A 288,358-nucleotide genomic window follows, 5' to 3' on the forward strand; every position below is an offset into this window, starting at 1 on the left:
TCTCATACTTTAAAAGATTAAAGTCAGGAGTACAGGTATGGCTGAAGATCTTTCACCTGTTGATTCGAGCACCACATAAACCAGGAAAAGGTACATGGAATCACAACCTGGGTCTGTCAAGAGGTGCACTAGATGGCAACTCAGCCTTTTCTATCTCTTGCCTAAATTCTTCAGCTGCATCACTTTCTGCCTCCTTAGCCTAATAGAGCAGCAAGCAATACAAGCATTTTTGACGGTGCTATGTGATCTACTCAAAGACATACTATTGCATCAGGCACACTTAGAATGGTTTAGGTATAAGCTCTTTAAAAGGTGCATGGTCCACTGGAAAAGAAACAGGCTAATTAAATAGCTATATTTCCTTTAGGTTTTACTTTGCTGTCAGTCACAGTAATACACTAATTTCCTGAATGTAAATATTCAGAACTACACAGAGTATTCCAGAGATCCCATGAGTACCTTATGCAATGACACTGATAAATCCCTGAATCTATCAGAAACACCTTTCTTATGGTTACATTTGATACTTTTTTCATATGCCTTTAGTGGCTATAATCATGCAGTTCTCAGTCAGTACTCTTCTCTTTTTCTTCTGTCATTTCTAAATTACAAGCTTCCAGTTATTACAGGAATACCTGCAATTAATCCTGGCACACATTACTTATCGTTTCATCTTACTACTTTTTTATGTGGTCTGAAGGCCACTCCATACTTCCTTTATTTCATTTGGCTCTTGCTGTGTTGATAACAACTCCTAGTTTTGTGCCATCAACAGATACAATTTCTTCTCCTCGGTACTAAGGTCTTTAATGAAAATATTGAATCAAAGTGGTCCTCAAATTCAGTTCCTTATCCTGTGTATCTCACACATGCATACATCTTAGGAGGGTAGTAAAACAGAAATAAAGTATGTGATATGCTCATATATACAGAGTGGAGAAAATAATTTGTCTGTGCAGAAATAACTCCTTTATTCAGTATTCTTACCTAATTTTCTCTGCCTCTGTACTGAAATCAAGGTGGGATATTACATGTAAGGAAATAAGCAATCATTTTTGCTTAAAGCTGTTACTGAACATTTCAGACAATGCTGCAGTGCCTGTGCTTCTGGTACTCAGGTAGAATCAACACATGATGGAGTGTTTTCCCCATCAAAATGATGAAAGACCACCAAGTCTTCCTTGTAACACTAATTTGGGCCCATCGTTGGGTCACTTCCTTGGTCCACATGCTCTTTTTTTTCCTAGGAATAGGGAAGGTTCTGTGAAAGATCATATGAAACTTGTTTGTGCTGAGCCATTTCAGCAGAAATCTACCTTTTTGATTTGGCCCCCAATGAAGACTCACCAGATGGCCTTTCCTGCTCCAGCCAATATCCTTTTGAGTCCAAAACCCTTACCTTGCATGCTTGCTCACAGAAGACAGCCCAGCTCTTTTCCCTCAAACCAACTCTGATGTCCAGTCTGTGTATTAACAATGTTTCCGGTGCATTACACTATCTCCTGCTGGTATGACTTTCAAATTCTCTTCCTCCCATTCTTCCCTCAGGCTGCAGATCATCCTTGACTCTCTTCTTCCAGTGCCTCCCATATAAGAATATAAAACCAGATTTTTTCTTGAAAGGTGCATCTACCCAACAACTTGTCTGCAACAATATCTATCAGAAATGATGGATCAAGGGAGAGCATAAGAAAGTATTCCAAGGCCTCTAGCTGGTATACTTGTAGGCTTCTGCAACAAAGGATTAGCGGCTTACTGAGAGAACAATAGCATGCAGTTCAACATGTTTAAAATCAGCTGATGAATCTACCCTCCATCAGCTTTTCTAATTGCTTCTATTTTAGTCTCTGAAACGTTCTGTTGGCACTGAGAGCCACAATTTGATTACACACTGTATGAAAAAAAGTACTTTCTCTTGCATTACTTGCTATTAATCTGTTGTCTGTAACCTCATTAAATGCCCTCTAATTCTGCCATTGTAAGAAACATAGAATAATAACTTTCTATCCCCTTTCACCGTAGTATTCAGAGATCTTTATCATAGCTATGTCTTTTCAAACCTGAGCAAATCTTGCCTATTTAATTTCTTGAAGATATGCAACAGCTTTCATAACTGTTGTTCTTGTTGTCTGTACCTTTTTTCATTCCTGTTGTATCATTCTGTGCTGGAATTATCTGGACTGCATATGGGCATTAAGATGAAGGCATCCATTATATTCATACAGTCACAAAAGTGAGCTTTACTGGACAAAGCAAGGTATCAAAATGAAGCGTTACATTAACAGAAGAGTAACTCTCCCAGCTAAAAGACTCTTAGAATTGTCTTTATTAAAATTTCCTGTTGACACACAGTATTCCCAAATCTGTGGGAATATTATTGTGGATCAGAACTGACTCCCACATACCAGAGTTATTCAAATCTCCAGCTCAACATTCTAGAATAATTTTCTGAAATAATTTTGAAGACAGGGACCGGCAAATTATCAGTGTCTGTCCCTTGGAAAATGTTGACCAGGCTTAAAGCCAGTCATGGCAAGGGCAAAAAATCCCTGAAATTTTAGGATAGGTTAGACCTCCCTTAGCTTTAGCTACATAAAAGCAAGCATTCTGTACAGAAATGCCAGAATCACACTCCCCTGCCAACATTTTAAATTAATTGAAATTCCATTTTCTCCCAGTAACACATTCCACAGAAAAATATTGCAACCAATTCTAGTTAATGGTCTTCTGTAAAAAATAGCAGAGCAGAATGAGTCATGTTCTCAGTTGGGGATATAGAGGAGATGAAGAAGGAATGGAAAAATGGGCAACACGAGCAGCATTTGTAAGGCTGACAATGTTACAGCGTGCCAGCTTCCTTTGTGCTCGCGTTGTTAGCAGTAAGCTAGTGTCCGTATTGCATTGTAATGTCACCCGTCTTCTAACTCTGTTCTTCAGGACTGAAAACTGGTTCTGCTGTGTTGTTCTACAGAACCAAGAACTGAATAATCACTGGATTAAATTAGCCGTTATGGTATCACCCAAAACAGATGTTTTCTTTCCAACAATCTGTTAAATTTCTTAAGCAGCTCCAAAAGTTCACTCTTGAACAAAGGCATTAGGAAGGTATTTACATGGCACCGTGTGCGAAAACCAAAGCTTGCATATCAAGGGATATACACAATGTGTATTTAAACATCTAGTGTTTTGTTATTAACATATGTTACTAGTTTATTGTTTAGCAGTACATTTAGATTTGTGTCATAAGGTGAGGTTTGAGAGCTAGGAGTGAAAAGAAGTTATTTTCCACAAATATATTCATTGACTTTTTGGACTGTTTCCATTGAAATGGGTTTTAGTATATTTTAATTCTGCTTTCCATAGGTAAGCTGTCAACAGGAAAAGGGAAAATGTCAATGATTCATCATGACTTTTAATAGACTTTTGCATGATTTATTGATGCAAATATACTGTAAATAACTGCTTGGACATTAAAGGGCAAATGAAATGGGTTTTTTTCTTCAACAGACAATTTGGAAATGAACAGTATAAATAGAACATAGTCATCACTACTTTATTTTATGTCATTCCAATCTACCGTCAATTTCTTTTCAATTCAATACAAATTCAACTTCTTTGTAACCTTGAATACCTAGAAATCTTGCATACTGAAACATGTTATTTACACTGTGTATGGCTCACAAATAATTAGAAATAAAAAGTATACAAAATGATTAAAATTTATCATTACATGAATAGCAGGAAAGATATAGTAGATGTTCTGATTAACTATAAATGCTTACATATTTGTACACATATTTCTAATGTGAAATTGCTAGATGATATATCTGATGATTTTGATCAGGAATACTGGTTCTTATGCCTGCACTACTGGAGAGGAAGCAATATTTCCAGACATAATGAGCCACTGAAGAAACATTTATGAAACTGCATAGGATGAAATGTAGTCATTTTAGAAAACAAAAATAAAATATGTGACATAGTAAAATATAAGCAATTTAATTCATGCCATACAGATACATTGTATATTAAACCAATACTGTAAGATGGCATTGTAAATAAACCATAACAGAGCTATAACATTTTAAAAATAAGCAATTCACATGGCATTTGTATCATAAAATAGCAGATGTACAATATTATTTACATTGCAAACCAAAGAGATCATAACCCCATGAAACCACAGCAAACAAATTGTTCAAGACATTGATCACAGACCTGATTCATAAAATATGTAGGAACATGTGTAGAATGTATGGAAAAAATAAGTCCTTAGATATCTGAAACGCTGCATTAGATACTGGGTATGAGACTCCCATCTACAACTACCCGATGAGGTATGGCTGCAGTACCGCCACCCTTGCTCACAACTTTGCAGGCAGCCTGGCCAAAGCACACTTTGCACGAGGCTCCTGCATCCTTTAAGTTACCTGTTCTCCTGAGCACATGCTGGACTGCAGCCTAAATGGCCCATGTAACTCAGCTTTAAATCCAAATAGGTCAGGGGAACGTGCTGTCTTGCTCCTACATAGAATGTATTACACACTAACGTGCCAGATTATGGTTCTGTTTACAGACTGAGCATTACCCAGCGAACGTAACATTTTGCAGAATCAGACCACTGATGTTTTTTGTACAGCAAGGAGTGTAGGATATGGTTTCAATGCTCTTTGCAGACTTTTAACCCAAACAAGGACTCCTATTTGGTATAATACGAGTCACATGGTTTTGCTTTGCAGGGATTATCAGGAGGTAGGAAGCCTGCAATGGTTTAGAACACAGGGTTTCTGGCACGGCACTACTGACCAAGGTTTTAACTGTGCTGCAACAACCTGCTTTATTTGTGACAACTTAGGACTGCCCCAGATCAGTCCCAATTCACAACAAGTTCTTACCACAAAACCTTGCTGGAAAGTGAACCCTACTTGCCAAGTCCCAGCAGTGTATTTGGGTATCGACCATTTCAGCAACAAAACTTTAAACAATGGTTATTAAAAAGGACAGTCACCTCCGGCCCCATGGCAGTATTATAGCTACTCAGTACAAAATTTACCTATGGAAACTCAGATACAACTCCTATGAGATGGATGATCAGCGCTGACCACTGTATTTGAATGATGTTAGTTCCACATGTGACGATGGCAAAGAAGGAGATTTAAGAGAACATGAAGTTTGATATATGAGCTCTACCTCACAATCCCCCTCATTTCTCTTCCTTTTTTTTTTCTTTTTTCTTTTCTTCTTTTCTTACTGTTCCAGATACTTTACATGACACGAGAGAGTAAGTGGTACAAATCATTTACACCTGCCAACATCTGAAATTCCAAATGCTGCAACTTCCATGTTTTGCCTCAGGATTTGCTAGACTGAAATGCATGACCATGTGTCTGCGCTAGCCAAGCAATATGTCAACATGCGTTGTGCCTATATACATCAACTCTACAGCATGAGATGAGTCCAGTGCACTTGCAAAGTTGGTCTGCCCCTAGCAGTAAACCCAACGTATCCATACTAAACTCTTCTCACCTGAGATACAGAATTGTTCTGCACATGCTTAGTGTGGCCTTTTATCCACGATTTCCAGACATCAGGCAGCCCAATTGAAGCTATTGACGTGGTTGAAGACATGTCAAAAAATTCCAGACAAACAGACAAAAAAAGGTATCTCTGAAGAGATAAATCAGCTACTCTCTTGCATGGGAAAGCAAGTCCGCAACATACTACCAGGTGCAGTCTCTACATTGCGAGAACTTGACTGCAAAGACATGGACTTAAATTCATTTTTTGCATTTTTGAACGCTGGAAGAATAATAGTCTGGTTGGTATATTGAGCACCCGGCAGTGTAACTGAACCGGTACATTTCATAACATGTTATTGCAGTGCTTAGAAAACCAAGCTCTGTCAATGACCTCCAGTGAATTAGCTACATTTGCGACAATGAAAGTCAGTCTGGATGGACTTGGCAGCTGGACTGCTTGTACTAAGTAATTTAGACAAAGTAACCAGGGAACTATTTTTTACTTTGAAGCTACATCGGCTTCAAATGAAAAAATGTGAGGGACGAAATAAGTATTTTGTGAGCAACTGTTATGTGCATCAGCAAAGTTTAATGAAAAAATAAGATCTTAATAACTTCCCTACTGCAACACTTTTTTTAACCAAATACACACATTTCCTGTCTGTCAGATTTCTGGATTTGTCTTAGTATTCTGTCTTCTTTGATAACCTCTTCAGGGATATAGCTCTGAAATAGAGGTATCCTGTACACAATCAGGAATAAAATGTTTTTCAGTGGAGTTTCTCTGGAGAAAGTTTTTTTTCCTGGATATTGTGTTACTAATATGACAAAAATTAATTCATGTGAGCTACCTACAAGAGGACTAGGTCAAGTAAAGTGAGAACTGTCTTGAAGGAAACCTGTATAATTATTTTTTTTTAAATCTAGATAATTTCTCCATTACAGTAGACTTCCAGACAAAATGGGAAGCAGAAATTAGAACAATATTTTATGAAGACTGATGCCAGTGTCTATGGCAAAGCCTTCATCAAATATCTGTTACAATGACTCAAGAAACTTTGTGAAACTGAGTAAGTAGTGCAAGATCTTCAGAACTTACTCAGCTGAACTTCAAAGGCGTTTTGTTGTTTTGCTGATCACTAATAACTTACAAATGAGATTTTGGATCTATTTATCTCTATGAATCAGGTACTGTGCAAAGGTCACGCACTGAAATAGCTCATTACTCTTCCCTTTCAAATGCATTAATGTGGAATTAGAGTAGGATGGAGCCCACCACAAGTTAACTAGAAGCATGAGGAAAGAGTTTGAATAGAAATGTTACTGTTAGTATTTAGACAACTGTTAGTATTCAGACAAGGCAAAGCTTCTTTGCCTGGTCCTGGTGAAGAACAATAAAACCTATTTTGATTATAAACATTTATATGAATACTAGCCTAAAACTAGAGGCATTGAAATAGAAGATGTATATAGTATATTGTATATTGCTTTTCTTATAGAGTGTACCTTATTTTTCTAATATGGTGACAAACAAGTAAAATCTTTCAGGACAAACTAAAAGGACCTCATTGTAACAAACACCATTATAGCAGGTCACACTATGAAAGCAAGATGGCAAGTCACAATGCAGTGTAGGCATGCCATTAGAAGACAATTTGGAGTACTCTTAGAAGGCTGTTTTATCCTTCTGCTATCTGCTAACAACATGCCTGCATGCGTTTTGTAAAGTTTCTTCTTCTTGTTTGAGGCCTTCAGTGGCTTTGGAAAAAGGGTAAAAAAAGCAAACTCTTTGCCCTCAGTTACACTTTGCAAGAATCTTATCACCAACGCCTACTCAAAAGGAGGCAGAAAGAGAAAATGAAGAAGCTGAACAGAACAAGGCCATTTAACAAATTGTTTCTTCTAAAGAAGGCCCAGGCTATTGGCACTGTTTGTATTTGCTAGAAAAAAGAAGTGGCTTATCAGGATGAGATTCAGAAAAGGCATTAACTGATCTCTCTACAAGATTTACAGCCAGCATCTACTTGTCCATTTCCCAGCAACACATGGAGTAAGACTCCTTACTGTACAGAGGCCTGTGTAAACAGTAACTCACAGAACAGTGATTTTGAAACAAGAAGAATAAACTTTAGACTTTTTTTCAGAAGCTCATAGGGTCACAGCTATCAAGATACACATTCTGTTACCGGAAGAGCAGTACAAATGTTAAAGCTTTTAAGACCGTATGTAGTTCACTGCACACAATTTTCCCATGGCCTACACATATGGCACATCAATTGATTACATAGACTCATTTTCCCGTAGAGGGATTAATACTGAATTCTGCTGTGTTATACTGGTGCTGTGGCCTTGAATAACTTGCTCAATGACACAACACAGGCCTGGTTAGTACATATATTATGCACTTCAACTGCTTGCAGTCAAAGACATAAATGACAGAACCAAACTTTACTGGTTTGTTTTCAAGTAGATAAGTCTTTGGTTAGTAATAAATTCAGTTGGTTTGGGGAAGCAATCATAACTGAAATAGTAATTTTCAACCAGAGGTACTTACTGTAACTTCCAGACCACTAAGACTGCCACAAGAATCCCAATAAAAAAACCTGAAATGCAGCATGAGATAGTTTGTATGGACTCTGCTTCTACTGGCAGGTGGATTCCTTTGCTGAAGAGCTAGGACAAGTTACCAGACTCGATTTCGCAAATAATCCCTTGGTTTCAATGTGGGAAGACCTTGGCTTATATACTTTGCTGAGCTTTTCTGTCCATGCTAGTTCACAGTAAAACTAACCTGCCACATCCCTTCCCAGTAGTTTGCATGCGGATGTTTTAAAATAATGTTCAGATTTACATAGTACTAAAATTAATCTCTTAACCATTATGTTGATAGAAGCGTCCAGGGACACCACCTTACCTCCTCTGCATATTACTAAAATGGAAATATTGTCATTAATTAGATTATCCTTGTATCTGTAAGAAATTTTATACAAACTGTTTCAGTTCACAAACATCACAGTGCTTTAAACACTTACAGAGCTCTAGTATTATTTAATGGCATCTAGTATTATTTTAATGGTAAGCATCCGTCGTTGGCAGTGCAAGGTTGTAATCTTGTTAGTGCAGAATGCTTGTACAAGACTCTTCAGAGAAGCTTTATAGGACACACTAAAACAGTATTACAGAATTACACAAAAAGCATTTGCACCTGGGGAGATTGGTTCATTTTGACAAGAGTGCAGACTTTGATGTGGTCAATCTTAACATTTTAGGAGTACCAGATATTTTTACCCAGCTTGCAAAATAGAGAAATTTGAAACAAGAAAAGCAGCAATTCTCAGCATTCATAAAGCGGAAATTAAAACTGCACTGCACTGAACAGCTCCTTCCCTTTGTTCTGCGCTCATTAAGAAACAGACAGCCAATATGTGTCTCATAACTCCTACTAAAAATTCCCACTCCCAAAACTGTGTCATCGTGAACTCCGGTGAACACCCATCTTCCTACAACAATCCAAGATTTTTACTCACACCTACAACTTACCTTCACATATGTCTGGCCCTGTTATTGGAGCTGTTTGTGACCATCTTAGACAGGAATTAGCCCTCAGATTTTACTTTGGCAACACTGAAATTAAAGGGAAAAGTTGAAAGATACAACTCTAAGGCATCAAAGATTAATCATCCTCTAGAGTTACCTGCAGAGGAAATAAAGATAAGTTTTAAAAAATTGCCAGCTAAATCACCAATTTCAGGGCTGCAGCAGGCTCCTGGAAGAAAGGTTTAAACAAGTATCAGAAGGATGAGATTTTCCATTCATGGTTTCACAAATTTCATGGGTTTTCCATTAGATGGGAGAGTCAGGATCACAGTGACAGACAACTGGAAAATTGTTATTAGTTCTTCCAGGAGAGATATTGCATGCAAAGTTCAATTTGTTCTCAAAGGCTTTGGGAAGAGACTGAACTATGACCTGATGGGCTCAAGCTGTGAAGTTCATGCCAATAACACTAGTTTGTTTTTCAAAAGTTTCTCCTAATCATGCATTTATCCCACAAATATAAACCTCCAGAAGATTTTTTAGCATTCAGTTCCTCCTCTAAAGTTGGCCGTAGGGGCAGAGCAAAGTGGTAAAAGGAATAAAGGGATTATTTGCGGCTGTGAAACATTGGTTGGACTCTCCAGGATAGTCATCTCAAACAGCTTAACATTTGTGTTGCGTGAGTGGATTGCACAAGCAGACTATACACAGCCTTTTCAAAACACTATGGAATCCTGCAAAGGGCAACTGCAGAATTTTAGTAAACTGGGAAAGGTTAAAATCAAATCAAGAAGGAATGTAAAGTCAGTCCTAGTAGTGGAGACCACCATGTTCAGAAAAAAAAGTATTAGTTCTCTTACAATATTCAGCTGAAAAAATCCTGTGTTATTAATCTCTGGACTCTATGTAAGTGAGTTTTAACAACTAAAAGGATGATGATGACTGTGCCTCTTGCTGAAGATGTATGCATATAACTCCTGATGCTGATTATCCTGACATTTCTATTTCACAACTGAACATTAACCCTGCAATAATAACAGTATACAGTGAATGCCAGATAAATGGTATTGATACTAATTAAAACCTAAAATCAAATGATGACCAAAGGCTTCTGCAAAAACAGAATTTGCAAAAGGACTTCAGCTTATAGGATATCTGAAAGACAATGACCATAAATACAAATATTTTTCACAGTGATTTGATTTGCTGATATAAGTTATTATTTTTACCCTACACCTGTCAGTGCCTCAGATCTGCAATGCAAAGATTGTATAAAAGGTGTGCAGAAAAGACAAATGCTACAGAAAGAATTTCCAAAGGAAGTGGTGAAGGTTATTCCTGAGCTATACGTAGGTCTGCTTCCGAATACAGAAGTAAAAGGAATTACTTAAGTCAGTACAAACTGCATGCAACTACTGCCAGCCCTGTCTTCATGTGAGACCTAACCTTCCAGAACTTTTCACCTTGACCAGACAGGCTGAGGCTCCCTGTCTGCAGTGGACTGCTGCTCTTTCAGGGTCATACACAGTACAGCTGAATTGCTCTGCTACAGAAACTAACTGAAAGAATGAAAAATAAAGAAGTGGGGTTTTTTGGTTTGTTTTTTTTAAGTCCAGGCAAGTAGCAATACAAATTTGCAAAATCACAGCATAAAAAAGAATTCTTTAAAATGCAAATGTTTGATGCAATGAAAAATAATTATCCACTTTTTAGTAAAGATATGCTGAGGTTTGGAAAGTTGCTTTCACTGTAGCTCTGTTATTAGATTTGGGCTTTGGGAGTTTAGTTTTTATTTTTCAGATGAATAAGTTTAGCAATAAATTATCTCACACACACACACAAAGAAGATAAAAATGTTAAGCTAAAGTCTCTTTTTTTTCAGTATTCAAATAATGGCTTTAACATAATGACTTTCACTGCCTAACCTGATGTACGTGACTTTGAAAGGACTGTGGACAAACTGATTCAGCTGCTAAAGCAGCAACAACGAGCTGGATCTGGAAGGTGAATAAACCAGAAGCAAGGCTAAACCCTGCCATTCTTCCAGTTGGTGACTCAGATTATTTTTAATGTGATTTCATTAGTAACTTGCTTTGAGTTGAGCATTTTTTTGTTGTTTTTTTTTTTTTTTCTCCAGATGTTATGATATTTTGATATACCTTCACCTCTGTTATTGCATTCATCCTTTTCTGGCAAGTGTATATTATCTATTTTTAGGTCCATGAGCTACTAATCCAGTTTCTCTGACAACTGCAATTTGTTGGAAGAAATGACTAGTTACATTGTCTCAGAGCTATGAGCCCATTTGAGAAATTAGCTTCTTAGCTGACCTTTAAAGCAAGTGAGAATAATGTGCCTGCAATACCACAGGGTTTGGATTTCATTATCACAGCAGTGTGTGTGAGACGGGATGCCCCTGCTGCACAATTCTGCCTCTCTGTTTTGTTTTCTTGGTAATTACAGAAACTGTTTACTGTACATGGAAAATCTGCAAGTTTTCTTAGCTCTTGAGGACAATACTATTTCTAATTCCTTTTCTCTGGAGAGAGTGACAGTTCATAGAGTGGAGGACTGCATACTATTGCTTCTTCCCAAGAAGAACTTTCCCACGGCCTCCCTAACCACGACTGCAGTGAAAATTGCCACAGATGCCTAAGGATCAGAGTAGCAATTTCAAACAGAAGAGAGACGTATGGGAGCAGTATAGCAGAGTGGCAGCCCTGGTCCTTCCCGCTCGCCTCGCGGTTCAGAGCCTGACCCGAGATCCTGTCAGAGAAACTGGGTACTCCAAGTGCATAACAACACAAGCACAATTTAGGACAGGTCAGACAGAAGCTTTAGTAACGTATCGTAGTGAGAGAGCATTCAGCCAGCATCTTCCCCTCTGTTCCCCCAGTTCTTTCCCAAGTGACTGCAGAGACGACATTGTTTCAGGACAATCATTTCAATGTTAAGAAAACCAGATATGCATTCCTGGGAACCAACGGACTCCTTAAGTACCTTGCTGACTGCCACTATTCTGAGAAGGAATCAAGCAGTAAATAACAGGACAATATGGAGAGATGGCTCTTGGTGGAGCCTAAAAGAGTGGCACACCAGTATTACCTTAGACAGAAGTGAGGAGTTGGAAACAATCACAGATTGTTAGCTTTTAGTTGAAAGGAATGTTCCTTTAATCAGGATAAACTTCCTAGCCAGACCACTCAAATATTAATGATTTTACCACCATAACCCTTTGAATCTGTGGTTGGAGCCTGACCCTTGCCCCTGGTGACTTTCTGTGTATGTATGCTGCTCTATCCTATTATATCCTCTCATTCTTACCAGCAGTGGAATCCAACTCACCTACAGTATTGCAGCTTATCAGAACTAGACCTCCACACTGTAGTCACTGGGGAGAGAGAGAAGAGCACATCTAAGGCAGTGGTTTACCTCATCCTTAACACTTTCTGCAGGAATGATCATTCCTTGAGATGCCAGAATGTCTGCACTGACAGTAGAGGGAGCCGACCTGACTAGCTCAGACCAGACAATTTTTAAATACCTAAATGTAGGTTAGCTTCATTTCACTCAATCTTACAGCAATTCCCCAAAACCTTGGTGCTCCAGACATAATGGGACCCAGCACAACCTGGGCAGGGTGAGACATAAGAATACTAAGCAATATTCCAGCATCAAAAACATTAATCACTGCAACTTAGTGAAGTACTAATTTTCTAGCAAGGCAGTATAAATGGCGTGTATTGGGGTGGGAACTTTATCTGGATTGGGCTTTGTTTAGACTTCAGTAAAAGGCACAATGCTGACACACATTAGGAAGTGCATTTAAAGCTTTGCTTTGGGAAGGAAAAAGTCTCCCCGAATACATGCTAAACCAGCTAAGTTAACGTCTAGGCCTTACCTAACACGATCTGCTTGGCATGTCTGCAGAAGGTGGTTGGTGAAACACTGCTCTCTTTGAAATTAACTATAAAGTACTGTTGGTTGAATGTACTTTTCAAAAATCCACATATAGGACTGTTTCTGAAGGAATGGTGTGAACTGTAGATTATGTCATAGACTTTGTATCTTTTTGCTATGATACAGCAGCTTTCCAAGTTTTCTTTCAGTTTAGGAATCCCGAAACAATATTTATTTACAAAGCAGAAGAGCATCTGTTTTTTTAAAGTGCTAACATTTAAGTACCATATTGCTACACACTTTTCGAAAGACATTCTTACTGTCACCTCCAAATTTCTACCAGTTGGCAAAGTACCTCATTTGTACTGTTTCACATCTAATTTTGCATTCAGTATCAAAACCCATAGAGGGATTCTGAGTCCTACCTCCAGAAAAGTCAAATGATACAAAAAAATGGGACATTCGTCTTTGCATTTTGCATTTAGAATTACTAGACTTTCTTTTTCCCCCACAATTTTTCTCTGCAACTAGAGATTCAACTCTCATTAAAAATACAAAGCAACTTTCCCTCCTCTGAAAACAGTGCACTTCTCATGCAATTCCACTAAAACTCTAAGGACTGTGGACTTTAAAATTCACCCTAATGCCTTGAGAGTTTATGACATTATGTACAGCACTTTTTTGCATTTTGCATCATACCCAGAATACTCTCTGGGTCACCCAGCTTCCAAATACATGAAAGCTGAGAATCAGCAGCACGTCTATGTGCAGCAGCTCTTTCTCACACACATACTTCACTTTCTTCAGATGCTTTCTCTCTGTTAGCCTCTTACCTCTACACTTGCAGGACCTGTGAGAAGTTTCTGGAGAGGAATGTTTACACGCTTAAACACTGGCAAACACATAAAGGTGTAATGAGAAAGTAAATCTTAGACTCAGCTTGACACTACCTCAGTAGATGAGCTAAATTGTCTGGAGTTGGCTGGGCAGTGTTTTATTCCTTAGGATTCCTCAGAATATTGTAAAGGCGGGTAACAAGCCTCATCTCCAGTGAAGATAGGACATTGATGCACTAACAGAAACACATCTGGAAGCACCACCTCGAAAAAAGGTGTAAAAAACTGCACAGATGAGAAACAAGTCCATATTTCATCATCCAGCAGACATTAGCTCTAGGAAAATGCACCTTTACTGCCGGTTGGATATTTAGAATTTGCTTTCATACATGATTATGAACATAATTTCAAAGGAACATAAATCATATGGATTTATACCCTGCATTTCCAAAACTTATTTAGTCATTCAGAACCTCAGAATCATTCAGCAAAGTCAGGTTCAATGTTCAGAAAGAGGTTGTGTTTAAGCAGAGAAAATGGGATTGTGAAGTTTGAAAATTTTACATCTTCCTTCTTAGTAAATGTAAATAACCAAATACCCTGAACCTGTAGAGCTTAAGCATAGTTTCAGAATGATTTCAACAATCTGAAATGTCATAGAAACTTTTAAAATAAATATACCTGTCTGCACCTCTTTTCTCTTTTCCATATGATCTGTTCCCTCAAGCAATGGCTCACTTTATAAAAAAAACTCTCCTTGATAGTTATTTATTCCTAGCCATGTTCTTCTGCAATAAGTTCATAAACTCTGATACTGATTTAACTGTATGTTCCAGTTTCATTAGGGAAAGAAAATATAATACCTTAGAGGTATACTGGTAATAAAGAAATGCTGAAATGGATTAAACAGTATTCCTCACCTCTGGGTATTAATCCATTTTAGCACCTATTCACTGTTGTGTATAAAGCAGAAATTATGCATTATATATACCTGCCTGTTTTATTGCTCATATTTATAATTCCTGGGTATATCTTACATATGTTACTGGTACTGTTGTTCTAGGATGGGAGACTAGTCTTACTCAGTGGGCAGTCTTTTAAATACTCTGTTTACAACTAAAACTCTTTTCTAATTCTGGTCTCTAGTTCTGGTTTTGCTCTTCCATATTTAAGTAAGCAGCAACATGCATTTTTATAAAACTGACAAAAAGACAACACCTGACAAAATCAAATTGTTTCACTGCATACTCTTCTCCTATGGGGAAGAGGATGGAAGGACAAACAATAGATGACAGGGTGTTATTTTGCCATTTAATGTTCTGCTAAAAGGCAGTTTCTTAAGATGACAGGTGGTGTACAAGATTCTACGCAGAACACACTAGCATGGCTTTACTTATTGCTTCAAGAGTAGTCTTTAGGGAGTACTGCTAGGGAATAATTATCTAGAAAACAAATAGTTCAATGTGAGACCTTCTGCTAACGGAAAGTTAATTTTGGGCCTACAAATTCACCAAAACATTAAAAATGTACATTACTGATAAACTGGCAACTATCTTTCTGCTGTTTAGAATTTATGTATTTTCTTACCATCTTTACTACAGGATAACTAACAAAGGCTTATGTAGGCATTCTGGCATATAGTTCAGGTGAAGGTGGCACAAAGGTTTTGCATAATTGTTCTAGGACCTCAAAGCTCAAAATCTGTTCTAAATCACAGTCCTAACGGCATCCAGGAGTTGTGATTGGCAGTGCTGTTACCATATGTAAAGGGTTCAGACATCAGAAGGAAGAGATTTCCAGAACTACAGTAGTGCCCATTCTTGACAGTCACCATGGCTACTGTACCAAACCTTTATTTATTGTGAAATGTGCTTGTCTATCCCTGTGCAACTTAGTTGGATCCAATTTATTTTGGCCAATGCAAAACTCTGAAAAGTAGCAAGACTACAAGATTTGAGACACAACACTTGGGCTGGGAAGAGCTTAATTCAGTGGGATCAATCTCACTTATCTTGGTCATCTTAAAAGTAGATGTCTAGTCTAAGTTTGCCATCTGTGGTCACTGAGAAAAGGTCACTGAGGAAAACACTCGGGAATTTAGGCAGCCTCATGCTGTGTCTACAGCAGAGGGGACAAGTGCCTGAAGCACTTACTTGCCCCCCAGTCTTCAGAGGAAACTTGATTCTTGGAATGCTAAAGCCAAAGTGCGCCAGAGAGCTGAAGGCAGAAGTGAGCACTGCTGCGGCAGAGGCAGTGTCCCTCTTGACGCCCTTTCACTCTGTTGTCTCCCTGTTAGCCATAAGGCAGGGAAAAGCCACAAAGCAGGGAAGACACTTAGTTTTCTGAAATCCTGCGTCTTCTTTTTTTTGCCCAAAATAAAATATGTTCAGCCTCACTCTGCCTTTAGAAATTAAATCCCAGGAGCAAACAGCTGGTTTAACATCTGCCTCCACTTACCCTTTTGTTAAGGCTGCCAGCAAAGGTGCCACTTTGCATCACTCAATGTATTGGCCTCTCTAATGTGAACCCCAGCCCACAGGGACGGAGACTGAGATGCCTCATGCTGTTTTTCAGAGGCCATTTTGTTGCTATAGTGACACAGTGATACTAACCTGGACCACAGATAACTGGAGGTCAACCTTTCTAAACCAGAGGAACAAGTAAGCATCTGCAGAGGTGAATGATCTATTGCCTGTGACTGAACTGTTATGCTCCCCAGTTTCACTCTTTTGCTTGCTTTCATGCATGATTAATAGCCAAGACATAAAAGATCAATCATGTATATGAGGTTAAACAGTTTACAGATTTTTGTTGTATGGCTGCTCATGCATTGCAAATTAATAACATTGTTAAGGAGTAACTCCTAGCTGCACTGATAAATTTAATGCTTGGGAAAGTTAAAAACATGCCATGGACTATTAATGTACTGACTTCTCTACCCAAATCCACCAATTAGAACTTGCACTGCAGTCTCCTTCTTTTCTAAGGATGTGAGTGCCTGCCATGTCACTGTAGCAGTTTTGTCTTTACTGCAAAGAAGAGTAAGATCAGCCCTTTTTTTAATCCCAGTTACTCTTGTAAAAGCCATGTCAACAACAGGTGCTCATATGAACAGTATTATTGGAATTATTCACTATCTGTGTCACATACAGGATGCTATGGGAAGAAAAGTGAAGGTCATTTGAAAAGCAGAAGCCTGACCAAGAGCAGGAAATAAATGCAAGGTGATGGAATTATGAACAGTAGCAGGAACTGATCAACTCCTGTCTGTTGTGTCTCCTGCACACTCAGCATCTTCAGTTCATCCACAGCCTCTACTGTCACTGGCACCCCCAATGCCAGTAAAGTGCTACGAATAGTGTAATACCTTGAAGGAAGGGAACGAACCATTTCTGAGTTTGACAAGCCTTTTTATGCTTCTTGTTTTGTTGCTAATTTAAGCATGTTGCTGTTTCTGATATTACACATACATAATTTTGGAAAAGATCACCAGAACCCAAAAATGAAGGCAGAAGCTCTGAGACTGCACTAGGACAGGGAATTAGCTCTCCTCAGTGAGCTCTAAGAACTCAGCAGAGGTGAGGTAGTGGCCAGAGACTGAAAGAGGAAACCCCAAAAAATTACATAAATTTGCTATGCTGCTTGCTGTAGGATTGCAGACTTCTTGGCAGGACAGTTTGCATAAAGCATGCAAGTGTGACAGCTTACGGCAGCCAAAGAATCTGAAAGCTGTCCAGCAGTTAAACTTGCCCCGACAACTGATGCAGGTTTCATACTCATTTGCAATTCAACACAGCAGTTTGGGGTGTTTGGTTGTTTTTGGGTTTTGGGTTTTTTTTTTTTTCCCCCATTAATTTTTAAATCATCTGGGAGAAGGATCTATTCATAGGAAGAAATGCACAATGTGAAATTAGTTAGCAGAGTTTAAGCCTCGGTGCAGTGTTGATACTTCTAAATGCATGCAACATGTTATGGTTCTGCACTGCTTGCTTTATAGAGAAAAAAATGAAAAAGGGATGTTAATAGAAAACATATAAAAAGTGGTTATATACATGATACTGCTGTTGGGCTTGGTAAGGAACACCGTAGGCACAGGAGGAGATAGCATTGTGAAATGGCATATGAACACACATGAACTGAAGTAGGACCTGCTAATGGCTCAACTACAAGGATTTAGTTCTCGGAATAGGCAATTCCCATACAAGATTTCCAAGGTTTCAAAAGCTTTGGTTTTCTGTTTGTACAGGCATGTTTCCAGGCTCCAAAACGTCTTTCCAAACAGACTCAGATCTGAAACTGGATGTGGGAATGCGCAGTGAAGCCAAAACCACAACCAGTTAATGGCTATTGGCTCTTTGGAATTGGAAAAGAAATATCCTGTGGGACCTTGCAAAAACCCACACTTTGAGAGCCCTGGGTTAGAAGCAATTCTCCCATGCAAAGGCTTTTGTCTTTGAATGGAAGATATTATCAGAGTGATGCAGAACAAAATTTGTCCACCATTCTACCACTTCCATCACCATTTCCTTCCTTCTCTGAGTTCCTGATCTCTATGCACTGCATCACAGAGGAGTCTGTGTGATGGGGACCTTCAAACAGATAGAAAAATCTGACACAAGAGTTGTAAAAAGCACTCTGGGGGGAATGACTGTTGCCTTTGTTTACTTAGGCTTCATGACTTTTGTACAAGTAGTTGGCCACTGGGTCCACCTCTGTGGTCAGTCCATGGTCTCTGGTCCCTCTGACAATGGAGTAGAGGGAAGCTGCATGGAACAAGTAAGCATCAGAGAAACCAATGACTCCAGGTATGGTCTTCCCATCATCCTTCCTCTGCCTTGTACAGGCAATATACAGTAGATCTCCTCCCTCTATCTTCAGAGAGGACGGATTTGTTTTGTACAGAAACTCAAAGACAGCAGATGTTGCTGCTTGCAGCTATGTGAAGAAACACAGGCATGTAAATTCTTAATCAGAGGAACAAAAGATCATCTGTTTTATAAGAAGGAAAATATTAGAAGAAAATTCCATCTATAGTATGTGATTTCTGTATCCACTTTGTCACCTTATCATCCCAAGGTATAAAAACTCTTGAGAACCTTTTCATTTATGAAGACAATGCCAGGCAAATAAGACCATTTTCCCTATTACTAAAAGAGTTAAGGAAATTTTGAGTCTGGCTACCATCTAATTGACTTCAGAGCATCAACCTTGATAATAATTTTCATTTCACGTCACAAAGGTGTCCAACATAACAGACTTGCAACCTAATACTGAAGGCCACAGATGCAACTACTAAGTTAAAGAGTGCTGAGATTTCATTTTACATTTTCCTCACACTGAGACAGAAAAATGTCCCTACACTTTTTTTATTAACTTCCCTTGTCATAACACAGAAACTAATAACACAATACTTTGCATCAGTGCTGAAGTTCTGGATGTGTTACCTTTACGTAAGCTTATAAAAAGCAAAGACTATACATTCTTATACAGTAAATCTATTCTAATTTGGGGAGCTAGATGATTTATTTGCAAACATTGTCATTGTCTCCATGGTGATGCCGACACTATTTTTCAGGTTTTGCACTGATCTCTACAATTATAAATTTCCTTATAGAATAAACAGTCTCTGAGAAGATGAGGATGGTAATACAAATTTTTTTAGATTGCTTCTCCAATTTGCTAGTAGAATTATCATTTATCCATCATTTCTCATGAAAATACTACCACAGATCTACGAAGATCAGCCACAGAATTAATTTAGACATTCCCTATCAACAACGGTGAGAGAGAAGTTATTGAGTTACAAGCTCTTGGTCTGAACCTCTACAATTGTTCTCTTTACACAGGACTATGGGTGGTGAGAAAAGAGTTTGGCTAGAGAGATTTGTACTCTGACATCAGCATCTACTGAACAATGAGGATGTGCCAGTGAAGTCAGAATGAATTCTTAACCTATTGATAGTTATCTGAAAAATTTTCACTCTAGGAAACTATGTAATGACATCAAAACCAAGCTTTGTTAGCTAGGACGTGGTGTTCCTCTTCAGTGGTGAAACATGAACTTTGTTCTTCTATGATCCTTGCATGTCTCGCTGGTGTTCCCAGGAAAAAAAAAAAGCATGCTACATCCTGTATATGTGCAAACTAATGGCTATAGGCTAAACCTTGTTGTCCTATGCAAAAAAATCTCAGATCTGTAGTCTGGATGGAAATTCTTAACTTCAAGTTTTTTAAGTCATTTTTCAGATAGGCCATAGAGCTGCAGATGCTGTTTATCAGGGTAGATAAAAGATTAACTCCTCCAATCCCAAGGATGCTCTAATATCAATGGAAGAATAACATCAGTGTTCCTCTAGAAAGTGAGGGAATTTCCATTTAAGTAAGTTTCTGGGCTAATTCCCATGCATCTATCCTCTTCAAGCAAGAAGAAAAACACCCCTGCATAGTAAGTTCAGATGTCCTCTAAATTCTGTATAGGTTCAAGATAGTCCTTTCTCACCCAGAAAGGCTTCATGGAAAGGAAGCCTGAAACATGTTCAGCACGGCCTAGTGCTGCCATGCTGACTTGTTCCCACTCTAACATGAGCTACTGATCAAAGGGAAGAAATACAGCACTGTCATTCCTTCCATGCGGTGAAAGTTACTTACTTATTTTCAAAAAGCCACCTCAATTTATGACTACTAAACCCATAAGTAAACTCTAATTTCTGGTCTGGATTACAGAAATACAGAGCTTCTCATGCTTTCTAGCACTGTTGAGAGTCTTATCTTTGATTTCAGTGAGCCTTGATCAGGCCCACACACAGCTAAGCCACTCTGGAATCACTGCACAAGTGTTAACTAACAATCTGCAACAGCAGAACATCAGCCTGCTTCAGTACCACCCTAACAGAGGTACACCTGCAGAGGTAAACTGACTGCCATTATTTTTGAAAAGGAAAACCTGAGAAATAAACAATGCCCCAAAATGTGCTTATTAGGGGACAGATAACCATCTTGTTTCAATTGGATTCATCGAAGACAATGAAGATATATTAATTTTCAACAGCTAAGAATTAGCCTTTTTTTTAAAAAAAAAAAAAATGACGTGCTCATCCAGATCTTGAGCTTCCATTTGCATTAAACCTGGGAAAGTATTGTCTTTCCCTTTTCAGTGTTTTTTTCATCTACATTAGATAAAGCAGGGGACCTTTCAGCCAATCCAGCAATAGAGGAAATTTCCAGATGAATAATCATTAATAGCAGATAGGATTTTCAATAATAGAACTGGAGTAGGAGCACAAGTCCTATTAAAAATATGTGGAAAACCACTCTCCAGAGAGCTTCCAGCACCTGCTGGAGTTCCTCAGAATACATTTTGACAAGATCAAATTTTTTAAAAACGCCCAGGACTTCTACCAAAAATCACTTTGGATGATAATTTTGTGGGAAGCAAGCCCCACTGAACAGAACTTCTCTGTTTGCCAATACATTCTAAACTTTGTCTGCATTGTCCTGGAAGGACTGGACATACAGCACTGTAGGACAAATACTGAACATTATTTTATATAAGCAAGTCAATGCTCATCTAAAGCTTTAGCATAAACATCAGGTAAAGAGATTTACCAAAGTGTTTCTTACTGTAAAATATCAATATTTTTGTTGCCAAAAAAGTCAAAAAATGACTTTTTCCCACTTGTATAACAATAAGGTCTGATAGGTAGAATGTATGAAATATACAGTAGCTTCTTCTGAAAAGCTATCTAAGCTCACTCAGCTTACAGTATGTGGAATGTAATTATCCAGAAAGTGAAATATGTATAAAAATAGGTAAAATTCCTACAATATTTGTATTGAATTATAATTCCTCCTGCCAGGAAGGTTACAACAGGTCTACAGTATATGTATGAAATGTTTTTTTCATAAAGTTAAAAAACATCATTACCTTACTGAAGAACACATTAAATGTAGGAATGCATAATCAGAACTGACTCTCAATTCTGCTTAGCTGGTGCAAATCTACAGAGAACCATCATCCTTTCTGCACAAAACAATACCAACCTCTAATTTGAGAGTTGGGATTTTTTTTTTTTTTTGTTTGCCATAGAGGGGCCAGACTGAAGTTTATGAAAGAAATTCCTCTGGAAGTGGAAGTACATTGTTTAATTTTTTTTTTCCCTATCTCCACTTTGTTTACTGACACCAGTCACCCATCTTTAAAAATGATTATTGCCTGACATTACACGGAGCTTTTACTGCTTGTTCAGAACAAAGCAGCAAAATAGAAAGAACCTCCAACTCCCCTGTCATGACCCAGTTCTGGGCTTGTGCTTTTTTGACAAGTCTTTGATCTGCAGCAGGCCTCATAGGCTAGTCTCCCGGAGGAACATGGTGCCAATGTTATAAGAAACCTTTCTCACTCTGGCAGATGTGATGGAGGGTTTTGGTGGCTTCTGACCACTTCTGACCTCGAGGAAGTAACAGATCCCAGGAATTTCCTTTGGAAAGTTTTCTGGAAGCTCTTCACGGGAACGAGGGATAAAAATAAAATGTTCTTCCTTTTTCAACAGCCTAGGAAAAAAAAACCAAAACAGAGGGATATATAAAAACTGTAAAACACAGTCCAGAAACATCTTTTTGGAACAGATTGAGCCTATGTAGTCTCTCATAAAATATTAGGTTAAAGTATTATGCAGCATCTAAAAAAATCCTAAACCAGGATTATCAGCTGATATCTTTTAACTTAGCATCATCAACTTCAAGGAGCTCTGTTAACTGAGGTCAGCTGAGAAGATGGCCCAAATAAACACATTCTCTGAAAAGCAGTGTCAGCATTCAGAAAGTCATGTACCAGAAAAGGAATGAAAATCATAATAAAGATCATTATCCTTAACATTTCGTTTGGCTCACTTAAAACACCCCAGTCTGGCCAGTTGTGCAGTGATGACTACCACCAGGTCTCCTGCTGGAAAGTAGGTAAGAAGGTGACAGTGCTTGGAAGCTCTCACAGGTAGAAGCAGGGCAGTCAGTTTGTGGTCTTCTTGTACTCGGTAGTATTGTATTTCATAAATCAGGTTCAAATACAGCAAACCAAGCTTCAACAAAAAACTGAACCAAATCTGACACTATTCATCAAAAGTACCCATGGGTTTACTCTAGGCCACCTGGTTGGGGTCAAAAAGGGATACAGGTTCATGGGAACCAAGAAACCATCCTCTAGGCATGCCCACACAAGTGGTACAACATCATAGACCTGACTATACTGCCTTTTGCATTTGTTGTCTTCCTCCACAGTGGAGAAATCTCTGTCTGGCTAGATCTGAAAGTTCCGGGCCTCTTTATCAAGTATCCTCCCTGAAACTAGTTGGACTTCTAAAAAAAGGAAATTAACTCTATCCATTTTGATTCCAGTAAAAGATTAAGTTGGGGTATTCAGTCCCTTGCAGCACTGAAAAGAGCAGTTTTGAGGTAATGGTAAATTCTGAGCACAGATATACGAAAGCATTCTTCATCTTTGCCCCTCCCAAGATATTCATTCCTTCTCTCAATCAATTTGAAACTCAAAAGCATCAGGGGAAAGAACCTCATTAGCTTCAGTGGATTTTCTAATAGGTTGTTTATTTAATGTATCTAAAGCTGATTTCTGGTAAATCAATTAATGATTCCTGTTGCCAGGAGAATTTTCCAGGATTCTCAGCACATGTAATGGCACTTCCTTTACTGAGTATTTTTCCTGGGTTTTGGCTGAGACAATCTGTGTGAATTCACTGAAATATAAAGGCATTTTCTTCCCAGCTTTTAAGTAATCAGTTGGTTAAGAATCCAACAATGTTTCTGCCTTTGAACTTCTGTGGTGGTCTTTGTTTAGCATGTGGTTTGAATGTCATAATCTATTTTCCAGATTGTCAATTTTATGATCAAAATAATGTAATCTTTTCTAAATTGTGCAAGAGTTTGCAGAAGCCTCTACAGAGAAGCTTGTTTCTTTTAATTTCTGCAATGCTTACAGTAAATATCTTGAGATTTAAAACTACAGGCTTAATACACTGAAATAACTCTTTGCTGCTTCCCAAACTAGATTTCTGCAAGCAACTGTTGAACTCTTAGAACTTTCTGAGTTAAAACTGTAAGTTTTTGCTGCAGTAATTGTTCCCCAAATTGACTTCACTACGGAGCATCTGGCCTTGCTAAAAATCAATAGTTTCCTTCTCAGAGCCACTATTATCTAATTGTAATTACAGTCATACAAGTCTGAAACTGTAATATATATATTATTTGATTCAGTTCAGGGCTGGCACTGAGTTTACTTCATAATTTGCATTATTTTCCTCATAGAACAAAAGTGCAAGTTATTAATTAAAGACCTTACTTCCACTTGTTTTGTGAATTGTAACTTGCAATGAAATGCTCCAGGAGTGATGGGTGACTAACTCATGAGTCCTTGGAAATTCCTCCGCTGCTGTGGCTTGTGATAAGACTCCACATCCCTATATTAGGTGCACTGTTTGAATCAGCCTCTCACTCTCAGAAATTGCATAGATGACCTTTATTGGGATAACATTTCGGCTTCCAAGCAAGTATGGCAGGAAACCTCCTTTACCAAATGCTAATGGAAGCTACTTATGATCGTATTCTATCCTACTTACTTTCATTTATACTTTTAAGAAAAAAAAAAATTGCTGGCTTTTGTAATAATACTATTAGAAAGACTTTGATCAGGACAAAAATGGCCTCTTAGCATTCTTCTAAAGAAAAAGTTCTTCAAATTCCTTAAATATATTGGTGTCCTGACACTTGGTTTCCCAGGCTGAGAATGAGATCACAGTTCAGAAATTGCCTCTGATTTCTTATAGCTTTGTGTATACACTAAAGAAGTTATTTGCTAATACTCAGTGTTTAGCAGTGAGGACCTTTTTCTGCAGGAATGTTCCCTCCTATATTTAGGTCATTCATGATGTTAAAAAGAAAACAGTAGCAGCCGATGGCCATGGCTCAGATCTACAGTCTTTTCTAGGTTGCTTGTCTTCCTTTTCATGGGTACAAAGAACTCCAAAAGATACTTCTGTTGAGCAGGTGAATGAATAGTGCAGACTTCAGCGAGGGCAAGGCCAAGCCACACAATCAGTTTTGCATTTCACCTCTCGCTCAGTGGAAGAGCCTGTGTAAAACCTTTTAGGTCTGGAAAGTTTCCTGGGTGGTAGCAGCCATTTCTGGTTGTTTGTCTCACCTTGTGGACCATTCTCAGAGCATTTTGTTGTGACCTGTTGTGGAAGACTGAGAGCACAATCTGTTCTTCACTTCAGGAAATTATATGGCAGCTTAAACTCTACATAACATGTCCCCAGATTGTCCAATAGTCACAGAGTTTAAGCTGAAATTATACAGTCTGCAGCTCAGGAATATGCATATAACAACTAGTTTGAAAAGATTCCAAAGCATTTATCTAAGCGGCATTTCCTGCATCACTTCTGTGTATTTCCCTTAAGAGCACTATTGCAAAGGATATTTTTATAGTAGGTCATTTACAGGTTCAAAACTCTGGGTTCCACTGAAGTGGCTGGATATACAATTTACAATTCAGTGCTTAAATTGTGAGGGTCGGGCTACTCAAGCTTTCCTATAAATTGCCTGGGACTAGGTCTACCCTCAACTTGTCTTCTTAGTTGCTGTTTCAGGGGAGGAAGAATTTCTTAAACACCGATTTGTGGTTGATTAACTTCAACAGATTCCCCTCCTAACATGAAATCTTCCAAAACTGTTTAAATTCTTATTCTGCCCCTTCCCTGGTGGAAATGCTGTTGTTTTCAGACAAGAAGAGATGGTATCTGAGAATTATTCTATTGATTTTTTTCATTTTCAGTTCCTTCATTAAAAAAAAAAAAAAAGGTGTTAGTATGGGAACAGAAAATGTGGTTATCTTCTAGTGGAAACAAGAAACATTCCAAGGTCAGGAGGTCTGTGTGTGAATGAAAATTGGGATCATATCTAGCAGGAACCCTGAAGAAGCTTTTAAAAGCTGTAGCTCTTTTGCACAGATGAAATGATAGGGTAATTATATTTCAAACTATTTTGGCAAAAAACAGTCATGTATTCATCACAGTTCCTATATACAGAAAATGAACCAACACAGATTTGTTACTACAGAATTATTTCTTGCAGGGCCCTCCATGCTAAGTGCATGCTTTCCACAATTATTCTTACTCTCTCCATGGCCATTAGAAAGCAGTATCACCTCTTTATCTCTCCATCTCTGAGAGATGTCAGACCTTTGTACTTACCACTGAATGCTGTGAAGATTAATTAATACTCATACAAAACAAGTACCCCTGCTTGCCCTCAGGCTCAGCAGGAAGGATGGCTGCAAATAATGATTTTTTTTTGTGAAAAGTGGGCTAACTTGCTCCATTCCTTTCCAAACAAGACACAAGCACAAACTGAAGGATCTGTCTAAAGGGAGAAATAAGATGGTGAGAGGGGCAGCCACTTGGCAGCCTGGAGTAGACACTCCTTTGAAATACAGAAAAGCAGCTCCTTCAGAAACACAAAAGATGATCTTCTTTGAGAACTTATTTTCCACAGCTAAAGCAATAAATGATTGCCATGTGCTAACTCAGCTGTAGCTGCTTTGAGAACAGCAGTGCTGAGGAAGCACTCGCCTGGCTTCAGCATGCTCTAATACTTGGAGTTACACCATGAGGTTTAGTGGTGGACTTGGCAGTGCTAGGCTAACTGTTGGACTCTATGATCTTAAAGGTCTTTTCCATCGTTTAGGCTGGAAATTCTATGGATCTATGAGGGTTTCAGAGCACACATTGCCCATACAGTGTCTGGAAACCTTTGATACCTCCTCCCCACTGCTGTGACTAGTGCTTGCTGGACGACACTAGCGCAGATTGCCACACCCCAGCAAACTGCAAATCCCAGCAAATCCCAGCAGTTTGTTTGGCTGCAGGAGCCTAGCACACTGCATAGTTTGTAGTCCTTAGGGGTCTGCCTTTTCTCTCACCGTTTACACCAGGTGGCTTGTATTAAAAGCCACCTTCAGGCCATACAGTCAGGACAAATCTTTCCAGAGTCAACATATAACAAGGGGCAAGCAAGCAACCCTGGCAGTGGTGCAGCCCATCCTGGGCTAGGATCCTCCTCTTGCTTGCCAGGCTTGCCACTTGCTGTCCCCTGACCGGAGGAACAGTTCAGGAGTATCAGCCTCCTCAGAAGAAAGTGTACAGCATCTCTACCTGCCTGCATGGTTGGCTCCCCTCGTCTTCCTCAGGCACTCCACAAAATGTACGGTGGATATACTTTACATTACAGTTCCTGGGATAAATGCCATAAACTGATATACATATATATGTGAATATAAAATATGCATATGTATGTATATATAACAGGTATTATATAATAACCTTCAAACACATCTTCATACCTAATTACACGACACTAATTATAGTATTTGCTGCTTCAGTAAACTATGTAACAGGAATGTAATATTCAAATAAGGTACTAACAACAATAGCCAAATATTTATTCAGCTTTGGTTTTGCATATATATACGTTTTAACCTCTGTATAATGAATTTCCATGTACCCTAAATAAAAGCCATATTATGATAGGGTTTGGCAATTTGCTGAATCAGAGTTTAAAAAGTATCCACTCAGAACTGAACTTTCTTTTGGAAAAATTGTTTTGTATAGACCAAAATTTGAACAATATTTCTAAAAGAAATACAATACACTACAAGAAAGGAGACTACGCACTGCCTATCTAAATAGAGTACGCACCAAGAAAAGCAAAGCAGCCAGGTCAATCCTCCATAAAATGTCACATTTCACAGGGACAGTTATCAACAAAATAAAAGGTTCTTTCTGCCCAAACTTTTAAAGAACTGTAAAAACTGTAGTTAACCTTGTTCACATCCACCTATTGATTGGTAAGTTTGGAAAATTTAATTAATGGCTTCTCAAACTGGTTATCAGAAAACTGTCTCCTGCTGCATTGCTGAGCCCTTCCTCTGCGGCAACAAGTGGTGGTCGCTTCGCCAGCTGGGCACCTGGTTTGATAACATACACCAGCTCACCTATTTTCATATGATTTCAGATGATAAATTATTATGGCAATCATTAGAAATACAGGTAGGATGCTCATAAAATACACTGCATAAAGATATGAATCTGCTATAGTAATGCCCCAAACCAGCACATTTGGTTCTAAATTTTAGTGGGTTTGAATTTCTCCCTCAGTTTCTGTGTATGCTAGGAAGACCAGGAGACTGGAAAACCCCTGACTTTGTCTGGATATAATTAATTTCATAGAGTACTTTATCATTTTTTAAAGTATGGAATTTCTTGTATTAGTGCTTTCCCTTCATACAGATCAATCATAGTAAGATTATGAAAGGACTAGCCATGATTTTTTAATGTTATAGATGTATATCACATGCAGCTATGCAGGGTAAGTGTCTATCACTGACTTTCAATACTTTTATTTCTCACCTGCCTAAGCAGGAAAAAAACTGGCTCTCTGATTGTGATATTAGAGAATTAGGCTCAGAGGATTTGTCTGAATTTGTCTAGGCATGCGCTTTTTGTAGATTTAGCAGTTGTCTAGCAGTCAGATGACTATTGCCTAAATATGTTTTAGCTTTAGTTTAGCTGTGTGGAACTGTGGTGTAACATACACTCTGTTAACTAATGAACAGTGATCTAAGAGTTACTCTGTGTAGAGTGAACTGTTTATGAACCTTGAATAAAAATGTAACATCACAAAGCACAAGCATGGGCGGACAGCAGTGGCCCCAGGACTGTAATCACAACTCACGGTAATTACAGGAGTGCAGCCTCGTGGACATAGATGACACTGGGAACAGAAAACCAAGAAAAACACCAGTGCATTCTGACTGGATTTTTAATACTGTAAGTATTTTTATTAATTATTTTTTAATTTTTTTTAATGTTTAATTAACAAAAATTTTTTGTGTCCATGTGTAAGCTGTGTTCCCTTTCTGTCCATAACTAAACTTCCTCTCTACCAATACGTCTCATGAAAGCATATCTGGTGAATTGACCAATATAAATATATATTTTTTTCAAGGTTGCCCAGAAATAAAATTTAAAATAATCTGAAAAGGCTCTTAGAGAGCAAATCCATTTGTGTGTCCATATGAGGAAGAAAAAAAAAAAATATATATGCAGACGCAGATATAAACTGTAGGAAAAATATATTGATTAAAATAAAAAAAAACCTATAAGAAGTTTCTAGAAATACACAGTTTTAACATACAATCCCAATAAAGATAGATGTCCATAATCCTTCTTAATTACCTAAAGGCAAAACTTCTTCTATACAACATTCCGTGAGGTAACTGCCAAAACCTATTCAAATTCTGCAGTTTTAAATCAGTTTTAAAGGCTGAGGGGCAATGTAGGCAGGCAAACAAGCAGTGACCTCACCCAGCTCAATAAGGAGGTACGCTTGGTTGCGCTCTCTCCTAAATCAGGGATACAGGCTGTTCATCTTTGCCTAAGCTCAGGTCCCAGATGTATTGCCCAGTGCGTGATAATGGAAAGTATCTGTACTCAACACTTGATGCCAGAAGCACCTTCTCCACATGGGAAATACGTGCTGGAAAAGACCAGAGGTGGAAAGAATAGGGAAATGATAATTCATTTTTAAATAGTTACTTGAAAAATAGCAACAATTATGTTTACCTGCTTTTGATAACTGCTTAGAGATCCCAAGGCATTACACTGTAATGCTATTAGGGAAACAGGATGAATGTCGGTATATTATATTAATATCTGATAAACATCATTATTCAAGGCTGAAACAAAGAAAAAATACTTAAACTCTCTTCAGTGCTGAAGAAGAGTCTTATAAATTTCACTGTACTTCCTTCCTGAGTATGGAAAATAGGGCAATTTTATTCAATTCGGGGTAATGCAGATAAATAAAGCTTGGGCTGGATTTGCCAGTTTACTAAAGGAACAAAGATTATGTTATTCTTCTCCTATTCCTTCCTGGTCATGTTTAAACAGTGACCAGTCTGGGATCCTCTACTCCAGTTTCCACATGTTTCACTGGAAGTTTTACCAGTGATGTTTCAGTGCTTTCATTTTACAGTGCTCAGTAATTCAAAGCAAATGAGGGTCTGTAATCCTTCAGTTAAAAGACCTGTCTGAGTCAAGACAACAAGATATTTTGAACAGAAGTGCGCCCTTACCCCCAACGGATTCAAAGGCCACCTTTGGAAAAGGTGCTGTTTCACACCGCAGAGCTCTGCCCAGGCAGGTGTAACTGGAGCAAGGCTACCCCAGGTTCACTGCTGCTGCTAGGCAACACCACCATCTTACAATTTTAGACTCTGATTCTTGCATAGGCAGATTATGGGCTCCCAGGGAAGTGTGTGAAACCAGTAATAGGCATTCTGAAGTGTGATTACAATTTGAATGCTGATGACGCTTTATAATGCATAATCTGTACTGTAAAATGAAAACTGGTAAGTATTAGACATGTCTCCAGTATCTGCATGCTTTGTAAGCACAAAACTTGTATCAGAATTTTCATCCAGGGCATGGTAGACACAAACACATAATGATAAATGCCAGTAGTTTTAATTAATTGAAAATTCTGTTATTTTCACACTGATTGCAGAATTATCTACTTTGGAAAGCATTGCTTCTTAGATAATAAAAATATTAACTGAGTACACAGAAGCACAATATGATCAAATAGCAGAATTTGATGGAATGTAAGGTCAACTAAAAAGACATTTCAGTTTGCAATGAATGACTTTATTTGCACACAGCAAATTATACAGATGCATCAGATCATTGCCTGTTTATCTGGATAGTACCAGTATATTATGTTTAAACCTCCTGGATCACCTTCAGAAGCTCTGAATAATTCTGCCCTACAGAGTATTTTGTAATAGCAGTCTCTCCTTGGCCACTGTGTCAGCAGTGTCATTTCTTGACTTCTTCCCTGTCTGTTCTCATGCTTTCAGCCATGCCAGAAGGTACGGTTTGAAATAGTCTAGAGTCGCCCCACGCACATTCATTTTATTTTCTCATATAATTTCTGACGCATGTAAAATAAACTTGTTCCTAGCTTTTTCATAATTACTTGTACCCATTCATCTTGAATGATAACTGCCTCTCATTTGAACGTGTATTTTCTTGTCATTTCTGCTTCCTTTACCTGTAACCATTTGCCTAGCCTGTTACCTGCACTTAAAGTTCTCTGAATCCACCACTGAATAAATTCACAAATAACAGCAGATTTTTTATATAGTGCAATAATCCAGATAACAAATACAGATCATTCTGTATTTCGTTGTGTTTTGTTTTGCAATTTTACTTTACAGCATTACTGCATCAGCCATTTTTCTACTGTCTTCCCTTTTTGAAAACAACCGTCTAAGTCTGTAACTTTCTGGAAGGTAAGCCCAAACATGATCATGCAAGGTAACAGTTTGGCCATCCTGAAGCAAATGGTCCTATTCCTACTGGATGTCCAGGATTAAAGGGAAGAAATTGTAGCCCCCTTTTTTATACAACCTGGAAGGTATACAGGGTGATAAAATCGACTCACATTACGTTAGTTAGGTCTTGGTAAGAATGCTCTCCAAACCCAAGTTACCAGCATTTGACTTGTTACAGTATGGTATGACCAGTGGCAGCCAGGTAGAGGTGAGACACAAACAGAAGTCGTCTTCTCTGTGCTACAATGTAATTGGGAGTCAGATAAAGGGCAGCACAAAAGCATGGATTTCTAACAAACTCTATATACAAGCCCTCAAATTGGCTTTCAGAACAGACTTTCTACCAGCAGTGTGATGAAATGAAAACTTAAAATCATAGAATCATTTGGGTTTGAATTGGAAGGGACCTGTAAAGGTAATCTAGTCCAAACCCCCCACAATGAGCAGGGACATCTACAACTACATCAGGTTGCTCAATAATGACCACAAATCTGTTGTGGCACAGAAGAGGTGCCATATCACTCTCATAATCAAACCTAACAGCACTGACACTGGTACACTGAAAGTGACTCTGGCTCCAAAATGCCAAGAAAAGAGTTTTGTGCATCACTGGACCCACAAATACTCACTGCTATTATTTCAAACTGTGTTTTTCTTAAAATAATATGAAACTGTCTAGCTCATCAATTTCTGCTCTCAGGGGCACAAAATTGAGCAACACCATAGCCCTGAGTGGAATCAGCTCCCTGAACCAGATTTGTGAGAACTAAGATCTCTCTTCTGAAAAAGTATGGACTGCACTTTCAGAATATCTCAAAGACCTTCTCAGGTTGGAGAATATCCCTTTATAAGGACTGTTCCTGTGCAAGAGAAGTTCAGGTCCCTGTCATAGGGCCTTTTTTTGCTATGATCACTTAACCTCCATTTGCATAAAATCAACACCAAAGGCCCTGCTACTCTGTAAATTTAACTGGGATATGACTGGGGAACAATCTTGTGTTCACTTTTCAAACAACATCTTAGAGGGTTTCTCTTATTCCACAGTGGAAGACCAGGAAGCAAAGCCACTAGAATACTGTACCTGGAAGGTCCCAAAGACAATTTACTTTCAAGCAACACAGAGTTCCAAACAGCAATTTCCTGTATTTTTATTGAATTTATTTTTATGTAAATGAACAGATTTTCTATACCAAATAGTAGGTTGGGTATGTGTTTCTCTTGCATGTTACCAGACAACTATATGAATCTGCTTCTGTTAATGTTATGATCAAAACTGTTCAGTTTTTCTCCCTCTTTTTTCATTTGGCTACAATTGCTCCATTCTCTAAACCTGATCTCGAATGAACGGGCTTTTCAGAAGAATGTGATTTTATTCACTAGTCTTAATAACTTTTAACTTTAATTTCTGAGCGATTTATATTTTAACATAACAGATGCTTCAATTCTTGGATGAAGAAATTCCATTTAAAACTGTAATTTACATAGATAGCTATAGAGGAAAAATCAATACTGAGATTCACAGTTCTGTATAAGAAAAAAAAAAAAAAAGAAAGAAAAGCAGTATGTATTGTTTGAACAATTGCATACAGATTTACCACAGAGAAACAGTCCCAAAACCTGAGCAAAACCGTACCTCAGAAAATTACTTCAGATACAGAACATTGGAAAAAGACTAAGATTGAGATCTCCTGCGAAAAAAGTCAGTACGTCAGTAGTAATCCAATCAACGGAAATTCTAATAGTCAAGCTGTCAAATTTGAACAATAAGGAACACTTTTTTTATTTAGGAGCTGTTCCTCATAACCAGATTTAATCAAGCCTTCTCTCTATTTGCATAATTTCTTCAGAGAGCTAAGGATAATGCTTTGCCATTTTCAATCTTTTTTCCTACATCGAGAAAATGCTTCTATCAAGAGACTCTTTACAGTGCTAAATAAGAAATTTTGCTTCAAGAAAGCATAAAAACTCTGAAAGCTTGGCCTCACTGGCAAAACTAAAGACTTTCTTCTGAGCCAATGGGAATATTCTTCTCTCCATGAACTATGTTTACCAGGTAGAGCCCAAATCCTCAATCTAAAGATGTAATAGTGCATAAAGTTACGGTGCTTTGGGAGGCATCTCCCACTTCTTCTGTTACACATTATTTTAGGCAGGAGTGGTAGGCCTTCCTGTTATACTTCCTCGCCACCTCTGCCTGACTTCTTTGCTCATTCTGATGCAAACCTGAACCCAACAGTTCCATGCAGCACCTCTTTCCAGTTGTCCTGGTGCCCTGCTGACTTTCTGTTGAAGTTCATGTGTTGAGGACACAACATGTTACAAGATCAAACTCAAAACAAGCTGAAATAAAAACAGCATGAAAAGGCTAAGAGGACTTACTGGTATGTGGTTGGACTGACATTGATGCGGCGTGGGTGACTTCCTGACTCGAACTTGCTTGCAAGGGTGACATTGTTCCCGAAGAGACAATAACGTGGCATTCTTACACCAACGACGCCAGCCAGCACCGATCCTGAGTGAATGCCTATCCTCATCTGGAAAAATACAAGATCCATGTCAAGTCTTTCTGTCTTGTGCTACCCATGGTAATCTTATTAGCCTTTATTTACAAGCCAGTTACAGCAACCATTTCAAAGAAATAATAAACCAAAGAAGAAAGAATAAAGTGGAAGAAAACAGGCTCTCCTATTTCTCTAGCTTATATTGGATGCAGTTAAAAAGCAGAAGAACAAAACACGTTTATCTGTTTGCTAAAACTACTTTCTTCTCTGTGCATATTTGGTGGAGACTACAATAGTCAAAACAAGAATCATGAACAGAATAGGATGGGTTCCCCAAGAGTTACTGCAGTATCAGCCACCTAATCACACAAATAGATACATTAGAGAGGGTTATTTTTGCCACCACTTCTAACACAGGCTTTAAAGTAAAACCCACATTTTCTCAAGGAGTAGTCAAGTGGAGTGAATGAATATACTACTTTTATCTTTTTTGTATTTTTTTCTTCCAAACTGCTCAAGGTCTATCTAAAGTCTTTTTCACTTTGTCTGACTGAGAGATATTGCAATGGTGAAGATGCTGAAGATTAAAGCACCAATGATTTTAAAAATAATTGTGTCCCTCTCAAAATAAGAAGGAAAAAATCCCCAGCAAATTAAAAACGCCACGTGACTATTCTAGCAATCATACCCTGTAACTGACTGAAATGTGGTGATTACATTGATCTGTAAAGCTTGGAGTCACCATCCAATTTTCTTACAGAGTGAACAATCAAAGAGAGGTTTATTCTGTATAAATTTTAGCAACCAATTGGGTTTGCCAAGAAAATAATTTTTACAGGTAAGAAGCTCTTTTTCTCTTGTTAATTTTACAACATTAAAAAATGAAAAAATGATATTTATATCTTCTGAGGATACTCTAAACTCATAGCAACTGGACTGCTGCAAAACATGAGATAATCCAAAGAAAATAAAGAGCAGGTATTAAAACAGAGGGTCTGATAGGGTCTGAATGAGTGACAACTAATACTATGCTGAATATACTTTGACTTACTTAATTCACAGTTATTGCATTGTGCTTTTTAAATTTTTTTTATTTTTTAATTTAATTTTTAAAAATACAGATTAAAAAAATCCTTGTTAGATTTTTTTTATGTTAAGACAAATGCCTGCATTATATAACCTTGGTGTCCCTGAAGTTCTACAAACATGTTGGACCCCATATCATTTCACTGACCATAGCTCTTTCTATGTGTCCAAGACTTTTACCACTCAGCTAAGCACCATTTTCATTTTGTTCATCTTTTATGCTACAGCCAATGGGTATAGCATTATATCTGCTATATACTAAGCCCATGCGTAACCTAAGAATGTGATGTTCTGCATTCAATGTGATTGTACTTGTGAAAATTGAAGGGTTTATGTTGCCTGTGAGAATGTTACAATAATGCTGTTAATTATGGACTAGGATTAAAAAATAAATAAATCTGTGAATAAATAGCACTCACATTTAACTGAGCTTTCAAATCTTTACTCCAAAGGTAACTACTGAAATCCTTCAAATACTCTATCCTATTGGGCGGGGAAGCACCCACAGGCTTATTTTGTCTGTGAACATCTGTGCAAACCCATCACATTATCTTGGTCATATTTCAGGTCATGAAATATCCTGCTTTTGCCACAAGATATGTTTAAATTCCATTGTTCATTTCCAGTGAAAAAAGTGCTCCTGCAGTAAAGAAGTGAGCAAACAGCCCTTCTGCATATTAATGAGGTCAGAACCTGCCCTCATCAAAAGATTATAAGCAGAAAGGCTTGCTCACACAACGGCAAGTATGCTGTCAGCTTTCAATAAATACTGAAACGCATATTTATATTGTCTTGTTTTTGTGAGATGCGAGAAGGATTAGTTATTTGTACACAATTTTAAGAACAGAACTAATGCTACCTATTTGTTCAACTACTACTTTGCACATTCATTTCAGAATCACAAATAAGCCACTTGCTGTGACCTCTTCTAGGGTGTATTCAATTACATGTGAAGGCCAGATTGAAACTATAACAAAAAGCACTAGCTTTGTTTTGCTGTTGGAAAGTGGAAATGAGAGCATACAGTAGAATGGAAAGAAAAACCGATAGCAAAATATGTACTAAAAAAATAAAATTTACATTTGCAATATATGCAGTGAACGTGAAGTAGTTGGCTGTTTTTCTGCTTTCACTCTTGGAGTGCTTCCTTTTACGTGTCCACATAGTTTTCTATCAGTCAGTGCTTAGTAAGTAAGTACGGAGGACTTACAAATTATTTCCAAATCCATCAGGATTTCCAAATTCTCAATAACAAAAGTTTAGGCTCTCTTGAAGAACCCAGACCCCACCCACACAGTAAAAGCTTTCAAGATCTTTTCTCACGATTGTCTCAAAAAGACACTGAGGAAATAGCCTTTGCAGTTGTGACTTTTCTGCATGTGCCAAGGAAACCAGACGTTATACTGTCAGATTTGCTGAAACAAATACAAGCTGATATACCACCATTAATATAAAATATTTTCCTTTACAGGGTAAGGTGAATGCAGTTAAAGCCATGCCAACTTGCATTGAAAAAATAAGGCTATAAGAAAAAAAAAAAATGTAAAATTTCACTACATAGGTTGGATTTTCTGTGAACTGTTTGACTTTCAGAAGTGGTGAGAAACAGCTTTTCTATTTAATATAGCTTGTATCTAAAGAGACTTAAAAACCCCTTGGTTTGGCTGAGTATATAACATTATGCGTTCTGTACCACCTTTGATTTTTTTTAAAAAAACATGCTCCTACAATAAAAAAAGGTAGATGTTCTCACAAACACAGGTTAAACTACATAAGAGTACTGATGCGAGTGTCAAAACCTGAAGTTTTCATTGGCTGCAAGAAAGTTAATAAAGGTTTTCTCTTTAAACCGCAGAGATAAATGACTGATATGAGACAAAAGTACACCACGAATGACTTGCAATAAAAGCTCCACTTCTGCTTCATTATGTTGTTCTCTACAAGAAAAAGCCTGCAACACTGATGCTATTGCCATGAAGTATTCCTTAGCATGTATTCTTATATCAAGAATAACGATTATATCAGTCATATATTGCCTTTTTGTGAAATATGCTTTACATAAAATTGTCTTTTCAAGATTTTATTTCATCTGCAGATAACTTCTTCTGGCTTTTTCCTCACTGAGTTGAAAAGTGTTGTGCTAACAGTTTAAGGCTTTTGTTTCACGAAGGAAAAAAATGTGTGATTAAACTAATAGCAACACAACACTTATTGGAGTACAACCGCCTCTCATATTAACTTTGCAGCAAAAGAAAATTTGCCTAGAGAACTTGACTTTGAACACTAATAAATTATTTGTATCTGGTTATAGTTTCCAAGCTATGTTGTATATACACTTACCAGTGCTTTCCCAGAATAGTTACCATTAAAGATTATTAGTAACATCTGAAATGCAAATTAGATGGCAACACCAGGATGCATTATTTGTCTACCGTAACTACATTTATTAATATAAATTCTTTAAATATGTGCCATTTACATTATATGTATATTAATTATCTTATACTTAAATTGAGCATTTTTAATAAAAGGCAAGCTCTTTATCTGTGCTGTCTGCTCCTTTATCTGCCCATATTTATCTGGCTAATGATAAAAGGGTAGCATATAACTGAGACTGAAAGTTCAGAAGCATTATGCGTATGAATGGAAAGACAGCTCTTTGGAAACTATCACAAAGAGAAACAGCTGTGAAAAAAAAACAACAGCCAGAAAATACCAGACCCACATAGTTAAGGATTGGTGAAGAGATGGAAAAAGGCAAAGACATTTTTAGAGCACAATATTGGAAGGCACAATGGGGAATGGAACATGAACAGGTGTAAAAAAGAGCAGGTGACCTGCAAGAGGCCTTTTAGATAAAGAGGAACAACTTGAACTGGCTGCAATAGAAAGATTTAGAGTGGAAAACGACAGGGAGAAGAAAGATTAATTAATTTGATCTTTGCAGCAGCTGTGGTAATAGTGAGGTGGAGAAAAGCCGATGTGAGTGTCAGAGGCATAAAAGAAAAGCAGCCTGCACTGATCAGCGGAGGACAGGAGAGAAGACATAGCTATGTAGAAAGGAAAAGAAGCTTCCAAATATTTTAAAGAAAATGTAGCAGTACCTGGATATTGCCTACATGATAAGGCACAGGGAACAGAAATGGCTAATACCTGAATGACAGGAAGGATAGTGGTTTTGTATAATAGGGATAGATAAAGAAGGTTCATGAGGAAAGATAAGGAGCACAGGGGCTATGGTTATCCTCCGATGGGGAAATGTGCCACAAGCGGTATCAATGAGAACTGATAGTCCAGGCTGGACTGAGACTGAAAAGTCAAGAACAAACAGGAAAAAGGATGATCAACATAAGAATACTTTGGTTTTTTCCGAACCAAACATTCCATTAATGTGTTTTTCTCATGTACGGAATCTCAGAAGAGTTGTTTGTTAGCTCTTTACACCTCCTTATTGCCAAAGCATGTTTTTTTCTTTAATAGATAAAAGTGCTCAGTTTTGTTTTGTTTTCACCTGCTGTGCAGTTTCCATCACTTTTAATTGCCCCAATGCCTTCTTAGGCACCATATAGAAAACTGCACTCTTTCATCAAAATAAAGCCTATTCCAAGTGAGATGAAAATAAAAGCAACATTGAAAACTTGCAAGCCATCCACACTCACTTTACAGTGAAGAAGCAAAAATACTTTATAAAGTGAGTAAAGGAATGCAGAGGCATGCCTGAAGTAAATTTCATCATTGCTAATTTATTCCTTAATAGCTTTTTGTTAATCAGTATGCTTACAACAAGCAAATCCAGTAATTTGCTTTATGTTCAAAGCTCTTGAGCTTTTTTCCTTTTGAAACCCTGTTGAAAAATGCATTTGCCTTTCGCTCTCATTTCCCCACATAATTTTCTAGGAAGAAAACTTTGACATTAAAATGCAAGTGGAAAGACACCTTTCTATAGTCCGAGAAGTAGTACTTGTCTCCTTAACATTTTATAAAACCTCCTCAAATTTAAGAGTTTTGACCAACATGCATGCCTGTGTGTTGACAACCAATAAAGCACATTAAACCCCATATTTCAGTCAAAACTGAGACATTGCATTACAAGACTTAAAAATACTTTTATTATTAATTACACCACAAAGCAATAGTTCAAGATTTAATGATTCCTGAAAGGAAAATTAACTGGGTTTTTTAGTTACTCTTCAGACTTCTTAAGTACATGGTGCTGTGCAGAAGTGTCTGCAATCTTGGTTAAGGGCTGACAAATCTATTTTAAAAAGCATCATATTTAAAAATCTTAATTTGAAAGAGGAGAAAGGAGACATCAGAGACATCTTTCCTGATAGGCAACAGCATGAAGAATTGCATAAGGACACAATGGTGAAGAATGATTTCTGAGTTGAAAAGGCTTTTTGTGGACAGTATTGAAAGGCAGAGCAGGAAGTGGGAGCCTGTGGGTATCTTTCTTTTTGTCTGCCAGTACAGAGTAGTTGATGTTATAACATGCAAGCAGACTTTGCAATTCAAATGCAAGGTACATGTAATGTGTCTTCTGATAAGCACAGAGCAAAAATACATGTTCATTTTCAAAATTCTCTCTCTGCAACCAGCAATTTTTAGTTCAGGGGTTTCCTGAGCCAAAAGAAATCTTTTTTGTAGAGGAAAGGTGTTTGTTGTTCACAGTTCCACCTCAGATATGAACTACAATAATGTTTCATGGAAGTGGTAGCTGTACACATTCTTCCCACTGCACACACAGAGCAAAGAACCTTAATAAACAGTTCTCACACTCTGAAAAACATACTCCCATGCTAGAAAGAGAAGTCATCAGATTGCCTCACAGGTTAACTGTATCCAGAAGGACTCAAAATTCATTTTCACAGAACCGCCTGCCTTACACAGACACCAAGCTGAAGAAGTGAGTGCAGGCTAGAAAGTAGGTGACACAGTTTGGAAAGCGACCATGGCCAGAAACAATCCCCCACTCAGCCAGCCTGGAGCTTTTCAAGCCTTAATAATGTGACTGACTGGCAGCTGCTCAAGACTTTGTACTGAGCTGGTAGCAGAGCTCAGGGCCGATACGGGGCAATAGCTCTATTTCCATACTTTCGGGTTCATGGATGTCTCGAGCCAACATTTAAATACAATAGGAAGTGTACTGCTGGATCATGACTTTCCAGATCAGTTTCAATAATGTACATGGATATCTGTACACTACTGTTTCTCAGACAAATAAAGCACTCCTCACTTTCTGCCATAACATACCAAGTGATACTCTGTTTCAGTAAGAACCTTCTCCTTTCTGTCCTTGCAGTGTCTTTCAGAAAGGAAACAGTCACTTCTCAGAGCATCTTAGCTGTTAGTCCATGATGCACTGCCAGATCCTTTCAAACAGAACGTGCCAAATTCTGTAAGACATTATCTGCTCTAATATTTTGTAGCAGCTTCTACAATAGTGCTATCTCTAAATCTCAACATATGCCTTACACAGGGACATTTGTTTGTAAAATGTATTAACGCAAAATAGACTACAGAGCTCAGAGGTTTAAAATCAGGGCCACACACTGGTGAGTCAATGTGCCTTTCTGCTCCTTCAAAGAACTGCAAGTTGACAGGACTGACAGCAATGCCCTGACATATGCTTTACTGTGTGGGTTATCTGTATTCTTAGATAGATTTATAAATATCACAGTGTCTTTCTGGAAAGGGACATATGACAGTACAGCTCACTACAGAATTGTTGCCAAGGAACAGACCTGCTCAGAGGAAAATTTAGATCACTTTGAATTTCACAAGGTGTTCTATAGAACTGAAGTAGAGGATACACATCTCCCATATTTGAACAACATTTGGAGAAATGAACATTTAGCTTTTTACTAATGAGAATTTTCTACATTTCTTACTCATAGACTTAGAATTATTCAGCCTGTCCGAAGCAAAAGAGAAAATTATACAAGGATAATAGAAAATCAATAATAAACTAACATAGACTGAATTCCTTGGGATCAAAAAATCCATTTTAAATAGTTATTGGGTAATGCTATCATGTGGTACATGTAAAAGACAGACCATTAAATTATACACAAATTGATGCAGATTATATACGTACAACCCTGGACAATGGTCTTGGCACACAGTCATCTCTACTGGATGTGGAACAAGGAGCATTTCTACATAAAAAAGCCCCAGACCTGAAGGATGAAACTGCTTTTCTCTTTCCCCTTAAGTTCATAGAATTTCACAGAATTCATAGAATCATAGAAGTTCTTCCACTGTGATCTAAATTAGCCCTACTTTGAATAACAGTTGGATTAGTAGACCTCCAGAGGTTCCTTGCAACTTCCTTTACTCCATGATTCTATATTTCATACCCTATGATGAAAAATTATACCCCTATGAGTCTTCATCAGCAGTATGAGGTAGAATTAGATGAAGTAAAAATCAAAACCAAACACTCAGACTAGTTTTGAGGGCTCATTAGTTCTAGCGCCAAAGGAAAGTTTATATTGGGGCAAGATGGTTTTGGCCAAATTCTGTCCTGAGGCATCATGTGAACTCACTACGGCACTGCTCAGGGTTTAGGTAAGAAAAGAACGTGGGTCATCTGTAAGAAAAGATATGACCTGAAATTATTTACTCTGTGTGTGTATGTATTTCTGGAGTTGCTGAACAGAAGAATTAGTTCTATATCCTTCCCCTAAGATTCCAAAGAAGAGACATGAATGTTAATGTGCTTCTTCATAAGCTGCTTCTCCCTCACAAACAAAATGCTGCATTTTATTAAATACTATATCAGCAATGAAAAACATTTTTTATTGTTTTCTTTGAATAGTGATTTTCACAGCAGGAATTTAATTACTGTGTGAATCTGTGTGTTCAGTCACTTTAAAAAAAGCTAATAATACAAGAGAGCCCACATAGCAGTGGTGGAATTTTCCCAGCCTCCTCTCCACTGACACCCAAAAGAAGAAAAAAATTCATCAGAAAGTTCTGTTTGATCCTTAGTGTAGGAGGACATCTTTGTCTCACAGTGCCATCATATGACATATACTGAATGGATCAGGTTATATTTTAACAAGAATAAATGACACATGCTCAAAATATTTAAGGGAACAAAAAAACCTGTAGGCTAAAAAAAAGTTGGGCATAGGGTTTTAACCTTAAGAAGGAGTCACCGATACCTTTGCTCATTTAGTCATTTAAGGTATATTTCACTTATTTCAACCACCTAGAAGTTAAGCAGCTCATATAAGTTAGATTTCTAGACTCCTAAACCAAGGAGGTAAATAATCTCAAGGCTGCAATTCTTTACATTCCAAAATTGGCACCTAGCAAAGGCTAGATCAAAATTGGCACCTAGCAAAGGCTAGATCAAAATTGGCACCTAGCAAAGGCTAGACTCCTGAAGGTGTCTAACTCTCTTGCTGGAACAGAGAGGGACATTTAATGGTAAGTTTAGCCTGGACACCTTGTGCACAGACAGCTAAAGATAGGTGAGGTGAATCTAATCCTCAGACTGGTGAGTTTGATACACTTTCATCTTCTTTGCTTTAAATGAGCGACACTCCTGTGTGTAAAAGATCAAAGAAGCAGGTGTTGATGGATAAGACCCCATCAGAAAATCATTCTATCTGTAGACCAGCAAATATTTCTTCAGATAGTTTAACATAATGGTCTTTGAATCTAGCCTACAATCTTTGAAATGGTAAAATGAAATGACCTTTCAATGGAAAAGTCAGGCATCATCTTTTGATCATAATACATGCTTTTACACATAGATGAAATTCGTGTTGCTCTGCTTTGGGAAGAGCATGGAACTAAACAGTAAGGATCTGCTGCATAATAGCTTTATAATCTACAGAAACCATTGACTTAAGAATCTTATGGTTTTACTATTAGAAACAATCTTGTCTAGCCTATGTACAATAATAGTGTAGCTGTATTAAGATTCTTTCCAAAGGCTTCTACACTGTTAGAGACATAAATTGGTCCCCATGTTATTTAAACCTTTGCCACTGCAAGGTGTTTTAATACTTTTTGCACGAAGAGGATATACATTTGAAGTGTGTAGTTTCTACTGGATCCCCCAGCTTCTTGCAATCAGCACCAAGGTAAACATAATCAAGATAAAAAACTGATTAATCTCCCTCCTCCATATGAACACAGTAGACATGACAAAAAAGGCAATGGGCCAGGTTTTGCAAATGTGCCTGTTCATAAGATGAGACAAGTGGAGAGCCTGGTTGCTTTAGCACCTCGCAATCTAACATGCAATATATCTACATAGATACAGACAAATACCAGAAACAAGTCAACATGTGCTCTCTTTTGAAATACAGTAAACCAAGGAATGACCACATGGAAAGATAAAAGGCTGAGAACACCCCAAGCTGTGCATAAGGAATGCTTAGTGTTACAAGTTATAATAGCTAAAAATTAGTTTGCTTCCTTGTGAATAAACTTAGGGCACTGCCATGATTATTGAGATTTGGATATTACATGTCCAACATGACCAATCTTTCTCGTGCTTAACTAAAGGATAAATCAGCTTGCAAAGTACAGAAAGTTTCCATATGACAGCTGGGGCGTACAGATACTCTATACCATATACATTCCAAGGTTAGAACAGTTCACAGTATTAGACCACCCTTACACACCTCACTCATCTCTAAAACGATAATGATGCTGTGTTCCTTTGCTTGTTCATCAGTTTGTTTGTAAGAACTTAGATATTTATAGACTTAACGCAAGAGGTAGATGATAACAAGGATTTTTGCAGAATTTACCTTTCTCTTAAACCTGGAGCAAGTCTCCACAGCTGCCAGGTAATGATTAGCCTAACAGGCAATGGCAACTGAATAAAAAGAGAAAAGAGGCTCTGTGCTGGTATGGATCCTTATAAACAAGAGTCTAAGACTTCACCTTGTCTATAATTGGGAAGGGTTTTTATTCACACTCCTTATTGGCCTTTGTACTTCACCATCACAGAGCTTCAGATTCATGCAGGGGAAATGAATTTCCTCCTCAGTGGAATCAAAACACACATTCGCATATAATGGTGGGTTGTGGTTTTTTGTTGGTTTTGGTTTTTGTTTTTTTTTTTTTTTTAAGTCTTTCAGACAGGCAAATCCACTGATGAGAAAAACTGCTTCATACAACAAAAGGAATGAGCATGAAGAGAAAGGGTGCTGTTTTGCACTGAACTGAAGATTTTAGCAAAACATTCACAGACTGTCATGATTCATGTATAGTCAGCACTTCAGCGAGTCAATCAAACTTCCTTGACATGACAAAACAAGTATAACAAAAGCTAGCATCAGAACTCAGAGTATTCTGTACAGCTCTGTCACCCTTACTGAAAATCTAGGTTAAAAAAGAAAATTTTCAATAAAATCGTTAATTAAATTAAAAAAAACACTCTGTAACTCTTGTGAAATGCAACATTTTCTATTCCTAGATTTAATCTGCAAATCTACGAGCAATATATTGTAATTCTTACATATCAGATATGTCATGAATGGAAACAAGACACCGTTTTACCATTAGTTTCAACTGCTTCAGATAAAATTAACTGCACTGCAACTTTAAGAAGAGTATTTCGGATAAATTTGATTGTTACAGTGTTTTCATGACTAGAAAGATTGCAACTTTATTTTCAAAGCAATTAGCAAATTAAGACCTGATAAGGTCAAGAATATGACAAAATCCAAACAGATGGAGAAAAATTGTTCTCAGATGAAGGTGAATCACTTATGGGAAGGAAAGATTTCAGTGTTCAGTCTAATGACATTCCTTTGTTCAGTGATCTCTCCCTCTGTCTCACATTCATCCCCTCCTCAGAGGCACACTGATAAAGAACCAAACATGGGCATACATACATTTGTTTTTAGCTTGTGCATTCTGTAAAAAAATCAGAATCATAATATATGAAAGGAATTATTATAATATACATATATTATGCATTTTGCAAATACAAAGATTTAAACATGTTAATAGGCTAAGTCATGATTACCTCTGCCCACCTTCACAATTTTTTATCAACTAATTTATTTCTCTATAATCCACAAACATATACACACACACAAATAAAAGCATATTTGTGCTTTTATTTGTGTGAGTGAGAAAGACTGAAAAAGAAAGACAAAGAGATTTGAAGCCTCAATTATCCTTGCATGTTCTTTTGAAAATCACAAGACAAATTAGACACTAATTTAGTTTTGTATGCAGTAGCAGATGATAGCATGGCATATCTGTAACTTCATTGTTTGTAACTGCTGCCCAGCCAACCTTTGATGCCGCTAATTGGGTGAATTTGGCAGCTGAAGGACACAGATGCCTAGCCCTGGATTTTGCTTATCCAGCATTATCATTATTTGCTTCTTTCCTGCTGTTGCTCTTGTCTGACTGTGCTTTAATTGGAACTTTCCCAGTCAACTTCTTCACCCAAAGCCATCTCTCTTGGTTCGACCTTAGTTGCCAAGAGCCAACAACTCCTTTACCTTTTTAGTCCCATTCTTTACTACTTTCCTCCCACATGCATGCAAGATGTGTCTTCACAGAAAAAGTCCCTTTATTCTCTGGTACACTATATTTTTCATACCCTATATACACATCATATATGTAACTGTTGTAATTAAAAAACAGGGGTAAAAGATACAAATTCTTTTCTCACAAAGAAAATGAGCAATGAACTCAACAATCCTCCCTTAAATTGCTAACCAAAAATTAAACTTCTCTGTCTTTAAAAATTTATTAAACTTTTATCAGTTGATATATAATCAAGTCAATGTAGGAAAAGCAGAAAGAAGCAGCAACCACTCAAATCACTTGAAATAAAATGTTATACCCATAGTAGAAAATCAGAAGAAAAAACTATGAGTGGAAATTGTTCTTTACATTAACAGATTTATTAAAATGAACATTATCATTTCTAACATTAAGATGCACTTTTTTGTAAGATAGTATTTACTTAGTAGGTCATCTGTAGAGAGCACACAGCCAAGACAAGCAAACAAATTAGATACCAACCTTACTAACAAAATAATAGTTTTTAAAACTCAACATACAACAGAAATTACACTGAAAAGCTCAATACAGCTATGATTATCTACAGGAGGAAAAAAAAAATATTCTTGACATTACTGCTTCAAAGTCTATCTTTTAGCCTTTAATAAATTAAGAGAAAACAGTTGGAGAGAAATCCGGAGACTCTCTGTGGTTTTATGAGGAGTAAATCATGCCAATTTGATAACTGGTATTTGTATTTAACTTGAGTTTAAATTAGTGCATAAATGAAATTAAGTAGATGAAATATGCCTGAACTTCATCTCACTTGTACTTGCACCTAGTAAATAAAAATAAATTATGCTGAATTTTATTTGCTGTGTTTGTTAATGATCTTCAACACACATTTGAAGTTAACTGATCACACAAACTGAATGCATCTAGAAATATACTTCAAAGTAAAAATACACAATTCAAGACAGAAAATTGGAAAATTCTGTGTAAGGTCTCCTGAGTGAAGACCAAAATGAACTTGAATTAACATGCAATCTGGTCACATAAAAAAAGTAATGTGGGGCTATGAACATCATATGGCACTCTAAATAGTTCCTTCATAAAGAATTCTAGTTCAACCACACCAAGAATATTAAGTTTAAACCTAGGTACTGTCAACAGGAGTAATTTCTGAAAAGATCAACAATCTGTTCAGATCCTTGAAAGCATTTGTTTAAAGGGGAAAACTAAAAACCCCATAAATATTCACAGCTTGGCTAGGTATTACTCAATAGGGAGAACATGATAATAATCTACAAATATCTACAAGGTGTTAATGTCAAGAGGGAGATATGGCAGATGGGGACACAACTAGAAATAATGAAATGCAAATGAAGACAGAGATTAATATCCAGCTTCCCTAGGCCTAAGAAGACTATATTAATGGCAGCAACAGACTCCTGAGGCAAGTGTGCTAAGCTACATCATGTAAGTCTTTTCTTTAAGGCACTAGTAAAACACCTGAAAATACACCGTAAGGATGTTGACAGGAAGGTGGACAGGATGCATTAAGACATGTATGTCTTTTTTTAACTCTAACTTCATACTGTATTTAAGGACAACTAATTAGAAAGTGGTGATACATTTGAGGGTTTCAAATGACTGCTGAAAAGTCTGTTTTCCTGTCACCAATATTAACAGATGGGGCAGAAGAAATATTTTTCAAAGTCCTGAAAACACTTAAAGAGACAGAATTTAGAAAGCCAGTCTGAAATTAAGTGTAACTCAGTTCACATTCTTTTTAGAACATCACTAAAACTTCATCCAAAAACTTGGGCTGAACTAGGGTTTAGCATTTTGAAAAGACATCTACAAGAACCTTAATCATCTGCTTTATGTCCTTGCACAAATCATGTAAAATGAAGTTAGTACTCTGCACCTAGTACAAGCAACACTCAGTTGCTGTATAACAAAGAACAGTCACCGACATACAGAGTTGAGTCCAATATTGGAACATATAATTTCTATGGCAATAGCAGATGTGAGAATAAGAAGAGGAACACATTCCTTTTAAGGAAGGAAATTTATCATTTTTAGCAGAATCCAGGTTGGAAAATATTAATTAAGAAATAATGATTTAAGTATTTTGGAAAGGAGATCAGACCGGGATCCCAAAATCAGAAGCTTCAGGAGAACCAGGCCCCACACGATTTGTACCTCCTCAGGCCCTCACTGGGCAAAAAGGGTGGCTCGAGGGACAGCAGGGAGCACCTGAGCTGGGGCTGAGAAGCTGGGAGCACAGCAGGGACACTTGAGGCCTAAAATTCCTCATATGAACATGGCATTTATAGACTCCAGATCTGACAGCTGAAGTGGGGATGATCCAAGGGTGTGAAATCCTGGAAACCACATGCTCTCCATTGGTCACCAACCAAGCTGCCATTATCATTCTTGAAACCTGCATTTCTGGAAAACATCTTTGGTGTCATGGACTCAAACCCCTGTTTTGGCAGAAAACTTCTCATCAGGTCAGGGTATAAGATTAATCTAGCTACTAGAGATGAAAATGAAAGAATACAGCAACTATGTTGAACCAATTTTGCTTACAGTGTGAACCTGGATTTTTAACCTTTTTTTTTAATATATATATAACAATGTGATGATCTATGTCTCACAGCATACTCTGCAGTATTGAGTACACCATGCATAGGAAATCAGTGCGGTCTTGGCAGGGAGAAAAAGTTGTATGATTTTTTAGACAGTCATCCTTTAGGAATGTGTCTGTCAGTTCTATTCATACACGGCAATCGTACATTGAACTAATCATGTTATTTTGGCATTTGGTCTGTTCCCCATCACAGACGATCACAATTAAGCTTCATGTGGATAACTACCAAAATAAACCCTTTCATAGGAAATGCTTTGGCAATTGTACATCCAGCCTCCGTGAGGATAAGAGAAAGGATGACCTCACCAAAGGGCAGCAACCTCCAAAGAAAAATGAGGCTACATCTTACAAGTGGGTTTGGTTCAAAGAAACACTGCTGTTTTGAAGCACATGCCCCAACTGTCCCTACTTACTCTACACTGCTTCATTTCACAGAGTGGTTTTGGTCTGCATGAACTAGACACCTGTCAGAGGAAATTAAAGCAGTAACTGTGCTCAAGATGTACACCAAACTCAAGACAGACTCTTACGGGAATATCAGGGTCCAAATCAACATTTCATCTTTCAGGTCACATACAGTGGAGGCATTCAGTCTGAGGAACAAAAAAAAACACCTTAAAATGCACTGAGTGTAAGGGCCTCAGCACAAACTCCATCAGTCCAGCGATTCTCTTCTGTTGCACTAATCTACTTGATAAGCAGACACACCTATTGGATCATCAGTGACAGGGGCAAGAGAGAAAATGAATTATCTAACATTAGCCAGCCAAACCTGTGATCATACATTTTAAAATTTACTTTCTAAAATTCTAGTCAGTGTCTGACATTTTATAACAAAAAAATCATTACTAAGTAAAAATATTATGGCTGTATTAGAAATGTTCAGGACTGAAATGTAAAATGAAAACAATGACATCTTTAATTAGAGTGGTAAGGCCCATAAAATTAAGAGATTCAGTTATATAAGAAAGCTGTGGATGAACCCTGAATGAAATTAGTCAAAACACATTTAAGATTTCTCATTGCAAAAGTGTTTAATACCAGAAGCTTCCTACGTTAAGGGTTTGGCCTCATGCATTTAAAAGCTGTGGCATGTTAAATTCCAATTACTTCATAAAAGGTAGGCAGTATGTGTACAAAAGATACTTGCAACAATAGACTGCACTATGGTGCATCTCAAAGCTCATTATAAAGCAGCTACTACAGTGGACTGTGTCTGGTAACTCACCACAATTTCCCTTCATTTAGTCTTACTTAGAAATTGATCTTTTAAAAATTATACCTATGTGTGAAAAAGCTGTTAACAAGGAAGTACATTTTCATAATAATCATGAGGAAACGTTGCCAAGCAAACACAAGTTCTTCACATCTCTCATTTTTACCAAATGAAGAAAGGCTATTTTTTAATTTCAAATATCTTAAAAGCAATTACCTGCACTGTAAGTTTCGGTGAGGCATGCAGACTCCAAGCTATGGTAAGATGCTATGTTAAGATGAGCTTGTTCAAATCTGACCCAGTGTAGCCATAGAAGCACAGCACTGCTATTGGGTCAGCCCAAGGGGCTGTGAGGACTACTGTCCTGACTCAGACCATGGTAGTTCTCAACAGCTACGAAAAATTACCAGAAAATGACAAGTGCAGAGTGATACTTTTCCAGCTCTCCTTACTTCCAACCAGTTGTGGCTCCCAGTCTTCTGAGGTGAAAGATATATCACCTGCTGCTGAGCCCCACGTCCTGTGATGCCCCTCCTAAACTGTTATGACTGCTTGCACTAACTGGTGTAAACCTGGAACAGGTGACTGATATTCCCCTTTCCCTTAATTGCCAGCATATTTCTGGTCTTCTTTCTTTGCTAGATTTTTCAAAGCTATACTGTGGGTGGGCTCCTCAAACATCACTGAATTGAAGAGAGGCTTTTGTTGTAACCCTCAGGCACAAATTAATGACAACTTACTGCACTGCAGCTCCTTTTTCCTTGGTCTGCCATCCTGCTGTAAGAACAAGGTGATGATGAAACTGTCCTCTGACTCAGCAACAAGAGTCCCTGTTCCCCTCTACATATCTTTGACCTTATTTAAACAAACTAATTCATTAGAAAATTGGCATACAGTGGATTTTAAAATATTTTTCATGGGAACAGAACCAGTTGTGCTTAGCCTGGAGATCTGGAAAGACTCCCCAAAAATTATTTCTAAGAGTTAACAGTTTCGATAATGTGCCATTTCTGTGGAAGTCACAAGTGTTGCTTCTGATGTCACCTCAGTCCAGGCTGACAGAGTTTAAAACAGAAGGTACCATGAAACTACACTGATTTACCTGACTGCATTTCCACCCAGTTAGCCCTGTGCTAACACCGATAGCTGACAGCACACTGGATTACATGCAGAACACCGTTTGAACGTTTTAAATGAACTCTCACTGACTCAAAAGCTGCCTGAAAAGGATTTGGGTCAAAGGCAAGTAGGACAGCAAGCTGGTGAGTGGGCAGTATGCTGTGGGATGGTTAGGATGCCTGGGTCTAAGGAGTACAGCTACTGGGAAGAGAAGAGGAACTTGTAGCAGTTAAAGGCATAATACAAGATAAAACACAGCCCTCTTTCAGGACATTCATGGGAAGGATGACAATGCCTGTTCATCCATATTAATCCCTGGGGATTTTACATGCTGTACTACCAAATCCTGAAGATTATAACCAATATGCCTGAGCATAATCACGTGGAGTAGTTGAGAATCTTGCTTATAGAAAATGCCTGAAAAGTAAAATTCCAATAAAAGATGAAACAAAGGAAAGGGAGAGGAGGAATGAGGAGAGCAGAGACCAGTGTAAGTGAAGTTTTGATAGTCTAAGCCCTTAGTGAGACATGCCAGCAACAGACAAAGATGCATATCTGGTTTTCATGTACCAGTAAGAATTCCAGATGGGCCACAGCAAGCATGGGACAACTGTAATTCCTGTAATAGCATTGGGCTCTAAAGGTAGCATCTTCTGTTACCCCAAAATAATGAGAGAACACGAGTCACATTCTCATTTTGGAATCTTGTCCCACTAAACTGGCAATATGCTCAGGAAGTAGTTTCATCAGGACGTGAGAGCATTCATAACATTGTCATTACTGTGCAAGACACATCAGGAGACTGCCTTAGAAATATTTGCAAACAAAATGAATTAAAATGAATGTTTTATCTAGATGGAAAAATAAACAATATTAATGTCTGCATAACCCCCACAGCCTGCTGAGGAAACCACAAGTCCAGTTAAACATTTGCTCTTTGCTGGTGTTCCTGGAAAGGAAGCAGCAGAAAAACTGGTATCACAGACCTCTCTCACAGAAATTTCCACAAATTTCAGTGCTTTCTACAGCCTGTAAACCTGCTGTTTAGTTCCTATGCACATGCATTTGCTGTCCAGAGGTGTGCAACCACTTCTATTAAGTCTTTCCTTTTGGCTTTTTTCTCCTTTTCCTTTTTTAGGGAAGAGGAGGGGAAGGTATAGAGAAGAATTTTTAGGAAGCTGTCAGGGTTCCATATCACTTTCCTGTATTCAGAAGACCAAATTGAAAGTAATCATCTGTTACACTTTGGTCATAGCTCCAAACAGAGGAATTTACAAAGAATTTTTGGGGGTTCAGATGTCCACTAAACATAGACAAGATTCTAAAACATGCATGTATTTCTCACTTCCTACTTTCTTGAAAAAACCTTTTGATTCTTCTTGCAAAACATTGTTTAGAGCTTAGACTTCATTTTAATATTAGTCTTATGCCGGCTGTTCAATGATGATGCTTGTTGTTAGGGTTAGCAAGAAAAACATTCAATTTTGTATAAATTGCAGGTTTTAAGCATCTTTTCTGTGAAACAAAACCGAGCTCCTTGAAAATATGAAATGAGAAAATGCTGCCAAGCTCCAAAACAGCCATTACGCTATTTTGGGTTTAATGGTACTCACTCACCTGGAGTGCAGGACACTTACCTTTGTCTAATGTAAGCCATAGAGACTAAGCTTTGTTTTCTACACTCCACTTAACCACTGGCTGCTCTTAATGCCTTTTTATCTTTCCAGAAATGCCATCTGAAACCACAGAACTTTTTGTTCTATTAAAAGATTATTAAAACAAATGCATTTCACAAGAAGCCTTGGTTTAAAAGAATCTGTGTTTTCATATGTGCAAAACATTTCACCAAAACCAAAGGAAAAAAGAAATCTCAGATGGTTTTACTTACAGAACTGTTAAAAACAGCAAAAAGCATGACTCACACTTCTAAGTCAAGGTAAGTTGAGCCCTATACTACCACTATCCAGGATGCAATGGTTAGCCTCACTGGAAACACTGCATCACTGGAAACATCTTATAGATGTAGAGTGTGGCTCCGTAAGTTTGTGTAAACTTAACTGGAGAGACAGTTCTACTATGAGAATAAACTTTCTCTGTTCTGCAAAAAATACATTTGCAAACAATATTTTTTATTCTGAACGGCTATTCATTTCTTTCTAGTCAAGAACAGTCAGAACAAAGAACTTACTGTGTTCACTGGGGAACAAATCTTTGCAAAATTAACCTCATCTCCTGTAAACAATAGTCTTCGTGTGTGAACAAGAGTAAGCTTTATCATTTAGCTATTTCGCATTCATTCTCATGCATTAAAAGCTTTTCTTCTGTCCAGGAAGCACAAATGTCACATAATTTAAGTAACCAATACACACAATGCAACAAATGGCAAAAATCAAGGAAGAGCTCATGAAAAACAAAAAGGCTAAAAATTCTGTGGCAAATGCTCAGAAATAATGAAAGTTCTGAGAACAGAAGGAGGATGTTATAGTTTCCTCAGTGTGTTTATAACTAGCAATTTCACAAGCTCCCTGTGAGTCTGTTGGGCAGGAAATAGCAGTGTATGAGCAAACCATGGGGACGTGGTTTAGTGGTGGACTTGGCAGTGCTGGGTTAACTGTTGGACTCTATGATCTTAAAGGTCTTTTCCAACCTAAATGATTCTATGATTCTATCATTCTATTCTATAAAATGTTGTAGGGTAACCAGACTTAAATAGATACTATGACCTCAGTCATAGCAGACAGATTTTTTTGAGCTTTCTGTTGTTGTTTTGGTTATCTGAGCTATCCTAGCTATTAAATGTGCCATTCCTCCACAAAAAGAAGTTGACATTTAGCTGCAGAGGTTTATGACAACGAACAGGCAATAAATTAGATAAGAATGTAAGAACAACTGTACTGTATCAGACTGAAAGACCATCTAGTGCAGTACTGTGGCCCTGAAAGCATATGTAATGCTTGAACGCAGAGCCCAGTATGCAAGGGATGGTACCCTGGAGACAAATGGAGATAAATGAAGGACTCACTGAAGCCTGTGAAAATTTTATTCTAATTATGGTAGAGAAAAGGTTTCAGAGAGTGCCAAATAGAATATAATCATGCTTTGTTCTCACTGGAAGTTTAAGAAAAGCAGCTACCTACTTTAAAGTTTGGAGTAAGCAGTGATTTCAACTGTCCTACTTGAGATGCCCCACTGATGTCTGATTTTTAGACCACAAGGCTCAATTATTTTCTGACAATCAGGCCACATTCGGAACATGATATTTTTAAAATTATTTTTTTCCCCCCACAAAAATCACAAAAACCCTTATTGGAATAACAAGGAAACATTTTTTGTCATTTTATATTATGTATTTGTCATTCTCACTGTCACAGATTAGTCAAAAATCACAAAAGAATTCTTTAAGGTAGGGTTTAGTAACAGTCTGCTTCTTTTAAGTAAATCACATTGATGCTCCCAACAGAAATGGTAACTCTAACTCTGTAAAGCGTTGTTTGTGGCTACAGAGGGAACCCTGCAGAAGTAACAGTAGTAAATCAGTAACAAGAGCAGTTAGTTGCTTTCCCAAAGAACTTCAGAACTGAACGGTAATTTAAAAATCTCCCTGATTTTAAGATTATTTTTCTTCTGGTAAGGTTTTTATTACTTTTTTTATTCATTTTCAATATGTAGCACAAGTGGACCTACTACAAAGTTAGCTGTCACAGAAAGAAAAGCAGTTATTCCACAGAAAGATGACAGAAAAGATGCATTTTTGAAAATGCACATAGGGATTTAGTTACTCACTTTCCATCAAAATGTAAGAGGTGTCACTACTTCCACAGACAACTGAAAACTTACACTTTTGTCTCCCAGATGAACATCAGATTTTAACAATATAAACATACCATCACATTACCTGGGACACAATAACCCAAGGTTCAGATCTGTGCAGCTGGGGAGCAGCCTTGCCGAAAGGGACCCAGGGGTGCTGGCGGATAACAAGCGGCACAGGGGTCAGCAGTGCGCTGCTGCAGCAACCAAGGCAAATCCAACCCTGGGCTGCATCCGCAGCGTCATCGCTAGCAGACAGAGACGTGAACATCCCACTCAGCACTTGTCAGGCCACATCTGGAGCACTGCATCCAGTGCCGGCCCCCACTATTCAAGAAAGATGTGGAGAGACTGGAGAGTATCCAAAGGAGAGCCATGAAGGCAATCAAAGGGCTCGACAACCTGCCCTATGAAGAAAGGCTGATGGAGTTAGGTCTTTTCCTCTTGGAGAAGAGATGTCTAAGAGAGGACCACATCACAGTATTCCAGTACTTAAAGGGCAGCTACAAAGAGGAAAGAGGCTCTTTCTCCACAAGCAGCCACACGGAGATGACAAGGGGCAACAGGCACAATTTGAACTGAGAGAGGTTTCATCTCAACTTAAGAAAGAAATTTTTTATATTGAGAAATACCAGTCACTGGAACAACCTCCCCAGGGACATGGTGGAGTCTCCATTGCTGGAGTTTTTCAAGATGCAACTGGACAGGGTGCTAGATAATCTCATCTAGGCTTCCTCTCCCACAAAAAGTTGGACCAGTTGATCTTTTAAGGTTCCTTCTAAACTGGCCTGTTCTATGATTCTATGATTTTTTATAAGCTTTGTTTTAATATCTAAAATGTCAAAAATTGATTAAGATAATGGTGAAGGTTTTAACCAGTATTAGAATATTTAGCTAAATGTCAAGAATTCTCTTGCTCAGTCTAGGAAAACTTTATCCCAGTAAGAAATTATCCAGGGCTTTGTGTTTCCTGGTGTGAAGGTTTTTCAGGAAGAAAAAATGGGATCTCAGAAATATATCACTTCCCATATTCCTCTTCAGGGTTGATACTTTTTCCTGTAACAAAGCTTCAAACTCAGACAAAAATCAGATCTGCCTTCAGGATAATTATCACTTGGGGCCCTCCAAGTTATAAACTTTTGTTTATACCACTTTCCCTTTCTTTTTATTGACTTAATCAAATAGGTGACATGCTACAAAGAAGCCAAAGATCCCTTTTATTAACTGAACATCCTTAGATTATTTATGTCTTGTTTCCAATTCTTCTGCATTCAAAACTAATGTATTTGCCTCTCCTCTCTTCTCTTTTTAAAATATTAAAGGAAAACCAAAAGCCAAATATGGGATATACCAAAATACAGAGTTTGTTTTGGGTTTTGTTTTAAAAATTCAGGTTATTCAATAAGAAGTCTCTGAAGATGATTATTTACATTGTATGACTTTTACCCTAGTTTAAATTTAAGGAAGATATTTGAACAGAAGAGGCTGTCACAGATTCCTCTGAAGTATTGGCATTTTTTCCAAAATACTCCATGTCTCATATGAAAGGAAGCTGAAATACCATTAAACATTTAGTTTATGGATTTTTTCTTATGACAGGAAATGCACCCTTCCGTAGGGAACTAAACTATTCTGAATCTGTTGAACAATACTGCTGAACTTGTCAGCTTCAGATAGAAGGCCAAGTATAATCCTCCAGCATCCACCCTCCATCTGAACTGTTCACTCAACCATAGCACAAGGTAATGACTCACTGTTTAACACAGAATAATAAATTACGGGATAGAGTTTTTTATCTGGTGCTTAATACTGCAGACTTTGACTTTTCTTCTCAGAAGAGTGCCTGTTGGATGGAAAAAGGGAAGAAACCCAGAGAATTACCATTAACAGATATAATTTCTTCTTAACCTTACAGAGGAGATGCTAGCAGCTGCTTCTAAAAATCCCCTAACTGTTGATGCCAGAATATGGAGCCAGATCTGCATAAAGGTTAACATATATACAGGATTACCCAGGGCAGCTGAGAAAGACACTGTCCTCCATGAGACAACCCACAGGCAGCTCTTCTGGGACTCTGTGCAAAGCTCTGCTTGCAAGCCAGGGTCAGAAAAAATAAGGACTACTGAGGTGCTCTTCCTTGCAACATGAAAAAGGTTTGTGTCAAGGGGGCTTTCTCCTGCAGTGAGCATAATCCTCCCAGCAATATTATATAAAAGGGACAAGATAACTAATAGGTCGTGGAGAGGAGAGCTATGCCCTTCAAATGTGTAACAGAAGGTGTGCAGTATAGAAAAGCACATGCAGCTCAGTTCCATTTTTTTCTTTTTTATTTTCAGTGCACCTTATCCAAAACTATTTGTGCAGTGAGAGACAAGGCAGAGGGAAGAATGAGGAGATGAAAAGAGACCCTTTCTTGATTCTTTTGCTCCAGCCGCATCAGGGTGAAAGAAGAGCAGACTATGCTAGCACCTGTCACCTAGTTCATGAGTACCCCAGTTACATTACCTAGAAGGACACAATACTTCTGTATGCTAGAGGGGTCCTGGAAGCATAACACCATGTCTTTCTTCTAGGGGAGAGTCAGATCAAAGGAGGAGACAGATTTGCACTATTCACTGACAAAAACTGCAATTTATGGCACATTATGGCCCCAGATAAAGTAAAACATTTGGATTAGAGGACTTCACTGTTTGGACCCTTGGAAGAGAGACAGAAAATGAAGGGACATCAGTGATGTAATGGTGGTTCTGAAACAAAAATATTACCTGGTTTAGAAAAGGCAATATACATAATTGGGATTACAATCATAAATAAATATCACTAGCACTGGACAGAAGAGGCTTCCTTCATTTTAAAGCAGGCAGAAAAAAAAGCAGGTGCAGACAACTCAGCCACTGAAGGGAGAGGCAGATGCTGTAGCAGTGCAGGACAGGCAGCAGCTGCCTGACAGCATCTCAGCAGCTGGAAACACAGATGCTCAGGTAGCAACCACCTCTACAGCTGCAAAGGGCAAAGTGTTTTCCCCTCTACATTCCACTCAGAGGACTCTGGGATCACCTGTGCCTATTAACTCGGTGAGGCTGCAGTTCAAGCCTACCAGCATTTTCTGTTCGGCATATGCGGTTAGACTGCATAAAAGCCAATAAAGCACTACTTTTATGCAAAATCTGTGCTTGCTTCTCAGTGTATTACTGCTTACCTTCTGTGAGTCCCTCTTTGTGTATTATTTCATGTCACTACTTTTATTTTCATGTAGTTTTCTGTCTCAGGAAATAAGAAAAATAGTCTTGTACTCGATAATGGAAACCTGACTTTTAATTTGTATATGACAGGAAGACACACTGAGGGAAGAAGAGAACAGATATTTTGGACTTCGGAGAAATAAAATTCAGCACTTAGCTACGCTGGGTTCCCTAGCCCAACTCTTTAAATATTCATGGATAATTTTAAATTACATGAGTTTATGTCTTTTTTTATATAGATACATGTCACTGTACACATGGAAATTCTTGCTTTCTAAGGACTTTTGTCCATTGTTCCCTTTGTAAAGATGTAACAACGTCAACCTCCTGAAGGCTCTGTGTACACCAGAGTTAATTATTTATTCACCTGGTGGGTTGTGTTGCTGTTGTTCTTGTTATTATTGCTTTTCTTTTTGTCTGAATAAAGAGCCACAATAATAACAATAGAAATGCTTCAGCATGGAAGTTCTCCACTAACTGAAACAGTCAAAACCAGAATGTGAAGTTTTGGCAGCCGCACAAAGTGCCTCAACACAAGCCCAGGGGCAAAACAGGTATAATAGGGTATCTTCCATCCTAGATAACCAAGAAAGCAGGGTTGGTGGTTTGGTTTTTTTTCCATAAAGGACACAACTTCAATGCTTTACTCTGTTTAAAGCCTCTTTTTTCCAGGTGATTGTCCTAGTAACTATTCTATTTTACTCTCTATTTTACTCTGGATCAAGTTTTTCTCTAATCAGAAATTTACCAAAATTTGGTAAATTTTCCTGATGAAAGTGTGCCAAGAAATTCCTATGGAAGTTTTTGGTTTTGATCATTCAGTGTTCTCAGTCAGCAAGTGTTTTCTATGGAAAATTCCCAACCAGCTTTACTACTAGCCAGACATCTGGAGTATTACTTGGAAACATTTGTGTCTGGAACAACTGCTGAACCGTGAGAATCAGACCAGTGAAAGATGTCACACCATGACCTTTAAATCTAACCCTGCAATCCATCTGCACATCCTGTGGCCACAAATCCCAAGAAGGAATCTTTAAGCCCTTGCTAGTTTTCCCTAGGCATGTACTTACTTTCATTTCCTTCTCCAGATGATGTATCTGCTCACTGTGAGGCACTAGGACAAAGTTACAAGCTAGGTGCAGCCACCATAGTAAGGTTTTGTCTGCCTTAAGGAACAGGACATGTGACTGAATTACAGAGGCATTTCTATACTCAGCTAAATCTAAATACTGTGAGTCACAAAGAGTTATGAGCATGCAGTAGCCACTGTGAACTAAAAAACAATGGAAAAGTCCACAACGTGCCCTGTGTAACTACCCTGGTTTCTACAAGTATGCTTTATCTTTGCCATAGAGATCAGTATTGCTAGAAAGGTGCTTGTGCCTCTTACTTGCAGGACAGGAATGTCAGAGAAAGCATGGCATGAGAACAGAATGGCCAGGTCCAAAGACAAAACCTCTTCTCAGTGATCCTCATGTTATTAATTAGCTCTTTGGTCATCTCTCAGGTCTCTTCCAGAAGTCAGAAAAAAAGCCTTCTAATTAATTCAAGTTGGGCTTACACTGGGTTGCCAATCCTGACATCATGCCTCTGCCCTGTAATTGCACACACAGCAGGATGCCCCTTATTTTGTGCAGGATCAAGCCCTGGCAGTTTTGAAAATCTGCCTTTACCGTCTACTGCTGACTCTACCTAAGTACCTGATTAAAACAAGAAATGCATGTCACCTGAAAGAATAACCAATCCTTTGGGAATCTTCCTTCTTCAGCAGAATAAATATCAACCTAATTTTTCTAACCAGCCTCTTCCACAAAGTTGCTGCTCTGCACCCACTGGTCATATTAAACCCCACCTACCCTTGTTATTGCAACACGTATGCAGTAACACTGTCATACAGTGGGTATAATGTAACTGGATATGACAGAATCCCCTCGAAAGAATAGAAGTTGAAAATAATGGGTATGTTTTTGTGTTTTCTTTAAAGCAATTAATAATTATTAAAACCAGACAAAAGGAAGCACTTGAGTGAAAATGACTGGAAGGCTGAGGAAAGTGCATTTTCTCTTAGGATAGCTTAACAAAACTTGCAATTTCCCAGGTGCCAGTAAGGTGTGCTTCAATACAGACCAGCTCTTCTCATTTCACATTTCCAAAGGCATTGGGCCAAACTGAGGTACGGCATAATGAGCTCTCCGCAGGTCCAAGGAACCGTCACCAGAGCTGGCTTTGGCTCACTATCTCCCAAGCATGCTTTCAAGAAAAAGCATCAAGCTTCCCCCTAAGACACACAGCTCTGAATGCTCCCCAAAGGAGCTGTGCTGTCCTAATGGTAAGCCTGTGAAAGTAAGAACTCTTTACACTGGCTCATTGGTCATTTTTGGTAAAGAAGTCTCTTAATGCAGGTGTTTCTTTTGTGGAACTCTTTCCGATTTTTTTCTTTTAACACAAGGAAATTTCTAATTTGATGTTATGCAGCCTGAATTAGGATATTATATACCTTCCAGTCTGATGTAGACATTAGGTACAAGGCAAAGTTGCTAGGAAACCACAGATGGAGCAAGGAGCACTGCAGTAACGCAGCAGCTTTTCACAAGGACTGATGAGAACGCCTGCATCAGCGGTCAGCCTTTCACAATTTAAAACAAACCAGACAACTTTGCACTGCTTACGTAAAGACGTATGTTTGGTGAAGACCACTAAATTGTTATAAATATAAAACTAGCACACCACAATCTGATTTAAAAGCAAGGCAAGAAACACTGAAAAGGATTACACAGGCAACACTTGTTAAACTACTCTCCCTCCTTGTAAGTTTGGGAATAGCCCCTTCATTTCGAAACTAAAAAAAAAAAAGAAGCATATATTTAAGGAAACGTTGGCACTTTCACTCTACTTGTGTTCTGGGCCCAAGTGCCATATTACTGTCATGCAAAGGGGAATACTTAATGAGCCAGCAGAAGATGCTACACATAGTAAAAATCATTGCCCATTTCCATGTTATATAGTAAATTGTTGTCACACTCACTGTGGACATAAGCCATTACAATACACAGAGCCCTTTTATCTCTTCTGTACGCTTACTGATGAGGTACAGCTCACACATTAAAATTTACCACTTGACAAGCAGAGATTAGAGGTTTATCAAACTCAGACTTTCATTGTTCCAGTCATCACGACCACAGGTATTTAAATACACAACACAAACCAAAACTAACACAGCTGCATGACTGTAAAGTCACACAGCTTACACATGCTACAGAAAAGGTTCTACTTGTAAAACATTGTTTGTCACCTATACATGGGAAGTTGAAGTACAGAAAGTCTGGATAACATCTAAAATTTAGATTGAAAGGCTGTGACTGAACAAAGATTTGAACCTGTTTCAGTCCAGCTCCTTCCATGGGATCATCTAGCCTTCTGAGAACTCATTAGCCTGTTCACCCTTGAGGGAGGACATCATCTGACAAATATACATTTAAATATTTCATTATAAAGTAGACACTGAAAGCATGTCAGATAAATGCAAACTAAAATTACTTTCTACATTTAAAGAGGGGGCTACAGTAACAAGTTTAGATGTAGCTGTTCACACTGTGTTTAAACTAGATGAGGTTAATCTGACCCTTCACGTGAAATGGTCCCTCTGCCATGCTGTTTTTCTTTCTCTAGCTAATAGATGAAGACCAGCTCTTGTGTTGATAGTGCTAACACCAGACTACATTGAGTGCAGCTTATAAATCCAACAAAAAACAGGTTTAGCAATGCACATCTGAAAGTTACAAGTTTCAAGTGCATCACACGCTCTATCTTGATAATAAAGAAACAGCTGAGATGACCACCAGACTATGTGCTTAGCAAATACAATGTCCCAGCTACCTCACCTGGGAATAAATGAATCAAACTGAAGCCAGGATCAGCTAGAAATTTTCTGCACTACTCTATTTAGATTATTTCATGAACCAGTCATTAGCAGGTGAGCAAAAAGAAAGGTGAGGGTATGCATTTGCTTCAGTTTCTGATTATAGTATTTACAGGCCTAATTATCATGTTATTGTAATGTAATCATTTAAAAGATACATGAATTTTTTCTCCTGCAGAGGAACATATTTTAAAACATGTTTTGAATTACTGTGGTAGGGCCCAACCATTATGTTTTAGACAGGAACACCTGTAGATAATAAATCTACATAATTGCAGTTAATTTCAGCTGCATCATTGTAAATAATTCACTTTTCCTTTGTGAGTTCCCAGTTCTGTATCTCTTCTGTATCCTATTAGGACCACCTTCATACACTATAAAAATAAGCAGATAATCTTAGAGAATAACATCTTGGGAAATCTCATTAGTGAAAACCAGCTATGTTCTGGCAGAGCAGCCCTTTTAACAATAAACTGAAAACGAAGCCTTTCTGTTTCTTTGGGATATACACTCCACATTAATGAATTAAGCAAGATTTGAAGCATGACAAGAAGTGATGCCACAAATAAAATCCTATGGGTTTTAACACATCAAATGAGATCTGCATTGCAACCTTTACCTCTAAAGGTCAATGCTCTGGAGAATTCTTCTTACAGCATTATCTCTAGCTATTTAAAACAATGTACTCTCACTTTATCTACAAAATATAAAATATGAAGCATATGCCAAATTCAAGTAACACTCACTTAAATACGGGAGGCAATTTTAAATCAATATTTTCAAACTACGGTCATAGGACACTATGTATAATTAATTGTACAGAACCTAAATCAAACGAGTGCTTCCGGGCTAAGAAGTGTCTTTCTGAAAAGATAAAGATGTATATCCAATTTTACATGCAATGTTTGAGCCAAAAGTTCTTTTGTACCAAGGCCTTAGCTCATGCTAAAGTAATGAGATTTTGCCTCAAATAGAACTGTGTTTAAAAAAAATCATACAGGAATCTGAAGCCTTCTCCATCACTCACAGGAGAAAGATCAGCCCATTTTCTGTTACAAATATTTCTTTCAAAAAGAGCAGACTCTGTTACAACACTGATCATTTGTGGGGACTGCTGTAATATAGTTCACTCTTTTTCTGCAAAACAACATTTTTTCATTACCCTGCAAATCATAGGCTATTCATGCAGGTATAAGTAGCGCAGGCTCAGGGTCTCAATTCTGCTGCCTTTGTCTCTGCTGGAAGCATCAAAATGCCCGAGTAGGTGTCAGCTGCACACCACAGTGCTCTCATCAGCATGCTATGAGCTCTGACTCAGGGGGCAGGAGCATCATCTGGATATAAACTAGACCTGCTTCATACACCTTGTCACCATGCTGAAGTCCATCACTGTTCACTGGCCATACGAGCACTGCTCTAAATAGGCAGATTTTTCATAAAGTGTATGTGGTTGTACAAACAAGGTATTTTTGTTTTTTCTACAATGAATGCTTTCAAATGACAACCGTGTACCCAGATAACAAACTTCATTTGATTGTCTGCTAATGCATTTTATTGGTAAAAAATTGTACCCTAAATTCCCATTTATATTATATGGTGGGGTTTTATTCATTAATTTACTTTTCCTTCCTAAATTTCTAAGACTCTAAATGTCATTTAATAAGATACCCACTGCTATCACAGGGATGAACATTTCAAGCACTACAAAAAGTAAATATTTACGTTCTGGTGAATTCAGTCCTGAGATGACAACAAAATACGTCCATCAAAGTAATTTAGAAAATACATATATTCCATAAACCATAATTATGAAGTTAGAAATATCTAATTAAGTAATCATCAAATAAAAAGCACTACATTTCATAATTTCAGTTAGGTTTCCCTAGAGCTGAAATCTCTGCAACTAGGACAATCCACACAGATTCATAATGACCCTATCTAAAAAAATGTTGCCCCCTAAGTAATTAGCCTCTTCAACATACATTGGATCTGTCACACCCTAAAAACCTGGGTAATAATTCCTGAACAGGCAGTTTCCAGTGCTAACCTCAGAAAGCTTAAACAACAGATAAGCCTCTGCAAAAGAAATCCTCTGCTAACACTAAGGAGACTTCAGTGTGTTTGCTTCTTACTAGATAAGACAATCAGAAACAGAATACCTGCTGTAATTGTTAGTCTGCTAACAGAAATTTCAAATAACTGTGGTGTCATGTATTATATAAAATGGCTGAGAATGATTTCTTCCTATTTCATTAAGGCTTATCAGCCAGTTTTGGGGCGTGGGGGTGGGGAGAAAACAGAACATTGTTGTTTACTCCTGAGATTAGAAGGTCCCTTATTTTTAAGGAATTTGTTCTGAAAAATTGTCTCGGACTTAGTGAAGCAATTGTCTTATTTTTTCAAAACAGCTACCAGATATCCTGAAGAATGAAGTTGAAATTTAGTCACAGAAGCTCTGAAGGCTTTCAAAGATATTAAATGTTGGGCATGAGGAAAGCTTCCCTCTGATTTCCAGTTCTTTTCAAATATCCAAACACTGATGGACATTTTCTGATACAAGAAACAAAAGTTGCGTCAGCATTCCATATTCAATACATTGGGCAGGTACGCAGGAAATGTGACTTGTGCTTGTTAACATGAATCGTGGACAAGAACTGAGGTCAAAATACTACACTTATTTTACCATCCATATCAACAGGACCAGCTAAAAGTAACCGCACTATAGCACAGTTTAATTCACTGTTTAGAAGTCAGGCCACTTACAAAATACGCAATGTAGGCTCCAAGGCATTTGTATCTAATTTTAATGAATATTTAAATATTTTAATCACAAGCCTTAATTGTTAAATGTGTCACGCAGTAAGACCCCTATTAACGGTTCTGAGCTGGGTCCAAGGTGAACATGACACATACCTGGGCGTTCCTTAAACTTCAGGTATATTACAGAATCAAGCCCAACTTCTGACTCCACAAAGGGCAACCTGGAAGTTAACCCATATATCTAAAAGCATTGTCCAAACACATGAACACCAACAGGCTTGGGGCATGATCACTTCCCTGGGGAGCTTGTTCCAGTGCTTGACAACTTTTTCCTAATATCCAATCTGAACGGAGTTCCCTCAGCACAGCTTTAAGACATTATTATGCACATGGAGTATTTGTTAATGGGAATCTGTGGCACAATGGGCACCTTCACGTTTTTTAAGTGAAAAACTGACAACTAACAAAAATAGAGATCACTCTAGCCAATTCAGCATTGGCTGGAAGGTAAAGTCATGCCAACTCAATTTAGAAATAATGCATAGGTTTTAACCTGTGACGATCACTGACATAATCACCGAGAAAAACTACGTGTTCTTTGCCATTTGTAGGAGGACTCATCTGACAGAGTGTAGAAGCTTACAGCGTAAACGTTCACATTTAGGCTAAAGTCCATAGACTTAGAGACAACTGAGAAAATACACATTTTTAGGGTGTGATTCATCTCATCCTAGAGCAGACAGCTAAAGTAGGGCAAATTAGACTTCCCCAAAAGTCCTTATTTCAATAGTTTTACAGGGCAGACATCCACGTGAGAGGGATCCTAACATTAATATAATTTAAATCAAATCAAGACATCTCTATGACAGATAAGCTTTTTGAAACACGATTTGCCTGGTTAGGTACAAAGGTAAAAACAACTTTCTATGGTATCACTTTCCTTCCTGCCCTGAAATCTATTATACCTAAAACTGAAGGGGACAACTAACACCTACTGAGGGGTTTCTCAGTACCTTTACTTTCAGTTTAAGTGTGATGAACTGACTTTTTTCTTCTGAATTCTCAACGAGGTTTATTAGCATTTCTTGAAAATATTTGCTTATGCCTAACATTTTATTCTATGCAAGCATTTTTCCTCTGCACTGTCTTTATATTCTTTCTTTTACAAGTTTTCTTACACAGCTTCTAAAATCATGAGGAATTTTCTGAAAAATAGTGAGTGGTAATGAAAACAGTCACAAACTGTCTCTCAAGAGTAAAACATACACCTTCAAAATTTCACTACAATGGCAGCAATCACTCAAAAGAAAGCAAAAAGATGGAAAGGATCTGGAAGAGAGCTCTCCCAGCGTGTGACAGTTTAGCTTGAATGCATTAAGCAGCTATAATTATTGGAAAAAACAGAAATCATCAAAAAATCTAGAAAATCTATTCTTACAGGATTAAATTAATACCCCTTTGAAACAGTCTTACGTCAAAACTGAAAATGTTATATCTTCTGTTATCTTCAGACATCTGTCTTTTAATGCTTATTCTGTGTTCAATGAATGTCCACATGAAGCTTTAAAAAAAAATTTCTTCAAGATCCATAGTTTATTTTTTTCAGAAAGTTATCCTTTTGAATAACATTTTTCATAATATTGCATTTTGACATTTTTTAAAAAAATCAGCAGCAGCATTGTTATCTAACAATAAAAATATTTCATCCAGAACTCAATATATTTTCATTTGAATGTTGTATTGCCATATTTCATGAAATTTCTAGCTCAGTTGCCTTGTATCCAAACTCTTGTTTCTGGGCAAAACAATTCATTTTAATTAAATCTCTTTTGATAAACCATACAAAAGAATTCAAGGAATAGAGTTCAAGATATGACCCAACTAACAGAGATGAGCTGGAACTCAGAAGTACACAATTTTATTGCTCACATAACATCCCTGAATAAATTGTTAAAAATGTTACCCCCTTTCTGTCAAGTTTTAAACCTTCAAAACAGTCTTTCAGGTTGTTTTTTGTTTTTTTTTTTGGGGGGGGGGGAGGGAAGGAGAAGCGTTTTGGATGCAGCCCTCATTTTTTAACAGACATGAGGAACTGCAGTTAACAAGATGCATTTCAACTATGATGTAAATCATCCCATGGGAAGTCTGTCCAGGCTTCTCATCTAGCTACATATGGCTGTTATTATAGGCTTTAGACAGTGTTGAATAATTGTTCTACATAATACCCCCATATTCTTTGAAAACAAAAGGTTTGTATTATGGGAAGAACAGTTTAAGCAGAAACAGGAGTACACATAATGAAAACAATGTGTAATCCGACACTTGATAAAGAAAAGGCACATATATATCTCCATGGTTTTTCTTCTCTGCTGAATCTTCATCTCCTACCTAAACATTACCAATTCCAAATGCCAGAAGCTACAAGGTTGGTATAATATCAAGAGAAGCAGAACAGCATTGGAACTTTAAAATGGTACAAAAGGACATGCAGTTTCCCACCTCCTGTCACCTCCTGTACCAATCTAGTAGAAGGAACTGAAGTAGCGTGGGAAGTAAGCACATTAACACTGAGAAAGAGCAGGCAGTCTACATACTCTTCTTTTATACAGGTCAACAACTAATTAGAAGAGAGGCATGCAGCCCCTTAGAGCCACAGAACTCTGAGTGCCTCTACATGACTGCTGAAGATCATATCAGAAGCCTACTTCTGAAGCAAATTTCCTACTGCCATTGTATACTGTGCTTTGGCTTGTAGCACGGGGCAGTCCTGGAACATGTGAATTGTATTCTTCTCATACTAAACTGAATTGGAAGAAGGGCCCCAGCAGTGCATCTAATAGCCCTCAGCCACAAACAGGCATTCAATGCATATGACAAGGCAACAGCTAGTCTGTGTGGTCCACTGTGCTTACTGAAGTAAGGTGTATCTTACATGGTTGTTGATTGGCATCAGTGAAATATAAATCCATTAAAAAAGACTGTGATATATATTGATGTAATTTTAAATTCTCCTAGCAATAAATAGATTTCTACTGACAGAACATGATGGAATTAATCAGGTCCCTGTACCATTGACTAGCCGTGAATAAAAAGTAAAGGGTTTACCTTGATAGGGCTCCCATCTGGAGTGAGAACCTCTTCTGAAAGCTCCATCATCTTCAGTGCCATCAGGGCAATGGCTTTAGCATGACTAAGGCTTTTCTTATGGAGCCCTGCTGCAACACAGTATGCATCACCTATTGTTTCCACCTGCAGCAATCAGACAAATCAGATGTTAAAGTATGATACCTAAAGAACCCTACCATTAGTTATCTGCAAACAAATAGCATTGCTTAAAAGATGTGAGCAAAACATCCATAAAATAAGCAATTAGACAACGGAGCATAATTACCTAAGTTTGCAAACAGGTGCAGGCAAAACCTGACATGTGATTGCATAGTGGTTCATCACCATTATAGCCAAAGAAGATCGTTACATCTACAACAGTGTATGCCATCAGCTGAGAGATTACAACATTTTCCCATAGTACTAATACAGAAAACTCTGCTTTCCTAAATAAGAAATTGCATGCAGCTTTGTTTGACACTATCCTGGCTGAGTTTGCTGTTGGATAAGAATAGCGCTATGTGATTATAATTTGCAATTATTATTTGCTATGCTAGAAAAGTGTATCAGGAAGAGAATTAGTAAAAACAAATCACCATAAAAAAACAGTGAAGAGTTTCTAACTTCTCATTAGCAGGTAGCTCTTCCTGAATCCAGGGATAATTTACAAATAGATGTTCTTGCTATAGACTTTTGACAGCACCTGTCTCTTATTTTCAAATCAGAATTGTTGCCTTTCTCTACTATACAGGCTACAGGACTGTGAATTCCCTACCTTCAGGTACCAAGTTCAGCTAACTGATCCCTCTGGTCTCTTCAGACAGGCCTTACCTCCCTCTAATCCTTGATTTTCTTTAAAGAAAGCTGTCCCTCAGGAGGAAGCAAGAGCAAAAGAAATTACAGAAGCCCTCTGGCACTGGATAAAGGCAGCCTGAGAAACACTGAAGCCCTCAAGTTCTGCAGCTTTATTGACAGCAATGTGTTTTGCAGTCTGCTTGCCCACACATCTGCACCATGCTCTGCACACAGTCCCTTAATACATGCCCAAGCAAACTCAGCCCTCAGGGATTACTTTGGTTTTTGCTGCATAACTAATCTGACTTTCACCCTGCTCACAACTGCAGAAATAGCAGAAAAGACTTCAGCAAAGACTAGGGTGAGAAGAAAGCAGGCACTGAGCAAGGAGTTATTCAGGGAATAAACACAGCTGATTCTTCTCTCTGCAGGGATTCATTCTACTAATATTAGTAGATATGGACCTTCTCAGATAAATTTCCAGTCCTAATAAACAGAATTGGAAATAGTATCTCAAAAAGTAAGCATTACATGTAAATGTACCCAGAGCATGAATCCTGAACAGCAGTAGGAGCAAATACTTCCCACCATCAAACTTACAGAAGCTGCTACAAGCCTGTTGCCAAGTTTGGCACCTCAGCCTTTCCTGCTGATTGTGCAGGATGATAGATAGAAGAAGCTGAGGGTTTCTCATGAGCTGAGAGCTAAGGCAGCTGTTAGAGCTCCCTCGTCACTTTTGAAAGCTCCTAATAGTACATGTATATAGAAAAACCACATGGGAACAATCAATACTGCTGTCTGCCTGCCTGTTTTACCCAAGCCATATCTCAGGATCTCTGTCCTCAAGAAGCAGAAAGGTCACCTTTCCAAAGACAAATGGATGGGCAAGTATATTGCAGTGGCTGGTGAAAAATATAGAAACTAAAGGAGAAAATACACTAGCATTGTGAGAAAAAGTATCAGAAGTTAGCCATCTGGATGGCTAATAAATAGATGGTAAAAAACTCTTTACATCAGAAGGAAGAATTAGCAGAAATCCATTGTCATTCTTAAAAATTGTGGATGAACATAGCCCGTTTGAATAGAAATAAAGGGGTTACTACAAAAAAAAAGCTGAATCTATGACATCAAATACAAAACTGAAAGACAAATTCTGCTCCTCAATGAATGATTTAATTTCAAAATTACTTTTCCACTGAAGTTAGTTGCATTACAGCACTGTAAGCAAGTACAGATCTGGGACTATATACTGTTTCTGCAGTGTTCAGGCAAACCTACTTATTGTTAGCTTTTATCCCTTGTGAAATTTCCATAGCTGTGTAAAATAGCTTAACAGATAAATTGCGCTCACTGAATGAGTAGCATCATCAGAGTTGCACTGCACGTATCTGGATACTAGCAGAAAAATGGAACCGAAGCTGCCTCGTGTTAACCTTACCCTGAAAAGAAAAATATTAATACCATTGTATGATACTCTTTAAAGCGCTTATCCATACAAAGTTCCTCTGACAGTAATACTGGAGAACCAGGAGAATGACTGGGACTGTTGAGACTGACCTGGTCATTGAAACTGGAAGTGATGAGTACTGATAAGGTTGTCTGATGATTTACCATTCTTTGACCATTTTTAGGCACTACTAACATTTTACCCAGCTAAGCATTTAGGCTGAAATTTCCATGCTGAGAATCTCCATCAAGCTTTAATTTGTTAAGTTGTTCAGTCCTTCAAAATCAGATTTGACAAATTTTCTAATTATGTGTTTTCTATCCTGAAATAATTTTTTTTAAAAGCTCCAGGACTTCTTATAATTCAGGTTGTTCATGGCATTTTGGTTTGGTCCTCTCTTATGACTCTATGGAGTCATAGAATCATAGAATGGGTTGTGTTGGAAGGGATCTTAAAGATCATCTAGTTCCAACCCCCTGCCATGGGCAGGGACACCTCCCACCAGACCAGGTTGCTCACAGCCCCATCCAGCCTGGCCTTGAGCACTGCCAGGGATGGGGCAGCCACAGCTGCTCTGGGCAACCTGTGCCGGTGCCTCACCGCCCTCACAGTAAAGAATTTCTGCCTTGTATCTAATCTAAATCTACCCTCTTTCAGTTTAAAGCCATTACCACTTGTACTGTCACTACATGCCCTTGTAAAAAGTCCCTCTCCAGCTTTTCTGTAGGTCCTCTTTAGGTACTGGAAGGCCACAATAAGGTCTCCATGGAGCCTTCTCCAGGCTAAACAACTCCAACTCTCTCAGCTTGTCTTCACAGGAGAGGTGCTCCAGCCTCTGATCATCTTCGTGGCCCTTCTCTGGACTCACTCCAACAGGCCCATGTCCTTCTTATGCTGGGGTCCCCAGAGCTGAACGCAGTACTCCAAGTGGGATCTCACAAGAGTGGAGTAGAAGAGGAGAATAACCTCCCTCGACCTGCTGGTCACGCTTCTTTTGATGCAGCCCAGGACGTGGTTGGCTTTCTGGGTTGCGAGTGCACACTGCCTGGTCATGTTGAGCTTTTCATCAACCAACACCCCTAAGTGTTTCTCCTCAGGGCTGCTCTCAATTGAGCCTCTGCACATCCTGTATTTGTGCTTGGGATTGCCCTGACCCACATGAAGGACCTTGCACTTGGCCTTGTTGAACTTTGTAAAGTTCACATGGGCCCACGTCTCAAGCCTGTCAAGGTCCCTCTGGATGGCATCCCTTCCATCCAGCATGTCAACTGCACCTCAGAGCTTGGTGCCACTGGCAAACTTGCTGAGGGTGCACTCAGTCCCACCGTCAATGCCCCCAACAAAGATGTTAAACAGCACCGGTAAAAAAACAGGAGGAGTATTTTTTTTAAAACTGGGATATACACATTTTGAGATACAAATTGTTAGATTTTTTGGTATGTGTTGGGTTTTGTTTTGTTTTTACATTAATTATGCAGGTTTGAATAACACAAGACTTCGAAGAAGGTAATGTTTAAAGTTTTTCATCTAAAATATTCTGGAATCCCCACAGTCTAAGGAAACTTACTAGCACTTTTTTTCAAAGACACTTTGGAAATAAACATAAAAAATTTAATCATGGGGAGTCACTCTTGTGGCAAGTCTAATCTTATAATCCTACAGCAATCAGAAATATCAAATCCACTGAAAGAAGTAGTTGGAGGGAAAATTGGCTCTAGTTTTAGTCCTGTTTGTCTCAGCAGGCTTCCTGTAAAACCCTAATAGATAATCTGTATTGCAACTGTTACAGTGGAGTGCTCATTGCTATTTCTTTTCACTTAAGAGACATAATTAAGTCTGTGTACAGTTTGTTCCTTTTTTAATGGGTTAAATTATATCAAGAAGGTTTCTTTGCTTATGATCAAAACTAATTATCTACAAAAAAATGTGTCTGAAAATTCAGAAATTGCTGTCTTCTTTCAGGAGGAAAATCCACTCTTAACAGCATGTCCTTTGTAGATCCTTCACCTTGCTGTGAAGGGTACTTGTGTACTATTGTTCCCATCTCCAAAACACTGACAGGGCTGCATAGGTATTTATTATCTTACTCCTAAGGGTTAAAATATTTAGTACCCATTCAACCCTAGAATAATCTATGCCACTGTCTCTATGGCCTGTTCAATGCTCTTCTGCAAAATAAATAAATAAATTGGAAATAAAAAGATGGATTGCCTTCACTATAAACACAGTTAAAGTATTGTCTTTTAACTCAAAGTGTCATCCATAAAAAAAAGCCCTTAATGCAGGTTGCACTGGTGATTTTAGTTTGAGTTGGCTATACTGCTGATATAAAATTAATTGCTAATGGAGCCCTTATCAAAGCAAATCCATTCAAGGAACATTCATCCTTCAGCACATTTGTTATATGTGTGTTGTGTGTGTGTATATATATATATATATATATACACACACATACAGAAAGAACAGATTTTTTTTTTTTTTCACAAGGCATGGGAAAAAGAATTCACAGTGCAATTCAGGATGAAGAACTGCAGGACACTCCTGGATACCTTGATGTTTTACACAAGTGATTAAGTGAATACAGGATTACTTTGGAAAGTAAATACATAAGTATTGCTCAAGTATGCACTTCCTTGAGAAAAGAAAATATTTCAGTGGTACGTGTATAAGGAAAAATACATTATGTTGTTCAAAGTTTATTTGGTTTATTCTATTAACATATACAGACTACCTATATAACTGTATCACACATACAGACTTTTGATAGAGTAACTAAACATAGATACTTTTCAGCCCTTTCCATGTCTTAATTTCTTACCCTCCTTTTATAGAGTAACAGATATTTCTTCAAATTCAGTTCAGTTTCTACATGCATCAAATCCTGCTTGTGGTCGCATGTGCTTCTGTAATTTTAGTCACCAGAAATATTTATTTCTGCTTAGGTAAGTACATGTTAATAATCACTGTAATTTTAAGTTGGCAAGAAAACTTGGAGTATTAGTTTCTCTATGTTCTACATCCTGTTTACAGCCACTGTATATAAAGTATATATGCTATATTTAGCTGAAGAGAAGCTTATTAGTAAACTGTTATCACTTAGAAGTAATCTGCCAACAGCAAAAACTCTCCTACTGCTGGGAGATACTCTATAAAATTCCATTTTAAAATATTGAAATAACAACAAACAGCAGTTGCAACAGTATCAGTTTCCTCTTCAAGAGCTTGACAGTGGAAAAAAAAATAGAAATAAGCAGCAGGGAAAGGGGTAATGGTTTAGCTAATCACAGTTTAATGCTCTTCGCTTTCCTCACTTAACTTTTCTCACTGAGAAAACTGACTTTTCTGGTTGGATGTAGGTTTTTTTCCCCTGCACAAAAGAGCAGTATCCTCCATCTTAAAATACCTGCCTCTCTTTTCACCTGTTGCCTACGCGTATTTCCCCTCTCTTATTTGTTACCCAAATACAGATACATTGTTCTAGGTGCATGCAATATGTACTTATTAGTTAACACCTTTCAAAATACAATAAATAAAAAATCTCTCCAATATCTGAGTAAATATATCTGACTTTTCTGACAAAATCTGTGCTTCTTTTCCAGATAATACCATTATTTGCACTCTCATGAAGCCTGTAGTTGATACCAAATTGGAGGGACCAGACAATTTGTTCTAGGGCAGGGCTGCCATCCTGAGGGACATGGACAGGCAGGATGAATTGGCCAGCAGGGAACTCATGAAATTCAACAAGGACATGTGCAAAGTCCCGTCCCTGTGAAGGAATTTCCCTGGAACTGATACAGCCTGTGGCCAACTTCCTGCGGAGCAGCTCTGTGGGAAAGAATCTGTGGGTCCTGGTGAGCAGCAAGTGGCACATGGGCCAGTAGCAAGTCCTGGGAGCAAAAATGGCCAGTGGTAGCCTGGGTTGTATGAGCAAATATTGGGGAAAGTGGTTATCACCTCCTACTGAGCACTCACCCAGATACTGCATCCAGTTTTGGGGCCCTCAGTACAAGACAGAGATTGATAAACTGCATCCAGCTCACTGGGGGGCCTCCAGGATGGTGGCAGCTGTGTACCTGCCCTGTGAGGAAAGGCTGGGGGAGCTGAGCTTGTTCAGCCTGGAGCAGAGATGGCTTTGGGGGGACCTAAAAGCAGCCCCCAGTGCCTGTGGGAGGTGGGCTCTTCACAGTGGTGCAGGGTGCGAGGGCAAGAGACGACATCAGCATCCTTATGGATTAAGAAAGAGGGGAGGCCTGTGAAAATTACTGACCATAAGATCTTACTCAGACAAAAAGAATTTGGCAAGTTTTTTAAAGAACAATCAAACACTTCTGCAGACAGTGAGGATTTTAATAGAAGCTTCAGCAAATACAGTGATAAAAAACATAATCCTTGTATTTTAGGGCATAAATCTCAAAATGAAAATACTAAAAAGAAGTTTGCCAAGATGTACCTGACATTTCACAAATAGCTCTTGGGGCTTCTTGTACTTCTTCAAGCACCCACATTCAATCCTGTTAAACATGGACCGTTATAATGCACTAGTTACAGCAGTTTCCACTGTAATCCAAACTTTAACTATACGGTATGCCCTCGTCCCCAGTATATCTATTAGCTATATTGATAATTATCTGAATTTTCAGCTGTCCAAATGTTTTCTGTCTCCCCTGATTTAGATAATTAAGATTATACTGCAGCTACTGATTTTTCACTTTAATATTGTATCTTTTAATTCCAAGAAGAAAAATTCTGATACAAAAATTATACTGGAAAATTTAAAGCTGAAAATTATTCACACTTTCTGAACTTTTCATGATGTAATATTCAAAATGACCAAGGAAATATTAAAATAATGGCAATTTTTTAAATTGTTATTGTTTTTTTCCAGTGACAATAATGAAATGTTTTCTTTTTTTGGGATCTATGACCTATATTCTTATGGAGGGGAGGAGAAGAAAATGATTTTTGAACAAAAATAAAGCCCTTCTGTGTATTTTATTATAGGTAACTTTACTTCTCAGTTGAGCCACAGAGTTGCATTGTTTGGAGCTGCAACACTAGTTTCCCTGGTCATTGCCCAGCAGATTAGCATCTGCCAGAATGCCAGCTTTTCTTTATCTTTCTCTAATGATCATCAGTGAAGTTACCACATCAGTTTCCTTGGTTAATAAAATGCTGTTAATATTTCTCTTCTTAGCTGAAAGTGAACAGAATCAGCACTGATGTTAAGGACCCTTGAATACTCCATTGTCTCTTACAGTCAATCCCACATGTTACTGATTGTTTCAATAGGAGTGAGCAATACATAGGTTTTTGGACAACAATCATCACATCCATTTGCAAAAGCCATGGGAAGTCAAGCTTTGAATCAATCAGTAAAGTATTCTAAGGCACCCTATTGAAAGACAGCACAATACTCATGCTTGGTGGTGATGGGAGTTATTCCAGTGCCAATACAACAAAAAGCAATGAAATCAGGAAAGAAATAGCTTGGGTTGATGCTGATTATATGAGAGCAATTAAAATGCAGTGAAAAGTCATTTTACTCAATAAAAATACACTCTATGCATTAAACAACATAACATGGCATTAAACTATATAACATAAGTAACTGTAAAAATAAAGCACATGAAAAGTAGATGGCACAAGCAGGGAAGAAGCAGTATTTCAACCATCTAGGCTACAAGCTGATAAGATGTAGACTATATGGATGAGATTAATCTCACCTAACCAGAGATATCTCTAATAATCTGAATATCAGTTATTCACTCTCAATTCTTGTCATGATCAATGAAATGAAATGGGAACTCTAGCAGTCATCTGACCTGTGCTAAACATCTCCTTCAGGAAAAGATGAATTTCACACTAAAACCAATTCACACTTACCCTATAAAATCATACTTTTCTCTGTTGACTGTGAAGATAGTCTAGATGAATAGTTCTATGTTGTAAATAGCATAGTTTCACCTCTATCTCAGAACTACGGAAAGAAAAGAACTAACAAGACTACGTGAAGAGGCAGAAGGGCAGACTGACTGAACATGGACAGTCACAGAGGCAGGTGAATTTTAGATGAAGGACAGGGCAAGTTCTGTGAAATCAAACAGTCCTTCGGGAAAGCTGATCTCTAGATGAACAGACGAACCAGTGGAAAGCCTTTCTACATTCCATACATCAGTTTTCTTTCCACTCTTAGAGATTAATCCAGGCTCAGAACAGCATTTATTGGAGAATATGTGGTTTAAGTGATTCTTATGATTACATTAACAACAAAATCAATGATTTCTAGTGTATTAATTTTGTTTTTAAGACCTGGAAATAGTCTTTTAAGGAGCAAAGTCAGGGTATGTCGCTGGCTGTCTCTTAGAGTAAGTTCCATATGTATTCCTCAGCCTGGACTTAGCTGAACACATCTTAGCTTCCTGCACACCTAGGTTGTGTTTCCATGGGAACATATAAATATATAAGGAGGTTCTTTCTTAAGTCTCATCCCAGCATGAAGCCAGGATTCAGGATAGGAATGCACCTGGAACTGGAAGTTGGAAGGTGTTCCCAGGTACTGCAGTAAAGACCCTTGCCTTCCCAAAATTTTCATTATCCTGTTTATTTGTATTTCATTCCATCTGCAGGACTGAACTATGTAGTACCTCAGTGCTATATATTTCTTTTATGAAAGCTGAAATGTCTTCCCTCTAAAGGAATATAGCAAAAATCAGCTTTAAGTTTAAATTCTTGCAAGTATAACTCTGTAAAAGCCTTTGAAGTTATTAGTCTCTCCCAATGGGTTTTTCTTTCATCTGTTTTCTGCCCTAAGTTGTACAGCAGGAAAATTAGGGAAAAGACCACAGTATATGGCAAAGTGGTGCTTCAGACATATCATTAGGGCTTCATTATTCCTGTCCATGACTGGACAGCAGCAAACAGGCTACCTACTGGTATGGACAAAGGCTAAAGAAAAGGGAAATTATCTTTGCTCTAGTTTTATTTAAAGTCAGCAATCTCAGCACTCATCACAGGGAACAATTTATTTGATATCCATACTCTACCTCAAGATGTCATTGACTTCTTCCCTATTTCCTTTTACCCAAGTCCTTCTCCAAATATATCTCTGAAATCAGTTATAAACTTACAGCATTGTCATTCAGGATGGGACTCACACTACCCAGCATCAGTCACAGAAAAATTAAGCCTTTAATTTAAGCTACTAATCTATACTCTTCCTATAGTCACTGAGGAGAAAAATTAACTTCCACGGCACGATGTATTCCATCCTGAATTCTGGAAACTTCATTTTTTTACACATTTACTACAGCAGGACCCAAATATCTTTGCTTAATTGCCTGCTTCCGTGGCCAGACTGTCATTTGATATGCAAGACCCCTCCCATGTCAAAAGCATGTTTTTTCTGAGAAATGGCTGAAAATCAGGTTTACGTGGGCCACGATAGCCACAGACTGAAAAGGCTTAGCTTGTGAAACTCTCAGAAGACTCTAAGTGAGCTGTTATCTTCTCATGCACGTCTCACCCCATTGCCTTTGAATGTGCACTAGAGTGTATGATCCTGCTCCCATGAAGTACCCCAAAAGAGGAAAAAGGTTGCATGAGTGTGTTGACTGCTAGTGTTAAGATACTGTTTTGTCAGCACAACAGCAAGATCCTGTTTAGCTCAAAAAATTCTGCATCTTGGAATGCATATTTTGGCATGCAGGTCAAGGATCTTACCAATCACTAGGAGGGAGGGCAGAAGTGAAGTATTTTGGGTGGTTTAAATACAGATTCTAGGAAAAAAAATGTCAAAGAAACTTGCTGGAGAGAAAGGAGACAGTTTATTCCACTGAAAAGTGAAGTGTGTGCGCTCTTTCTCTAGAGGTGGTGTAAGTACAGTTCAGAAAAGCCTCCTCTGAGCATGGCCAAGGTAGCTACTAGATCTACATTTGTGTCTATTTGTTACATATTGAATACTGACCTTTTTCAAAAGAATCAAAACTGGTTTGTGTTCTTGATGTGTGAATAGAAACTGAAGTCTAGTTCTGTCTGCATTTTGAAGTATTCTATGTTTTTCCACTGCATAGATTTGGCAGAAAAGCTGTGCAACACTGTGAAGCGTAACATCCGTCAGCTTATAATACCTACCTGCTTGGGTTTTTTTCTGAAATCGAATCTACATCTTGGGTACAATATTATTTATAGATTCCCAAAATCTCTGGGATACTATAAAAAAACTCCATTTTTTTAAAGGTTTTCTGTCTTCAAATGGACCCAACAATTTCCTCAGTTTCTACTGTAGTGTTTGGTTCTCTTGGCTTTTGTCTCTCAGCTTTTCAAAATTAATTCCTCATCTTGTGCCTAAGTTTCAAGGTAACTGCAATGCTTTTATGACACCGCATTCTGCTTATGGAAATAGTTCAGTGTATGGAAAACCCCTCCCATGTGAGCAGGAATGGATTCCAAGCATCCACCTCTGAAGTTCAGAAATCTCTTCATCTGGTAAAGCTCATTTTTTAAAAGAAATTGCTTACTATAAAACCCAGGTTCTCTCCTGAGAGCCTAATTATGAAGCAATTGCTCTTACCAGGCCTAAGGGCATTTTATTTTTAGTGAGTTTAATGATGCTACACGCTGGCAAGTTCAGGAGTGTTCTGCAGGAAAAGCTGTATACCAATTCTTTCTATAGCACCTACTTAGCAGTCTTAAGTATTTATCTTCCAATATACAATATATGGAGGAACTCTTTCATCTACACTTTAATTCAGAGTGCTGTTTTCTTTACGAAAGAAAAAGAGACAAATGGTACTTGCTGTGTAGAATTATTATCTAGTAGTGTAAAAGGTTTTTTTCACTTTAGAAATATGCTAGAAGATTTACAGTTCACATGATGTCAACATCATGGAATACAACAGTCATGGAATACAAAACTCATAGTGCATAAATAGTTTCTCTCTTTTGTAGGCAAGTATGAAATTTTAAAAAACACACCAAATATGTCTGTGAATAGAAAATGTCCTGGCTGGCATTCTGCCTTGTGCAAGGTAGTTGCAATGTCAAAGTAAAGAACTGTTTATCAAAATAAGCAAATATTAAAATAATCTTGCATAACTTAAGACACACATTTCCGTTTAATGTGACTGCCCTTCAAATGTAAGAGTGATCTTCATTTGCTATAGGTATCCCCAGTATTAAAACTACTATTGAACAACATCTTCCTTGAGGTTACATAAGCTTTAATTTATCTGTCTTTAAATTCATATATTAGTTAGTTTCTCTTAACTTACTTAAGTATCCTCAATATTCCTTTAAATAATTTAAGAAATTAAGGTACATTTATGAAAACTATTTGCGTGAATGAAAATGCTGCATCTTGGCATGTTCAGGTATATGAAAGGCCAGCCATATGTTGTCACAGTTGTGCTGTGTATTGTCTAGATCTGACACAATCTTAGACTGTTTAAATGGAAATAGCTTAGGCTGATGGAGAGTGATACCAGTTTTCTCCAGTCTCTCAGAGGTACTAAAATTTAGAAGGTGGGAAAACTTGACACAAGAAAACAAAGCATTTAAGTGTTTACAAAACATAGTATCAGAGGGACCTGTGTGCTGCAATAAGGCATGCTCTTAGCCATGGCTCCTGTCCAGCTGCTGTCTGGGCTCGGTCTCCAATATGGACCAGGGAGCCCCAGAGAAGGATACCCTTCTCCCTGTCCAAATAAAAAGTCAGGATATGGCCAGAGTTTTCACACAAACTGAGGAGCTGGGAAGCACTCCCTGGACATGCAAGTTGGACGTAGGCTCTAGGGCTCCAAAGCAGCTTGAGAGAAGTGGAGCAGGACACATAAACAAACATGTGCTCTTCAGGTAAGAAAAAAGTGGAAGAAGGGAGACAAAAGAGAAAAAAAAGAAGGAAATATTTACAAGCATGGTATTCCAGAAGAAAAAATTTTATAGAGAAGCAGAAGTCCCAGACTTCAGAGGATTCTCAGGTGATGAATCGCCTGAAGCAGGAGAACACGCACAGATTTTTTACTGCTTTGTGCAGGTCTGTATGTTTATAAGGTAAAGAATAACTCTTCTGGAGCCTGCATGTCAGTTTGCTTCATTTGTACATCTCCATAAAGACAAAATGGTAAATCCTCCACAAAGCTGCAGAAAAATACATGCTTAAAGTAATGGGAAGTCTTAAAATATCCCTGAGCTCTTGATATGCAGGGAAAATCCAAGGAATCTTTTGTATTTCTTTTTTTTGGTTTTGTTTTTTTGTTTGTTTGTTTGCTTTTGGTTTTTTTTTTTTAATTAACTTCACACAGGGACACTTCTGAGTTCCCATAAAAGATAGGTGCCTCCGCTTTGCTCTGACTTCACACTGGAATGAGACATACTTGTATGCCAGCAAGTCCACGCACAGCCAGAGTTCAAGAAGAAAGTCAGTGTTATAGCCTGCTCATATCAAGAAAAGGAAGAAAGTTTAGGAGCCCTCTGTGGTGGGACTTGAACAGAGCAGCATGCTGAACGGCAGCTCTACCAGCCTGGGTAGCACCACAGAGACAAAGCTTCTGGGCAATAGAAATTTTCTTCTGTTACACATTCAAAATCCACTGACTTTAAATTAACAAGAAGAAGCAACACCATATTGCTCATATAAGAGTATCAGTATTGTTTACATATTTTAATCACATTTCATTATAATCTTCATTCTGCTGATGCCTAAGCTAAAGCTAAAAGAATCTGAAACCTTTTCAAAATGGTCATGTAGCTGCACTAAACTTAAAAGGTTAAAACTGCAGAAGTAATGGAAACAATAAAAATGGAGTGACCATAGATTTTACATGAAATCTTGGAGACTTATGTTTTGACATAAGAACATAAAGCCTGGAAAACCTCAGAACAGTCTGCAGCTCATGACTCCTGTCATTGCAGTATTCTTTACATCATTATAGCACTGACACTAAACTTAAGAACATACATATGAATATGTTCAAATATCAGTTCTCAAGGATGGATAGTCATGGCACTGAGAAAGTACTGGTATTTTCTGTAAAATGAATACTGATTTCTGCAACTTAAACTACCACTATAAAATGCAAAGTGATATTTTTAGAAAATGTGAGTTTAAAATTAGATTCCTAAAACAATTATATCACAAATACAATATAAACATTTTTCAGAGCTGGTGAACATCAGTCCTGAACGATTGCAAAGCAGTCCAGGCTTCCCATCATTTTTTAGTCCCAGGTCCTTTCAATGAGCAAAAATGAAGGCTGTAGCCAGAGGCAGGTGTATAAAATCAGAAAATCAAGGTCTGACGCACTAACGGTATCATTCACAAAAAATAAGTAATGCCACTCAGTATAAAGTAAGTGAAATTATGTTGAGAGGAATAATAGCCAAAAAGAACCACAAGGAAGCCAGTAAACGACTTTGAGGCATGTGTGTCACACCACTCATATAAAGAGTGTCAGTTTAGCGAAATAATGAAACCAAAAAGAAAGCCGAAATTCACCTGACAAAGTTGTGAATTCTAACTATAAAATTAACCAGGATATATATTGTTTTATTCAATAAATATTCAGTAAAATTTCGATTAAAATTTTGACAACAAAGATGTACAGCAAAGAAATTTTGGAAGCTGACAATAGTTCATTGTTATAAACTTCCAGGACCCTGCTTAGACATGGAAAGTGGGACTCAGCACTTCACAGACACTGAAGTTTAGTGTTAGGGGAAAATCTGCAAATGCCTTCAAGGACAAATGCTGCACTGTCCAGTGAAAGAAAAAAGAAAGGACTTTTCTTTTCTTAGGACACCTACAGGAGCAAGCCTGGTTCTGCTGTATTTGGCTTGATATTACCCAACCAGCATATACAGCCACCCAGCCAACGCATGCATGGCCAAAACAGCAGCCATGCACATGCTGCCTTTACCCCACACACTAGTTAAAGAGCAGGGGAGGGAAATGGGGTTGTTTCAGAAATGAAACAGGGAAACGGCTGAGAAAGCAGGCCTACACAGGCAAAAGGACTCGACAAGAAAAGATACTTAAAATTATCCTATGTCAAAAACATATTACTTGGAGGGAGAAACAGAAGCTGCAGGAATCTTAAGCAGGGTTAAGTTTTAAATGCCAGCAGCCATGACTGCAGCATATCTAAATAGCTTATTTGATAAAGAGGTGGTTTAGCTGAAGCATTGTTTCCCAGCACTTGGCTCATAACAGCAACTGAGATCCAGACAGAGAAAAACAGGTCAAAACAAAGACACAAACAGTATATATTTTTACAGGCCATATATTTTAAACAGGCCAACCACTATATATTTTAAGCAAAGCAATTGCTTTCAAAACATGTGGAAGTCTTCTCTCTCCCATTACTTCGGCTCTTTGAGTCCATGTTTCTGCTTGCATGTCCACAGACACTGGCTTACCAAGCACCTGCATCTCCATTGCTTTGATTTGCACTCCCTGCTTGACAGCATCTTTTTCTCCCATTCCTCAATTCCAAGCCAAATATAATTAGCTCAGATAGTCAGTAGCACCAGTTCCCAAATGCATTGCCAGGTCTCAGTTCTGTCATCCTCTCCCTTCTGTGATTATCTCAAGGGTGCCCCTCTTGATCTTTTCACAAAGGCTATATGTAAGCAGATTCTTTCTAAAGTTTCACTCCCTAAAACACAGATTCTTCCAGATTTCTAAAACCGTTACCCAGGCTCCTATTACTGTGCATCTCAATTACTGCAATATTCTCCCTCAGCCTGGACAAATGTAATCTGTCATCTTTGGTATCCGCTCAAAGTGCTGCTGTGAAGTTCATTTTCGGTGCCTATTCATTCTTACCTATGCATCCATCCATTTGATATCCTTTCCCTACCTCATCAGTTATAGCTACTCTCATTTTCAAGAAATTTCAAAGTCTAATTCATCCCCCTTCAGCCCTCTCCGAATTTCTGATTCTGTATCCAACAGCTCATTATGCTTGCCTCTATGTCTGACTTGTTAAATGCAAGAATCTTTGTTCTTTCTGTGCCATACTTCTCTGTAAACATCCCTGAATGAGCAGTATGAGACAATTGAAAATATTACGTTCATTGTCTGAGTCCAAGATTAGAAGCACAGAGGTTCTGAATTCAAAACGCTCTAACAGTAAAGCTAGGTGAATAATTTACAACATGGAATTTATTATATTTAATGAATTTTGCTTATTTTCCTGTTTACAAAATGGTGAATTTGGTATTCAGAAGGACTTATCAAATCACCTTTGGAAATTATTCTTGCTATGTTGCTTAAAAACAAACAAATTTGAAAACTGATCTGTTTTGATGTGTATATAGGTCACACAATAAATTTCTGTAGCCTAGTTAAAGGACCGTATCTTAAAGGCAGGCTATAGGTACAAATATAGGTGGTCACATATCTAAAATTCATTGCCTTACAATAACTTCTAGAATTGTAGTTGCTGTGGTGGTTATCATTCCTAGCAATAAACTTAGCTTCCAGAATATCATCTGAAACAAATGAAGAAGATATAAACACATGAGCTATTTTTATTTTAAAATGCAAATGTTTTTTCAAAAGAATCGTCACTTTATTTTAAGCTTGATTCTGAAAGGAAAAGAAAAAAGGTTCATTGCCTGAGTTTTGTCTTTCTGTAATGCTCAACTGAGTCATTTTCACCTAACCTCACAGTAACCTTTTTAGACTTCTGGTCAAAACACAAATTTAGAAAGATTTAGGGGGATAAAAAATAAGGTACATACAGCTCCAAAACAGCCACAGTGTACACTGCCTTTCTCATAGGTGGGCTGTGGAGGGAAGCAAGGGGCCTACAGGGAGCCTCATGAGACACGTGGGAGTAAGGAGATGGAGGAAAACCCAGGATGAAAGGATCTGAGAAAGAACCAGCTATATTAAGATAGTAACAGTGGAGAAAGAGTGTTAGAAGCGTAAGACGTTCTTCCATAGAAAAATAGGTTTTGTTTATTCTTCTGCTCATAGAACTACATGGGGGTCTTAACTTTTTGGAGTGTTTATTCCTTTTCTGAATGCATAAATCTTATCTTGCCTATCTCAGCAGCCATCATCTTATGTCACTGGTCAGGACAGTAGTTCCATACAGTAACATTTTTCTGTCTGAAGTGGCACAAAGCTAGGTGAAAGGCAGAAAGCCAGGGTCTCAATGATGTAATATTCATGACCTATGTATAAATATTCCTTCTTAGTATTCTCACAGGACTTAACCTGTGTTTTACAAACTTTGTTTCTATTCCTATGCAACCACAGTTTTCAACAAAGAATGTCCTGAATGCCTCAAAACAGCTAATTAAAATTAATCATCTGGGAAAACACTACACCCACATACCAGATACAACATATGAAACAGGGTCACTAGATATCACTCTTGACCGTGGGTCAGAAGTTCCTCACATCTGTTCTCAGAGCTAGCTCGAGATCCAGTGCAGCAACACAAGATTAATACAAACTGAGATCAAACTCCCAATCTTTTCTGACTATATCACCGCAACAATTTTCAAACAAGGGTTGGTACCTTCTGTTGTAGTCCTCTCCCAACACAGTCTTTGGCTTCTGAGCATTAGTAATACAAACCCCTAGCCCAGGAGCACAAAACTTATTTACAGTGTGATCTTTCACTTTGGGATACTGTCCTACCAACATGTTTCTATACCATGTTCAGTTCTATCTGTGGTATGTACTGTAACTTTTCAGCCACAATTATTATTTAGGAGGGTAATTAATATCTTTGGATGCCTTTTAAATTGTGTTAAAGGCTAAAAAGAAAAGGGACAGCACTCTTGTGAAGACCTTTTCTCTATAGCCTGTCAACAAATACTATTTGAAACACTGAAAACTGGTAATTTAGTTTGCGAGCCTCAGACAGAAAATGAAGATAATATACAATTTTTCAACTACTTTTTTTTTTTTTTCCCCTCTGGTGCATTCAGTTATAAAAAGAAATACATAAATATACGTAAGATATATAAAAGAAATCTGCTTTTCCTATCACAAAATTAAAGTTATTCCATATACCAAACATATTCTCTGTAGATTTCATAGGAGAATCACACAGATAATATCTTCACTGCTTTTATTAAACACTACCTCTCTTTCTCTCAAACACATACTGGACACCAATCCACCGAAGAGAAGTGAAGGTGAAGAGGACTGTAACAGGACCAACACATGCGACATTTCCTTTTCTGTAGAGCAGTAAAGGAGCATGGCACCCCAGTGCCATGTCCCACTCATTCCATTTACTATGAATGGACATCTGCTGTCCTCTTCCTGTTTTTCAGTGGAAGTTTAAATCTCCTATAATAGTGAATGCTCTTTTTGGAAAATTTTAATTCTTTCAGGGGAAAAGTAAGTGTCTAACCCTAAACCATTCAAGTTTCAGCTGAAACAGTGTTTGAGGGCCTTCCAGGAGCTGCAGCTTGGGTGAGGATCATCACCATGCACTTCATCATACTTAGGACACTGTGGCTGATGTGTTACCTAAAGGAAACCAGGCTATAATACAGGAGGCGTACGTTCTTATAGGAAGATGGGAATATGAGGCATATATTCCCCTGGGGGAACCATGATGACAGCTCAGCATCAAAGTATTTGATTTTCAGTGGGCATATTTCAGATTTTTTTTTCACACAGAACAAAAATATTGCCTTTCCATTTTTATAGGGAAGGTCTCTAATTTAGGAAGATGGCTATGTGGATTTCTTTCTATCTTAGTTTCAATCAGATTTTGCTAACTTAGGACTTGAGCTATTACCTTGTAGATGTCCAGGAATCCACACTGATGGTCAAACCGCGTGTAGAGTTCATTCAGCATGCTGATGACCTGCATGGGTGTGCACTGCGCACAGATGGCAGTGAATCCAACAATGTCCGAGAAGAGCATGGTGACATCATCAAACTTCCTGGCCTGAACCTGCTGCCCCTGCCACAACTGCTGAGCCACTTCTTCAGGGAAAATAGAAATCAGGAGATCTACTGTTTTCTTTTTCTCCTCTTCCAGGGCTTGGTGAGTGCATTCTAGTGTTGCCTTCAGCTTATCCATTCGTTTTTTCAAGCCATCCTGGGCCTTTGCCTGCTCCCCAACCAGTATGACATCACGAGTAGCGTCATGAATAGGTATGTCTGAAAGATGGAGGCCTCGGCCCATCAGTTCATCCAGCTTGTCCACACAGGGGGAACCCAGAAACAAAATTGAATTTGATTCTGGCACATGAATCATTTGTCCTTTAATTTCCATCACCTGCAAAATAAAAATAGAGTTTAGAAAAGGAAAAATTAGCTGACAGATGTGGATCCCCATTCTACTTTCCCCATCTTTCCTCTTCAGCTAAAATGATAAACTGTAGCCTTTTATATAGAAGCCTCATATACTCACCTATTCAAATAATGTCTCACCTATTCAAGTAACAGTCTACTCACCAAGGCGAGTCAGATAATAGCCTATACGGACACAAAAGTATTCCCAAATCAGATGTTGGATTCTATTTCAACTCAATTAAATAAGAAAGAAGCCACAATATCAGGTATTTCTCAAAATTATGTGTAAATAACGCTTCTAATTTTTGCTCCTGGAATGTACCTGGTCTTAAAGGCAAGTTCCAGAATAGTTCCTTCTCTGTTACTTAGATATAAATTAAAAAAAGCACAAAATCAAAGGGAAATTGCAACTATCTGAAAGCAGGTTAGTGCAATGGTGAAGTAGCTTCTGTTTTTTTCAGCAAAACAGCTACCAAGTCAAATGTGGCCATGTTATAGAGGGATCAAATAAGTACAGACAAGAGAAAGAACTCTGTAAAATAATGAATGATACAGAAAACGTGTACCAGTGCTCTTATTTCCTATTTGCCTTCTCATACAAGCAGCAGAGTTGGAGGCTGATATTCTGTTAAGAGTCTGTAGATTTCTTGGTGATATAAATGAATGTAATTTGTATTTGCAGAATGAAAGGAACAGTAGGAATGGAGTAGCAAGTGGTTTGTCACACTGGTTTATAGATTCCACATTTGCCTGTTAAATGGCTAGATGTTTTGATCTGGTTGATACCAATGAGGCCCTGACCTGTTACCTTTTGCTCCATGATGGCAGTTGAGCGCAAAACTACCAGACTGAAGTGGACATTGAAAACTAAGTTTAATGACATATTTGACATTTGGGGCTACATACATTCTGATTTTTATTGACTTACTTGTGTCACAAAAAGTAACTGTCAAATACTGCAAAGGAACATTTCTCACTGGAATATAGTATTTCAAAAACAACAACAAAAAAACCTCAACAAAAAAAGAAAACTAAGATGAGCATGTTTTGTCTAAGCAGGAAATAATTAAATTGGATAAACTGGATGTTTTTGTAAATACCTTTGTAAATAGCCTGCCATAGCCTCTGCCATGAAAACCGATCAATACTAATGTTTTGATTCCAGGACTGCACAGGGACCAGGGCAATACTGTGCTAGGTGATCTAAAAACCACACAGTCCTTACCCCAAGGATCTCATAGTCAAAACAGGCACAACACAGAAACTTTGTGCATCTAAGGACAGTGTTAGGCACCATAATACCTTAAATCTGTATTCTTCTATTCCACACAATCCACTGAAATAAAAAAGTCTCCTCCAGTCACCCTTTCTTTCATCATGTAGGCATTCCCTCACTCTCACATGATTCACTTTATCATTTAATTTTCCTTCCATCCATAATCTTTCCAAGCAAAATAGGAAAACTTCAATCAGAGAATCCAGAGTTGTCTGTAACAATGATGTGATTTAAGTGTCCACATGCCTGCCTGGAAGCTCCTGCTGAGCTGACGGCTACCCCTACGTAGTACTTTCCATGTTTGGGGGAGATGTTGGGAAGCTTCTGTTTCTATTAGGGATTTCTTACATCAGATAATATGCTGTCATTGCAGATCCTACTGTCAACGCGGGGACTGAGCCTATCCTGTACCCATGCACTCCTGCCTCCATACCCCACCCTCCTAGCAACCTCACAGATGTAACTTCTGATGTCAGCCTGGGAACTCAGCAAATGAAAGTAATTAAAATTGTCAATTTTCCTAATTTATGGTCCTATGCACCTACTAATATTTACATTACTAAGCCTCATTTCCTCAGCTTCATTTCAGGACAGCCATCTCTGTGAGAAAGCTAGTCAGCTACCTAGATAGGCAGATTTAATTGTTCAAGAGTAATTTTCTTTTTTTAATTTTTAAAACATATGTCTCTGCTCAAAGCATAAGGGAAATAGGTGCTTTCTTCATGCATGCAGCCTCATACTTTCAAAGGGCATATATGAAATTGTTTTAACTATAAAGTAGAAATTGCCAAATGTGAAATACATGGTACAGCATTTCTAAATTCTCTTCTTATTTTGTTCCCCTTTGCCAGAGAGTTTTTTTGTTTTCTGTTCCTAGAATTTCACTGGTGTGCAAAATAAATCTATCTCATATTATCACTTCTCTGTTCCACCTGCAGGTGAAAATAGGGTGTCAGCTCAGGAGGAGAGTGTGACCACAGACAGTGGCTGAGCCAGACTAGCCTGGGGGTGGGCTGCTTGTCAGCAAGGCAAGGCACCTGGCTTGAAGTTTCTTCTGTCAACCTGCTGTGAGACTAGAAGAAAATTAAGGCATCTCTCTGCTCTCCTGCTTTGCCTTTGTCAGTTTGAGGTGTTAAACTCTTTGATGTAATCTCTGTTCATGTGAATATATTGTGCCAGCCCCCCCACGTGGATTCTTCTCAGGAAACACTGATCAAGTGAATAACGTATTAAACAGGCATTCTGCAGTCCTCCACTCCGCTTCTGGGTAAACCCAGGCAAATTATCAACTCTGAGTGCTTATTTGGCCTTTCAGCACAGCAGGAACAATGATACTGACCACCCTGTAACACTTTGAGACTTATGTGTGAGAAGAAACAGAAGACACAGACAACCCTGTAAAATGCCTAACTAATAATAACCTGTTCTTCTGCCCAAGTGAGCAGTACTCTGCTTCAACAAGGTTGAGGATTTCTGGAGCATTTCTAGAAACTTTTGCAAAGACATTCTCCCTACACAGCTGCTTAGTTTCCTAAAAGCATCAAAGGTTCAGTGCTATTTCAGCTTTATTCTCTGAATATTTTTATCATTTGCTCAGCTTATACAGGAATTGTTGATGGTTCCTATCATTCCTGTTACATTAGCGATTCTGATGTCTGCTCTCTCTTGATGACTGAGGGGTTTGGGTTTTTTAGAAAACACATTGCTAGTCTCTTTAAGTTGCAATATCAGGGAACTGGACAGCAGAAGCAAAGCTGCCTCAGCTTGCCTGGGGAGAAACGCTCAGGTCTTGTAAAGCATAACAGTAGAGATGAGCTAAGACTGCATCACACTTCTCAGTTTTTGCAAAACCATTTCCTTTCCAAAGAAGTTTCTGAGATGACTCAGACCCTTTCTAGAGGACTTTGGTCTGCCGCTGTGATCCAGCATAAACTCCATCTCTTTTCTTTAGGCTCTCTTGCCTCTTACACCTTTCTCTGTATCTTAAAGTATAACTGAATGAAATGGGACATCAGATTTGCCTGAAGTTTGCCATAGCAAGTTACACTTCTGAGCACCTCCCCAGAGCTGGAATGCTTTACACCCGGACTGTAAGCCTACAGGAAATCAGGATTCAAACATCTATCTTTCTTGTAAGCAGGGAAAGATTGAAACATTTCTGTCATCGGTTGTATTTCATTACTGCTATATTTCATTGCTTTCCTGTCTTTTTAATCATATTCTCATTGAATAAAATGAGGATAATCCCACTGTTTTCGGAGGACAATTCTCCTGATCCTATAGTTGTATAAGAGAACATTTTGAAACGAGCAATTACACATTGCATTTTACAGGATTATGTTGCTGTGAAACGATGGTGCAGCCTAAGTAGCTCTAGAATGAAAACCAAAAAAACTATTGCTGAATTTTAATTTCATTGCAAACTCACTGCAAAGAAAGGGCAGTGAACAGAAGAGGCCCTGCTTCTCAGGAACTCTTTCAGCCTCTCTCCCTAAAGACACCCTGGGAACACTGACAGACTCTAAAGCTGCTGTTTGAGAACATGAGAGAGTCTCCTACTGTGTTGTACACCAACAGCTACTTCATTTGGTACACAATATCCAATGCTCTGCATGCTCTGGATGCATGCCACCCTAGGATTAAGTATGGATCAAAAGCTTATGAAACAAACGCCAACTCCACTACCTAGTCTTTAAGGAAAAGGACAGGGGAAAGTCTCATTTGTTGTGTTGATGGAAGACAATTCTTCTCTGTGCAGACAGACATTTTGGAATAGTGACTGAAAGGTGTACACACTATCTGGAACATATTAAGGGAAATATGAAACAGTATTCCTGAGAAAGATTGGCAGTTTAATAAGTAATTTTCTTTGTTATTAGGCCAGGCGATATATCCTGCAGCCTCTGCAATCTGCAGATTTTAATGGATCTGCTGCTTTGACTTTGAGCAGTATGTAATCCCTTCTGAACTGTGATTATAGTCTTCTTTTTTTAGAGGTTTTTTATTGGGAGTAGGTTAGGAAACTTACAGTGCTCAGCTGCACTTTTTTAAACAGTTACACAGGCATGCTTGACTTCATATAATGAACAAATTCAATGAGAATAAAAAAAGTTGCTTCTTTAACAGGCCTATAATTAATTAGAAGACTGGGAACATTCAGGGGAAATCAGCTTATTACAAATCAACATGGACACCACCATCACTTCAAGGTACAAAGAAAATAACATAAGCTCAGGGGAAAAAAGCATCACTGTACACTGAGGATGAGAGTACAGGGTGACTTTTAGAAAGGTGAGCCAGCTGCTAACCTAAATTTTAAAACATCTGGATTCACTGCTGTGAATATCCTACAGGATACAAGGCAGTGTCTCAGGAACATTTACAGCAAGATATTCCAAAGTATTTGAGCAGTTAGAGCCTTAGAGGACTTTGCAAGCACTGGACATGGCAACAGGACACTTCCAGAAAGAAATGCAATGACCCTGCTTGTCATGTTTCCAAGTGTTGTGGGTTAACCCTAGCTGGTAATTAAGTACCACACAGCCGCTCGCTCACTCCCCCCTCACCCAGAGGGATGGGGAGGAGAGTTGAAAGGAATGTAAAACCCAAGGGTTGAGATAAGAACAATTTGATAATTGAAACAGAATAAAAATGAAAGAACAATAATAACAATGACGACAATAACAGTTATAATGAGAAGAGGAAGGGAAAGAATAAAATCCAGAGGGACAGGAAGAAAGAAACACATGATGCACAATGCAGCTGCTCACCGCCCACCAACTGATGCCCAGCCAGTCCCCGAGAAATGATCCCCCACCCTGGCCAACCCCCCAGGTATATATACTAGGCATGACATCCCATGGTATGGAATACCTCTATAGCTAGTTTGGGTCAGCTGACTTGGCTATGTCCCCTCACAATTCCTTGTACCCCTCCAGCCTTTTCACTAACAAGGCCTGAGGAATTGAGAAGTCTCACATCAGAGCCAAAACACAGCACCGCACTAGCTCCAAAGAAGATAATTAACTTCATCCCAGCTGAAACCAGGACACCAAGTAACAGACCTAAAATAAGGGCTGCCAGTATGATGGACAATACTGGAATTAAAAAAATCCAGACCACTCTTAAATTGGAAAATGGGCTAAAACCAGAATTCAAAGCAAGGCCGATGAATATGCTTTGGCAGAAACAATCAAATGCAAAAAAAATAAGGCAGGCACAGGCAGGCTAACAGTTCCTAAGAAGATAGTCCAGAATGTACAGAATGGAACAGATTAATGTAAGCCAATAAGTCATGCTGTCATTAAGAAAGAGAACACTATACAGGACTATGTAAACAAGAATATAGCTTGCAAAACACAGGAAGTAATCCTTATGTTCTGACCACCAGTGTGCAGGCCCAAGATGGGCAAATCTCTTCCTGATTGGTGTAACAAAGAGGTGGATCAGTTGGAGAGTCTGGTCAAGAGCAATGAATGTGATGAACAGTCTACAAAATATGACCTAGAAACAATTTTGAAGGCTTACGCCAAAGAAGAAAAATCTCGGGGTGGGGATATGAAAATCTTCAAATACACCAAGAGCTGATGCATACTAAATTGAGCATGAGCCAGCAATGGGCTCTTACATCAAAGGCTAACAGTATTCTGAGCTCCATTAAAAGGAGTGCTGCAGCAGGTCGAGGGAGGTGACCCTTCCTCTTTGATCAGCACTGGTGAGGCAACACCACACTGTGAGTGCTGTGTCCAGCGCTGGGCTCCTCAGTACAAGAGACATGGACATGCTGGAGAGTATCCAGTGGAGAGCAACAAAGATGATTAAGGGACTGGGGCATCTCTTCTATGAGGAAAGGCTGAGAGAGTTGGGACTGTTTAGCCTGGAGATGCGAAGGCTCAGGAGGAGCCTGTGACTTGTAAAATCAACAAGAAGTAAAAGGCTCAAATTGGAAAAAGTGAGTTTCATGTGAGAAATTAATAGTTCATTGGTACAGTGAGAAGGAAATATCAAGTGGTGAAGAGCTGGATTCTCTACTACTAGAGATTTGTGAGACCTGCCAAAGGTGATCAGTCTTGCTGGGATGCAGAGGGATGAACCAGTGTCTTAACAAAACACAGGTGGAAACAGGAAGGAGAGAGGTAGGAGGGTATAATCCCATCTTCAAACAAAAACTAGCAGTGCTAGGTTAACAGTTGGACTCTATGATCTTAACGGTCTTTTCCAACCTGAATGATTCTATGATTCTGTTTCTCGGATAATTAAGGTATTGCAAGTGTGGATGGTGTTGAGCAACAGAAACAGGTGCTTCTGGAAGAAAATTCATGTCATCTATGTGAGACATCTAAGTCAAGGTCGAATTAATCATGTCCCATGTGTAGAAATACCTACATTTCTCTGTCACAAAGGGAGCACAAGGCTTGGACATAGATGCATACACAGGTCTGATGAGTCTACCCCCTATCAGAATAAACTTATGCCCTTTGTATTTAAAAATATCTAAGTGCCATTACATAGGTACCTTCTAATTGGTCTAACAGATTTCTATTTCAAATGTACCAAACCTCAATTCAATTAGTTAAACAGAAACTTGATATGCCTGTAAAGTTAACTCTGCCCTGTGGTTGGCTGACCACCAACACAGGCAGAACACAACTCAGACTTAAACAGAGAAAAAGGATTACATGACAACCTCTCCAATACTCCAGATCTGCTTGCAGACTGTGATAGGTCAGAGCCACAGCCAGAACTAACTGTGGAGAAAGATAAGAAATAAGAAAAGCTCATAATCAAATGAAGCCCTGATTCACTGTCTTATCTGTGGACCAAGAAAAAGGCATCTAAATTCAATATAAAAATCATAACAAAACACCAGCTTCCATTACAAATGTTTTATTGAAAAAGCTAAGAGAAATATATATCATCTCCACAGAAATTAAAAAATATGTTTTCAATCGATGCCTAATGCGATTGAATAAACTAGTCAGTGTTTGCTCAGCACAACTTAGGACGTGCTGCGGTTCTTGTGAAACTATAAATCTCAGCATTTGCTTACAAGTTTGGGTTTCCAGCTCAATGCATCGTCAAAAGAACATTATTCCACACAGCAGCAGTGACTGTTACAAATTTCTAGTTATTTATAGACATCCCTGGGGTGTTACATAATATGAAACGGTCTCCAGACCAAAGGGACCAAATTTAACATTTTCTGTATGTCATAGATGCCTTGCAAACATAGAATGGCAGCATGAATATTTAGGAAATCCAAAACTTTGGTTAGAACACATTCATGTCCTATAACGTAAAAGAGACTGAGTGATAATGAAAGTACCTTTAAAATCCTTCAGTTGTAAACCTGGACCTCCAAAGTGGTTTCTTGATATCAAAAGAGTAATTGTGTGGTAGATTAAAAGCAAACAAAGTAGGGTTAGATAGGACCTTCTCCATATGAAGCATAGGTTGGTATGCATGGCCAATCAATGGATGGAGCCATCTGTAAGTAAATGTGAAAGGGGAAGAGGTAAAGGAGATGGCTCTATTCTCTGCACATTACTCTGTCAAAGGAACTAAATAAACAAAAGGAAACAGTGGATTGCACCTGAAAAGATCATAACAATTTACAATTTCTCCTTTCTTGCTTCAGGACAGAGAAATTGCTTTTAAGATGGTACTCCAGACTGGTCCTTGGATAAGTCCAAGATAAATCTAGCCCTAAGGGATAAAAATAATGGGAAAATGATTCCTTTGAGGGAACCCCCTTCTTCACAAGACAGCAAAGAGCCATAACTCAACCCTATGTGTGCCTGAGTCATCTCCCCTCACGGATGCTCCCAGGTAGAGCAGCGGGTGAACTCAACGTGGCTGATGGGCAGAGCAGCCTGAGAAGGTGCTGGTGCCAGGCTGTGCAGAACAGAGGAACAAAAGACAGTTGCTAAAACAAGAGGGAGAAACTCACCAGTGTTTCCAAGGTGATTTTAAAGTCCCTTTTAAAGTCAACACGCTGAGATAAGATCGGATTTTTTTTTTCATTAATAAATACCTTCATATACTTAAGAAGGACCTGTCAGAGTCCTGAAGGCACCATTGGCCTGACTGCCCCTGATCAGTCCCCCAGGGCTCCCCCCACCCTGCAGCAGCCCAGGGTCCCACATCATCCCCCTGCCTCCGCAGTGCTGCATCTGCCGATTTCCAGCCCTCACAGCCCTCCCCTGCCCAGCCATAGGCCCCACTGGGCCAGGCCCCCCTCCATGGGCCCCAGGCCCAGCCCAGCCTTGGCCTGTCCCCATCCCCAACCCCAGTGAGGCGCCAGCGGCCTCACCCAGCCCCACTCCTGGCTGGGGTGATTAGGACGGGCCCTGCCCATCCACCCTGGGAACCCCCACAGCTCCCAGCAGTAAGGGAGCCCTGGAACCTGCCTTACCCTGACAGCATCTCAGAAAAGATTTTACCTAAAACACCTGCCAGAGTTCAAGGAGCATGTGGGCAATGCTCTTAGTCATATAGTTTAGGTAGTCCTGTGAGAAGTAAGGAGCTGGACTCGACAATCCTTATGGTTCCCCTTCAACTGGAGATACTATATGATTGTCTGTTTTTCCTTTCACTGCAAAATCTGTTTCATCCCTCAATACTGCTTTCAGGTAGCACACACTTCAACTAGCATGGTAGATTTTTAGGTATCGATAATACATCTCTCTGCTGCTTTATTAAAAGCCAGGATACCCTATGCATCTATACAGCTATCCACCCTACCCCAACAACACGGAGTTACAAATTTACATCATCAGTGTTAAAAAAAATCTGTTTGTATTGGTCAGGAGCAGAGCAGTGAAAAAAAATGTCAAGGAAATGCCTATTTGTTTAGCCTAAGATTCCCTCCAATGCTCTGCTCGATTGCTCTAGCAATCGGGTGCGGCTGGCTGGGCTCCTCATGGATGGTGGAGTTCAGAAACGGTGGCATTTCTGCTCTAAGACTAGTACACAGCACGTGAAGTTACAGACTGTAGGACCCTCATGCAACTTCTCAATAAAATTCATATTCTTGACATAAAGTGCAAAATGGACAGGAAGATTACCTGCTCTGAGAAGCTGCGTATTCTAGGGACATTCCAGTTTATGGGCTATTTCACCAGTTTTTCATATAGCTTTGAGTCAGCCAAGAACCTTTTTTAAAAAAAAATTCCTGAAAACCAGAAGCCTTGCTGCTTGACAGAAACTGTGAGAACAGCGGTAGCAGCAAACATGTTCCAAACAGGAGGTCCCCAAGGCACATACTTGTATTAAATTTGCATTTCAACTAAAGCAAAACACATTTTTTGCACTTACAACCCCACCAAAGTTTAATTACAACAAATCAATCAAAGTGTAAGGAAAACTTCCCATATTTAATATTCTCACTGTGTTTATGAAAGACAAATGGATGAGAATTACACTATTTTCAGTGACTGTATGTTAAACACTACTTATTTTAAGTCTTTTCTGGAAAAAAGAAATGGATTATTTCTGTTGCATCTTTCTTTCCATTTTATAAAAGGGATGGAGAATGAGAAAACAAGATTGTAACATTTGAGAAAATCGTTAAAGCTTTCTGAAAAGTTGGTTCTTCAGTTCAAAAAAATATCCATTACCCTGACAAGGCAGTGAGGTGGAAGGTGACACAAATGAACATTCAGTTTGCCAACTTCACAGAGGAAAAATCACGCTTGTTACAATTAAGTTACTTGAAATAATTATGACAAAGTAATAGGTATAGTCCCTAATACAATACTTTCATGTCTTTTTCTGCACCTGCTTGTATTTTAAGAACATTCATATGCATTATCATTTATAATATCATGTATGGTAGTTATTCCTTGACTTCTAAAGGTTTCTTCTGTGCACAACTCTTACACTGCACTTACTAATTCAAAAGGAAATCTTCTAAATCCTGCAGCAAAGCTATGCGCCTTAAAGCAACATCTTTTGCTTTTGGTGGGGTGGGGCAGAGGGAAGAAAGAATTTAGGAAAAAATAAAATTGTAGTTTCAATTCTTCATTCCTGGAGAGAATGTGAAGGGCCCACAGCTCCTGCCTCAACAGCAGATCTGAGGAGCTGTACTACAGCCCACCCCCCCAGCTTACCCATGGGGGTAATCTCAATACACATAGTGGCAAGTCTCTGGCTTCCACTGGCTATAATAGTGCCCAGGCTGGTCCTTGCCACATTAGCCTTTACACAGACAGCTCTGAACAGGCTGAAGTACAAGGAGAAAATTCCACTTCTGCATAGAAAATAAACTACCAACACCAACTACCTTTGTCTGCTCAAATGCCTCTTTGAAACCTCATCTCTCTTCTTCTTTGGGAATTATCTTATAAAACAGCATAACGAGACCAGCACCCACAGCAAGGTAATGCTCAGCACATTCCACTAGATCCAATTTTACAAAAAATCAAAGCACCTTCAGGGAAAACTTTTTATGATTTCTAATATAAATTAATAAGAATAATGTAAGATTGCCTTTAAGTTAGGACATTTTGTTCTTTCAAAACAAACAAGTCACTTTATTTTTACCTTTTGTTTATAACACTGAAACCCAGCATCAAGGATCTTTCAATTTGTTTTGAATTATTTAACAAAATATTAAAAACAGTTGAGTTATGCAACAACAATAGTAGCTGATTGAAAGACACTAAAGGATGGACTCAATCCTTCTAACAGCTGAAATTTCACCCTGTTCCATACATCTGGACCTTCCTCCTTCTTTTTTTTTTTTTTTTCTTTTGTGCAGCTGCCATACACCAGTGTGCAGTCATGCCAGAGATGAAAATAATACCAGGGGCTGAAACTCTCCTGGAGACCCTACTCTAACTAAGCCTTTTTTTGCTGTATGTTGTGCAAACACACCAAATCACACCTTTGCTTTTCTACTGAGATTATACTGCAACATTCTCCACTTAACGCTCAGGGTACTAACACAATAAGATCACCAAGGCTATCTATCTGGTTGAAGATAAATGCTATATATATTTACATGATCAAATCTCTAATTATTTTATGCCTGTACAAACCTTTGTTATTTATGAATATTATTTGTTAGTTTGTTAAAGACAGGTATTTTTATTTATTTCTACAACTGTCAATCAAACAAGATCATGGAGGAAAGTGCCAGTACACTGAAGGCAGTGGAAAGGCTCCCATTTTCCACAGCATTGTTCCTTTTTGGATTAGTACCTCCTGTTTACACTACAAGATTTGTGAGGGTGCAAAAATCAGTCTTGCACCTAATCCTTCCACTAGCAGTATTCAGGTCCTAGCAAAAGCTTCTCATTTGAACATGATCTGTCCCACCTGCCTGAGATGACCTGCTAGTAGAAAGCATTCAAGTCATTCTGTGATATTTCTTGCTAAATATTTTTCTTTTTCAGACCCTGGTTAGTTTGCTTCTTTGTGGAAATCGTTTTTCTCAAAATGCAATGGAATGGTTAAATGAGAATGTATCTTTATTCATGAGAACAGCAGGCAAAGAGCAGCAGAAGCAGCTTTCCCCTTTGATCTGTACAGAACAGATATATATAGCAACCATTAGGAGATGTGACATTTCATCACCAACCTAGGTATCTTAAAATTCCTGTGATTAAAAGATCTCCTAGCCCATGCACTAACTAGCTTGCAGACATTTTTCTCCTTTAGGACTTACAGGCTCCAACTCTTCCCCTATTTCATCTTAAGTATATAAATCTGCTCCAAATTCCTCCTAGCACCACATGAAAGAAATGGATTAGATGTAGAGTCCTCAGTTGGTATTTGTTTTTCTCTTTATTACCCCATATATCAAGTACTTTTGCAGCTTTTATAAGAGACTATCATTAGAATTTGGTACCAAGATTAATCAGTTCTGATCTCTTGGTGCAGTATAAATTTTCACACCACCAGGAGAAGAAATTTCTCTTCTCCCAGTCCAATCATTCTTAAGTTAGGTATAATTAGAAAGAACCATTCTACCTCTCACCAAAGTAATTGTAAATATATCCAGCTGGTTCTAGTGGGAACTGTACCAGGCCTTTAAAAAGAAATAGTCTGTATTTTTCTTAAAAAGGTTGGATTTCTTTCAGTGTGTTCAACACAATACATTACAGATTTTTCATCCATAACTTTCTATTACTTGACATGATCAGTAAAAGACAATCTTCATGTGGACTCTCTTACATGCCATGTTGAACATCTGAATTTGGGAAGAATGCACTGGCCTAGTTTAGTAGTCCCAGGTTAAGGGCGACATTTTTAACAAATTCCACAATGTATTTTACAACCCATCAAGAAATGAAAAGCAAAGAAAACCAAAAGCCTATAACTTAATATACATAGAATATATTTAGAGTGTGAGAGGGAACAGCCAAATGTAGTGAATACACATCTCTGTACATGTTAAAGTATCTGTTTAGCTTCCATTTTCTTCACTGCAATTAATTCATTTTTCCTTCAAATGATAACAAAGGAAATTAAAAGCATTAGGTAGAAGGTGGTATTTTAAAACCAAAACATGGTCTGTTGCCTTGATTATTCTAGCACAAATTGAAGAAAGCAGTTAAAGCAAGTTGCTTCAATGACCGAGGCTGACAACAAGAGAGAAATACAAAGTTGTCCCCAAGGTCTTAGCCGCTCATCATTGCTGCCTAGGGGCCACAGCCTAGAGGGAGGTTGGTGGGATAGGGCAAGTGTGAGTATGGATGCAAATGGGAGGCCCAGCTGTTACAGCGAAGGACAGGGGAAGCGATCAGTCTAAATATGTTGAGAATGGCTGCTTTAGGAAGCTCCCCACTCAGCATGCAGATTTCTGCCCTCAGATACCTCAGGGGAGGTCTGCACAACTGCACGGTGCTTGCTTTGGGTAGGCGGACCACGAGCCAGCCCAGCCACAGGAATTACAGGGCTGCCCTGGCACAGCGCTCTGCCTCAGCTGAAGCACCCTGTGGAGAAGCAGAAAATATTTGCTCAGGCACAGCATGATGCTAACACAGCTACCTTGCCTTTGGGTCAGGGCCAGCTTACCCATGACAGGCTGAGAGATTGAGCAGAGCTAATGAAAGCTGTCTGCTCAGACATCGACAGAATCAACTTCATCCAGTTTATGCAAATACTGACCTGCAGCTAATTTGGAGCTGTGAATTCCCTGAAGGGCAGAGCACTTGAGCAGCACCCCAGTTTTCAGCATTTTAACTTCTATGATTCTTTGAGTATTAAAGCCTTTATGCCTAAAACCCTGATTTCAAAAGTCAATTTTAAGAATAAGATCTAGATGACTTTCAAAATTTCACGCTTTGTATATCAGTTCCCTTTGGAAGAGTCAGAAGCACTTTCCTTCTCATTCATGACTGCTGAGTCCTCCACGCTATTGACTGGGAAGTATTTAAACAGTTCCTGGAGTATTTTGTTGTAAATATATAAAAGCAAAGCAACGCTCCCCCCACCCCCCCAAAAAAAAAAAAACCAAAAAAAAGAGAAACAAACCACAAATATTATAAGAAGATCCTTCTGAGTCTAAGTGTGTGAGAAATTGGAAAGGAATTCCTTCAGGAGCTAAAGTGATCCTGCCACTTCTCAGGGCAGGGCACTAATTAAATTACTGCTCCACATTTAGCAGCCTTGTTTCATATTACATCTGAACAAAAGAGACTGAATCCAACTAACAGTTCTCCGTGCTGTCTGATAGAAATAGGAAGCTGTGTGCTCTATTTGCAAAGACAGTGGAGAGTTACATGGCATGGACTATCTAGGAAGGGGCTTTGACAAGTTTTCCAGACATACCCAGACTCGACGCAGTGCTGTTGCAAATGGAAGTGGCTGGCAAGCCTCCTGCTCGTGTTCTCTGAAACTAACACCACATCTGTGTTGGGTGTGCATGGCTTTTCATAGCAGGAAGGCTACAGGGGTGGCTTCTGTGAGAAGTCGCTAGAAGCTTCCCCCATGTCCAACAGAGGCAGTGCCAGCTGGCTCCAAGACCAGGCCCACGGCTGGCTGAGGCCAAGCCCATCAGTGATGGTGGTAGCGCCTCCGGGATTAAGGGGGGGAAAAAGCCAGAGAGAGGAGTGGGACCGTGTGAGCGCAGCAGCCCCGCAGCCCCGGGCGGTGCAGAGGGGCCGGGGGGCTCCAGGCGCCGCAGCAGCGGCTCCCCCAGCCCACGGGGCAGCCCCGGCGGGGCAGGCTGTGCCCCCAGCCCACAGAGCCCACGGGGAGCAGCTCCCCCCCGGGGCCGGGCTGCGGGCAGGGCCGGGGCAGGTGTTCTTAACGTTTGGGTTTATTTCTGGTTACCCTGCTCTGATCTGATTGGTAATAAACTGGACTGATTCGAGTCGAGCCAGTTCTGCCCGTGACGGTCACTGCAGAGCCATCTCTCCCTGCCCGTACCTCCACCCAGGACCCTTTCCTCGTAGTTCTCTTCCCAGCCCAGTTGAGGAGGGAGCGATGGAGCGGCTTTGGTGGGCACCTGACCTCCAGCCAGGGTCAACCCACCACAACATCCAAGGTTATTATTGTAGAAATACAGACCCCTAACACTGCCCTTAGCTATAATTCAGCAGTATGTTTTGTGGTGTTATCAGCAAGCTTCCCACTGGGGTTGTCCTCTCCTCTTAGTCCCTGCCGAGGTTGTCACAAACCCTGCCTGACCCTTAGTCATAGGAGCAGAGGGACTCCTTGAGCTCTTTCTTCAATGGCTCCTGAAAGAAAAGGGTCCTGCTCAGAATCTCTCATGAAAAGATCCCATGAGAAGAGCCCAAAAGACAGACTCCCTTCATAGAAATTAGTTTATCTTAGTTTTTCCAGATTTTACCTGGAAATCTGTGGTCATGATTCACCGTAAGCCTATGTTTTATTAGGTATCTGTAGTACCTACTTCCTCTGGCATATATGCTTTCATTAGTTGAACTGCATTTTCATTATTTATTTGGGTTTTGCTTTACATGGCCTGTCATTGGCTCATGTAAACTTACATAGTATAGGGTTATTTCATTTACATGCACAAACACATTCATAAATACTCACCTCCTTCAGCACAAGTCATGATCTACCTGGAATCAACAATGAAGACAATGTTGGGGCTAGTAATACACAGTTTTGTCTTAAATTATTTTGCACCGATACCAGATATTGCTAGAATGCTGTAGTATAGTGTAATATGTAGATTTTCCTATGCATTTACATTGGAAATCCTACCCTCTGTTCTAAGCATTATACATAACTAACATAAACACAAAACCCAAAAATCTTTCCCTAGTTTTTCCAATATAACTTGAAGTATCTGGCTAGACAGAGTGTCCTCCAGAATGTTTAACTTTTGTTATTTTCTTATTCTTCATAATCTCTTACTAAAGTAGTACGAGTATATAAAGCACTTTAAGGAATATTAAATGTTATTGCATTATCAAGCTGATGATTCTATGAAATAAAATTCAAACCCTCAGAATTACACTGGTTGATGTACTGGGAATACTGAACATAGGACTTCACCTTCTCATGCATGATCGTATTATTTATTTATAAAGTTAAAATAAGCAAAAATAAGCCAATTCTCCCAAATAATCTTCCCTTGCACAGTATTCCATCAGAAGAATAATCACTCCCCAAAAGAAAGGGACAGTGAAATTTTGCAGTTCTTAATCACACTGCAACAGTCTCTTGATTTAAATCAATGGGATTATTCACAGATCAGTTGGTTTCTTTAAAAGAAGAAACTATTCTTGTATTCACCGAGGAAATAAGAGAAAATAAAGATGATTACCCAGCTTCAGGTAAGAGGAAATGGCACAGAAAGCAGACTGATGACTGCCTACTTCTGTGTTAAGACAGAATTTTTCTCACAAGACAGTATGTTAGCTTTTGTTTAAAGAAGTTTTCCAACTGCTTTAAAAATGCATGGCTCTCCAGGAGAAATGCTCCTGAGCTGTTGCAATGAAAAAACCTAATCTGAAGTCGTACCAAGTTCACGGGGAGGTTGTTTCTGACAGCAGCAGCTCTGGGACAGAGGGTCACAAATGAGTGGAAAATCCCTCCTTTCTCAAATTATCAAAATACATTCAATTTTAATTGGAGGAAAGAAAAGATTCTAGGTTATCTTTACCAACATATACTACAAGTACATTTTGTACCAGTTTATTATAATAAATGGAAACAGTCTGGCATAAACAACTCAAGGCATTTGTGATTTCTCAGTCATAGCTAAACAGCTTAACTAGCCATTTTCCCCAATTGCTTCTGACACATGTTTGTGAAAGGTAATAACACCCTTTGCTCCACAGGCAAGAAAATGAGGCATTGTTTACCGAAACTCATTTTGATATATTAGTGACTTGTGAAAAGAAGCTAGAATAAAATCTCCCCCTCTCCTTTCTGTTTTGGTTGATGGCCCCTCAGTTAATCTAAAACATTTCTGTATTTCACACACAAAAACCCAACTAAAATATCTCAAATGACAACAGATTACCTAGGTACTTCAATTATATTTAAGTCCCAAGAGTAAAAATTCTGACCTAGTGAAATAAATGGCTGAACTGCCAACTTTACAATGAAAAGAACCCCACTTCAGCTTCTTTTCTATACTATGAAATTGTATACTATTTGAACATTGATGACCACATGTAAAATACAGTCTCTGCTTATTGCAAATCTTAATGCTCATATTTCACAAAAGGAGTTAACAATTGAAGTCAACAGAAATATCAAATCAAAGCTTATTTTATGAAAGTTTTCCAGAGATCAGCTTCCATACACCCAGAGCTGTCTTGCTCACTTCAGATCACCAGAAGTCTAAATATTGCAGAGCTCAGTCAAAACTCAGGGTTTCATGTATGTAAATCAGTGAAGTCAGAATTGTCTTGGATTCACACAAGAAGAAATGACAACAGCATCTCTGTCTCACAGTGCCTAAATATTTAACCTATTATATCAGGACATTCTTGTTACACAGTTAAAATTCCTGATTTTGTATTAAAATCAGATCACACGAGAAATTACAAATTTTAGAAATGAAAGATTGTTTCAAATATTTTCATTTGTAACAGAATAAATTTTCCAGAAATAACTCTAATGTTGAAGTTAATTAGTAAAACAACCCACAAATTAATTCTTATGGAGTGAGAATTGAAATTTAGCAACATATCTGAGAAATGTATTCTAAACTTCAGAGTTTTTTTCATACGTGGTGACAGTTTCATATTCAAAGCTGTTGTAGCCACACAGTTACAACAATGCCATCTTTAGCAAGCTCTTCAGTCACCCTCAAATACAGCTCCCCCCCCCCCCCCCAAGACTGGTGGATGTATCCCTAATATTTAGAGAAAACAGTGACAGTAGCTGTCAAAAATATCCTGGCAAAATATCTTTTCATGTCAGGAAAAGATGATTCAGGAAAGCAAAATAATTCAAGGGTATATATTAATTAAACTAAAGGATAAAACAAAGCACATATCCACATGGACTAAAATTCAAAACTCTTCAATTCCACCATGAGTATAAATAAAGAGATAAAATATAAAATGAATGGCTTTATTGAAATACACACCTTCAATCTTATCGAAAGAAAAATGCTGTAGTCTAAAACTTATGTTTGTCTCAAAATTTTAAAAAAACAAGTCATTTTTCAACAAAAAAACCTGTGAAATATCAAAATTCTCTCAGGTTAAGGAAGTTGTCTTATGAGGCACTATACAATGAGCTATAATTAACAGGAACAGTTTCCTCTTCAGAAGTTATAGTCAAAAAACGTAGTAAGGTTGTAAGTTTGTATTACTTGAAGGTATATCTCTTACTACATACAGGCTAAGGAAATTGTATTTTCAGAGATATCAATAGTATCAGATCCAAATTAGGTTTGGGTTGTAAGTACTTCAATAAAATCTCACTTTGTGATATTTGGGTCAACAGGAACAGAAATATCTCTCCTGATGCAGCATAGCAGACTTCTAAACATTCATCTCAGATGAATTCTGGGCACATCTTTCCACTGAACATCCTTTATCAAACCTAACTGGCACACTGCTAACAGAAACTGATTTGTTTGCTTTGGCTATATGATGCAACACAGAAGTGATTTTCCCCGCTTTGTCTTCATTTTGACCTACACAGGTAATATTAGACTGTATTTTTCTTAGTAAGACCAGCAAATGTTACATGCCACACTTTCTCACGCGAATGCTGCTCTGCTGTTACTCTCATTAAACAGCCAGTTCCAGGAACAGTCTGTTTTTGGCAAGCTCTGTCAGCTTTAAACACTTTCTAACAAGCCAGGCTGAATCCCTAATACAGAATTAATGATTTTCCCTATCCTTATTCATACAACAACCTTGGAATATAGCGTATACTTTTTAAAAATAGGTTGATGATGTACTTTTGTACTGGCATGTGATAACACTACAATTACAGTACTAAATTTGCTGTATTACACTAATCCATGGTCCTTCTACTCCTCTGCCCTCTGTCTGCTATTGACCAACAGCAAGCAGACACCCCAGACTAAGTCCCCAGGGCTCCTGCTGTATTTTGTGGGTAAGGAGAGGTGCTTGGTTTTATGGGTTTTTTTTGAGGTGGGTTTTGGGGTTTGTTTGGTTTTGTTGTTAGTTGTTTTTGTTTGTGTTTTTTTCCTGAGAACTATCTCGAGGAAGTCTAAAAAGCTGCCGCTTGAGGTGAGGAAGAGATCAGGACTTCAAAATAAAGTAGCTAGAAAGCCAAATGCCCCACTACAGGATGCTAATGACAAGGTCACACTGGGAGCTCTGAGACAGCAAAACCAGAACTTCTTTCCCAATTAAGCAGCTTTGCTATGAGAGGTTCTCAGCTTTGCTTTAATGCAGCTAATTTTTGGTGTTCTGTAATCTGGTTCTGATTTAGCCACTGACTGTTTTCCCTTTCTTATAAAACCAGATGGAGAACTCTTTAATGGGATTACTGTTGTTATTCTTTGTTGGACTGGGAGCAAAGAGTTTTTACTCTGGCCTGTAGCATGAGGAGTTTCCTAATGTCTTCAGAGAATCTAGTTTCATTGCTTTCGTTACTGAGATCTCCAAGTGCTGTGAGGCCGAGTTCCAAATATCCTCTCTCTCATTATACTAGTAATCAACAGCAATCTGCTGTCTGTATCATCTGGCAAAAACATCTTTAATCTGGAAAGGCAGTATGCTTTTATAACATTGTTCAGTCATTGTACTTGTCTCTAGCCCACTTTGATTCTTCCTTTTTTCATGTCATTCACAATAATCAGCAGCACTTAAACATAACAAAATAAGACTAAACACTAAATAAAAGTAGTAATCCTAGTCTATTTACTGTAATCCCTCGACATTTGATTTTAACATGATTTTTTTTTCTCTTCCTTTTTTTTTTGTTCTTCTTACTAAATTCTGGCTTTCCTCAAACTTTGGCTAGCAATTTCAGGAAACATGGTGTTCTCATTTGCAGTAGTACAAATTTTAAATAACACTCACTGCAGTAATCCAACTTACTCCAAATCTGCATCAGTGTAACAAAGCAGCACTTGATTTATAGCTGCGGCCACAAATTGACTCTGTTAACTGACATCAAACTAAATGCCTTTTCCTTTCTTCACGCAAAAGCCAAAAGGAAAACCTTTTTTTTTTTTTGCCAAGTTTCAGTGCTCCAGTAAATATACATGTATTTCAGATTCTGATATTTTATAGGATTCTCCTACTTCTTTCTACTTCAAATCGCAGAACATGGAAAGTCATTTAATTTGATGGATCAGAAACTAAAACACACAAGATCTATTGCTTCTCTAGCCAGAGATTCTGTTTTCATTTACTCTAAAAAGAGTCTCATCTGCCTCCAAGAGTACAAGCTTCTAAAAGAAAGGTGGTCATGAGTACTAGAATGCCAAACCCCCAAAATCTAAAGTGATAAAATTACCAAAATTCTCAAAAGGAACTGCTTCTGGCCACCAAGATTGGAACTTTTTAAGAGAAATAACATCTCATGGGATGAAAATTAGGGCCATTCAAATACTTCACACTCAGCACCCACCATCACACCTGCATATCTTGCTTCTTATATCCACTTTTTTTTTTAACTTTATAAAAATCAACAAGGAAACAATAATACCTACAATGTTGTGTCCTATTAGTGCATTCAGGTTGCCTCAAAGCTTTAATTTTTTTAACAATGGATCAAATTGTGTTGTAATGTTACATTATAACAGTAACATATTCTGGATGTGTAGTTCATGTGTATATTCTCTGTACAATCTCATTTCATTAGTGAAACGTTCGTAATAAGGTATATGAAAACAAAGACTAGAAATGAAATTCACTTCATCCTTCCTGTTGGGTTGTAAAGACTGTCTTACTCATTTACAAAGAGAAGAAAAAAATAACAATGGATTACTATTTAGAAAGAGTAAATATTTGTATGTTTTAAATTATATAATCTGTAACCAATTTGGAGTCAGTAACGTTCATTTTCAGGAGGTATGAGTGTTTTATTCTGGTTTGCATGGAAGAGTAGCAGGTTCTACAAAAGAGAAGAGCAAATATTATCTTTAAAAGAAATTGGAGTAAAAAAGGATTCAATACATTAGGCTTTTCATCCTCATCTGGCTAGCAGTCCTTTCCTTTCAATCTTGGATGATTCAAAACTATATTTAATTTGTTTCCCTAATCTTCCAGCGTAATTCCTCCTTTTCTGGAACCTACGCAATATCAAGAGTAAACAGATACACTACTAAAATGTAGTTTCTGACGCACATGTACAACCACATAACAAATCTAAACTTGGCTTTGATCATCTTTTCTTACCATATCTTTGCGTATCTTCCTAAAGCAGCCTCAGTAATTACTGACATCATGGGCACAATTATGGACTTTGAATCAAAACAAAAGGCAGCAGATTGCAATAATTTTAGATGGTAATGAATCTAACATTAGATTATCAGACCCTTAATGAGAACCAAGGTGGTTTGAAATGGCATGCTTAAATCAGAATTAAATTTTGTATTCCTTTTGTGGAGATGAATAATTTAAACTTCCTGAAAGTGTTATATCCTCTAAATGCCAAGGTGTAATGGTTCTTGCCTCATAAATAACATGCAAGGACAGGACATACATGCTTAATTTATGTTGCATGAATTCTTGGAACAAGTGTATAGAGGTGAAAAACTGACAGTTAAAATATATATATACAGAAATCTGCCAAAATGTAAAAGAGAAGCCAAGCACATAAATCAGTGCCACCTTTAGCTATTTTGCATATCAGAATTTACGAGAACAAAGTTATCTTTTCCCCTCTTTTATTGTTTGACTATGTTGCAGGCTTTTAAACACAGTATAAGTATGGTCTCTTCTTGTTTGGGAAAATTGCAGGAAAAATGAATATGTCAAGGTTCTTTAAAAAGATAACCACACATGCCAAGTAAATTCTTGGCTGTAAAATGTGATAACTCAGATCGCCTGAGTGCTCCCAGATTATCACAGCACCCACTCAAAATTGTTTTTCCACAAAGTTAAACAATATAAAGGCTCCTTCCAAGTTTTCGTATTAACACTCTTCCCCTCTGCCTAGAAAAAACCCTCTCCTTTCCTGTTTTCTTATAGCTATAGTAGAGAATATTTGTTGCCTCAACTACATCTTTTTCAAGCTAAAATCCCCCATTCAATGCAACTATAAGCATGTGAATTTTGTCAGCTTTTGCCTTACACTTTGATCTGTTATCTTCATATTCTCCAATTCCATTAACCATGAGTTTTCTAAGTTTCAAATTATGTGTTTCTAGATCTATCTATAGCACCTTGTGGGTGCTATAAATAATAAACAGCACCTTGTGTGCTGCTTACTTCATGATCCAACCTTTCAAACAAGTTACGGTTCCGTCAGCAGTCACAAGATCTAGGACAGTTAAGAAAGGTAAAATGAGCAATGGAGAGCAATATACCTGTCACTTTGTCGCTATTTTTAAATTTCAGGAAAAAAGACAAAAAGACCCAGCCAAATAAAAACAAATTTTTTTCCGGGACACTGTACCTTTCATATCTGTTAAAGACTATGATATATTCCATCTGTTTCCATACATGGACTGAAAAAGAATTTAATACTGGAAAAGTCTCATTGATAGAGCCAATTACATAGTACATTGCCTCGCTAACAGGAAGCATGAATCCAACTGGGATAAATCCTTCTCTCATTTATACTGATCTCTACAAAAATAAGCCCATTGAGTCAATGCAGTTAGACGAGATTTACAGTGCTGTGATTGAAAGCAGAACTCTTGGCTGTCTTGCGTGAGTGAAAGAGGATTTGGCAGGAGAAAAGAAACAATCATGCAGCAAATTCCAACTCTCTTCTTACTGAAGAAGTCTCTCTGACTTCAATAGAAATAAGATCAAGCCAACATTCAATCTCAGTCAAACTGCCCTTTTTTAAATGTAGCAATTATTGTCACGTTGTCTGGAAAAAAACAGCTATTAAAAGATTATTAAATGTTCAAAGGAAATTTATAAAATACAATCTTTGCAGGCATAGAAGAGGAACTATTCATTTTCGTTAAACTAAGTCTCTTTTAAAAATTACAAATAAAAAGATCTGCTAAAAGAACAAGTATTAGTATCCAACAGAAAGTATATTATCAATATTTTTCCTCTTGGCTGAATTCTGAAGGTAAATTTGTACTTAGCAGACATAATTTCTCTTTTTTGAATTATATCATTACTGTTAGACAGCCATGTCCAATTTCTTACTAGTTTTCATCCAGCAGCAAGTGTGTGCCCCTTTAAAGTTAACTTTGCACAGCCTGTAGCATGTCTTTTTCTCATACGATAATGCTGCAGTCATCTATTCCATTAGCCAAGAGGCTTAAAAATCCAGAGACTGTTGCATTTGTAGTTTAAATTGACTAGCCAAATTAGGGAGTTAAAATGCATGACAACATGGAGAATGTCTTTTAGTAGCCTGCCATTTATAGTAGAGATTGCTTGAAGGGAACTATATTAAAATGTACATTCTGATTTTATTGTAACATCCCTTAGTTGTTCTGTTGTGGCTGATGGACAGAACTCAACCAGGAGGTTGGTTTTCATCAGCATACATTGTCCCTCCATTCTACAGAAACTGTAGCTTGAGAAGTGATCTACAGATAATCATTATCTCTGTTATCTCAATTATTACTGCTGATTAGCCAGAGACAACCAACAGCCAGCTCCAAAGAAGGGATTTAAGCTGCCCTAAACCAGGAATTCAGCAGCTTTTCACCGCAACTGCTAAACTGCAACCTGAAAGGCCTCATGCAGCAGTCAGGGACACTTAAGCTCCCTGAGCATCTTCCTCCTGGGCCAAACACAGTGTAGGTGCCTGCATACATGTCCCAGAGGTGCTCCAGCTGCACCTGTAGCAGCCAGCCTTCCACCTGAGATACAATGGAAAGCGAGAAAGCAGCAAAGCCCATCCTCCATCCCTACAGTCTCATAGGGTAAGTGCTCTTCAATTACCCTGCAGTCGTGGACAGCACTGATTTCTTGCTCACAGACACCCCTATTTAAAAGGCAGTAGAGGAGGTTGTTACGCCATGTTGTGCATAGTAGCCTAGTTGTAAATGGACTTGCCAGGAGAACAGATGTGGGCCCAAGCTCTCATCAGCCCATAGGTATTACATTCATATCCATCTTTAGGAAAGGATTCTGTTTTCCAAATCCTGCTCAGGCTCCAGCTCTTCTCTTCTTGCCCTGATTTATGCCCTCATTTCCAGAAAGATGAGGCATTTCCAATGACTCCCTTGCAGTCTGCATTTCCTTCACATTTGCTTCACAGCAACGAAGATCTCATTTTGGACTCCTCTCTGCAACCTCCTCCCGGGAGCCCAGGCACTAATCCCAGGTCTGTTTTCACTCCCCTTCAAGAAGAGAGGGATGTATTACCTAAAAGTTAGATGCTTTACTGCCTGCTTCTCTTTTCAGATCAGGCCTGGGTTTTTAGTTCTCTTCAGCAGCTCTGAGCAGCTCGGGTCTGGCAGAGCCCACCTTGCTGTCTCCCTGTGTGCAGCCAGCCCGCTCCCAGGATGGACACTGCAGGATGCGAGGGAACTCGCTCTTGGTGCTGGCTCTGCTCTCACATAGCATACAGCTGAAGAAACATACCACAAGCACGGGACACGGACACAACAGAGGGAGATTTGGTTCATTCCAGGTTTTGGTAATGATACGCTCTTTTTAAACCCACTAATGGGCCACTTATCATCATCCTGGGTGTGAGGTAAATAAAATAAATAAATGATACCTGTTCCTAGCTGATAGGTCTGCTAATTCCTCATGTAAGTCAATCTGTAACAAATCCTGAGCATGTCACTATTTTTTTCCATTTGAGTCCCACCTGATTTTAATATGAATTTCTCCAGAGCTAATCAAGACAATTCATCAAACTGGGCTGTTACAAAGGAAGATTAAAAACCTTAGATAACAGTGCTTCTATGGTACATTTAACAAATGTATTTCAGTTTATCTCCTCTAAAAGAAATCTGATATTCCTACAGATAACAATAAGTATTCATTATGACCTCTGCTACTCATACCAAGCCTAGATGGCTTTGTAATGGTATTATTGCAAAAATATATCTTTTAAATGTCACCATTATTAGGATTTACTGTGCCAGTGAAGTATGCTGCAAATAAGTGTCTCATTGTATTTTCTCTTTACAGAAAATGAAACATGCCAGGCTGACACTTTCCAAACATGCTGCACTATTTGATTCTGTCGTTAAAAACACAGATTGACTTGTGGTTTGAGCCCAACATTTGCTACTCATAACAAAAATTGTGTTATCTTTTCTGTAGGAAAAAAGATTTAAACATGTTCTAATCTGTCCAGTTGATGAAACAGTCAACACACCTTTTGTACCAAATATATCTTTGGAGAGGAAATAATATTATCTGTGCTCAAACCCTTCAGTTTTGGTGCACTCAGATGATTCATCCCTTTTCAGAGAACCATTTAAGCATACGCCAAGCTTCAAGAACGCACATAAATCTAACTGGTCTACTGATGAGCAGTACTTGACTAAAATCAATACTAGACTGAAGAAAAACCAACTCAAGCAAATGAATGAATGATCTACTCTTAGAAAACACATTTTAAAGATCTAGCATGTTTAAAAAATTTTCTACAGCCCATATTCTATCACTAAAGTATACCCAAAGAGCATCAAGGAAGTCTTCAATTTTCATGATGTTCATACTGAATTTTAGATGATCACAAAGACTGAAAATACATTACTCAGTATTTTATCGGTTGAATTATGAAATAAATGTCACATAAAAGAAATATATGGTCTATAATTTTAACATAATACTAATGTTATTAGGTTAAAAGTAGATTTATAATGCAATAAACCCTTTCCTTAAAACGCTAAGCTGCTGCCAACCAGAAAAAAAAAGATGTAGAGGAGATGCAGAATCTTGCACTAAAACTATGCTACTGAGAAGAAATAAGACTTTGAAAACTTACAACTTACTGAAGGGAAAAACAGAGGGAGAAGAGATTACATTTTTTTAAACAAAAAACCCCCACCAGCTAATGGCTACCAAAAAGAGGATAACAAAGGAGTAAGTAAAATGGACACTTCAACAGTGGTCAACATGACAAATGCCTGCTCACTACTCATTCCAATGCATGGTGAACCATCATCACAAGGTGTTGCATCACGTTACAGTAGTGTGCCATCATATTATTTCACAGTGGAGCACCGCTGTTTTCAGCATTGCTAACTGTATGAATTTTGGGGTTACATACAAATAAGGATTTATACATCTAACAAGCACAGTGCCCCAAAACATGAAATGTAGGTATGAAATTCACTGGCTGACACATTGGCATTAATAGCATTTGAGGTGCTCTGTGGTAACAGTCTTAGCTCCCTACTGCTGCTCCAAAAGAGCACAGGTCTCCCACGCTTCCTGCCAGCCCTGTGAGGGCTTCTCTTGGGCTTTAGGGCATCTCAGTCATACCAGATGATACAGTGTAGACAACAGAATGGAGCCTTGGGTGCCTGTTTTCCTGTACTACCTGGGGAGACGTGTATACCTGAAGAAGGTCATTGAAAAGCCTGTCTGTATGTTCAGCACATAGCTATACTTCTAGAACAGTGATATATCTGAGATTTAAGATTTCTCCTATTTGCAGATACTCTAGCAAGGTGTTTTCAGGATTCAAACCCAAGTACTCATAGATTTGCTTTAAAGATCATGGTTCTTTTGAACTAACTTGCTGCATCTTTCACATTGACATTGGAGCCTGCACAGAAAAGAACGGAAGGTTCATACAGCTCATAGCACAATAATTAAGAGCAAAATGATTGAATCATTTAATTGTTTAAGTAAAATAGGATATTCAGATGAGACATCTATTATAGTGTTTTAGTCTGGATCAGGATCACCCTTGAGAAGCAAAGCCTGGCAGAGCAACCTCAGAGAGCGGACTGCTCTCCAGGAGTTTCCCTACTGTACTTCATGTTCTGCCCACAAAACCAGACTAGAGACTGTCCACAGTAAAACCCAAAGAAATACAAATAATGTAGGTGCCAAGTACCCAACGATTACCGTTTTGCCCTTCAGCTCTGTTTCTAGTTCTCCACAATACACAATCCTAGTGTAGATACAGTCACCTCTCATGCCTGGGTCTGTTTCTAATGTGATGTTTATATAAAATAAAATTAATGAGTAATCCTGGGAGCTAATTTCATGTATGCCAATCTGTCTGACATGCCCTTTTTGGCATGCAATTTAAGGCTCCTGAGTTATGCCAGCTTAAATTTATGCCAACCTCCTAGCATATGTACCTAAAGCTAAAATTGGAAACCAGCTATGAAATTTTCATTACCCTAATTCTTACTTGCCTAGAAACTGAAGCAGTCATCTCATTCAAATGCTAAATGAATGCAGCACACTCCTGACAGACCGAATGTGACTCTACCCAGGTTTGAATGTCCATGAGTGATCTACAAGCAACGGAGAATCAAGCTCTGCATCATTTCTATTTGTCAAATATTCACATTGCCAGTTGCCTTTAGCAAGTTTTGCTTATCTATCACAAATATGTAACTGCTTCAGAAAACAATCCATTTCTGTGATCACAGATTTCTATTTGTTTTACAACATAGACTACAGCTAGGATTTACAAAACCATCTAAATTGTTTAGGAGTACAAGTCCTATTAAATACGAGTTTGATCTTTGTTCTTAACACCTTCTGAAAATGCTGTTGCATTGCCATACAGCATGTAGGTTTTGGTCCTTACCTCAAGCATCAATTTGTCACACCATGTTCTATGGTTGCAAATAATAAAAGTAGTTGATATTATTTCCTTAAAGCCAGCTAGCTCTGCAATTCCCGAATTATAATGAAGTCCATTATAAAACTGGTATGCAGTATGTAATATTTCAGCTCTTTGGCAAGGCCGTAAGTTAAGACATAGCAGAGTATTTTTTCCAGATCACAAAGTTTTATTTTTTAGTAATGGTAATCTAATATTTAAAAATGTATTTATAGAACATATATATATATGTGTGTGTGTGTGTATGTATATATATATGTTATAATTCATCATCAGTCTTGTATGCTTTTTTGCATTGTTATGAAGACTCAGACAAACCAAGACAGTCCAATTCTCACTGTGCATTTCACAAAGGCATAATGGATACGAAATGCTCATGGCATTTTTGTGCACTTTTCAGTCACTTTCATTAGTTTGCTTCACAGGTCATTAAGGATCTGCCACTTAATTTTGCCCAGTTCCCTGCTGCTGGAGACAATCATATCACATAGTTCATTTTCCTAAATGTTTGAATTGCCATTTGTGAAGCAGTTAGTTTTTTGAACACATGCTGCACGTAAGCTCCACCTGCTGCAGCCTCACAGGAGACCCAGGCAAGTTCAGACATGATAAGGCTTCTTGCCATCATCATACCAACAGCCAGGCATGACCACACCAGATGGTAGGCAGCTTTCCAAATCACCCAGGTGAGTTTCTTCATTCTCTCACACTTCTATTTGTGGAAGGAGCAATGAATTCATAGGTCTATGACACCAGCATGTGGTGTAAAAAATATAAAACTCTTCACCAAGGAGAGTAAGGATATTTTGAGGGAGGTGAGATGATGTCTTTGTAGTAATTTTCTTCACATAAAGGGTGCTAAGAAGCTCTGATTAAAGAGGCACAGTCTGAGAAAGGTATGTCAGAAGAGCTGGTAGTGGAAAAAGGTGGGAGATTAAATAGCCACAGCCAGCAGTCTGGGAAGGTGCTAAGTCAGGGGGTCTGTAAGCTCTTAAGATACCAGCTTTCAGCTGGGTTCAAGAAGACATTGCTTTTTTTCCCCCTCCTTTTTTGTTAGCAGCTCAGTCAGCTAAAAAGCTGCGTGTTTCACCATATGAACTGTAGGTGAGTAGAACTTTTACTCAGTTCTAACCAGTTCATTCATAATGGAATGACTGAAATAGAACTTGAATGATTGAAATTGCACACCTTGAGAGGCATAACAGAAAGTAAATAGTATGACTTTTCCAAGGGAAAATGGAATCCTTTTGAAAGGAACACTCAGCAAAAGATGAGAGCATGTATAACATTTAGAAAGCCCTTTGCAAAGTTTTTCATAAGATAATAAGGCAATATAACCATTGGACAGGATATATTCTGTCAGTTCAGAAGCAGAGTAAGGGAAGGAATGGAGAACAGAGTGATCAGTTTTTCAAAGGAGAGCTGTTAAGATGAGGATATTTAAAGGAATTGCATTTGGGTTTTCCTTAATAATCTAAAAACCCCAAAAACTCACAGTGATATTGAGATGGCAAAATTTACAGTTAACAGCTATAAAGTAGCCAGAAAGGCTGGAGGGAATCTGTAATACAGACATTAAAGGCACTGAGCATGTAAGCTTAATGATCCTCTCTCATAATGAAGGAGAAGGGCAACATTAAATGCAAGAAGAAAGAGAATTAAAAGCTGGAGAGGGAATATTCTTTTTATTTAACACTGAAAAATAACCCTGTTCAACTACTGAAAAGACTCATCCAGGCAAAGGATTTAGTAAGAGTTAGAAAATATTTAGTCCTTTATGTGGATAATGAAAACATCCAAAGTTAATCCATAAAATATAGCCTTCATACCTCACGTGAGATAGAAAGTTGGGAAAAAATTTCCCACCAAATTGGTTAGCGTGCATTCCATCTTTTAAATGCTTCCAGTTGTATTCTGCCAGTCACAGAGAGAGACATGATCCTGGATTAAATCAATCAGTCATATGGTACAGAGAAATGATTCAGAAATACACCTCTTGCTGTTCTTCAGACCATTATATTCCCCTGAAAAATGGGTAATGCAACCTGAAAATACATATGCCTGGTAATCTTTATGTTCCAGTAACTCAGACATCTTCAAGCATCTTCTTTGTAGTTTTTAAACAGATTTAAGGCAACTTTGGCATTACCCTCATTGGGAGGGGAGGAATCCCAGGAACCTCAGATTTGGAAGGACTGTCAGGAATCTAGACCTCACAAACACAGAGACCTCTGTGATAGCTGCATAATTCAGAGAGGCCCAAAGAACGTGCATCCCACCTCACACTAGGCACCCCATAACATTGCTTAGCATTAGCATTAGACAACAGCTTTACCACCTCTGGCTCTTGGGTCTTCCTAGAAAAAAATGTCACAGGAAGAAAGCAGTAGGGATGGAGTCATCACCTTTGGCCTCAATTTATTTGCTTTTTTTTCCCCTCAGTATTACCTTTGAAGCCATCCTTCCCATCCCAGACAGACGTTTTGAGCTAAGGTCAGAAGCATTGACAAAGCCACCACAGCCTCAAGTACGGGGCTCACTGTGTATCTTCAGAGAATTAAGGCATTTTCCAGTGAATGTACTACATATACATGCATATGCCGTTTTGCTGGTGCCTTTCATGCTGTTTTGCCGATGCCTTTTTTTTTTTTTTTTGAAGGGACAAATGTTAAGCATGAACATTCACCAAGTAATTGAGCTATCAATACATAATTATCTGTGTCCTTACACACTGGGGAAAGCATTTTTCTCATAAACCTAACTTAAGCAGATGGCAAAGGCCATAATCTACTTTATTAACTACACCTGTGTAGTACACTGCAAAGAAGTGTTCACTGTCATAAACCAATACCATCTAAGCATTTCAGTTGCATTATGCTTCACCTCCTGAGAAAGTTAAACAACACCATGACTAAAAGCTGTTCTGCCTGTATCATAAGCAATATTGCAAGCCTCTTCTACTATAGAGGTGACAAAACTTTTCGCATTAACAGGTCTCATTTTCCATCGCTCATAAAGTTGTCATATTTGAACGATTCAGGCTGAAATTTTCCATTTCCAGTATCTCCCTCAGGCTGTCACGGCATTAGAGAATTTCACCAGAATCGTTTGGGACCATTTGGAAAAAAAAAAAACCCCACACCAAACCAAAAGTCCCCATAGATATAGCAAATCAATCCTAATCAAGTAGGAAATAACAACCCTTAAACAAGAGCATGAGAGCACAAATTTGAAATTTAGCATCTGTATTAGGCACGTGGTTATGCCATTCTGTCAACTTATCCAAATTAACAAATGCAGAGAGCCTTTAAAAATGTGTTTATCAGAGAGCTGGTAGCAGACTTCAGCAGATATATGCTGTTTGCGCTACAGTCCAGGGCTGAACAGACATTTTCCTGCAATTCTAGATTCTGAGTCCTACACACACCACTAGGTGAAAACACAGGAACTGAGTGTGAGATTGCTTACCTTGTACCATCATTACCCAGCTATCTGGACCCCTCTCAAAAAAAACCAAAAAAAACCAAAAACAACAAAAAACAAACAAACAAACAAAAAAGCAAAAAAAAAAGGCAGCAAAATGAAAACAATCTGGTTTATCAGTATATAGATAAAATCTATCTCTACCCAAAGAGATATTTTTAGGCATATTTCTGACTTATAGTTATCTTGGATTTGCTCAACATCAAGCTACTGTTCTTACAATATACAAATATTGTTTATATTTTTGGTAGTTAACAATGCAAAGATCTAACTTTCAAATTTCTATCGTATCGCAGACAAAAGCACTCCAGACCACAGTCATTAATAGATTACCTTTACAGGCAGAAACATGGAAGACTTACTAGCACTATAAAGTTAAAAATTGAGAACTGTTGAGAATATTACTGAAGATGTACTAAGCACCTGTGTTACTTCAAAGCTTTTGACTCCAATTTTCAAAGAACCCTAGAGTAATAGACTTTATTTACAGCAAAGATCCAGCTGAAAAGATCAAATCAATGACAATCTTTGAAAGTTTTGATAACTCCCCCATATTTTTGGAGATTTTCCCTATGTTACAGACAGGCAATGAACCTCTTTGGACTAAATTCTTGCTCCTGAACCACAGAAATAATAAAGATCAACCTTACATTGATTGCAAAAGTAGCAACTATGTAGTCAGGTGGGAAATCACCTTTTTCAACTGATCTACAAAAGCCTCTAGCAGCTCAAAACTCCTGAATACTAATTCATGCAGAGCCTCTTCTTCCAACCAGATCACAATTTAATCACTCACTCTTTTTTATAATGCATAATCTGCACATTACTTCTAAGATTCTTCATATTTTATCTACTGCATTGCATTTCAACACACACACAAAACTGAAAAAAATTCCTCTCAACTGCAAATCAAGACACAATTTTCACTGAAAACTGCACTGCACTTAAACTATTTCAAAGCTGTTATGCGGGGGTCAGTAGGAATAATGATTTACAAGTGCAACGCTCTTAGCACCACAATACATCTTCAATAGAAATCATGTACACCAAATGGCTAAAGAAGACCTTACCAGAATATTTAGCTTTGAAAAGAATGAATGGAAAGAAAATGGAAAATCTCAGTTTGGTATAAATACAGCAAAGATTAACTTTTTCATGTGAGAAACCAAAGTAGCCTGTAATACTTCACAGGGTTATGGCACACTTGCATTTAACGATCTGTAGGTAGACAAAACAGAGATGTTACTATCTTGCTGGAGGAATATCCATTCTCTCTCTTAAAACGCATACAAAGTCACAGAAACATTAGATTTGGAGGCAAGTCAGGTATAGGAATGGCTATAGTAAAAAAAAATTACCATGAAGAAAGCAGATGACATTATAACCTATGGTGCAGGACATGTTTTACCTTGCAATGATTCTAAGGTACCACACTTACTAAAGGCGGTCCAAGCTACTTTACATTTTCTGAAGTATTGGTGAGCATGCAGGTGAGCTGTTAGGTTGGCATAGTGTATCCCCTGTCAATAATACTGGCGGACTTATGGAAACATTTTCATGAAACTGTTTCATGACATCATGTAGCTGATCCCTGTCCCTTTTTAATGTGGTCTCTAAAGTAACATAAATATGCATGAGTGCAACGCTCACAAACATGAGGCCACTTACTCCAATGCATGGCCAGCTTCTAGAGGGTGCCTTTTGCATTAGAAGTGTCAGGCATGGCAGGCAGAGAGCAGTTGTGAAAGCAAGCCCTACAGAGATGAAGAAATATGGGTGGAGCAACAGAAAGTGAACAAGAATTGAAAATTCATGCACACTTCTATTTAACTAAGACCCTTTTAAAGTAAAAAATGTAGTGAAAATGTCTGTAAAACAAATATATACCAAAAAAGTTGGTTTAGCCTCATTATAAAAGCAGTGTGGATGGGATGTCATGATACCACCTTCTCTGTAGGCAAGGATGACAGAGGGCAATGCAAGGCACACAGAAAGGTATTTAGCAGTGTCACCATAGGAACCATTTTGCAGAGGTGTGTAGGAGCAAAAAAGCCTGAGTGATGGAAGCATTTAGTGAAAAAAAAAAAAACCAAACAAAACCAGTAACAAAAACCTGAAATGTAAAATCAGCTATAATATACTATTACTGGAAGACAGCTGAATCTGTGTGGTGCCTGATACACAGGCAAATCAAGACTCGAATGAAACTGTGGTTCAATTCAATGCAAAGACACTGCAGATGCAGAGTGAAATATGCAGTCCTCACAGAAGGAAATCTTAAAGCAATCCAAAGGACTACACACTGAGAAAAAATACATATCTTCCATACATGGTGAAACCAACTGGCGGTGGAAGCAAGCTGGGTTTCCTTGGAAACATCAAAACAAAAGTTATGTGACTTTCAGTCAGCAATATTTTCTGAGGCAGCAGTAGAATGTATATTAAAGCTTGATCTTAGTATTATGTACATTTTATGTAAACTAGAGTAATTGCATTGAAATGAGCAGAGTCATTATGATATAAAATCAATATAAAATCAAAAACTTGTCCTTCAGATTGTAAATATGGACTTAATTATATTCACAGATTGATTTTCATTATTATTTGGTTTTGAAAATGGGTCTATTCTGATCCTTAAGTTTTGTGGGAAATCATATCACAAATCCAAACTGAGATTTTCAGCACATACATACAGCAGGTCAAATCAAATCTTTTTGGTCCTGAGCCACCCTGAATCTCATAGACTTAAAATGCCAGGGGAAAGTGTTTAAGCTAACTGCTATTAAAAAAACAAAAAAAACCCCAAAAAACTATGCACGGAATATGGCTTGTAAAGAATACAGCAGTGGCAGCCAAAGAAACAACATAATCAATCACACACTTAGAGAAAAGCACCTAGAAAGGCAAACTCCTGCATCAAACTTAGTTTCTGCATGTATCATCTCAAAGCTTTGAGCTTTCAACCAGCTTAATGGGTTGTCGTATTAAACCAGTATAAGCTAAGCTATGATCAGACAGAAGAGGAGAAAAAGCAACCATTCCCGTTGGTCTCATATGTCTTCTGACTGTCTTTTACATTAATGAAATTTTCCCCTGCCTAGGGCATGGCCATTCATACTTCCTATCTCACGAGAGCGTTCCCTAACCATTAGCACCTAGATTACCATGGTTTAGGAGTACCTTCAACATTCTCCGCACAATGATATATGCACAGGAGCTGACAACAAATACATTTAAACGGGAAATCAGAGAATGTCTCCAACCATCAGGGTAGTAAAGCATAAGGAATGTCTTGTGAATAGGAGAACTGGTGGCAAAATAAAATCTAATCAATTTAATATGGCACTTGATCTTTTTATTAAAAAGTTGTCTGCAATCACAGGACATTGGATCCTTTAGGGTTCTAAAAATATGCACAGTTGCTTGTTGCTTACAACGAAAAACAGTCCACACAAAATGAAAAATTCATATTTGCAAAGTCAGAAGTACTAAAGAAACAGAAAGAATTGTTAGAGAGGATGAAATGGATAAAGAAAATACCTAGAACATGGGAAGGAGTAAATTACAGATTGGTGTAATAGGAAGACTATGGAAGTGTACTAAAATAGTTGAATATAACCAAAAGGTTGAAGAAATTAACTGAACATAGTGCTACAATCTTTTAGGTATGTTACTTATGTCATAGCTGTGAGCAACTAATTTACTCTTTCCAAATTACTTCGTTAAGTACAAATGGGACCGATGCCTATTTTACTAGACAGCGCTGATCTGAAAAGTAGCTAATGTCTGTAATGTGTCCCATCAGTCTCTAATTTGCTAGAGACTCCAGATTTGAAAAGGAAGTATTATTAGTTCTGAGGTTTTTTTAAAAAAGGTCCTTTCATCCCTGAAAAGAGAAATACAGTGACACTACTAAAACATTAAATACAATTTAAATCATAAAGATTTCCATGGAAAGCATGCTGAGTGTTTTACCTCCTGGAAAGAAGAGGGGGAAAACACTTCCTACAGAACTGATATTACTAGCGGCAAGGTAGTACTCTGAAAATGTGAAGGGATGAGCAGGAAAACGAGGACATTTTTTTAAGTGCTGCCAGGCTGTATAGCTCCTGAGATGAGGGCATGAGGGAGTCATAAATACCCTTCTGATTCAAATGCAGGTGCACGTGTGGTAAAAGGAAATCAGAACGGGTGCCTTCACTAGAGTAGCACCACCCTCATGGGCATCCCTAATGAAAGCCACTTCACCCGCACCCCAGAATGCTGCTTCCTGATAATGGCAGTCAAGAGACATCTTGCATTGCTGGTATTTATAAATTTTGGCATGAGGATACAAATTCTAAAGAACAAAGTCTAATGGACGATACCTTCCTCGATTCTGGTAGAGATGTGGTTTTATCTATTAAGTTTATTATTTTAATGCTTTAGTGTGCCTAGGAAGCTAATTAATTAGACTGGTACTGTGTTGTGCTATATAACAGAGAAAAAAGATGATCCTGCCAAAAACAATATAAAGTTCATATAAGTTTGGGGGTTTTTTTCTCTGTGAAATATGAAGGTCAGACTTTTACGTTAAATTCCACTTGTTCCTTTGTACTCTGTCTGAAATGGCTTATGCTCCATGCAGTCATTAATTATCATTCACAAATATTCTTTATTTCATTAAAGCAATTCAACTTGAACAGAGAATTAACAGAGAGATTTCAGTTCCAGCACGTCAGACTTACCCTGGTAACAGCTATAAGCAGAATTTGGTTACGTGCCTCTAAGACAACTTCACTATGAGAACACCACAGACCCACCTGAGGAGGAGTAGGTGGGGGCTGTATCTCAGCGGGTCCATTCCCGTAAAGCCTGCAAGGAGCTGAATTAGCCCACACCCTTTGCATCCTCAGTGTAAAGTGAAAGCTGAGCTACCTTAATCCATGAGCAAAAAGTTATTTGTTTCTTCATCCCCATTAAAAAAATATGATATTTTAAGAAAATTCCAAGATCCAAACAAGCTAAGCATGGGTTAATGTAATAGTTTTATACTGCAGAAGTGGTAAATCTAGACTGGGTAAAACCAGACAGTGGATTACTAACTAAATTGTCAAAGGGGACCGAAAAAAAAAAAAGCACTTATGTGCCACTCCACATATGGAGTGCCTCACAACAGAGCAAGAAGACAGCATAGCACACGGCTACACTGACCATGATTTCAGGTGCCATTTCTGGATTTAAAGGCTTGATCTTGCAGACAAACTCGCAAATGCAAAATACAGAGAATGTTTCTGATTTGGATTTCAAAAACATTAGATACAATTTTATGATACATTTTTGTTTAGTTTTCTGTTGCCTTTTCCTTTGACAGATTGAGCTCTAAAGAATGACTGGACAGCTGCCACTGCTACACTTAGTGCTCAAAATGTATTCTGCCATTGCCGCGTTTGTCTGGCTGAAGTGCTTCTCAGTGTGTTACTGCTTTACACTTGTGCTTCCTACTTCTAGCATGGTCTTACAAAAGGGTTGTTTTTTTTCCTGATGCTCATTTGTCATTAAGTCTTACAGATATTTTTAAAATAAATAGATATACATATGCACATATAAAAATCTTACTGGATTTAATATGATAATGTTTTCTTACATATACTTAAGGGCTTTTATTGGAAGGGCATTGTACTGTCCCAACAGATGGATTCAGTTCGAGGTCTTTGTTGACTGGATCTGAGAACAAACTATAAATGGTTTGGACTGTGAAAATGATATCAGGACTGCTGGCTTGGCCTTATGTCAACACATAGCATGACTTGTCATGTGATTTTGTATTTAGCCAACAATTTGTTACCAAAACAAAGAAAATATTTTGTTCTTATTGGGTATCTGAAATGACCAAACAACTTATTTGAAACCCAGTAATGTATTTATTTACTATAGCTTATCTTCCCTGTGAAAGTCCACTAATAAACATATACTTGTACATACACATAACTGAAAAAACACATAAAATGCCAATGTTATAACTTCATTGCAGTCATCAAGTTATATGAGAAAAACTTTGACCTTGTAAAATATTTTTTCTCTGTTTCTTTTTCCCTTTCTACTTACAGCATCAATGAATTCTTTACTTAAAGAGTAAGTGACACTCATAAGATACATAGCACAACGAAGCAGCTTGGGACAGACCTGTACTACGGACATAAAGAAGCAATAAAGAAAAATATTTGACATTCAAAATTTCTAATTTTGAAATCTCAGCTTTCTAATTTGTGCTGCACTAGCAGGCACCTGTAGCTATGCAGACTGAAGTATCACTGAAATCTCAACAGTCATCACACCTGCTGCCTTCCACAACAGGGATCCCCCCAGAGCCCAGGCGCTGAGCTTCACGGGCCAGCTCAAAGGGCTAGAGCTCTTCTCCTACCAGCCCTCACTCAGAAGATGGCAGGGTCACCACTCAGATGTATAGAAAGGATTTAGGACTTGCTTTTCACATAGAAACAATATTTGTTTATACCATGGTTTACATTTGAAGATTAAGTTAGAATAGCTCCACTCTACTTGGTACTGTGCAGCATCTAATATATACAGCCTTTTATGATTTATGTATAATTCTATGACGACTGTGAACACTTCATTTTACAAGAAAATCGCAAGCTAAATGGAATATATACGACTCAAAAGACTTGTATTTTCAAAAATAACAGAAAGAAAACACTTTAAATCTCTAATTAAAACTACAGTAAAAGCATTAGAGAAGTTTGCCGGACAATAATAACATTACAAATCAGTCTCATTTGCTGGTTTGTTTTTTTGCCAGGTAATGGTGGAACAGCAAGTGCAGTTCTACACTTTAAGGGTGCTTCCTTCAAGGCCTACTGCCCTGAAAAAAAATCTAAATAACTGTGGGGTAATATATTCTTTCATGTAAAGAACATTTTAAATGCAATGTATCTCAAATTGCTTTTCATGTTCTAAATGTATAGGAAATAAAGAAGGTTTTATTTAGCAAGATGGATTCAGGGAAAGGAACTGTTTCATTTGACACTGACAGGCAAACACTTCAAAAGCAAAATTTTGCAAATGCCTAACAGGCACAGATACACTACACACCCTTGCAATGTGAATTCCTAAAATGTATGGGCTTTTTTCATTTACCAGTCCTTTTCCCAATACAAGTATATGTGAATAATTATATATATGTTCTCACTGTCCAGTGTGCAGTTTGTTCATGTATTATCAGAATATCTACAGAAGGTACACTGTTGTGATGTACACATTATGTTTACCTAAAGAGCACGGTATAAACAAAGATTACAGATATTATGCTTTTCTATAAGTAAACATGGCCACATGCCATATTTTAGATGAATTAAGAGATCATTTAAAAATATTATATTATTAATATTATTAATAAGTTCAGAAGTAGGAAAATTCTGAATTTCCAAATATCAAGAGCAGTATAACCAAAGTATGCTGATGACTTTATTCATGTGTTCCTATTTACTTAGCAGAAATTTGTAAAGTACAAAAATGAAAATCCTTCAGTGAGAAATAGAAAAGAAAATCAAGCAGACTGGTACTCTTAAAAGTAAGTACATTGGTGGATTATCAGCAGCATTACATTGCATAAGTAAAAAGATACTTCTTCACCTCTTCAGACTCCTGTGCAAAGCAGATAAGAAAGGCTACCATATAATGTTCTTTCTTTCTTAAACAAAATGCAAGATAACAGAAAATCAGACTTTCTGAACTACAAATTGATTTTGGTTTTACAGGAGCAGTGCTTCTGTAATTCCAGCAATAGGTTACTTGAAGGAATACATTTTTGTCTGTTTCCACCTTCACTAAAATCTTGCCTCTTTTATAGTAATTTGCATAATTCCTGTTGAATTTAGTGGAGATAGGACTTCTCTTCCAACAAAGATGAGTGTTAGTCTAACATTTGTGCACCAAGCTCTTGTGCAAATGCAGTGTCAAGTACAAGATTCTGTCTGGTTGTCTCAGCCTCTTGTTTGTCTATACAAGAACTCACCTGCTTTTCCCATATCCCATTTTACAAAAATACATCTGTAACAAACTTATTAACAGTAAATAGGTCCCAGTAACTAGGGCACTCAGGTAAGCTGTTCAGGATGTTTCTGATCCCAGTTTAAAACAATCCTTCCCCTCCCACTCCTCCAGGCGAGGTTATTTTAAATCTAGATCACTTTCATGAACAAAACCAGAGTTATATTATTAGGTTCTTCTCACAGATCTGCAGTAGCAGATTGACAAATATCCTTTACTGATACATTTCTCCAAAGGGAATAAACCTACAAATTAAACTCATTTCTCAGTCTTCCTTCCGCTAAAGGGAAGACAGGTTTGCTTAAGTGTTTTATAATCTACTGTGGGATATCAGTCCTGCTCACCAGAATGCCTTATTTCTGTTCATTTTCTCTAACTCAAATGGGAAAGCACCAGGCAGCCTTTAGGTAGATTACTACCTACAAATACAAACGCGTGAAGAATTACACAGAGAAAGATCTCTTAAGCTTAAACTCCCAAGGCATTATTTTTTTTTTTTATGATTCATACAGCACTTCTTTCAACAAATAAGCCTCATGCTTTTTAATTTACACAGGTCTCAGAAACTACCTTTTTTTTTTTATTCTATAACACACTATTGAATACTGATCATCGGTACAATTTTCATTTCACCAAACAATTCACAAAAACATGCAGATACCCTAAAAATGTTAATAACTCTTCAGCTTGTTAGAAAATGGAATCTGTTTTTCCTCTGTGCGTAATCCTCCTGCCTCCCCAGTCATGGGCAAAAGCTGTTTGAACAGCAACCACTAACGCTTGCTGTATAATACACCATAGAAAACAATTAACAGAGGGAAGCATAAGGCCACCTCTAATCTGGCAGCTAGCTATTTCTGACATAAATTTGAATGGGAAGGAAAAGTGTTACAATAAAGTCTCCTTTCAGAAAAGGACCCTAAGTAGGAAAGTACCCACATGTCTGTTTAAAGAAGCCTCCAGAGCATCCACTACTCTGAAGACTATTTGAGGGGATAAAAATTGTGGAGTATCCATTAATTTGCATGACTCGCTGCAGCAATTGTTTTCAAATACCAGGGCTAACACAGCTAAAGGGTTGAGGCTTCTCAGTGGGTTCACCAGGCAAAGTCCTGGAGACCCTGAAGAACCACAGCTGTGCTTTCTTCAAGGAGAAGCACACTGCAGAAGAAAGCCTTGCCCACAGAGAGCAGAGGAGGCCTCCCCCTGCTCCAGGCTGCTCATGAAACACAGATAAGCTGAAGGCTGTTGTAGAAAAAGGGATTAAAAGGTGGTCAAACAAAGAGAGAGGGACATGCCCCAGAATATTTTGTTCAAAAATACCCAGTAGACCTAAGTGATATCAAAAAGAAAGCCCTTGCCTTGAGAAATTCTTGTGCTTATTATGTTCCTTGCATTTCTGTCACATCCTTGCTAAAGGCTTTAAACTACGTGTCCAGAGGACCTGTGTCTTACGGGCCTCTTCAGTATAGCGGCAACCACCAGAAGGGAGCAGGGTGGCTCAGAATAAGTTCTGGGGTTTTCTCTCACACACAAAAGCAGGTAGAAATTACTAGGAAAGTAAGGACAGTGACATTCATTAAAACAAGCTAAAAAGATAACAGAGCGTATATCATAAATTTAATCATAAATGGCTATGTTATATACAGGATCACAGCAAACTGCTTAAACTGCAAACTGCACATATACCCATGCTCAACAATTATATATTAGAATGTTCTCATATTTCTTCCTACATGGTACCTATCTGCTTAGAATCTGAACAATGTGGTGTAGATACTACATCACCTTACATATCTACATACAGGCATAACTATAGACCCTTTTGGGTAATGCTTAAGTATAAATAATAAAGACAAATAGAAAAAATACATAGGGGACCCTAGCTGGAGGAGGGTTTGGGCCTCTCCCACATAGCATCATGTCCACTTGCACTCACATTAAGGACCTTACCTTCAGACACAGACTCAGAATGAAAACCCTATCTTAAGATAAAGTTTCCAGCACACAGATTGTCAGAGACTAATTGATCAAATCAAATCCTGGACAAGGCAGTGTCTCACTGCTGACTTAGAGAGAAGTAGTCAGGTATTGGATCCAAAACGGGACATGAGTCCACAAACAAACATTTTATAAACTTTTAAAATTTTTGTTAGGAAAAAACATAGTACCATGATGGGAAAATGGTGCTACAGAGCATAATAGATTTCTGTAACTCTGGATGAGAACCAGCACTGCACAGCTGCAGCACAGGCAGCAAGGTGGGATGGTTTGGGAAGAAACGGATTCGAATACAAAATGCAGCAAGAACAACAGTTGCCCAGCACTAGAAGTGATGTATTGGAGAGTGCTGGGGCACAGAACAGCATGCCTGTGGGGAGGCAGGCATACGGAAAAGGCACTCCTACCTGCACAAGGGCACGCTGCCCATTACACCTGCAGGAGCACAGTGGGGGCTGCAGGTCACGGTTTTCTGGGGTGACCATGTCCTGCTTCTGCAGGAACTCCTGCAATCTGAACTCTGTAAATAAAGTAAAAATGTCCAGGGCTGTCCTCTGACATGGCAAGGAATGGTGTGCATCCATACAACTGACCTCCTTCACCCTCCCAAACAGAGTGGTCACATCCAGAATTCCCCTGGGAATCTCTTGACCCTGGGGCAGGAAATGTTTGGGAGATTACTAAGTGGTACTAGCCAAAATCATGCCAAGGAGCATCTCACCATTTAAAAGTATAAACAATTGCTTTGCAGAGCCTCCAAATGTTTCCTGGCAGAGGTTAGGTCACTAGTCCATCATCTACAGGTCACATGTGGGTCACACATGGTCACTGATAATGTGGTGTGACCTCCACACTCCAGCTGTGGGCCTAGGAATGGGGGGGTTGCATTGAACCAGATGTGGAAAGCAGACAGCAAGTGAAGAGACAGGGTCCTGGTTTAGAGGTGGTCACGTCGGAGAGAATAGTACGAAAATCAGTAAGAAAGGAGGCACAGGATCTCTCTTCAGGAGACAAGACAGACATGCTGTTTGCTTTGCATAGTCAGCTCATTTACTGATTGATACATTCATTTATAATATTATTTAAGATTATTATTTAAATTATCTATTCTCCATCACAGCTCTTTCTTTTCAGAGAAAGTAGTGTTAGCTATTTGCTAATATAGAATATGGCTGATTTGACTCAGGGATACTCAGGTGTGACAAGGTCGGGACCAGCTGAACTGAACAAAAGGGTTGATGTAACAATTTCATAAAGCAAGAGCACTGCTGCAAGACTTCGCCATGCAGCAGTGGTTCTCACTCAGCTGAGAGACCAAAGAAGCCTGAGCTCTGAAGTGGAACTGTCAGCTAAGAAGCAAGAGCTCACCCAGATCTACAGCATGGTGCTTAGGGACACGGTTTAGTGACGGATTTGGCAGGCCTGAATTAACACTTGGACTTGATAATCTCAAAGGTCTTTTCCAACCTAAATGATTCTATGACTCTATGAATTCTAACATCCCTTCCCCAATGTAATCTGTCCAGAGGCAGCAACACTTCTGTAAAGTTACTAGCTCTTAACCAGCTGCTCACACTCTGGGAGAATTTTGGATAATTTCCATGGCCCAGGGGCCCTTGGGAAGTTGCCTTCCTGCTCATACTGCATAGGCTATTGACCCGCTGTTGGGGAAGGCTGCAGCACTGCTCAGCCAAACAGACCTTGGTGCCAGCATGGCTCAGGCGTGATGTCACACTAGCAGCCATGACTTGGCTCCTTATTCACAGCTGGCCAGGCTAGACCAGTTTAGAGGTGGAGCTCATTCATTTTCCAGGAAAATACCACACAAGGTATTTTAGAGTTATCTGTGCACCCACTATGTTCCTGGGAAGTCCTGCCAATGCAGAGTTCAATACACAGGAGCAATGGGCTTACATGCCCTTCAAAGTTTCACCCAGCAAGACTACTCCCGTATAGACATCACCTTTGAGTGAAGAATTAACGCTAAGACCTTTGGTGGTAGGCTATTTTGTAGAACACATTTTTATTTGTGCCATAAAAAAACCCAACAGATCAAACTTTTTGTGCCATTTCATGATCTCAGACACTTTGCTCAGGTGTTGCCTCCCTTCACAGATTGCAGGTTAATTCCCTGTATATTATGATCTTGTAAAATAACACCTGCATTAAGATAATATTAAAATTAATTTGAATATACCTATTTTAATTAAAATATCTCAAGACAAAATCTTGGCTTCATTTTACTATCTTACTTAATTCATATATTGGTCAAATTCTCCTTGACTTCACAGAGAATTTGTATCTTTACCCAGTAGTTACCCAGAAAAGCATCTCACAACTTCACTGTAAGATCTGCTAGTGAAAGGAGCCTGGGATTTGACCTACAAATAGCCATTTATAGCTGAAAACAAATCCAGAAATAAACACTTGGGCAGGAGGTCAACCAGTTCTTTCATCTCATAATTTTGTAGACCTGTACTTTGGCATAGGTGGAAAACAATGTGTTAGTCACTTCTTGTTATTAATTCATTAGTAATTTTGTGGGCATTTCCCATAACAAATACTACAGTCTCTGCTTCTACAGTGACTATAGAAATGAGTGTTAAAGTGTCAATCGAATTAACACATACAAGAAGATAACACTTATACAATTATTTAAGTCACAATTTGTTGAATGGTAAATTAGTTTCATAGAGAAAAAGGATTTTTTTCTTAAAAAGAAGATAATTATTTATGATTGCATCTCTTAAATTTAAAAAATGTAGCAATAGAGTTTTGACAAAGAACTCCTATTTAGAAATAAGTCTTAATTCCCTGAGCATGCCATATGGACAGCTTCTGTTACCAAAAGAGTTTCATGCTCAAGACATTTTGTAGGAGCAGTCCCCAAATATATTTTCTGCATTTAATGTCAAATTAGACTTTATTTTGCTCTCCTTACTCAGGATAAGTACCTTTACTCAAAGTAATCCTGTTGAAACTGGACTGATGATAACTAGTAAGACAAATCAAGAAGTAACATCTTATTTATCCTCAGTTGGTCCCACAGCATCAGGATGATACTGTAACTGTAGTTGTCAGTTAGGGGTCAGGAGATCCTGGCACTTTCTTTTATACTGTCAGACACACCTGACTACACCAATATTCACAGAATTTATTTATTTATTTATTTATTTACAGTTGTTTCACAGAATATTCTACTAAAAATATTTGGAAATTCTGGACAGCACAAGCAGTGGGCTGCTAGAATGGCCCTTCCAGTCCTGCTAGGTTTGGTATGGCACCCTGGTGTGTTCATCACATTCAGTGAGCCCATATATGATTATATGATACCATGGGAAAAAACAGAAAAAGAGCAAATAAGTCAGTTATTTTTAAATACTGTTTATGGATTTGTCAGTGTTATTCCCATGTCCCCAGAACTCTCTGTGGAGTTCCCCATCACCCAAACTGGTTCCAAAAGCCTTTCAGGACCCTCTGATGCTGCTGAACATAGCTAGGAAACCTCTCAGATGTTTCTGCATTTTTGGCTGACAGAAAATATTCTCAGCTATTTTATCCCCATATTCCCAGGAACAAATGCCAGAAACTGAACGTTCAAGACACAGAACAGATGTTATCCAATAACTGAATATGAAGCCTTCCTGAGCAAAGAGGAAATAGACTGAATCAGCAGTCCACTGAGATGAGTGAGAAAATTTGATGCCCTTTTAATGTTATATTCTATGCTTCTTTCACATGAAAATTAAACAACACTGTCTGCACAGCACTCACATCATTGCTGTAGACAGTATTTTTATAGCATTTTTTCCTTGAAAATGAAAAACTAAATACAATTCAGTGAAGCTGAAAAATCTAAGTTTTTTTCAATATGAAGTATCCCCTTTAATATTTGCCAAGCACTGGTATTTTTCCCCTTGGGTTTCAGTGGAGCTGAAATAAACATAGCCTCTTCTGTTCTTTTCTTGATAGAGCTCCTTTATTAGCATAACAGAACTCTGGGAACAGCGCATTTCTTCATTCCTTTTGCCTGACTTTTACCAGGTGCGAAGTCCGCGGAGGCAGAAAGTACTTTCACAGGGGGGTCATCAAGAAGCCTGCACTGCAAAGGACTCTGAGCCACAGCAAGCACAACCGAGAGCAATCCCCAGGCTCTGTTAATCCATTCAAACATTCCCTCTGCTGGATGCCTTTGAGGTAACAAAGCGGAAAGCAGCAAGGGCTTTACAAAAACTCTCAACAATTTTTTAAATTTAAGTTAAACATTTAAAATATAATTAATTCAGAATTCACTGGGCATTCTCCACAGAAGTTTTACACTAACACAAGAAATCAGCCTGTGCTGTATTGTATAAAATCAGTTTTAATATCATCCCTTTCTAAGCAAAGTCATGCAGATAAGGAGAAGCTACTTGACAACTGAAATTATCCAACACTTTTTATGTGGGGAAAGATTAGAAGATGAATTTAAGCTGCAAAGATCCTTGGCATCAGTGGAAGAAGGGGACATAACAGTCCCCTGATTCACACCTCATGTCTGTCTGTGGCCCATGACTCAGCGGCACTGATCTTCCCTTCTCAAACAGAACCAAAGCAGAAGAATGTGCCGAGATGCTGCAGAAAAGCCTACCCCCATCCCACAAAGAATGAGAAAGAATTTAGCCTGCTCAGTTTTTTCTTTCTTCCTCAAGCCATTGGGCATGACTGGTTTTGGTTTGTGACAGGTGTATTGGCCCTTCAACAGCCATGACTGAAGGCCTCTGAAGTTATCCCAGTTCAAACATCTTTGTCCATTATAATACCTACTTAAGAAATAGATTTATTAATAGATTGCTTGCAAATTTGGGGTCATTCGTCAAATTCTCCCAAGCACAGCACAAGTCAAACATTTTTATGCTCTAAGCTTTTATTTTATAAATTTTCAGAAGTTATCTTTGTAACCTGTCAATGTAAGCGATCTTTTTTAAACACTTTGACAATTTTATCTATACTGTCTTAAGGAGGATCCCTTAGACCTGTATTTTCATGAGAACAGATATTTTTAAAGCCACCAGTTCAATGTTTGATGAGGGAAGTACTGAGACATGACATGTTCAGACCCTACCAAGTCCAGTCACATCAACAACCCACTAAAGCCACTGGAATATTCCTAGGAAGATGCTGTCAGAAAAACATAGCAATTAATAGCTAAAAAACTTATTTATGCAGATCAAACAATATGTTCGTAATAGTCCCTTCTAGGCACAGGGCAAAAAGGATTAAATCTCTAAATAAATAAAAAAAAAGGTGATGTGAAAATGAAAATAAGGTATGTTTATATTAGTGACGGAGTTGCATAGATCCTGCTCTGCTAGTGGTCCCACAGTAGAGTGAGAATCATTACAGAAAAAGCTGCTGTTCAGTATGAACAAGATCAATTCCATTTCTTAGAAAGAAAGAATGAGAGAGTAACAAGCATCAAAAAATACATAAAACTTTTAAGGCAGATATCAACTACATTGGTCAAAATGTTCAAAATAATGTTTAAATGTGTCTTCATCTAGGACTGAATTTAAAATGTTTACCACATTCTGAGGTGTTGAAGTACCCAATGTTTATTATTTGTTTACAAACTACAAAGAGGAAAAAGTTTATTCTGTTTTGAATCAATACAGGGGGAAAATTATGTGTGAGAAATATCTTACATGCCTGTCCACCGTCTGTGGAAAAAGAACATTTAATTCTTTTTTCAGCCACTTGTTCTAAGTCCTCAGTTATAAAAGCCAAAGGTTAGTGGCCGGAACAAATAATGTAAATATTTTATGGGTTAACTAATTTCACTTTCTTTAATCATGATGATACAAGGGGGCATTGTATACTTTTTAAAAGGAAATTTATCATAGATATTATTAGCTGGAGACAATATATATGGTTATAAAAGGCATATTCAAAACAACAATGAATAAGACAAACTACAATATTTGTAGTAGACAAATAATTGTAGACAGCACATTACAAACCTCTGGAATGTTTTTTTTTCCCCTGTGATGGCTTAGCATAAGCAGAAGAACTGGGCACATCCCTGTGTTCCCTCTAAGCAGTACTTTTGTGGTTTGTGTAGCTTCTACATCTAACATGCTGGTTATTGAGGTAACTTCTGTCTTAGCATGTCCTAAAAACCCACTCGTGATGAAGGAATATTCCCAGAGTAGCAAATCCACAGTTATCCAACCATTGGTCTGTCTGGTTGGATTGTACACTTGAATGATGACTCTACCCTCAGCTGTGTAAAGAATTGCAAATAAGAAGCTCATCCTTTCTGAGTGAGTACTCCTGGCTCCTCAACATACCATTTCATCATTGCAAAACACATGTAAAATGATGATTAGAACTGGTGGCATGGACCACCTGCCTGGCAATAGGTGACCTGCTCTTACTGAGACTGTCAATCACTGCCCTTGAAAGAGTCTGGAGAAAAAAAAGAGCAGGGTAAATATTGCATATCCTCGGCAAGAGTAAAAGGCAGCAAAATGTTACCTAATCAAACTTATTCACGTCACACCACCTTCCACTCTGCATCCTTTGCTGCTCAAAGATAATAGAAACACCGCATCTAATTATGAGCACCTGGCTTTTGCAGGTCACTTTTCCAAGTCTTGACTTTTGCAAATTGCTGTTATCTTACTCTTTCATACTACTCTTTATTCCTAATGCAAAATAAGCTAGGTGTTACTTCATAGTAGTATTCCTTTTGATTCAAATCTAATGAGCTACAAAATTTATGACAGATTCAGCTAGATTCCCAGAAAATAAAAGGGGTCAATATCAGGTACAAATCACAGGCAAAGTGATTTGCTGTCAGCTGTCTACTCTGCCTGAGTCCATAGTCCAGCAAAACACCAAAGTTCCTATTTCACACAGAGTTTCAGAACTTCAGAGCTTTGCCTCCATGGAAATGAAGCATGAAGAATCCAGCACAAGATGCATATAAGTGAGAATGAGTAAATTGACATATTTACAGTCAATCCATGCTGTCAACTACAACATAAATTTAAAAGGCTAGGTATTTATGAGATAGGAGCAGAGAACTCAAGCGAAGTAGTAGAAAACTGGTCCAAAACTACTAAGTTGCACTGAAAACCAAACAGAAACAGAATCCCATAGCCCTAATCTGAGGTTTTAAGACAAGCTTTAAGGTGGAGCGAAAAAGTAGAAAGCTTCCTTTCCACTCCCTGGGCTCTCTGACCATGCAGGGACACTGCAATTAACCTGGTGCAACTCAAGCTTTGCTTTCAAACAAAGAGCACGCTCCAGAAGCAGGGTTAGCAGGAGGTTTTGGCATTTGCCAGATAAAAGTGACCTTACAACTGAAAGTTGCCAAAACAGGTAGTGCCAGGCTTTGCATCTGCTGCCTCTCAGAGCAATAAGCATAGTGTTCATGCTTAAAGGCACAGCCAGGTGTTCCCACAGCCTCTGACTTCGCACTCATGCACTTGTGGGAGCTCATGCACAAAACCCAATCAATCTACAGGGAGACACTCGGACACTTCTTTCTAAGGTCCTTTCACTCTCTGCAAAGAGACACAGAAAAGAAGCCTTAGTTTGACTATGTGCATTGTCCAGATGCAGTTGCCAGTGCAGGAGGGAGGAAGGTAGAGTGACTGAATGTTTCTACTTTAAATCAACCATCTCAAGAAAAATGGCTTCTAGTAATATCACACCTATTTTAGAGCACTATGATGCCATGAAAAGCACAGTCACTCAAGAACTTGCATGAGCAAATGAGGAAAAGGATAAAAATATATTGTGAATAAACAATATTTAATTTTAATCACTAGGAGAGGTGGGAAAAAAGTATTCCTGAAAATCAGAGTTGTGCCTGATTATTCTCATTATGCAACATAAAAATTAATGAAATGTGCTTCTTTGTTCTGGTTGTGACATAGCGTAGTTTAGAAACCCATTCAAAAGCTTTCAATCAAACAGAGAAAGATGGACATCTACATGTGCAAGCAGCTTCCTTATCATAAAAAATTATACAAATCATAAGAGGGGAGAGTTCACCATGGTGTCAAATTGTTTTAACAGCCACTTGACTCAAAAGAATCATTTCTATACAGCTTCATTGGTTTTCAGCTAATGGGAAAGAGAAGGGAGTATCTTATCTTTAGGTTGTTACACTTCTGCTTCAGTTCTATCACTGAAAACATTTTTAAATGACATTTTCATTGGCCTGTCTTAAAGAAGAAATATTGAAAATTCTGGGCCACTTTCAGAGCGTTATTAAAGTTCTCCAGTGCACAACTGTTAGTGAGATAAAAAAGTCATGTCATCTATTGTTTCTTATAACCCATTACAGTCTCTAGAAGCAGTCAAGCCAGCCAATTCAATTTATCTTGAAAACCATCAAAGCTGAAACATATTCTGACAAGCAAACTGGTGGAATATTAGCAGAAACAGAAGACAATTTGATTCTGAGAGCTCAGGACCTGCAAAGCATTGGCAGCTTAGTGTCAAAGGCCAAATGACTGTGAATAAACCAGCTTTGGGAAAAATTAGAATTCCTAGATCATAAGTAACAGATGTCCCTCACGCTAGAATGACTCTTGGGCTACCTCATTTGAATTTTATTAGGAAAGGAGGAAAAACACAGTTACAGAGAAAAAGTAAAACACTTGAAGATTGTGCGTGGTGGGTTTTAAATTAGTCTATCACTGTCAGGACTGCTTATTTCATTCAGTTGGTCCAGAATAAAGATAAAAAGTAACAGATAAAGAATAGACTCTTAGTACAAAAAAACAGGATACTGTACCTCCTAGATTTTAAAAAGTGTTATTTTTATACAGTTTCCAATGGTCAACAAACACAATTGGAAAGTGTTTTGCTGAAGCAATGGGAAAACCAGCTTCCTTGCCAACTGCTCCACTCTGCACACAATGTCCCCACAGACCTGGTTGAAAGTGGCCACCAACCAGAGAGGTCTTATCTTCCCAGTTCCTAGTAAACAGGGGACCTTGTGTCCACAGTATGACACTGAAGCCAACAGTATGAACTTCCCCTGGTTCAAAAGCTGCAAGAGAAAATTATGGAGGAGTGGTCCTCTGGGGGCTATCAGGTACCACATCCTGGATGTTATTGCAAGAGGATGTGCTTTCATCCCGGGAGAGCCAAAAGCTGGGAGGGTTTATTACACAAAAGAACATTGCAGGCTTAAACTCTTTGTTTTCTTTTTCATCAAGCATTGTCTATTGGTCACTGTGACAGTCAGCACGCTGGACTGGATGGACTTTTGATCTGGTGATACATGGCAATTATATAGCTGAGTGGCTGAAAGGAAATGGCACTTCCTCATACCACAGAAGGAGGACTAGATGAGTAACTCCACAGTTAAACAAAACAGTGGAAATGAACAGGGGAAGTTTCCACCAGCTTCCACTGAATCAGCCAACATTTTAAAATGAACAGTAGTTTATTACTCAGCATTTTAAAAATCTGGCTACAAATCTGTCTATACACTTTAGAATCTAACTTTCCAGATATAGGGTTTTTTTTAATCTTGGCTCTGAACTGGTTTATTTTTATTTTGCATATCTAAATCAGTGCAATGGGGCAAATTCCTGCTGGTGCAGTCTAGCTCATCTACCACAAACCTCTCCCCTCCACTAACAACAGATGAGGCACTGGCTCAGACAGCCGGCACAATCAGTAGAGCTATAAAAAGCTGACACTACCATTTTGCTGGACATTTTATCATTACAGAGCTGGTGTTTCTGGAAAATCCAAATTACTTGTGGTATTTGGAACTTCTTGCAATACAAAATTTTCAGAGGATTCTTTTTGACAAGCCCGATGTTTCACATTTAAAATTTTTTATTACAATTTATAATGTGAAATTTTTTCCTATTAAAAAGTATTTTATACCTAGAATTATTGAACAAAACATTTTAACACAATAAAAGTAAATTATTTTCCAGAACACATTTTGCCGAACTCCTGGGGAAGTTGAGATTTTAATGAATCGGCACATTCAAAAAGAATACATTCCACTAGAAAAATTCTGGCTACCTTCATAATGTAGTTTTAGGTACCAGCTCTATTCTTAGACAATTTCTCTATACTAAAGTGTTCGCAGGCCTAACAGTAAGTCAAAGGCCACTGAGTACCCTTATAAAAACTGATTTATTTCAAGGGTAGAAAAGGTCTGTGAGTCTGAGCAGGAGAGAAATAGTACAAGGAAAATACAGCTGCACAGTATCTGGCATGGAACCAAATAATTTCTTTCATGAAAGAAATTTCACTTTCAACTTTCTTGCCAATTGCGTGCCAAGTCACAGTTTCAGAAAGGTATCCACAAACCAGGGCTGGCAGGGCTCATCCTGTCAATCCATGCACAGAGAGGACTGGGTCTGGATTCCATTCACGGAGAGGACCCAGGGACGCAGTGGGTCCCTGCAAGGGCAGTGTCATCTCCTCTTGATCTGCCCAGCACTGATTACACAGGAATGGCATGTGAGGGTGATATTAAGCAACAGAGGAAAACCAGGAGAGTCTGTTCTTGTCTTCCCTTTCAGCCAAAAAGTGAAGCAGCTCCAGCTATCTCACTGTATTGTCAATGAGGCAAGTATTTACATCATGTCACAGATGGCCTTTTTCATGAGTATAGGCAGAAAATGACTGCACTGAGGAAGTACCTGTTAGGAGCTTCCAGCCCTTGTCTGGTCAAGAAAGGGTGGGAGGGCTATCCACCTGCACAGCTTACTACTGAGTTATCAGCTGTGTTTTGTCTTGTTGTCCACAAAAAAAAAAAAAAAGATGAAATGGAAAATTCCTATGATGTACTTTCAAGGAAAAGTTGAAATGTGGCCTTGGTGGCATCCAAAAGAAAGATTTGTGCTGCTTGAGAAAGGCAAAGTCATTGAGACAGCAGAATCAGTTAATATCCATTGGGGAGCTCTGTGAAAACAAATAACATATGCAAAGAGACATGGTAAAAGATGATGTGCCTTAAAAATGACAGTGACCCACAGAGATGAGGAATTGACTTCTATTTTTAAAGTATGGAAGTAGAAGTCCTGCAGAAGTTCAGATGGGAGACAGCAACATTAATACCACATGTCTAGGTAGTGCAGTGCTCACAAGCAGAACATTGAAACAGTCATGTCAACATACTCTCTGCACAGGGGAGAGAGTCAGGGAGAGACTTGTGTGCAAACACCCCATCTGCTTTGTGCAAACGCCCACAGGTGATGGCATGGAGGTAGTGGTGGTGCTTCACAGAAGGTCGCTTGGCCAGAGGAACCCACCACTGAGGACTGTGTGGTGCCTAGAGGAGGGCAGCTCCTGTTCTGCTGGCAGTGCGCAACCATCAGCCCTCTTGCATGCCACCATCTTCATGGAAAGGAAACTTCAGTGGATGGGCTTGACATGGACTTCAGAACATGCCAGCAGACAAGTTCAGACTCAGTCCTCTCAATCTAAATTGTACCTCATTCCATATGTGACTCCATTCATGTTCATTAAACTCATGGAGTACAGTTGCATTAACCATCTGTGAAGCTATAAGCTATCAATCCCAAATGGTTAATTGCCACAATAAATGTATTTTTTATTGTTGAAAAAATAATTGCTCCCAGAGAGAGGTATACAATGAGTTTCCTTAGAGAGGTGAAATAGCAATATTTGTGATCTTGTTATTTAGGGATATTATCCAAAATTTGGAAAATCTGGTTGCATGCAAGTGAAGCTCTCTGGTTAAACACAAAAAAACCAAAAAAAAACAAAAAACCCAAAACAAAACCAAAAAACTCCCACCCTGAATAAAATAAAAATTAGTGTGAAATGTAAAAAACAACAGAATGTTTGTACAAGAAGTAGAGCAACAGAGAATACTCCCTTCAGCATCTGGTTGTACCATACTGTAAACAACACACAAGAATTTAGCTTCATAGGGAAACTGGAAACCTCAGTGGCCACCCCCACTCAGCTTTTATATATCTAAAAAGCTTTACGCATACTAGGATATCTGATCTAAAGACAGTCATAACTGTTCATATAGACAATTTTGACTATGCAGAATAATCAAGGAAAAAGCCAAAGCAACAGTGTGGATTACTTAATCACTGCAGAAAAAACGCAAGGACAGAAGGAGGGAGGGAAGAAAGGATGGAAGTAAACCATCACATCCTGTCTTAATCTGAATTCGTTTGTAGAGTTTGGTTCCTATTCTCCACAGATTTAGAGGTGTGTTTACTTGCAAACTTATGATAAGTTCAGGTAAAGTCAATAAGAAAGCTGACCTAATAAATTTATACAATTGCTTACTATTTCGCAGAATGAATGCTTGCATTGTCCACATGTGTCCACTGTATAACGGACACTGAAATACCAGCCAAGAAACATCAAAACATTAGAACTATGACCCAGGAGTACAGATGGTGTTGAAAACTGAGAATAAAGCTACAGAGTCCATGTTCTTCAGGTGAGGAGTTCTTTTCCTTATTTGGTCCCTACAGTAATGGGATCCTGTGCTGGTGACATAGCAAATAAACAAAACTTTGCTGCGATATGGATGTGTTCATGCATGAGGCTGTACTCCTGCGAAGGTGTATATACATCTCTGCAGGAAGTGCTACCTATCATCAGACTTCATAGGCCTTGCATGAGAAATTTAGGACATTATAAAGCTAAGTCACATATTCCAGCGATTCAATTCCCAGCAAAGTGAGGCACACAAATGAACCTTTGCATAAATGGGACAAGAACTAAGCACCCTGAAAGTCACAACAGGTGTTTTTTTAATTTGCTTATGGGGGCTGAGTTGGGGAATGATGATTTGTGACTTACTTTCATCTGAACACAGAGCTGGTGACAGAACTAAAACTGTTTTGTTACTCTGTCTTTCTCACTGCAAGTCTTAAAAAAGATTTAATTTATGTATTGGAATGAAGATAAAAGTGCTTTGGAGAGAGGCTGGAAGGTCTTCTGTTCATCACAAAGCCTTTAAAAACACTTCGTATTTCTTGAGAGACCACTGAGATATCTGAACAGCTTCAAAACCAGAGCAGAGTTGTCTGGGTCACATCCCTTTAACTGCCATTTAAAGTAACTGAAAAGTGTTGATATTATTGCAAAATCAGAAATTTCTAAAAAAAAGATAAATAGCTATAAGTGGCATGCAATTTCAGTATGAACTGAATAGAGGTGTATGACAGAAATACCAGTGGTAGGGAAATACCCAAGGTCATGTTTGGAGCCAATGATCTACCTGCCCGATATTAAACTTTCAAACAAGTGTTGGCAAATCAAAAAGAATTTCAAAATGAGCAACATGAGCTCTGGGAAAATAATACAACATACATTTCCCAAGGCTCAATTTTTTTTTATTTATTTATTTTTTTTTTTTTATCAAGGAGACATTAAGAACTTGATCACAACTCACAGTATTGCCATGTCTCTCCTCTCAAAATCTACGTAAGCAAGACAACCACAACCTCTGAATCTGCCCAACCTTTGATTTTGGAAGAAAAGGGAATATCTAGCAAAATACATCACATGCTCAGCTTCATTTTATGACTCACAAAACTTTGTTTAACTACTCTCAGAAACTTTGAGAAAGTGCTTATAAAACAAGTGAGTCAGAAGGAAACACCTCTTCAGCTATAATTGACGTCCTCAGATTAATTATGCTTTCAGCACAATATTTACCTCAGGTCCCCTGCACCTCACCATCACCATTTTCTCTCTAATTTACATCTTACTGTTCGAGACACAATTTTTCTCCTAACTGTTGGCAGACAAAAAATTTCCTTTGCTACCATTTCCTTTTACATGCTTCTCAAGAAAATCTGAATTGCTCCTACAGTGCTAATGCTGATACTTCTTGTTCAGCCTGACCTTACACGTCACTTTAAGGTACAGATACAGAGGGTCACTCTCCCAAGTGGTAGTTAAGCCCACTGCTCTTTAGATTCATGACATATAGTACAAACCACAGCAATGACACAAGGATGAACTCAGAGCTGCACAGCTTGATGGTACAGAACAAGCTTTTGAAATAGAGTTGCTTCCCAAACTGGCTGCTAAAACCTGCCTCCAGCAAGCTCAGGTCCCTGCCACCTCTCCTATGAGTAAGCCACAAGCATATGAACCCTGCCCATGTAAGAGAGTGTTTTGCTTGTTTAACTTCTAACTAGACTAGGAAAAAAGTTTTTAAATACTCCACCCCCACCACAATCATCCTCTTCAGGGTGATAAAACAGAAGACTGATAAAGAGGAAAAGATGGTTGAAGGGCTGTGACTGTTCCAGGGCAGGGGAAAGTGCCTGAGAGGGATGGGCAGGCTTGGAAGGAGGAAGGAACATGGAACAAGCCTCTTTCAAAGGAGAAATGACTGTGCCAAAAGGTAGCTCAGAGCAAACACCTCCAAACTTCTCACATATTTCCTTTTCATAATTAAAGGACAAACATCGAAAAATAAACTCCCTTTTGGTTTTAAATACGTTGAATTGCATCAATTCATACAAAATCAGAAGAACTGGTTTGCTTCTCTTGGAGGAATGTGGCATATGAAGGCACAGAACCCAAGTGAGATCCTTTATGATATACAAGCACTTACCCACCCATGTTCTGCCCTAGAATATACCTACATGCAGCAAAGCACCTTTGCAGCCAGTTCACACTCCACCAAGCTGTTTACTTCCTCATGCTCATATGAGAAGGTCTTTTCTTCCCCCATACTTAAGATGTTGGAAGCTTTGGGCACACCCCTCATTGCAGACAGGTGTGCACAGAATTATGGGCATGCCCCTCATTACAGACAAGTGTGGCATAATCACTCTGCAACCTGGCACCCAGACAACAAACAAAGCATTTTCTCAGAAAGAACCCTTACAATTCCCCCTTTTTTGTTTGTTAAATTGGATAAGGTCAAGGCTGTGTATACCCCTTTGTATCATGGTTACATCAGATTCATCAAACACGGTAGACATATAACAGTGACCAAAAAATCCCTAACAATACAACAAACCCACGCATCAATATTTTTCATGTCACAGCCTAACTTGTTCAATGTGGTTAAAGCTTGTACAGCAGCAATGCCAGGTGCAAGGAAAGAAGCAGCAGGAAGATCTGCATTATTCTGGCTTGTTCTCTGGCTCATCATTGGTAGGAGGTCCATGATCAGCTGGTCAAACAAGACGAGCAGGGATCCACTGAGGCCCCTAACCTGTATTTTTCATGTTTGTTAAGTTATCCATTGTCTGCACAGTAGCCCTGTCCTGGTACTTCATTATCAAAACGGTACACTATATAGAGGTAAGCGTCATATGACACAGCTCTTTACAATCATATAGGGTCATTACCATATCCTTCTGCAATGGCAGTGTACAATTTCATAGTAAATGCCGATCTGATCCAAAAGTCTTTAACTGAGCATCTCTGTTCTCTTACAGCTTCATACGGGAGTTGTTCTCACACAGCTGGTGGCTATACCTGGTATCAGATGAGGAATGCACTGAATTCCACGTCTCCCTTTCACATAGCCTCCTTTCTGCACTGATCTAAGGCACTGTAGTATACACTCTTTCTCTTGCTTTCAGAACTGCTCAGCTCAAGTCTTTCTTCAGGTCTTTATCAATAAAATGCACAGTACAATTTAAATCTACAGATCTAGTCACAGTTGCAAAACAGCACAGAAAAGATTCAGGTTTTTCTCTTGCTCCTTGCTGCAAATACATGAGTGATACTCATACAGCCTCTACTGGATATGGTATCCTATTGTTGCAAAAGGACAAACACAATTACCAACGGAATGTTTGTTTCAAAAGACTATAATCTCGGACACCTCACCAGAATGTGATGACTCAGTCAGTTTTGCCCAAAATGCAGAATCTGTGGGTGGGGGGCGATTTGGTCCAAAACATCCATATGATTTTTCTGTTCCTGATTTTTCTATTCCCATATTAATGACTGTCCCATGGCTCCCAGCCGCTCAACTACCATCCTGCAGTGGTGATGAGAGTGCTTGTGTATCTGTCTTCACATATCAGTCTTCCCTGGTTCAGCTGGGCTATACCACCAGTTTCTTTTTTTCTTTTTCCTCAAGTCTCTGTCCGGGCACCATTTGTGGCATATGAAGGCACTGGACCCCAAGTGACATCCTTTATTACATACATAATTTGCTGATTATATACAATCACTTATCCACCTAAGTTCTGCCCTAGAATACGCCTATGTGCAGCAAAGCACCTTTACAGCCAGTTCACACTCCACCAAGCTGTTTACTTCCTCCATGCTCATATAAGGAGGTCTCTTCTTCCCCTGTTCTTAAAATGTGGGAAGCTTTGGGCACACCCCTCACTGGGGGGCTTTGGCCACGTCCCTCATTACAGACAAGTGTGGCATAATAGCTCTGCAACCTGGCACCCAGACAACATAGCCTTTTCTCAGAAAGAGCCCTTACAGGGGAACATGTTGTTTCCAGTGGAAAAATGCAGCAGAAACATGTTTATTGGTGCTGAAGAGCAGTGACAAAGAGGGGCTGGAAACATGACTGTCATGTCAAAACTGCTGTCAAAAGTATTTTGAATAATCATAGAATCATAGAATGGTCTGGGTTGGAAAGGACCTTCAAGATTATCTAACTCCAACCCCTCTGCCATGTGCAGGGGCACCTCCCACCAGACCAGGTTGCTCACAGCCCGATCCAGCCTGGCCTTGAGCACTGCCAGGGATGGGGCAGCCACGGCTGCTCTGGGCAGCCTGTGCCGGTGCCTCACCGCCCTCACGGTAAAGAATTTCTGCCTTGTATCTAATCTAAATCTACCCTCTTTCAGTTTAAAGCCATTACCACTTGTACTGTCACTACATGCCCTTGTAAAAAGTCCCTCTCCAGCTTTCCTGTAGGTCCCTTTACGTACTGGAAGGCTGCTACAAGGTCTCCCCAGAGCCTTCTCTTCTCCAGGCTGAACCATCCCAACTCTCTCAGCCTGTCTTCTTAGGAGAGGTGCTCCAGCTCTCTGATCATCTTTGTGGCTTTTCTCTGTACTCACTCCCAACAGGTCTATGTCCTTCTTATGTTGGGGACCCCAAAGCTGGATCCAGTACTCCAGGTGGGGTCTCACAAAAGAGGAGCAGAGGGGAGACTATCACCTCCCTTGACCTGCTGGCCACACTTCTTTTGATACAGCCCAGGATACGTCTGGCTTTCTGGGTTGCAAGTGCACGCTGCCTGGTCATGTTGAGCTTCTCGTCAACGTTTGGCTGTAGGTCCACTGCAGACCATGCTTGGAACCAGCTCTCTAACTCCTTCTCAGCCTCCCTGATGCTATGCAGCCTTCTTGCTTCCTCCTGCAGCTCAGCTACCTGCTGCAGGAGCTCCTCCACCTGGGCACACCTTTTCCGGCAGGTCTGCTGCCTGCCCCAGCACCAGGAGAAAGGTCTGGTCACTTCCTGCAGCCCAAGGTCTGCACTGCAGCCTGTCGCTTCAGCAGCTCTGTCTGGGTGGAGGCACTGGCCACCACTGGGGTAGATGGTGCAGACTCCCCTGCCAGAGCTGCAGCCTTTGCTCTCAGATGAGTGCTCCCCATCCTGCCATGAGGGTCAGATAGGATGAGCACCCTTGACCCATGCAGATGGTCACAGAATGGTGCCCACTTGATGGGTTATGTGTACTTCAAGCCTCTCCACTCAGCCAGTGTAATGTCCCTCCTTTGAAGCAGCGCCCTCCTACACCAACTGCCATGCCAAATGCCACCCATGCCCTGGCTGCTGCCTCACACCTTGTTTGCCTGCTCAGCACTCCAGGTTGCCTTGCTCCTCCAGGCTGCCGGTTGTGGGACTGGGGGTGGCTGTGGCCACCTCCGGCCCCACCCCCACCTTGTGAGCTGCTTGTGTGAGCTGCCGGCTCCTGGCAGGTCTCTGCACTCTCCTGGGTTCTCCCCTGCTCAGGAAACCTCCCTGTACACCGCGATCCCCCACTCCGTAGCTGAACATGCCTGCACAGGAGCTGATCACCTTGATGAGTGGGAAAGAACCCGGAACAGCATATGCAGTTCCACAGGAGTCTTTCTGAAATGCTGGGTCAGTGTAGGAAGCAAAACAGAGGTGGAATTTCTCAAACTATATCCAGACCATCTAAACCATAAATGTGGCATCCAGAGGCAGAACGTAGGTGTCCGAGTATCCAGTGTGATGGAGACTGACTATTTTTGGGTGCTATCTCTTAAAAACCCTGAAATTCTGTAATTCCTTCACTTAGGGCAGCAGTATTTCCAAGGCACCCACACACAGGCTTTCAATGTAAGCATTAAGTAGAAGTACTTTGGTGCATAAAGCTGGAACCCAGATTCACACCAAAGAGTTTTCCCATAATTCAAGGATATGCAATGAGACAAACTCCATTCAGCCTTTGGAGAGGTCCACTCCAACTCACCTAACTCACCTGGGATGCACTGAACTTAACATAGGCCTCACTACTTAAGGTAGCTCTCTTCTAAAACGCTGAGGGAAGAGGCAGTGCAGGACAAGTGCCTGTTTAAATTACTAGGAAGCATTAAAACTGGCATAAGTAACATTTGGTACCACTTACAGCTCTGGTTCCCTTGAGTGCAGAGTGAGAGATAAGAACAAAAACAAAGGAAAGCAGCATTTCAAAATAGGGAAGTAGGATATAATCAAGTGGTAGTGTGAACCCTGCAGTGAGAGTCTTTCAGAAAGCATATTCAAAGCTATTCTCCAGTAAATGGCTTAATTACTATTATTCGTATCATAATACAACTGGAGTAAAATTAAGGATTAGATATGGGCATTTTGTAAAATTCCTTAACCTTTTGATTTAAGCTATACTATTCAACTCCAAGTGCACAATTTTCTGAACGGCAATGTCACGATCTGCTACAGCATCACAGGCAAAGGTTATAAATAATTTCAGAAAATATTCACTTGGCTGGGAAATACCACTTAGCCCCTGTTCGCAAGGCGTAAGTGAGCTTTTCAGAGTACACAGGACTTGAGCTGCTTCTGAGTAAATAATCCTCTCCCATCGTACACATATACACACATCCCCTTCCAAATTAATGTTCTTACCTTATCTTTATTTTCAGAGCCAGAATCCTCAAGTTTGGTCCGAATTACAAAGGGAGTAGATAATCTCAGGAGAACTCGTTCAAATGTGGCACTGATCTTAGGAGAAACTATGTCGAAGCAGTCTTGGAATTTCAGAGTTTTATGAGTGTCACATCTGAGCTGCTTCCTAAGACCTTCTCCAAGCTGGAGAACTAGCATGTTTGGATCAAACATCAGGTGAAAGGGGAAAGCTCTGCAGAAGGTGCTGATGCTAATCCTCAGGTCTAAGGGGGACTGGGAAGTTCCTGGTGGAAGTGCTTTTGTGATATTTGCATTTTCATGTTCTTTGATAAGGAAAGTCAGACAGCTGCAGTTACTTGGGTTTGTCCCCTCTGAACACAACTTATCATTAGCGACCTGTTCTACTTCCACTTCCAAACGGTAGATCTTCTTTGCTGCTGCCTTTATCATTCCCATCATTGCAAATCCCACAATCTGATGTGGGTGAAAATAATGAAGCATGAGATTGCCTTCAGGGAGCTCTTTGCATAGGAAAGAAGGGGATTCCAGGGTGGCCTGTCTTCCAAATGAAGTTCTAATGTGCTCCAGCAAAGCATCAAAGCCATTGAAGAAGTCTTGAAGGGTCCCACCTACAGCTCGAAGAACTCTTTCATTCTCATCAAAGCAGATATTGAAGAATTCCTCACCAAACTTTTCTTGCATTTCCTCAAACTTCAAACCTATGGGACAATGAGACACTGATATCAACAACATAATATTGCTACTGTGTCACATTTTCCCTTTGTCCTCTAGTTGCCCACTATTTTTCCAAGTCAGTGAGAGTAGCTTTTTCACTGGATACCTGCCCATAGGATTTCTGCTTTCTTTGGTGGCTGGGCATAACCCTAGAATCTATTTCTGTGTGTCATTTTAAGTCCTCATGCCTTCAGCCTGCTGTCCCAGGTGGTTACTTGTGGGATTTACACTTGCTTGTCCTTTTCACTGCTGGAAGTCAAGATACATTATAATTTCCCTGACTTTTGCATGTCACATGCAGTCTGCTGTGTGAATGCACCCAGCCATGGGTGCACCCTTTTCATTGTGTTGACCTAGCCACCAAGAAGGCTCCTGCTTCTACAGCCCCTCAGTTCACTGCTTCTGTGAGGGATCCAGCTCTCCCCAGCTTGAAGAGTAAGCTATGGGACTCCAAGTCAGGCCTTTGGTCCACAATAAGCAATGTAAAGCCCTGCAGTCAGATGACACTTCAGTAGTTAGGGGATTGTGTTTTGGCGTTTTTTTCAGACAATATACTTTTCACATTATAACTATTGAGCACTTCCAGAAGATACAAAGGAGTAATTACTTCTTTTTTGTGGCCTGCAAAGGAAAGCAAAACCTTTCCATCTTAGGCTTCTACACCCACCCACTTTTAAAAAACAACCCTGTCTCTTAGAGCAATCTAAACTGGTAGTGGATGGGACAGCTCTGTGATATCTATCTCACACTGCCACTTCAGGTCTCCATCACAGAAGTTCAAAAGGTTTTGATTTACTAGAGGTGACAAGGCTGAAGGGATGAAAAAATATCAGTGATGGAAGCCCCTGGATGCAAATGTCTATCAAATTCTACTCCAGTTTGTTATTTACCATTTTAACGATAACTTAGAAAAAATAATTTTGAGATAGTTATTAAACATTTTCCTCTGTCTTATCTTAGGGAAGACATGCTTTGTTAAATTTCAGCTGTATATAATCACTATATCACATAGTAGGGTTACAAAATTGACCAGGTATGTTTGTATTGTTCTAAACTGTAATAGAAGGAAAAGTATATGCCAGCTGTATGTGAATTAAAAATATCCAGCAAGAGTTTTCAAAGGAAATTAATACAGGAATTAACAACATAGTTCCTTCAGTGTATTGAAATCAAATCAAATCACATTTCAGTTAACTACTCAAACACCTTAAAATTTATCTTGAATTCTAATAGAAATGAAATGAAGGGCAGTTATTTATTTCCCAAGAATACAACAGGCCTTTTATTTCAATGTGTGTTCAGCATGCTTTGTAACATTCATAAGATCCCAGTAGATTACTGAAATTCTCATTGTTTGTTTAGATTGCTTGTAGGCTTTTAAATGTGGAAGAACAGTGTGGTTAGTGACTTTCAAGCCCATGAGGCGTAACAGGACAGAAGAAGTCATGCATCTGTTGTTTACAGACAACCTTTGATCATCTCAAGTCAGCGCCTGAACTGCTTATGCCCACAGGCATAGTTAAAAGGATCAGTATTCACAAGGGATCTGAGAGTTCCACAGCTTTGCAAATTATTTGCAACAATAGCTTTGTTTGGGCCTTTGATATAATTAATAGCAGATTAAAATGCATAAAATTACATATATAAACAGGACAACATGACAAAGCATATTTTATAAAAGAAGTAATAGTAATAATTTGGGAAAGTTCATTCAAATGCCATTACTCATAATCAAATTTGGTCACTAAACTAGGTTATTACAAAAATATTCCCAGGATCTTTTATGACCACAGATGGTCAGATCTGCAGCTAGCCAGAAGAAAGTACCTCTGGTACACAATGCCCCCTAATATCCTGACTCAGAGGACAGTGTGCCAGTTCCTGACTCATTACCACTTTGTCTGCATAACTTAGTATTGTAATAGCTTCTATAAAAATATTCACTATAAGCCAAAAAGAATTTAATTCTAACCCATACCAACAACGTTGTCATAATTACAGCCTTGGGGGCACCCAAGGCTGTAAAACTGCACAGGCCCTGAAAGTATGGGAACAGGACAGTATCACACACCCCTGGGCTATTTGTACAAATGACCAAATACTGTTACAGAAGTATGTAACATCCCACAAAACCACCCAAAGCAACAGCACGGGTGAGCTGTCTTTAATGTGTATCATAAAAGTACAGTAAACCAGTCAATTGCCCTGCTGCCACTAACTGAAAATAGGGTATGCAGAACTGATCACTCAGGTATTTTACTGCTACATATGTAAGCCTCGCCTCATTACCGTTAAGGGGAGTTGTATCTTAGTATTCAGCCTGAAGTTTTGTTAATTGTCTTAGATTTGTGTGGTCGTCCGCCCTGGAGGACTGGCTGTTCAATCTGCGCACAAAGTACTGACTCCAAGCAACATGAACTATCCTATGAAATCCAGGTGAATGACCTGACTCGAGGATGTGCCACTACTTTAAAAAAACATTTTTTAGCTTTGGATTGTTACACACAGTACCAGCAGAAAATTAGATTAGCTCAGAGTAGAAAATAGACATGCCCAAGCTCAACCAAACTGCTGGTCCACCTTAGTCGGGAATTTTCTCTCTAATAATAGACACTATGAGTTACTGAGAAAATTTAAGTCAAACAACCTTCTAAAACAAACAAGTGCAATGTACCTATCAAGGAAGTCTCCTCCTAAGACTCGCCAATAAAAGGCCAATTTTTGCTTGAAGCATGATGGGTTTTCTTTAAATCAAAAATCTTTATTTCCATTCCTATTATACAAATCTACTTTTTTCTGTATTTCTACAATGCTTTTGGCTTCAATGATGTGCTTGTGTGAAGCTGCACAAAACACTTAGTCTGTATTTTTACTTATTCCTGCCTCTCCTAACAAATGATGAACAGAAACACACACTTACCTAACATTAACTCGGTACGTATTTCATCATAACCTTTTCATTTACTACCATATAAATGCTCCAAATTCTCCATACCCCCTTTTCCCTGTACTGATATCTGTTCAGCTTTCAAGAGACAATAGAAATGACCATCATCATCACAAAGAGAGAAAATGTCAGACTGCATCAGATTGCTATTCAGCTGCTCTGAAATCTTGTCTCAGCAGTGATTGCTATGAGATGCTATAGAAAAAACATGAAATCTGATGGAAAATCACGAGAAAACATGGCTTTGAGGAAGCTCCTCCCTAACTGCTACAGTAAATGTTTGGCTTATTCACTTACATGTAGAAAAACCATTTGTTGAAAAAATTCCCATTGTCTTTATAGTACATACTTTACCACATTTTTAGACTTCCACAGGCTAATTATTATCTTTAAAAATTGCATTTGGTATAATTTCCAGTTCCAACGTATTAAGTATTTCCTTTGTTTTTTCTTTTGAGAAAAGACAAATAAAATCTTCAAAATAATATTCTTTATAAACTTCAGGTTATACATCTGCATAAAACTTCAGGTTATACATCTGCATAAACAGTCTAATCTTTTCAAACTTGTCTCACATTAAATTCTTTCTCTGCATCTTCATTTTGTTTTCATTTTGATTTTGCAGTGGAATAATTTAAATTTAAGATGGCACTGAAAATATGAGCCAACTTCTGTTCATCAAAATCAATTATTTGCTATTCCTTTCTGAAAAGCTGGCATTTCCATTCCTTCCTTTTCACTATGGACCTCTAATCAACATTTTCATTCAGCTGCCCAGAAAAAAATGATTTGATATCTATATGTGTGCCCAGCACTTCCAAATGCAGAGGCCACTGAACTCCCATATGTGAACTCATGTGTGACCCCAACAACCATAGACAGGGCTTCCTCATGGGCACTAGCTTGAAATCAGAAAGTAGGAAGAAGTCTTCCTTAGTTTCACCAAGACACTTCGCTAAATGGTAGTGATACAAAATAAACCAAAATTCATCCCACATTCTCCCAAGTGAAGTCATTGTTATTTTGAGCTTCTGCTATTTACCAATCTTCTACTAATATACTGAATGAAATTCTAAAAATTCATCAGTCTTAATTTGCTTTCCTTTTAGAAAGTGGTCTACTGTGTTCCTACCACTTAATCCACTGCTTTGAGAGGGCAAATCACGTCTTACTCTAACACATGGATTTTTTTTCTTAGTTTCTTTTTGATGTTTTTTCTTACAATGCCTTTTTTATTCTAGTCCATACTGGAGAGAAATTAAATATGCACATTTGTAGTGAAAACTTATTAAATTGATTAGTGCTTATGAAAAAGCCTTGGTCTTTAATTAGGGATCTCTTAACTTGGACAGTGAGTTCAGGGAGTTTGTCTTGAGCCCCCACTCCCCAAACAAGCAAGATATGAGCAGGAACATCCAGACAATAAATATTGTGTGCACTATGGTATGACAGTAACTCCACCACACTCAGGCATCTGGTCAACATCCCTGGCATGTGTGAACCTTACAAATCATGACATAGTGCATGCCTGCACTTAGCCTAAACTTAAAAGTTTGCATACACTACGTGTGTAAGCTGTTTTTGTTTGTCACCAAGTATATGGATGATGTTAAGGTGGTAATTGGTGATGTATCCTTTTCTTTGTAATGCTTTGCAGTAATGATTTCATGCTTTGCTTCTATTGCTCTTTTATCATATTGTGCATAATAACTAGTACTGTTTCCTTTTATCATATTGCATGCTATTTTCCTTTATAGTATAAAATAATAAACTGCATTTATTCTTATATTTGATTTTTAATCCATTTTTGCTTGGTATCCAATCAATCAGCAAAACAATATTGTAGGAGGAAATTGAAGCAAAGCAACCATAGCATGAAAATATTGCTGTGCACCTCCACTACAAAGCACTTTGGGATCTATGACAAAAATACTATATAAGGTCTATTATTATCCTTTGAAAATGTATCTCAAAGACATTTAGAGAAGAGATCCTATACTTGTGAGCCAGATCCAAAATTACCAAAGTCTTTAAGCATAGACCCAAAGTTCAAATTAAGTATTTCACTGAACTAGAGAAGAAACAGATGATGCCATCTTGTAATAATGTACTAGTAAAAAGTCTTCCTTCATTTTCTTTTCTGTAAACTGTGAACCCACTACAAAATGTGAAATATTTAACAGTATTTCTAAGTATTTTGTACATTACTAAGTGAAAAAATGCGATCAGAATCTGTTCCCATAAAGAAAATCACAAATCATAGGCCCTTCAGAAACAAATAGAAAATTAATAATGTGATAAAAACACCAAAGTAATCCATTAACTTCTAGGGCATGCAGAAGCAGTTACAAGCCATTCAGTTCTTCCTTGAAGTAAATCTGGAGACAATGCTTGCAGAATGGCCAGCATCTGATTCCTTTGGCACAGGAACATAACCTTTTTTTTTCTGGGACACCCATTAAGAATCTGTAATTATCAAACATTAAGGGCATAGGACAATTCAATATGCAATTCCAGAATTCATACTGTGCACAGAAGCAGAAATTGCCATCTTCAATTATAGCAAATATCTCTTAAATGGTTTTGGATTATCAGATTTTTGGCGTGAACAAGATGTTTTCCTCAAACAGTCTTTTGGACAGAAAACCAGGTGGTAGTTCAGAATTTGCAAGCATAATTTAAGATGGTAGTGGAAGCAATGTTTATCTTCTCAATAAAAAAGGGTTTGATGTGTACAGGCTAATGCCAAAGGTACATTAGCTGAATCATTTGGCTTGTAAGTGAGCCTAGTACCAGTATGTAATTACTGTATAAAGGACTTTGATCTTACTTCATTATGATAGTGAATTTATATCATCCCAGGAATCCAAACAGTATTTTTATATTACCCTTTTTAGTGTTTTTTTATATAAATACAAGAATATCATTTTATGCTTTTACATTGGGTTTTGACACTATTGTAAAATTTATACTACACTTCTCTTACAGTGACATACAGGGCCTGCATCTTTCAAGATTTCATAAAATAAAAATGAGAGTTATTGTTAAAAATAATTCCTCACACTCGTTCACCTGTAATACTTGTTTTATCCAATTTTACTGAGGTATTTTCTTGTTAAAGTGAGGGTGCCCTCTGACAAATAATGCTTCTAAATATCATTGTAATTACCTCCTCTTGGTGTGGACCTGATCACCTGTGCTTATCATATGTGTAAAAGATTCTGCTCCAAAGTGCTGACACAGTAAGCTTAGCTGAGATATTAAGAACAGGCAATGAATGTTCTTTTTCTTCCTTCCATATAGCACTTCCAGTAGAATTCAATTCTGCAGGCAAAGCCAAGCTGTCTGAACCAAGACCAACATAATTTTATGTCCCCATGACATCTTGGAAACCTCACTTCTTATATTTGCACAGGGTTTATTAAATGAAAACTGCAATAACTAGGTTGGTGATTCCTAAAAATAAGGCAGATCCAGCTTGTTTCATGTTAACTCTAGAGATCAAACAGCAATGAAAACAGTTCTTTTTCATTTGCTTTTGCATTAAAATAAGCATGTATGTCTTTGAATTGACAGAGGGAGCAGAACTTCACTTTTGGAAAGAATAAAATTGTAATGAAATCTAAAAACCTTTCCCATGAAATGCAAAACTCTCATAATTCCTTTCATACATAAAGGGCTCAATTCAGCTGACTAAATATAGAAATCTAATGCTACTGGAGTGTTCATAAGGCATTCAAAACATCTACAAAAGAACTAACAGATAGTTACATGTGCCAAAATATGGGACTTAAGGGAGACCCACACATTTCTGACGGTTTGACAGAGGCCACACAAGATACCCCACAGCATCTAAAATAAAGACAAACACCTACATTTAGTCAATGAATCATGGCCAGAATGTCTTCTGCTTTATAAATAGACTGCTACAAGATGTTATTGTACATCATAATTTCAAACTGCTCACTATCTACTGGTAGTTCATCTGCTTTCTAACAATAAATAGCTCTGATTTGAGAAGAGTGGGACGTCTAAGGCCATTTGGTATAAACATTTGTCTTTTCCTAATTTAGATGTCTTCATCTCTCTTTTGAAATCACATGATTTATGTGATTTTTGTTTGGATAACTTTTGTATTGCCAGTGTGCTGTAACATCTGCTAAATAATAGGAGTCCTGTGTGTATAGCTTAGACCCCCCCCAGGACAGAGTTCCAATTATTATTAAAATCCATTAGTATCACCAGTCCTCTGGGCCACGTAACATTTCCTTTTACACCATTTGTAAACCAACAACTTTAATTATAAATCAGGCTGTGTATCCTAAATTAGTTGCAACCTAATGACTGTCTGCAGTTCTTAGCTCAAAGGAAAAGGAAAGTGGCAGTAATTGATGTACTTTCAATATATAAGCATTTACAGTTCTCAAACACCTGCCAAGCAGTCAGTGTGCCAAATCATTGTCCATTTTTTTCCCAATTACAACACCTGGTCTAATCTCAAGTAGACTAAGATCTGTCCTGGCATCTCCTTTCAACTTATTTCCTGCCTTCTTCAAATACAGTATTTCTCAGCAGTGGTCTGCTGTTATTATTTAATAGTTACCAGAATTATCCCAAATTTATTCCTCTTTAACTACAGAATATGGGTAAGAGCTGAGATTGTCTTCAGTTTCATAAAGGAAACACAGATCTTCAACTTTGATAAAAGTACAGAGAACAAAATACTTTTATAGAATTATGCCCTTTGCACTACATGAGGGAACAGCCCTGCATGATATATTTAGGCATGAAGTGATTTGCTCTATATAAAGCAGCCTACAGCACACAGCTTTTCTGGTGGTGGCAAGCAAATGTCACCAAGAGCTAGAGCTCTATGAACCCTTGTACGAACAATGGATTCCACCTCCTCCTCAGTGTCTTGGGGATGCTGAATCCAGAAACATGATTTATCTCTCTGACAGGACAGGGCTGTGGGCCAGGATTCCACATAACTTATCCCCGGGGGATTCGGCAATCCTCACCACCTAACGGAAGATGCCCAGAAAGATACTCATTTAGAAATAACGTAGTCCTCACACCACTCTCAGAAGCAACACCAAGAGGACAAGCATTATTATCAACCTGCAAGTTAAGAATGCCTAACAAGAAAAATTGTTGCAATACATTTGAGTCCACATGGGGTGCTGACTTAGCAGCCACTGACGTCTGCTGTGCATTTCTAAGGAAAATAAGATAATTGTAGTAAGATTTTAGGAGCCAAATTTTTCTAACAGATGAAAAAGAATTCTGTTGTATAAATTGATTTCTTGAATAAAATAATGGAAAATATTTTTTCTGTATCTTAAGCAACGGGAATTCAGATAGGTGCAATTATTTCTCCAGGCCCCCTTCTTGAAACATCTACCTGATATAAGTGCATTTGTAACTTCAGGCTGTGCAACCAAGATGTTGCAAGTATTATTTATGCAGTATATATAGCATGGTGCTGCAGTATATACAATTTAGATATTGCAGTCTAATACACAAATAGGCTTTCAAAGACAACATTTCTTCCATGTTGTTAAAGACTGGGTGGGAACATCTGCTTTGCAAATTTTGCACAACAGATCTTTTTTTAGGGTATTTATGAATTTAGGTTACTTTTCATTAGTTTTACTGTCAAAGTTCTGACAGATTAGAGTTCCTCAGCAAGATGAAATAGGCTCCAAAGGAAATACTGGTGCCATTTAAAAGTAAACAGGTAACTCCCTTTTTTTTTTTTTTTTTTTTTTTGTGAAGGCCTGAAATAAAAGTGAAAAATAGTTCATGTCCAAAAAAGCTACAATAATTGTGTGCAGTGTTTGGAAAAAGTATTTGGAGGAGGTGAAGGTGAAGGTAAAATTTTTATCTAGTTTGTGCATTTGGGATGTGAGAAACATCATGTGATATATCAAGTACACAGTGGGGTTGAAAAATGAAAACTGAGCATTTCTTTATCACTTCATAAAGCTCAGTAATATTGACCTGCCCAAAAGATATGCAGGAGACAGGTCATGAAGGCTTTACATCCCAAAATAAATTCTTTACAGAAGGATTTACGAACTAACAAAAATAGTTTTCATCCATATTTTCCTGTTGCCAGAGTTTTGATTTGCAACTACCTGGAATTCTTCAGCTTTATTCTGACTAGCTGCAATTCAGTTAAAATGCACACTCTAATCTTACTTGAAATCAAACTATTTTAAATGATGGGGACAGAAGCAGTCCCAAACAAGATTTATCTGTCGTTGCTCAAAATGCTGAATGTACAAATAGTATGAAAGCATCTTTGCTTTAAGAAGGTTAAAATCTGAATAGCATGACATATGTTTTAAAGTATTTTAAAAAACCTTGTTATCTCCATTATACAGATGGGAAACTGAGGCACAGAAAGAATAAAAACTCACCCAAGGTTAAACAAGAAATCTCTTCAGATATAATCTTTCTCTCTAACATACCTCAGCATAAATTTGTAGTCACCTGATAAAGAAATGTGGTAGTCATTCACATAATATACTTCATCATAGGAATATTTTCCTTATAATTATTTCTAAAATAAATTCAAACTAACACCACCAATCTGCTCTGAACACAGCTTAGCTAGCCAGCTGTGTCCTGTCAACAGGATAAAACATACCAGCACTTATTCTTTGAAACATTTTATTTCCAGCTAGGAACCTTATAAAGGCTCTCTTTAGAAGCTAGGATTTCTTTTTCGATTTTTCCAACTTCCAATATACTGTCACTTGTTTGTCCTTTGGATGATAGGACCAGGGAAGTGATTGTCCCCCTGTATTCACCACTGGTGAGGCTGCACCTCAAATACTGGGTCCAGTTTTGGGCCCCTCACTACAAGAAAGACATCGAGGTGGTAGAGGATGTCCAAAGAAGGGCAATGAAGCTGCTGAAGGGTCTGGAGAACAAGTGTTGTGTGGAACAACCGAGGGAACTGGAGTGTTTAGCCTGGAGAAAAGGAGGCTCAGGGGATCTTATCACTTTCTACAGCTACCTGAAAGGCAGGTGTAGCAAGGTAGGATGTTGGTCTCTTTTCCCAAGTTACAAGTCATAGGACAAGAGGAAACAGCCTCAAATTGTGCCAGGGAAGGTTTAGATTAGATATTAGGAAACATTTATTCACCAAAGGGGCTGTCAAGCATTGGGAGAGGCTGCCCAGGGAAGTGGTTGAATCACCATCCCTGAGGGTATTTAAAAGACGTGTAAATGTGGTGCTTAGGGACATGGTTCAGTGGTGGACTTGGCAATGCTGGGTTAATGGTTGGGCTCAATGATCTTAAAGGTCTTTTCCAACCTGAATGATTCTATGACTCTATATGCTTATGAAGGACACTTTAAAAGTATGCATGCACCTATTAAAGAAATCAGTCTGTCATAAAGCTCTCTGGACTATTTTGGTAAGGATACCAAATTAAATTAAACATTCCAGTCTCAGAAGCTGTCACCGCAAAGGAAAGCTTGCCATTGATCTGGTGTCAGACACGGTTTACAGTATGTGAGCGTGACGGATGTGGCTCCCTTAATTACAGTGGATTAAAGCAGGAAGAGTTCTATTGATGTCTGGCAGGAACAACTCAGTGAGGAGATAAGACAATCAGGTCCTTCCACTACAGAAATATTGTGTCACACTTTAGTGATGACTTCACAGGAGGAAAATTCCAGTATTCATACGTGATAGATCACATGCATCGAGCTGAACATACAGCTTGCAGTCAGCACTTTCCTGTGAGCAGTGCAAGGACCAGGACCACAGTGCAAGGCACCTGCTCACAGTCTTCCAAGCTGACTAATGATCTCAGAATTTGCTGTCTTCTGATGAGTAAGAAATGCCAAATGACTATTTTAGAGGCAGTTAGGGGCAGTTAGCAGAGGGCAGTTAGGAGAGGTAATTCATGTCGGCATTATCTAAGGTAAGAGAGCAGGAAGTTGCTTCCAAGCACCTTTAAAAAAACACTTTCTTCCAGCCCTAGACAGCAAGCCCCTGTTACCATTCATGTAAATAAACTGAAAACCAGATTTGGTTCAACAGTTTCTCTAGCCTCCATCACAGTCAGATTCATTCTTGTCTCTTGTCTCAGCAATGCCAATTGCTTTAGGTACATACCCCAGTGATTATGGCCTTCTTGCATAGAAGCAGCTCTCACTAACCCTTATTCAACCAGAAAAATAACTGCATATGTGAGAATTAATTACACAGACTCCACTAATTATTTACCTGTTCCAGATAAGAAGGAAAGAACCTTTTAAATTATGTCAGTGTTTTGTTCATGTTGATTTTTTTTTGTTATGAACTTAAATTCATTCTTTAAAAGGTGAGTTTTTCCAAGAGTAAGTCTGTACAAACTTATTTTCAACAAATTCTATTTTAATAATTCCCCAAGACAGTAACATCTAGATGTTATCCCTATACTGTAAACCCAAGAGTTCAATCTGCCCCCAACACACATATACTGTAAGGGTATCACTGAATAAACAGGCTGCACATTACTCAGCCATGCTAAGGGACCAGGACTAACATAATAATTTTAAAGCACTCTGAAGGTGAAAAAGTATTCATAATTATTTCTTAAAACACATACTTTGTGTCATGGTGAAATAAGTACTGAGTGTCTAAAATTTTAAAATTTTGTAATATTTATATGCATGTGATAACATGAAAATTCTTTGCTTTGCATGAGTCCTGGTTATCACTCATAACATTTGTTTCTGAGAGTTAGAATTCAATTATTTCAAAATGCAAACAACAAAAAACGGTAATACTGGACATATTTACAGTTTAATATGTTCTAAATTCTGTCCATGACCAAATGTGCAAAGTACCATCTCTTCCCAGCAACAGGTAAAGGCCCTCAGAACCTCCCTGACAGCACCTAGCATCTTGCAGAATAAGGCACCTGACACCAAAAACAGGCATTTTGAATGTCAGTGAAACACAATCATCTCTAAACTAAAACATGTTAGCTGTTTCACAGAATATACCAAATCTGTTTAATAGTTTGAGATAGAAAAGACAGAAATAAAATGCATATATACCTCCAAAAGGATTTTAAGTCAGCAGGATACAATAGTCCAGACCACAATGTGGGCAGACTATCACCTTACCATATTCCCCTGACATGGAAGGTAAAACACATCTGTAAATGTCACACAAGGTCAGATTTCAGTGTTGTGCCTCCTGCTGAAGAAAGTCTCTCTAACTGCATAATCCCATAAAAATGTCACAGGTGTATACTGTATATTACCTGCTGAAAGAAAACTTACTATGAACCATAATGCCATCTTTCATGCCTTCGACCTCAACTTCAGCAGCCTACCAAGACCTCAAATGGAAGAGCAAAGAGGGTTTCAGCATCACAAAAAGTACAGCCCCAAGTGTTGTGAGTGCTATACAAAAGTTCAGGGAAAAAAAAGCTCAGTACTCAACTAGCAAAAAAGCAAAACAGCTGCTTTACATTAGCTGGGCCAGAATCAGAGAGGCTTTCAAGCTGGGAGAGACCCCATAGGTTGCCTGGTCATGCAGGCCAGGTTGCTAATAGCTTTACCCAGCTTGGGTTAGAAACCTCCAAGGAGAGAGACTGCACACAGGTTGCTTCTCTGGGCAATCTGTCTCTGCCTGACTGTTCTGATGGGGAAAAATACCCAGTCTGAACATCTCCTGTTTCAACTTAGGCCCGCTGTCTCTTCCCCTCCCATGCTGCATCACTGTGAAGAGCCCAGCTCCCTCTCCTGGAGGACCTCCCCAGAGCTACTGGGGGCTGCTGTTAGGTCCTCTCAAAGCCATCACGGCTGCAGGCTGAACAAGCCCAGTTCCTTCCTCCAGCCTCTCCTCACAGGGCAGGTACACTAGCCCCTACCATCTTTGTGGCCTCAGCTGAACTCCCTCTGGTTTATCAACTTCTCTATGGCTTTGGGCTCCCAACATTGGATTCAGTAATCCAGATCTGGACTAACGAGTACTGAGTAGAGGGGGATCATGAGTCCTTTCAATATGTATCTCTGCTCCTGCTCATACAGCCCAGGCTGCCCTTGCCATCTTTGCTGCCAGGACTTGCCACTGGCCCATGTCCTGTTTGCTGGCCACCAGGACACCCAGGGCCTTTCCCACAGAGGAACAACTGCAACAACGCTTCATTTGCAAACTCCATGAAAGCAGTAGCTGGCAAATGACAGTGCTCCACAGTGGACACTGGATAGCAGCATGCACACAGACAACTACAACAGCTCAGCCACTGGGCTGCAGGTGGGTGAGCTGTGGTTACCTGACCTCAGGACTGAGCCCAAACACGCATAATACTGATAAACTCACATCAACCAACACGACCACATTGGTATTACTTTCTTATTAGCAGATGGCATAATTGTGTATAATTAATATATGAGAACACATCATGTCTGTCTTAGAATTTACTTGAAGAGTTATTGTCAGTTAGTATAGTCTTGGAAGTAGAGCTGTGTAACATCAGTTTTGCTACACTGCAAATGACTATCACAAATAATTCAGGAATTACTGCTTTGAAACAATTATCTTTATAACCAGTTACAACTTTTCTTCCTTACAGTCCCCTGTAAAGTGTAGACCAGTGCCCAGTAGTTAAAGCTCAGTCTGTAAAGTTTACTCTAAAATAAAAAATATGATCAGTTTCATAGAAGTGGAACAGTCAAAACAATGCCAGTCAAAAAATTAAGTTTAGGGTCAAGCTCTTCCCCTTTGTTTGATTTGTTTGGTTTTGACTTTTACTGTACATTTGTATTAGCAACATAGGTCTGACTGAAAAGCAGTAAACCTTACTAACAGCTAAGAAGAGAATAAGCTGGATAAATCATATGAATGGATGCAGACAGCTATCTAATTTGAGCACCTATTAAGCGTTCTTCAATAAGAATGTAAGTTTCCAGAATGTTTCATGTCTCAGGTGTATCCTGCTGTGTTTCCAGGCCCTCTGTCCACCAGTCCATAGACAATAAGACTATCTTTTGTTCTGTAGAACCCCTATAAAACCTCTTGATATAATTCCAACATCAAGGCCTGCACAGATGCAAGTCCATTTGGACTCAAAGCCTTTGCAACTTCCCTTAATCATTGGGTATTGCATAACATACCTCCACTGATTCCACCGAAAAATCAGACTAGATCATCTCAAAGGCACAAAATTTATGTAGAAAAGGAAACAAATGTAGTAACAGCACACTGATATGTAGCTGCCTACATCCTAAATTTCCTTTGTTGGAGCAAAAATTCCTTCATTCATTGTTGGTATTAGGATGGTCAATAAACTTTCCCTCCAACTAAAGGAAAAAAATTCCCTTGAAAAAATACATACCAAGTACATTAGCTGTACACTGGAGAATTCCTGAGACATCTTCAGTTTCTTCATTGCCAGAGCAGTCTGTATAGGAGCATCTGTTTGATATATTGTGAAAGTTCTCTGCATCCCTGTAACTACAGTAAAAAAAGTAAAAAAGTTATAGCATCTCCTTTTACAAACACAAAGTTGACACATCTTTCAGAAATGGTGGTAAAGTATGCCTTTAGCCTCCCTTGTCTCATCCTTCTTCTCGCCCTCCATCATCCCATTTCCATTTGTGCATTACCACACAGAGATGACACTGCATTAGTAGCCTGGGTATCTCAAGTATTGTATTAGAATCTGGAATATTATCTGTAATGAGAATGAAGACAGGAAAAAAAAGAGCTGAGGCATGAGAGAAGGGTATTGCACTTATCTGTCATGTATCATTCCAACTGAGGTGTTTTCTATAACGAAGTTGTACAGTAAACTCCAAGTAAGATGTTTATGAGGTAATGATGAGTATCTAATATGAAAAATAAATCTTCCAAATCACATTACATTAGCACTGCAAGTATAAAACCTGGCTTTCTCTGTGAATTATCTTCTGAAAAGATCTTAGCCAAAAGAAGGATGTCAAGCTGCAACTCACTGTGCTATCACAAATAAAGTTTATCTTACTGCTCGTTAAAGAAAAATTAAAAAGAATACCACCACTCATGAAAGGCACAGACTTATGGTCCAACCAGCAAAGAAAGCAGCTACCATCAAAATTTTTCTATTTGATTTAGATCTGGTGGATTATTTTTCCTTAATTCAACAGAAACAGAACAGAAGCTGAAACTGTTTAAAGCAAAGCTTCAGGCAGGTGATAATGAGGACAGAAGAGGGAACGCAAGTGAAGAAAATATTGCAGCACAGTGATAACGCACTTGGCAAAATATACAATTGATTTTGCTCAACGCACAGAGAAAAGCTTTTCTGATGAGTATTTTATTAACATTTTTATTATGCTTTCATACTTTGTACTTCAACAGTCATGAACAGCAGTTTTAAGGACTGGACTCTTTCTCGTTAATGTCTGCAAAATCTCAGCACGTGGGTTGCCAGCAACCGTGGAAAAGGACTAGAAAGACTTCAAAGCTGTGCATCAGATTACTCCGAACAGGGAACTGGATTATCCACATGGAATAAAGGCTCATATTACACAAGGAAAACCCGGTGCTATGGGCTGCCGGTACACTCTGCAGTGAGCTGCGTGGTCTGTACCACTTCCTGGGTCTCCAGCAATGCCAGGCCATGTGCTGGGCAGAAGGCCATGTCCTGACATGCTGTCCGAGCTGACCCAGAGCCCAACCTCACAGCCCAACCCCTCCGCCACACCAGGAGGCCAGGCCTCTTCAGCCAGTTTCACCAGCCCCCTGGATGACACCACAGCCACTCCTCACCTCTGATCTTGAGAGTCAACAAGGCTCGGTGCTGGTCCTGCACTTGGGTCCCAACAGCCCCACGCAGCGCTACAGGCCTGGCCTGGCAGAAAAGGACCTGGGGATGCTGGCTGACAGCCAGCTGTGTGCCCAGGTGGCCAAGAAGGCAAATAGCATCCTGGCTTGTATCAGAAATAGTGTGGCCAGCAGGACAAAGGAAATTATTGTCCCCCTGTACTGGGCACTGGTGAGGCCGCATCTCAAATCCTGGGTTCAGTTTTGGCCCTGTCACTGCAAGAAGGACACTGAAGTGCTGGAGCGTGTCCAGGGAAGGGCAACGGAGATGGTGAAGGGTCTGGAGCACAAGTCTGATGAGGAGCAGATGAGGGAACTGAGGGTATTTAGCCTGGAGAGGAGGAGGCTGAGGGGAGACCTTATCGCTCTCTACAGCTGCCTGAAAGGGGGGTGTGGGCAGGTGGGGGTCAGTCTCTTCTCCCAAGTAATCAGCAATAGGATGAGAGGAAATGGCCTCAAGTTGCACTAGAGGAGGTTTAAAATGGATATTAGCAAAAACATTTCTTCACCAAAAGGGTTGTCAAACATTGGAACAGGCTGCCCAGGGAAGAGGTTGAGTCACCCTCCCTGGAGGTATTTAAAAGTCGTGTAGATGTGGTGCTTAGGAATGTGGCTCAGGGGTGGACTTATTTGGCAGCGCTTGGTTAATGTTTGGACTTCATCTTAAAGGTCTTTTCCAACCTGAACAATTCTGTGATCCTATGATTCTCTCTTGACTGGGACAGGAGATTTGACAAACATTTATGTTGTATGGGGTGTCGGCGCCCCGGCCCTGGCCGTGGGGCTGCAGGGGCCACTGTGAGGCGCGGCTGGGGCTGCCCTGTGCCGGGCACAGCCGGTTCCCACCGGCGCCGGGGCCCCACCGCAGGGCATGGCCCTGCCCCGCAGCCAAGATGGCGGCACCTCTGGGAAAACAAAGAAGAGCAAAACACCTCATGAAGGTGTGAGGTGAGAGAGGAACTGAAAGGAACAGTCCTATGAACACTCAGGTCAGCAAAGAAGGAGGAGGAGGTGCTCCAGGTGTCAGAGCAGAGATTCCCCTGCAGCCCCTGGAGAAGATCATGGTGAAGCTGGTTGCCACCCTGCAGCCCATGGAGGATCACGGTTAGACAGATAGCCATCTGCAGCCCATGGAGAACCTCATGCCAGAGCAGGTGGATGTGCCCTGAAGGAAGCTGCAGCTTATGGAAGGCCTCTGCCAGAGGAGGGGAACGGCATGAGGATGATGGAGAAGCAGAGACAAGCTGTTACAGACTGACCACCACCCCCATGCCCCTGCGCCGCTCAGGGCAGGAGAACATAGAGGCATTAAGAGCATCTTTATCTCAACCCACAAGCTTTTTTCATCTTATTTTCTCCCCCTATCCTGTTGAGGGGGAGGGATAGAGCAGAGCAGCTGTGTAGGTGTCTGGCAGCTGGCCCAGGTCAACCCACAACAGTGTATACCAACAGTAAAGATCACAGGGCAGATCAAATATAGGACACCCACTAAAGACAGATTCTACTTTAATCAACTCATACTGATGTTCAAGAAGTGGAGTCAGTGTATCATAAGTCACAGGGATTACAGGTTTTCAAAGTGACCCGGTTTTAAAGAATGGTTTTGTCCATTAAAGAAAGTACATCTAAGCCACGTGTGGCCATAAATAAAAAGCCACATTGTTACTGCACACATGCTTTCCTCAAGGCACTGTATCATCCTCTGAAGTCTCCTAATGTGAGACTTCAAGCAATTTTTTCAGCAACTGAAAAAATTAGCAGCCAGAAGGCTTCTCCCCCCGCCTGCCCCGGTGGATGTCACAACTACCTGCCAAGACTGGCTCCCTCGCTGCCCTCAGGTGCCAGCCAGACTACTAATATTGCAGATATCACCCACCAAGCTAGGGCTCCTTCTGAATGTTAACCAAATGTTGAGAAACAGGCAAGGACAATTCCTTCCAGTGCACCGAGATTTGAAACTATGTCACAAATTCTAAAAAGACCCTCAACACAGCTTGAAAAAAATTTTCCTTACATCTGTGTAATTAAATTCAGAGGACGGCATTCTTCATTTGTCATATGGCATAGCCATTTAATAGCTATAGACATGCAGCCACTGTATTCCAACTTTGTTAGGAAAAGTAAGTTGTCTGTGACAGTAAAAAACCTGTGCAGGTAAAGATGATACTTGTGCAGGTAAGGAAAAGGTTGAAATTAGATTGTTTTAATCAATAGGGGAACGCCTTCAGTTTTCATGATGATAGTTGCTATTACTTTATATTTATTCCTCAGTCATCAATTCATTTTCTTAATGAACTCTTAGGAGGTGGCTTTCAGCCCTGCTTCTGCAAAGAACAGGAAGTATATAACAGTGTATGCATGCAACAAGCACTGATGCAGAATTTTGCAGAATTCGGACCTCAGGTCCAGCATAAATAACATTTCCAGCAGTCTCAGCCAGCACTGTGAAAAGAAAATTGGAATAGATCTTACACTTTTACAAAAAGATGCCCTATTCTCTTTATATAGGAAACATTACTGTTAATGGAGCAGTCATGCACTTATGGAACTGCATGGAAGAAGGACTGAACAGCAGTTTACCATAAACATCCATAGTATGTATAGATACTTCAGAGCATCTCTAAGAATTTGAAAGAAAAATTAAAAAGCTTGTCATGCAAGGCTGTGACTTGGGAAGCGTATAACAAAACATTACCATGCACCTTTCACTACCTCACATTAACACTTACCCAATAACTTGATGCTCAAAATACTGCAGTGTCCGTTGAAGAGTTTGCCGAATGGTCTGAGGCTATGGAAAAATAATAAAAAAAAATTGTAAAATTAGGGGAGTATAGTACAGTTTAATTAATAGACCTTTTCACACACTATGTTTCTCCAGTTTTATTCGTACTCATCTTCTACTTGCCAGATGCCCACTGCAATGACAGATAGGAAATATTATTCATTCGTTGTATGTTACTTCACCATTTAAATAGGTATGAATTTTACAATGTGACATAATACTGCTTACAAGACTAGTTGTGCATAACAAAGAAGCCAATTCACTATTAGCTTTCAAAAAATATCACCCACAATTATCTCATTCATTTTAAATAATTAATTTACAACAGCCTGTAAGAAAATGCTATTATTTTGTGATGAAAGTTACCATGAGGAAAAGGCTTTGGGTTTTTACTTTGTATGCTCCCTAGAGTACCTTATACAAAAGAATTTTACAAAGACACAGTTTATTTTGTCTTGCTTTCGTGACAAGCTATGACTCTTCAGTCATCTTTTTAAATTACCAGGAAACTCAAGTTCATCAAAAGAAAATCATTACATACTTCACATATTTCCATGCTATTTCATTTTAATAGGTGTTCACCAAACTAGGTATGTGCATATGTGTTTATTTCCATTATTAATACTACTACAATGTTCACCAAAATACATATGCATGTATAAATGTTTATTTGCCCTACTATACTGCTGCTGAGGCTGTTATTAGTTTGAGTTAATTCATGAGAGATCTTTGGACAGACAAAGCAAATGTGAAATCTGTGTCATTCTCTTTTGAATTTTCCAAGTCCCTTACGGCAAAACATCATTCTTCCAAACTGACAAGTTTCTATCAAATCTGAAGTTTTTCACCTGTCCATTTTGTCCTGGTGCCAGAATTCAGATAAAGGTACACAACTGGGATTTATAAGCCTGTATCAGAAGTACACAGGGATATTTTGATTAGACTTGCAGCAGTAGATAAATTTTAGAGATATGTGGTATTTCCCTATCTTTTGGAAAAGACGTGTAATTGTTTTGGAAAGTAATAGCTGAAATATCCCTTATTTAGAGGAATTTCGTTATAAAAACACCATCATCTTTGAAAGTCTCAGATTTTGCTTACTGCTGTACAGATTCAGCTGTTCAACAGCTGAGCTTTTTATCTACTTTTGCTCCTGAGTTTGCAGAAGGAGGTATCTGGTACATGTTTTGATGATGGCAGGAATGAAAAAGCATGTAACAGGCTGCACTAGCTTTGTAAAATTGTAAAAATTTATTTTTTAATACCAAATTGTATGAATATGTGTACCCTTTTGAGTTGAAATGTGTAGAAATGCAAGTGCTTAACAAATGCATAAGGGGGCTTATAAGAAAGATTAAGACAAACTTTTTAGCAGGGCCTCTAGCAATAGGGCAAGGGGTAATGGTTTTAAACTAAAAGAGGGTAGATTCAGACCAGATATAAGGAAGAAATTTTTTACAATGAGGGTGGTAAAACACTGGAACTGGTTGCCCAGGGAGATGGTAGATGTCCCATCCCTGAAAACGTTCAAAGTCAGGTTGGACATGGCTCTGAGCAACCCAATCTAACTGAAGATGTCCCTGCTCATGGCAGTGGGGTTGGACTAGATGACCTTTAGAAGTCCCTTTCAACCGAAACCATTCTATGATTTTGTGATTCTATGAACAAAAATAATCTCAAAATAAATGTAAACCTTGAAAGACAGGGGGGGGGTTGGCTAATTCTGTATCAGATAATTACTTGTCTTCTCTGTGGGAGCTAAGTTTCCTGTGCTAAAAGGCATTAAAAGTTACATGTTCTCTTGCAAAACACAATGGAAGCACCACATGAATGAAACCATCACATTATCAAAAAACTATCCCCTTCTCAGTGGTACGGCAGATGTTGAAGTCCTTAGACCTGACGGGCTAAATATATTTCATGGAATGCTCTCACAGAGATTCAGAAGCTCTCCTGTGCTGAGCAGGCAGAAAAATCCATTCTTTACACACAGAAGATATGTATTTTCCCACACTAGCAGCAAAGCAAAGCAAAATGGCTTTAAGCAAAGGGGTCCAGACAGCTGCCATCTCCCATCTCCATAAAGCATTTCCCTCAGCCCCAATCCATAGAAAAAGAATGTTCATAGCCCACCAGCAACTCCTCTGACATGAAATAGGGACTGGTAGAAATGTTTGATTGTTAAATTAAATCTCCCTTCTGGTTCTCCCGAAGTGCTTTTACAGCAAGCATATGGAAGGCAGCGATGCCGGGTACCGCAGCAGAGAGGAAGGAAAATAGCTTTTTGTCTTCTTAGGAGGTTTTGCAGCTTATGACACCTGAGCAATCCTCCATGGATTGTCTTTGCCTTTCTCATGGCTGATACACATATGTTGCACTCCTTAACCAGGGAAAAATCCTTTTGAATACCTCAAGATTTGACCATACAAGCAACCTCCAAATCCTGAGCTTATTTCATCAGTAGACCACCCTTCTCCTGCAGTGCTGAATGAAGAAAAAAAAAAAGCAGCCCATGTTTAACCCTCCTGAAAGTTAAATCAGCTGCCTATCTGTTGTCAGACTATTTTATACAATCCCATGAACTCATACCCCTTTTCACTGGCATTTCCTATCTCAGAAATTAAGTACAGACAAAAAATAGGATTTACAATTAAAACACTGGTCATAAACAGAGTTCTATGTAATGTGCTCCTAGCCAGTATGAAAACTGACCTGAGGAGTCACAAAGTCTTGCTTCATTTCTGACAAGAATTATTACGGCATGTCACTGTGCATGGTTAAAAAAACACTGTGCTCACCTTCTCAGTTTGCTGTATTTCATCACTGGTAAATGTCATTTTTCTATAGATGTAACCCTGTAACTTGATGAAGGCTGTGACTAAAGAAAACAGAGCTTTATGACACCTGCTTATAGCTGCCTATGAGGGTAGTTTGGCATACTACCTCTTCCACTATGGACTATGCACTGCCCATGAGAGAGAGAGAGTGGGCAGGAAAACTTTTCCACCTCTTTTCTTTATACAAGGGCAAAACTGGACCAAGACAAAATAGCCAAACCTTCTCCTAGCAGCATGACACACACCATTTCTCCAAGAAGAATAGTTCTGCCATTCAGAGAGATAAAAGACAGCCTATAACAATACACGTCCTTCACCGCAGTGTAAGTCTGTGCCATGTTGGTACCCAGTGACACTTAGTTACTGGAGAGGTTTTAAAGCTTCATGACCACTTAAAATGAAAGTTCTAATACAAATGTAAAATAGCAACAATTACCTAAACCCGTAAAAATTAACAATTAATTTTGACCATAATCAATGTTTGGTATAATATCCTATTACAAAAGGAATAGTCACATCGTTTCATGTTTCTAAGGGCAAATGACATTACAACATGTCAGTATTGCTAACTGTAAATTAATCCAAGAATTGTCATACCAGATCATATCCAAGCTCCATCTGGAATGATGACATACAAGGTAGAAGGGAACACTGAAGATATTCAGAGTGATCTCTTGCACGTCAAGGGCCACAGTACTTCCCTGAATTCACTCTAAACCCAGAGATCAGGCCATGGCTAACTCTGGTGTGTCAGAATAAATTCTAACATGTCACCAAACTAATGAATCATACAGGTTTGAAGGAATCTCTGGAGGTCTTCTAGTCCAGTCTCCCGCTCAAAGTAATTTGAGTTACAACTGGTTGCTCAGGTCCTTCTCCAGATAAATTTTGAGCATCTCCAAGATTGGTGATCCCACAACCTCTCTGAGTAACCTGTGCCAGTGTTTGAACACCTTCATGACGTTTTTTTTTATAGTGATTTGAAAATTCCCATCTTCCAGCTTTGTTGCCTGTCATCCTTCCACTGTGCACCCCTGTGAAAAGACTGGCTCCATCTTCTCTACACACCCTGATCAAGTAGCTATAGGCTGCAACAAGATACCCCCAAAGCTCTCTCTTAAAAGGTGAACAGATGCAGCTCCCCCAGCCTCTCCTCAGATGTCACATGCTCCATCCCCTCACCATGCTGGTAGTCCTCTGCTGGCTCTAGTATCAATCCCCAAGGGATATGCAGAGGCAACTGGTTACTAATTCAGCTTTGTGACTCTGATGGCCACCTTTTGAGTCCTTAGGTCCAGTCAATATTCCAGCCACCTTATCATTCACTTAGCAGTCCAGTTCTCACCAGTATGGCTTTAATGACACTATGGGACACCATGCCAAAGACTTTCCTAAAGTCTGGGTAGACAGCATCCCTTCATCCATCAAGCCAGTCATTATAGAGGTCAATCAGGTTGGTCAGGCACAATTCATTCTCAGTAAAGGGCATAGAAATGTGTAAAGGGTGTTAAAGGAATAAAGGGGTAAAATTTGTCCTGGCTGTTCCCAATCACTATCTCATCCTTTCCTGTGCTAAGAAAAGGCTTCCAAAAGGATTTGCTTCATAACCTTCCCAAGCTATTGAGGTCACACTGATTGGTCTGTAGTTCCCTGGATCCTCCTTGTCCTTCTTGATGCTGGATGTGATGTTTGCCTTTTTCCAGTCATGAAGTACCTCCCCTGATTGCCATGACTGGGGAGGCTTTCCTATCTCCATTCCTGCATGCTCAGGTAATGTCTCAATATCCCTCCAGAGCATCCCATCCCTGCTTCCAACTTCCATAGACACGTTTTTTTTGCATTTGAGCAAATGAACTGTTCCTGTGCTTTGAGGAGGGTGTCAAAGGGTTCATGAAGAACAACTAGCTTCTTGTGCCTGTTTACCTTACAGGCTAGTTGCCCATTGGATCCTGCCAAGAAGATCTATGAAGTCAAAATTTGCTCTCCTGAAGTATGAGGTTGTGATTCCACTTATTTGTGTTTCCCACTTCTTTCAGTATTTTGAACCCAAACATCTTCTAATCACTGCAGCCAGGGCTGCCCTCAACCTTTTCATACCTTCACCTAGTTCTTTGTTTGTGAGCAATAGCCCTAGCAGAGTATCCCCCCTTGTCAGCTCACTGATCACCTGCAATAAGAAATTGTCCTTAGCACGCTCCAAAAATCTCCTGTGTTGCTTGTGCTCAGATCTATTGCCCACCTAGTGGATTTTGGGTTGACTGAAGTCCCCCAATGAGTACAAAAGCCTACCATTTTGAGGCTTCGTCCAGCTGTCTAAAGGCCTCCTCTGCTTTCACTTCTTGACCAGCCAGTGTATAGAAGATGTACCACCACACCAACCCTGCTCATTCATCCTCTGCTCCTGACCCTCACACTCTGGGCCAGCTTGCTGTCAAAATGTAGCTGCCCATGCACTGCTGCCACCCCTTTGCATAGAGCATAGCTCCTGCTCCTCACCTTCCCAACCCATCCTTCCTAAAGAGTCTGTGTCCCATCTCCTGCAGCATTCCCATCCTGAGAGCCATTTTGCACAAGAATGTGTGCAACCCCACAGTAGGTCCAAGCTCTGTGGCAGCATGGAGATATCTAATGCCACCTGTTTGCTCCCCATGCTGCCTGCATTTGGGCACAGACACTTGGGGTGGGCTCCCAGTGATGCCACTTTCATGAAGTGAGCCCAAGAGCCTCTTCCATCTTGTTGTTCCCCTTATACTTCTTCAGAAGTTCCCCCTTCAGGGAATGAAAACCCTTCCCCAACAAGCATAGTTTAAAGCCCTTCTCAGAAACTTATGAAGCCTGTTAGCAAAGACACTCTCACCTCCTCAAAGAGTGCCCCATGCCCACAGAGATGAAAGCCCTGCCATCAACGCCAGCAACACAGCCATGGATTGCCTTACAAGATGTGTCTGCTCCAACCAGAGCCTTTCCCTCTCACCAGCAGGATCAAGGACACACCAGCTGGGCACCCACACCCTTTGCCTTTGCTCTCAGCCATGCAGTCACTCCCCATATACTCAAGGTCTCCCCTGGCAGCCTCATAGGTGCCCATGTGGATGAGCAGCAGAGGTCATAGTCAAGAGATAAACTATCTTTGGAGCCTCTTTGCAACACTATGTCCAAGCTCTTGGCAAGCAGCAAACCTCCTGAGACAGCAAGGCAGACTAGCAGATGAGTGCCTCTATCTCTTCAGGAGAGAGTTTCTGACACCTACCACCTTCCTTTTCTTGAAGCCTCCAAGGGTGGAGACTCAGCTGGCTCTGATGCCTCATCCCAAAGAAAGTCATCTCTTCCACCTTTTCCCAGGGCACTGTATCTGCTCTGTAACTGCTGAACCAAAGGAGGAGAAGAGACCTTAGTTTTGTTGTCCGAAGTAACAAACCTCCAGCCTCTTCCACCTCAGGAGTTTCCACCCTTGACCCTCAAGGGTTATCTCTATTTTTTCCTCCTTCCTTTCAACATGGGGCTCAGGTTCTTGGCTCTGCAAGGCCTCTGGAAAGACCTGTCCATCCTACTTGATGCATACAGTCTGCTCACTATCTACTACAGCTCTCCTACCTGGCACCTCACTGCTCTAACCAGAACACCCTGCTGTTGCACACCAGTGGGCAGCAATCCTGACCTGACAGTGGCAGCCCTACCATGACAGCCTCTCTGACTCTGCCACCTGCCACTGTTTGCAGGCTGCACTTGTAGATAAATCTGCCCTTCTTGCTAGACCTCACCCTGCTCTCCCAGTAGTAGAAAACTGGTTCAAGACCTGAAAGCTAGAGAAGTAAGAGCTCTTCAAAAGCACTTCTATGACCACCTGGAGAAAATCTTTATGAAGATATTTGTCTAAATTATCTTGAAGTATTCCAGGGTTGTTTTTGTTTGTTTTTTTTTAAATTCAGACAACTTCCTTTGAGAAAGGATTCCAGTCTAAACATTGTGTACAACATTCTTGTTTCCTGAGTTTAGTTTTCTCTTATTTTAACTTCATTGTCTCCAGTTTTGGAGACAAAGGGGAGATGATTTCCACTTTAATTGCATTAAAGAAATGCAATTAAATGTTAGAAATATCTTTCCTAAGGTAATCAAATGTAAGCTTTTCAATCTCTCAGAGGACACAGACTTTAGCCTATACCCTAGCCATTTTCTGTTGCCTCTGAAATGTCTTGCATTTGATTGCAACACCTTCGGAAATAAACAGTAGGGCTCATCTGCCCAAGTGTAAGCATGCAAAGTGATTAATTTTATCCTATAGCTGGCATCTAATACATGCCTGAGGACTCAGTCTTTGGAAATACCAATTTCTTTCATCTAGAAAAGATGCTGAGCGATTGCTTTTGTCTTTGAGATCTTTTAAATGTTTAAGTAAGCACAAACAAACACCACCCTGAGGTGACAGAACTGCACACAGTATCCCAGATGACTCAAAGTTTACATAAATGCAGTTTCAAATTCTCCGTCCCATTCCTTTTTCATCCTAAGCAAAACAGATAGAATTAGAGAAGAAAGGGACTACATGAAACAGGGAGGTCTAGCCAAGAGAGCAGCCAGGTACATAGACAGTTTCTCCTTAACCCTAACAAAGCCTCAAAGATTTTTCCTGGTAAAAGCTAAGTGGCTCCTAGCTGAGCCTCAAAAGCGCTTCAGCAGTGATGCTCTTAAAAACCTGAGTGCTTAACATTTTAAACATGGAAGTTGAAGCACTGAAGAGCATAATAGGCTCAGCTAGAAACCACTTTGCTTTTGAAAATTAGAATTTCTTCAAGGAAGTCAGTCAGGTCAGGGGGCTCCTCCAGACACTTGTGCCCTCGGGACCTGCAGTCTTTCCTAGAGGAATTTGAACTGCTGCATAGGGGAGAGGCAAGCTACTACCACAGATATCAGCCAAATCAGCACTTTGATGTTCAAAGTTCTACATGCTTCAAATTTGTATTGTTCCATCACTAACTCAGCAGATGTGTAAGACTTTAATTGCCAGCTTCACTGCTGGTGGTCATTCATTAATGAAAAAACATTTCTTTTTTCCTGTTTCAGAACCAATTTCAGTCAAGTCTTTGTGCATAGGTGATCACAGATCTCCAAGCACACATGAGCAGGTGTGCACCTGGCCCATCCAGAAGAAAACAAATGGCAAAACAGTCATTTTCACAACCAGTCTGTTTTTGTTTTTTTTTAATATTTACCCCATGATCATGAAAGCAGTGGAAAACTGTTCTTTCCCTGTCATCCTGGTCACCAAAACATTGTTAAAGAGGTCGTAAGCAAAGAATCAAGGCTCCAGCTAAAGATAAAACATTTATCAACATTCTCAAATGTCAAGAGTGGGGAGAGAAGCATTGAAATTGCTGCAACTAGGGAAAAGCAGAACTGAAAAAGAAAAGGAAGGCTCCTGTGGCATCTGACAATTCTCTAATGATGCAGAAAGGAGGATGGCTCCCTAGCAGGTCCTTGCAGGTCCTGCACAGCCAGGATCCCTCCCTGTCCCCTTCCCAATAGCTGAAGAATGGAATAAAAGGGCACAGACAGAAATCAGAAATGGAGAAGCAGAGCCCCAACATAAATGATCATTTGCAAATTAAAAAAATAATTTAAAAAAATCATCTTTGGGGGCTTAATAGTACTTTTGATAACATAATCAGGAAAAAATATTTTACTCTAGCTTCTGAACCTTTAGGGTGCACTCATTTTTATCTCTGCAACTGTAGAAGCTAAAAGTGTTTTTTTTTTCTTTATGAAAACCAGCTTCCTGATTCCAGAAGTTTGTGCTTTAGATAAAAGCACCAATGCCTGCAGACCTCCATGACTACCACCAGATCTGGTATCAAAAGAGGAAGATACGAGACCCCCAGATGCAGAGCGGGATGACTGACAGTTGGAGGCAAACCAAGCTGCCCTACAACAGCTCACAATGAGCAGGACAGGACCAGGCAAGGGTGCAGCACCTGAGCTCAGTACAACCTGGCACTTAAACCTGAGAGGGTTCTGCTTCTCAGTTCATGCAAACTGGAATACTCTTCACAATAAATACTTGTGCACATCAGAGGAAATGCCTAAATTTAATAAATAATACCAAGACTAATAATTTTACCCCTTACTATTTCATGTCAATAACAAAGCAAACACTCTGAAAAAATAAAGCAGAGCTAAATAATAATTAGAAATTATAACTCCTGCATCCCTAGCTACCTTTCAACTAGAAGAATCAGAGTCATTACGGATGGAAATTGCCTATTAGATCATCTGGACTAACTCCTTGACAGTGAAGGATACATATCTCAGGGTGCTATCTGTTACAGTACTGGCTGGGATCACTTTGTTCATCTTTGAATTTCAGCCATGTCTGGAATGGATAGAAGATCTGTGCTATGCTGCAGAAAGAATGTATTCAGTAGTTGAGAATATAATCGATCATCTACTGCTAATGCTACCTGTTCAACTTTTAATTCAACTCACATCTACTACATGAAATCATTGGTGACACTCTAGCAAACCAATAGGAAATAAAAGGCTTTACACATCAGTCCTTCTCAAGGAATTTCTTCTGCTGGTATAGAAAAAAAAAAAAAAACCCAACAAATTCCTCAGTATTACTGGACCTAATTTCCTATGCAAAGCTGCAAAGATGCTTATCCCTTTGAGACCCATAGACAAAACAGATTTTTTTTGTCTTCAATTTGAAACTTAGCTTAAGACTTAGCAAGCAGACACATCTAGAAAGAATTTGGATATGAGGTGGAACAATTTCTTTTACTCAAAGCATTTTATAATACCCTTTAACATTAGCACAAGGGCAAGAAGGAAGGAAAGGGCTTTTCTTTGTGTTAATATTGTAAGCTTCACCAGGAGTACACTGGACCGCTGCCGAAGTGGTAGCTATCTGCTCATGCAGTTGCAAACGAAGGACATTCACCCTCATTTTGATGTAGCCATGACAGCAGACTGCTCCTAGGGGCATATATTGATGATCATAACATTCCCTTCTACTTTACAACCTCCTTATTATTTGCACCTTGACACTCTGGCCAGGGGAGAGGAGATCAGTTTTGTGGGATTAACACTGATGCTGCCACACTCTGGTTTGTCGGCCAGCAGTTCAGACCTGCCTGTCTGCAGGCCTGTTCCCCAGCAGGAATATGCTCTCTGCTTCCAGGCAGCAAAGATGCCTGCAATGAATGAATGTTTCTGAGACACATATTTTTTCCAAGCACTGTAAGGAAGTCAAGATTTCAGCCTGGAACTACACAAACCTGAAGAAAGCAACTCTTACTAACTCAGTCTAAGCACTAAATGTCAAATACTCAAACTCACCTTAAGTAAAATTTCGTCAAGGTCAATAAAATGCTGCAGGCCCTCTGGCGCAGCTAAACTGATTTTTTTAGCATTTTATTTGCTGAGGCTAAATTCTCTTGCATGAGATGTTAAACTACCGAACAAGACAAACAAACAAAACCCACCTGATGATCATATTGATAACGTTTTCCAGAATGTTCCTGTTTAAGACACCACAGCTCTGTTCCACATTATGAAATAGCAGATTGTCTGGCCACAGACTGCTCGTCTGACCTTGTGTATAAAAGGCTTTTCTCTTTGTTACGTTGAAAGACACTGGGCAAAAGTCTGATTTTATTACACTTTTAAAAATTAAACCTGTTTGCCTGTTGCAATAAGAAATTAGGAGTTTCTCATGGGATGTGCCTTTCTTCACTATTTTCATGCTTTTTTTTCACACCCTCATTCCTGAGAAGGATGTTACTCATGTTAAGCTCATCCAGCCTGGGCTATTAAGTGAATAAGCTCATCCCACTGCTGATATGGGTGTCATTTGACACTACCTTACTTTATTCAGAAAGACAGGTAGAAGTTATTCCTACAACAGTACAGTTTAGATATACCTCATGGATTAATGGGAGTCATAAGGACCTCAGAATACTTGTGCAAAAGTTTTTCAAAACCTCATGTAAAAATCCATTTGTTACCTCTCCTGCTAGTGGCAACAAATTGCCATTGCTACTAAAAAGAGTAGTTACTCCATGAGAGTAAGTTGTAGGTTTATGATGGAGTCAGTTTCAATCTCAGCTGCTATATTGCAACTTCTCTGCCAAAACCCACCTCCGCTCACTGGAGGATTCACTTGCCATTAAGCAATTTGAAGTTACAGCAGATCGGTGACATAAGTAATAGCCTACACAGTAGCCTAAATGACTGTCCTTACGTTCACTTTTCTCCCACTGTCAGGAAAAAGGCTGTATTCAAAAAGACAATTCTTAAATTCAAACAATTTGGCAGCAGCCAGTAGCAGCTTCCTAACTTAAGTAGGAAAAAAATGTTCTTACTTTAATGTGTCTTCACCTGGACCTTTGAAGAATAGCAGAGTTAATTCTGAATGAACATTAAAGTATATCAGAAGTGATTTTCACTTAATAATGTTCATAGTTTAAGAGATGCATTACATAGGCTATATTACATAGGCTATTCAGAGAATGAAATCAAACGGAAATGTAAGTCAGTTTAATGCTGCGTCATGCTGTAATTCTACTTCTAGAAAGATCAGTACAGCGCTTGGGGGTACACAGTCTCCTCTGAATGCATGCCCGGTCATTCTCAGCTCCTTCAGGGTAGTCTAGGCCCCTTAGATGGGAGCAAAGTACTTGACTTTTCAAATCAGGGACAAATTATTTTATTTTTTTTTCTGATTTTGATTCTATTTTCAGCCTGGTATTGGATACAAGTCAAGACAGAACTGGAGCAAATGTGAAAATTGCTGCGAGGAACTGGAATTCAGTAAGATACTAAATGGCATTTTTAAAGAATAAAACTCTGTCCACTGGTGCCAGGATATCATTCCCATATAGCAGAGCTCTTAAAGGCAGAAAAATATATGTTGATAATGAATAGCATATAGTATCATCATCCCTAGTATAACTAATCAAAATTTCTGTCATTGTGGGTGTAAAAGTCATCCTTTAAAATGGAACACAACAACAAAGCTGGAATCAAAAGAAAAATATATCATTAAATTTGCTTGTGATGTACATATAATTACTGTGGTTGATTTCTTAAAAACAAGGTCATAAATCAATGTGTCTACTAGGTTCCCAGCATTTTATTATTTATCTCCAAAAAACTGAACCCAGCCCAGTAAGGAGGGCACCTGTTTGTTTTGACAGCAGCTGGATCTAGCCCCAGATTTCTCTGACAGAGTACGTAACTGAAGACCTTTTGATGGTGGTTCAGATGAAGGAGGACAGAAGGGACATCTGTACCCAATCAGGAACATGATTTAGGAACATGTTAGAGGGGATAGGAGCTGCCTACACAATTACGGGCTCGGCTTTGTGGGAATATCTCAGGGATAAAAGGCTGCGAGCAGACAGAGCCAGACATGGGGCAATAAGTATGGGGCACCATTAGACCATGGTCTCATGAGCTAGAGTCACAAAAGTTGACTGGGTGCGGTGCCCAGGGTTTATTGCACTGAGCAGCTACGTTTGGTCCCACAAAACATCATCGTCACACTCAGTTGCTGAGCACAGCCCTGGCTGGGCACAGTTCCCCTGATGCTTTGGGCTGTGGTGCCTGGCTGTGCCTGGCTGCTGGGGGAGCCTCAATCCTCCTGCTGTCAGTGCTTCTGCTCTCTCAGCAAAATGGTACTTTGCAGAGCAACAGGGCAGCAACTCAATGTGATGCTCAGTAAATGCACGGTTAGTTGAGTGCAGCTGTGACAAAAAGCTGCCTCTCTTCTTGCATCATTGCTGTTCTGCCTCCCTGCCCAGTGCACCCTGCTTCCCTGACCTTCCCCAGCACTCCTTGCTCATGAATACCAACTGTAGGGTACGTATGGAGGTCTGCTTTTCTTCATCACCATATACTTTTCCCAAAAATACGCAGCTGTTTTGGTGGGAGGTGAGCCCTATTATCCTTCTAATTCTAGCTGTTAAAAAGAGAGGGTTTGGGGTAAGCAAGCTGCAGATGAACGGTGTCAACCATCCAGGCAAGTTGGGAAACATTCACAGATCCACAGAAACAGAAAATGACCATGTGATGACTGAGGATCAGGCCCCAATGTGCTCTACGATAACAACTGCAGAAAAAAATCTCTAAAACAAATATTTAAGAGAAAAACTGGAAAATCGTGTGTGCTGGAAAGTGCTCGAAGCTGCTCTGGGAGCAAGCAGAAGGGGTTGGATTCAAAGCTGCAAAACAAGAATGACTTTTTAATTTTTTCCCCACAGTTCCACAAAAAGTAATATTTGTGCAAAGTCACACTCAGCTAAACTTGAGACCAAGATTACAAGTGATACAAAATGCAGTAACTTCTTTTCACTACATTTTCCTTTAAAATATCTCATATAATTCAGTACTGCATTTCACTCTACAGAATCTCAACAGTGTAGTTGCACTAACTCATGAATACACTGCACAGAAGATACTAATATTTTCATACACATTTTTGTGCTACACTTGTAAGACCTAGCCTGCCTGCACAGCCTTCTTGCTGCTCTACCCCATGGACGTGCCCTCTTGCTCAGCTCCTTCACCCCTCGGATGCGCCTTCCTGCTCAGTTTGGGGCTCTCCACATCCCCAGAGCAACTCACAGCAGCCCCTGCTACTGCCACATTGAAATATCACCCCAGAGATCTCTCCGCATGCCACAGTACTATTAAACACACACACAGAATTTTTCCTCAGTGAAAACACTCAAAAAATATTTTACTCAGTATTTCATTCCTAGCCATTGCTGAAGGAAAGCACAAGATTAAGGCTAAGTAGAAACATCAGAAACCTGTAGCACCCTTCAACTCTGAAAGTGTACAGCACTGGGATGGCGACAAATTGCTGCTGCATTCACTTGGAAAGGAAAACAGTAAGCTATTGCATGCAATAGATACAGTATAAACATTCACACACACTTGTATGTATGTAAATACATGTTTATATACTTAGCAGAGACTGATATCAACAGTATCACGGAATGATGATATATCTACATCTACAGTAAAAGTATTAAATCTTTTTGTTCAGAAAGAACATATGTCAATGCACACTTTACACTTGATTTTAAATTTTACAAATAATGGAAATTAGTCCCATTTGACACTAATTTTATAGGCAAAATACTTTTTTTACTTCTAATTAAAGTTACTTCTGATTTATATTAGATGACGTGAAAATAAAGTGTTAGACATACGGCAATTTGACTTCTTGCAAAAAGGCACACAGTCAGTATCACAGAACAGATTCTCAGTAAGAAAAGAATGCACCAAAATAACAATGCACCTGAACAGTGATTTGTCAGAGTGAAAAATGAAAAGACAGGGAACCTGATTCTATTTTTATACCAGGACTATAACAACATTTTTTAGACCTAATCGCATTAGTGTATGCCAAAATGTGTAAGATGGGAGTGAAGCTCTAGTTATGATGCCAAGATAAAAAGGGAAATTTTAAGCAGTATGTATCACATATACATATTTTAAAAGGACACAGTTTTTCAGCAATAAGGGTTGCTATAATTACCTCCCAAAGAAAACATGGAAGCTGTTATTTGGGACATCAAAACCAGGCTGGATGAATTTTTGCATTCTTAAATGAAATTTCTCTGAAAGCAGGAAAGAAAGAAGACTGTAAGATCTATCAAAGTTTTCTTCATCTCTTAATTCAAAGAATGTGCTTATTTTGAAAACATACTCAACAATTCATGAAAACTAAAACTGTAATTGTCTTTTATAGCAAGTCAGTTCAGGAGGTAACAGTCAAAGCTGGGAAAATACAAATACTAAGGTTATCTAAAAATACTGCACTGAGCTACTTCAGAATACTTCAAATATTTTAGGTAACACATGCTCTAATTATACTGTTGTATTATTATCAAATTAAATAGCTTTTTTTTTTTTTTTTTTTACTAAAACAAGACAGGTCACCTGAAATATTATCTATTAATATCAGCATTACAAGACCAGATTCCCAGTGGAGAGGGGAAAAATCAATGGGAAAGAAAAGCCTGCACTGAAGCTGGATGGCTATTAGGTACATGCTGCACTGCTAACTTCTCCCATCAAACAGCTTTCTACTCCTGCCCAGCCAGTTCAAGAAACATCGAACAGAAAAGAGTATGTGAAAACCGAAGCAAATGGATAACTGATGGTGATGAGATTTGTAAGTAATTTCCAAAGGTGGTTAACAACATGCAAAAAGATGATCCAATGCCACAACAGCAGATACAGCTGTTTTACAGATTAAGACTACCTGTTGCAATTAATGTGGTGTATCTTAACACATTAAAACATCTTGGAGACCAAACAAGCATTCAGTTGCAGCTGAAACCTTATGAGGAAAACGTAGTGGTGGCCACAGAGGTATTTATAGGAGCATAGCACAATTGTAACAGGCTAGATAAGAACCTTGTATTTTACACGCATCTGCCAGAACTCCTGAACCATTGATTTCAGTCTTACAAAGCGATACCAGCATATGTTATGGGTTCTACCCAAATTCACTCCTTATTTTAGCATACTCAGTGCTTCACTGATCCTCAACTGCAAGTGTAGCTACCCAGATAATCATGTCATGGATTTCAGAGCACACTTAAAAGAAACTGATCTCTCAGGAATGCCAGCGCATCTGGGAGGCACAGGGAAATCTGTTGCTGAAATATTTCTGAACACAAAGTCGAAACTTTTTTTCTACCTGGTTCAGCACAGAAAAGCCTTGCAAATATTACCAAGTTCATCTCTCCTCTGTGCTGAAGGAAGAATGTGCACACCACGCATCACATAGATGTAACTTTCTATAAAAACAATGTTGCTAGAACCAGGTAGTGATAAGCACTTTATGATTTTACGATTTTCCTGTAATTCAGAACGGGACTCGGCGGACATGACCAACCCCTCTACACCGGCAGCGGCACCCGCCTGTGCCTCCCTACCCGGCTTCCAGCACCGGGCTGCAGCGGTCTTTGCTCCGGCAGGCTGGCGGGGCTGGCAGCCCGCAGCCCGCAGCCGGGGCGGGCACGGCGGGGCAGGGGCTCCGGCGGCCCCGGGGCCCCGGGGGGAGGTCGGGGGCACGGCGGGAGCCGCCGGAGCGCAGCGGGGCGGCGCGGGGGGCCGGGGCGGCGCGGGCACTCACCGCGGGGGCGGTCAGGCGGCGGATGCTCTCGCCCAGCGAGTCCAGGTTGACCCGCCGGCGCCGCGGAGCGCGGCGCGCCCCGGAGCTGGCCGCGGCGGCAGCGGCGGCGGCGGCGGCGAAGGGGGTGTCGGCGGGGCCGGGGGGGCTGCGGCTGCCGTTCCAGCAGAGGCGGGACAAGGGACACTCGCCCTCCTCCTCGGGGCTGGTCTCCGGGCAGTCCGAGCCCAGCGAGCTGAAGGACTCCGAGGAGATCTTGCGTCGGGACATGGTGCCGCGGGGCGGCGGCGGCCGGGCTCAGCGCGGGGCGGCGGGCAGCCGCGGTGGGCAGCGCCGAGCCGGGCGGCCGCGGGGGCGGCCGCCTCGCATGGCCGCGGGTGCCCCTGGGCGAGAGGCAGCGGCGGAGGCGCCGCGCCGGGGCCGGCGCAGCTCTCGCCGCTGCCCGGCTCCGCGCTTCGCCGCGCTCGGCCGGGGAGCGCGGGTGCTGCGCGGCGCCGCGCCGGGAGGCTTTAAAGCGGCGGCGGCGGCGGCGGCGGCTGCCCTCCTCTGCCTCGGCCGCCCGCCCTCGCTCTCCCCTCCCCCGGCTCCCTCGCTGCTCCGCGGGAATCACGTGTTGTTTGGAGCCCTTTCCCCCTCCTCCTCCTCCTCCCGCTTCCCCCCGCCCCGCTCGCCGCCCGTCGCGCTCGGCCCCGTTCGCCGCCGGCCGGCTCCGCTCCCCCGCGCCGGGGGATGCTGCCGCCCCCCCCCCCGCGGCCCCCGGCGGCCGGCAGCACCGGCGGGGCGGGCCCACGGCCGCAGCCGGCCCACAGCCCCGCGCTCCCGCACCCGGCTGCCGAGAGGGCGGGCAGGGCGGTCCGCTCCCCCGCCCGCGCTTTGGAGCCAGGCGAAGGGCGAGCGGGGCAACGGGCCGGTGGCCCCGCACGGCTCCGCCGGGAGCGGCCGTGCCCGCGCCGGGGCGGGGGGCGACTGGGCCCCCCCCGAGTGCGGCCGCCCCGGCCCCGCGCCGCCGGCAGCCCGCGCCGTGCTGGACAGCTCCCTGCGGCGGGCGGGCGCGCCTCGCTCCCCGGCGGCACCTACCGCCGCCCAACCGCCCGGAGCGGCAGCCGCGGGGAGGCCGGGAAGGAGCCTTTCCCAGCCGTGGGAAGGGTACTTGCTGCCGCCGGTTTCCAGAGGCAGAGGCTCTCCTCGTCTCTGGGCGGGCGCTTCTCCCGCTACCGTTGCGAGCCGTGTCCGAAAGGGGAGAGGAGCTGAATCCATTCCCCTCCAGCACCCTGTGCTACGGCCTTGGGAGAGGGGAGGGGGGTGGAGGACACAAAGCAGCTTGGATCCAGGATGACACCCTTAAGGACAATGCCAGGTGTCTCCATCCCACCTTTCCCAACCCATGCAGTCGGCTGAAAGACACTTTGCAAATTTCACGGCAATAGTGCTAACCCCACCAAGTCCTTCCTGGGAGAAAAGCTCCAGGGAAATGTGATCTCAGCTGTAGCGGCTCGTCCTACCATCAAGGAAGACAGCTTGTCAGTACTTTATCCTCTTTCAAACAAAACTTATTTTAAAAGGCAACGATTTCAATATCATTTTTACTCTACCTTTCCTCTGTATTATGACATATGCTTTACAACCTTATCCTGTTAAACGTTTGAGTGCAGCCTAAACAAGAATCCACTGAAGAGACCGGGAGGATTTCCACAGGTATGAAGGAGCTTTTGGGCATGGCCCTAGGCAGCAGCACGAGCTGTCTGCTCTTGGAAGGGGCCCGGGTCTGTGGCCCAGCATGCTGCTTTTAACTAGGGCATGACAGCCCTTGCCCAGGGCATTGCTTTCAGTGTTGTCATCCCTGTTTCTCTTGACACACCCAGTTTCTATTTCTTTTCTTTTCTTTTTTTTTTCCCCTATAGAAATATATATGGACTAAGAGAAGCAATGGTCTCCTTTTGTGTTGCCATAATTTTTAAATTTCTGGGGCTTGAAAGGATGTATAATAAAGGCAGCATGATCCATACCACCTTCTATTGCCTTATTAAATATTACACTTGGGATGCACAGTCTTTCTCTCTGCAGTCACGGTGATGCGCTCAGCAGCCCTAGGATTCAAATCAGACATGACTTCACCTGAAAGTTAATTCACACATGAACTTCCTGACCCATTGTCCTCTTCTGTCTTTCCTCCTGTAGGGAATAACAATATTCATCAGTACCTACACAGAGAGAGATGAGACAGTTACTCTGCCTTTTCCTTCTTCCCCCTAAAGAAATTCTCATTTTAATAGGTTATTTGGGGGCTGCTGCACAAGCCCCTGCCTGCCCTCAGGCCAAGCTCCTGCGCTGAGGGGATGCAGGAATTAAGGGATCTGGAAAGTGCCCTTTGATGCTAAACACAGTCCGGAGCACAGGGTACTCTGTGTTAAGATGTTAACTCTTTTCATGTGCTTCAGTTTCCATTAAACTTACTTCCTTCTCATAGACTGTATCGTACAGTCTTCAGTGAACAAAATTCCTCTGGTTTCCTGGCTGATGCAGTGGCAGTGACAACTGGGTAAGTGCTACACAGTTTAGTGTTGAAAATACATATTGATAAGCCTAAATTGCTAAAATACCGAAGTGTCACCTGGTTCCATGTGCAGTACTTCAGCTGTAGGGTAAGCAACTTGCTTGTATGCATATCTGCATTTTATTCAGCACTAGGGAAAAGTGGTTTCAAGATGACAAAACTGACACTTTTTAAGTCTTCAGTTTCCTCTTTTTCTTGAAATTTAAAGTATCACTTCCCAATGCAACTTACTATTAGCATTTGGCAGCACTCTTAAGTTACCCTTGCAGCATTAAAAATTACTTTCCTCATGCCTCTTATGGACATTTTTCTTTTATGTTTCTAATGTGGTGACCCTGAAATGGGAAGGGAAATTCTTTTCTTCAGTGACTATTCCTGAGGTCAAGATTATTATAACTGAATGCAGCTATATACCAAACTCACTCTTGTCAAGAATGTAAAAGACATTTTCCTTCAGCATGTAGATAAAGAAGTTCACCGCTTAGAGTAAAAAATACAATTAGGGCTTCAAGTCTGCTGTTGCTCCATCTGAAGCACCTCTTTGGGTAAACCCAGATGCAGTGTTGCTATTCACTGGCTATTCTGCTCAGCTACAACCTTTAAAACTTGATGCTGGTCCTGGAGGTGAGCCTGATGAGCCAACAAGTCATTCAGTCCCTGGCTAATTATTCTCATTAGATCGAGATACAACCTTGGCAAAAGCTGAATACCACAGAGGGTTACTTCATCTGACAGTCAAATGCCTTTGACAGCACATATAGACAATTACAGCGCATAAGAAAACAAATGTTCTTCTTTAAACATGTCTCATCAGCCCAAATTTGCAGTTGGCACATTATTGGATGAGTAACAGAAGTGTCTGTAAAATGTATAAGGTTCACCAAAATAGTGCCTATGTAACTTTTCTACCATACAACAACAGTGTGCAATGTATGTGTCCCGTGTATTGCAGACAGAGAAAAATATGAATATTTTGAAGTCTTTTACAATCTCTGATTTCTCTTCTAAGAAAATTATATTGAAATGCACAAATGTCTTGCAAATTATTATCTGTTTTCAAATTCTTGTCTTGCTGCTAGTAAGCAAAACTCACAATACCGAGTTCACCCCTGACAGACAATGCATGGTCTTTAATTTCCATTGATTACAATGTGTTACCTTATTGTTATTTATTCATTATTTTTATCTATTTTTTATTAACTAAGCATTTCTCATCAGACATTATATGCTGGAGTTTTGATGTTATTATTTTTAATTAAAACTGCTGTTTTTCCACAGTTCACAGAGCCTTGGAAGATTAAAATAACAAAAACAGCTTCATCATAGTGCATTGCATTGTCCTATCTGCATTTGCTGATAAAATGTTAGTTGCAGAGCTGCTGGAAGAAACATTTGAATTAATCCCACTTAGGGAGTAATCGCATATATCACATACATCACATATATATTTCATATCATTTTACCTATTACATTATATGAGGTTTATAATGATCTTTTTATAGTACTGCTGAACCTATAAGTACTTAATTTTCCTTTAATAGAAAGGACTGTTGTCCCGGGATCAATGTCTCCCACAGAGAAAGTAAACATCTGTTTTACAAAGCATTTCTAAAGCAGCAGGAGACCATTATCCTGTGACAACATTCTATTACAATTACTTTATTGCAGTCAGGCAAAATGAGTGATGTGTAGCAAATTTATTCTTTTTTCACATTCTGCCAAACCTTCCTGTTCTTTATCCAATGACTTCCATCTGGAGTATTGCCTAGAAGGACGGCTGGGACATTCTGCCATTTGTCATTAATGATCTGTTGAATTACGAATGGCTTAAAGAACAATTTTATGTTTCAACTACTCAAAAATAAAGTTTATGTGCAGGACACAGCAGATTCACATTGGCCAAAGTTGATGTTCTAGTAATTGGGTTATGTTTGAATCCATCACGTTGCATGGTATGTTACTGAAGAAATAATGAATCTATTTTGCACTGTGATATCACTTGTTATATGATGAATCATATAGCAGATTAAGACAGCAGAATCCATTTCTTAATGATCATAAAATGTCTTTAATCTGTGACTCTCAGCACACTTTTAAGAGTTTTGGTTTTGTGGATTAGAAAAGCAAAGCACCGGTGACTGATGTCGTGAGTCTCACACTACATAGCAGATCAATAGCAGAATCAGGAATCCCTTGTTGCCTAATCTAACTTCCAGACAACTTTATTCAGAATCAATTGGCTTGAAACATGAAGGGCCAACATCAGATCCATTTGTAATTTCAGGGATTTCACTATACTGGCTTGGCAAAGAAGGATCAAAACAAGATGTCAAGGCTGTGAAGGGTGATGTATTATATTGACATCATCACTATTTCACAAAAAAAAGATGGTGGAGGAACCTGCTGAAGGAATAGTAATTAAAAAAAAAAGAACGCCCAAATAACAGTGCTTTGACTTAGGTGGTTAGGTCAAACTGAGACTGAAAATCTCACGGAGAACTTACAGCATATAGCTTTAACTAACTGGCTAAAAGGAACACACAGTTGGCTAAATGTTCAGACTTAAAAATTCATAAATTGTAAAAGAAAAAATACAGCACAGCACTCAAAACCTCTTATTTCCATTTTGCTTGCACAGAGAGACAGATTTACTGAATTCAACACTGGGTTAAGTAAGTTGAACCTTTTCTTAATCAGCACTTCACCTGTGCCCTGAGTATTTTACCCTGAACGAGCAGGTAACAGAGGTCTCACGAGTTCTGCCTCAGAGTTACCTAAAAACCCCATCCAAATTCATTTAAGACACCAAAACAAGAAGATGATGATGGGCATCTTATATGGCCTAGGGCTACCTCACCCCAGCACTCTTTGCAGCTTAGTCAAGCCACTAGAAATAGTGGCCAATAGAAAAACAATAGAAAACCAATAGAAAACCAGCTCCCTACAGAAGCCACTTTGTTTTCACTCTTGAAACCATATTTATCCCAGATAGACTTCCTGATATAAGCTGGTTTTGTAAGGACATTGATGTCATCAGTCAGGCTAATCCAAAGAAAATACAATGGCAGCTACATAGGAGATTAAAGCCAATTTGCTTTCAAGCATCCTCTGTATTGTAGCGGGGGTTCAAAGAGACATTTTTTCTAGACTTCTGGAGCAGCTCCCTGCACTTTTCATACACCATGAGAACCAAAGACAGCAAGGGCTTTATGAGCTTCTTCTGTCCTAGACAGAGGCTGAATTAAACCAGGAAGCCCACATTTTCTGCAGCGGCTGCTAGGACTGCCTCATCTCCTGAGGGAAGGCAGAGCTGATGCCCCTGAGGCAGCGTGCCCCTGGCCCAGTGCTCAGGCTTGCTCGTACAAATACCCCTTAGTGGTCTCTCACCCTGCAGGTAATAGCTTCCAGGCAGCCCTCTGGGGTTCACTGGGCTGGGAATAGGCCAGGAAAGGACAGAGCAGCTCTGGAAGCAAAGGCAAGGAGCTAGCAGGTGACTCCTGGGAAAAGTAGGGTAGTCACAAAGTACAGACCAGGTTTTACCAGGTGTCCTGGTTTCAGCTGGGACAGAGTTAATTTTCTTCTCAGTAGTTAGTACAGTGCTGTGTTTTGGCTGTGATGTGAGAACATGTTGATAGCACACTGATGTTTTTAGTTGTTGCTGAGTGATGTTTATACTAAATCAAGGACTTTTCAGTTCCTTGGGCCCTGCCAGCCAGAGGGCTGGAGGGGCACGGGACATTGGGAGGGGACACAGCCAGGACAGCTGACCCAAGCTGGCCAAAGAGGTATTCCATACCATATGACGTCATGCTGAGTGTATAAACTGGGGGAAGAAGAAGGAAGGGGGGGACATGAGGCATTACGGCGTTTGTCTTCCCGAGTAACCGTCACCCATGACGGAGCCCTGCTCTCCTGGGGATGGCTGAGCACCTGCCCGCCCAGGGAAGTGGGGAATGAATTCCTTGCTTTGCTTTGCTTGTGTGTGCGGCTTTTGCTTTACCTATGAAATTGTTCTTATCTCAACCCTCGAGTTTTACATCCCTTTCCGATTCTCCTCTGGGTGAGGGGGAGTGAGCAGGTGTCTGTGTGGTGCTTGGTTGCTGGCCGGGGTTAAACCACAACACCAAGTTTGAACCTGACCTGATGGAGGAGCCTTTTGCCCAGGCAAGCAGTGCTGCCCAGCACCTGGGAGGTGACCAGCCTGCAGCAGAGCTTGGATGAGGAGGGTCTTCTGGACTGCCTCATCCAGGACCCGGCTGGGAGCGTGACAGCAGTATCTACCAAAGGAGGGCAAGCCAGTGTATGAAGTACATAGTGTTTTACTGCATCTTCTTCAGTGTCATTTAAGCGAACTGGTCCTTTCCACAAGCATTACACTTTTATTACAGTTCATCTCTTCACAAACTGACACCTTCTACCAGATGTAGAAGAAATTTAAAATTTCCAAAATATAAATCTTTGTCATTAACGTACTCTTACCAACTCACACTGGCATCTTGTCTGATTAGATTATCTTATTCTTTTTTATCTTAATGACAGAAAATCCCACAATATTTTACCCAGTCTTGTTTAGAAGCAAGACCTCATATCATATAATGAATGGGAACACTTCCTCTTGGAAGTTTCTTTGCATCCTATAATGGATGAACTGATTAACAAATTGTCTGCAATGACTTGCTCCCATGAAGTACAAAAACGAATAAAGAGGTTTTACTTACATAAAATTTCAGCAACAAGGGAGAAAGAGAGAGAGAGCATGTGCTCATACCTACAGATGTAGATACTAAGAAACTATTAAGATGGTCCCTGAGCAAATAGAAAATACCTACAATATCTACAGGATATAATTCACTGAACACAGAGTCAGACAAAATGTTGTCCAAATGAAAGATCCTATTGAGCTTCTAGAAAAAAAATCTATTGCAATAAAATCTACTCTGTTTTACACAGAGATGGTAAATGATCCTGATGGGAAAGCAATTTCTGCAAGCAGGAAAATGTAATGGACATAGCTCCTTACAATGCTGGTAAAACTGTCCTGGCCTCTTTCACTAGATGTATCTTCAAAGTGAACTTCAGACTGTCTCTGCTTGGTAGTGCACAGCAGTTTTAAGTACTAAGTAGTATTCAGGAACCTTTCCAGATGTTCAACTATGTAACCCACTGATGATGTGACTACTTGTGTAAAAAGAATCCTAATATTCTAGAGAAGTTTTTACAAGACTTGCAAAATACGGTGATTTAAGTTTTAGCATCAGTTCAGAATCCACTTTTCTGTTCCTTCCATTCTTCTTTTGTGTCTTTAGTCCTTGAAAACTTAGTTGTTCTTTTTACCTCACTCTTCACTTTCATTTGGCTCCTTAGAGCAAGGCTACAGGTAAATACCAGGATAAATTACTTTCCTGTCATTTAGTTCCTGTCAGTTTGTTTTGGTGAAGGGATACAACTTTCAAATATGAGCACTTGTACTACTCAGAGCACTTGTACTACTCAGAGCACTGTCACTCTTGCTGATGTTACTTAGGATCAGGACACCACAATTTCATATTCTGAGGTTTCTTGTGTTCTTTGTGAAACTGATCCTAAGTTCCTGGAGGAATATTTCTATGCAGAGAGTAGCATGAATGCTAGTGGGAAAGCTATGCACTGGGAGTGTTTAAATATATTTTATAATGGAACACAACTGGAAACAAATATATACATGTCTGTGTGTGTGAATGTTCTGCTAAGGGGAGGGAACAAGCAAGCCAAAAAAGGAAAATATAGGGAAAAAAGCCCAATGCTTTTCTCTATGATAAACTCCTAATTGATACTCAAGTCCTCTTTCATGTTTACGTATTTTATGCAAAAAAGTTCTGACAAAAGTAAGTTACTGTGAGTGACTCACATATCTGGGAGGGTGGGGGGTGGGAAATACAATGTGTTTGCCATAACATCAATATTTCACTTTTGTAGCATGTTTCATTCCAAACTTCTTAAGGTTTCTTGCAAGCAATACAGAGCAAATATCTGTAATGTGAATAAGCATGAACAAACAATCACAATTTCATGGTAACTTTAAAAACATTGTGGGCCAAATCCAGTAGTTCTTATTCCTACTGATACTGGCTGAGTTGCTCAGCACCTCACAGGAAGTCCTCAGGACTTCTCTGAATCAGGCCTTGGCTAAATCAGTCTCAAAATCTTTTACAAGAAAAAAAAATCCACAAGCAAGGTACATACGGCTATAATAGGAATTAAGCTGCTTCTAGCAATGCAAAAATAGATTCTAGCTGCCAACATTTGCTTCTAAAGGAAAACAATTTTAAAAATGGTCTCTTTAGATAAATAAAACAGATGTGCAAAGTATTTTTACAGAAAGATACCATTAAGAGCCTGAAACAATGGAAATGAGTCTTAAGAGAATAGTATTTAACATTTTGCAATTAAAGCAAATAGGTAAACCAGTTTTTTGTAATATTTATCTTACAAAGGCAAAGTAAATCTAAACTCTCACTGCAGTGGTGCAGCCAAGTGCCTGGTTTGAAAAGAGAGTGAACATTGCAGTTCAGGTCACTAGTAAAGTTTTCTATAAAATCAGTTTTTCATTTTATTCTTCAATAATAAGATTTAGCTAAAGCCAAACCACAGAAGTGAAAAACAATGAGAATTTGATTCTAAAAAGGTGAAAGTGCTAATATAGTTGGTTTGAACTATTTTTAGTACTAATCTGTTCACAAAACAAAGCTCTTGTAAAATACCATGCCCTGTTTTTACCATGAAGTGAAAAGTATGCTTGCTGTATCATCTCAAATTGACCACACTGTTTTTAATTCATGTATTTGGTTTGTGTTCAAATAGTGTTATATTTTCCATCTGGTGACAATAGTTAAATGGTTTACATGAGGCAACATGAACAAGGTGTCAAAAATGTTAAAAAGTGGTTTCTTTGTTGGTTGGATACAAATGCAATGCAATGGAAATGCATTACAGTGAAAAGCAACAGGTTGTAACATTGAAAACATCCATACTACCTCAAATGCTGGACACTTCCCCAGACTTTGAGAAGCACCTTGAACTCACTACAGGTGAAAAGTAGGAAGAAGTTCATGGCATTGCAGTGTTAACCTATGCAGTTTATCATATAGCAGAAATTGATGTTTTGCTTTCCACAAAAGCATTAAAATGGCTTAATGCAGACAAGATCTGAAAATGAAATAGAAAAATGTGAAATCACATTAAGACAAATTATAGATGCATGAATAAGAAACAGTTTTTATTCCCATTTGCATAAAAATCAAGAACCTGAGTTGTTCTAAAACTAGCATAACCAAGTTCCTTAATAAACAACCTTTATAAAGAAATCTGGGAATAAGTAATAGGTTCGTGCTACTGTCTGTAGTAGCCTCCTCCCTCCCCACTGCTGCCAGTAACTCTTAAACATGTCAAGTTTCAAGATTCTTTGTTTTCTTCTTTCCCATCCTCTCCTCTTCTGTTCCACTCCACCTTACTTATACAAAAAAGTCAACATATATCTCATTAAACATTGAAAACAGCAAAATTCAGTTCAAGCAGACTTGTATCAGATATGTAGAACAGAAGCAAAAGCTCTTTTCCTATTAGGTAGGCAAGTGTACCATTTATTATTAAGCAAAGAATTTCATTCTAGTCTGAACGCTTGAGACATATCTGGGAAGAGAAGAAATTTCAGGGTAATTGGGTTTTAAATAGTGTCAAAGGTCCTGTGAGGGGTCTCTGCACTGAGCAAACTTTCAGCTTTGGTAGAACAGAAATACAGGTGTTAGACACTGGCAGAGAGACAGATTTGATGTTAGAAGCAGTAAATTAGAAATGGACAGGTAAAAGATTCAAATATAGATATATGACTTATCAAAGGAGACAGTTCTGCAAATTAAAACTTGCCAATCTCAAGTTAACGTCTCATGTCTTCTTTGGATTTTTTGGAAGATACCAGATTCTGACTTCACATGAAACAAGAAGCCACTCCAAGGACATCTCTACTTCCTGTAAACAGCCCATCGTTGTGTGTGGGCCTGACCAGAAGATGAGTAGCTGTTTATAATTCCATATTAAGAAATTTAGCAGTATAAAACTTAACTTTGCTAGCAAATTCTGTGAAAGAACTGGGTCACAGTAAACTTCAATCAACATTACAACTCATACACTCTTCCTTAATTTTCCTTGACTTAAAAAGAGAATTTGACTTAGAAAGGGCCACAAGATTTGTGTTCTTCATTTCTTCCTTTGAAATCTTTTGGGTTCTTTTTTGATGAGAGAGCAATGTGCATAATGCATGCATAGTACTCTACATGGAAGACAACACTAATAATAGAATTTTATTATTTTAGAGGACTGGAATTTATGAGGTTTGAGTGCTTTTTTTCTGGGTAAGAAAATGAAGATGACTAACAGAAGGGAAATCAGGCTCTACTGGGAACAGCTGAACCATAAACATGAAAGCAACAAGATTTTAAAAGATGAGGTGATAAACATCTTAAAGCTATGGAGGTTTTGCATAATCTTGGTGGAAATGAGAAGGGCAACAAGCCACTATGCTTGCAAGAAAAAAAGTCAGAGGCAGCAGTATTCCTCTTCAGTCCTGGAGAAGTGAGTAGAGTTGGTAGAAAGAGCAGGTCCCACTCCCAAAATATCAGGGAGTTATTTGCTCACCTCAACATGACAGCCCAGGGCTGGGGATACAGTTTGGAGCTGGGTCTCAGCAGGAGAAGGTAGAGTTGTTCCTGCTTTCTTGAGGGTCCTAGGAGGCAAGTTTGTCCATGCCTACTCCGGCACCTTCCAGCTTCCCACTCAGCACCCCTACAGGTGCTGCAGCCCCCAGATGTCCTGCTGGATGCTTCACACTGCCAGGTGCAGCAGAGAGAAAGATGGGATATATTGTGAGTCTGAAGGACGTAGGGAAAACATCAGGATTTCTGCCCACCCCTGCTCAGCAGCTTCTCTGCACCTTTGTGGCTATCAGATGGTTTCACACCCTGTACGTTGTATGCCTCTCTGAGGGGGGCTGCCCATCGAGTGTGACATCCACAGCCTTCATGTCTGTAGTGGATCCTATAGTGATAACATTATTAATGTTGACAGAAAAGGAGGTCTCCTTTTCAGACTTCACCTTTCCTTGTGAGAAGAAAGAATTTGAAAGTTACCATGAGTAAAACGTCCCTGTGCTGGCTGGGGAGCCACAGCTGTGGCACATCCTGGTTATCCTATGAAATACATTTCCCCTAAATCCTCTTCCTTCTGCTGTGTCCTCTGCTGCCTCTTATTTAGCACACAGACAAGAGTCCTCAACAGAGAGGAAAAGGACGGCACAAAGCACGATGTGGCTCATACTCACAGAGTTTAAAAGCATATGTCCCCTCTAAGCAGAGAGCAGCTAAAATCTAGGTCCAGAGTCAATGGCCAGGAGTTTTAGCGAGGCCAGCATGTAACCTCATCAGCCAGCTCAGCAAAGGGGAAATGAAGAAATGCACCCGAACTATAGCTACTGTAGAAACACAAGAGTAAAATGTGATGTTCCACAATTGAGAATATTGGCATTATCGAGAAAACACCAAGCAGCCTTTCCCTGGAATACATTTGTCTGAATGCAGTACACGTACTGTAAGGTGCAGGACTCATTCAGGTTCTGAGCAGTTTAATGTTTTATTTTACAGTGCATATTTCCATCCCTCCTGACTGTGAAAATAACCTTGAAACCTGACCAACAAAGGAGTTCTGAGAGTTATGAACTCACCTGCTTTCCATTACTCCTACTGGCACACTACCTTCAAAGTCTTAATAGTATTTTAAGGACTTGAATTAATTATTTTTTTTAATATAACTTTAGGAAATAAAATAAGTAAGGACTAGAAACTGCTTCAAAGAAAAGGAAGAGACATAGAAAGACAGGGAAGAGAAAAAAACAGAAAATGAAGATACAAAAGGCCAAGATGAAATAGGCAGAAAGAGAGCAGTCCTTCATGTGAGCATATTGCCTCAAAACCACCCATTACTATGATGTAAGGGTCTGAGCTAATAACAAGTAAAGATAAAATCCAAACAACCACTAATTCATTTAGCCAAAAAGCAAGAAAACCCTGCAATGTAGACATTTATCCTTCAGCTGGTTCACTGATCTTTACAGTCAATGCACAGAAATAGGTACTTCGGGGGGCAGGGGGGTGGGGGGGTGGCGGGGAGCGGATTTTAATCCTAAAATAGATGCCTACAAATAGGTCAAGTGAATCACTTCTTGAAAATACCTACTTCTCTCGATCAGCTCTGGAAGGAACCTAAGGTGACTTGTTTCATTGTAAATGTGTATTTTACATTTACATTACATTACATAAATGTAATACACCATAGATAGGTGTCATTAGATGAGATGATTCCACCCCCAACCACTACGCAAAGACAAGATCCTTCTCTTCATCTTCGTATGCATCCCTCATGAACATAGTGGGAGCTCCTCTGTAGATTCTTGTTGCAGCTCACAGACTAGATTATGGTCCCCCCCACCAAATAGATTGTATTAAGTATGTTTATCAGGTAATAAAAAGTTATATTTACTGCAGTCAGATACTAAGTTAGAACCTTAAAAAATCAGTGTAATGCCTGAGAAGATGTTATAATCAATGCAAATATAACTTCCCAAGCCTCCATAATTCACCTGTAATGAGTTTAATATAAGCACTACAATCACACAGAATCATCGTGGTCAATAAGGAGGAAGGATAAGGTTTGGGACACAATCATATTTAAAATCTCTGCGTAGGTGAGAAAAATGACATTTTGTAAGAATACCAAATATCTGACCATTGGTAGGTGTTGCGTTTTGACAGCAACACTCAAATACAGAGACTGATGAACCATAGAAAAGGGAAGGCTGCAGGGGTGCTCCCACCCTGGGCTACAGTTCGTGTTTATTGAAGTGTTAGGTCCTCAAAGCAGCAGCTCTGCTGTGTTCTAGTTCTAACAACTGCAAGAGGGGGGAAAAAATCATGTCCAAATACTACTAATAATTGGTAAGGACAATATTGTCCATTGTTTAAAGCAGATCAGTAACTGTTTTGAGGCTGGTTTGTCATTAAATAATAAATGGTGGTAAACAGCATCTCTGGAGCAAAATATCACCATCACCAGCTTCACCAGCCTGGGGTTCACACAGCTTGTTTTGGAAAGGTCAGTGTGCCACAGCCAGCTACCAGGAGAAGCTTTTCTGCTCCCTCCTTCTGATTTCATGTGCTTTGAAAGGACACAGCACAAGTTCCTTCCTGTGATGAAAAGGAACTCATGAGGAGCCTGAGACCTCCACATCATGTTGCTGCTGCTGCCCCTTGCAGCTACCTAAGGCAGGTGGGCAAGAGGATGGATAGCTACTGGGAGATGCACTTGGCCAGACTCCTTCTGTGGTGCATGTACTGGGGACAGTGGGGACAGACAGCTGAGGAAGGGATAGCCCCCAGCTTTGTGACCTCCACCACAGCCTGGCAAGCCAGGTCATTCCTCAGTGTCCTGTCCTCTTCCTCTTCTCTCAGGTGGCTCCACAAAGCTCTCTGAAGTGAGGATGCTCTTTGCTAGGTTTTCCCCTAGGCTGAGAAAGATCTCTTCACTTTTTATCCTAGTGATGGAGGGTATACCACGTAATATCAGGTAAGGGTACAAGCAAAGGACCAGCAGACAAAGGGAAAAAAGGGTGCTCCTTTCCCTTTCTTCAGCACAGGTAGATGCCAGCTGCTGAGCCGAGGTGCTGCATCAGGGAACAGCCCTTATCCTTGGTTCACATTAACCTTCCTTCCAGCTATTTCCCTTCACACAAAGGAGCCCTTGTGGAGTCACAGAAAAACTGAGAAACAGATAAAGAAGCAAGTCTTAGTTCTGCAACAACCTTCGTGTCGGTGGGAACAAGGGAGTACTTAAAGAAAAGGGAAGGCAAGGTTTGTGAGCAAGAGAACAACTCCTGACTATGGGAGTACTTGGCTGCATGACAAATTGCGTAAGATGAAATCAATGGAGATGGGTGGCAGGAGAAGGACAAAAAGAGAGCAAGAAACTCTAGCGAACAGAAGTGCTATTCCTCAAGAGGAAAGAAGAGTCTTGCTTTCCAACTAGTGGAAGGGAAGAATAAGAAATAAAAATGCAGCCACTGATTAATGGTAATGCGTTTATTTCCACAGAGCTTCAAGGGAACTGGATGGGGGAAATATATTTTCTTGGGTTTTCTCTTATGATTTTCTTCTAGGGTATCTATTGCTATTTCTGTCATTGTGCTAGGTAAGGTTGCCAACCAAGGCTCTGTTGCCAACCAAGGCTTTATTGCCTTGGTACTTTATTGTACCATCACACTTAGAATGATATAAGCACATGACACAATATCTTTTCTGCTCTAAAGTCATTACATTTTGGGCCACCTCAGATATAAGCTTGACCAGAAACGTATCCAAAGCAGATTCCCAAGGATTTGAACGGTCTTCTGGATCAGACTCCATGTATATATGCTGAGCTGGGGAAGACAAAACAATTCCAGAGATAAGCATGTTTGCAAAAGGAATCTCATTACAGCAGTGAGCATCAAGGCTGTGTGATTTTGTGGTATAACTGAAGACCCACAAAGAAGCAAGAGACGTGGGGTCAGGAAGGGAGCCACAGGTTTTCTTTTCTCCTCCCACAATACAATAACAGCTTTAAAATCTGAGATTTTGCAGTGTGTATGAAAAAAAAGATTTAGAATAAATATTTTGTGCTTGTGTATCATGTCTTTCCATTTAAGGTTCCAAGATCTCAGAGTTTCAGACAGAGCTGTGAGCATTGTAGGCTAATTAAGACCAAACCAACAAGCCTAAGATTCAAACCTTATAACTACTAAATTATAATGACTGTTGACCAAAGGGACTACTGCCATGCAAAAGGTAGAAAGATAGTCAGAGTTTGGTCAGACTGTCATTCCAGCATCATAGACACAGTGCAAGTACCTTCACGGACAGTCATGGCAAATGGCACAATATTCATATTAACAGATCTGGAAGTATTTATAGAATAGAATCAGAATCATTTAGGTTGGAAAAGACCTTTAAGATCATTGAGTCCAACCGTTAACCCAGCATTGCCAAGTCCACCACTGAACCACATTCCTAAGCACCACATCTACACCTTCTAAATACCTCCAGGGAGGGTGACTCAACCTCTTCCCTGGGCAGCCTGTTCCAATGTTTGACAACCCTTTTGGTGAAGAAATGTTTTTGCTAATATCCATTTTAAACCTCCTCTAGTGCAACTTGAGGCCATTTCCTCTCATCCTATTGCTGATTACTTGGGAGAAGAGACTGACCCCCACCTGCCCACACCCCCCTTTCAGGCAGCTGTAGAGAGCGATAAGGTCTCCCCTCAGCCTCCTCCTCTCCAGGCTAAACACCCCCAGCTCCCTCAGCTGCTCCTCATCAGACTTGTGCCCCAGCCCCTTCCCCAGCCCCGCTGCCCTTCCCTGGACACGCTCCAGCCCCTCGACGTCCCTCCTGCAGCGAGGGGCCCGACACTGAACCCAGGGTTCGAGGTGCGGCCTCACCAGTGCCCGGTACAGGGGGCGGTCACTGCCCTGGCCCTGCTGGCCACACTGTTTCTGACACCAGCCAGGACGCTGCTGGCCCCTTGGCCACCTGGGCACACTGGGGGCTCATGCCCAGCCGGCTGTCAGCCAGCACCCCCAGGCCCTTTCCCACCGGGCAGTTCCCAGCCCCCTGCCCCAGCCTGTAGCGCTGCCTGGGGCTGGTGTGACCCAAGTGGTGGACCCGACACTGAGCCTTGTTGGACCTCATACAATGGTCCTCAACCCATCAATCCAACCTGTCCAGATCTCTCTGCAGAGCCTTCCTACCCTCAAGCAGATCAACAACCCAGCACCAACTTGGTGTTGTCTGCAAACTTACTGAGGGTGCACTCTATCACCTCATCCACATCATCAATAAAGATATTAAACAGAACCAGCCCTAATAATGAGCCCTGGGCAACACCATGTGTGACTGGCTGCCATCTGGATGTAACTCTGCTTTTACCCGGTGTAGAGTACACCCATCCAAGCCATGAGCAGCCAGCTTCTCCAGGAGAATGCCGTAGGAGACAGAGTCAAAGGCTTTACTAAGGTCCAGGTGGACAACATGCACAGCCTTTCCCTCATCCACTAGGTGGGTCATCTTGCCATAGAAGGAGATCAGATATGTCAGGCAGGACCTGCCTTTCATAAACCCATGCTGGCTGGGCCTGATCCCCCAGCTGTCCTGCACGTGCTGTGCAATAGTAAATGGGGTAATCTGCTCCATAATCTTCACCAGCACCAAGGTCAGGCTGACAGGCATCTAGTTCTACAGATCCTTCTTCTGGCCCTTCTTCTAGGTGGGTGTCACATTGTCCAACCTCCAGTCTTCTGGGATCTCTCCAGATTGCCAGGACTGTTGATAAATGGTGGAGAGCAGCTTGGAGAGCTCCTCTACCAGCTCCCTCAGTACCCTTGGGTGGATCCCATCCAGCCCCATAGACTTGTGCACATCTAACTGGAGCAGCAGGTCACTGACTGTTTCCTCTTGGACTGTGGTGACTTCATTCTGCCCCTCGTCCCTGTCCTCCAGCTCAGGGAACTGAGTAGCCTGAGGGTAACTGGTCTTACTATTAAAGACTGAGGCAAAGAAAGCATTGAATATCTCAATCTTTTCCTCATCCTTTGTGGCAATGTTGCCCCCCTCATCCAACAAAGAATGGAGATTATCCTCGGCCCTCCTTTTGTTTCTAATGTATTTGTAAAAACATTCTTGTTATCTTTTACAGCAGTGGCCAGCCTGAGTTCTAGCTGGGATTTCCTAATCTTCTCCCTGCATAACCTCACAACATCCTTAAAGTCCCCTCCTGAGTTGTCTGTCCCTTTTTCCAAAGGTGGTAAATTTTCCTTTTTCTCCCTGAGCTCCAGCTTCAGTTTTGCCACTTGATGCAAACTCCAGCTGTGGTGACTGAGGCATGGACTTTGCAAGGGTCGTGAAGCAAAGACCTTTATTGTTAGTTAGTTACAGCTTTTGTAAGTTCATACTCTGTACACACACTGGTAAGAGTTTATTTTGGTCAAACTCTACTGTCCACGCGCCCAGCCACTGTTCACTACAGGCTACTCTCTGCTGTTCACGCTGTTTCCTTATCTTCTAGGGGTGAGATCACATTTCTCCTTTGTCTCTGTTTCACCCGGGCTTCTTCTCATACTCCCTCAAAGTTATTTACTTTTTTGCTGCAGGATCGCAGCTGCACATCATTAAAGCAAGGTCACAGCTGCACATTATCAAGGTTAAAACCACTCTCTCTGTCTTATATACCCACATACAATTCAAACACATGCTAGGGCCAGAACTGCTTCCATGGTTGTGTTGGAGTCACCCCACGTTCTTGTCATCTTCCCGGGCTGGAGAGCTGCTGGATTAAGAGCCAGTGAGGGCACAGAAGGTCATGGTCATGCAGTCACACTGGTGGAAGAACTTGAGAACGGGTCCCCACTAGGGAGGTCACTTCTTTAGTGTTGGGGTATACCAAAGGGATCTGTCTTGCAGGATTCAGATGATGGCAGCCCATTGACTCCAGCCCCTTGAGCACAGATGTCCCACCTTTCCACAAGTGTCAACTGGGGTCAGTCTCTCTGTAATGGTGGGCTTCCTTTCGTACAATGACAGAGTGAAGAGCAAATCAAGCCCATTATATCTGTTAGAATTAAGTCAGATTAACTTTTACACTGTAGGATTCCAGAGTAAAAAAAAAAAAAGCCAAAGTTTGTAGGTGTTTTAAAGACAAAGGGTAATTTTAAACTTCATAAATTCCTGCAACAAAGGCAGAAATTTAATTTGTCCTAGTCAGCTGAGATTTCTTGGACAAAACAGGAGGTATTGTTCACATTTGCCAAAATTCTCTTGGGTTTTCTGCCATGTCTCAATCAGGCAGATAACACATGTGCTGATCTCCAAGAAATGCTCAGGTGTAAAATGACACTTCCTTGGGCAAAAAAGTTCTTCAAAATGCAAGTGATGTCATGCTTGTGGGTATCTGTGGCTGGCAAAGATCTGATAGACCATAATTTTATAGAAAATGTGGATACTGTGTTGTTTGATGGCCTTTCTAGTTAGCTGTTCCACTCAGTATTGAATCACGCCCCCCCATCTGGCACAGCATAAATTGCCATCATCTGTTTGTCTCTGTGTGAGCATCCCCTGCCTTTGCAACTGACAGACCGCAGAACACCGACAACGAAACAAACACCTAAAACAGATTGATCTGGCTTTTGCCTGCAGCAGTTAAAAATCCAGCAGAGCTGTGAGCCCTGCAGCGGCACAATGAATCACAGTGAAATGCCCTGCCACTGGGAAGAGATGCGATTTTTCCCCCCTTTTGTGCTTGGTTGCTTTTTGCACAGCAGCTTTCACCCGTATCTGGTTTTTGTCACAGAATTACTGGAAAATCAAGCCAACCAGCCACCACTAGCAATCAGGAAAGTATACTGGCAATGAGCTGAGAAGGGCAAATGTACTGATACTGAGGGAGACATCCTGCAGCTCACAACCATGCATTAGGCTGATGCCACGCTTTTGAGAAACGCTATGCAAGGTGAAAGCAGAGCTCTTCCCCATGTGGTACATACATCCGAGTGTGAAAAGCCCCCAGGTAACTTTTAATGATTCACTGGCTTGCTCTAAACATTTAAAATACCATTTGACAGAGCATGAGACCAAACTGGGGCCAGCCGGCAGGTGGTCACCACCCTGCCACAGGTTCACTCAGTCCTGCTGGCCACCATGCATGAGCTGCTCATCACACTTATTCCAGTTTCACTCTGTGCTGGGGGAGTCTTCTTCCCTGGGGAAAAATTGATAAAATGTTCTTTGCACCTTGGTTTTCCCTTCCAGATGTTCACTTTTCCCTCCTCTTGTGCAATTCCTCTTCACTGCTGAATCCTTGTAGGCTCCTCTGTGCTAATTTTCTGTCCTACTCACACCTGCCCTCTTTTCCCACCTCAAACCCTCACAATGAGTCGCTGCTGCTGCCTGCCCAAAATTTCGCTGTGGCTCCCCTGGACCCTGCCATCACCCCAGGCTCTTCCCCACCGCCTGCCAGGCTGCCGAGGGGGAGGAAGGAGGGTGCTGCCTGCCAAGGGCTGCAGGGAGGCTGGAAAGATCCCCTGCCACCAAACATACTGACAATCTCGGAGAAACAAATCCAGGCCAGTGCCCTTCTGCTGCTAATGGCTTTGGCAAAGATCTCTCCAGGAGGCCTTCAGATGGAAAATGTTTTGTGAGTGTCAGCATGCTACCAGGCATCTAAGCCCTGGCATTCACCCCTAGGTCTTATTTTTCTTTTTATGGAGCTCACAGCCATGGAGTAGCCTCTAGAATGGCACCTTTCTCTGGTCTCCGGGTGTTTTAAATGCCTGAACATTTACTGTTACCTGACTTTTGCGCTGACGTGTCAGCAAAACATGGATGACCAGGGTGCACACTTACTCTGCTGGAGGAGAAGCCTCAAATGATGCCCACAGGCCTGTGGCTGGCATGAGCTCTGGTGCTGGTGAGGAAACTGCTGTGCAGCTAATCCACCCTGCAATAACATTTTATAAAACATGTCTTAGGGCAGGATGTGCTTAGAGAGAGGGGCAAAGAAAGCACAGACCATAGTGGTGGTGTGACAGAAAGTTACCTGTCCAGCACAGACAGGCAGGTACAGGCTCTTCAAGAGGGTTAATGGAATCAGACTAGAAGGCAGATCCTCTGGATTTTGAAATAGGGATATCTACCAACTATTAGCCACATATGACTGAAAAATGTCTTGCATCCTGATTTGCTTTACTACTTCTGCAAAAACAGAAATGCTGTTTCCAAGCACATGACTCAGGCAGAGAATTTTTTCTGAGTTTCCTGAGACCAAAAGCCCCAACATCTCAAGAATTCATGCCCTGTGCTGTTTGGAATAGATGGATGAGTGAGCAAAGATCATACAGGAGGGCTGATCTCTTCTTCCAAATAATTCTTAATAGCAGGCAGGTAGTAGCCTGTAGCACATTTAGAACAATGAGCTGCCCAGACTTCTCTCACCTTGGGAAACAGACCACGTTGCTGAAATCGTTCATGTGAGCACTAAGGAAGGAAAAGTCTTCAACTAGAATCTTCCCTCTGCAAACCTGTCTAAGAGCTTTGCCTGTTTGTTAGCCTGATTTTCAAGGAAGATATGGTGTATGCCATTGCACTGTCTGCATGAAGGTGTGAACCTTGCTAGACCTCCCCAGTGACCTCTGAGCCCAATGGCCAATTTTAGGCAAATAGAAAATGGAAGGCCACTAAGATTTCATGAAAAAGGTGGTCTGGTAGAGAAGAGAAACTTTGCTGGTGCCCTGACCAAGGCAATGGGAGCGCTGGGGCTCTCATGTTCCTAGTCACCACAGGTCTGTGAGAAGTCAGCCCTCCTCTGTCCTACTCACGGTGTTGTTTTGAATTTGTGGCCAATACATGGTCTGTGCCGGAATGCTGCCTGCTCTGATCACCCCACAAGGCTTTAGTCTACCCTCTGGTCAAATTGCACTGATATTTTAATTGTATTATATCTGATCAGTAGGTTTAGATGATGTCCTTTATGGACTTCAAGTTACTTGTGGTGCTGATATAGGGGCCAGGAGAGACCCCAAACTAGGAATACGTGGAGACTTTTAAGAAGCACACATGAAGGCAGCAGGGTAGAGCAAACTTTGCATATAATGCTTGAGCTCATAGTCCATAGGGAAATGAGCAGTATGCAGAGATATGGGTTTTGTACTCATGGGAGCTCCATAAAGCCTCTGGAGCTCCTGCCTTGGGACAGGACAGATAAATGCTCGGGGGGGTAAGGAATGACTCTTGTTCTTAGGCAGGCTGGCATGTCCTATGCCTATAATTATAGCAGCAGGAGGGACAGAGCTGGTGCAAGGATTTCCCCGACAATCAGACAATACCTGCTCTCTTGGCATAAAAGTAATCCCTTTGTTACCCTTTGCTACAAGGATATGATTAACCTGTCAGCCTCACGTGGATGTCTGGTAAGTTATCCAAGCTGCCTATTTTTAGGGAACTGAATCACACTCTAAAATCACTCTAGGTCAATTAATTCATTCAAACATAGGCACCTAGTACCAACTGAGATGCATTTAGATGTTTTTTTCTGAAAACTAGTCCCATTTTGAGTGTCTGTAACCTTACAGCTGTGGTCTAGACTACTCTCTCCATGCTCACCAGGACCAGTGCATGGCTACAAAACCCTCCTAAAGGCGATCTCAATTCTTTGAGCTGGAAAAACCAGCCCAAGCAAACACATATGGGGCTACCACACCACTGCAACTTCAACCTACCTTACTAGCTGGCTTAGCATCTTCCAAGCACTTCCTTGCCCCACCAGCTGTAAGCCCCAGAGTCAAGCAGGGGAGGGCATCAGCATGGAGGACAGAAGATTTGCAGGAAGCCATAGCTAAGCAGGAGCTAAGATACTTATGGAGTTTGCTTTTCCCGTATCCCATAAAAGGATTATTCCAAGACAGTCTGAACTGCTGTTTCTGGGCCATTAGAAAAAGGCAGACTAGGCAAGCACTGTGCTGTAGGCACTGCTTCTCCCATTGCTTATTTAGATCTTCGCATACTTTCTCCCTTTTGTTTGCAAAACAGCCATAAAAAGTAAGCGTAGGCTGTAATGGACAGCCCCCATTACTGAAACAACTGAAATATTACTGTTCATTAACATAGTGTCACTTATTTTGCACATTCCTTACAGAGACTCAGCTGCCAGGAATTTATATTTTTTAAGCAAGAGCAGCTATTGAACAGCTATTGTGTTCCTTTAACTCTGCTCGGCTTCTCACTACAGGCCTTTGCTGCTGTCCTGATGTGCAGAAAATCCAGCAGAGCTTGGCTGGCCTCTTCATCAGAGACTGACAGAGCGGGTTTGCAAAGTGGGAGTCCCTCCTGCAATTTCAGTAAATGAAGCCAGCTACTGTGGAAGATCCTCTGTAAATGAAACCTGCCTTGACCTGAATGCACAAACTCTTCAACTAAATCCCACCAGCTTTGCATACACCCTACGGGGACCTCATTCTGAAAACGTAATACTAACATTATATATCATAAAGAGCTGTCTTCCCCAAGCTGCCACTTTCCCTCTTGATTGGCCTATGTTTGTTCACACTTGGAATGCATGAAGGTGCCTGAAAATAGAATACATAAACCATCTCTAAATTAATCTCCAGATTCCAGTTAGCCTTTAACTTCAGTTCAAATAATTGATCAGCACTATCCAACTAATGCAGTTAAAGTACTCCTCATCCCTAATTCATGTCATTGCATCTTTGCAAATGCATCATGATGTTCTCAGTAAGAACTGTAATACTGCTGTCTAAATGTGGATAGAAAAATAGTCTTCCTAGGAAAATTCAACTTTATTTGTTAAGAATGACTGTTAGTCCATTCTGAAAACTGGTGACATGCCTTGCCTTGGAATAAATTGTATCCACTTCAGTAAATTAAACATTTCTGCCCTAACAAAAATCAACAATAACAAGAATGATGGAGATTGTTGGAGAGCAACACATAAGATACACGGGGCTCAGTTCTCACCTCAGCTGAATCAAAGTAACCCTGGAACACCCCTGTTGGAACCAGCGAGGTTATGACTAGGCTATTTCTGCAGCCCCCAGGCTTCACCTGTCCATGGTTGCACACATTTTGCAAGCAAGGACCAGGGAGCAGTATCAGACATTGCTCTGCCAGCCCCGTTGTCTCTTGTTCATTTCCTGCAGCCAGGAGCAATGCTGAAGAGTCTCTCAAGAGACACATTGCTCACAGTTGGTGGGTGGTGGGCTGTAAGCCAAGCCAACGTCCTTACAATACTACAGGATTCAATCAGGCTTTGGGTTTGCAACCAGTAATTCGTCTGTCTGCTCTTGGCAGATGACTTCAGTGGAAGCCCTGGAACTGAAGGGTAAGCAGCCATGCATGGCTGGAATGAGATTCTTCTCAAGCTGACTTCTGTTGGGTTGCTCACAGACAGAAGGGGAAATTTGTGCTGCAGTAGCTACAGTTAAGGGGTTGCAGGATTTGGGACTATGTGAAATCAGAATCATGTTCAATATTTTTACAGCTCTTCACATTTTTACACACACACATACATACATATTCAACCACTATTCAGAGGATTTAATGATGCTTTTTTGTGATGGGTATTGGCATGATAATAACTATAATAATATAAAAATACCAATATAATTATAGTACAAAAAGTATGGATCTCTGTAGGCTTTTTTTGTCAAACTTCCTTACAACGCTGCATGTTTTATTTGTGTTAAATATTAACTTAATTAGTAATCAGAATTCCAGGTCTCTCTTTTTAATTCTAAACCTCCAGTACAAAATATTTTAATATTTTTCTTTTCCTTCTTTGCAGCCTGCTAAATGAGGCAATAAAAATTCAACCTTATACTTGATAGATCTTTCTTAAAAATATTCTGAGAAGGTTATAATTATTTAAATTTAAGTTCGTAAGTATTTAAACTACTCAGAAATAAAAGAACTCAGACCTAATTAGTCACATTTTGACTAAGAAGACACTGTAAAAGGTGACATATCTGCATATAAATGGATTTACTGGTAATTTAGGATAAGTGAATGGTTTGCTGTAAGGATCAAGTTTAAAGACAGCAAGCAGATGACGAAAGGGAAAAGGTAACGCCTTGCAGTCAACGACAAGCCTTCCATTACTCAGGTTTGCAACAAGGTGAGCTCAGCCCATGGGAGAGAGAGGGTCTGTCGTTAAACCTGACACCATTCCCACGCAAAAGCAGAAATGACAGCACCACAGTTAATAACAGTGCTAGTGTGCCTTGACCCAATGTGAGCAGCTACTCACGGGCTGGAAATCACAGCAAGCTCATGCCAACATTAGGGTACAAATACGTTCTAATGGGTATATATTTTTGCTTACTCCTTCTTTAGTCATCCATGCTGAAATGAGGTGACAGAGCTCCTGACAGCTAAGCAACTCACTTGGAATACTCATTTGTTCAGAGAAGATTAGGACTCTTTGAAGTGTCATTTTAAAAGATTTACACTCCTGTATGACAAAGCCATGGCTTGTTAGTGAGCTATGGCTGGGGACCTGTAGCTGGGTGCCACCACAGAGGGCTGCTGCACCATACCTGGGGCAGATGGGAGAGTGAGTAGACCCCATTGCTGAAGCAAGGCAAGAAACACCTAACTCTAGTTAAGTACTGCAATAGGCTGCCTAGGGAAACTGTGGGGTCACCATCAGGGAAGAATTTTAAGGGTAGGTTGGAAGTCCAGCAGCCAGGCAAGGTTTAGGCACAGCTAAACATGCATTGGGGCAGGAGGATGGAGCAGATGACCTCTTAGCTTTCCTTAGAGAGGTATTTCTACCGACTGTGTCACAGTGCTGCTGCTCAGGCGTGAGAGTTATTGCATCCCACTCAGAAATATTCCATGCAGGTGCTTAGAGCTCTGCAGGCCCTCAAGGGAACACGAGCAGAAGAGCATCCCTGTGAAACAACAGCAAGGGCTGCTACTAAAGGGTTGCTACCCTGCCTGTAGGAAATAATGACTTCTGTACAAAAAGGTCATTTTCAAGAAAAGTCTCAGCTTGATGCTCCAAGTGGCCAACAATACCTTAGGAGAACAGTTTGGACATACTTCCTTCTCCTCATGAACTCAGTGAAATACCGTTGCAGAAATTGCTGCTCCTACCAGTTCTGTAGGCTGGATAGAGCATGGGGTTGTACTCAGTGAACCCCTACCTCAACCTTCTCTATGAAGGTTTGATCAAGGTTTGATTAAAATAAAGTCATACAAGAAACATATTAATTATCAATGTCTCTGATGGCTCCTTGGTGGAAAATATCTGGAATATCACCAGCTCAGGGGTATTTGCAGGTGTAGTAAATAAGGGTAGACCAGGGAGGTCACAAATCACTAGGAACTCAGCTGTTCTCATGAGAGAGGGGGAAGACTGCAGTGTGCCATGGGAGATGGGAGTCCAGCCAGGGATTGGGTGAGGCTGGAGGGTGCCAGCCCTCCAAACTGCAAGGCATGGAGATAACTGTTGTAGGACACTATTGCATTTACTAAGAATTAATATGTTAACATCAGCCTTGATCACTGGGTTCCTCTGATACCCAAATTGCCTTTTTTTTTTTTGGTCCTTTTCTTTGGAGGTCATTTAGTACTCTTCTTAGGCGAGCTGGTGTCCCAAACAGTTAATCCCTACTGTCCTCCAGCCATCCAACTGCTCTCCTCCTGCCTTCCCATGGAAAGCAGAGGTCATTGCCACCCTCCTGCTGGTAAGACACATGTTCCCCAGGCACAATCCTCACTCCCGCATTGGTACTATTTACTCCTAACCCACCTTGCACATGGCTACAGAAACCACCAGTGAGTCCCCAAAGCAAATTCCCCTGTCAGAGCAGTGACCACACAAGGCATTTGTGTGAGAAAAAAATATAAAAGTCTGAGAAGTCTGTCCAAGTGAAATTTGTACATTGGTGTTCTTCTATTTATGTGGTTAAATGCTGAAAAAAAAAAATTGTATTGTTGCTGCTGCTGACAAATGATTAATAGTCATTTCCTCAGTGCTCATCACCATGGTATTTTGAGAGAGAGATAACGAAAACTCTCCATTAGCTTAAGTGCTAGGGCTGCTCTTACAGGATCTGAAGAGCCATTGGTCCACTCAATCCCAGCAAAGACAAGTTCTGTGTAAAGAAACACACAAAAGAAAACCTGAAGGCAAATAAGAGGAACCTGATAAGCACTGATAGCAAGTCATATCATGATTTTAGGTCTAGTCTGGCATTCCTGACTGTAATCTATCATTATGTGTAAGTTTGTGAAATTCTTTAACTTCAGGGGAGGGGGGGCGCTTTGGGAAGGAGGAGGTCTATAAGTAGGTTACTTACCCAAATCGCAGTTTTCATCAACATGAAATTATATGCAAACTGTGTATGTGTAATTTTCTTCACATTTCCCTCCTTCTACATGCCCTATTTTTCCCCAAAAGAAAGAAAATGTTTTGGAAGAGTCTGTATTTTGAAAATGGCATGTTTAAAAGGAAATATTTCAGGTTTCCAGCACTGTGTAACTGAGTACTAGTTGAGATTTAACACTTGTCCTTTTTGGAAAAAAAAACCAAAAACCACCCAAACCTATTATAATCCCTTTTCTTTCACAAACACCATCACATTTCAGGACCTTTGGAATCTAGAATACACCAGAATTTGGGGGTATAGTTATCTGAATTCCACATAACTGATCCAAAACTTTTTTGTTGGGTGACATTAGCACCAGACTTCTTCCTTCATTAATTGTGAGAAACAGCTGCACTGAGAATCAGCTTTCTGAAGACAGACATTCTAGGTTGTTCACCCACAGATGTTATGGGATGTTCTGTCTTAGTGTATAGATAGATCCCTTGGAATACAGGGTGAATACATTATTATTCCCTTTCCCCCATCTGAGTGCCCTGTCCGTGAAATTTAACAAGTTGGATATTCTTGTTTGTTGTCTGGCCCAAGAGGCATTTAAGTACTGACATAAATATGAACAGCTTCACCAGGAGAGACGAGAAAAATCCACCCCCAGTTCTGACACTAAAAACATGTCTTAAGGATTTGGTTGTCTTCCACTGCAACTGTGTTCTGTTTCAAACAGAAAGGAGACATGAGCTGGGGCTTCCTCACTCAAAGCCATGGTCATCCTCGTCATGTCAAGGCACTCTGTTCTTACATGCTGTATGTTTGAATTTAATTTCTAAATTTTGTTACCATAATCCAAAGCTTCATGGGAGTTAACTTAGGATTGGAGGAATGCGAGTACTGATCCTTGAGTCAGGGAGTTCTTAGTTACATTACATTATTATACATTTACCTGTTACTAGATGAAAAAGAATAAATACCCAGTTATTGGGTAAATTACATAAACACACCTTAGTGCAAAAAAACCACAACTGAAGACTCTTTTCTATGTTAATGATATGACTGTTTAGCAAAAAAGCCATCCTTACTTTCATGCTCCAAGGTTTTGATTCAATTAAGTTGCAGTGCTTTCCTATAGAGGTACACATCTGCGGGGAGCAATGGAAAGTAATTTTCACAACTGAACTTGTAGGCTGGTAGTTAGAGCAGTCTTCTGCAAAGAGGAAAAGGCAGACTGGATCCCTGTCAGGGAGATTACTTCTGCCTCCTCCACCATGAGCAAAAGATCTACGGAGAAAGCAGTTGCACAAGTGGAAACCATTGCTTGATCCAGAAATACTGTCGTCTTCTGAATTTTCTATAGGATGCAATTCTGATGATGTTGACAGACGTGATCTATAATTACATGGTTTGACAATCTTGATAAACTGACCCTCTTAGGGAAATCCAACTAAGGATCTCAGGTATCACTTCTATGCCTGTACAACTACTGTATTCATGTTTAGATTAAATTTACCCAGGCACTTGGCTTGAGCCACTCTCCTCTGACCCATGGCAGTTTGGTTTCTACCACTTTTTGACAGGAATAAAGTTGGCTTCTTCAGTTCTCCTGGGTGCATTTCCACATCACTTTGACAAGCTGTTCCACTTTATTGTCTGTTCACAACCCAACACAGTTCCTATCACCCCTTCAGTGCACCTTTTATGACAGGCTCCATCACAACAAGAGCAATCAGATTTTCATTTTATTATCAAGACCATCAGATGTTACTAGGCTTAGCAAATACAGATAATCACAGAAAGGATCCATGTTTTAAACAGTCACAGAAATGACAAGAAATTTCATGTGTTTGGACTTCTTACAGAAGTCACAGGCGATCACATTAAAGATTGTCCTCACTAAAGATGTCAGTTTCCACTTAGCTACTGCATGCTCTTCCTATAATCAAATGAAGTAAAGGCCTAAACTAAGATGCCTGCTGTCATTGTAGATGTCCCAGGATATGCTGTCATATGTGTTGTGGGACACACTGGCACCTGGAGGCCAAGGAGGCTTGCTTAGGGTATCTCCAGTGGTGCTAGACATCAGTTGTGCTCAGTTACACTCAAGCTATATAAAACTGGTGTCCACTCTTCTCACTTGACAGTAAAGACAATCTATACCTCAGACCTAAATGCAGACTTTTGTCCTTTAGAAGTGAACCCCTGATCAGATTAATTCCACCCAATACATTGGTGGCCAAGAAAAATATCAGTTAGAGCTCTCTCTACAGTTGTTAGATTACATCCTAAGAAACATAGAAAAGTTACCATCCAAAACCAAACCAGAATAGTTTCACAAATTATCTCTGATCTATCCCATATACCACCAGGAAGAAAATACACTGCTTAAGTATGTTCATGTTTGTTTGCCCATAGTAATGAGAACAAGATAACTGATAGGTTTCAAACATATGAAGCATTTGGGTAACATTTCCCACAGTATAATACCACATTTTTAGCCAAGACAAAGCTGAGACCCTTTATGTACTTTAGAACACCCTTTTAATAGGAAAAGTCTCCTTTAAACCCTTTTTGCAGTTCTGTTAAGAAATCTGGATTAAAAGGAAAGTGCCACTTTCCTTGGTGAAAGGTCAAACAGCATGTTTTGACATTGAGTCAAAAACAAACTCAACAGACCTCACTACTAGGCAGTCAGATGTTTTCCTTCGACAGAGACAGACATAAAATGCATAGCAAGTATCTCATGGTAAGTTAGTATCTCAGAAAGAGGCGTGAAAGAAAAGGTGAAAGGGTAGAAGAAGCATCAGGAAGTACATTCAAACCTGGAATCTCTTCCACTGACTGGGTGGCTGCTCATATTAAGCAGGCTGACAAGAAACGTTTCCATTTTCCAGTATCTATATTCTGTTTATCATTTTCACTTAGCACTCCACCATAAATCCAAAGAGCATCAAAACCTAAAGGGCAAACATGAGAAGAGATACACAACTTCACTGTGTTTTATAGCAATAAAAAGGTATCTTTAATTCAGCCTTTCCTTCTGTATTTTGATTTTACACTTTGTCGTATATTAAGCCAAGTAGTTCAACCCAAAGGAACTGATCTTGGCCTTTTTTTGATTATAAAGGTCACACATAAAAGGTGCAAGAATTGAAAACTTGGTAGAAATGTAGCTTGTAGCTACTCACAAAGAGGGTGAGAAAGTTCTCTCTCCCTGTTCTTTGTTTCCTATTTCAGAAGTTTTCAGCCCAGCTTGTACCAATACCTGCTTCAGAAAGTGGGATTGTAATTACAGAGCTGTTCCTTCTCCCTGCTCTCTACCCAATACAATGCATGTTCCCAGTAATTTGAACATACCAGCCCTTACCAGTGCAGCATGAGTCAAGGAATGTGATTACTCTTTCCTTAGGGACCAGTGAGATTCCCCAAACTGAAAAGAATGACAGTCAGACTGATAACATCTATTCTGCCTGCTTTAAGTAATTTTCTACTCAAGTACCACTCTCCATGGGGGAAGGAATCATAGGCTGATTAATCCCACTATTTTTCGCTAGAACTTCTACAATCACTTTAAAATGTTCTCCAATTGTAACATTTGGTGGAACAGGGACTCTCAAACTCCTATATGCTATGACTCCATACATAGTTGTTTTCAATTAATCTTCTTTAGAGACAATCAATTACTTTTCCCAGGTCTTTTAGATTCATAGATGCTAGAAGGTGGCAAATGCCCTTGGGACAGATGTCTGGGGCTTCTTCAACAAATGGCAAGGTCTAACTCCAGGATGTGGTGTGTGGTGTGGAAGTAAAGAGCAAATAAAGATAAAACAGCGATTACCCCTTTCCCAGCACCTGGCCTGGCCTGGAGCAAGAAGCAACTCGCGTTGCCTCACTGTACATCATTTCTACATTCTTGCTGCTGTGCAACTGCCTGGGTGTAAGTTTTCACTAAAACCAGAATCATTGTGAGAACATGCCCAAAACTGAAACAATTCTCTAACATGCATCAACTTATCTTTGGAAAAAGCAATGTCTCTTTCACGCTTGGCACACTAATAACTGGTCATGTAAGGGATAACTATGCCTGCCCTGTTGGAGATGCCAGTGAGGCATCTCTCAAACTCAGCTGATGGATCTCGATATCTCTAGCAGTGGCCCACAGGGTCTTAAATTTTGCAAGCAGAAATTGACAAAAGACATGTCTGAAGTCCAAACTTCCCCTTATTGTCCTGTCTACTTCTCTTAATTTTATATAGATAGATAGATACACACACATATAGTTATTAGCCTCAAGGAAAGTAAGCCAAAAGGATATCTTCATACCAATACGTTGTTTGGATAGCTTTCTCCACTACAGTTTTCATTGCCATGTGCCAACGCCAGTTCACACTCCTTCAAGGACTAGTCTGATTCCTGACGTTTTTGAGTGGGTATCCTTCAGACTGTAGCTCTACACTCCAAGTGTACAAATCATCTCTTCAAATATACTTGTACAGCAACTGGTACAAACAGGATTCCATTCATAGATTGTGTAATTTCATTTTTTAAAACAATGCAGTATATTCATTGAATTTATATTTTTGAAATAAAATATTCTCTTAAACATGGAAAGTAAATTCCGTATTTTTAGGCCTAATAAGTTACATATGTTTTCCAATGTCTGCACATCATTCATAAGGGTTATCCTTGTATTAAAGTCCCAGATCTTTCCTCCTTCCACTGTCAATTTGTGTTTAGGTTTATTTTGCTTTCCAGGGCAGGAATTTTCACTTCACAGCCTAGATTAATGGAAGATGCTTAAAAATACCCTAGGTGCATCATATCATTCCTCTCTTGAAAATCTTTATAATTTTAACATTTAAAAGATTGTGGCTTTTGTTTCACAATTTTCTGATAATGTCAAATTAATATACAGGTCCTAAAAGAGAAAGGTAAGAGATACTTCCCACGTGTTGTCCCCTTAATTCATCATCAAGTGGAAGTGGTGATTCTGTAGGTGGCACTATGAACCAATGCTTCCACACAGTACTTGAAGTACCGTGCCACATGAGACCATCCTTCAGAAGAGGTGCACGGCTGGGGTCCTAACCACTTCGTGGGTATGACAGTCTCAAAACTCTTGCTGCAAGAAGGAAGTTGTTTATATGAGTGAGTTGTCCAAAGTGAATCAGCCAGTATCCACTGGCAGACATCCAAGGGAATCCGAGCTTCTTGTTCATCTTTCATTGCTTGAACCATGATCTTTCTCACATTTTTCTCAGAGCTGAATCTGTCAAGAGCAAGATACAGCTTATATCCCTTTTATTCAGTTTCTACATTGTGCGGATACTAAGAAAGGACTTATAAAAATATACAGATATAGAAATAACATTAGGTGGTACAGAAAAAAATAAAGTTTCTACCTTCTAGTCAGAGCAGCTGCTCTTTGCTGTATGTAGAGGGTAGAGGCAGAGTTATACCCTCTTCCCTTGGAGAAGATCAAGAAGTGAGCTTTTGCAGAAAACGAGGTTTCTGATTTCTTTGAGAGTGCTGCTTTTGGATTCTTTATGACAAGGAAAGATCTGTAGGGAATATCAAAGGTTACTGGGGCATCTGTCTGAAATAGTTCTGGCTGTTCACTTGGGAAAAAAAGACAAGAAAGCCTGTGTGGTATGAAAAAAACTAAGATTGCTGGGGAATGTTACCCATTCCTATGCTGCTTACTCTCATGTTTTTCTAATTTAATTATTTAGCAGCTTGCCTAAGGGTGACACTGAAGCATGGGAGAATTATGTCTGTTTAGTAAAAGAAGCTGGTATTTTGTCAGGATTTTGAAGCAAAGTCATACATCTATTAACAAATTAACCTGGCATATACTAAACAAGCTGGTATTAGGTGACCAGGTTTACCAGTGGGGAGGTACAAGGGTGGTGTTTGGCCAGATCTTTCCTGTCACAGGGCAAATGTTGGCAGTCGTGTACAAATCAAGGGTGTTAGAGCAGTTGGTCCTGTTACAGGTAAATGAAAAACCCCCAAATGTTGTATCAAACCCAGCCTGAGCTGCTCTTGGCATATGTTTACTAAAGGAGGAGCGAAGGCAGTTTTAGGAAAAGTCAAAAACATGTTCACACAGATTTCACTGAAAATTGTCAGAGATTGAAAATTGAAAACTGCTGCTGTTCCTCCTCAGGAAAACCAAGCTTTAAAGAAATGGATACTTCAATGAGTCTCAAAGGACTGGGTCTTAATCAGCTACTTAATACACACTGTGGCTCTACACACAGAGCATTAAAGTTACCAAAACTGAAGAATTTCCTGAATCCTTGGCATTTTACACAGTAGCATTTTCAGGGGATGCTCTGTGTTCTCCATGGGGTGCTTCACAAAGAGGCAAATCCCTAGAAGACGGCAGAAGTGCTTGCACCTGGCTAAGACCAGCACGGAAAGGCCAGTGAATTTTGGAGACTTACAATTTAAGAGGTGCTTCCATAGCCAAAAAAAAAAAAAAAAAAAAAGTCTATGATTCAGGGTATAATTTGCTAAGGGTTGGCTTTTCACTAAGTAGTCACTAACTGAATGTTCTGGTAGGGAACTGGTCACTTGATGAAGCAAACTGAAGGTGTCCCCAACAAATGGTAACTGAGAGGGAGGTAACGTCAAGGAAGCTTGAACAGGAGAGAACTGAGGGATCCACTTTTGCAGAAATGAGGTCATTTTCACCATGGAAACAGCTACGAAGGGAGGAGATGGGCTGCAGGGGACACGTGTGTGACTTGATGAAGAAGCCATGTGCAGAAGTGCACTGTATTCCCCAGAGAACTCACTAACGAGGAGGGAAATGAGGCATTGAATTGGGTACAGGTGTTTTAGCTGAGTGTTGATCTGTACAACTCTGAGTTAAAAACAGGGCTATTTTTTAAAAGATCTTACAAAGCCTGGGCATAGTTTGTTCTTACATGGATGTCCCTGGAGAGAAAATTGTAAATTCAGACAGCTTGTGGTGGAATCTCTTGGAAAAAAAATGTATTTAAACTTCTGACAATCTGAAGAGACAGCTTCAATACAGGTGGTCTGGGGCTGTTGGGCTGCAAAGCCTCCCCTCATGAGAAGGAGAGAGGCAAAGAGCCTATTCTGGGCAGAGAAGCCAAAAAGAGCAAATGAACCACAGTCCCATCAAATGAGGAAAAACTAAAGATAATATGGATCCAGTCTGCTGTGACCCGAATGCAGCAGCTGAGGAAACTTTCCCCAGGCACAATGACTTTAAAACACAAAAATCCCCAGCTGATTTTTCAATGCTAGTAAGTAAATGTTCCCGATGAGTCTGGCCCTTACCTCTGTTAGCAGTTTTGCAAAGCAATCCATATAATACATTACTTCTGATTCATTTTTAGCTGGCTGGTCATCTGTGGTGTGTGCCAATGGATTTTTGGACTATGTGATTGATGATGCAGGTCAGGTGATGCCAGCCACGCTCTCTGCATGACACAACAGGAGGAGAATGGTGAATAGTGACTAATGGATTAAAAAAAAAAATCTGGTTCAAGAATAGATTTTCTTGTTTTCACATCACGTACAAAGGACATATGCAGAAATTTTAAACCATGCTACAGCAATTTCTTGTTCATATTTAATGGAAGGGTATAAAGACTACAGTAAACCCACTCCACCCAATTCTTGTTCTGTTCAATGCATCTTTAGATTAAATAAATATACAATAACTTCCACAGTAGGTTAATCAAAGGTGCATTTGGTCCTACTAAGACGGAAGCAACACTGATATGCATCCAGTGACCTTTATATACTCTTCTGGCTTTCAATAGGAACAGGCTGAAGAATTTATCTTCTGGATGACAACTGATAAACAGTATTGTTTTTGGTGTTAATGAAGATTTTTCACTAAATGCTTTCATTTTGGAGAAAGAAAAGCAATGCTGAGGGCAAATATCTCTTTGTTTGGAATTACTTTGACTTAGCTCTGCCCCTGTTGTGCACTTAGGAAATTATCTGGAGTGAAGAGCCAGACAGCCCATAAATGGTGAGACAGATAATCTAGAATTACAAGACGTGCAAAATAAAACCTGGAACTTTCTGTTCTGCTTTTCTGTTAGAAATATTCTTATAAATGTCATTTTAAATCATCAAATGTCCAGTTGTACTGCTTGGAAGGTAAAGGAAACGCTCAAGAATATCTGGTTTGGTTGTTGGGTCGGGTTTTTTTGCTTCCAAAGAGGAGAATAATACAGCTGTACAAGAAACACACTTCATTTAACTATGATGGAAATGTTCTTGTTGAAAGCTTGCAGTGCCTGAAATAAAGTAACTTCTTAATTCAGGCCAGTCAAATCCTTGTAAGCTATCCCATTTACAGCAGACACATGTTCACCTAGCACATTACCTGGTCTTGATAAACAGCCCCAGTGTACATCACAGTTCTAGGGTACACACTACAGGCTGCTTCTGATTCAATACAGACTCCTTTTAGCTTTTCATTGAGAACACCTTGGCTAAGTCAGAAATGCGAGCAACACTAAAAACCACTTTTTTAAAAGAGAGACGGGGAACCAGTGTTTCATGCATTGATATTAACTGTCTAGATTAAAAAGTAATTTTCATGGAACTATAACGGCAAGGAAATCAAATGCTGGCACTCGAAGGAAAGATCTTCCTGTTGAACCTCTCTTAATAGCTGGTCGTTATGAGAAAAAATTTGCATCTGCAGCTGAATTCTGCTGCATTTATGTCCTATGATCTAGAAATCTGGTCTGCATTCTCTTTGTTTCAGTTTTCCTAAAACATAGTCCAGCACCCTAAGCTTCAGAGCTCTGTTGCATTATGCAATCAGATTATACAGTTCCAGCGTTTTTAAGCAAAAAGCACACAGCACAGTTTAGTTGTCAGAGTTCGCTGTGACCTGCCTTAGCGGTTCTATCCAAAGGTGTTTATGAGACATGCCAGTGTGCACAATAGTTATTATACTTTAATGCATGAATGCTTGAATTCTGCATGCCATTGGCCACTATTTGTTCACTCATGTGTCCTTCTACTTTCAGCTCTGGAGCAGTTGCCTGTCTCTCCAAGAAGTAACTAACAAAAGATCAAAGACGACATTTCAAATCCAAAATTAAATAACTACGGGCCAATTTTTTTCATTCACAGCACTAAGTTACCATTTTACTCTCCAGAGCTACACACAAGAGGAGAATTAATTGTTGGGTTTGCAATTATATTTACCATTAATTAGGGTTTTATTATCACTAATAGCTGTACTAAGAAGATACTGTTTGGGGGGATTCAAGTACAATTTAATATTGTTGCTGAAAGGTTCTCTATATATAAAGTAAATGCTGTTTAAGAAACTTAATTGGCACTCACCCTATCTACACATTTCAGGTCCTTTAATACAATGTTCTTCTGGGTAAGGAAACATTTCCAGATCTGTTTTACAGAAGGAATCAGGAGTTAACCTGGGGATCTTGATTCCGGCTGCGTAAAAGTGCTTAAATAGCAGACCTGGCCACGTGGCTTAGGGTTACAATCCTGGATTAGCCTCCTGAGATTCCTCTGCAGGGAATGAAGGGAGGAAAGCACCTAGAACTGGGATTTAGACCCTGCATGTTTTCTTTGCAGATGCTAAGTTCTGGTTTGAAACACATTTAGGTCTGATGCCTCTTTAGCAGGATGCCTAATGGAACCTGATACGCATGCTCCAAAACAGACTTCTGCTCCCAGGTTGTCAGCTTTCTCTGGGTACATGACACTGCCTTATTCCTTGTTTTTAAGATGAAGGTGTTAGAAAAGGCTGATGGTCAGCATGATCGCCCAGGGAGGGGGAGACAAATCTGAGCCCTCCTCAGGCTGGATGAGTTTGGACTGACTGCCCTCTTGCCAAGGGAGCACCCAAACCCCTGGGATGGCATCAGGGCTGCCACACAATCACTTTTCACTCCTCTTGGTGACTGTCCTCCCAATTGCAAGGGCAGATTTGAAGAATCAGAAAGCAAAAGAACAAAGATGAGCCTTTGTAGCCCAGTAATGAGGGCAGAGGACACAGAAACAAACCTGGATTTCAATGCCTTATTCTTGAGATGCTTATCTGGTTTCACATTAAACTATCAGCAACTGAACTACAAAACTTAATACTAGGAACAGGCAAGCATCAAGTTCTGTATCTAGGAGCAAGAGATGTAGTCTTCACAGCTTCTGAAACACAAGGCATGAGGGGTCAAAGTGGATGAGCTGAAGAGCAGCGTCTCACGGGGGTGGCAGCAGCAGCACAAAGAAGCAGGCAGCAGTTGGCAGCTCAGATCATTCCTGTTTACAGAAATTTCTACTGGAATAATTTGCTCAACTCAAGGATCTGACAAAAATCAGAGACTTTTTAAAAAGATTAATTAAAATTATTTGAGGTCTAGGGAAAATACCTCACAAGGCTTAAGGCACTCATTGCAGTTCCCATATCAAAGAGGAGTCTGGAGAGTGACCTGACTGCAGAGATGATGTTCAGCACCACATACCGCCTTCATCTTGCAGAGAAAAAAATGAGTTGCAGCAGCTAGAAGCTGAAGTCAGATGCATTTAAATTAGAAATACAGCACACAACTATAAGAACAAAGATGGTTAACCAACAGAACAAACGACCACGGAAAAGGCTATGTTCTCTCCCGCTTTGTAGTTTCCCATGAATACTGCATGGCTTTTTCTAACATTATTTGTGGCAAAATACAAGTCCTGCTGTGATCAAACACAAACTGCTGGGTGCAAAGCAGGGTAACGTGTCCTGTAGTATGTAAAATGTCAGACTAGGTAGCAGTAGTGCTTACTGAACAGCAGCTACCACTAAACACATATGTTATTATACGTCCATAAGGAGATAATCCCCAGAAGAGCCCACGGCATCGTGCCTTGCTGTTGTAGTAAGGCTTTCTCCATATGAACATCAGGGTGCGGTGCTGCTCACCCATCCCTTCCCTTGACTGGTGGGGTGCAGTCTGAGCAGATGCCTATGCCCAGCAACCCGGCAGCTTAAACACAACCACTGAAACTCTGAACGTCCATGGCACAGCGAAGTTGGAGGAGGAAATCTCAGAAGGCCCAGCACTGATTATTTTTGTGTTTAAATACACATCTTTGAAAACAGGAAGGAGGGAAACCAAGCAGACAGAGAATGAGGGCTCCTGTGGGATATTAAGTTCTACATTTGCTTGATCAGCTTTCAGGTGGAAATAGCCTTCCTGTGGGGTGTGTTATAGCAAGTCAATCAGGATACCTGTTTGTCACAACACTCTCCAAACTAGCCAGCTGCAACAAAGTCTTTCACCACCTCATACCAGCATACTCTTCATGCCAGTCCCTCTGCTGCCTTGTCCTCGTCTCGCCTCATCCAGGGCCAGCCTCTCTCACTCTCTCTCTGCTTCTTCCTCTCTCTCTTCTTCCTGGGCTGCTCTCCCTTCATTGGCTCTCAACCCCTTAACAGAACCAGCCACAGCTGCACCTTATCTACATCGGCCAACCCACTGCCCCTGAAGCCAGCCCACAGCTGTATATTATCAATGATAATTAACCCAGCTTCATTCTTCTACAGCTGTTGGCTGATCAGAGAAGATGGGCTGACAGTAGCACTAGCAGGGAGAAGTGGTGCCCAAAAAATGTAACTTGCCATGATGGCTGCAGTCCTCCCCAGTCCCGGTCCTCTTTCTCAATACAGGCTGTGGTGCCACACACAAAATGATGGTGCTGGCTCTTGGGGTTGAGGAAGTGGAAGGGTTGCACGGGCTCAAGGTTTTACCACAATGACTCTGGCATCACACACCATCTGCTCCGTGATCTGAAGGACATGGGGAACCCATCCCTGTAGGCACCTGTAACACAGGGTGCCACACAGCTAGGCCTTAAAACAAATGTTTCAAGATTTATTGTGCATGTTCACAATGACATCAAAACTGGTGGCAGAAAAAAAGGAAAAAAAGAAGACAGAAAAGATCACACATGGGTGTCTTCACAGCAAGAGCAGGACAAAGGAGCCAGCTGAGGAGGCGGTTAGCCATGGCTGCCATCTGCAAAATGGAAATTTTCCTTTGAGTATTTGTAACATTATCTTTGGTCCCTACAAACTAAAAGCAATCAGTGCATGCAGCAGTTGTTTAAAATACAGTGCAAGTAATCCTTATGGGATATGCTGGCTTCTACCAGTGGTGTCTGTTGCTTCTTAGTAAGCAGGAAGGAATAACTCATTGTTATAATATTTACACCCCATTTTACAGCCTGTCTTAATGCTGGTTCCCAGAACCATAAAAAATCCTGACTCTCAAGACAAAACTTCATATCATTGCTCTAATTTGCCTTGTTGAGAAATACAATGATATGTCAACACACTAACACAAATGTAATGTCTGCATTGCATACAAGAGAGCTACTTAATGTCACTATCCACAGGGTTTTATGCATAGTTTGAAGAGATAACTTTGCATCCATGTTGGCAGCCAGCGGTTAAAGTTACGTACATGCTTAATCTCAGGGGCACATTTTCATCCCACGCTGTACTAGATTAATGCAGGTAATACAGACAAGGGTATGACGGATATAATCTACAGCACATACAGTCAGCTTGCAAAGAAAGGAAGAGATTTTTTTCCACTCTGCTCAGGAAAGAAACTGATTTAGCCAGCTGCTATTGGCCTCATCCTGTGTGGGCTGTGCTTTCCCAGGGGACTGTGCTGTTGTGGCTGCAGTGTCACCTCCTGCTAGGAGCACAGAGGGAGGACAGGGAAGCTGTCAGCCAGCTGGGGGGTCTCTCGGGGAGCACGGCCTGTTGCACTTCAGTGCGTGAGCAGGACTTCACCTCAGCCAGTGAAGCACAGAAGCACAAGGAGTATGGGCCACCTCTCATCGTTGCAGGTAAACGGAGCTGAAAGTAGGTCACTAAGACCTGAAGATCCTCTGTGCAAAAGTTACTGAGAAAGACTTACAAAAACACTCCAGTAACAGCTGCAGGACAGACTGCCCCCTCTCAGCTAGGTCGGACTTGAGGCAATGAGAAGCCTGTGGAAATGTAAGCAGCTTCCCAGCGGGCAAAGAGAAACAGCAACTGCTATCTCTTAAATCTTTATAGGTCCTGGAAGTGTCTGGTTATGGTATTCTCTGAGTGGGGCATGCAAAGAGTTTAATATGTTTATACTCATCTATTTATAGAGAAACCAAATGACCCAATGCATTAAAATCTCTCATTGGATCTGAAAGTACCAGCTTGAGTCTCCACAGCAGAAGGAAAACACTCTGGCAAGATCTTGTACAGTCTCACAGGTTTCTGTGCTCCGCAGTACATATGCCTCACAACAACTAATGACATGGTCACCAGCATCACACCAGGACATGCTAGTGACCTTACCCACTGTCTGTGAGCTCAGCTGTACCTGACACAGACATCTGCCCACTGGAGCTGGGCAACTCAAAGAGGGACCTTTCACCCTTGCCATTCCCAGTGGTACTGCTGGTCATGGGGGCTGACAGCGGCCAGTCCTCCTGCAAAGGGCTCCTTCCCAGAACATCGCCAGCTGAGCCAGCTGCAATTCTGCTGCTTCTGGCACTTCTGACTTGCCCAGGTCATAGCTGACCTGCAGGTCTAAGCCTTTGCTCCCAACCAACATTTTCCATCTGATCTTCTGAGTGCAAGGCATTATTTATTTATTTATTTATTTATTTATTTATTTATTTATTTATTTATTTATTTATTTATTTATTTATTGGGGCGGGGGGGGAGTTAGTCATGCTTTGGCAGGACAGAAAGGAGTTTTTCTCCAGCAGGTAGAGACAGAGCTGCTCGCCACCTGCCAGCTCCCAATTAGAGTTAGATAAAATCCACTGGCTCCAGCATATGCTGAAGCTATCAGAGAATGATAGATGACAGTTCCCATCAAATCTACAGTCTGGGTTTAGTGGTGGGGTTTTTCCTTTGAAGAGTTCAACCACTGACTGTGCTGGAGCAGTAAGTGTGACTGAGGTAAGTCCCTGCTCAGCAGCCCTTGGGTTTTTAATCAGGAAAATCAAAGCTCTTCTGGAATAATTTCATTTCCTTAAAGCCTCTTTTTCTTATTTTCATACAAGAATTCATATAATTTCATATAAGAAATTTCATATAATTTTCAAATTTATATATCATATATAAAATTTTCAATATTATTCTCCTGCCTTTCTAAACCCTAATCAATCAAATCATTCACCTGCACTTGATGCCTATGCTGCCCTTTGTGCAGGCAGTGAGGCTGAAGGCCTTTCCAAGGTTCCCCCACACCAAAGTGGATACAAAATCAAAACAGCCAGCCTCTCTCCTGATTGTGCTTTGTAACACCTTTCATTTATTTCTTTGACTCTCACACAAAGCAGACTGAACCCGTATTCACATAAGCTCATGTAAGTTTCACTACACTTGACAGTGTTCTCCAACACACAATCCATGGCTGTGCAAATCCCCTACACTACATGATTGCCCTTCCTTGGAGGGACTCTTTCAGTTTCTGTGGCTAGGTTTTTTTTCCAATCTAGTAGCTAAGACTGCTTTTTACACTAGTGACACACAGCCTGTAAATAGGACATAGAAGCATTTGCCCTCTTGAAATTGGAGAGGTCATATTAACTTGACAGGTTCTAACTAATGGCCTCAGAAAAGGCATTAGTTGGAAATTAGTTTCTGTTTCTACTGACCTGGGTGATTTTCAAAGTGCTAAGCTCTTCCTAGCAGCCTCCATATGCTCATTCATAGCTTGAGCCATTCAGTCCCCTCTGAGTATTGATTTTGGGCCCTGGAATATTTCTGTTCTGCACAAACATGTTACCCAGCAACTGTTCAATACGGTGAGTTTTTAGTCTTATGTAATGAATCTTGTAACAAGTTAGGGAAACATTAAAATCAGAGGGATAACTTTGTATAATTGCAAATTTCTCCCTTTGCATTTGGTTTTTTTTTTTTGTTGTGGTTGTTGTTTTTCAGATTTCTCCCTCCTGGCTTTTCTTAAGACAAGTGCTTCCCATCTGGATCTCAGCAAGTTTGTGGGCTATGCTAGTACAGTAAGGAATATTTTTTCTCCTTGAACCATAGCAGGCAGGAAAGAAAATACTGCCAACAGCTATGGACCCCCCAAGGAGGCTTAAGTACCATTGTGGGTAATTTTGCCCAGATAAATTTATTGAGAAGCAAAGGCAATGCCTAAATATCGCTGTATTTGTAGGTTGCTAATTTGAATAACATCAGTGCAAGCACCTCTTTTACATGATCTTTTTTCCTCCCTGCTGAGAGATTGAAGGGGGCTCTGGGAGAGGGGGGAAGGAGCATAGTGTTGTTTTACACTGTGCAAAATGAAGGCACACCAAGGGACCTTTCCCTCTCAGCACAGTATGCAGCAAAAAATATCACAATAATCAGCGCAGTGGAGTGAATAAGATAGAGCTGCCTTAGCCAGATCTTGAAAATCTGAATCCCCCACAATGGGCTAGTGGGAATCTTACAGCGCAAACAGCTCAAATAGCACTTTTCAGCCCTGGTGCAAATGTGCCATGTGAAGCCTTTTCCTGAAGAGACTGCTGCTGCCGGGCATACAGCAGGAGAGCATTTTCTAGGCACAAAGCTGGGCTGCTGCAGCATGCCTAATACCTATGTCCACCAAAGACTTTTCCAGGCTGACATAAGAAGCAAATGGATTTGCAACAGTTCCCTTCTCTCTCTGAACCCAGCATCTTCAGCTATGCTCCTGAAGTTTCACACACCCCCTTTCCCATTAAATCTCATGGCACACAGCATCTCTTTGTTCCTAGAAAGGCTGTTACCATGCAGGGGGCAAAACCCAACACAGCTGCACTCATTCTTTGCTGTGTTAGAAGCAGCAATCATCTCCCACTGTTATCTTTTCCATTTTTCCTTTCCCAGATGCAAAAGGAGCCCAATCCTGCAAGACAGTGAGAGTGTCCCTAGAGGGCTTGAGCACTTCCATTACTCATCCAGCTCATTTCACTAAACAGAAAAACCACTTACTGTCATTCAGCTGTGAGGATTCTCTCTGCTCCTGGTGCAAATGACATGTTCAAACAAGGGCTTTCTCCCATATAGCCAGATTCTTAGATCTCACCTTGTAAAGAAATCATAATACACTGCTACAATGACTGGTCTGCTACCCTGGTAGCTATACCAATGTACATTTTTACTCAATAATAAGAAAAAGCAACCTTCAGTAAACCTCTGAGGAGTAAAATGCGGTTACACTGTTCAAGGAGGAAAAGACATGGCACAGACTCCTGCTCAGAGCAGTCACTTTAGTGCAGCATCCATTTAACTCTGGAAATTAAGGGCATGAACTGTACAAAGTTGAGGGATTCAGAATTTGCCAAAGAAGATGCTTTTTGGTAAGAGGTTGCTTTTGTCTTGTGTAAATCATCGTTATCTCTCAGCATAATAATTGTGAGATCAATAGTGCCATAGAAACCAGCAATGGGTGGTGGTCATGCTGCAGCCCGTTAAATGTTCTTAAGGTGTGTCCACACCAGAGCTTCAGTTCAGATGAAGAAGGCACTTTGCAGCCCCCATCGTGCTGCACCTGAGTTTGCATCATAAAGTGAATCTTGGTGGATGCGAACCAGACCCTTTCAAATAAAGTTTAGCTAAAAGATTCACTGGTCCTACACATTCCTAGTGCCAAAAGGACCAACACTGTCTTCTGAAAGTGCCATTGGTGTCCCTAAATGTCCTTCGCCTGCCAAGGGGAGCAGTGGAGTGGGACTGCAATTGTATTTCTGCCCCAGAGTTACTGGTGTCCAAGGTTTGTCCAGTAAGCACGTGGAGGGGCAGGACTGTTCTTTGTCCTTGACGTGGCCACAGTAGGGAAAAGTTCCTAAAGCTACTAACCTGTCCAGCATACCATGTCTGTACCAGGAGAAGACAAGTCACACCTTCTTTCTCTGTCCTTGGACTATAGGAGAAACCTACAGACTAGCTCACATGTGGACATCTAGAACTAGGCCGTATAATTTCTATCTTTCATGGCCAGACATGTGCAAAGACCAGAGGACAACCTGACTTGTTTTTATAGTTAGCTGCACCTACGAACAAAACATATTTCTCTGGCAAAGAGCACAGGGTCTGATAGACAGTGACAGCCACATCCATGGAGCCAGTGCAGCTGAAGGTGCTCAGGGCCCCTGAAAACCCACCACAGGACGAGTAATGCCTGTAGTAACCTGTCCCGACTCAGGTATTGTCTAGGAGGAGGCATGAGGTATCCTGACTGTAGGCTGATAGTAACTATGTGAGCAGCAGGTTTCTAGTAGGAACAGGCTTTAATGTATTGCAGGCAAGTTCTGTTGAGTGGAAGGGGCAGGTTGATTCACAGCAGTCTTGAAAAGTATGTATTTCATGGCGAAGGTAAGGTAGCACTAAAGCCATTAGCTGGGCTCTATCTGCCTCAAGTCACTGAATGAAATATGCTTGATTTTTAAAAAATAGCGTTGTAGTGCAGCAGAAACTCTGGGCTACTGGGCAGAGTGGCAGTTTGTGTTAAGAAAGTGACTGCTTTTCCAGCCTCTCAGTGCATCCTGGGAGCGGTCTCTTATTGTTCTGTGTTGGTTAGGATGACATGTTTAAATAGCAGAAAATGAACTGGCTTTCATTTAAAGAAAGCTGTGAGCATCTGCTGCAAACCCTCCCAGCAATGCAGCACTACTCAGAAATGGCAGATTTACCCCTGGATGTACTGGAGTAGTTTTCTTCTCTTTACAAATATTTTCCTTTCAGATGTGTTGCTGCTGGTCTGGGCTCACCTGCCCCGCTGCAGGTTGCACCCACACGGGTGTCCCAGGCTTCCCTCCTGGCCGAAGGGCCATGTGGTGACAGGCTTGGGCAGCTGGAGGGCTCACTGCCAGTGAGGCTGCCTGCATGGGGACAGAACAGATCATCTCTACTGCCATGGAAAGCCTTGACAAAGTCAAGTGTATCAGACAGGCATTTATTTTTCACCGAGTGCAACAGGCTGTCACATACTTGTCACAAGGTCACTGGTGTCCCACTCCACCTGATTCTTCTCATCAGAGGAGAAGGCTGAGGAATTCTGCTGTGATTAATAACCATATCTATCCCCCTGGGCTTTTTTTTCCCCCTCCATTTTTAATTCTATGTTCTGCTTACCAGCTGCTCTTGTTCATTAAAAAAACAAACCCCCTCTAGTTCTCATTAGCACCATATGTCTGCTGGTTATTTGAGAAATGAATGCAAAATATATTTAAAGGATTAGTCAAATCATGATAGGCAAAAAGACTGAAAGGCAAAAAGCTAAGGAGATGCACACTGGGCTGAATTTTCTCATGGCCACACGTGCTCTCCACAGCCAAACCCTAAACAGCATCCTGCCACAGCCCGCTCCCCCCCCCCCCCCCCCCCCCCAGTGTTTCCACAGCTGCAATGAAATCACAGTGACATCTCTGGTTCTCACTGACTCTCCAGCAGAGATATTTTTTTCCCCTCACTTCTTCTTTGGGGAAGTTACCACTGACCCTAAACCAGCTTTCAAATGTGAGCCAAGAACTGGTGCTAATTGGAGACAGTTGTTTCTAAAACACTTGCAAAGTTTCACAGGGCTGTTCTGAAGCTTTCAGTAAACCCATGCAGCACAAAACACACTCAGCTGCTGCTTTCTGCTTCCCTCCTTGCAAGCTTCAGCATGTGATGTTTGAAGCACTTTTTTCCAAAAATTTCTCTATCATTCCACATTGAAACAGATTTATTTAATTTAAACTGTGAACACAGATAATCAGTTTTCTTTGAAAGGCAAATAGTCTAACCTATTTCTTTTCACCAAGACGTTCTGTCATGCAACAAACCCCATTCCAGTATTTATAAATTCAGTCCCCATCCTGACATTCTGATTGGTAAAGGAGAATATAAACAACCCAGAATTTGGCTTGTCTTAACGCCTCCGCACTTCTTCTGAGAGTGTGACATCTCATCTGATGTGCATTACCTCCAGCAGCACATGATCCCTTGGCAAAATGAACGTGTCCAGATTCCTTAGCCAATCTATTACCGTCAGACCCAGAAGCAAGAGAGCTGCTGACTGACACTTTTACAGCACCTGCATTGAAATTCGTTGTTTAATGCAGACCTGCAAATGGCTATGCTGACAGGAATGAAAATCTATATATTTATATATAGATTGATAGAGAAATTTTCATATGGAAATATACATATATTTCCTCTGGCACTTGAACTTGTAATATGAACAGCACTGCCGATGATAGCCCTTTATGTGTTTTAAAAAAACACAGGAAAAAAATAGCAAGCCGTTAATAGCCTGAGATCTCCTGCCCAGAGGATACAGGGAACAGGTACAGCTCTAAGTAGATCTTCCACAGCAGAAAATCTTGTTTAGAATAACAACAAAAACTTGCAGTTTCTCCTGAGAGTCTGAGCATATGCTGGAGGTGGGTTATTTTCATTTTCCCCTGAAGCACACCTGGAAAAAACTGAAGCCCATGAGTCACTAAAGATAATGCATGAAAATGTTGAAAAGGTAGGAAAAAATACAACTCTTCTGATCACTCACTCAGCATGCTGCACAGCGGACTTTGTACAATCCATTACAGGAAATTTAAGTAGTAGATGGATTGCAATAGTTTAGGGAACCGGACAAAACCGCTAAGGCAGAAATAGCTTGCAGTGGATGCAGCATGATTAATAAGGTGTTCATACTGGGCATGGGGGAAAATACATTATAATATTTGGATTTAATGGTTTATAACATCAAATCTTCCTAAGGCTCACATAGAAAATATTTAATAGCTGGTTTGGTTGATGTGAGGGAAAGCTCCAAATGCCATTTAATTGTATTCAAAATATTTCAGACTGTGTAGTTAATTTCTTAGGTACATGATTTTTTTTTTTTCTTTATTGTTGCTATTACTCTCAGCAAGGTTACACTACTCCAGCCCAAGGGTGTGGGTAACACCTCTGACTCCTGCAGCTGGCAACGGGTGCAGGAGCCATGTGGACACACAGCTGCACCCAGGCTCCCCTCAACACCACGCAGGCAGGGCCAGGTTTGCCTGAAGTGGGTCTGGGGGAGCAGCAGGCACCCCAGGGCTACACTGCACGTCCAGCCACCTGCCCCTGCTCCTGCCTTCCTCCTGGTCCTGGGGCTCCCTGTGCATCCTGCGAAGCTAAATTTACGTGAACATCAGCATCCCCAGTTTGAGCCCCAGCATCTCCCATGGCCCCAGTAGAGCACTGGGGGCACTCTGGGCTAGCTAGTACTTCCATCATGGGCAGCAAGGCCATGTACACTTTGCCTACTTACTCATCTTTCTAAAAGGATTGTTGCTCACAGGAGGGAAAGCAACTTTAAGTTGTGATGGTAGTTGTTTATTTTGAAACAAACATGTTTAGGGCTGTAGTTTTAGAGATTTAAATTTGTTCTATTTTGGGGAAATTGATGAAGAATTTGAAGCATGTGTTGAATAACTACAGCATCAAAAACAGATGTGGTTGACTTATGGCTCTCACTTAGCACTGAGAGATCTGCCCGCCCTCTGTTACTCTCAAAGTGCATCTGGTGGTTCCCCCATGGGCAAACTGTGATGTGAAAGAAAGCTGAGGTTTTTTCTTGTTTTTCTTTTTTTTTTTTTTTTTCCTTAAATCAGACTTTTGGGCACAGATTCCCAAGGGTATCTAAGAATGACAAACTCTCTTCTGGATCAGTGGGGACAGGGAGTCTACATTTTTGTATAGCCAAGGCTCAGCATTGTATGAGCAGCACAAGTTCCTGAGCAGTTGTCAATTAAAGGGGCTTCCGTGACTTCTTCCTCCCCTCCCCTCCCCTCCCCGCCTCGCCTCACCTCTCCTCGCCTCTCCTCTCCTCCCCTCAGCATTCCCTAAAATACATTTCTTTATCATCTTCTGAAACACACAGCTGTTGGAAAACACAAAGCTTTTGACACAACCATTTCACTCTCACAGGAGAATGAAACCTGCATCACAGTGCATTGCCAAGCAGTCAAGTTGGAGAGAAATTTTTCCTTTCTACACCTCTGAAACAGCAAGGGTGCTTAGGATGAAATTAGCGATGAAATGCAACAACTGGATCAAAGCAATAGAAATCTGATATCAGAAGCATGATTAAATACCACTATTACCATGTGACAACAGATCTACAGGAGTTTGTAAATTAAGCTGGTGTAGCTGTAATTACAGAGGAACTGTTCTGTCTTTTTGAAATGCTCTTTCAAATGGACACGAACCCATTTGGAAACAATACCATTCAACATCAAGATGCTGCATCTTCCAGAGGCTGCTGTGCTCAGAGGTGGTTCAGGGTCCTTTTTTAAACACCACCTCTTCACAGGTGGCAAGGATGAGGAGTTAGTGTGGATTTCTGCTCTGATCCTTACACAACTGCAAGCATCCAAGCAAGACTGCAAGATTCTGTTATGACTCCGTTTGTAGGACACTGATGGAGAGAGGGCATTAGCATGTGAAATCATTCGTTCTCTGTGCAAATGATGAGCACAGTGCCTCTTGGCATCCATACTAATAGACCAGTTCAGCGTAACACTGGCAGTTTATTTTCTGAACTTACCACTTTGGTCAGCCAAAATCCTTGGCTGATTTTCTTTAGAAAATAAACAAAACTTAGCTTTTCTCTGGAGAATGTCAGACTTCGAAAGGGTTTCTTCACTATGGCCCTACAAATTTTTATATTTGTTTTTATACTTAAACTATTGCATACATCTTGTCAATGGGAAAACTAAGGCAAGCATCAAATGACTGTCTGAATGCATGGATTTGTCGCTTTGCACAGTTAACTTAAGTCCTTACCTAGATTTGTATTGCAGAGGGACCACTGGCATGAAGTTGAAACGAGTTTATTTGACTCGGGTACAGGTTAATGATGGCATGAAGCTGAGAATGCAAATGCAAGGTCTCAAATGCTGAGAGTGCTCCCGTGTCCACCTGTAAATCCCTGCCGACCTCTCTCACAAGGTGTGGGCAAGGAAGTATCCCTGCCTTTGCCTGGCACAGACCTCAGCACAGAGAGCTGCAGGGTGGAGGACAGCAGGCAGGTGCAAGGGAGGCACCACAAATGGGGTACTGATGTTTGTGGTACGCCAGCATCACCTGCATCAGCTGCATGCCAAAAACATGTTGTATTCATGTCCCAGAGAATAGCTGTTTTATATACCTGGAATATGGTATGGTGACCTTGATTTCAGCCTACCTCTGATTAGGCTGTCCTATTTTCTGCATGTTTTACTCAGACTAGTTCTTGATATGAGCAGGTATTTGTTGAATGGGTGTTTGTAAAAGGCGTACTTACCACATGTTTGTTATTTTTACTGGAAAATGGCAGCTCTGACAGCAAGTCTTCCTTCTGAAAAACTGAACCAGTCTGTCTATTAACACCTCAGTGGGACCGATTTAATTTAATAACTAGATTTTGCATTTCTGCAACTCCCGTAGGTGTCCAGCTCAGTGGAGCGACAGTGTACCTAACCAGACTTTCTGCATGACCCTCAGCTTGATGCACTTGTCTAAATTGGGGAATCGATGACTGCTGCAAGACGAAATGAGATCCTAGTAGTTTCACTCATTGATCCAGAGAGTTTAAGCCCCTTAGGGAACAGCAGGTTCCCTCACTTCACTGCAGGTGTCACAGCTACTACGTGATATTCTTGAGTTCCTCCTTGAGCCTAACAATCTGTGTTTGACCAGAGTCTTCCAAAGAAGAGTCCTCCTGTTGTTGGGAGCCCTCAGGAGGTGGAGAGCCTACTTCTTCCCTGACTGCCTGATCTAATAGCTGCTTTTGCTGAGTTAATATTAGTGCCTTACTTTTCCTTACTCAAATTTTCCATCTTAAGCATCCAACCACTGGATTTCATTATATCTTCCTCTGCCCTGAGCTTAACGAGTCATTTGCTAACTGATATTTTCTTCCTGTCAAGGTTTTCCAGGTTGCAATCAAATGATGTTTCAGTTTTATCTCTGGTAGCCTGAACATACTGAAACCTTTGAAGCTTATGTATTTCAGTGTTTCCTCTAAACATTACCTCCTTTTTTGGGGTCTTTTCTGTGCGTCCTGCCTACATCCTTTAAAAAGCTCACATTAGGACGCAATGTGTCAGTCCCCAAAAGCACGTCCAGTGACTAAAAGGAAAGCAGGAGAGCCTGGCCTCAAATACATATGGATGTCTGCTTCTAGTCACCTAAATCCCTCCCTGAACCATTTCCAGGTCCTTCAGTGTGGTCTCCCAATGCCCAGTCTTACTTGTTACCCTCTCCTGAGGCATGCAGAAAATACTTTTCTCAAAGTGTCTCAGAGGGGACTGACACTGGACCCTTGTGTCACCATAATCCTTTTTGAGTGCCTGCTTTCTAGGCTGCAGTCCCCTGTCCTGCGGGTTTGGTGTGAAAACCTTGGCCCTGCTCAGCTGAGAAGTAATCCAAAGCACCACCACCTCCCTTCCATCTTTCCTTCAGGGACAACCTGAATGGCAATTAAATGCTGGTTGCCTGCAAATCCTCTCTGCTCCTGTAGCATCCCAGCAAGGGTTTTTTCTCAGTGGGACCTTGTGGGAAGAACCCCAGGCCACCCTGCCTGCTCGACAGCATCTACATGACCTTGCCTTTCTGCATGCTCCAGCACCCAGGAGGTAGACAGGACTCCCCACATAGCAAAAACCCACCAGGCTTTCCCAGGCCTGCTCCAGGCACCTGCAACTACCTCAGCCATGTGGGCTGACCGTGCTTTTGGCCTCGTGGCCAGCCTCACAGCCCAGTCCTGCACAGGACAAGGGACAACGTTTTTTTCCTCAGCAGACTCAAGTGCTCCAGATTGCTCCGAACAGCTGCCCAGCTCCTAACACTGCTTGGGATCTCATCAGCATCACCTGCAGTGGAGACTGACAGCGGATACCGAGTGTTTATGCAGGTCTCCCTTGCTAGTGTTTTCGGCTGGAACAGCCAGAAGGGAAGCAGGATCTTCATTTAAGGGGAAAAGGGCTGAGAAGTGCAGCACAGCAAAACGTTCTGCATGTGAATGAGAGGTAAACAATGGTGCATTTTGCAGACCTGTGCACAGAGCACAGTGTATAAAATCCTCGCTTAGTCCTTATCTGGCTCCATCATGTCTAAATCAGGCATTTCCATACAATTTGCATTCCTTCAACCTTTTTCCTTCAGTCATATCTTACAGGCTTATTTCATATCAGCACCTTTCTGCAAAGGAGCTCTGTACTGGTAGCCAGGCGGTGATAGTGACCTGCAACATGTCACCACCAGCAGTCAGAAGCAGCTGCTGAATTGGATTGATGGTTTCATCAGCTGATGCCCTATTTGATTTCATGTTTCACCCTAGGCACACAGCTGCATCCTGCATACGTTCTTTATTATGTGTTCTTGTTGTGACTGTACCTTAGTAGCACTGGAGCTTCTCAGCCAGGTAGGGACAACACAACCCAGACTCCTGCATCACTCAGACACTGTGTAAAGGGCAGGTGGATGCACAAACAGAAATAAAAAGCTGTTGTTTGTTTTCACCTAATACAATAAACAGAAGTAAAATCCAAAAAGAAGTAGAACCTAAAGGAGTGTATTTCCTGAGAAGAGTTACTAGATTGTACTAAGCTTGGCTTTTAGTTGGGACAGAATTTCCCAGTCCTCTAAATATAGACCCATAAAATGACCCTGCAGCTACCAGCAATACAAAGCATGTTTATGGCCAATATTCAGGGGAAATTGTTGCAATACTTCCCTAGGTATTGTTTAACTGGTGAGCCTGGCAGGATTGCTGCTTGCAAGGGTTACGTGCCATGTCAATTGTCAGTGTCTGTCATGTGTTTTGTGCCATCAGATAAAACAAAGCAAACCATTTCAAGACAGGCAGGGATTTTGAAGCATGCTCTGTTTGCACACTGTTTGTACACCCTCCGTCATGATCCCCCAGCCCCAGCTGGAAGCACAATAGAAAGGAACTTCACTCTGGGCTGGAAAGTTAGATATTTGCTGCTTATCTCCTTTCAATTTAAACAGCCAGTGTTTACATGTTCACAAGGCAGCTCATAGGTCACAGTTGTGCTCTAGTAGTCAGAGTCACTGCTGACAAATGAATCAGTGCACAATGAGACAGCTGTTTGCATCAGGCATCCAATGCTCCTCTCTCCAAACTGCCAGCGTGTAGGGGTGGAGGCAACAACCTGGCAAAGTCAACACATCACAGACATGCTCCAGCAGGGAAGGCTGATTTTCGGGAGGCTTCTTCTCCTTCGCAGCAACACATTTGAATGACTTGAAATGGTTTATAGACAATAATGGAAAAGGAGGAAATATCTCAAACCAGGTAATTCTACATCTACTTGCAGAAAAGGCAGATAGGCAGAGTGGAAGGAGAAGACCATGGAGCTCAAAGGATCTTTATCTTTATCCCAACTCTCCTGCTGATCCGTAATTCATGTTAGCCAAATAACTGTGATGCATTTTTGTTTTACCTGTTGACAATAAGTTCGTCAAGACAGGCAGTACCTGTGTCTTTACCAGGCAATGTGACATGGATCTTATTCATGTTTCTGGACATTAGTAAGAATCAAGTAATACTACTTAACTGGTTAGTCCAGTTAATGTGTTAAGGAGGTATTTTTTTCAAAGCTGCCACTCTCATTGGCTCCAATGGTACCCAGCATTGAAAATCTTCATGTGAACATTTAGAAAAGAAGTTGATAATACTGCTGAAGGTGTCTATTAAAATCATAAACACACAAAAAAACAGTACTGGGAGAAAACACCATCTTCCTTAAAGAGAAGACACTAAACAAACAGATGATACTTGATATACAATTAAAGCTTCCTATCCCATTGGAAAAAACAAGTGTAAGAGCAGGAAGCATCCAGAAACTTCTGAATCTAGGTCTTCCGTGAAGAAAGTTGGGCATATACTAGGCAGCATGCAACTAGTCTACACAACATTGCATTTTGAATTGCATCACTTGGTCTCCCAGGCAACTAATCTTGAATTTAGCTGGGATCCTTCCATAGGGAAATCTACAAAGATAAATTTAGTCATCAAACCACTGCTGAAAGTCTAAAAGTAAAAGGGAATATAATGCAGTTATTAAGGAATATAATATTACAATTCTTACTCTGAATGAGAAATAAGCTATAGTTAATAATTACAAATCTTCTGGCTTATTTGTAAGGTCAAAGGAGAGAACATTTGGAAGTCAGTGCAGCTGGTCTGCTCTAGCAAAAGCAAAGCAATGCTGCAGACTGCAACTGTGATATGTGTCATCCCCATCTCAGCAGTCATCATATAAAGAAAATATGTCCCAGTCATGCAACAGCTCAAGAACTTCACTATTTTAGCTCCCATTATCCAATCCAGAATTCACACACAGATCCAAAGAATTCTGTGTTTTCTGTGCATATCCTTCCATCCTGGTGGGGCAGGAGGAAGGGAATGGTCATGCATGCATACTGCAGGTTGTTATCTGATCAATATAATCTGTTTATGTGTCATACATGACATTCAGATTCATCAAAACCATACATTTCCATTAAAGAGAGAGAAAACCTTCTATCATGCTTGTAAAGACATAGCAAGTGTTACCTGACTCCCAGGCTGCCTATCAAAACCATCTCCCAGCTCTGAGGGGCATGACTGACCTATCTCACTTGTTTCACATTTATCACATTGAAGTTTCAGTTTCAAAGGTCAGTCCTGAGAATTCAGTGCCAGTGAATAACTAGCTTAATGCCAGTCACACTACAGGATTGAGAAGAAAGGGAGCAGGAGTGAAGAGCAAAGGGAATCAGATCTGGACAATCACACAAAGTTTTGCCATTACAACTAGCTTTTGGTGGTCAGGAGATAGGCTTTCTTGACTCCCAGTGCCAAAAGTCTGAAAACTGCCATCAACAACTGTAAGCCAATTAGCTTTGCAACTCTAGCCCTCTGCCAAGACAGGCTCCCTTCCCTGTCCCCACCTCATGCCTGCATGGATGCAGAAATTGCTCTCTGGCAAGAACAACCCTTAGGTACTTTCTTCCAAGACTGTAATAGACAGAAGCACTGCAAACTGACACATGGTGAGCCTGGAGCACTCGCACACTTCCTCCATTGCATTTCTGCTGGTGAAAGGTAGGCACCTGAATGTTAGCAAGGGCCTGAGTCAAAGTCATTAGCCCTTGACCATATAACAAGTTAAAGCAGAAACTGACGTACTCCAAGGTCCATGCTGAGATGTCAGCTATTACATCACCTTGCAACCCATGGCACCTTTCCAGCATATCTCTTTACATTAAATTCTTATTGATGTCTTGGCAAAAGACAAAAAGGATCTTCTTCCTTTCCTTTATCCTCAACAGAGTCAAGAGTTAGGCTTTTTAAAAAACAAGTCATTTATTAATTAATTGCAGAGAAAACATTGGGGAAAGTACAAACACAGAAATGTCCATAGCAAGAGGAAAGAAGTGTTTGCCATATCTAATACAGCTGTAGGTGAGTTGTCAACACTGCAATCACTCTCATTCTTGACATAATAAATATTAATATATTACCTGCCTCCAGCTGTCCTTGAAGGAATAACCATGGAAGGAAAACAGGCAAAGAGCAACAGACACCTCCAAGTATATGGCCTGTGATAAAAAATTCTCTTTGTATCAAAATAAAAGGCAGCTGCAAAATAATCATTAAAATTCCCTTAGTCTCCCTGGCAGGACAAATAAGTGCACAAGGGTGAAACACTCAAAGAAAAATACTGTCCCATAAGTGTATGATGAGTCACCTCCACTGCACAATGGCAGCTTCACACCTATTGAGATCATATTCAGAGTAGTTAATTTATATGCTTATTGAAAATGTCAATGACAATTAGAAATCCTATCCTGACATTAGAGCAGAATTCGACAAATATCTGACCCAGAGAAAGCAGTATTTTGGCACGGACACTGAGCTGGCAAATATATATATCAAAGCCACTGCTCTATGCTAGAATTGGAGCAGTACTCGGAAGCTCCAGGGAAGCCAGAACCATACTAAGGGACAAATATCCACATAAGTTTTCATTTTTCTTTGCTATCTGTATGCACTTGAAAGCCAGGCAAGTAGTCTGGGCTCCATCTGTAGACACAGGAGACAGTGTCAAAGGTAGTGAGACCGAACCATCACATGGAGGTAATGATGCCTTGATGAAGGAGAAAGAAATCTAGACACTTTGGCTAGGAATCGTTTGCAGTTGGACTAGATAATCATTGTAGGTCTCTTCCAACCGAACTATTCTATGCTATCCTATCCTATCCTATCCTATCCTATCCTATCCTATCCTATCCTATCCTATCCTATCCTATCCTATCCTATCCTATCCTATCCTATCCTATCCTATCCTATCCTATCCTATCCTATCCTATCCTCTTCTATTCTATTCTATTCTACTCTATTCTATTCTATTCTATTCTATTCTATCCTATTAATTAACTTGTATGTGGCTATGGTTAGGTGAAATGAATCCTGAAGCTCTCTAGTAGAGCTTGTCTGCTTTAGCCCAGCTGGCTGTTGATATGTCAAATATTCTAGCAGTCAATATTCCCAGCTGGCATGGGCTAGAGCACCAAGCACTGTCCCAGCTTTGGAGGTGGGCTGAGGGGAAGTGCATCTGAGGTGGCATGAGCTTCTGAAATGCTTGTCACTTCTGATGAGCCTCCTGCTGCTGTGGCTTTGCTCCTAGCAGCACTGGACTTACCTAATATGAAGCTAACCTGGCTACATCTCGGTGAGCTGCAGGTATCTCGAAGGCAACTTTATATTATGCTCCCACTGTCAGAAACCATCCTGATCTCAAATAGCCTAGAGTCAATACAGGAAAAACATGGACAGGAGATGGGGGGAAGTGAGGTAATTTGTTTGATGGTATCCACCTAATCAGTAGAAGAAATTATGGCATAAAACCTGAATCCTCCTGCAGGCAAAACAGGAGTGAACAGGCAATTGTAGTTTAACCTCCCTGGCTACTCATGCTCTTTGCAAACAGTCTGAGGTATTTATAACATGCAGTCTATATCATAATTGTTTGAGGGACTAAGCTTCGTGAGATGAATAAAGAGGAGTAATACAATGATGCAATTTAATTTTAGAGTATATTTCATATAGAAGCATGACAAGTGTCCTATTTCCGTTAGTCCTGGAAGCTGTGTCCTTGGTTTCAACACTGGCAGTGATGCTGCAGGAGCAGCAGCAAACGGGCAGCGATATGGAGACCCAGGCTCTCTGCTGTACCTAGCGGGAAGCACCAGCTTGGCAAAACTGCACTGCCTGCCAGCACGCCCTCTGAACACAAGTAAATGCAGGCCACAATCAGGGGCTCTGGTGGCTTTGTGAGACATCTGATGAAACGTATGTCTCAGGGACATGGCCTTATGAACCCTTCCTCTAATTTGTTCTAGACAGTGCTAAGTAAGAGCAGTCACTGTCATATGGGATAAATATCCAAATTAAACAAGGAACAGAGAGCTCAGCAGAAAGAAAGTGCTTCTCTAGCATCACTGCAAGGACATGCCACCTCCTGGGATATGAGAAAAAGGAAAAGGCATTAAAAAACTCCATAAGCAGAAGTTAAATCCTTACTAAAGACCAGAGGCATGCAGACCAAGATGCAAATGCCACTGACTCTCCCCTGAGTTTTAGAGCTATGTCCTAGGAAAAAAGCTATTAATCAGGGTAAGCTGCAAGTTGGGTCTTATCCTTTGGCTGATCTGAACGGCCAAAACCAGATGACATGTCATCTCATCTGGAGGTGAGAAATGTCACCAGCTCTCCCAGGTGATAGGACTGCAGGGACATTCAAGATATAGCGAGGAGTGCTGGTCAGGACCTTCACATGAGAAGTGGAGCAACAAGGGAAATTCTTAATCCACCTTAGAAAGGAAGATCACTGTCCCTACTGCTGAGACCAAAATAGACTTGTCACTGCCTGCAGCACTTTCCAGCTTCCTTAAAACCCTTAGACACTGGGGCACATATTACATATCAAGTACTTCCAGAGTGCTAAGGATGTATACTTTCCTTCTTTGTAGCAATGACAACCACAAAGAAATCCAATCTCTGCTTATATTAAAGGGAAAAGGCCCCTAGAAGTCCAACATCTTGGGAAAGAGATGTTCAGAACTATATACCAGCAGTCTAGATGACTATTTACCATGTTGTGGCTTGAAGTGAATATTGCTTTAATGACCAGCTTTTGGTTTGGCACCGAGTGCCTCCCTGCTGCCTGCCTGTGAGCCAAGGGCCAGCTTTGGGTTAGAGCTTGGTTTGGGGATGCTTTAAAGCTTGGATACTTTCTCTGGACTTATTAAGCAGAAAGACTCCTCAGCTTCTTTCTGTCAATCACCATGAGGGCACCAAGTGCTGTGTCAATTTCAGCAGAGATTTCCTACAGCGTTTTTACTCCTATAGACCCTGAGAATCACCTCCAGGCGATCTACAAAAGAACCACTGCTTAGTACATTCCCAGTCCTTTTAAGTGCTCACAGAAATGGTATCATTTACCCATCGCTGGAGTTTGAGACATGCCATCCCCGTGCTCACTCACCTTGTACCTCCTTTACTCTCTCCTTCAGAGCCTTGAGTCTTCAGGATGATTGCTGTGTGCCAACACAAGTGACAGCCAGCTGTTAGTTAGTCACCGTGTGGAGCTGTAAGATACACATGTACTTAGCCAGGTACTGCAAAGGCAAAAAGTTTCCAAGCTTTCTGCATGCTTTTGCACATTAAAAAAAAAATAAGACTGAAGGAAAAAGTATTTTATGTATTTCAAGATAAGTCTACCTACTATTCTTAGCCCCTTCACTTCCCAGTATAATAGGGAATTCAGCACAGCTGGCCCTGGCTCAGTCGGAGGAGAGGAGCTAACTGGGAACACAGCAGTTTGTACCACTGCTAGCAGGCAGCTCTGGGAAGAGTTTTCTTGTGCTGCCTTTGCAGCTTTGCACCCTGTGTTATCCCAAAAAGCTGCTGTGCTGCTGTGCACAAAGTTAACATGTAGATTTAGGTGAATTAATGGAGATAAATACAAGGTTTCCTCCACCTCTCTTTGGGCTTTGGTCACCGTACCGTGGCATCCCAGTAGAAAGCCCTACTTAATAGGTTAGCAAGCCCCTTGGTACAGTTCTTGTACCACTTTGTCAGATGTATCCTGTCTTTCCCTCTGCTGTCCTCATTCCTCAAAAATGTTATCGGAGCTTAAGCCCTGTCTTGGATACCTGCTGCCTAACCAAAACTTGACCCACAGGCTGGAACCACTTTGACATGAGCCTCTTCCATCCCCCAGCAGGACTGGGGAGAACCTCTCCTGGGCACTCATGGCCTTGGCCCTTACCACCAAGGCCCTGTAGCTACTCTTGATATACTGAAGGTCTTCTCAGAAGAATCACTAGTGTCCATGTGGATGAACAGGAAAGGGGTAGTAGTTTGAGGGCTGGATGAATCTTGTCAATCTGTTTAGTACATCCCGTATCACAGCCTTGGTCAAGCAGCCTACCTCCTGAGACAACTAGCCTGGCAGGCCAAGGGTGCTTCTGTCACCAACAGGAAAGTGTCTCCACAACTGCCATGCAGAGCTTCCTGGCTCCAGATTATGAATCAGGCTCAATCAGCCCAGAAACCTCCCCCAACACAATCTTCTATCTCACCTGTAGAGGTCCTGCATCTCTGCAGGTGGTGAAGGAGCCTCTTTCCTGTTGCAATGGCTTACACAGTTGTCCCCACCCTCCACTTGCTCAGGGACTGCTCTTTGCCATCCCTCCTTCCATGCAACACAGGGCTTGGAGTCTTGCCTCAAGGGACAGTTTCTGTCCATCCCACCTGATGCTGTGTGATGGGCTTAGCTCCACCACCAGCCCCTTCAGCTGGTGGCTCAGAAGCTTGGCTGGACCATGATCATGGCAGAGATGCATAGATTGTCCCTGCAGAGATCCCAGCCAGCTCCTAGGGACCCTGGCCTTGTCAGAGCAAACCAGTACCAACTGCCAGCCTGCCTGGGACTTTCTAACATTAAGGTATCTTAACTACAGTTAAAATTAATTAATTAAAACCCTGAAGTTTAAGGCAGTAACTCTTATACTTGGAGGTAAACATAAAGACATGAAAAAATAGCTTGTCTCACAGCTGCTTCTCCATCTGGTTTTGCTTCAAGACAGTGTCTGTGTCCCTTCTCCAGCCCAGCTAAGTCCCCTGATGATTTCTGCAGCAACTCCAAGCTGCAGCTTAGTCCTCCTGATGGGCTAGTTGTCACCCCTGGGATGAAGGAGGGCAGCTCTAACAAGGACTGCTCACCCCTCTCCTTCTGTTCTGGTGCCAGGAGCACAAAAGGGATAGCCCTTCTCCCTGCCCCTCTGCTCTGCCCCAAGGAAAGCATGCAAGAAAGCCAGCGAGCCGGCAGCGATTTTCCCCTGTGGAAGCAGAGGGTGCCCAGAGTGGCTGCCACTCCTTGGGTCTCCACCAGCCAGTCTGACTTCAGCCGAGCTGGGAAGGCATCAAGTTCACTCACAGAGACATAATGAGAGCTGACAACTGCTCCGTGTTCCCACATGAAGTGGAGCTGTATGCGGAGTCTGGGAGGTTTGTGTCCGTCTTTGATACCCGCCTGGCTCCTTGCTGTTGACTAGACCATCTGTTCCGCGGCAGCGATGTCATGCACAGTAAGCACCCGGTGTCTGGAGGGCTGTGACCAAGCCATCAGTTCCCATCAACGCCCAGGGGTGATCCACAGCCAGCAGCCCCAAATCTGCTCCTTGGGAGATTTCTCTCTCTCTGACTGGAATATATCACCTAACACCAAGCTGGGAAAACTGCATTTTACTCTTTAAACAGGGAAAGAACAGAGTTAGGTTATCGCTAAATCTCAGGTGCTGTTCCTGTAACAGAAGCAGAAGACAAGGACATTGCACTCATGAGCACATGGATTACAGTTTACAGGTGTCCATATTCACTCAGGTGTATTCCATCTGAAGGCACTGCAGTTTAGATAGCTGCAATTTATAATAAATGATTTCAGCAAGCAAATCCATCCCTGTTCTAATAATGTACCTGCTCATGTTTAAGTGTTGAAAGTGACAGGCTATTCATGCACCTACGTTAAGCCTATACTCAGTTGCTTAACTGAATTGCAGCAGCATCATATATTTAAAACTTCAGAAAAAAATAACTTTATACAGTGCTAATTAGATGAATCATAATAGTTTTGTCTGCATTTTGTAGAGTTTCAGCTCACTCTGCTCACATTCCTGAATAGAGTAAAACATGAGGCAGGGTTAAATACAAGTCCTTGATAAGTCATCTTCATCTCAGCCTGGTCCCTACGTTTTCTAAGAAGCACTGGGCTGTCTGCTCAAGAGGACCCTCTCCATCATTGCAGAAGGAAATGCTTATTTCCAGGCTCAACTTTTATGACCTAGTCCATACAGATTGGGTAAAAATTCTGAATTCATGGGATCATCCTTCCACCTCTAGATTGGTATTGATAGGTGTTGGCTATTGATAGGTGTCACAATATTTTTGCATGCACTGAACTGTTAGTTTGTGTGCTTTAGAGTTGCTTAAAATATTGTTTAAAAAAAATTAACTATTTTTAAAATTCAAGGTCAAGAGAAATCAAGTCCACATATCTCTTACTGCTTCATATACAGAATAATAAATCATATAGACACTGAAGGAGTTATTATTTGTATTGGCAATAAGAGGATCAATAATAACAGATGGCATATACCTCCAAGATAACAATACACATAGAAAAATATACATCGTCTCAGAAGCAAAACAGTTATTCAGAGCCTCAAGTCAAGAAGTAGTAGAAGAAAGCTAAACAAGGAAAACTTGGGGTAAAACACGAGGGATTTGGGTTTTTTTCCATAAGTACAAATAAACAGAAGAGCAAACTTTTGCAGGAAAATAAGGCATTTTTGGTGGCAGAGTTCAGTCACGATAGAGGGTTATGGGCCCTCTAACATTGTTATGGCACTTGAAGTCCATTGTGAGGCTTCGCTATAAACAGACAAGTCATTCTGTTATTGAATGAGAACAGCAGGTTTTATTTAGGTGCCGCACTCACGCTCCATCCCTCATGCAGCCCAAACCTCCCCTTCCTTAAAGCCCCCAGACCCTCCTCCCCTGACCCACCCAGCCATTAATGGACCCCCTGGTGCCCACCTGCACTGCAGCCCCTGTGAAACAGCATCTGCCTCATGTGGCATTTATTTTGTCTAACACACAACTAATTGCACTTCTTGTATCCAAAAGAGCAAGACGGGACGGCAAATAATTAGTGTTCCCTAGGTGCTGCTATAGAGAGGTAGAGCAGTAATGGGAGCAGCCCTGTAGCTGGTCTGTTTATGGACATTCAGAAAAGTACAGCCACAGCCTGATCCTGTCTCAGTTAAATGCTCTTCTCACTGCAATGAATAATAATAATGATGATGATAATAATGATAATAATGATAATGGTGATGATAATAAAAATTAAATAACAATAACAATAACAATAACAATAACAATAATAATAATGATGTCTGGCCTGATTTCAAATAAAAAGATTCCCTATCTTCTTATCATTGACTTCTAGCAGGCCTGAACACTTGGCCAAAGTTGCGCTCCTCCTCAAAGCTGAAAATACCTTAAACCTCCAGACTAGCAATGATACAATAATACACAATGTGATGGAAGAACAGGCTGCTTCCTCCAGCCTATTAGTCTGGTCTGGTGGCTGAACATGAGACTGAGCCAGGAGGCACCAACAGCAATTTGAGCACCAGGAGAAGAGCCCGAGGTCAGTGTGGCAGAAGGACCATGGCAGAAGAGGCTTTCTTAAGATATCAGAAATCAAAGTATTTAACTGAAAGTCAAAAAATATTTCCCTCCCTTTGAATGACATTGGAGAGCAATAAGGATGACCACTTAGAGCGCAGAAATGACCAGTGGATCAGGAACATGGTCCATGAAAATGGAGAGGGACTCTATGGCTCAGAGATGATGAGTTGTCCCAAACGCCTCCCTGAGTAGATACCAGAAGGCTTTCCAAGTTCCTTCCCCATGACTGTGCCTGTGCCTGTACCATCAGCCTCAGGATCCAGCCACAGCACCCCACAGACCCCCACATCACAGCAGCCATCCCCTAGCACAAGGGAGCTGGACTGAAAACACATTTACATGGATGCAGCTTCTGCACAAATGCAGCCCTTTCCCACCTCCTCTATGTTTTGTATTTCCCTGCTTGATCACTATGCCCTGCTCAAACCTTGCTCCTGCCCTTGCAGGACAAGGCTCCGCTTCCACACTGGACACTCACTCCTTTCTGCTCCTTGCAGCCCCAGGCTTTTCTATGTCAGCCTCCACCGCATCCCCTTGCTAGTGTCACCACTGGCTCTCAATGTGGCTACGGGTCACTTTACTTTCTATGCCAAAGAAACACTTGACAATCATCAAGTAGCTCTTCAGTACACTAGAGGTGGCTGGAAGGGGTCATTATAACTTGAGGGTTTGGGGGAATTGTGGCTGGCTTCACCAAGTAAAGGATCCTCAATTTCTAGCAGACTGTTAGAGCAGGCAGAAAGCACTTGAATGCTGTTAGAATTTCCACACACACCCCGACAGAAGTACCTGCATATATCTCCTACGAGAAATAGAACCCAGCTGAATATGGATGGGCTTTTAAAACAGTGCACAACCATCTCACTTTTGTTTCCCCTACTCATGTCTCATGGGAGAGGGACTTCTTCCTCCAGGTGCCTCCCACGAGCCTCTAAAAGGGTGAGTGAAGGGTGATGCAGTCTCCAGTGAGCATGTTACCTGGTCTGAGTGCACAAACCCAGAGAAACGATATTCCCAGAGATCCTTCTGGTACAACGTGGACCCGCAGTCCACCACAGGAGTCAGCACCAACACAACACCTTGACTGCTGCCAGGAGCTGGGAGACAGATCAGGGGTCCCACATCACAGCCTGACCTGTTTTCTAAAATCCACTATTCTCACACACAGTACTTGGAAATTTTTTTCCAGTATTTTATGCTGTGGATTTCCCCTATTTTTAACTCAGTTTTTATCCATAAGACGCAATTTGCCTGAGCAAAGAAAGTTGCTACATGCTTCTTGCTACTGACAGCATCAAGCTCAACATTTCTTGGCCTTATATATTTGCAGACCATCTGTGAAAACTCTGGTGTGTACAAACTCTGCATTTGAAGCCTTCTTTTGACAGCTTAGTTACTGAATATGCAGGGGTTCAATAAAAAAAACATACAGAAGTATCAGGAAAGAAAGAATGCTTCATGACCCATGGCTCAGGATCTCAAAGTTCAGTCAAACTGCCTTGCTAAATCAGCTTCAAAATACAGAATTTTTTCTTAAAGCATCCAGCAACAGTAATGCAGCAAATCTTTGCCCTAAAATTCTACTCAAATCTGTTTAGATGAGATCACTAGTGTTTTTGTGCTCTAACGGTGGGGAAAAAAAGATGTAAAATGCTTCCAGTGACCCATCCAGAATCAGACTTCTGTGCACCGTATTAGCAATGCCAGGAAAATTACACAGGAACTTTAATTTGTAGTGACAAAAAGCAGGAGACAGAAGAACTGACTGGGGAGGTAAAGAGGTGAGAAGCTTTTCATAAAGGATCTCTCTGAACACGTCGGTATCACAAAGGTTACAAATGAGCTAGGGGAGCACAAAGATAACTTGGGCTTGGTTTTCTTTCTTTTGGCTATTCAGCTGGCATGAAACCAGCACACCCCAGCACTGAAAAAATAGAATTTGCAGACCACTAACAGTCCAAAACCTCTTTTATATTATCCAAGTATATAACACTAAAAAAAAGAGGGAAAAAAAAAAGAAGATGGCTGGGAAAACTCACACAAGGAGGAACTAACAGTCTGGGCCCAGTGATCAAGCTTATTGCCTGCCTTTCTTTTAGCCAAAAGCATTAAAATGCCCACAAACTACTAAACTAACTAGTACAGATCAGCCCCATCTCTGTTATAGAACAGCATCAAGAAATTTCTTCAGCCATGACCTAGAAAGGCGAACAGATTCCTAAACCATTAAGTGGGGTGAAATTACACAAGAAGCCACTAGACTAACTGTTGAGGGAAACCCTGCTGCCTGGCAAACCCCTGTTACATGCTGGGAGGCCCAACAATGAAGGGAAACATCTAAAACTCAACACGAAGAACACTAGAAAATGCAGAACTGGAAACAATATAGACTTGGGAAAGAGTTCATCAGCATGATTACTGTTCCCGTTCTTGGGCATTTTGCGCTCACCAATGTGCTTTTGGGAAGACAAATGAGTCAGGTCTTTCCCATCTACAGCTTACAGAGTTTTTCAAGTTTTCATTAGAGGTTTATAAAACTTAACTTGCAGGGAAATGGAATCCCAGAAAATGTCTGAATGCTGCAGGGCAATTCTGCGATGTGGGATTTAGACTTATTTTGCTCAGTATGAGAAACGTGACTGGGTGACAACTGTGGCATTCTTTTTGTCAGCATAAAAAGTGATTTAACTATTCACCACATATTTTCCAGGTCTGTGAAAGCCTTTGGGATTATGCTGAGGAAAGATTTAGTTAAGTTTCTATGGAAACCATAACACTTGTATAAAAGCCTGTTTAACAAGCAAGAGTGTGACACTGTATCTCATTCAAGGTGAGCCACCTCCAATAAAACTCATTGATCCACTCTCAACTGGGTTTTAAAGTCTGGGAGGACACCAGTGGCTTTCTTACAACTCTAATAGGAGTGAGACTCAGCAGGTACAGCTGGATAACTACTTAGCACCATAGCATAGGTGTTATAATCTCACATGGAAAGTTGCAGTCATTTGGCTAGACTTGAAAGAAAATTTTTCAGTAGATCACACAGTAATGATTTCCTAAGTTTATGTCTTTCTCACTTATCCCCTATTTTATACAAGTGTAACTTCACTGATTTCAGTGTGTCCCAGAGGACACCACAGTTATGTCTTTTCGTAAAACACTGAAGTGTTCCCAGCTTTTTTCTAGGTGTTTGCAAACACCTAGAAATAGAAGTGGCATTTTCTTCACTTAGTTACTACTTTTCCTGAGGTGAAAGTCTCCTTTGAAATTAAGAAGGGCTTTGTCCCCTTGACCCAGCTTTTCCTGGTAAGCACACAGAAGTTGCTGTTGCAGTGAAGCACAAACACCGTAGCTGGCAGGAGTCAGAATTTATTTTTATCTTTTCTCCTCAGCAAATAAGATCATCAAATCAGCTTTTAGAACATATTTCATGTTTTCCCATTGACAGTGCTCCCAGCTGTGTTGTGGATGCTACAGCAATAAACCAGAAATAATAGAGCTGGTCTTATTTGATAATCACAATATTGACAAAAGCTGAGAAGGGAAGTTGCTTTCTAAGTTACTTCTGGTTATCTCACCATAAAAAGTTCACTCACATTAAAAAAAACATGCTGGAGCAAGGATTGAAACAACAATCCTTGCTGGAGCAAGGATTTTAGACACAACATCAGATTGGGGGATTAATTTTTTAAACTACTTGTACTACTTGAAAAAGTGCAGTGGGTTAAAATATTTTTTGATAGCATGGAGAAACACTGTCCTTTAGGGTATGAGTGGCCCTTTCTGGGTTTTGTCAAAGTCAGTCAGGTACATTTTTGTCTTGCACTTTTAAGTCATTCACAAAACAGCTGCAGAATGCTCCCCATGAGAAAGAGATGAGCAGAAACACAACGGGGATCTCTCAGATCTGTTCAGAGCCTGATCCTGAAAAGACTCATGCAGTAACCTAACTTTTCATACTGTCATATTCCTTCTGAAAGTGTTTTCTGCAAACTGAGTGAATAAGCTCATGCAAGCATTCTTGCAGCACCTTCACTTGTTTTCTTTGCTACACAGCCACTAAAGAGGACATTGATGTCCATTGTGATAGTTCATGTTCATTAACAAATGCTCCAAACTACCACAACCCCATTGCTGCCGTTGAATTGGTTTTGAGTGATCAAAAAGAAATAGCTTTTACTCTTTGCTGGAGAGGCAAAGTTGTTAGTGCAGCAAATGTCATCACCTAGCTGAACTGTTTCAGAAGCCATCAAACCGGAGCAAGCCACACAGAGTCAGTCTGTGGGGTAAGGTGCTGTGAGGTGATGGAGGTCTACCAAGTTTTGCTCTGGTAGGATATGGAAAGCACAGGAAACATGCACCAAAACCAAAAGTCTCTAAGAAACCTTCCACACTATCTGCTCAAGAGAAATATGTTTTCTATACACTTGGTGTTGCCACCTTGCTGCTTAATTGCATTTCTGAACTGCCACGCAGCTCATTTATCCTCCCCAGCTTTCAGTGAGCCAGGGAGGTACCTTCTACCCCCTTTTCCTGCCAGGGCAACAGTTTCTATCATGACTTGCTAGAACCTGGACCACCTCGGGTAGGCTCCATTTCTGCAGAGATGGAGACAAAGCAGGCAGGTACAAACCATGCAACAACCTCTCAGACAAAAGGTTAGGATTCAAGAACAATACCATAGATACACAGCCCTGTGGGACAAGGGTGGACCTTCAGGCTCATGGATGGAATCCAGAATTCAATCCTTCATGAATCACCTCTCCAAAGACCTGCTGTTTTTCTTTTCATGACCCATAGGTTAGAATTGTCTGTTGCTCATATTCTGTAGCATGCTCAACATCTCCAAATGCTTACACTCAGAACATTCTAAAACAGATGTTTTCAGTTGTTTCCACCCTGGTAATCATGCTAGTTAATTAGGTTTGGTTTTAAGGGCTAGCAAAGCTAACTATGACAGATTGAGCATGAGCTGCATGGTGCACTTCATCATGTATAGCGTTAACAATCATATGTAGCTAAAGCATCTTCAGATGTTTTCTCTGCATCTCACAAAAACTAATAACTTAAGCTTCAGAACATGTGTGATGGATGGAATATGTATTTTCCTCATGCAGTGGGAACAATGCAGCCATAAAGACTATGATTTCTGAGGTCAGTTTTCTAGAAGCAGTCTCAAAGCTTGGTTCACTGGAGCACCACTAACAGCAGTTTTGTTCTGGATCTGGTTCAGCCTTATTCAATAGTACTGGGTTTTAAAAGCACTTCTGGAAAGCTCCAGACCTGCTGCTTCTGCCATACTCCCTGAGATCTGTGCCACATATGCACAGATGGGTAGAAAACTCCTCTTTGCCTTCCCTAAGCCTACTCATACTCCAGCCCCAATATTGCCACGTTATCAGTAGACACGGGGATAATTCTTGCTTGGTCTTTGGTCTTACCACTGGTCCCATAGTCATCCCACAGGAACTGGCTAGTAATTCTTTGGCAACACATTCCTGACTCCTGGGTGGGCCAAGGACACACGGTGACTTTTTTAAGTTGTGCAGTTGTAGCTACTCATAGTTTCCAGCTACACACCATTTCAGCCACATCACTTCCAGCATACTTTGGTGATATTCTTATACCTTTGTATGAGTTGAAGAAGCTTGATTCCTCCACCCTGAGTGCAGTAAATGGCTGAGCCCTGCTCAGCTCGAGCTTCTAAACTGCAGTCCCACCCCATCTTTTCTGTATATGACATGTTTTGCAAGTGGACTACCAGAGGAGGCCCAGCTGGAAGTATTATATCAGTATTCAGATGACAAAATCATTCCCATTTGATTTTTAAGTTGCTTATAAAGGCACGAGAAAGTATGTGAAGAGGAGGTGGTATTATGTTTTCTAAACATTTATTGGAACAGCTCTCATTTGGAGTGTCTACTCCCATAGTGATATGAAGCTATGTAACATAGCTTCATGTTACGCCCAGCACAACAAAGAAGCATAAAAGGTCAGGTTTGCTGACAACATGAATAATTCTTCCCCCAGTGCAACCTCAGAATTTAACTAAATCATTAATTTGCAGAGAAGAAGCAGATGTTCGGTCTTCCAGCTTGGCCTACCCTCTGGAGAAGAAGCGTGCAACACAAAATTTAAGTTTTTCAGTTGTCTGCACACATACATACACAAAAGAAAAGAGGCATTGCTTCTTGAACAAATCTCTCAAAAGAAAATTAATTCCTTCTTTTAGGCACTTCAGCGATAATGGCCTCTCTTAGAAACCAGCTTTACCTGGAGGACACTTATTTGCTGGTGACACTGGTCATACAACACTGTAATATGAAACACTTGATGATTATTGCTTGTCCTACTTGCTCTGGTGGAAGGTGACCAGTAGTTGGCCCTCTAAGACTTCTGTGAAGTGCATGGAGGTGTCTGTCTGAGCAAAGGGATACCCCCAGCTTTGGAAGATGATGTAGAAAATGTCACCACAATTCCTGTTCACTTTCATTGAATGAAGCCTATTTTGTTTAGGTCAGTGCAGCTATTTTTAATATTACGTCCTCAAACATCACCTCACTAATTATAGTAGATGGTCAGTTTGCAAGCTGAAATGATTCCTATCTCATAAGAAAATTGAAGTCAAGCAATTAGATGCAAATTAAGATATGTCCATGTGTGGGGTTTGAAAACACAGTCATTTTGGAAGGTAAATTTATGTGTGGTCACTGTTAACCCCAGTTAGCTGTGAAAGCATCAGAATTTAGTTTTAATTGAGTTTAGTTCAGCTTGTTAAAAAAAGGTTGCTACTTCAGCATTTTGAGTTTGTGATGTTCTTTTCTACTAAGCACTAGAGCTGAGGGATTTGAATGTTTACAGAGAGCTGAATATATGACAAATAAGGATTTTTTCAGAAATTCTCAAATGGAGATGGAAGTTACAAAATGCTTCCTTGAGGCTAGTAATCCCTTGTATTTCAAGTGCTGACTGGGCTGGTTTTGCAAAATAAGCATTTTTTTAAAAAAACTGTTGCATGCCTAAAATGTCTGCAGTCAAAAGGAGGACAGAAAGCAGTTAAAGGATCACTTAAAAATACCAAATTATTAAAAAAAAAAAAAAAAAACAAACAAAAAACCAGCTTTAAAGGTTAAGAAATAAATCAGATCTTGAGATTAAATAAATCAGAGCTATGCAAATTTCCAGCAGAAGGTCTGGCTGGAAAGTTTCATATTATTTTTTAAAAAAATAAAATTATTCAAATCCAGGAATCTTTCTAATATTTCTTCTTGCACCATTGAGGCTTTAGTAAGCATTTCACTTGAAGTAATTTGAATGACATTGGACATGCATCAGTTTACCCGAACTGCACCTCAGGAAGCAGAAGATGGGAAACCATACCCTGTACAGTACGAACAGAGCCAAAAGAAACTTCTTATTCTCCACCTGGTTACAGTAGATGCAATCAGTCCTGAGTTCTTTATGGCTGGCTTCTCCACTCATCATCCATCACTTGGAAAACTCCTGTGTTGACAAAAATGGGGACTGTGAGGAAAAATGACACAAGTTTTATGAGAAATCACCACGTGCTCCAAAGGCCAGCATTGCACAACATCACCAAACATCCAACAATAGCTGTTGGCTTGGCCAATAAAACTCATACTCATGTACTTCCCTGACTCAGAGAAACTTTTTATTACAGCAAGTCTTAGATATAGAGCACTGCCACCAGAGACAGTACAGTTAGACAGACCAGTGATTTACTCAAAAGCAAACTCCTGATTTTTTTAATCTAAACCCTTTTAACTGAAGTATGTATCGTGTTTGTTCTATTCTTTTGCCTAATATATAGCATATTTCTTACAAGAAAATAGTTATTATTCTAGGGGGGTTTAGGTAAGCGAAAGGAAGAGAATTTCACATAGGTGAAAAGCCAGAGTGGTGATATCTGCTGTCTTTGTGCTAAGCAGATGTGAACTGGCACATCCATCAGCTCTGTGCTGCTCCATGTGTTTGTGTCCAGACTCCCACAGCCCAACCAGTCACCTAGAGAATTACAACACCATGCCCTTAGGTTGTTTCAAGTAAACAAAGCTGCATAATGCATTGCTTTGAGGGGATAACAATAACTATGCTTCCTAAAAGAGAGGCAATAAGTCTTCTCGAAGTCTTGCCAGAAAGGCTTGGTGGCTCAGCCACTAGGGCGCAATAATGATCTCCAGGCATGATATTTCCGCAAATCGAGAATAAGTTCTTTATATCTAGCCCATCAGGACAAGGTGCTAACTTCAAGATTATACAGCAAATTGGAGCATAAAAAATGGAGGAATGACACAGAGTTCAGTCTTAGTTTCTATTCTCCCCATTCTATTTAGACTATGAAGCCCAGAAGCAACAAATAAAAAACCAAGTCCCATGAACACGAGTTTTGCGTTACTAGCTATGTGAGCCAGTGGAGCACTCTACAAATCAGCCACAAGGGAGGTCTGAGAAAATATCACCCACCCCAGGGCACCATAGCCACACTCAAGGGGATGCCCAGTGTAAGCACACTTTTTATGACCATGTTTCCTAAGGCAGGAGCTCAGGTATGCACTAACAGATTGCTTATTAAAAGCATGAAGAAGTATTGAGGCTATTAAAGTCAGGCATGGCAATGATACCAAATGTTTCATGCTTGTCACAAGCCTGCCAAAATTTCTGTTTCACCCTGTTTAGCTCTCACTTTTCATTTTCTTTCTGGTTGTAAACCTCAAGAATACTCAAACTGATAATCATTCTGCCCTGTCTGTCATGATCAACAGATCAAAGACTATTTTATAGAAGACGAAAATGAGCAGAGCAAGCTGAAAGAAACTTAACAGTCAGAGAAAAAAAAAAAAAAACAGAAATCTGTTCCTCAGCTCTGAGCAGTTGTCACAGATTGAGCATTTTCACAGCGGTATACCAGCAGTTACATGATAGGATGATTCTTGTGAACATAATACACTTCGGTAACTATGGCAAGCTATGCTAACATAGTGGTAGCTGCAGAAGACAGCAGCAGCAGCATTGGCCAATACAGCAACCTGCAAGCAGTCAAAACATCACAGGCATGTCCCAGTATAAATCCAAAACCAAGATTTACTGATGTTTCATCTACTGTGGTATATGGGATGTGTAGGCAGTGATGCTGCTAGAGCGAGCACCCATTTGCAGCAGAACTTCACGTTGTTGAGTGCTGTGTCATCCTGAAGCCCAGTTGGGAGCTCTACCTTGGTCTGAAGACCGCATATGTTGCAGTTTTTGCTCCATGGGCCAAATCTACCCCACGATAGTCCATCACCTACTAGCACAGTTGCATATGAGCATCTGGTTTGGATATTGCTGGTTGCTGTGTCATCACCTCCTCCTTGGGACTTCTCTGTTCTCAGTGAGAAGGAGATCAAGTAGCCTCCAGGTCAAACCTGGAAGCTGGTCCAGATACCCCACCTGACAAAAAGCAGACAGAGGAGCGTCTGGGCTCTGCAAACTGCTAGGAAGTGCTCCTTCTCCCTGTCATGCTGCCCTAAAGCTTAACACCTCCTTGTTCACAGCAGTGACGAGGATGACAACCTGCTGCATTATGGGGCCTCTTACTTTTTCATTATTTTCCCTTCCCCCCTCAAGGCTATACTTTTCATTGGTATCTCATCAGAAAAACATCAGGAAGTCCAAGATTGGAGAGTTACGGTTCTGGTGGAAATTCCAAGGACAGCCTGAGCACATATTTTACGATGCATCCCTGACCTGTCTGACAAGTACACCCCAGGCAATGGGGAGAGCAGGCACTTTGCTATCCAGAAGTGCAGCACTGTTCACTGCAGCAGGGCCAGGGCTTCACCCAGTTTCTGAATGTATAGTCAAAAATCAGTTTTCTCACATTTGCCCCATGTGTTGCAGATTTCCAAAGGAGGACTCTTTCCCTAGGGCTCTGCAGAAATGTCAAGAGCAAACAGAAGGATGCGATGTGAAGTAACCATGTTGAATTACCCTAAAAATGAACGAACAAAAACCCCAACCACCTGTTTTAATTTACTTTATGCTACAGCACTATGCAGACAAAGCAAGTCAGAGGAGAGACCCCTGCACGTGGTGATATCTATGGATATTTTGTGAGCTGGTATATGACAAACATGGGAAAAAAACAGTGTTATTCACTCCCTTACCAAGGACTCAATGACTGAGCCACCTTGACAATGCAGGCATATGCTGTTCAGAGCTGTGTCATCTCTTCCGAACTGGGAGGGCTCCACCTGCAGTAGAAGTCATAGAGGGACAGAGGTAAAGGGAAGGGGAAGAAGACTCAGGAAAATTCCTTTAAGTGCCAGTCGTAAGCTGTCCCAAGACCTTTCTGTAATGACAAAGATAAAATGTCTTTGGAAGCACATGGGAAAAGTTGTCTGTCCGTGGGAAACTGCAACGTACTCTTGTAACATGCTCTTCTTTGTGTTTTCTAACTACTTCTGACCCAACATGTAAGGCAGAGACTCTGAGTCCCAGGAGAGGCACTGGTGGAGAATGCCTCTCTCCTAGACTACAGGAGCAGATTTCAGCACTGACGTGGCTTCTCTCAGCAACATCAGCCACAAGCAGACTATGCGTCTACCAGCACACTTCTATCCAGATTGAGAGCAAAACAATTCTGGCAGTAGCTAGGGGGAAAAGAATATCATATTTTTTTCTTTACTGGTGTAACCAGAGTGACAACATTTTCTAGGCTAAATTTTCCAGAAGACTCATAGTTTTATGTACAGAGTACCATACTCTGGAAGAGGAGAAATTCTGCAGGAAATCTAAACACTGGAGAAGACCCTCCTGGGAGATGGAGAGCTGGGCACAGGGACAGGAGGTGGTGGGAAATAAGGAGAAATTTACTTTCAGCGCAAATCCATTGGCATAGCCATAGTGGCAAAATTGCCGACTCCTCCACTTGCCCCAGTGGCCTCCATTGGGCACACTGAAGACAGAGGTGTATTCATGCACACCTGGGGTGCAGAGGGAGAGGAGCAGGATGAGGGTAGCTGGCATGAGGAGCTTCATCTCTTGCACTCTGCATGTGCTGAAGGAGAGCTGGTATATGGACAGGTGAATTTATACTCTGTCAAGGCAGCTTGCCTTTCCCCACCAATCCATTGACGAACATCATAGGAACAATAGTTTCCACCTGGGTAGTGACACAGCACTTGCTGATCTGCTCGCAGTGCCCATGAGGAGATCCCCTGGGTGTTCAACAGCCAACACGCAGCAGATGCTGTGGCTGTAGCTGTATCCACCATCACCAAAGGGCTGTGGCAAGACCTACGTGCTCCTTGCTGGGCTCATGGCACAGCATCAATTCCTGCATCTGGCTGTGCAGATACTTGGCCATGGGGACGTTTGTCTTTTGAGAGAAACTGTCATAACCATTTTAGTTATTACTGGATGCCTGGCAAGACAGATGAATCATATGGAGAAACAGAAAGGGCCTGGTCTGGAAGAAAGTATAGGTAAACTTCAAACTTTGTCTCTCCCAGTACCTTCTATTGAATAGATTCCTAGTAAGCTTGACATGTGTAGGTAATTCATGGTTTCAGTGACTTTTTTTTCCCCACTACCATTTTTATCTCAATAAAAAACATTGTGCTCTGATTTGCAACGAGCTTAACTGAAGTCAGACATACAGGGACACCCACAATGATTCTCAGGGATCACTGAGATAAATGCCATTGGGAGGGAAGGTGGAAGGCAGGTTTTGCAGAAAGGTGGTACTGAAGTTGAGTGCACAGCCTTTAAGGATGCCATAATGCAAGGTAAGGTGAATTTGAAACCCCGGAGTTGAGACTTTTAACATAGAGATAACTAATGCTCCCTGGAGCCTTTAGGCTTGCAGGGTCTGGCAGAAGCTGTTTCTCTGTGCAAGAGGCGAAGAGGACAATACATTTAAGCAAAGTATCTTGAACCTCAGGATTTTATAGCAAGTTGAGGTGCCAAACCATGAGCTGTCAGAAGACAAAGATTTTCCCTATTCAGGTTTCTTTTCCAATCTCTGCTGTCTCTGTGCATGTCCCATGAAGAGACGGTGTTGCCTTTCTCACCCTTGGCTCTGTGCTCCTCTTCTGCTTGCCAGTGCTTTGTACAGGCGGCAATAACTGCAAGTGGAGATGATGGGAAGCTGAATTAGCCTTTCAATGAAAGGCACGAAAGGAGCACAACACATGATGGAAGCACAGCCTGTTCTCCTTTTTAAACCAGGACTTTCTTTTTACTTCTCCAAGGGGGTGTCAAAGCCCAGAGGAGATATGCTTTCCCCCACAAGGACCTGAGCTGGTGAGCCAGGTGTGTTTGCTCAGGCAGGATCACACAGTGGCAACTGGGGGCACCCAGACCTGCCCTTGGTTGCATAAGAATGGAAAGGAGCAGAAGTCATCTGTTGTTAATACTGCAAAAGAAAAAGCAGGATCCCCATGTTCATTTCTCCTTTGCTGGCCCAAAACCACCACCCTTGGCTGCTTCACTTCTGGCGGCAGTCATGCAGATCCACAGCCTGGCAGGACCCACCTTCCCCCAGACTGCTTTGGTCAGGAGATTCCTGTCTCTTCCAGCCCCAGAGGGAGGATCCCAGAGCACGGTGAGCCCGCAGTGTGACAGGGGAGTGGGGTGAGGCCAGGGATTTGGCCATGAGAAGTTGCTTGTACACACACTTCAGAGACCCCCAAGAAAACTCAAGCCCAGGATGAGCTCTGTCACTCTGGGCCTTGGGGAGTGTCATTTTCCCCATTCACAATCAGAGAAACTACCTGGTAACTGGGTGCCAAATGTGAGATGCCTTGGACTTCCATTTCAGAGTACATGGCTTAGGTAGTACTTAATATGCAAAAAGCAGAGCTGCCGTTGATTTTTGCTGCCATGTAATGGTATTAATTTTGTTTGGGTACCTCAAAATGTTTTCTAAGATCAACTTACCCAAAACATCAAAATAAAATATTCTACAATGGTGAGATCCAGACCTCTTACTAACACATGTACCTTATCCTCTCCCTTCCTTTCCTGTATTTTAATATCCTTGAAATACTGTCAGAACACAGTTTTAAAGAAAATTGGAAAACTGATGAGTTTGATAAATAAAACATGACTACAGTAAAATGATGATGATACAGGTTATTTCATCCTTTCATTATTCATCCAGCTGAATACAATTATTTTTGCAAGCAGAGGATATGCCACTACTTTTCAGCTTTTATAAATACTTCTAAAATTTTAAAATAAGCAGACAAATATAAAATTATGTAGTTTATTAATTTTATACAATTATTATTTTGATGCTGTGACATACTTAAAATCTATATGGAATATTTAAATTATATCTATAACATATAAAACATATACTACACACAATTTGCTTTATTATGTTATTGAAAAAATACACATTAGTATGCATGAACATAATTAGCTCTTGAAAACTAATTAATTTCAGATTTTTACCCTTGAAAATACCACACACTTAGTGATGCAAACTTTATTTGGCACCGTTGTGTGTTGTCTTTCTCATATTCATGTACACCTGCTGCTGCCCAAAGGACAACAACAATTTCAGAGGCTTCCCAGACTGCCTAGCCTCTTCCTACAGCTTTGGCAAAGCACAGCCCCAGACTGTGAGGTCATGCAAGACCACACCTGCTTCAGGTGTGCTCCTGTTTCGGTCTCCAGTGGCGCTGCTCACCATTCACAGCCCACGTACTGATGGTCAGCCAGGAGCTCTGCAAGCCTGTGGACATCCTGACGTATTTCAGCGTGGTACTCTTTGTCTGTGTTCTGAAGAAGGTCATGCACTAGGGTCATTTTTGGGTTTTAATTCTTTAAAATTGTAAGGATTGGGCATTTCTAAAACCTAATAATTAGTATTATTTCTGTGGCAGGCAGGGAAAATCAGTATCACTTCCTCTATTATGTGTTTTATATAATTCCGCACAAAAGACTAAATATACTAATTCAGAAAAAGGTTGAAGTTTCTTTTATCAACAAGACAGACACAGAAGTAGACATGAGCACTACATTGCAACTTCCAGCTATCCATATCACCCTCCAGCTTGGACATGCATTCTTGCTCCCTTCTTTGCAGGATCCAGCCCACACCAGAAGTTTCCAGGAGCAGGAGGGGGTCTAGTATGATGGTTTGCCAAGGGACAGAAACAAAGGACAAGCACTGGACACTCATGTCCATAACTCAGAAAGGCACTTGAATCAGCCAGTCAGATGCAACCAAGAACTTCTCCATTCCAGTTTATGGAATTAAAAAAAGGTTTCCTCTAGTGCAAAATCTTCTTTGTGTGCTAAAAGAAGAAAATTTTCATCTTAGATTGAGGTCCAGGGACTACATCTCCTCACAGATCATCTGTTAAGCTGCCAGCAGGTCCTCTGGGCTGTGGAGGTAAGAATGACTTCTGGTGAATTAATTTTCTCTGCAAGTGAAAAAAACCTGGAGGAAACTCAGGTGGACTGAAAACTGGCTGAATATCTGGGCCTAGAAAGTGGTGATCAGTGGAATGAAGTCTAGTTGGAGACCAGTATGCAGCAGTCTACCCCAGGGGTCAACACTGGGCCCAATCCTGTTTAATGTCTTCATTAATGATATGGATGATGGGGCAGTGTACCCCCAGCAAGTTTGCTGCCAACACAAAATTGGGAGGGGTGGCTGAATGCCAGGGGGTTTTGCTTTCATCCAAAAAGAGACCTCCACAGACTGGAGAAATGGGCTGACAGGAACCTCATGAAGTCCAACAAGGAGCAGTGCAAAGTCCCACACCTGGGGAGGAACAACCCCAGGCACCAGGACATGCTGGGGAACACCCAACTGGAAAACAGCTTTGCGAGAAAGGGCGCTCTGGTGGACACCAGGTTGAATATGAACCAGCAACGTGCCCTTGCAGCAAAGGAGGCAATTGGAATCCTGGGCTGCATCAGGCAAAGCATTGCCAGCAGGTCAAGGGAGGTGATCCTTTTACTCAGCACTGTTCAGGCCAAACCTGGAGTACTGTGTCTAGTTCTGGGTTCTTCAGTACAAAAAAAAGACATGGACATGCTGGAGAGAGTCCAATGCAAGTCCACAGTGGTTAAAAGACTGGAACATTTCTCTCCATGAAAGCCCAAGAAAGCTGGGACTGTTTAGCTTGGAGATGAGAAGACTCAGAGGGGATCTTATCAATGTCTCTAAGTACCTGAAGGGAGGGTACAGAGATGACAGAGCCAGACTTTTTTCAGTGGTGTCCAGAGACAGGACGCGAGGTAATAGGCACAGACTGAAACACTGGAGGTTCCCTCTGAATATTAGGAAACACCTTCCTCCCCACCCACCACCCCCCCCCGCCGAGGATGACTGAGCACCAGCAGAGGTTCCCAGAGTGGTCATGGAGTCTCCATCCTTGGAGATAATCAAAAGCCATCTAGACATGGTCCTGAGCAACCAGTTCTAGGTAGCCCCACTCAAGCAGACAGTTAGATGAGATGATCTCCAGAAGTCACTTCAATCTCAATCATTCTCTGACTGTGATTCTGTGAAATAGACGAGAGAAGTTGACAAGAACAACACAGCAGGGTAGATGCACATGAAGATAATCTCAGTTATGTGTTAAATGCACATGAAGATAATCTCAGTTATGTGTTTTGAGCGAGCTGTAGGAAGGGTTGAGGGTAGAAAGTGCCCAGGAGCTCACTAAAGGAGTGGAAGTAGACAGCATCCACCAAAGAAGAAGCCAGTAAGTACAAAGAGACAGTTTTAGCTGAATGACTATATGTTTCTGTGTGGTCCAGGCCATTTTATACTCCTCCCACTCTGTTACCAAGGTACTGGTTGCCACCCATCAGCTCGCAGTAGCCTTGTCCCTCCACAGCTGTAATGTTTCCAATTGGCCATTACAATGAGATATAAAGCAGGTGTAAATCACATAGCCTGGCTCCATTAAACCTCCCTCACATGCAGCTTGGGATGAAGATGAAATGTTCCACAGGTAAGTGCATCCTACAAACAAGCACACTATCTCATGGAAACAGCACATCAGAAAACCCAGAAATCACACCTATTACCAAAGAAACCTGAAAGGGCATTAAAGAATCTATTTGATTCTATGAGAGTGTGAATAAACAAAGGGCTGTATTATTTAGAAGCAAGAGGTGGGATTCTGAATGAAAGCAGACATCTACAGTCCAGATGTCTCCATCTGAAAAAAATCACCGTGGGCTCCCTTTATAGCTACTGAGAGAGACAATATGACAACAATAGAGATAAAGAGATACTTTCACATGAACCTCTCCCTAAAGATACCCATTCATTCCTGCTGAATACAGGGAGGCATAATTCCCCCTCTGGACAAGTCTTATAACCTCAGTCTCTTTTTAGGCTTTAGTAGGCTAAAAACAGTAGTGCTGAATTAGAGTTAGTTTTCAGTAATAGGAGCAAATGTTTAAGAGAACATGAGTAATCAAATAATGTGCTGTCTGGTCCTCATTTTCTCATATGCTAAATTGACTCAGATTAATAGAAAACAGAATAGCAGGAAAAAATGCGAGCAAGGGATGTCAGAAGTGAGCTGAGAGCCAGGATTTTCTAGATGCATGAGCAGAGAAAGAGGCTTTAGAGCAAACAACAGACTAAGTATAGATATTTCTCAGGTGTAGGAGGAGACAGTTTTGCATCAGTGATGTGATGTGGTGCTCTTCTTGTTGTGAACTTGTTTTCAGGCAGTTTCCCACCTGCCCGTGAACCCCAACTTTCATATAAAACTTTTCCTCAGAAACTTAGACAATTTAGTTACCTTATCTACTAGGCCAAGCATCCGTTAGTGTTTTTTAACACAGAAGTTGCAATCTTTACAGTTTCTCACTAGAAAACTAACTATAAAACTACCTTCCCCTGTGAATTATGTATGTCTTCTTTCTGTAGTCTTATTCCTTATTTGCTTATCGTAATTTTTCTTTACAATGGCTGATACTGTTTTAACACTTTCTTCTGAAAGCCTAATTGCTTTCAAAAAAAATGGGAGCTTTCAACTTCTTTTGGTTCCTGATTCTGGTCTGGGAGCCATGATGCCTAAAATGTTTATTTTTTCCAGAGAGAGTCACAGAACAATCCTATCTGTAAATAAACAGAGAATAGAGACAAAGAACCTGAAGAAACACAATGAGACAGCTCGTCAATGCCTGCAGCCCTAAGGCAGGATCAGTCCACACCTAAGTGTTCCCAAAGGATGAAGGATGTTTGTCCAACCTGTGCTTAAAAACTTTCAATGACAAACACACTACAGATTCCTTAAGGAAGACAGTCTAGTGCTCAGTTGTCCTTACTGTTGGACTGGCTTTCCTAATGTCTGTTGAAAAGTAAGATTACTGGGTTTTATTTCTTGTAATAGTACAGTTTATTCGTTTCTTCCTTTCACAAGCATACACACACGAGGACTATTTTCACATCCCTCTTCAGTCTTGCCTTCCTACTCAATAATCACAGTTCTTTCAGTCATACTACTTATATAGTTTTCTAGGTCTGGTAATTGTAGGGTTGGTTTGAGGATATTTTTTTGCTGTTGTCTATCAGCAGGTCTGCAGCTTCCTTGAATTTCATTGTCCAGAACTGCACCGAATATCCCAGCTAAGATGAACCAGTAATTCCAGACCCAGAACAGTCTCCTGTGGAACATGGCTTGATATATGTTTCTACAATTGGATTGGGCTTTTGATATTTTTTTTACCATTGATTCAATTTGCTAATTAACAAAAATAAGAAAGACAGACCTTCCTGCAGTGCAGATTTACTGGCAGCTGGAGACCAAATGTCAGTTTACACTCGCTGAGTGTCTATTACTATATCTTCAACTAAAGATCACATCACATATGAAAACTCTAGCAACTTATTCTGAAAATGCCTTGGGAAAAACTCTCAGGATTAGCTTTAACCACAGTCACAAGGCTGTTCAGCCCCCTGAAAGTGAGTGTTATGGCATATCCAGTATGTCCAAAGTGATCCATCCCCTTGCTCCTACTCCCCTGGCTTTACACACAGTGCACGCACTAGCACATACCAAGGCTTTCTTCTCCAGTAAACTAAGTGGTTCCCTTGGTGGGGACAGGCTGCCACCAGCTACAACATATTCTACATTGGGATGTGGATCGATCAGCACTACAGAGCCAAGCCAGTCACAGTCGCTTGGCCGTGGGAAGCTGTCTGGTACTAACAGCAATGCCAGCAAGGGTACTTCAGTCCCAGAGTGTCCCCTGCAGAGAGCTGGGGCCTTGTAACTGCTCTTGCAGCTGACACTGCCTTCCCCGAGCTCCTGCTGGTGGATCTTGACCATCCTCCTCAGTTCCTTTCTGTAGTGGAATGAAGCTGGGTTAATTATCATTGATAATATAGAGCTGTGGGCTGGCTTCAGGGGCGGCGGGTTGGCCGATGTAGATAAGGTGCAGCTGTGGCTGGTTCTGTGTTAAGTAGTTGAGAGCAGCTGAGGAAGAGAGAGGAGGAAGAAGCAGAGAGAGTGAGCGAGCCTGGCCTGGGTGAGGAGAGACAAGGAGAAGGCAGCAGGGGGACCAGTATGAAAAGTATGCTGGTATGAGATGGTAAATAGACCTTCTTGCAGCTTGATAGTTTGGAGAGTGCTGCGACACCTTTCCTCCCCCTTTAACTGCCCTGCGGAAGAAGGCAGCACGTGCTGCATCTGGGTTCCAACCATGCCTGCAGTGGCAGGGTGGCTATGCATGCTGGCTCAGTAACCCCAAACCAAAAAGAGCAGACTGAGGGCTACCCAGGGTTGACGGAGTGAGGGAGGAAGGTGGAAAAGAAAGAAAAAAACTATTCATAAAGCTCTGAAAAGAAATTTGAATATTTTAGATTATTTCAATAAATACCAGATCATTCAAAGCATACCTTTATTTAAAAAAAGGACTTTATTAGCAGATCCTGAACATAGGTGAAGGGGAGGATGAAAAGAAAGGAGAGGGCACATCCTTGACATCAAAATGTCTAAAAGTGTTTAATATATGTACAGACTTTTTTCTTATATCAAGCTTTTGTATCTCCTAATGTGATACAGGTGTTGGTTGAAAATACTTTAACCACCACTCTGAGACACATGCTCATAAGCAGAGCAGATTGCACCCTGGCTCATGCCCAGATCCAGGCTGTGTGATGGTTTCTACTATACCACATGTTTTGGCAAAAATTCTTGAGGCCATCACCCTAAGATGAAGGGTCCATGTTCTTACAGGAAACACACGTGGAATTACAATCCCCTTCCACTCTGGAGCAGGGTAGAAATAGTTGGGAATTCCCATGGGAATTACTGCTGGCCACTGCAGCCTGAACACTTGCACTGATGGGACAGCTCAAGCAAAAGTCTTTCTCTCAAGAGCTTTTCACAGGCAGTCATGCTGATCCAGATAATTTACCGTGAAACAGACCCTGTCGTCTACAGTTAGCTGCCCACCTCTGGAACTGATGCTTCAAGGTGTATTGATCCAGCAAAGCCTTTCAGCACAGCATTAATCTTCTGGACTTCATTTATATTCTTAAAGTTCAGCAAGTGCTAAAGGGCTTGGCTGTACTTGAGCTTGCAGCACCTTAAAAGCTCAGACCTTCAATTAGCAGCCTTCAAACTGAGGTCCTAAAGCCTTCACCACTGACAGGGGACCGCTGACCTGGGAGGCAGCACTGATCGTGACACTGCTTCAGCTCTCCTTTGTCACAGAATGGAGTGAACCACAATAGTCTGGACCCAACGGCTTTCCTTGTGGATCTAGAATTGCACCATATGGAAGGCTTTGGACTAACCAGAAGATAAATCAGGTATAATCAGTAACTTTGCTGATGAGTGACTCTGAGGTCTCTGTCAGGAACAGATGACTAGAGGGGAAATGCTGGTTGGGGTCAGATTAACACTAGATATCCTATACCTGAGTGTAGTTTGGAATGAAACCATGAAGGCTATTTATTCTGAGTTATGAATAGTTATATTTTCTGTGTTTTGAACCTGCTGTCTGCTTGCTTTCAAACCCTTCAAATGCATTGGTCCAAACCTCCATCTCTTGCCTCACCTCTGCCATAAATGTCAAGAGCAAGAATTGGTCACCACCTGCAAACAATGGTAGCTGTCTGGGGCATGATCTATTAATTATTTAAGCTTTGTTAAGATCCTGATCTGGAAAGGTCCAGTTATTTGCTTTGGGAGTTCCCATAGTGCCCTTCACTGAGGTATCCAAGGGCTCCACAAACATCCATTTCTGTTGTGAAATGAGGGAGTGACATTTTTCCTTGTAACAGTCCAGGCACCAAGGTGCACGGACTAAAGACAAAAGAACCCATTTACTCTGATTGCCAAATTGCCTTGATTAGATTTCAAGGTTTCAAGTATTACATAGGATATAAGAAATTCAAGGCAGAGCTACAACTGCTTGTAGAAAACTGTTCTGCAGTTGAGACCCTCGTGTCTAAGAACAAATGAGTCAGAAAACAACCAATAATTAGGAAGCCATCTATGAATGACTGAAGTGATCTACCTTGAACCACGAAGGGAGCCATGACGAAGTGCCCTAGGCAGCATTCACACTCAGCCAGGGCTCAGGCTGCAGTCTCCAGGTCCTGTCTTGCTGCCCAGTCATCCCAGACTGACCATATCCAGCCCCTTACTCCCTGCACGTGAACCTGGTGGCAAGATCCAGCTCCCCTTGCAACATTTTCTGCTTTGTCCCTTGCCCAAAGACTTGGAAAGGAAAAAAGGAACGATTATTCCAACATCATTAAAAGTGTAGCAATAAGTGGGGGCATATGTGCCACATCCCAGTAGTTCCTGCTGTCATGGGTGACGTTGAGGGCTGCAGGGAGCAGGAAAGTCCTGAGGAACTAGAAAGAGTGGTAGAGAGGCACAGAGGAGGTAGATGTCTCTCTCCTTGCACCTATGTACTGACCATTAACACAGACAGAAGCAAGGGAAGGCCAGCATAGCCACAGGTAGAAGGCAGGGGAGCCACTGCCAGCCCAGGAGAGGGTAGCATCCTGCAGATGCTTTGGCAGCCACAAGACCCTCTCCTACCTCCTCCCCCAGCCATGTGCATTCACTCGAGCCCACCTGGAGAAGGTGATGCCAGCTGGGACAGTGGGACCAAAGTGTTTGCTGGCAAGAGGAAGCTTCTCTTCTGACAGCGTTGCTCCCACGGAACTTAACCTTGCAGCCAACCATTAGGAGGAGAGAAGATTTGCTGTGGAAGAGATGCTGGACATGAAGGAATCCTGCATCCTAGAAAAGGCAATGGCTTTTCCTCACCCTAGCTCATACCTCCAGTTTCAGGCCATTTATGTCTATTTTTTCCATGTTCTGCTTATTTGGTTTCTGGCCCTTCTTTATTTGATTTGGGAACTTCAGATGCTATGTTGTCTGTGTACAGCACAGGTAGCACTTCAGGAAAAGAGAGGGCTGTGTCCCTGCTTTCTGTCCAGAGCCAGGACATAGCTGCTCTTGCAGCTATAATCCTTCTCTGCTCAGGGCTGAAATATACCCAGCAGAGATGGAATAACCAGTCCGGTTAATGCAATTGCTGCTAAGGCTCATCTGCATAGGTGCAAAATATTTTTTTTGTTACATTTAATGTTTACACTAATTAGGGATGATAAAGAGGTGTGGAGAGGCAATGCATATGATGGATATTTTGTCAGACTTTGCATTCTTCCAACTCTTCATGTTGCTGAAATGTTGACTTTCTACAACAGTGCAAAACAGTATCTTTTTCCCTACCCTCCTTCTCAGAAATGCCTGAACCTGAAGCTTTACAGACAAGTACACAGCACTTGAAGTTTCACCACGAGCCTTTATGATGTGCCAAAGCGACAACCAACTGAACTTCATCGGAAAGGAAGATTTCAACAACCCAGCCGGACAGCTGTTCTTCCTCCCCTCCAGTTTCCTCTGAGTCCTCTACTGCTTCTGTGAGTCTCAGATGACCTTTTCTTCTTAGTAGAAGCCACTTACATCCCTACCCACTATAAGATGCATTGGACCAGTGCTGGTTTGCATCACTCTCCTCCTGGCTGAAGCCAATAGGCACAAACTTCCTAATCCCCTCCTTTCTGGAGTCACCACAGAGCAGAGGTACGTCCCCCACTGATGGGAACTGCTGGTCTCTGAATAGACCTAAAATTTCTGTGTGAGTATGAATGAAAATCACCTGCCCTGAGAACTTCTCACAGAGAGGCTAGGTGCATGTGAGTGACATCTCATCTTTATACATGCTTGTAAATTCATATGCATGTATTTAAAAAGACTTAAATGCTTCAGCAAGTGTAAGTTTGACGCCCACTGACGCCCACCACTCTAGCTGTCAGTGAAGCATTAACAGGGAACTGGTGATCTGAGCAGGGTCTTGCCCATGGCATGTCTCCCACAGCAGCCCCACGGGAAGCCCACTTAACGGGGTCCATCTCCTGCCTCACGCAGTGTTTCAGACAGCCCCAAGAGTTTCTTCTCATGAAAGACTCATCGTGACTGTGCCAGTCATGCCGCTTATTTATCTCAGTGCTCTAACGCGAAAGAGCCTGCCTATATACGCTTGCCAGTCACGCTGCTCTTGGCATGCCCTTGAAAACTTGACACTGCTGTTTCCATTTCTTCTGCCAGTGTTCATCCCTCATAACCTACTCACACTAGGCATGGGAGAGACCTTCATGTTCAGCATGGGGACAAAGGGGATACCAGGGAGAGAGACTGTAGGGTGGTCCCTGCCACCATGCAGGTGCAGCCACATAGATGTAGGGGGAAGGATCTCAGGAATGGCAGAGAGATAGAAGAAATCAAACACCTTCTTCTTTCTTTTTATGGCACCACCTCCAGACCGAAGCCCTTTCTCAGTGACTCTTTTCACTCCTTCAGATTTGTGTGGGCTACAGCCGAAGAGCAGGTCCAGGTGTCCCCAGCTACTGCTATGTCACCCTGCCTGAGCAAACACACCTGGCCCTTCAGCTACTCCCTTGGGTTTTTGGTTGCTTTCTTATTTCAGGGGGAAAAAAAGGTGAGCACCTTGGCGAAAAATCTCCCTTTCTTAGCTATTTGCTATGCTGTGGTCCCTTCTTTTTCTGCACTCAGATAAAACTCCCATATACCAGGTCCTTTTGGAATGGTCTTTGTGTTGTAGTCTTGCCACCCTTGGTCCCTTCAAAGAATGTTTTCTTGCGTCACTTTTCTGAGTCTGTCTTTGTCTTCAGTATTAAATTAATAACATAAAAATACTATATCAAATAAATAATTGGTTATTCATGCTACACTAGTTCTTGAGTTTCCAATTTAACTCTTAGAGTGTCTAACGTTCTAAGTAATTTTTAAAAGGAACTAAATCCCTCAAGCAATGCACACTGTGGCATGGGTAGAATTGAAATTTGCAGATTCATGGCACAGATGTCCACCATCCAAGTGGGGATCACTACTATAGGAGAAGTTGCCATATTTAGTATGCAAGGTTTTCTGTCCCTCTCTCTCAAGCCATAGCCTACTCATTACAGAAAAATTTTTGCATTGAGTCAGGAACTGCAACCACAAACAGAAAATTTCAGCACAAATGGTTGCAGACTGGAAAAGCTACAAGCAATTGAAATCAGTCTTAGACAAGCAAACAGCAGGAAATCTCAACAGGCATTTCTAGCAAGCTTGTACACAGCAACAGTGCATATAACTCTTCCTAGAAGAAAATGTTAGCATCCTGCTGAGACCAAATATCTTGCATTTCCTCTTAAAAATGGAAACTTATTTTGGGTGGAAACCCAAAAGAGAATTTTGCAGGGGAAAAAAAAAAAAAAAAAGTAATGTGTTCAGTGAGGCCTCTAAAAGGCTTTAGTGTGCACACAAACGCTCAGGCTGTACATGCAAGGAGAGAAAGCATGAGAAAATTAAGAAAGAGAACTATACTCTATAAATGAACAAGTAAAGCCCCTTATTCTTAATGTACCTTTGAGTAGCAGCATTCCTCTGTCCCATGGCAGATTTAGGGTGAGGTTAAGTTTAGGGTCAGGGTCCCAAGGTCCCCAGGGGCTGGAAGTCCCCCAGCATCTTGCTTGGTGGAAGAGCTTAAAAGAGATAAAACACTATGGTCTAGGTAACAGCTGCCTGGAGAGGAGATGGAATAACTATCTGCAAAGACCTGCACTTGTTAATAGTGGTGAATAACTAGAAGCAATATTAGAAAGGAAAGTTTGAAACTAAGAAAAGATTTGCTCAGAACAAGCCTTAAGTATCAGGCAAGACTAGAAAATTTAGCTATTGCGCGTCCTCTACCAAAGCTAGATGTACTTCTGTGCTGGCAAAAGGTAGATACGATTTAACAGGAAGAAAGTGCTGTCACAAGGACTGCTTATTTCTTCAAAGGGAGAAAAATGCAGCTGTATGCTGCTTGCTGTGAAAGTGTGCTTACCTTGCTGCCAGGACCTGCCTGTGTGCTCTGCTCCAGGGTTTGCAACCTCAGAGGCATTCCTTGGAAGAAGGTTTCATTCACCAAGTACTTCATCCCCCATTCATTTGAGATCACCCTGGCTTTTGGCCCTCTCTTCAGAACTGCGGGAAGCCCACCATCAGGGCTCCCCACTGGGGCTGCAGGGCAGTGGGGTGAGCAGATGGAGGCTGCTAATGGACAACGCTGACACACCAGTTGCCCATCCTTCCACTGGCTTGTGTCGGTGACAGCCAGGACAGGTCACTGAAGTCCTGCTCAGGCCACATGCCAAGGACCAATGACTGTGATATCACCAGGCCAGAGCTCAAACCCAGATACTCACCAGATCCCTCTCCCAGGGGCTTGGTCTCCTTTTCTCCTGCTGCTTCCAAGGAGAAGATGCACAAAACCACATTTTTGTCCTCCCTGTTCCTAATGAGGAGATTTCTGGGGCAACTGGGGGAATCCCCACTATTGCTTTAGTGGATGCATCATTGGATTTGCACTGAAGGTAAAAGTCTTCTCCACTCCCAGTAGTGTCCTATGCCAGCTACCCACATGTCATTAACTCCCTCTGAAAAACCTCCCTGATCCCAGAACATGGTTTTCCATGGGTGCCACCATCTGCAGTGACAGCAGCAGTTCACAATTTCCCAGGCTGCATGCCAAATACTACCTCATATCTAGACTTACCCCAGCATGTCCAGTTTTGCAGTGATTTTAGGCAGCTGGAATATGTATATTCTCCATTTCTTGGAAATCTATGGGCATTTCTCCATAAAATCTTTCACAAAAATAGGGTAATCCTATCCATGAAGGCATGGACCCTCTAAACTTCCCAACGAATGCCCTATCTGTCAGCCTTGCAACTGCTCTGTTCCTCTTATCTTTACTTCTCAAAGTAAGATTGCACTTGGTCTTTGGAGTGCTTTGAACACTACAAATGGTATCTATACACTTCACTTGAGTAGCACTTGCTTTGGGTAATTTCCTCAGTGCTTTGATCCTTTTATCGCTTCTTCACCCATGGCCAGATATAGAAGGGCAGAACCCCTGAGTTTCTTGAAAAACAGGTCCAACAGCTTCACCATAACAGCTTCACCACTGAGGCTGATCTCTTCTTCATTTTAACCATATGCTAACATGAGATACTGTTATAAAATTAAAAAAAAAAAAAAAGAAGAAGAAGGAAAAAAAAAAGGAGGAGACAGTTTCTTTTTCTCTCCAAACTGGGACAAGCCACTGTGGAAAAATCTGTTAACATCATGTGTTTTCTTCTGTGGTCACATCTGCACAATTTTATCATGTAATTAGACCTTGGCTCCTGCCAATGAGGGATCTATTAGCTAAAAGCTCTTCAGACAAAGGGAAGCCTTAGTGCATAAATTAATGCAAATCAAGCCTGGGCTCTCCCCTCCCATGCTGCTTGGAGCTGTTATGATCTGTGTTGCTGCAAGAGATGAATGTACTGCTGAAGCCTGGGGACAGCAAGCTGATGAAAGGGAAGACAAGGGCAAGGCAGCCCCCTCATTTTTCTCCAGATGAGGTCCAGGACCTCAGCTTTACAGCCTGGGTGAGAAGGAAATACTCAGGAAACATCTTTGTGGATCAGTATTGAAACAATGTGGCATGTCAAGTTCAGTTTTAATGGTGTTTTTTTTAAAGACTTGTAAATCAAAAGATGCACAGAATTTTATTGAATGCCTGAATAAAACTTAGGTGACTTTTTCTTCTCTACCAGCTTTTTCCCTCTCACTAGAACTTTGCTTCCTCCCAGGTGGAGTCTGCCAAAAGTAGAGGTGGTGACACAGCTCTGAAGAGCAGCTCTCTTTACTGGACAGGTATCAAAGTCATTGAGTCATTACTATGAGTTGTAATTTTTTTCTCCTCTCCCACCATGCAGCAGCCCAAACACAGTCATGGGCACTTACATGTGCATGGTGCACCCTCCCCGTGAAGGCTGACAACTCGCCTCTCCAGGGGAGGAACAGAGGGGAAAAGCAAGAGGAGAGTTTGCACCAGCAAAGAAGCAGGCTAGGTTATCAGGAGGACAAGGAAAACACTTGGGAAGGGCACTACAGGAGTGCAAGAGAGAGGAAAATGTACCGACTGCCACTCTGTGACACTGGGGTAAATGGTGTCTGCAAGACAGTGCTGCCTCACCTTTATTGTTTTCAATTCCAGCCCAAGAAATCTTGCTCGCACCACCAGGATTTATCCATGGAAGACGTTGTTGTTGTCTCAATATGGCAGAACAGAGCTGCCAATGCAGAGCTTTCAATGGACCTGGCATTGGATGGACCTCAGGGAAAACAATGGCTGAAGAGGCTCTGCAGACCACCTCTCCCAGGAGGTAACTGAGACCATCTCAGGATGTCTGCAGTGCAGGTCCCCCTGGGATTGCTGTGGAGGAAGGGATGGGGACAAGCAGGTGCAGGGGGGAAGTCTGAGCCTTCAGCATAGTATACCAGAGTATACCCTGTGCAGGGTATTTAGAGACATTCTGTTTCACTCCGAGAAAACACAGAATTCAAATGTTAGCCCCTGAAAATGCCTTCTTCAGCTCTGTCAGGAATAGTAACAAATGGGAGAGAGGGGAAAGAAAGAACAAGTATAGCCACAGACACACTTCAAATGCTGTGATGTTTGGTCTGATACATTGAAGAACTTGGCTCTGGAAATCTTCCTCCAGGTGTTGGAAGCAACTTTCCTAGGCAGGCTGTGATAATAAACCTGGAGTTTAATAATCATTGTTATCATAATCAGGTTTTATCCTTTTTTGAGAAATGTACATACATTGATAAAACAAATCAGAAATGGCTCAAATGTCCTTAGCAGCATAGCGACGTTCAACTCTGAGACCCCAAAGAGGAAGATACAGTGTGTGTTGATGTTTATTGTGGGAAAAGAAGACTAGCAGGAAGAGGCAGAGCTGGGAGAGAGATAAATGTATGAAGGGTCGTTATTCTTGATGGTGCCAGGGCAGATGTATGCTTGGAAGCATTCACAGCGGCCACACTTCTCCACACAGTACCTGTCACTTCCCCATACCCTGCTGCTGGCAAAGACATGACAGGATGGGACAGGCATGGGACAGCACAGTTCTGCAGCTGCTGCCAGAGGACATGGGAAAGATAGAGGCAGTGATTGTGGAAAGACCTTCCCCCAGCCATAGCCACCACCCAGCCATCCCACTCTTCCCTCTTCAACAGCCACAGTGCTCCCAGCCTGGCTTTCCAGGCTGGGGCCACTGGTGCTGTGAAAATTGTGGGTTTTGGTAAAGGCTTATTTTACTTTTGCCTGGCATGTCCTGCAACCGCTTCCAGTGCCAGCAAGTGTGGGTGGTGAACTACCCTACAGTGTTCAAATTAGTAGCAGATCCCTTGTGCTTCCCTACAAGGTCTGAAGAAGACTCCATTAGCTCTTTGGCTTTAGAGCATCCTCACAAAACGCACAAGTCCTTGCATGTTGCCAGCAGCAGAATGAGTTCTCAGGAGGTTCATTTGATACTTGGCACTTATCTCACACAGTCCTAACCAGAAAACACACCACCTCTGCAGAGGAGAGCAATGGTGGTGAGTCAGCCAGCTGCTGCCATGACACTGGCATTGGAGATTTGCTGCCCCTGCTCCCATGCTGGGTTTTCACAGCTACTGCACTACCGGTGACCCGTAGCGGGGAGGCTTTCCAGTCAGCCCAAGTAAACCACTGTTTCTACCATCTTTCCTTTCCCCTGTTGGACCCCAAAGTATCCTTTCACCTCCCATCCCCGCCTTAGAAAAGAGCTGATGCCAGTCTGAGAGGGTGTTTCCTAATCAAAGCTCAGCCCAAACGAGTGCCAGAGCTCAGGCAGGTGCATTTGGGCTCACCCAGCTCCATGAACAATGCTGCAGCTAGAGGGAAGGGCCAAGTATCCCTAGAAAACTGGCTGTACAGTGTTTCTTGCCTGTCAGTGCCAGGCAGGATTTATTTCCTTGTTTGTTTTCTTCAGTGCTGCTTGAGGGATATTTACCCTTCGCTAGGCTCACATTACTGTCAGGAAAAGGACTCCCCAGGCAGCAGAAATCCGATGTCCAACGGTTTCTTATTTGCAACTCCAGTCCAGCTTGTATTAATAAAGGTTCTAGATTATTTAGTACTTCCATTCTGCTGGCCAGTCACAGAGGAGCTGGGAAATTCAGCACAGGCTTATGATCACAGTAAAATGTAATGCATGTAATATTATGTGAACTAATAAATATTTTCATACACTTAATCTAGTAAATGCAGCACATGCTGTAATGTATATATGACCCTGGCTACTTACATTCTTCATCAACAGTTTGTGTAAATGCTTAGATCCCAGCTGTTCAACTGCCTTTGCTGATATTCTCAATTTTTTCCCAATTTCACCCTGAAAATACAAAGAAAAGAAACACTTTGTTACAATGCTTTTGGCAGCAGCCTTCACCCATTTGCTGATGCGAAGCTCCCATGAACGCCTGTCACTCGCCATTTCACACTCCCCTCTTTGGGGCACCAGCAGAGGCTTTGCTGCCTGGGAGCAGAGCAGAGGGGGGCTGAGGCAGGCAGCCAGGCAAGGCCCTTGGGAAAGCTGTCCCCAGCAAGCTAGCCGACAAACATGACGTGATCGTGCATGGCTGAGGGCAGAAGGGGTGTCTCCCTCCCACCTGAGTCCAGTCGCTCACACCTCCAGCAGCTTCACCAAAGAAAGACCTTCACCAAAGAGCCTCTGGCTGCACAGTCCCTGTGGTGAGCACTGACAGCAGATAGGGTCCACGAGCAGAACTGTGACCACGACAGCTGTCCTGCTCCCCACAAAGCACTTCCCTCGTGCTGTTCCCACCTGGGTCCCCATCGGCCCCAGGTGCAGCTACATGTCCAGTGACCCTCCAGAGGAGAAAGCAGCCCCTGCTCACCAACTGAAGGTCATGGTGGTCTCCTTGTTCTGAGTCACTTGACTTGTTCAAGGAATCATTCCATTAGAGGAAACAGGTCTGAAAGGATTTTTAGGAGGTCTTCTAGTGCATTCCTGCCCCAAAGCAATCATTGCATGCCAATCAACCCTGACGCATGTCTCCTCAAACTTTGCCAACAGTCCTACAGTGGTGGTGGTGATCTCAACCTCCCTAAGCATAGCTATTGCTACCAAGTGGACCCCAGTGTCCAGTCTCAGCCTACTGCAATGCTCATCCATTACTCTTCATCTCAGCCAGACAGAGACCAGGTCATTCCCTTCATCTTCAATATTTTGTGCTGTTGCAGGCTCTTCTCCTGCCCCCTCCCCACTCCCACAGTGGCCATGAGCTGGGCAGAGGGACTTGCTGATCTCATTCCCTGCAGACCCCAGGTGACAGCACTCCTATCATGACATGTTTTCTCAGTCCCTGAAGCAATGTCTGCCTCCCCAACATACTCCTTTCATCTCCCCCTCAAACAGAGGTTCCCGTACAGCCATCAGACCCCCCCACACTGACCCTCCTCACAGCCCACCTTGTCCCCTTACATCTGTGTCACCCAGCCTGGCTCTGCCTAGCACAGAGGCAGCCTGATGAGGAAGGAGACAGGAAAACCTCTGGTAGATTTTCTCCCTTGTTCTCCTTGCTTTGCCCTCCCCACATCCTCCCACAGCAGCACTAGCTGCAGACCCCTGGTTGAACTGCTCTTCCCATGACTCCCTTTCCCCCGTCCTCCCTTCTCTCAGTTACATGGTCCCGGCTCTCACGCTCATTCCTCACAGGTCATGTTTTCCAGACTGCTGACCATTTTTGATGCTTGCTGTTGGATTCTGTCCAACTGGGCCACATCCTTCTGAAAGTTCAGTGCCCTCAGCTGAGCAGAGCATCCCTGCTGGGGTTTCACACATGCTGAGAAGAAAAAATCACTCCTTTTGTCTTGCAGGCTGTAATTTGGCTCATATATCTCAACATGGAGACGACCTGAAGCCACTGACTCATGCTTTGCCTTTGATCTGTTACGACCCTCAGACCTTTCTCTGCAGAGTGATGTTAATGCAGCCATTTCTCCTCACACAGCTGCTTATTTCTGCATAAGGTGGGAGCTCACAGGAACAGGAGTTCTGTCCCTGCAGAACTGCATCCTATTTTTCTCAAAATATTTCTTCAATTTGACAAGACCATTTGTCAAGCTCAATCTGTGTCCTCCAAAGTACTTGCAGCCTGTTCCAGCTTGCTGTGGTCTGCAAAGTTAATAAGCTTGTTATTTATTTTACAGGCAGCCATTAATAATGACCTGGCCTGGCATTTCCCTGCTACTGACTTTCTCTCTCATTCTCTCCAGAAGTCACCTTGTTCGTTCTTCATGAAGCTTTTCCGTGGAAATTGGATTTGGTTAGGGCAAGAGGGTTCATGATGAGAACAGAATACAAAGGGACTGATAAGAAACAAAACAAAGCAAGAGACAGAAGGAAGCAAAGCTAAACTCTGGTTATTACTCATTTCCCATCTGAGGACAAAAAAAAAAAAAAAAACCAAACCATAATGCATGTCATCTGCTTCATCATAACAGTCCTAGCCAATACCAAGTCAGAAATCTGCATCCTTTCATCACGGGCATGTCACATAGCCACCAAAACAAGATCACCTCCTCTATGCCAACGTGTCCCAGAGAGGAGCTGAAAGATCGCAGAGGTCAGTGCATGCAGTGGCTGGAGCACAGATTATCAGGGAGCCTGGGAGACCCTACAAAAGGGGATAGATACTGCTGATGTCGGGGGTCAATAGGACAGAACCATCAGTCCTGCAAACGGGACTGTGAAAAGAGGAAAGCTCTCTGGCTTTACCTCTGCTTGGCCAGCTGAGGACCTACTTTACACTTATTTAATGTCCACTTCTCCTACCAATGAACTTCAAGGAGTTGCCCAATTGCCCCAGGTCATGCTCAGCAAACATGGCCAGTTTTCCTGTCTTGCTGTTGTGCTGAGCAGTGGCTCTTCTCATCCTGACAGCTGCTCTAAGGTGGCACAGGAGCAGAGAGCAGCGGTAGTCACGAAGGTTGGATCACCCTATGTTGCTGGAGTATAAATTCCCCCATTTCCAAAGCTGGGAGCTACCCAGTGACTGCTCTTTCAGTAGGCTCAAGATGAACAGTCATCGTGCAAGAATGAGGATGGAGGAACTCGGCAGCACGGCTCTGTCCCTGCTGTGCCTGTGTGGCTCCTGGGGTAGCCAAGGGAGCATGCATTTTTCCTCCTGTGGCTATACCAAGGAATTTGCATCGACGGTAAAAAGATTTCTCCTTTCTATGACCTCCCTTCTGCCCCTTTACTTTCGATATCCAGCCTCACAAGCAGAATTCTTTTGTGATTGAGGTATTTTCATTGCTGGGTTTTTTAGTTCCTCTCAGTTTGCAGTTGGCAAACAGGTCCTTGGTGCATATTAGCTTAAAGAATACATGAAACCCAGATTTCACGCTGAAGGCATGCTATTAAAGATGAATTTAGGGACTTTTCAGACAATGCTTATGGGGGTTTAACTCTTCAAATGTCCAAAGTTCCCAGAAAACACAGAAAATATCAGAAAAAAGTGCAAAGGAAGAGCTCAGAAGGATAAATCTGTGTGGTTTAGGAAACAGAAGGGATGAGATAGTGTCTGGAAATTGATGAAAGTAGAGAAGTGACTGTATAAACTGGAAGGACGATCATAAATCAGGAGAGAAATGTGTTCAGAATTAACTCAGAGAACAAGTCTAGAGAAGAGTTTTGCCATCACAGTTATGTCAGTAACACTGCGATATATCTAGTTTTATACCAGTTCAGTCCCAGACAACATCCCAGTAGACATGTTTTTTTCACAGAGCCTGAGCACCCTGCCCAAAGAGGGCCAACTTCAAGGAAAGATCAAGTTTCTCAGGACCATATCCAGTCAAGGTTTGAAGGGTTTTTTTCCCCAGGGAAAATTCTTTTGTCAAATGTATTTATTTTCACTCTTCAAAGTGAGCAAGGGCTGGCAGCAATACATCATGCCAGGATAACTATGGCCTTGCTTGGTATGAAACACCAGCAAAACTGCTAGCGATAAAGTCCCCAGGGATTACCACCTGCAAGCAATTTCTTAGCAGATCTCGTACATGAAGTAATTAATTCTCAATTAATTTCAACTCACTTTGGCACCCTCCCTTCTCTTTATCTCTTCAGAAAAACCCTCCCAGCAAGCTCTCCATGAGAGCTGTGGGACAGCATCAGCCCCCCACTCCCTGCCCCAGCTGCAGCCAGGATTGTTGCTCATGGATCAGGTGGGAACAAGTTGAGCAACAGGCAGGCCAGTCCCTGGGAAAGGCTGCTGACCTGCCTTGCAGTTTCTGCAAGCAACAGCTGTAATTTGTATTATGACATTCCTCAGCAGCATTTTAGTTAAAATTTTCCGAGGAATCTAATAAAAAGTGATAGAGACTGTTTTCAGCAGGAGGCATGTGCACAGCTGCAGGATGCCCATGTCTCTCTGCCACCTCAGGGCCAATGCACGTCTCTGTCACCAAGTCCTCGGGAGTGCTCAGAGCAACTCCTCACTCTCTCTTCCCCTTGTCATAGACAAACCATGGACACAGACCCTGCAGGGGGTCCTTCTGCATCCTTCCTGCCAAAAGGCAGGCTGTAAAGGAAACCCTAGAGCTTGCAGATTGACTGACACCAGGAGTGGTCTAGAGGTTATGGTGCTGGAAGTACAGGACCAGGGCACACAAATTATTAAGAAGGACTTGAGGAAGGGTAAAGGAAAATAGGCAGAGTTAAACCGTGAGGGAAGGGAGACTGCTGCAGGAAACTGAAAGCTAAAGTTGTGGCCAAATGGGAAAAATAGATGTAACATATCTGATGGCAGATTGCATGTAAAAACACAGCAGACAAAAAGCCCTTTGAGGAACAAATGGCAAAGGGAATTAACACTAATAACGTTTCTTTACATTAAAGATTTGGGAGCCTGTCAGAAAATCTGTAGGACCAGCTGACGGTATAAAAGATAACAGCAGATATGGCCATTTTTAAGTGACTTATTTATATCAGTGCTCATAGTGGAAGAAACTTTGTGTTCAGATGGTTCCAGCCACTCTTGGGGGTTAGGGATCTTAGGAAAGATTAGGTAGAAATTAAAATTACTTCAGAGGACAGACGAAAAAAATTCACGGAGTGAATAGCAATGAAGAACTAGAACTGATAATAAGTATTCAAGAGGTCTAAAATGTCTCTAAACTGGAAGAGCTAAGGTCATAGCAGTGATGGATAACATGTCATTTAGAATTACTGGAAGGCTACACAGGGGCAAAGATGAGGTCAATTTAAAAAAAAATTGTTCCAAGAGCAATCTGAGTGACTACAGACCTCTTATTCCAGCTTATATACTACAGCGGGTTCTGTCAATGTGTGCTGAATTTACATGGCAAGGTCTTTCTAGTGGGGGGACTGCAGGGGTGGCTTCTGTGAGGGAGCTGCCCCCATGTCAGACAGAGCCTGTGCCACCTGGCTCCAAGATGGACTCAGCCACTGCCCAAAGCTGAGCCCATCAGCGATGCTGGTGGCACCCCTGTAAGAACATATTGAAGAATGGGTAAAAATGCTGCACAGGAGCTGGGAGAGAAGAGTCAGAATACATGAGAGCAACAGCCCTGCAGCCCCCCAGGCCAGCGCAGGAGGGGCGGGGGGGCTCCAGGCGTGGCAGCAGAGGCTCCCCAGCAGCCTGTGGGGAAGCCCCAGCGAGGCAGGCTGTGCCCCCAGCCCATGGAGCCCACAGGGGAGCGGGCAGCCACACTGGCTTGTGGAGGACCCCATGCTGGGGCAGGGGGATGTGCCCTGAAGAAAGCTGCAGCTTGTGGAGAGGAGCCCGTGCTGGAGCAGGTTTTCTGGCAGGACCTATGATCCTGTGGGGGACCCACACTGGAGCAATACATTCCTGAAGGACTGCATCCCATGGAAATGGCCCACACTGGAACAGTTTGTGAGGAAATGCAGCCTGCAGGAAGGACCCCTGTTGAAGACGTTCATGGAGGACTGTCTGCTGTGGGTGGGACCCCCCACCAGAACAGAGGAAGAGCACGAGGAGGAAGGAGCAGCAGAGACAAAGTGTTATGAACTGACTACAACCCCATTCCCCATCCCCCTGTGTCACTCATGGGGAGGAGGTCAAGAGTCAGGAGTTAGGCTGAGCTCAGGAAGAAGAGAGGGATGGGGGGAAGGTGTTTTTAGGGGTTTTTTTCTTATTTCTCACTATCCTACTCTGTTATTAATTGGCAATAAATAAAATTAACCTTCCCTAAGTCAAATCTGTTTTGCTCCTGACAGTAACTGGTGAGTGACTTTCCTGTCCTTATCTTGACCCATGAAATTTTCATGCTGTTTTGTCCCCCTGTCCTATTGAGAAGGGCGAGAGAGAGAGAGCAGCTGGGTGGGCACCTGGCAGCCAGCCAAGATTAACCCACCACACAGTGTGATAAGCTTGCTATCTATTTCACATACAACTTTTAATAATGATTGTAACCACTGCCAACACTTTCCTGTTAAGGATTTTCTCCAGAAATAACCTTCTTTGTCCTCATGAAGACTCTCCATAGAAATTGGATTCAGGCGAGGCAAAAAGACCCATGAGAAATTATCATGAAATATGAAGGGCATAACCATGGAAAAAAAAAAGTAAAGGCAAACATAAGGTAGACCTCAGTTTCTTATTACAAGGCTTAAAAAAGCCCATGCACCTTCTGGCTTGGAAAGCAGAAGCAAGATGGGATGCCTTGTGGAGTGGCCCTAGACACTTACCCTCTGGCAGCTGAACCACCTGCACAGAGGCTGTTCAGTGGATTTGGTTTCTAGACTTCACCGAGTGTGCACATTCCCACTGTAGTCTCTTGTGTAGCCAAATAAATGGGGGTGTCATAACTTAGATGAACCAGAACCATAACTCCAGTGGCCTCACTGGTCAGTAGAAAGGAGCAAGCAGCAGCAAATATGAGAAAGAAAGAAACTGTGAAGGGGAAAGGGGAAACCTTTGTGTCGGAGAGCTAATTCTCAGCACTAGCTGCTCTGCACTGAGTGGTGAGAAGTCATGGACTCCACCTCAGCCTAATGACTTTGTGTTATTAGGGATGCTTCTAAGAGGAGGAAACATCACTTTTCTCATGGAGGGAGTCACAGGAATCATACCACAGCACTATTAGTTTGCAGGCAGGTAGTGGCATCCCTCACCCAGCTGGCAATGTGCCTGTGTGTCTGACCCAGGCACACCAACAGTGTCACCAGTGCCTGTGCCTTGGCCCTCAAAGAACACTGTTAGTAACACAGCAAGTTTTGATCTTCTGTATCTGTTTTTAAACAGACATGACAGTGGCAGAGTGCTACGTGCTTCAAAGGCTGACTGGTCCCTTGGCAACACCAAAGAATGCTTGAAACTAGGTCATTTATCCAAAAACTTTCATTTCCAGATGTGGAAGCCATTTAACTGGCTTTATCTCTGATGGCATTCCAAAGGCCACTGTAAGAATGTTTTCAGTCCACATACAACTTAAAGTAACTCTTTTTTTAACAACCTCTGAGAAGGTTTATGTTACTAGAGAAGGCAGCCGAGTGAGAACACAGCTCCTGTGCCTTTCCTGGAGAGCCCCACCATCTTGCAAATGGGCCATAACTGACAAAATACCTTCTAGCCCATGGAAAGTAGGATTCACCTAACCTACACTTAGGTATCTACAATGTAAATGTATCTATGCAATGTCAACAAGGCTACTACAAGCACTTCACTCTTTTATCCTGATACCTTGGCTCTGCAAACACCTTTTTTTATTCTGCTGATTTCTGATTATGATTATTCTGAGCACCTGCACTGTTTTGAAAGATTATTGTTGTCATTGTAAGTCTTGGTTCCTTTTTTTCACAGGGAGGAGGACTTAAGTTGTCCAAAAAATAAGATATATTTCTTCTTTGTTTATATGTTTGAAAAAATACAGAACTTGTGTTTGTTCTGCACAGTCCATCGTGTCTTCACTTCTGTTGCTGAGTCTAATGCTATCCTACCTTCCATTAATTCAATTAAAAGAAAAAAAGATATGTCACATAACACGACCCTACAGCTACCTGTCAAAGCTAACCAGCATAGAAGTTGCCAGACTCACTGAAAAGTTCAAACTCCAGCTTTCCAATCTAACATGATGAAAAATCCACCCATCCTGGACTTGCAAGCTGGTACTTTCCCTGCCTGACTGGAGGACAGCAGGTTAACAGGAAAGAAGCAAGAGGTGAGGAGAAAGAGCTTTCCCAGATGAGAAAATGTTCATTAGCACAGATGTTGGAGACATCACCAGATACTCAGGGAAGTTCAGTGCATGAGCAGGTTTATCCAAAAGTACTCGTCTCTGCACCCCAGCAGTACAAATTCAACAATACTGTTGTTGTATTGCATCAAAACTGATACTGATCCCAGCATTTTCACCCCCATCCATGACTTACTCCTAGAGCTGGGAAGGTTTTCTGAGGCAGGAGCAGGGAAAGTTTCTTTGACTCAAGAAGAAGGTTCATCTCTCTGGAAGGGTTAAGAATCTATGAGAGCCAAGAGAGTGAAACATAAAGCTGAGAGTAGTTCCTTGTTTGTTTTCTAGATCCCCACTCTGAAGTTATAGAAACACATACAGAGTGTTCGCTTTCTCCCGTAGGCAGAGCTAATTACCAGTGTGAATTGTTTTCATTGCTTCCTGCTGGAATATCACAGAACCACTGGCCCAGTGCCACCCACCGCTGCTGCCTCCTCCCTGGGCATCTAAAAGGGAGCAATAAAAAAATCAGAAAAGGTGTTAACCAGGATCTTTTCACAGCCAGGGTCCCCCTTCTCCTACCTGCCGTGGCAGTACCACTGGGGCTGGAGCTCAGGCTGACCAACAGAGAGGAAACAGGAGAAGGTTTTGAAAGTGGTAGACAAAACAGACCCTCTCAATGAGAGGGACTGAAACAGAGCAAGATTCAGCTCTCTGCATAGAACTACAAACCAGAAAACATCTCTACCCTTTTGGTATCAGACAGTTTGAGGCCTCTTCCCCTACCTTGATCCTCTCCACTGCTTCTCCTTAAGATCCTTTTACAGTTCTAGTTGTCTCTGCCACTGCTCCACCCTAAAGCCATAATTTTCCCCATACCCTGAAAGCCTCATCACGCAGCCAGCATAGTTGATATCACTTATTCACAGCCCTTTACTGGATATGGTACCTGGGAATGGCCCATCGCTCTTCCTGTTCTTGATGCCACTCTTATGAGGAAATCCTGTTGATACCTAAAACTTAGAAAGTCCTTTCTCACCAAGAGTAGCAAAGTACTGACAAGCTATCCATTCTCCAGACCAGAACCCTGACTACACAATCCATCCCCCCTGTTATCTTCTTTCTGCCAGGTTCCTGCTGCCTATGAGATATATATATATATCTCACAATAAGACATCTCCATCCTCATTGTCTCCTGCAGGGTGCTGCGAATAACTGAGTGCAGAGGAATTTTAAAGGAATGGAAACCCCCACTCTCCCTGTATGATCACACCTCCTAAAGATACACCTGAACAACTGAGAGCTGTGACTACAGAAGTCCATGGGATGATGGGACTGTGTGCAGTTTTGCTCCCATTCCCCTGCCCCCGGTACAAGAAAGACATGAATAAACTGGAGTGAGTTCAGCAAAGGCCACACAAGATGGGCAGCTGGAGCACTTGCCCCATGAGAAGGGGTTGCCACACTTTATGTAATCGCCTGCGCTTAGTCTGTGTCCCAGCATGAAATGCAGTGGCTTCCTCAACCGCAGTGGGACTGTGAGAGAAGGAAAGCAAGGAAGAGGAAGCAAGTGAGAACTTCTACAGAGCAAAGGACCCTGAGACCCCTCCACCTCCGTTTTGCTTCAGCCCCTTCAGAGGTTTCTTCCCCTCCCACCTCACTCTCTCCAACACCCTCCTCGCAGCATTGCCAGGATCCTTCTCCAAAGTGCAGCACCCCTGTGGAGCGTGGTCCCAACTCTGCCCTGCCTTCCCTTCCATCACACCCATAAGTTTTCACAGCCCTGTAAGCCCCCTGGACGGTGCACACCTGTGACACCCCTTCCAGCTGGCAAGGGTGGCCCATCCACTGAGGGACAGGCAGTCAACAGAGGCAGTACATAGCAACAACTACCACTCCCCATGGGGTTTGTTGACACTCCCCAAGGACTCCCACCCACTCTTCTGGCTCATAAATTCCCCCATGTCGTCACCTCCACGCAGTGAGGCACCAAGCAGGTCCTCTGCAATGCAGCTGCTCATCTCAGCCATCCTCTGCCTGCTGGGCTCCTGCTGCCTCCAGGGCACAGAGGCACGGGAATACGAGTCCATCCTCACAGTGCCCAATGGAGGCCCCTGGGGATCTTGGGGGCGCCAACACTTTTGCCCCAGCGGCTATGCTAAGGGATTTGAAGTGAAGGTAAGTTTTCACTCCCTCTTTGGGGTGGGGAAAAAAAACCTGCTGTGAAATGGTGTTATTTTGTTCTGGTCTCAGCAGAGCTGGCCACAATATTTTTGTCCCGCTGCAGCAGTTTGCATTGTATCTGCATCGCTCATGCAGGCTTATCAGCAAGAAAACTCTGGCACAGAGTAGCTCTCTAGGCTCCCTGCCAGTGAGCAGTTTCTTAGCAGAGGAGTCCATGGGGCAAGGAAAGACCTGGGATTAGTACTGCAGAGCCCATTCCCAAGGGGCTGGAACAACTCACACTACCAACAGTAGTGTGTCACAGCACACTGCAAGAGGGTGGGCATGACCCAGGACAGCAGCCACCAAGCATCCCTGTGTCCAGAGCCTCTGCTCCACGGTTTGGAAAAACAGCCGAGGGGGACAACAGCAAAAAGGGCTCCCTGAGAAATACCATGGAGCTGCCCCACAGCCCTGCTCAGCAGCACTACCTGTGTCTGGCTCCTACCACCCCTCATCACGAGGGCTCACCTTATCTCTTCTTTTAAATGGGGAAGGGTGATGACCTCTCACATTTTCTTCCCCTCTTCTAAGGTGGAGTCCTACCAGGGATTTTGGCTGTTTGGTGATGACACGGCTCTGAATGGCATCCGCCTGCTCTGCACGGATGGCACAGTCGTAGAGTCCTCTGTGGGGTGGTGAGTAGTCTCCGTTTTCTCATCCTGCTTCAGGGCAGCAGCTTCTGGGGAGCATGAAGGAAAGCCAGTGCAATGGTTTCTCCATAGGCATCCATACTCCCCTGTGACAGTGACTCCCCACCCCGCCTGGGGAGGTACACAATGTGTGAAGGTCTTAGGATAGAGGTCTGGTCCCAAGGAAAGGAACAGTGCTTTGAAAGATGGAGAGTTAAAAAATGTAGATCTTAAACCTGTATTCTCTCTTTTTCCTCAAATGCTTACTTTGAAAACGACATTGATATTAAGTAACAGGGACAAAGCAGGCAGCTGAAATTCCCAGGGGGTTCTGCAGCAACAGGGTAGCCCAGGGCTGATGGTGGCTGGGCATCCAGGGGACGGTGGGGAAGCAGAGTGAAACAGGTGCTCACAGAAACCCACCATCCCTGTGTTGGTCCCTTGCCCTGGGGCTTCAGGATCCCAGGAGAGCTGCAGTGCTGATTGCAGCACAGCGGAGGATGAACACATCTTGACGTGTCATTTTCTTCTCTGGCAGGTGGGGAAACTGGACCAAGGCCCAGCTCTGCCCCAGCAACAAGCTGGTTTCCTTCTCGCTGCGCGTGGAAGAGAGGCGGCAACTGCGTGACGACACAGCGGCCAACAACGTGAGGTTCGGCTGCTCAGATGGGACAAAGCTGGAGGGCTGGGGACTTCCATGGGGGCACTTCGGCCCATGGAGCAGCAGCTGCACCTCTGGGGCCATCTGTGGGATCCAGACAAAGGTGGAGGAGCCCCAGGGAAGGGGGGACGACACAGCTCTCAATGACTTGAGAGTCTTCTGCTGTGAATAAGCCTGTACAACCACCCCATATCAGCATCTACAAAGTGGTCCACCATTAAATCTTGAATCTGTCCTTGCACAAGGAGCAGTCTGCATTTTTCTCCATCACATTTTGTCAAGAGCAGCCAGATCCTGTATCTACAGCACCCTGGGGATTTCCTTCTGCCCCCACCTAGGCAACACGAGGTTGCTGCAGCTTGCTCCCAGGTCCAGCCTGGAGCAGGGCTGAGGCTGTGCTACCAGGAGGTGCACACACACAGGCAGCCACTGATGAACACAGGGAGCAGTGACTTTACACTGTGCCGACACCTGTGCAGGCTCACACACACACGAACACAATGGGCAGCAGGTACTGTTCCTCTCTGGCTGGTCGGATTAACGTCCACTAGTGAAATACGGACCCACACGTGGAAAATGGATCTCTCCATTTGCTGGCATTAGCTACTCCGTCTGTCCCAGAGCCGCCCCAGGCCCCGGTTTCCCCAGGTGCTGGCACCGGCACCTCCAGCCTCTGAGGGTCGTGGTCCCACTCCAGTTGCTGACACTCAGCGCTCGTGCTGCTGCCCACCAGCCTGGCTGGAGGGTTGGGTGGTGGGCGCTCACCCGGGCTCCGAATAGGGACTGTGCCCGCACAGAAAGTCAATAGTAAGAATGTAAGAGTAATTACTATTAGTAGTAATAATAATTATTATTCTTGTTATGTAAGAACATTTAGTAAGACTGTAGGGCAGGCTGTGGTGATGAGGTGCAGGGCTCGGTCAGACGAGCGTACGGACCAGCCAGCTGTTACCCCGACCAGCCCCTTTTATCCCCTTTTCCCTCACACTAGCTCCCCCTGCAGAACCACCTTTGATCTTTCCCTTAAATAAAAATAATATTCTTGCACATTCCCACAGACCCCTTAAAACGTCTCATAAGAAGTTGTACAATGTCCCCAAATGTTTTTCCCCCACAGCTCCCTGTGAGTCCCCACGCCCCTGCAGGCGTTCCCCACCACCAGTCTGCAGGGCCTTCTGGGGAGGGGGTGGCCCCACCGACTCTTCAGTGGGGTTCACCAGGGCTTTGGGTCTGATCACTCTCCTCCAACAATCACAGGGAGAAGGTCTGGAGCTCTGTTGGCACTGCTGAGGTTGCTGGTTGCTCCACCTGGTATTGCCACTCCAGTTCCCACTGGGTCTTTGTGTTCATTGTGGTTAGGCTCTATAATAGGCTCTATAACAATTTTATAAACCAACAAATTCCTGGGCATGAGGACCCTACACCTGTAGGTAAGGCAGGAGGCAGAACTGTAAGGGCTGGACAATGAAGGAGGAGAAAAGGGATCTTCTGCCCCGGCAGAACCCATGGTTTCAAAGGAGAGGAAGGGGAACTCTTCACCCTCTCTCCATTGTAATGCTTAGGATGTGGAGGGATGACATCATACATTCATTCATCCATGAACAGGTTCAAACACAACATGCAGCTCCTGGCCCAGGTCCATGCCTTTCCTTCCACCCTGCTCAGCACAGCACCTCAACATCTCCAGGTGCCTGGTGCAAATGAGGCACCTGGAGAAATTTTGTTTCCAAGGCTGCAGTAATTCACATTTAGTGAAGTCAGGAATGTACCATCATATGCGTACCTTTCCAGAACCCACCACCACCACCACCTCCTGTTCAGCTCTTCTCTGAAGTTCATATTTTGTCCTTCTTTCTGGGGCTATAGGCAATGATTCCTATGTGAGGACTCTGACCACGATAACAAGGACACACAGGGAGTAGCCACAAATCCACACCTCACAGGGTGTTATGTAGCAACAAGGTGGCTGGAGACCTGTGTGATCCACGTGCGCAGGAAGGACTTGAGGAGGAAAGGAACAAACTGTGAGGAGAAGGTGAGTTCCACTGCAAATTGCAAAAATTTCAACAACAAACCCTTTCCTCAGTACCAAAAGTACAAAGAGGAGGCAGAAATCTGAGAAAGATGTAGGAAGGAAGGAAAATATCCTTAACCCTGTAAAGTTGATAGGCATTTCCCACACTCACAAATTTGAGATTTACTTGCTATGGTATTCTCTCTGAGAAGTAATTCTTGCTTAGGAAGATCGTGAATGGTCCTCAGTAACACCTGTGAGCCAAGAGTTTCTGTGCACATATTGAATACCTGAACACACAGATGCAGTTCATTCACTCCTACCTTTGTTTAATTCCTGCTGGGAGTCCGGGTGTCCCAGAGGTATCTGAAGCATTAACCATGTCATCATTTGCTTTTATGCAGCCAAACAGACCGCCTGCCACTTGGCATGCAGCCAGAAGGAGCCTCCTAACAGGTATATTTACAAGCATATTTAACCCTTTCCGCAAAGTCTCTGAAAAAAAGAGTTTTGAAACTCCAAGTGGTTATATTTTTGTTGCCCATTTAGTTGGTTACCATGTGCATATCTTATTCCACGCCTATACTGGCAAGCCCCACAGAGCCATCTATTATCTCAGGAGGCCACCAGATCTAAAATCAAAAAATAATCACTCAGTAAATGAGCTGTCAGCAGGGTCATACATTGTCATGGGTGGGTATCCAATTTTAAGAGATAAAGGCACTCTCAAGGCAGCTGAATTTTTTGTTATGGGAAACTGTTTACAATTAGATATAGTAGGAAAATTCAGAATACAGCTTTTCTCCTGGAAAAACGATTCCCCTAGGGCACTCTGAAATACACTGAGACAAAAAGACGGGATTCTTCTCATGAGTATCTCGAGGTTTTTATATTCCTTTGCATTATCATATCATTTTAATATTACTCATTCAGTTAAACGAGTTGCTGTACACAGCACTTTCCATGGCATTAAACATGAAAGAGACTTTCTGTCTACAGAGGCAGTTCCTGCAAGAGAACCAGCCTTAGAAGTTAGTTCATGGTCTTCCTGTTCCATCACTACATTACAACCCTCCCCATTGCAACAAAAAAGCTTGATGGGGCCGAATTCAGATGCAATGGCAGGTCCCTTTGAATAATAAATATCCCAGTTTCTGGGCTGAGACAATCTAACAGTGAAATGCTGGAAGAGAAATGCATGCCCATTACTCCTTCAAATTCAGTATTTGATTGTCAGATTTTTTTTACTGTTTATGTCACTACTCAACAACAGCAAACCCCCAGCCTTGCCACAGGCCACCACAAAGTAGCAAGGCTCACATTAAGCGCCCACCTTCTGTCTGTTCACAGCAGCGTACGTCCCCTCTCGTCTCAGGAGAACCTGGATGAAATACCAGATGGAAACCCAAGGCTTTTCAGCAATGGTGCTGTTTCTTGTGCAGTTCTTTACCTCGATGCACAGCAAGGGCTGGTTGAGATGTTTAATCTTTTGCTCCTCATTTCATGCCCAGTTTTCCTTTAGGCACCTTTGGTGTGAAATAGCCAGCAGCACCTACTCTTCCCCCATTTACTGGGCAGAGTGTGCATGCTGCTTAAAACATTGCATGACGATATTCATAGCAACATTTCTTCAAAATACATAGGTTACGTGCAACAATGACTGTTAATGAAGTAATGTCAGTTATTCACATACGCATGGTTTTGAGTATCTGGAAGATGGGGACTAGCTCTGAAATAACATCTGAGATTCACTTTGTAAACATTTTTTGTACCTGTGGAGCGATGGTGGCCTTGCTCTACCAGAGCAACCAGCTTTCCTCCTCAGAAAGTCCTAGTGACTTGCCCAGTACAGACTGATTCAGTCAGAGAAGTGCCAATGGAGTTACACCACAGTAAAGAAGTGCAACAGGGAATATCCTCAAGCTAAAATCTTTGTTAAGGGAACAGGTGGTAAAGGCAATTCAATTATATCATTTGCGCTCCAGTTGGTGAAGCACGAACCATGAAGGTCTCTACACAGCTTAGATGTACACAATGGGAACATTTCCTCGAGTGTCCTGGCATGTTGCCCACAGACAGGCAGCTGTGAGCTAGCTCTGCTGTTGTGATTAACAGGACACTGAGCCCACAGCCATGGCCATCGCCTCCCAGCAGTGCTACCAGTCCAGCACCATGCTCATCACACCTACCTGGTTCTCAGTCCAGAGCAGAGGCAGCACTATGTTCTTACCTGTTCAGAGCAAGTCTGCAAAGAGATAGACATGCTTTTGTCCTCATTCCTCCTTCACCAGGGCTCGGTACTGCTTTCCCACTGCTCCCACACTTTCTTCTACATCCGATGTTTGTGCAGAGCTTTCTACTTGGTCCCCTTTCTGTGCTAGATGCAGGGTAACACCTGCTTCCTCTCAAACCTCTCATTCACAAAATGCAGGGCCTTGTGGAGAAGAGGAGCATTGCTGTGACAGCTGCTTAGAGCAGCATTCACATTTTATTATTCACACCTGACAGCTCATGTACTATCAGAGGAACTCCGTCTCATTTTAACTCTCTGTTCTGGTGACAGACCTAATATGTAAAAACCCCAGTAATGGTCCAGGACCCCTGCGGCACTTGACACTGTGCAACCAAAGAGCAGCAGGATGGTCCATGCTCTAATCTTCATTGCAATTTGAGCACACACATTTGCAGGCATCCTCTTCACATGCTAAGGGAGGTGACAGGGCACTTCTTAGAAGTCATAGGCCAGTCCACCAGCTGTCACAACACCTGGGACACCCTTCCTGGAATGAGAGGATAAATTTGAGTAATAAAATAGAGCAGGATGGAAAACACCTTCGAAATTTTCCTAGTGTTTCTCCGAAGAGTACTGAAGGAACACACAGAACATTATGATCTTCTCCATTTTCATTCCAAGGTTTGGTTCTGCCGGCTGATTAGCAGCCCTTGGACATCACTACCATGATGTCCAAATGATACCTATGATGCCGTGATACATACAGTAGGAGCCACTTTGCAGACTCTGAAATGAGTGGATTTAAATCTGCCTATAGATCATATAAGCTGAAATAATTAATACAAAAACTGGGCAAAACAGGTCTTCAAAGTTTTGCAAAATGCTTATGTTAGATAGCATGAACTCACCTCCAGGCACTGGGCGCTTCAAACAAACTACCCCCATGACAGCAGTCAGCCCAAAACCGCCCTGGAAAGTTTCTTGTTTCCTCCTTGAAAGCAGCAAGTATTGGACTTCAGTCTAAACTGGAAAATAAACTTCACTGGGAGACACTGCAGCCTAGGAGCTCTCTTACGTTTATCAGCATTCACATCCTCTGAGCCCACCACATTCCCTTCCGAAAAACTATAATACATCTCCAGTGCTGCAAATTTTGAACTCGGCTCCACATTGAGCAAATATCCTCGAAGTTCAGAGCTCTTCCAAGCCAGCTTATTTCCTCTGAGAACATCTTTAATGACATACTTATTTATATTTTCATTGAAGCAGAAATACTGTATCTGATGTTATCTTTTTTATTTTGGTAGGAGATTTGTTTTTGCTTCCACAAGTATGTCTTTGACCTGTAATAAAATCCATACTGAAGTAAAGGCTAATTTTGAACAGCAAGTAATTATTCCAG

General features: G+C 40.9%; 3 protein-coding genes across 3 annotated transcripts; 1 reads left to right on the top strand and 2 right to left on the bottom strand.

The window, feature by feature from the left end:
• Nucleotides 1-3,528: 3,528 nt before the first annotated feature.
• Nucleotides 3,529-181,655, bottom strand: GUCY1A2 (guanylate cyclase 1 soluble subunit alpha 2). Its single transcript, XM_055701809.1, has 8 exons — nucleotides 181,111-181,655; nucleotides 165,065-165,126; nucleotides 160,867-160,985; nucleotides 145,831-146,549; nucleotides 85,174-85,659; nucleotides 67,162-67,305; nucleotides 33,630-33,784; nucleotides 3,529-22,342 (listed from the first exon to the last, which is right to left on the bottom strand). The coding sequence occupies exons 1-8, from the start codon at nucleotides 181,375-181,377 to the stop codon at nucleotides 22,135-22,137; spliced, it is 2,160 nt and encodes a 719-aa protein (XP_055557784.1). The 5' UTR covers nucleotides 181,378-181,655; the 3' UTR covers nucleotides 3,529-22,134.
• A 69,976-nt stretch (nucleotides 181,656-251,631) lies between these two features.
• On the bottom strand, nucleotides 251,632-253,558 carry LOC102059603 (vitelline membrane outer layer protein 1-like). The gene is given in 3 exon segments (XM_014286209.1): nucleotides 251,632-251,968; nucleotides 252,677-252,771; nucleotides 253,394-253,558. Coding segments are annotated over 3 exon segments (597 nt in total).
• Nucleotides 253,559-281,200: 27,642 nt separating this feature from the next.
• LOC102059771 (vitelline membrane outer layer protein 1-like) lies at nucleotides 281,201-282,890 on the top strand. The gene is made up of 3 exons (XM_005446639.3): nucleotides 281,201-281,371; nucleotides 281,951-282,054; nucleotides 282,587-282,890. The coding sequence occupies exons 1-3, from the start codon at nucleotides 281,201-281,203 to the stop codon at nucleotides 282,879-282,881; spliced, it is 570 nt and encodes a 189-aa protein (XP_005446696.2). The 3' UTR covers nucleotides 282,882-282,890.
• The last annotated feature ends 5,468 nt before the right edge of the window (nucleotides 282,891-288,358 follow it).

This window comes from Falco cherrug, chromosome 2 (genome assembly GCF_023634085.1).
Source record: "Falco cherrug isolate bFalChe1 chromosome 2, bFalChe1.pri, whole genome shotgun sequence".
Taxonomy (NCBI): Eukaryota; Metazoa; Chordata; class Aves; order Falconiformes; family Falconidae; genus Falco; species Falco cherrug.

Coding starts and splice junctions, on each gene's coding strand:
- GUCY1A2 (XM_055701809.1), bottom strand. CDS start 181,377: ATGTCCCGACGCAAGATCTCCTCGGAGTCCTTCAGCTCGCTGGGCTCG. Junction 165,127..181,110: donor GCCGCCTGACCGCCCCCGCG/GTGAGTGCCCGC, acceptor ATTTTTCCATAG/CCTCAGACCATTCGGCAAAC. Junction 67,306..85,173: donor GATTCCTGGACATCTACAAG/GTAATAGCTCAA, acceptor TGATTGCTGCAG/GTGGAAACAATAGGTGATGC.
- LOC102059771 (XM_005446639.3), top strand. CDS start 281,201: ATGCAGCTGCTCATCTCAGCCATCCTCTGCCTGCTGGGCTCCTGCTGC. Junction 281,372..281,950: donor CTAAGGGATTTGAAGTGAAG/GTAAGTTTTCAC, acceptor CCCTCTTCTAAG/GTGGAGTCCTACCAGGGATT. Junction 282,055..282,586: donor GTAGAGTCCTCTGTGGGGTG/GTGAGTAGTCTC, acceptor CTTCTCTGGCAG/GTGGGGAAACTGGACCAAGG.